We start from the raw sequence: 288,358 nt of genomic DNA, 5'->3' as shown, positions 1-288,358 counted from the left end.
GTGACCTGTCCAGAGTGTACCCTGCCTCTCACCTGGCAATGCTGGGATAGGCTCCAGCTTACCCGCGACCTGTAATGGACCAAGCGGTACAAAGAATGAATATATATATATATATATATACATATATATATATGTGTATATTAGTGCTTGGTAAGTTAACGCGTTAATCATGCATTAACGCTGTTAACTTTTTTAGGCGCGCATTCTTTTCTTTTTTTTTTTTTTTTTTTTGCTGGCTTTTGATGACAGAATTACGGCGTCCCTGTCTCCCTTTCCCGCTGCAGCAGTGTGTCTGATGTAATCAGCAGAGAGGGGATTTATTAAAATGAAGAGACGTTTTATGGATGGAACTTAGGAAAGAAGAAGAACAGACGTTTCTCTTTGTCTGTCTAAACCCATGCACATGGACAGAACATCATGATTTTTGGACGGGAAACTGCTCCCAAAAGACAATGAGAAACTTTTTTATTTATTATTATTTTTTTTAATAAATGCGGTTTTAATTTAGCCAAGACAGCAAAGATAAGACATGTTTTCTGATGTTTTCAAATGTACAGCATAAATCGGGCCCTCTTCTGCTTCTGGTTTGGTGAATCTTGGCCATAGCGAGATGAAACTTCCAGCTGTGGAATCTGTGAGATGTGAGTTTTCAGCAGAGGAGTCGTTGGAGACATCATCTGTTTTTACATATTTTTTGGACTTTGTATACCTGGTTTTTGAATTGTTGTCTTAACTGTGTTTGTTGGTCATAGAAATGGTTTTGCTGATCTGTTAGTTGAGATTCTGGACTTTCTATGGATACCACACATGTTTACAGTTAAAGCTACAGACCTGACACTACACCCTGAAACGAGATGTTAACCCCTTAACTCCTGGTAGCAGAGGCTGCACGTGCAGTCAAGTTAAAAATGAAAGTTTAGAGAATTTATAGGCCAGAAGTCTGGATAATGAAGCACTAAAGGTGCATGGATGGAAGTTATTGTGTATATTGTGTATATTTCTCTCTCCTCACCATCTAGAAGCTGTGAGATTCTAATCCTGCTTTCTGTCTGTTCGCCTGATGCTGATATTCATCACATATTGTTCCTTCTGTGGTTAGAAGCAAGCGGCTTCCATCCATCCATCCATTCTCTGCCACTTATCTGGAGTCGGGTCGCAGGGGCAGCTGCCTAAGCAGGGAAGCCCAGACTTCCCTCTCCCCTGCCACATTCACCAGCTCATCCGGAGGGATCCCGAGGCGTTCCCAGGCCAGCCGAGAAATGTAGTCCGTCCAGCGCGTCCTAGGTTTTCCCCGGGGCCTCTTTCCGGTGGGACATGCCCGGAACGCCTCACCAGGGAGGCGTCCAGGAGGCATCCTAACCAGATGCCCGAGCCACCTCATCTGGCTCCTCTCGATGTGGAGGAGTAGCAGATTTACTCTGAGCCCCTCCCGGATCACTGAGCTTCTCACCCTATCTCTAAGGGAGAGCTTACCTGCGGAGAAAACTCATTTCTTGTATTCGCGATCTAGTTCTTTCGGTCACTACCCACAGCTCATGACCATGGGTGAGGGTAGGAACGTAGATCGACCGGTACATCGAGAGCTTTGCCTTTCGGCTCAGCTCCTTCTTCACCACGACAGACCGATGCAGAGTTCGCATCACTACAGACGCTGCACCGATCCGCCTGTCAACCTCCCGCTCCATCCTTCCCTCACTTGTGAACAAGACCCCGAGATACGTGAACTCCTCCACTTGGGGCAGAACCCTATTGCAGCTTCACAGCTTTAAATTCATCCTGCTGTTTTTTTTTTATACCTTTTAGTTAGTAAATCCTGAACATTTCATTCTTCTTTCTCATAAATATTTGATTTTATAAATATATATGAAGAATTTTTTTTTAACTGTTGCTGTTTAAAGAGAAAACTGATGCTAAATCTGTTTATGTGTTTAGTGCAGGGGTCTGCAGCCTTTCCAATCCAAAGACCCTCAGCCAGCTAAATAAAACTCCTTTAGAGCTGCAAAAAGGCAACTTAATATATATATTCTTAATGAAGAGCCACCATAGGATATTTGTTTTTTGTTTTAGAAGAACCACATTTTTATTTCCATTTTTAGGTTTTAAAATAAAGAAAAACATAAAACCTTTATAAAAGGAGGATAAACAAACTTTCTTCTAAAGGATGTAGATGTTTTTGGAAAATTATGTAAAGTAAAAAAAAAGTCCCTGGTTTCCGACCTAATGACAAGAAAAATAGATTTAAAAAACATATTTTAGCCACGCATTTAGAGGCATTGTGGAAGGTCCAGAGTTGCAGGTTGGAGACCCCTGATTTAGTGTTTGTAAACCAAAATTTACTGCATTTTCTTTATACAGCAGAAGGCCTTCTTTTAAAGGAAAAAGACATTTTGTGCATAACAATGTGATTAATCACGATTAATCGCAGCATGTCATGCAACTAACCACGATTAAAAAAATTTTAATCGTTGCCCAGCACTAATATACATATATATATATATATATATATATATATATATATATATATATGTATATATATATATATGTGTGTGTGTATAATTGGGCACTGGTATCAAAACCTAAGTGACATATAGAAACTTTATTTCTACTTTTTCTTGTTCTTTTCTCCTTATTATTGAGGTTTTGGTAATGGGTCATACGGGATGGGGATCCTCTCCAGCAGTCCTCCCTGATAGCAGAACTGATAAGGGACAGCAGACTGAGTACTGCAGCAATCTAGCCTCCTTCAGACAGGCTCTATGGACATCAGCAGCAAGATCTCCATTACTCAGTTAAACTGTGTCTGAGAACGCAACCTCACTATTATGTCAATGTCAGGGGCTTAATGCTGATTCATACAGCTGCACAAATCCCAGATTAACCTCCAAGCTGGAAGACCTTTTAGCAGTAAACTGTATGGGAAACTTCATGAAGAAGAGGCTATGTGATTTTGTTTTGATAACAGAAACAGACAGAAGTGTAAATCCAGATACCATACCGACATACATAGATGGACAACCACATAGACGAGCTGTCATACCACAGACCCACATAAGAGAAGTTTTTGTTTTTGAACATGATTGCTATCAAGGGGATATTGCAGCTAACTGTACATTATCTAAACTACACGAAATATAACAAATATAATTCATCACATAGCTTTCAAATTTTGATTACAAATGTCTTGGGTTGCCCATTTCTCTGCCAAAAGAAAAAAAAAATATCTCTTTCTTTCTTTAAGATAAATTACTGAAATTTGAGCCACTATTGTTGAATTGAGCTTTGTGTGCTGCAGTGCACCCCCACCCTGGTCTGACTTGTTGAGCACCAAGAGCTGCAGTGTTCTTGGAAGAATGAGTGTTAAGCCATTGAGGGGTGAGGGGAGAGTTTTTGACTGCAAGCACTTGTGTGCCGCCCAGTGGTACCACCCTCCTTTTGCAAAAATAAACCGATGAAAATATTGTTTGGAATTAGAAGGGCTAAAATTAACACACATTTATCATCTTCTCACGTGGAAGCTTTTGTGCTCAGTTTCAAAACAATCATATCAGAATATCCACTGCCAGTCAGATTATACCTGAATTTAGCATATCTATTATTTGTAAGAATTATATTTTAGAGTTACAGACAAGATGGCTTCACTCTAAGAGGACTATATTTTATCATACAGTGTTATCAACATGTTGGAGCTTGCATTCACTGAATAGCGTTGCAGATACTGTCATTGCTCATGAAGTTGCACAGCTGCTTGGGCATACTGTGTGTCTGAGACACGTTAAGGCTCGGTGCTGGAAATTGTATTCTATCTTGTGTGAATCAACAAGGCTTCAATCCTGGTGAACGAATGTGTCTATGTGGAAATAGGCGTGTGGTGAGAGAAATGCAATACAACAATCAACAACGAGAAGGCATGAGATGAAAGTTGCTTTCTGGACAATGGCTAGGAGGGTTTACTTGAATAAATTGCAGTTAGGCGAATAAAAGATTCTTGTTGAAAGACTTCCTCAGCCACTTCCTCAGTACGGGGGTAAGCATCAAACTTTGAAATATGATTAAGCATTTGGAATTCATAAATAATCAGTGACATGGACTCTGGGTGGCCCAACCTCTCAGAGCCAGCGTCCCTCCACCCTCAGTGTCTCTGAGGAGTTATATATTCACCCTTTGGTTTGCGTGGAACTGGCTCATTTGATGGTCTAACATCCATTTCCTTTGACAACAAAGTCCTCATCTGATTCATCTATGTTTTGAAGAGCCCTTCTTTTGGCTTTTTCCTTTTTACCTCTTAATGAGAGTCTGGAAATGATTTCGAGTATCTAAAAAACACAGAATACAAACATTTCTATTCCAAAACATTGTACAGGACAACTACATGTAATAAACAAGATAGCAGAGCCGGCCATAGCCACTTTGGTGCACTAGGCGAGATTATGGGCTGTGGATTAGTCTATATAGTTCATTAGAATTTAATCAAAGTCATAACATGACAAACTGAAATGTTTACGCTGCCTCAATTTAATACTGTACAGGCAAAAAAAGAAATTTTTTTGTCTGGTAAAGATCCCTGTAAAAAATGGGCCATTAACATTTAAACTTCTTTTTCAGCTCAAATTGGAATAATAATGGCTTAAAAATTAACATCCCCTCCAACATCACAAATTCTATGCAATTAATGCATCAAAATGATCGCATTTAAATTTTCTTGAAAATTTAATGGATAATGATGTACTTTGTCACAGTGGGTTTAAATTGTATTTGCAATTCTGTCAGCTAATGGTCATATTTTACTTCAAGGTTGCTTCAAATTAATGAAGCAGTGAACTTCTGGCGTGAACTTCAACAGTCGTTTGCACCGTAGTGCAAATGGCTTTGTTGTCTTGACAATACTGATGTGAAACACATATGCCAACAGATGTCTTAAAATCACAGAAATCATTTATCAAAAAACAAAACAATGAAAGAAAACCTTACTGTCATCTCTGAATAGAATATTTTGCATTATAAACTTCTGCTTGCTCAGATCCCACTTAATTACAGGATTCTGCAAATAAACGTCTATCATGAGTGCAACAAAACACTTGTGCTCCAGGGGACTCTGTGGACCACTTTTATGTTCCTACTAATGTCAACATCAAACCTACGCCGTTGGAGGTAGTTTTCCCAAGTGGAAAAAAAAGCATAACTGGCTTCAGCCCTGCTGCTGGATCATCTAACTCTACTCAAATCCACATCCATTTTAATTGGTTAGGATTACGGTTAGTGGGCAGTGTTTGGGATGTTACAATGTGGATGTGGGCAGAGTTGGGTGGTCCAAATCCATCTTCCTAAAGAAGTAAATTAAAAACAACAGACAAAAATAAAAAACCTCGAGGTGGAAAAATCAACAACACTGGTCAGGGAGGGAAGTAAAGTGAAAGCCCTTTGTGAGAAATGACTTTAATTTCTGGATGTATCAGAGATATTAGATCTTATCTGACTGGGAAGATGCTGTTGAGTCATGAGAAGGAGAGAGTGAATCACATGATTCTAATCTTTGTCAGGTCAAACACAATTATTAGTTTTTTTTATTCTCCTTATGTACATTATGTCTTCTACAAAACAAACAAAGGAAGAAACACATTATTTTCTTTTCATGAGTTTAATTTTATTGTTACCATTAACATCCATCTTTTCTAGATTATGTCTTCCAAATGTCAATAAAAAATAGCTACAAACTGTCAAATATAACAAAGTTACAAGAGTCCAACTTCTTTTTATTATCAGCTGAATGACATCTATTTGTCTTCTTTATCTGCCTTGTTTCTGGCATGTAATACTTTCTCTATTAGTATGTCAGCGTTAACTTGTAAACCTGTAACTCTTTTGGCAAAGTTGAATCTTTATTTTTTCCATGAACCAACATACAGATGATCCAGTCTACACAGCCCTTGCTGCAGTGCACAGTACAATACACACAAATTTTTGTTAATAGTCTCAGGTTTAGCTGCTGCAGATTTATTGTTTTGCCCTCTTTTAATAGAGCAGAGCTCTACTTGAATTGGAGCTGTCCTTTTATCAAGCTAAACATTTAGTAGTAGAACACTTGGTGGCCTCCCCTCCTTATTGCCATAGCGCTTCACCTCTAACTTTAAAATTAACCCAAAGTAGCAACTTATAGTAATAGCAATAAGCTGTACTACGCAGAGAGCTGCTTCCAGTCTTGCTGGTGATGGTAATGACATCTTAGCTCCATTCCTTAACACTGAGCATCATAGTCTGATAAGAGTTCCCTTCATTAATCTCACATCTGTTACAGCATATCACTCAAATACTTTGCTTCCGCTTATTCTGTACACCCCAGTCTCTGGACACATGAGTTAGTTCACTGTTAATATTCATCCCTATAAATCCAGTGCATATTTAAACTGAGGCTGGATACACTCTCCCTTACCATGACCTAATCTCTTTCCAGGTAATGCAGAGAGGGAGGTATAATTTCTTTGAATTGCAGATTTACCAGGGCACACTCTTCCTGATAAGAGTTCAAGAGCGTGGTGTTAAAATATTGAGTGTTGTCTCTCTTCAAAGCTCAGATACTGGAATCACAGACAATGAAAGATGGCCTTGCTTGATAATGAAGGACGTGACTTGAACTAATCTGCTTTGACAAAAAAGATTGTTAATATTTTCTGACATGTATGTTCACATGAATATTTTTTTCCTTTACATTTTCAAGTCAAATTAATGAGAGGAAAGCCATTGTAATTTCAAATGACAAATGGACTTTGAGCTCCATCATTGGTTATTGTTGATAAAAAGTCCATCTTTTCCTTGCATGGCAAGAGAGAACCAGCTACTGAACAGAGTGGGAAATGGGCCCAAATGAAGTGCCTCAGCAAGCAAAATAGGCTCTAGGACATGAAGATATTATAGGGCATTTGCTACAAGGTCATGGAAGCCTTGGTCTTGGCACAAGCAAACCACAGAGACAAAGAAACATCCACACAAAATCTTAAATTGGCAAAGATACTAAAACAGTGGAGAAAACTATGAGATGTGCCAAAACAGCTTCCTAAGCTAAGCAGGATCAATGCAGTTGTGGGAAGTGGATAAAAATAAGAATGTGCTGCTGCAAATAGCTGCACTTTTTTTTTTTTTTTTTTTTTTTTGGAAGAAAAGGAACTCTGATTCATTGGTATTGTTTTGCAAATAATAGCACCCCAGATGTACTTTTTACCAGCCCAAATTTCAATCATCAAAATACCAAAGCATCTTTTCTCAAAGCAGAATCCAAATAAAGTATTGCACAACACTCCAGCTGTGATAGCTTTTTACTTTTTCCTTCTGACTTTCTATGCAGTTGAGCAGGTCACTCTATGCTAATATTCCCTCTGCTTCAGTTAATTCTGATTTTGGATCACTGGATGGCTGTTTTCTTTCAGAATAAGCCATCTGTTCCATCTTAATGTACGTCTGGCTGCAAATTATTATTTTGAAGTTATTAGATCAGCAGCAAGGACGGTTAGCTGACCCATCAAACTCACTGTAGTTTTACTGTCATGTTGTTTATGACCTTCTCAATGCCAAGCTGAAAATCAGCAGGATCAGCTTTTATTGGCTGTTGGAAATTTAAAAAGCAGTCCTGTGATTGTGAGGCACTAGATCCTATGTAAGTACTGGTTTGGTACAGTATGTGCCACAAGGGAGGCTAGTGTTAATACAATGCTCTCTAAAGACAGCCAACTTTCAGTTTAGGTTTCTTGTGTTCCATTAACAGGGTGAGGGATAGTTTAATTTGAACATACTTTGGTAGTTTATTGAAAACCATTAATCAGCTTTGGCACAGACTCAGACTCCTTCCACAACAAAGTCATTCTGCAGAGCGGTCTTCAGGAAGGTGTCTGAGCTTGATCCTGCAAGACGTTCTGAGTCTTCTGGTGGAAGGTGGATTTAGGGTCGCAGTGGATGACTGCAAGACACTAGCAAGAAGGACAATGAAGTACAGTACCATCATTTTAATAAAAAGAGACATAATTAAAGGGCTGAGCACATGCAGAGATCAGATGAATAAGGAACAGTGGGAAATAGGAGCACTGTGAAGTGGCTGGAGCATAAAAGGACCAGACTCCTCCTTACCTTTTTATATTTGTGTATCAGTAAAGCAGCATATTTTTCAAAATTTCCTTAGTTTTTTTTAAACCAAAGACACAAAAGTGCATTGTTTCAAACTTTATTTGTGCTTTAACTCAGTGTTTAACTACTGGTTTTAAAACTACCCAGCCAGGATCTGTTGCATCACAGAAACCTCATAATAGAATTTCAACTTACTTAAGTCCCATCCCATCACCAGAATACAAAAATAGGCAAATAAATGAATGAATAAATAAATAAATTCCTCAACTGAAAAACAAGTTTCTTGGTCAGGGACTACAACACAATATGTTTTAAAAATCCTCACCAATCAAACACTGTGATAAAAGAGAAAGCTGCCAGAAAGGAGGTCTACAAGATTTAAAACATGCATTTGTTTCACAAAACACTGATAAGATAAAGATAGAATAATAACTTATTACATAGTTTCATTTTGAGAAAGTTTATTTTTTCACTGAATACCACAGCTCACCTGGACTGGCCTTGCTGCACATCACTTGGAAACCACTGGTTCAGGTAAACTAACAAAGTACAACTACTCATTGATTGATTTTTTAGATGCATTGCAATGCCGATTTTTCTGAATCATGCAAATTTAAAAAATGAATTACTAATACAATGTTGAGGAATGCAAAAAGTCAGGAGAGAAAGGCAGAGCCCGGACTGTCTGTGGCATGCCCATAACAGATACAGAAGCTAATTGCAAAGTCCTTCCAGCTCTCTCTGCTTTAAAAAGTCACACATGGGCATGAGTCGGCGGCTTTGTTTGCGGGGAAAGTCCGGTTCGTTTAAGGATGTGTAAATGCACAAACAAACTCAAATGCAGTTCAAAGAAGAAGCAAGGCAAGGCAAGGAAAATTTATTTGTATAGCACATTTCATGTACAAGACAATTCAAAGTGCTTCACACAAAACATTACAGCAGGGTGCAGAAAGCAATACAAGTGCATTAAAAAACAAAGATTGAAAGAAATCCAATTAATAAAATAAAAACAGAGGGAAGATGCTAAAATAAAACAGATAAAATGCAAGGAATAAAGTTCCAGTGTGGGGAAAGACAATATTAAAATATGAGTCCAGCTTAAAAGAACCAGATGTAGATTTTGACTTCTAAATGAAAATTATTGAAATGCAGCAGAGAACAGGTGGGTCTTTAACCTGGATTTAAATAAACTGAGTGTTTCAGCTGATCTGAGGCTTTCTGGGAGTAAACTGTAGTGCATCTACAAACAGCTCTCACTTAGTTTTATGTGAACGAAACTGACGACATTGTGGGTTTAACACAGGACTTAGTAGGAAAACAACCAACACAAACACTCATGTTGCACCAGAGGTGGCCAAGAGAAACATCTGGTGGTTAAATGTGAAAGAACGTAGTAAAAGTTCTGATAAAAATATGTTTAACCATAGAATGCAAGGATCTGATGCCATGTTTTAATGCTCCTGCATTAACCAATAAAAAGTACATGTTTTCTTCTTTGTTTTTCGACGTGACAAAAGTGAGAAGCCATGTAACTCAAAAAGTAGTAGTAGTCAAGTTCTCACACAGGAAAAAAAGACGCATCCATAATCCTTTTATAATTGCATCGCAGCCATCTGAATTATAATTAAAATAAACTGCGATGTGCTCATAATCAATGCGCTCCCATTGATCCTTTAATGGAAAAATGACACTGAAAGATTCAGAAGAATTAAGGTGACAACATTTCAGTTCTCACTGTGAAGAGAATGTGCTGACTGTATTGCCTACAAGCCTTTGCTTCCAAAAAATAAAATGATATAAAATTGAAAAGATGAATGAAAAATATTTTAATTTTCTCAGAGGATCCCCAAATCAAATTATTTAAATTCCAGGACACATTTTACTGTCGAACTACGGCATCCTCCACTAGGTTAAATGAAATATTTTGTATGTTGAAAAACAGCAAGGATTATGACACTGAGGATTAGGCTTAACCAGCTAAGCTTGCCTAATCAAAGCGTGTTAAACATGACTGGTGAATGTGCTCAGGTGAAGCTCTTTTACTTAAATTCATTTCAACCCAAAAAATACAAATAAATTGAGAGAACCTCCTACACCACTTGTATACATTCGCTTGTTCTGGTGAGAGATGGTAACACTATAGGATTCAGAATCCGGCCATTCATCACCGGCCGCGGCACCATTGTGCGCTGTCACCAGCTAGATTGCCTGAGCACCGCAGAATGGATGTGTAGAATTTGGTTGTTAGTTATTAAAAGGCAGGGGGTTACAATAAACAGTGAACAGCCTTTTTTTTCCCTCCCTCTCTTCTGCTCTGGGGTTTACTGTGGTGGACAGAGGGATAAAACAGAAGAATGGCATATGGAGCTCCAGGCTGTTTGTTGAAGCTTATAGGACTGCTGGTGCCCATAAGCCCTGGGTTAAAAGTGTTGTAGGAAAGGCACTGTGCTGCATTGTTTTATTCTAATGTTCTTTTTGTTTAAAACAATTCAAGTTTTCGTTTACATAACCATAGCCATTGCTGTGCTATGTCAGGTAACAGTTTTGCACATGGCTGGCTCATGTATGCACATAAATAAAGAACACTCATCCCTGTAAAATCAAACATAAGGATTAGATCAAACCAAATATGTGTTCTAGTATTATATCATATTTTACTGAGTTGATTATGATATTATGATTTCATAGATAAGACAAAGTTATTGAGTTAAACAGATGGGAGTCTTAGATGGTGAAGTGGCCCAAATGTTGGATAGTGTTGATCCATTAGCTCTTACATATCCACTCTTTGGTGATGGAAGGGTGCATAATGCCCTGTGACAGCTATGAAATAAAGTAAACCCAACACTGCTGTGAGCAAATATTTATCTATAAAGCCTTACATTTTGATGGCACAAACATTTAAAAAGGATGACAAGCGGCCTATTTTTTCATCTTGAACAAAATATAATTTCACGCTGGATTAACTACATATTGACCAGAAGTAAGAAAGAGTAATCTATGGACACAATTGTAGCCCATAGGCTAGGAGATGTTCATCAGTTCAGTGTGTTTCAGCACACTGCTGAAGGAGAAAAGAGAGAGAGGCAGGAAGCTGAACGAAAGTGAGTCTGATTTTGACTCGCGACCTGAGGGCTGTCGTATTCTTAATCTGGAGACATTACTTCTGACATTGCAGTCTACATTGCCACACACATCTATGATTAAATTCAACTACTTTACATTTTAATTGCTTATTACCATGACATTTCAGCATATAGGAAAGGCTTATAGGTCAATGATAGTGAGACATCCCTGCATAAGCTCCATTATTAAGCCACACATAGCTGCAGACAGGGCATGAACAGAAGTCAGCAATCATTCAACACAGCATGAGTTCAGCGAATCTTGTATTGCTGTTTGTTTTTACATGCAATGAAGACTTGAGCTTTTAACTTGGGTTGCACTTAAGCTTCAATGAGAATCATTGAGTCAACTTGGATCTTTTGGCTTTAACACTTAATTGGATTTTTAGACAAACTGTTGACCAGATTTGGTTGCCCAGAACAGTAAATATCTTAAAATGCTGCATGTGCTGTTTGATGTTCTCATCAACAGATTAAAGTGTATATTGTAATTGGGAGAATATTTCCAACTTTTCCACAGCCTGGAGAGGTGTCTGTTACCAGCAGATTAATAGATCGCTCGTTAATTAGACGGGTGGAGCTTCACCACATTCAAATCACCGTGGCAGAGGACTAAAGAGGATGTAGAGTGTAGCAGCAAAAGACTCTTGCTGTTAGTTATAGTGTAGTGAACTACTTCAAGCAGGTGATGTATAATTAAAAAAAATGGTTTATTACAAAATGTGACATCTTAAACAGATCCTTATCTGTGAGGTCTCTGGCCAATTTTGAGAATCCCACTGAACATTCATACCAGTGGACTTATATATGTTAAAAGAGCATTCCTGTGTTCAGCTCTGACACCTCCTCTGAGGCTAACTTTCCTTTAGACTAACCCAAACTTATAGAGCGTTAACCTATGGTTAATCGATAATTGTCTTTGCTGAGTTCAAGTGATACTCTCTACTCTGAAGGTCTTTATGTTTGCTAGATCCATGTGATTCTCACAGAAACATACCCTTATGACTAAATTTGTTCTTACACCTAAATGTGATTATATTACCTACATAATGCTAATAATTAGACACTACAATAGGTTGATTTTTTTTGTTCGGTTCTTTCCTATTTTTGACCGTTCATGCAATGTTGAGTATTTAGGTTTCATTTGCTAACCATTTAATATTATGTTTATTCTGCCAGGGTGTGGCTCAGCAGGCTCAAATATAGCGATTTACATATGTTAGCAAACATTATAGTTTATTATTTTATTTCCTTATCATGCCGCAGTGTAGTCTTGGCCGTTTTCATGTTGAATATTGTACTGTAATTATTATGGTGTTGTACATCAGACTAATGGATATGTATAGCTAATTTGCTGTCATGTTATGGTTCTGTTTCGGAAACCACACACATACACACATCCTACATACACATGGTCACGCAGACCCTGCCAACAAGCCTACAGATGGTCATCTCCTTGTCCAACTTCAAAAAACAACTCAAACTCAAGCAAGCATCTCATCTTTATGAATTCTGAGTGATGCACCCTTGGTGGCCAAAATTATATCCAAGTTCACCTATCAAAACACCCACCATCTACAGTATATAATATTATCAAAGATTCACAGAATCAGGAGGAATCTCTGCACTCATGGGGCAAGGCCAAACTTAAAAACTGGATGTTGTGTTGTTTTTTGGGCCCAGTGGCAACATGTCATTACAAACAGAAAAGATTCTTCACTGGAAATCACTGCGCTCAGGAACATTTCCAGAAATCAGTGTCTGTGAACACAGGTTACCATGTAATCCACAAATACAGATTAAAGTTGACATGTGAACATGATCCAGAAACACCACTGTCTTCACTGTACCAAAGCTCATCTAAAACAGTCTCAGACAAAGCTAAAAACAGAATCAAGCTGAATCAAAAGTTGAGACTCTTTTTGTAAACTATGGATGCCATGTCCTGTCGACTAAAGAGGAGAGAGACCATGCAGTTTGTTAACTGCAGACAGTTAAAAGCCTGCATCTCTGATGGTATGGAGTTGCATTGGTTCTATGGCATGGGAAGCTTCCACGTTTGTGAATGCATCACTGCTAAAAAAGTATATAGAGGCTTAAATGGACATTATGTAACATTTTCTGTTGTTTACTGGCCAAAATTTATGTCTGCATGTATTTATGTGCTATTGTTAACCTAATGATCTGACACATTCTCTTAAGCTAAGAATTTTAGATTTGTTCATACATATGACGGGTAAGCCCGTAGGGCAGCGCCATGACCAAATAACTAAATAATAATTTATCTATTCAATCTTTTGAGAGAATTGGAACCATTGATATAGCATTGATATATTCCAGCCACTGTGTTTTTAACAGATGGTAACACACCATGTAGGCTTTTTGGCCCATTAAACACAGTTAAAGATTTTCTCTGCAGTCTTCTGAGAAAATGACCTCTCAGATAGAAAAATACATAGTTTAACATGTGCAATATATCATAAAAAAATCTTAAGATCCCAAGAAGTATTTGATCATGTTCATTGAACTAAATGTGTTAACTTCAGTTTTGACTTTTGTGTAAGTTTGTGCTGCACTGACATCTAATCTGACTCTGTTACTGGGGTAAAGGATGAAAATCAAGATGCTGTGATGTTGCTAAACTGGGATGTCGAACATTATATGGCAGCTGTGATTCATATGGAATTGTATGGACATGTCTATTTATGTTGTATAACTGAAGCCTCTGGCCCCTGGCCCTTGGCTGTTGGACCTGGGGCCAAAATTCATGGCTAGCTGTGAACTGACCAATGACTTATTTTTTTTCTTTTCACAGCATGACATAGAAAAGAGCTTGTATTTTAGCTATTTCAGGACATGGTGAAAATTTGATCATTTATTATTCTTACTAACAGCACCATGTCTCTAAAACAAGAAATACACTTCTGAACAAAATTGTAAGACCTCACATACAGAAATGTTTCTTTGAAATGTAACATCTGTTCTGTTACTTTCACTTGAGCAGATTTGAATTATTCATGTTTAAATTTGAGGTCATGCAAGCAGAGAGCTGTCTGACTGCAAATGTTTCCCTTCTCATTTAGTTTGTGTCTCATTCTGTTGATTTTTGACGAAAGGGCAGAAATTAAAGGGTTACCAAAAACTTAAACATGTTTTCTTCAGCTGTAAACTAAATAATATGATTGAATGGTAATAAAAAACATCAAAGCTGCTCTCAGTACTGACATCAATTAAAAGAAAAGAAAAAACTATTTCATGGGTTGCATCACAGGCATCAATGCCAGTCACATAGAAAGGAGACAATCCAGCTTTATCTGCCAATTTTCTGTTTTAGTTGTAAAAAAAACATGAATCTTAATCATATTAAGCAAGGCATGTGAGACATTATGGATGACTAAAACATGCATGTGTATATGTTGTCACTGACAAACAAATAAACAATACTAAATTTTGAGATATTTTTGTTATGAGTGCAAAAGAGACATAAAGCCTCTAATAGTTACCATCTTCTTTGAACAACATGGGCTGTAAACTACAGCAGGAGGAACCCCAGCAAATAGCAGAAATAAGAAAGGTCTAAACAATTTGGGAATGACTGAAAACACCATCTACTCTTTCGAATCATCATGAAACTTTTTGACCTATAGTGCTGACACAGAAGTTTGAGACATTTGTACGTCATGAAAACTTCCTGGCCCTCTGACCCTCAGTTACCACACAAAAAATTCAAACAATACAACAATTGGTTAATTGACATTAAAGGGACAAATTGATTTGCTTGTTTTGGCTCAAAAAAATAAGCATTTTTGTCAGTCTACAAGAGCAAGAAATGCATAGTTTGTACAGCAGGATTTGTACCAACTATGGTCTTACCACCTGTGTCCTTCCTCTATAAACACAGGTGAGAATCAGTAAGAAAAATCCAACCATGCCAATGAGTTTCTGTAACTACTTTTATAACTGCTAACTGCATGACCAAAATCCTGCAAAGACTAGTCTGTATTCAGCCCCAAGTAGCCACAGTATAAGCCTGTATGTAGCAGGTATGCATGTTGTGCAGACGCAGCAAATGTGCACGTAATCATCATAGTTCAGCACTGACAGAGATTATTCCCAACACTCCTGTGGTTAACATGGATTGCAGAAGACACAGGCGAAGAGGCACAATGATATTATTCTTACACCAATATATCTGATTTTAAATCTAAACAGATGTACCACAACAAAATTCAGCAGCAAACAAAATCAGTTCCAAATAAGCAAAACAAATGAGCAAATAAGCCAAGCAAAATCTTAACTATATGAATTTTGAAAGGAATCAATTGATATTTTATAATTTAATATATTTTTTCCACCATGAGCACCAAACAGATGAACCTTGCCCCCATATTTTCAATAAATGAACTTGTTGCAACTGTAGTCTCCAGTGCAGGGACAGGGTAGTGTACGACACAATCTATTGGACACAGCAGTACAACAAATGACAGATTTGAAAAAAGGAGCCAAATTCCAGGTCTGTTATAGGTTAAACAGTTTGAAGTATATATATACACACACACATATATATATATATATATATATATAGTTTTTTTGTTTAATTATAGATTCATAGTAAATCCAAAAGAAAGCATTAAACTGTTCTAAAAAAGAAGAACAAATCCGCGAGATTGTACTGCTTTAATCTATGCTGAGTTGTTTTTCAAGCAATCTCAGCTTGATAATAACTTCTCTATGAAATCTGAAATCATCACTTTGTTGCTGACATGCTGTGTTAAGCTTCTCTTCTTTCCTCTGCATCAGTGTTCACACAAAACAATGCTGACGGCTTGAAATCTTGCCGACACCATGTGCAGTAACTGATCTTGACTGGTGCCGAACCCCAAGAAAACAACAACAACAACAAAAAAAAAAAAAAAAAAAAAAAAAGCGAGCAATTACCATGCATCTACCATCACAGTGAACAATTTCCATGATCACCAGCTGCTGCCTGTTAGCGTGTACACCTGTCTAACTAAAGCCTCATGCATTGTGGAAGTCACAGTGGCAGTCTGTGGCTCTGTGCCCTCTGACTGCTCCCAGTTATCCCACATTTCTGCTGAGCTGACAGGCAAGACACACAGACCAGATGGTCAGGGCCCAGAATCTGGGCTTAGAGTTTACAAGGCCACTTCCAGAAGTGATACACAATGATAATAAAATGGATGATTTATTAAAAGCTGTCCCATCAAATGAATGCTCAGTCAGCAGAATTCCGTGCTCTGACCTTGACACCTGCACACTGAGTAAAGCCAGAACTTTTGACTGATATTATTCAATAATGACTTTTTTGTCTTTTATGAGGTGTTTAATAATTCATTTATTTAATAGACAATAAGGACCTGACAATTAGAAACTCATGTGTTTAGTCTTTATACCTTTTGAAAGTCTAGAAAAGACAGACATGAAAGTTTTACATGATGCAAGAATCATGCATTTGTTTTCTCTCTACATAAGTTCCATACACAAATTATCTGATATTTCTTTAAATATTTTAAACACTTTTCCATTTATTTTTTCGCAAAAAGTAAAGTGTGGTCAGTATTGAGGCTATTGATGGAGCCATAAGTTATTAATTGACTTTAAAGTGACATAATTTGAACTTATACTTAAACTCAATGTAAAAGCTTGAAAACAGGGTTTTCCTCTTAGGTGTATGAATAATAGAGGAACTATACAGCAACTGTCTTTCCCAACTCCAAAGACTGGAGACAGCTTTCTTTGAGAAATGGAGGAAATCATTGGCATCTACCAGCCTCAGGTCAAACTCATCAACACGCTCTACATTGATGAAGGGGGAGCTGAATGCTAATGAAAGTGTCCTTGACTCACTCACATCAAGTCAGATTATCTGTCTTCAGATCATTTAAGAGGAACTTGACAACTCAGTGCAGCATTTTAATTTTTTCATGTTTTTATTTTTCTTTTTTTAGCTTCCACATTTATTTACTGTTCTGTAACGCAACCATCAATACTAAAAAAAAGCATTGCTCATACAAAGTCTAAATATTGTAACCACACAACTGTAATGTGATGTTCACACAGACATCTTCATGTGATGAGTGTTTGAACTCCATTTGTTTCAACATGAACTACTTTTTGAATCACCAGAGGAATAGCCCTACAGTAATGTCAGTCTTGATGCATCCCTACGGTGGTAACTGTAGTATATTAAAAAACTACAAAAGGGATTTTCATCTGGTTTTATACAGATTTGCGGTCACTATCATGATGATAAGAGTTGTGGGATTCCTTGGTGAATTTCCTTGATCTTTCCTCTTGTGACACCAGCAAGGCCAGACTGGGACAAAAAGTCAGGTCGGGAGTCATCCTCTCACCCAGGCCACCCCAACTCATAAACTGCATGCATTATGCTCACACTAGTGCAAGTCAACACCAAAGCTCATTACTCCATGTAGACCAATATTGACACAAAACTGTCAGCCACCAGTCCAGCTCTTTTCTCTCCCTTACCCTCACCAAAAGGTAGAATACAACAGTCACAACAGGACTCCTGTAATAAAAGGGTTCCTAGATGTTTTCAGGCAGCACCTGCGGAGATAAGTTTGGTTCAGCAGGACAGACCAAATATTTTATTTAGTGAAATAATCAATGTTGTTATAATGTAAAAAGAAAGACAACCACAAACACACTCTATATGGAGTTGTGAAAAAACTTCAGATGTCAACATTTAACCAACAAGTATTTAAAAATCTCCTATGACATCTTTTACATCCAGATAAACACAATGACAGCATTTACCTGGGCTAATAAAATGTTCCTCATTGGCACAGTTTTGCAACTATTTCGACAGTTTGGAAATATCAAAACATTTTCAACATTTCCTGCCTCGTCCTGACGTGCCTTTTTAAAAAATTTAAATAAAAAAATAAAATTAATAATAAGGTCCCTCTCTGCTCTCCCTTTGCTCTGTTACCCAAGCCCACTTGCGCCACCACGTTCCTCTGCCTCCCAGCTGTTCCATTTCACACTTTTACTGACTTCCATACATTGATTATAATCGAACAGAACAGACCACTGGTAGATGAAGAATGGGGTACCAGAGGAAGATGGATAGGCAGCACAGTTTGTAATTTATCTTTTTTTCAAACAAATATGGTAATTTTGTATTACTTATATGAATAATGCCATGGATCTTTTTATTATTAAAGATGTTGTGATTGGGATTATTAGGAATGTGTCAATTTTTCATTAGCCCTTTTTTTTTCCTTCTTCTTCTTTTTTACCCTATCCATCTTTTTTTATCCCATCCACCAGCACTTGTTGCCCTACATGTAGTGGGCTGCACGTGGTGGGAGCAGCAGCCAGGTTTGGTTGAACATAATATCTGTGCAAGCACAGTTAATTTATTTTACTTTATTTTTATATTTGTTGATGATTTAACTGATACACAACTTTGATGAACTGAAGATAAGGGCAAAAATGGTGTTACCCATATTACACTAGGGAGCCACATATCCATATCCACCACTCAAATAATGAACATCAGAGTATTTACTTAATGACCAAGCATAACGTTTTGTAATATTTTTTTCTCATCTCTTCAGCAGATACGAAGGGGTGGCTCAACTGTCAAATCCTGCTTAATAGTCTTACAAACCTATTTCTTCATACTTCACACTGTATTGAGGCAAATTCAACATGTTCTTGAAGACCAGGCAACACTCTTCATCGGGATTGTGTTTCCTGTTTGTCTGTAAGGAATGCCCATGTCTGAAGAGCCACTAAGAGGATTCTCAGTGCAGAAGATCAATAGAGCGTGTGATATCTCCCAAAGGCGTTTTGTCAGAAAGCTATAAATAGGGTCAAGGGACATCCTCCATCCCCCAACCCAAAACACTCCCAACAGCCTACACCCCTTTAACAGCTCTCCACAGATGGGTGAACCTCTCTCTTGGTGTGCCCACTAAAAAGGCGATGGGCAGTGAGCCATGATGTTGTGTTTATATGAGAAAGGCACAGCATGGTGAGATGCTTGTTCCGTACCAGGGATAGGACATGTATTCCCCTTTAGAATTGCAAATCACAACTCAGCATATGAGGGTATACTATAAATGATCAGTTTTTTGAGCTCTAATGTCACTTGTTTTTACTGAATTTGTACCAAACAGTAACTTGCACTTATATATATATAAATTAAATGTGTGTGGATCTGATCTCATCAGTCACACTGGAGCTATAGTGTATACAGCTTCCTTTAAAGCTTCCTCTAAAATACTGTATGGATGTCTAATAAAAGACCCAACTTGATAGCTTTTGTGTGTCATAATTCAAAACTTGGTATGCCACCCACATGTAGTGTAAAGCAAAAGAAAAGAACAGATGATCGTACTGCTTGCTTAAACCCCTTCAGGCTTGTTATGCATCATATCTACATTGAAAATATGGTACTTAAAAGAAAAAAGGAAAAAGGAAAAAGCTAAATAATTTACTTTGAGACAAGTTTTATATATATACTGTATATATAATTCATCATTTGGTGCTTTGCCTCTTGATATTCTGTATGTATCTGCACATAATGCATATATATATATATATATATATATATATATATATATATATATATATATATATATATATATATATATATATATGTATGTATGTATGTATGTGTGTGTGTGTGTGTGTTTGACATATTGTCTGTTATATGTAATTAAAATCTTGTTTAACATCTGTTATGTGTTTTTTATGCCACAAGTAGTGTTACATTACATTTATATCAAAATCCAGGAGTAGTCCTTTGTATCCACTGCAATCGTCAAAAGTCAGTTTCATCAAAAGCACAAAAATAACTTGTGCCACTTGCGAGGGCACAACTGTACTCAGGTGGGGGCGCCTGACAGAAACTCAAGCACATGTGGAAGGACCTTGCATACACATGGGGAGATCTCCAGTGAGCAGGGTTGTGCTCCAAAAGTTGCTCTTGCATATGAAGTAGGCTGTGTCTGGTGCATGAGGATTTTGAGGAAATCTGTAGTTTGTTTTGCCCTCCCAGGTTTGATATACAAACATAAGTAGCCAATGGCAAATCTCCATTTGTGTGGGTCACACATTTTTTGAAGATCTACTGATGAGATCATGTTCACTAAATTATTTCCATTCAACCCTCTGTAAAGATCAGGCTGACAGAGCTGCAAAGTCAGTTGAAAATGCTGTACGGGAAATATCAACAAATTATGATGGGTGAAATTCATCGCCCTTTTATTCAAACTAAAACTTCTAATAAAGGAAAACGTGAAACCCCAGACTTTCCTTTGCTTGTGTACTCAAACTAAGATTTAAGCACTCATTCTGCATTTCACCAAAACCCACACAAGATCACAAACATCTGCCTAAGAATATCAATGCCAGTTGTTCTGAAGGCTTTTAGCATCTTTTCAGGGGCTTACTCCTACAAATCTGAATTTGACTAGAGACTACAACAAATGCTGGTGAGCATCATGACATTATTGTAGCTTTGTAATCAGATCTGTGGTGAATGTCTAATCAGTAACACAGCAAATGTCTCTTTGTGGAATTGTTGTTGTTAGCAAACACCTCACCAGAAAATGATTGCTAATGGAGTCTTAGCTTTTCCTTTTTTTTTTTTTTTTTTTTTTTTTTGTCATGAAATATGAATGGTTTCTATAGCTTTTTTCACACAGCTGTTTTGCATTACCCTGTGTGCATTTATTCTTAAAGTGAAACTTAACAATAAATCACTTTAGTCTGCGTAGTGAGCAGCTTACTACAAAGTACAGCAAGTTAAAACTGTCAGTTGGTCCATTAAATTGTAGATGAGAAGGGACTTTTGCAGCTGAAGGGTTTAGTCGGTGCTTAATTTTCTGCAGAAGTGCTGTATATTACTTGAAATTCATGAACATATGTTACTGTGACTTTCTGTTGCCTGCAGGCCCCGGTTAATCTGTGCCAACTAAAATTGTTAAAGTGCCTTTGCCCGATCCCAAATTTAATTCAGCAGATTCGGGTCTCCTTTCATGTAAAATTATGTCATCTCAAATGGTGCACACTGTTTATGGAGTGCCAAAATCATTTACTTCTTGTTTTCCACAAGAAAATACTTCTCTCTAGCAACAGTCAGTGAGTGATGTTTTCTTGCATTTGTCCATCATCAAGTATTTTTATGAGAAGTAATATGAAGCATTGTCAGCGTGTTTTTAAATGAAGCATCACTTCAATGCCATATGGGAATTTCTATTAATTTTGCACAAACATTTACCTACGCTCAAGAATTAACTGTTTATGTTATATTAGTCAAAACCAACTCTGTCTTTGAGCCTGTCCCATTCTTGCTATGAGCAAACCCCGAAGACATACCCAGTACAAGTGGCCATGTTCATAAGCCAGATGCAGGCTAAAATAAAAACTTAATATAATACATACAATAAAGTGCAATTTACATAAACAAATTAGCCACAACTTTCAAACTGCAAGCAAGTGGTGTGGCCTCTGTTCAGAAAAAAAGGGATGTTGGATGACTAAAACAAGAGGGTGGATTCAAAGTAATGGCACCACCAACAAGAAAAGGAGCATTTACTAGGAAGTTTTTATTATTACTATGCCAAGTTTTAAAAGCTACTTGTAAACAAACAAATTATTTGTTAGGCTGATCAAAAATAAGGCAGCATGGCTCAGTGGGTACAGTGGTCCTGTAGCTCAAGGGTTGCTGGTTCAATCCCGGCCCAGAGAGTTCATGTCGAGGTGTCCCTGAGCAAGACACTGAACCCCTAATTGCTCCTGATGTGTCATGGTTGAGCACCATCAGTGTGTGAATGGGTGAATGTGGCGTACATGTAAAGTGCTTTGGATAAAAGCGCTATGTAAGTACAGGGGACAAAAGGTCCAAGCAATGCATAACTGTTAACTAAGCTAACTCTTCTGTCAGTTGTAGGCTAGCAGTCAGGTTGCTAGCATAAGTAAGGATAACCTATGTAAATGAATGAAACTATAAGTAAAAATTCAATCTTAACCCATAAAAATTCCATAATTAATTAGTTATTTAGTTTGCATTAAACACAGAAGTAGGATGCTAGAAAAAACTAGGAGGTTAATGAGAAGACAGACGTGTGTTCTTGGTTTCAGGTGAGCTCCTGGTTAGGAATTATGGTATTGAAATGTTGGAAGGTATCAGCATTACTCCTAAGCTGTCTTGTGGATTAATTGTGAATTTCCACATAGATCTAATCCCAAAATTTATCTGATTTTATATCAACTTAGCTCAAAGTTGTTGTGTAGCACAATTAAAAAATAAATAAAATAAAAAAACAGAATCAAGTTGTTAACACAGAACAGCTTTTTCTCTCTTTGGACGACAGTTACTTTGTGTGAGTATGAGTGCAATGTTATAGACACAGGGACTAAACCCTACCAGGGGGTAAATGTGGGGGTTGACCAGACCTGTGCCCTTGATCCTTGCATGAACACTCTACATGCAGAGACATTATCTGAATACTAATAACATATTATGGTTAGTCCAGGGACCACAATAGAAAATGTCTCCTTGGTGAGGTCAGTGTGCATGATAATGGAAACCTTTTACTCAATAATTAAGTATATTATTAACACAATAATTCTAGAGACATAATTAAAATAGACAATCGGAATGTAAGCATGAGAAAATTATTGCATAGGCTAAAGTCAGGCTAATTTGTCAATGTGAATCTGTCATTAATGACAATGCTAACCTTGATTTGCTCTTCTTGGAGTTCAATTAAGTCTGTGTGACTGCTCATATTGTTGCTGCATGTAAATCAGCCTCTCCTCTCACTGCTTCCATGTTTCATACTCTGTATTTCAAATAAAGGACAATGTAATTACAATGATAATGCATGGCATCACACATGGGTTGCATTGTTGAACATAATTTCTACTTTTTTTCTCCAGCATTTGTTCAGATGTTTATGCACAATGGATCTTTATCAAACAGTACCACCACCACTGCTCACTTTTTCGACTGCTTTTTGTCATTTCCTTGTTTTTAATCAAATCGAATCAAATTAAATCAAATTTTATTGATATAGCACCTTTCATGCATATAGCAACACAAAGTGCTGTACACAATAAAACAAATCATGCATATCCAATGCAAGATCTGAAAGCCTTCACATCAATCTAGAGATATAATAAGCTTGACTAGTTTTTTGACAGTTTCATTTTCATAATCTCATAGCATTTTCCTCATCAGAGACAGATACTTGCTATCAAGCTGTCAATCTGTGTCCCTGTAATCATAAACCCACCACATAAGTTAACTGAAGTGTTGCAGCTTCCACTTATGATGATGCTATGACATTGAAGTATATGCCTGTACACAGTAGTGTTTAGAAGTCATACAACAAGAGAAGACATGATGCATCCATTTTGTTACTTAAAATGTAAGGCACTTTTACATTAGATGCATGTTTTAATTTTTGCAATTCAAAAACCGAATCTCTGAAAATATACTCAAAATACCCAAATAGCTTAGCTATTGAGTAGCATTTTGTCAAGCAGTCAAAACAATTGAAACTAAATGCCCTTTTCACTCCCTTCATTTCCAGGAGAAGAACAGCTGGCTGTTAGAACTTTGGAAGTCTCTCTCTACAGCCACTCTTTGGTATGTCCATCCTGCAGCACATAGTCATACAACATGGTGAACTTGAAATAGGAGGATTATCATCATCTGTAGATATAAATGATCCACTATACAAAAACACAACAATTCTTATTTTCATGCAATTCTACACAAGAAAACCTAGTTAAGATAATTACACTGAACATTTGCCAATATATCCCTCAAATGTTGCATCCTGAACATTAAGTTGATGCAGAATTGGCAACCTGCATTAATCCAAGGAGGATCTGACTGTGTTCCAAAGAGCTTCTTGTCATGTCAGGACTGTTTGGCTTCCTCAGTGTTTAAGTGTCTCATAAATATTAAAAAGGGTTGAGGTCAGGTGACTAATGAGGGATGTTCATGACAGTCAGCACTCCTTGTTTTTTTTTTTTTTTTTTTTTGGTCTGCAAGTGTGTTCAAAGCTATAGGGTGCTTTTGGGGACATTTTCCAGTTGCAGTATGAATCTTCCTGTGCACAATTAAAAAAAAAAATCAAAAACAGAAGGTGAAGTCAAAATCTGTAGAAGTCTTCTCACATAAAATTTTTTATTGCTGTTACAAATCATAAACTGGTCACTATAAACTATAGACATCATTATAGACTAAATGTATAGTGATGAATTCAATAGACTTTTCCTTATGTTTATTTGAAATGTTTCCATGTTTCAGCCCACACCTGTAATTCAGCCTGTTTCCCCTCCTAAAAAAATGCTGTTTAGTTCAGTCCTTTTCTTAATAAAATTCACAGCCATCCCCTTGGTTTTTCCTACAAATTTCAAGATGGCAGAGTCGTCTGAAAACTTCAGCAGATAACAGGGCATTTTATTCTTATCTGGAGGGTATAACATACTGTAATTATTTTCGAGCCCCTGACATCTCTAAGATATAACAAAGATGTGCTTCAGCATCAGTGCCCTGATACACCAGTAGTATTAGATGCAGACAACAAATGTCCTTTCAGATTCTTTAGACATAAGCAAGTGGCACCAGTGTTAATTAAGTCACAGGCCCTAGAAACATAGATATCAGTGCTGAGCTATGTTTAGATTTTATGACTTGGCAAGGTTTACACAACATCATATGTTGGTTAGAATTAGATACTGAAAGTAACTTGATTTGGTTAATTTGGCACTAAATGCAACTTGGTTAGGTTTAGGAAAAGATTGTGATTGGGTTTAAAAGGCAAGCTTTTATATTGTAAATCCACTGGGTTGGATAAGAAATGTACCCTTTCGCCACTTTCCCCAGAACAATACTAACACTAAATGTCTCTGCTACAGTTTTTCTATACCACTACACCATAAAATTATTACCTTTTGTTGAGTCATCCTTAGACAGCTACAACAGCTCTGAACAGTCAGGATACAGTCAATGGACATCTAAGGGTGTCATGGAGAAGACGTTGACAAAAGATCCTTTGGAGCTGTGGATTGAGATTGGGTTTTTGTTTGGGTTGGACTTTATTTCCCACAGATTCTATAGGATCCTGTCAGATTGGGTTCTAGGGAGTTTGGAGGCCTGGTGAAAATGTTGTGTTCTCTGATACTTTTTCTGCTGTGCTCTAATTGGAGAGGATGCTATTGTGGTGGCATGCTGTTGCCTTATTTGGTAGGTTGCAAGAGATAAACCATGCCAGTTGAACATTGTGCTGCAACAAGATTAGAGCCATTCTTTTATTTTTATTTATTTGAGCATGATTGATGTTTGCCTTGAGAAAATGCTATTGCCTTTAGCAATTTAGCAGAATTGGACTATGACAGCATTTTAGCTTTAAACTTAATTTAGAAAATTAACAGATTTACAAAATGGTCAAACTAAATCTAAAGAAGCAGCAGAGGAAAAAATCTGCACCTCCTATGATATGACATCCTCTGCTGAGTATATGCCTAAAATCTTTCAACTCCACACTTGCAATTATAAACATCTGTTATAATTTGTTATAAAGTGGTTTCAGTTGAAGGACATAGATTTGCTCTTGACCAGTCAGAAGGATAATCTCATGAACTGTACCATAATCACTATTCTCCAGCTCAGTGTAACACGGCAGACTTTGTGTGTGTGTGTGTGTGTGTCTGTGCGTGTGTGTGTGTGTGTGTGTGTGTCTATGAAACCAACAGTCAATTTCCAGTTTAGCTGACTTGCACACATCAAACTGCAAGGCTGTGGCAGGTTTCAGTGACTTTTCTTTGTAATCCAATGAAAGTGAAGCACCCCATCAAGGAGAAATTAAAAGATGAATGTGACAAAAAATAAAAAAATAAAAAATAAAATAAATAAATAAAAAATGTGGTAAAGGTCTGATGTATAAAAAGGCTGACAAAGGGGGTGTCTATTTCAGAAAAGGCTGTTATTTTCTTTTATGTCTACAGAGGATAGATTGGTTAGTGTGGAATGAAGAAGGCACAGGGCAGCTTCATGCATGTTTCCATTCCCATCACTCTGTCATGCTTGTTTCATGCCACAAAGAGGCTCAAACCCATCAGCACATTATTATTCAAGTATAGCTGTTGTCTGAGTCAAGGACATGGGCGTTATCAGGAGAATAAATTTCCAGCTTGCATCAATAGAACACAGATATCTTTCTCCACCACCGTTCAACATAATGCATCTCATTATTCTAAAAATGTTTCACAAGGTTTTAGTTTCAGTCTGTAAGATCATCATTGAAAATGAAAATACTTACCAGATGACATGCACGTACAGAACATCAAAGTAATTTTATCACATGTGCAGTAATGTATTGGATTAAACATCTAGAAGGATGCAGAATAAGTATATTGCTAAACCAACTCTATATTTCATCATGTTGCTGAAGAGAGGTTGTTTGATGTAAAATGTATATTGGGCACACTGGTGTTCCAGCACTGTGGGTGGGAAATGCTCCTCTCTGCTTGCAACCAGTGTCACTCTGCAAGAAGGCACCCCTGTGCTATTAGACATGTACATGTAAATTGCAGGTAGGCGGTTATGCTTTTTTCCTTTCGAGCTGTGCAGACTCCAGATTAGAAGAGCAGTGCCACCTAGTGTTTTCAATCAGAACCAGAGTATACAAGCAGGATAATAGTTTAGTTCAGGGCTACTCAGTTCAGTCCTGTCAGGGCCGTAGTTCAACAGATTTTCAATATATCTCTGCTCCAACACACCTGCTTCAAATTACTGAGTTGTTGTGCAGAACTTCATAGGTTGTTGGATCTTTTTAATTTGAGTCTGGTGTGTTGGAGCAGGGAGACACTGAAAACCTGCAGGACTGTGGTCCTCACTCAACAGATTTTAGCAGCCCTGATTTAGTTGATCAAAGCTCCGTTTTCACCTCAATTTTAATTGTTCATTTAACACTGTCTATTACACTGGTCACACTACTTTACAGTAGTATGCACTATGCAGCAATGCAGGATTCACATCATGGGCACCATGTGCTTAAAAGCTGTTATAATATTAGCATTTACCTCATTTAGTTCCTCAAACAGTCCTGATACTATAGCATAACAACAAAATAAAATTTTTAAAAGGATAGAACAGATTTTTTTAAAACATTGTACCACATCAGCAGTAATAGAGTCTAGAGTTCTTGCTTCAGATTTTGCATCCCTTCTGAATTAGTCTCTGCACAGACTTTAAACAAACAGCTTGTTGTGGGTTCATGATTCTTCTGTGCTGATTACATCATGGGAACCCACAAAGCCATTCTGGGTTCATCTGAATAATTATGTTTAGTTGAACCCGCAGAAGTGACTCACAAAAGAACAAATACATGCACTGTAAAATTCAGACACACAAGAGAGCCACATATAACTGCCTTTCCTTCAAACCCCTAAAAAAAAGCTTTAAAAAGGTATATAAGTTTTTTCTTTCCTAAAAGCTACATCAGCTCAATCTCTATGTATGCTAAATTAAAATTGTAGTCTGAGTTAAGGCAAAACTACCCAATCCAACTTTTTTTTGTAAAGCATTTTAAAACTACCACAGTGGACCAAAGCGATGTACAGAAGAATAAAAGCACAGAGAATAAACTCAATCAAAACAATAAAATAAAAAAAAGACAAGTTATAAAAACCGAAGTAAAATGTCAACAAACTACAGCTCAAGACTTTTAGTTGGAGGAAGGGCACTACTTAAGGAAATAACATAAAATGTATCTAAAGTCAAGAAATACACACAAGCATCCCAATGTGCACACAATGATATTCTTTCACTCCCTGAGGCTCAAAGAAATCAAGAAGCAATACAGTTTCGCAATGAAACAACTAATGAATTAAACATGACATTCTATTTCCTTTTATGTTTTTAAATACTCAAGTTGGAACTTAAAAAGGTAGAGTAGCAATGAGTTGGTTCAGTAGCTGATAATAAAAATGTTCTACTTCTCAACAGAAATAGTCTTGAAATGCAAATTTATTTATGTTTCTGCTTACTTGCACAAATCTTGTCAGCAAAAGCTTAATATGTGAACGCAGTAAATCAGGAACTTTAACTGATGCACATTTGATGTCTTATTAGGAAGTTAAAGGTGCAAATAAAATCGCCACTCAGCTGAAGAGCTTCTGCAATAAGCAGAGGTAAGACTTTTGCTTGTCACTGAAATGAACAATCAAAATGAGGAATTGATGGTCCATTATGAGAAACTAGCACCCCTAATTTGCTTGTAGAAATGTGTCAGAAAATAAATTTGCATATATATTACTAAAGCTTCAAAATCTAAGTAGCTTGGGCAAAATTCAAAATGGTTTAGCTGCAAGATTGAATTATATGCTAATTGAATCCATCACTTGTTTTTCAAATACACATTAGTTTGAATTGTGTTTATGAGCGGCCAAAAAAGTTTTTATCAAAACCTATTTTTGTCTCTGCGCATTAACTATCAGAGCTTGAAAAAAATGTAATTTACAAAATAAATATTATTCATATTAGCCCATCGAAATTAGTCTTTTATCAAATTTAATTACAAGATTTTAGCAGAGCCTGAAAACTCATGATTCCATAGTGTTGACTGAAACTAGTATCTCCCTCTTCTCTCTTTTTCTATGTGTCTTATCATTCTCTTCGCCATGAACTGTATTGTTCAACTGGTGATGAATGACCACGTTACTGGAAGCCAAGATGGTTTCTCGCGGAGACCACACGAATGCCACACTTTCAATACCTCTCCAGAAAGATTCATTACAGCAATTAATGTTGTGTTTTCTCACATTCTTCAACAGAAGTCACTCCTCGCAATCGTTCCAAACTCTCAACAGAAGCAGCGCCTGCTTTAGTTCTGTTGGCATCGACAGCAGCGTGGCTAGACTGGTTTTCTATTTTTATCGAGGTGGACATCAGCAGCTCGGATAATCAACTCCAACAGATTGCTCTCCGAGAAACAAATTGCTTCATTTAGGCATGAAAATGATTGAGCAAAAGAATGACAAACACAGTGGAGTGCATTTATCAAAGCTGTTTACATGAGACACAAATCACAGCTGCTAGATCTACTTTGTTTTAGTTACAATTTGTCATTGACATGTTACTTTTACTGAAAACAAATCTGTCAGATGGTAGTAAAGATTGATCAGTAAGTCAATTATTGCCTCTAAATGAAATTACAGAGAAATCTTGTGTCTTTTTTTTTTTTTTTTTTCCTTTTTTGCTCAGTTGAGGAACAATGAGAGCCCACAAGTGTGTTTTTATTAAAATTTATGAAGTGCAAAAAAATGAAAACCCTAATTTAAGAAGATTTTTATGAAAATATTGGTGGATGTTATGTTTTCACTTAAGGTCAGTTAGGTTTAGGCAAAAACTTACCTAAGCTAAGGGCTCATTTATAAATGGTTTGAGCAGCATGTTACCTGGGAAACCACAACAGAGCTCAGTCACCATGATTCATCATCCTCGTTGAACCAGACTGCTCCGTTTGGAAATCACTAAAAGTCACTTAAGGACAAGCTTGTAATTCTTTGTGGCAATAGCTTATCATTTTTATGTATATTTTTTCTTACCCCATAACATGGTCATTCTCATTTCACATTGTATATATTTGTGTGAGACCCCCTGCTATGTCAGGAAAACCAGGGATGGCTCTGGTTTTATTTCTTTGTAAGGATACGTTTCAGCTTGAGATCATGATTTTTTCTGAGGGTGGAAAATCTGGAGGTTGCCTTGGAGAACATTCATGCATAACCAGCGTAGATGTTACAACAAGGAACAGAGCAGCTCACATGGTAAAACACATTGATGGATGGAAAGTAAATTCTTTATTCAGTATTAATATTGTTTTTACGTAGCAAGTACTTGAGCTGTTTGATGTCATCTTAAGGTTCAACATGTTGTAAATGCAATCATTATGAGTCAGAGCAAACATTCAGCTGATAAAGAAAAAAGATTGTGTTTGCTTTCAATTAAACTTGAACAAAAATAAAAGCACAAAACTTGAAAAATTAGTAAAAGTGAATTGTCTCAAAGGGAATAAGCTCTAGTATTAATTAGTTTGCATATTAAAAGGTTTTAGTAAAGCCTATAAAAGCTTTTTGTCATTGTGATGGCACATTGATATGTTATATCTTAAAAAATTAACCATTTTTTCCTCACATGTTATACCTATAATTAAATGATGGTCATCAGTTTTGCTAATTGGCCCTGAAATTTGATAAGAAATTTGGCTTTAAAAAATAAGAAACACATAGCTTTTCATTTCAGCTGAAAGTCAAATGTGGGCAAACTGTGGATCGCTGACATGCATTTATTTGTCATAACAAAAGCAAAAGAGACATGACATTGGCTCACGACAACACTCACAGGAACGAGGTCATGGTTAGTCTTTTGGCAAGAAATGCATGTGATTATCATTAAACTTTGATTTCCATCCCATTTCTTACCAACAGTCAACATTTTAACCATGTGAATATTTTCCCAACCTTAGCCACAGAGCCTTGTGGATCATTTGTTTGTCTAAACACTTTTCTAAACACAAGCATAGAGTCAGCAAATCAGAAAATACCCTTTTAAAAAATGAATAAATGTCACCTAAATGTCTTATTCTTTTGTCTACACAGTGAGAGAAAAACTACTTTCTCTTGTTTATGCAAGCAAAAAAAAAAAAAAAAAAAAAAAACTGCAAAGGTATTTTCTAAGACTGTAAAATCAGATTTAACATCATGGCATGCCCAGCGTGATCATTTTATCCATCATGTCTGCTTTAAGTTTTATTAAGCACATAGCATTGTACTGTTGCAGTGTAATAACTGTTTGGGGGGGATCTCAAATCAAAGGTGATGGTTTAATCTTAGAAGAGTTTAGCATGCTACCCAATCTTTACACAAGTTCTTTGTCAGCCTTTGCTGCACTTGAAAGATGAATATAAAATAAGTGAGATGTCTTCATTTCCTCTACCTGCTTCTGTCCTTGAGATTTTTCTCAGGCTTTAACCCCAACCCACACAGATTGACACCCCAGAGCCTCAACCCATAAGAATGTACACAGCAGGCTTAGGCTATAGAGACACTGATGAAAAGAGACCGAAGGTCGAATGAGAGCTGTGCTGCATAGAATCTGATTTAAGAGCAGAGTTTCGAGATAACTACAAACAGTTTCTACTAAAGGCGAGACCTATGGTTTGCAACAGAACCAAAACACATTACTGAGCATGGCAAGACCACACGCAGCTAAAGCTCGAGAGTATAATACATTTATCCCTCAAAACTAACATTTATTATGCATTTCATCCTCTGGGCTTTACAATGAGGACCATATCATTTAGTTTTCTCACTTTAAAAAATCAACAAAAATATGATGCAGCTAGCCGTCATGTTTATCAAAGCTTTCTTGAGAGTTTACCACCATCCTCTGCTCGAGTGAGATTCATACAACTTTGTCTTTTCCCAAAACAAAGGCTTAGAAAATTGGCAAGGAGATCAAAGAATGAAGTCTATTATTCAAAGAGTGGTGTGCATGCTTGAGAGATTTCTGCAGACGTCTCCTCATTTCTCTGGAAGCAGCATTACATTCTATTCAGCCAGACCCACCATATTCTTGACATTTTTGTGCAAATAAGAACATTAAAGACTGGGTACACCCTGGACAGTCTGTCAGTCCATCATAGGCTCAACACAGAGACAAACAACCGCTCACTCTCAATGCTAGGGAAAATTTGGAAACATTTACCTCAATATGTATGTTTTTGGACTGTCTGAAAAGAACCATGCACCACATCACCATGCAGTTTATCAACAAAGTTGTGATATTTAAAATTATATTCATGACAGAGTGATCCAATAGATATGTATTGGTCAGGCTTTACAATTTGTCTTAAGCAGATGCGGGAAATTAAATGATTTATTTTATGATTGTTGTGTATATACTTGTCTGAGGAATCATACAGATAAATTCATTAAATAAATACTAGCAGAGTCTGAACTGCCTGTCATAATATACAGTTGCAAAAATAAACTGAACTGATGTAGTATGCATTAAGGTCAGTATCATTCACATCAACTCAGCTCAGATTCACCCGGTCTCATGATGACATTAATTCATTTTCTGTTACTTTGATTATGGGACATTAACAGTCAAACTATTTATTGTTTGGATAAAGCTTCACACATCCACAAAAATATATAGAGATATGAGACTGATCCTGGCATTTGATCATTCAAACTAGGATTATTCAAATGAACATCAATCTGAGTCTGGAAATCTTTATACTCCTTATATTTTTCAGTCCCTGCTACAAATTTCTATTAAATAAAAAGCCGGTGAAGATTTTGTATGAATTTGTAATGGATATCTGCTTGGTTTTGATTTCCAATCAGATATTAAAAACTGAATCTCATTTATAATGTCAAACCAAAGATCTTCTCAAACACACATAATTTAAATGCCATACGATTCTATAAAATCAAAGCCACCTTTTCAGTGTCGGGGACAAGCCCCCAGTGCTCTAATGACCACTGGTACTACCGTTGCCTTCACCGGCTTTCTCCAGCTCTTCCTTGAGTCCTTGGTATTTCTGCAGTTTCTATTGTTCCTTTTCCTGATATTTCCGTCGTTGCAGATGGGTACATCAATCACTCCGGCTTTCCTGCTGCCTATCCATGATCACAATGTCTGGTTGGTTGGCCACCACCATTTTGTTGGTCTGTATCTGGAAATCCCACAGGAGCTTAGCCCTCTAATTATCCAGCACCTTGGAAGGTGCTTTCCATTGTGACCTAGGGGTCTCCAGTCCATATTCTGCACAGATGTTTCTGTACACTCTGCTAGCTTCTTGGTTATCACATTCTATGTACTATTTGCCTGCCAGTATCTTGCACCCTGCTGTGAGGTGCTGGATTGTTTCAGGGGCCTCTTTGCACAGCCTGCACCTAGGATCCTGCCTGGTGTGGTAGATCTGGGTCTTGATTGCCCTGGTACTCAAGGCTTGCTCCTGTGCTGCCATGATTAGCACCTCTGTGCTGTCTTTCAATCCAGCCCTCTCTAGCCATTGGTAGGACTCTATCATATTCGACACTTCAGGTATTTGTTGGTGGTACATCCCATGATGGTTCCTCAATTTCATTGTCCTCCAGGTTCCATTACCTGAGGCATTCACTCAGTGCTTCGTCCCTTGGGGCCATCTTTCTGATGTACTCATGGAGCTTGAATGTTTCATCTTGGATAGTGGCCCTGATTATTCCTCTGCCTTCATCTTTGCACTAAATGAATAGCCTCTGGACACTTGATTTTGGGTGGAACCCTCCATGAATGGTAAACAGCTACTGTGTTTCAACATCTGTGGTCTAAATTGCCTCCTTTGGCCAGCTTATTATGCCAGCAAGGTATCTGCTCACTGGCAGTGATTGCACTGCATGAGAAGAAGCCTCTCAAATCTTGGTCAGTCAGTTTGTTCCTCTTTGGAGAAAGCACCAGACTTCCCAAGCTGAAAACTCTCTCGATAGGTGCACTTGATGGAGTAGCAGCCTTTTTCTTAAGAAAAATTTCCTTTATTGTGGCAATTTATTTGAGAATCTCCATCCCTGTTCCGGCTTCAACAGTGCTGCATCACTATCCTCCTCAAAGCAGAAAATGTCCTGTACATTGGAGAAGCTTGAATCTGGTGTTGACAGAGTTGCAGGCATCTTGGCTGCTTGCTGCACAGGGACATGTTGAGGGATGAGCTTGTGGCACTCAGCTGCCAGCATTCCCTTGACCCTTTCTTTCCTGCTCTGGTCTTTCAACCATCGCAATTTGAACATTAGAAGTGTGGCAGCCGCCAAAACTGCACATTGTTTTCGAAGACAGATGGAAAACGTGTTTTGATAGCCTGCAACAGTAACACAGACAATAGAATAAGTAAAAATTCTCTTTATGTGCGTTCTTTGATAGCTGTACATCACTATTGAAATTCGGCATAATTAAGGGCATGTCCTTTTGATTGACATGTGTCCAATATCCGCGGCAAGAAGGGAGAGTGCAGCACACCCGGCTAACAGCGTGCCTTAGCTTTAGCCTGCCTACCTTTAGCTGGTTAGCTACCGTTAGCTTCAGGTTAGCTCGGTTAGCTCTAAGCTACAGGCAGCTCAGAGTTTGATGGGTGTCTATCATCCACCCCACCTTCACAGTCCCCCTCTCAGCACCACCTCTTTACCCATTTTTGAATTTTCCGGGAATGATGATATGTGCTATGCTGCCAATATGGCGATGGTGGTAACTGCCCAATGAGCTTCAATTCAGTTCTTCATAAACCTACGGGTGACGTCATGGAGGCTCCGTCCATCTTTACAGTCTATGCTCACACCACTGACCTTTGATTAACCATTGGTTCACATGCCTCCTTTTGGAGTTTGAATTAAATTTAGCGTCTTTTGTTTGTTTTAGCTAAACTTAATCATTTTAAATCTGTTAATTTTAATTTTCTTTAAGCATGTCCTCTGTTTATCACTGTTTGCCTGCTTCTCAAAATCTGACGTTCTTATGAAACCAGCAAGTTTTTATCAGTGTTACAGGCCTCAGGTTAGACATCTGCCAGCCTGACACAGCACAATTTGTTTCAGAAAATATTTGACACTCTGTAAGATTCTGTATCTTTCAGACCTTAGTTGGCTTAGCTATAAATTGCTTTTTGTGAGACAAGCCCAAAGCTCCATTACCCTAGGTGGAAAACCATCTCATGGAAGGAGTTGTCACCTTGAGGCTGATCTGTTCTCACGACTGTCTGAAACCATTCTCTCTCTCTGTCTCTCTGCCTCTTTCTGTCTCTATTCTTCTATCTCCATTTTGTATCTCTCTGACCCCTCACTCTGCAGTGCGTTTGGATCAAACTTCTTCTGCAAGCATTTGTGATTTTCAATCGATTTCGGGAACAGCTCCCCTCATTGTTGTCAGCCTGTCAGTCTTCAGAGCACCCACTGCTGGAGGGAGTAGATGTTGAATCCATTAAAGTCAGAAACTGATAGAATTTACCATTTACATGCAAGTCTGAGTAACACTATGACCACAGCAGTACTTTCTCCCCCTCAGTGCTATTTTAAGTGTACACCACTTAACTTGGCTGCAGGCTCAAAAGGCAACTAAAATGCAAAGTAAGTGGAGACACGGTGTTTGCTTTATGTAAATTAATCTTATTGTGTCTGCAGAATTCTTGATTGTACATGATGAGAAGCTGTACCAGTGTCCAACTTTATGTACTCAGTGACTATTTATCTTTTGCATCATGACTGCATGCCATCATCACAACACAGTAGTTTTACTGCATAAAACAAATCTATTTTTTTCTGATCAATGATCCATGAGAATCAGCTGTAACCACAAATTTCTGATGCAACCCGACCCTCATCCATTTATGATTTAAAATAAAATGCACTCGGAGACTTGTGTATAACCTATGGGCACTTTGAACAAAGTGTTGAAAAGGGATATGGGAGATGAATACTTAAATGAACTATATAATGCAGTCTTTTACAACAGCAGAAATGTTTTTGTACTTAAATGTAGTTGTACTTTGAATGCTACTACAGCAGGACTAACAATAACAACTGATAAAAATTGTTTGTGTTTAGCATATTCAATATTGTCAGCGTCCATTTTTCCCATGATACATTTCCGAAAAGTAAAACACTGTGGGAAATGTTCATGTACCACAGCAGAACATTAGTGCCATATTAAACAATTAAAATACAAGTAAAAGAAAAAAAAGTCAAATATACATACTAAATTTCTTTGTCTGAATGATTTTTATTAATAGAAGCAAGATTATTAGAGCAACTGAGTGCATTAAATTATACATATTTCGTAACAACAACATTCTCTTTTTCAGCAAGGAACAAAGTAAGTTTTGCTCTTAACACATTTAAAATGATTAAGTTTAGCTAAATTTATTGCAATCTCCAAGAGGAGGCATGTGACCTCCAGTAAGCTACCCGCCACCATGCACCACTAATACTACAAATCCCACAATGCACTGCACCCGCTGGTTAATTAAAGGCCAGTGGTTTGAGTCTCTGCAGCTTTCATGTAAGTTGAGCACCTAATGCTGACAAACTTCTCACTCAAATGTCAATTCTAAACTATTTCTTATACATGATATTGTTATAACTGTGAACTATTTGTTTTATTTAGTTCAAATGCATTTTTGCAACAATAACCCCCATACCATAGTCTTAGCTGTCACTAACAAGGGCCTGCATGTGTCCAGTATTGGAGGCTGTGGGCCTAAACACTTGTAGCCACAGCCAGTAGTAATGAGGCTCAGCTCAAAAAGCTCAAAATTCTCAGACAGTGAGGCACTTTGGAAGTTAAAAAAAAGACTATATTTTTTTTGTGATAGCTGGTAGCACAATATAGGATATAGAAGAAATTTATTTTCATATTGCACTGAAATAGTAACTTTTTTGCATTGCATTCATCATTAAATTATATATGTTTTTGCTGCACTGTGGTGTGGTGGTTAGCACCATGGCCTCACAGCAAGAAGGTCACTGGTTTGGGCCTCAGTTGGGGAGGGGTACAAACAGTATGCATGGGTTCTCTCTACATATCTGGCTTCCTACCACCAACCAAAGACAGGCATGTTAGGTTAAATGGTCACTTTAGAGTCTAAATTCTGTCTAGGAGTGAGTGTGAGCATGAATGGTTGTTTGTCTCTCTGTATTGACCCTTTCATAAACTGCAGACCTGTCCAGGGTGGACTCTGCCTCTCGCCTGCTAATTGCTAGGATAGTCTATTCCCCTACAACCCTGAATTAGATAGAACGGTACAGAAAAATAATGAATGAATGCATTTTTTATTTAACAGTGTAGATAACTGCTTATTTGCTTATTCAGCCACTGTGCATGTTCAAAATGGCCAGCATGTTGAACAATTACAGAATGTCGATACAGAGCAGGTCAAGCCTCAAGTTTGAAGCTCACCCAAGAGTAACATCTTGTAAACACAGTTAAGCCCAAGCTGAATCTTAAATGTAACCATCACTGTGCTTGTGTAGTGAAGGCCAGTTTTATTTTTGATAATGTCAGAGTGCTTGGCTACTTAGTCAGCTACATTCTGTGCCACATTAATAAAGCTCCAGAGAAGTAAACAAATAAATGTTCTGCTCTCAACAGGAATGTTTCCGCACTGGTGAAGCACAGGGAAGCTGTTGGGTAATGATGTGTAGATCACAAGGAAATAAATACTGACAACCTAGAATTAACAAACCCTGACATTTCATGGACAGAATAATGCGACTAAAGGGTGACGCATATCCCAGTCTCATTAGGGCACTTAAGCAAACGCACCTCAGATGCTAAAAGGAATGAAGATGAAGTTTAGTAATAGGTACTGAGGGTAATAGATGGACAGTCTCCAGTAAAAACATGAATTATGCCTGAGGTTAGGCAAAGTAAACCACAGACTGGAGCAAATAAAAGACGCTGTTTGGTCCATCAGCATTGAATGAAAAGTAGAAAAAGACATTGTAAATTCACTTGGAAAATGAATGTCACAAGCCATTCATTTGTCAAGATGGTACACTGGAGCTCAAGATTCCTAGTTTGATCAGAGGATTATAACAAAAGGAAAGGGATTATGAAGCGAATCTTTCTTAATTGGGTCCACTGGGTGAAAGTCTTAGGAACAATAAACTGCAGAGGAAATAAAAGTCAAGGTGATTGAACACAAAAGTAAACCAGAGGAGGGAAATGTATTTACATGATGGAGAGGTGAGTTTTTGTTTCACAAGTTGCAGTAATACCATATCATATTTTCTTTTAATGGAAAGAAAAATCTCTCAACCCTGCCATCTGCCATTATCTTTCCTGTGCGCCTTCTGTCTATTTGAACCTTTGAAATTTCTGAAAGATTATGCCATCCTAGTCTCCCGTTAGGGAATATAGCAATCTTTCTCCTCGATAGCACCAGCTTGAATTTGTCTGCCTGAGGTCTGCCTGAGTCTGTGGCCCTGACCATTCACTGGAAGCAGTACAGTCACTGGAAGCTGGGCTTTCACTTGTATGAATTCATGGTAAGCACCAAACACTTGACATGCTCTGTTTCCTTTCACTGCATATGTGTCCTTTATCACTTTTGCCATTTAATTTAACTTTCACATTTCTGATGCATGTCTACAAAACAATACTCAGTTGCAAATATGCATATTAGCGCTGACATACTTAATTTTCTTTTCTTTTTCATAATGTGATTACAAAACAATTTGACATAAATCCACAATGTGTCAAAAATCAAATGTTATTATTTTATTATTTTTAACATCAAAGTTAAGGTAAACGTTATTATCCCACTAAGGTAGGTCATTGTATTTGAACATCTCACCACAGTTTGCAAAGACAAGACGAAAAACAACACACACAACACAAAGACATACTATTAAAACACATAAGAAAATAAAAAAGACAAATGATTGCTAAGAAACAATAGTAAGTGAAATTAGAACAATAAAAACACTATTATCTGATCTATAATGCAAAACCAAGAACAGGCACAGGTACATGTATGTGCAGCAATACATAAGTATGTATGCTAAGGTCCCCCATGATTTATTAAAACAAACTTGTTTATTTATTATTTATTTACCAAAAATAAAAAAAAAAAAAACAGTTTTAAAATTTGGAAAAATGATTGTTTGTTATACATGGCAGACAATAGTGTGTTAGAGCAGAAACTGCAATTGCACTATTTTTTTTTTTTCTTTTTTTTTTTTGGCATCGATATCTTCTTACCATTTCTTGGTTTTATCAGTGTGTCGCCCCAACATCTTAACAGGTAGTAATAAACAGTTACCAAATGTGTCTTCACCAAATGTGAAAATGAAATAAATACAACCGAGGTAAATGTCAACACACGGTACATTAAACTGTGTCATTGTTGACTTAACAGAAAGTGAAGACTAAGACTTGATTGTTTTCTTTTTCAGACATTCTGCTGTCGATCTGCAGCTGTGGTTTTGATTATTGTCCTGTTGCAAAATCTAGTTTAGGCTAAGTTTTAGTTTTAGAATAGTTTGGTATATTGGGAAGTTTATGGTCGACTCAGGTGCCCAGGCTGTGTAGCTCCAAGAAAAAAAGCCCAAACCATTACACTTCCCCCACTGTGTTTGACAGCTGTATGAGGTGTTTTTTTTTGTTTTTTGTTTTTTTTTTCCTGATACGCTTTTTTTTTTAGTTTGTTTGTTTATAATATGTTTTGGTCAATAAACATAGACATGGTGTGCTTCTTTTTTCACACAACTGGTAAATCATATTAGTCCCTAGTAATTGGCCCTTTAGGATATGGAAATATTTTAATAAAAAGGATTCCAAGATTTTGTTGATATAATGTGATGTGCTATACATGGCCAGACATGCATACAGAAGGAAGGGGCTATTATTCTATAATGGTTCAATTAAAAAAAATTGCCCAGGTTTTACATATTTTAATAATACTGTCAAGTATATCAATTATCAAGTATTTTGACTTAAATTTAACAAACATTAACTATCATATGCGACTATATAATACTCAGTATACTTTCAAACAAGGCTTTTAATATATAGTTTAATTTGAGAAATTGACCACTACGTGTTGAGGCTGTGGTAAAGGTTTTTGCCATTAGGGAAGAAAAAATCCATTGATGGAATAACCTGCTCATTCAGAATATTCAGGTAGTCAGCTGACCTCATTCTTTGAGCACATAATGTTGCTGAACCTAGATCTGACCAACCGCAGCAGCCTCAGTTCATAGACTTCCCTTATGCCTTATGATTGCTTCGCTCTATCTATCTCTCTTCTTAACCCGGATGGTCCCATCACTCGGGAACAGGGTGAATCTGGACTCATCAGACCATATGACCGTCTTCCATTGCTCCAAAGTCCAACCTTGCTCTTTGCAAACTGAAGCCTTTTTTCTCCAGTTAGCCTCACTGATTAGTGGTTTTCTTATGGCAACACTGCTTTTTAGTCACATACTCTTGTTCCCTTCACATTGTTCAAGTAGAAATGTTCTTACATTCACTGTTAGGCATAGCCGTGAGTTCTACTGGTCTTTTTTGTTTTGTTTTGTTTTGTTGTTTTTTTTTTTTTTTTAACCATCGATTTCACCAAATGTTTAAGTGATCACCAATCACCATCATTCAAAATGTTTTTCTGACCATATTTCTTTCTTGAAGATGATGGCTTCCCATAGTCTTTTTCAGTTTTTAATAATGTGTTAGACTGTTCTTAACACAGTTTTAGCAGTTTCTGCAACCTCCTTATATGTTTTCTCTGCTGGATGCTAATGATTTGACCCTTCTTAAACAGACTAACCTCTTTTCCACGACCACGGGACGTGTCTGTCCACATGATTGTTTAAGAAATTAAAAACTTCTCATTACATCAGTTGGGGTTAATTAACTTGTTGCAAGCTGAGAGATAATCACCTGTACAGTAATTATCTAATAGAAGGCTCTCACCTGTTTGCTTGGCCATGCAATGCATGTCTTTTAAAAACAAAATTGTCCATTATTAACTCTGAATATGTTGCTGTAAAGCAAAGCAAAACACATGGCTTTTACTTAGAAATGTCATTATTAATTGTCTGCACATGTGTGTGTTTGCTATCAGTTGACTATTGATCAGACTGAGTATTTATCTGTTTCAATGTGTCATTGAAAACTGCATTCATTTTCACATTTTGGAATATCTGTTTTGTTCTGAATCACCCTCTATGCAACAGTGTAATATTATAGTTATTCATGATTCACACCCGCTGTGTTTACAGCTGTGACACCACTCCTGCATGACTAACGGTTATGCAGTGACACCTATTGGTCAAAGACTTGCTTTAGCACTGGTTGCTTTTGCACTGAAATAATAGAAAAAAGAAATCATAAAAAAATTCATTTGTATTTAACCTATGTCATTAACCTCCATTTTGCATGTATTTCTGCCTTCTGCAGTAACAATGACATTAACTCTGCTTTCAGCCTGTGATCAGAGTTGATTTTATTGCTTTGAAGCTGTACTATAAAGAATAAAACATGAAAATTGCAGCTAAAACTATTACAGCAACAGTAAAGGAGACTTTAAGCAATTCATATTAGAACACTCTAGTGAAAATGACAATGAGGCTAAATATGAGATATATAATAAACTGTGTTAGTACTTCTTCAGGTCAGTTGGTGGTGCTGTCTGCCTATGTTTAAAAAAAATGTTACTTACAGTAAATCAAGAATGACTGAGTAATATCCATTTATCTTCATGATAGATTCTGTGAGAAGGATGCAGCACTGGATAACGAACATGCATATTTATGAGCTTTTTCACTCATGACTTAAATAATCACAGCACATATAAGTTATGCTTTGCAGAAGCCAGTTTGACATTTCCTGTAAGCTTCTCCAGGTCACCCACAGCATGGAGCTCCCACCACTGGACCTTTAACCCCAGTAATTTCTCATGGGTCTTTGCAGTACAGAGAAGCATATAGAAAATAGTAATTACTGGTGTGTCAGACAACCTGCGTATTATATCAATGAGATTAATCACAATTAGCATTTTATTGAAATAGTTTAATACATTTGCACAATGGCTTGTTGCCTGGTGAGTCATGATTATTTTTCATACTTGTCTTTCAGAATTAGAGGCTTTTTTATTTGCTTATCTTTATTTCTGTGATTGTTCTACGTGTTGCTTTAATCTTAAAACTGCTACTACAGCTAAATATTCAAAAAGCAATGAAGACTACAGTCTCTCTGTGCTCTGAGCACATCATATGGAAACAGCAAAGCCATATGTGGAGGTTCAGTCTTACAATGCTTAAGGATGCTGGGTACCATATATTCCTGAGTAAATACAAGATGACTTGAAAAGCTGTCATAAGTCAACTTTTTGAACAATGAAAAGTGACCGCTGTCATTGAATTTTATCTTTATTTTTGCCACAGAATGAGCATATTTTTGGTGAAATCTCTTCTATCTATGTACACTGGTGTATATTTTGTGGATGATCAGGATTAGTGTTTTTAATGTTGTAAGACTTATTAAGTCAGGTTTGTTAATGAGGGAAAAAACAAATATTTTTAAAGCACTTTAAAGATAGAATATTGTTAATTACTCTTTTATTTAACACAAAATTCTGTGAATCTACAGGCAGTGGACACATACATATTAGTAGTTTATTAAAATAAGCTGACTAGAGATACATTTCAGCAATTTAGTAATTTAATTTCATGTGGATTGATTTCTTCAGGTATTTACGCTTTTGTTCCAGCTAACTTTCCCTAATTACAGGTATTTTCTTATGAAAATATATTATTATTCTTCCTTGCAAGACCTTATACAAGATCTTTACTTGAATCAAAGAATCATTTCAGTCTGCAGCAAGTGTCTTCAGTTGCCTAGCAACTCCAGCCCTGGTGTGGACTAATGCTGTCTGGTGTGTGGAGGTAAATTGGGGGGCAATCTGATTTTGAAATAGGTTGAACGTAGGCGAGGGTCAAACTTTGTTGTTGCTCTAGGACAGATTTACCAACCAGAGCTGAATTTTTTGCTGTTCATCTAAAATAATAATAATAATAATAATAATAATAATATAAGGGGAACTGTGCTTCAGTTGAAACAAGTGAAGAGAGTCCAAGGTCAACAAAATTAGATAGTATGATGAGAAAGTAAGATTTAGCTACAGGCCACGGTAGGTAAAGCTTACAAGTTCTCCCAAAACAGTGAAACTAACTGCGCTTGCCACCTGAGCAGCTATGTCCCCGGGCAAGCTATGTTACTGTTCAAAGCATGGAAATTTGCTGTGTGGACTGCAGCCATGTCCTCACTCCATGGTATGTATAATTGCAGTGGTGGCTCTTACATGCACACATGAAATGCAAAAGCCTATAGCAATTGTTCTTCTACTCCCAGGTTTTCCTGCTTCTTGTCCGTTACGCTTCAATAAAACAGCTCCACATTGCCTTCAGCAAATCAGCTTCTCTTTTGCACCACTCCCTCTATTTCTTTATTCATTAAAGTTTTATGCCAGATTTTTACTTTGATAACATATGCATATTGTATGTCATGCTACTGGATGCAGGTAGCATCACGCTGGTTGAAAAAGATCTGAAAGAAGTCCACATCCTATACACTGAGGCTTTCTTTTGCATCTTTTCAGATGTGACACTACAACTTATGAAGCACTTTGACAGCCAGAAGGAAAACAGAATTCCATTAAAACCCATCTAGCACATCACACCACTATAAAAGAGTCTTGATATTTTGCATATGCTATTTGAATTTCCATAAGTTGTCATGCTTTCTATCGTATCATCTCATGTTGTAAGTCATCTCAGAGTTTTAATGAAGAGAACACAGTGTGAGGGATTTAATCAAGGCTGATGCAAGAAAAAATTTCCACATTCACCAATGATGTGCTCAATATTACTATATTGATTTTTAATCAGAGACAGGATGTTACAGGTAAAATATGGGCTCGTAAAACTAGTTGCACTGGTTTCAAGATTGTTTTGAGAATAGTTTAATCTAGCAATATGTTATTATATGGTCAAACATCACAACACTTTTAAAGAAGCAATATTAGAATTGCTGTAAGTAGGAGCAAAGGTGTACTAAAAATGATTAGGCCCGAGCACCGAAGGTGGTGCAAAGGCCTATTTAAAATGCAGTTGTTTATCATTGCTCTTCTCCTCCTCCTCTATTCTTACAGTAAATGAATTGCTTTTTGGGGGGCTTAAATAGCTCTGAAATCCTAAGAAAACCCAACAAGAGAACGTGAAAAGTTTAATAATCTTGGTGTCCTCTGCAAGGGTGGGTTGAACTGTGTGTACAGCACCAGCTAAAGAGAATATGTATTTAATTTTTGTCTTTTTAGCCAGTTTGCATCTGCTGTCAGCTGCATTTCTGCTTTACCTGACCAAGGCATGGGCGCACATAATGCACAACATAAAATGGGAGGTCCTCATCTGTCTGGTTTACTTTATAAACCTATTGAATTTTGTTTTATGTATTTTGCAATTTATTTTACATGAACCATCATAAACCTCTTGCACCATCTGGGATACCTATACAATGCAAGGAGAAGAGTATAGTTTAGCAGAAGACAAAAGTGAAGGATTTTAGTGGTTGTAGATCCTGATTTGTTTGAGGGTGATAAATATCAAACTTATTACATGATGCAAAAGCAGGCAAAGGCATATTAATTGACTTAGTCACACATGGAAATAAAAAGAGGAGGTAAAGCTAGTTGATGATGGGCAAACCAGAAAACAAGAATTCATGTTGGCACGTTTTTTTTTTGTTTTTTTTTTGTTTTTTTTTTTGTTTTTTTTTTTGTTTGTTTTTACGGATGGAAATCAGTAAAGAAGAATAAAGGTATCCACTGCAATGTGTGGCTGACACTGTTTGTTTTCTCCTCAACAGGTAATTTTTTTCCCACCAATATAAATACAATTTCTTTCTCACTGGCATTTAAGACAATTGTTATTTTCAACTTAGTCATAAGATGTAAGTAATTGTTACACAATGTTACTTTAAATGGAACTGATATTAAAAACATTAAAATAAAAATACTGATTGTTTCGGCTGAGTTGAGCTTTACTCTTCCACTATTTTAAAGGAAAGGGAAAGATGCAGGAAAATGATTAAAAGCTACCTAAATGGTAAAAAATAAAAGTTACAAGAAATCTATCAGTGTTTATAGTGAGGCCTGACGGGTTAAGTAATTTGATGCTGTCAAATTCTATGAACGCTCCAGCTTCTTTCTTTCTTTTCTCTCTCAATCTGATTTTTTTTTTTTTTTTTTTTCCTGAAGCTTTTTGATGCATTTGCGCTACTTTCTGCTAGCCCCGAAAAATCACTTTGTCACATAGTGACGCATCATTTCACATGCTAAATTTTTAAAAACTGGAACTGGAAATCCTTTCTCAGCATGCAATATCCATTAGAGAGAAAAATTATTCATATGATTCCTTTGCATTATTAATCACTTAATAAAGAAAAATATGTGCCACTCAAGCTCTCACCGTTGTTACCTGACAATACTTTTTTCTCTTAGGATTTTAGACGTCTTTACAGGATCCCACTGTGGGAATTGACTTTTGATCACATAGTAATGGGATTTTAAGTGGCCTCATTCCCATTTCACCTCTTAAAAATGGATACCTGGTAAATCTCTTCAAGACTTTGTTGAGATCAGCATTGCTTCTTTTTAGCTTTTTGCCTCACATTAGATTTTTTGGGGGACTGTGTGAAAAGTTTTTTGGTCTGAGGGCAGGCATACATGAATAACTAAAACCAGGCCTAAACCTACACTCTGTATTTTTCCTTTCCTCTCATCTATGTGCAGCATCATCTCTTGCTGATGCACTGAGGACAACCAGTTTTGAGAGTTGAGATACAATATAAAATAGCAGGCAGAAGGTAATTTGGAAAGACAGAAAAATATCTTAGAGCACTATCAAATGTATTTATTCTAGAGACATTTGTATGTGCTGAAAATAACTTTGAAGCATTGAGTGGAAATGGCTGTGTCAAATACAAACTGTCACAGGGTATTAGAGTCAAGGTTGGCTTGACTGTGTATTGGGTTATGGGGTATTTGTTACTGTGCTGTGCAGGGGGAGCAGATGGAGCCTTTGCAGGTGGGAGAATCAGGCTTCTGTTCTGGATAGAAGCTGAGAGAGGAGGAGCTGCATGTATGCTGCTTATATCCCAGCCTCTCTAGGGTTCCTAATATCACAGTATTGAGGGTGATAAATGGACCTGCAAAGGCGACACTAACCGCGTTCATGGTTCAATGACTTGGTCACTCAGTTTTCTTTTCTTGTTAAACAGAATGGATTGTAATTCTTTAAGGGCTCACTATCAAACCGGAGCTTTCAAATTTGAGAGTGTGTGTTTGTGTAACTATGACATTGCTTCCTCTGTGTGTGCTTGTTAACCTTGTCCAAATTAAACTTAATGGATCCAGAAAAAGGACAGTATATATCTACAATGTGTTTTTACAATACAACACAATCAGTGCAATACAGTTTGACTGTATGTGCGCATATGCTTACATGATTGCAAATTGAGGTTAATACCACAGACGTAAATGTGCAGAGGCTGACCTTTTACTGCAAACAAACAGCAGCTATTTATGCTGCTGGTTCTCCATAACCTGAAGCTTTTATGGGTCACAAAGAACACTTAAGTCTCGGTATACATGTGGGCACATTAATGCTTTTTGTGTTAGTGTGAGAATAAACAAATATAAAGAAATACAAATAATCTTTACCATGTCAGGGAGTTAATGTTGCGTTATTTGAAAGTTCTGGATTTTGCTTTTGAGCTGGTCTCAGTTTGTCCTGTCCTTTTCTATTTCCAGCATCGTGCAGATCCCTTACTTTTGTTTACTCATCTACCTGTATGGGTTTGCCTCACTTTGATGAATAATTGACACACTCTTCTCCTTTGATATGTACTTTAATGCTTTTTTCACCAGCCTTGTAAAGAAATCTCTCGCATAGTGTTCCTTTCCTGCTGAGTTCAGAGTGCACCTCAGTGCAGGCAATGATTTCATGGCAACAGCCTATTTAACTTAATATTTATATATGATTCAATCTATTTTTTTACATTTTCAAAAAAGGGAAAAATAAACAAGAAAACTCCTGAACTTCCAATGACACCAGTATTGCGAATGTTCAAACAACAGTGTATGTGGCAGTTTTTAACTTATTTCGGTACCTGGTATGCTCTATTATTTTTGGTCCAAAGGGTTTTAATGTGGTTGTTTTGTAGGATGTTGTAAACGACAGTGTGCACACCTCCAGCTTGTAACATTTGGTGGATTGTTGACAAAAAAAATACTGCCTGCTCACCGAAGCCTCATTTATTGTATGCTTCAGGCAAGGAGTATTTCAAAGTGAGAAATTGTTATTGTGTGTGACAAGTGTTGAATTGCATGACATACAAAACAGTTTAAAAAGAATTATAAGTGCAGCCTCTGAAGTGTTTAAATCTCCTGATGTTTAAAGAGAGGACCTTTTTTTTTTTTTTTTTTTTTTAAATCTGTTGTTTTAGTACATAATTATTATCCATTATGGATTCAATAAGTATTAGCATAGCTGTACAGCAATATTGGGGAACTATTTTATTGTTTTTGTTAATCTGTTGATATAAAGAGTAGGCCATTTGAATGAGCATCGAACAAAACAAAGTGGTGAGGCAAAATTGTCAGAGATATATATTTTTTTTGTCTCTTTTTTTACCTTCCTTGTACTAATTTGGTCACAGCCCAGAAACAAGGCAACTTGCTAATTAGTTCCGTCTGTTAAGGGGTGGATCGCCAAGTGTCCCCAGCTGCCATTACTACTGATAATAAAATGAATCTCTGAGGGGATATAACTGGGCATTACACTACTTTGACAGTCACTGTTAACTATGGACTGTAATGAAAACTGTCTTTGGTTCCTGTACTTTGTACTAAATTCAGGAAAATAATAAAAACTTTGACATCACAAACTCCAGGAAATCCCCTCAAGCAAGAACACTAAGTCTCAGCAAAATTTTAAGAAGAAAAAAAATCTCAATTTGCATCTTTTTTCTGCTTATTACAACTCAATGAAGACAATTTGACACAAAAGTGATTATGCATCCAGGCTAGGAAATGTGAAATGGGAGCACCAATGGGACACAGATTCATAAACAGCTAGTGAAAGTGATATTCTGTTGAAATGCAAATTGTGTGAAGGTTTTGTTCCAGAGGCATGCAGGGTGAAATTGGCCTTTAAACACATTGGCATACTAATGTCTGGAGGTGCCTCCACCCACAGCCCTTTCAGAATAACCATGGCATTTTAATTGACTCGTAGTTCACATGACAACGCATACGTAGCAGTACCAGTTTGTGAGGTTGGACTCTTAGGCCTGCCTAATAATTGTCACCACCTGACTGGCAGTCAGCAACAGATACGAAGAGTAGAGCAGTGAACAGAAACTACCAAGCCCTCGGCACATGCTGGTTGACTCTTTATCTTCACCAAGACATGTATTTTAATTATTTTTGGTTTTAGTGTATATTTGTTTATTGTCATTGGGAGGTTGATTGGACTCCAGAATGAACTGGTAATATAAGACTTCCTCCCATTACTGAGGTGCTGCCTCTGGGGAAGTTTTAATTATAAGTTTGGTTAACTGTGGGCCACTGCTGGTGATCTTGCCTTCTTTTATCTGTGTTCTTCTTTTTGTACAGTTACCCTAGTGTGTGCCTGTGTGTGGGGAGCATGTGGGTGTGTGTGTGTTTTTGTTTTTAGTTACAACATGGCTGGCTCCCCACCAGTTGGCCTGTCTTTTTAGATCTTTTTAACTTTACTTTTTTTAACAGAAGTACCCAGAGACAGTACCAGATTGGGTTCTTTTTTTAAAATGATTTTAACATTGTTTTTGTTGTTGCTGTTTTTTTTTTTTCTTTCAGTCAAATAAAAAACACTTATATTGGATGTTCTGCTCACACTTAAACATTTAATGGTTAGCCTTCCTCCACAAACATTTGTGCCAGATAGACTTATCTGTGCTGAGTGTGTGTGTTGGATGTCTACATGTAAACATCTGTTTATGCAGGTATGGAAGCAATATGCAGTGATTGTTTTAGATCCATTTTTTCCCTTTTCATTTGAATTTTATCAAGTGAGCTAAAGACATGTATACTGGCAAAGAAACAAAACCATCCTTAAGCTTGAAGCAAACAAAGTAGTTATTTCTGTCAATCAATCAAGTTTAATTCTATAGCACCTTACAGCAGCACTCAAGCTGACCAAGGTGCTTAACATCATAAAACATAGAAATATAAATGCAATTTAAAATAAACTAAATAAAATAGAAAGCGATAAAAGCACACAACCAATTAAAACTAATAGATAACATGGAAAGAACTAAAAATATGAAACATATTACAACAAAATACTACATGCTAAAGGCCTTTTTAAATAAATAGGTCTTACAAAACGTTGCACCTGCAACTGACAAAGACAGGTCCCCCCACTGCTTGCACCTGGACCGAGGCACCTCTAACAGATTTTGACCAGCAGAAAGTAAAGCTTTGCTGGGCTGGTGGATTTTCAACAATTCTGATAATTAAGGAGGTGTAAAGCTTTGTCAAGTTTGAAGCTCACAAAGGTATGGATGGCCTTCTCCAGAGCAGTGCAGCTAAGGAAAGGCTTTACTTTGTATAAGAGAGGAAGCTGAAAGGAACCTGTTTTCACAACAGCATCAACCTGACTGTCCAATTTCAAGTGACAGTCGACTTTTACCTCCAGATTTTTATCCACCTGATTGAAATGGGGGGCTGAAAGACCTAGATTGGGAACAGTGGTATCTGGCTTATTGGAGGAATCAAACAAAATCCATTTTGTTTTATCATTATTTCTGTGTAAAAGGTTTTGAGAGAGCCAGTGTTTAATGTCCTTTAAGCAGCCTTAATGGAGTTTAAACTAAGTAGAGAATTTGGAGTGACTGGCAGATAGATTTGCTGGTCATCTGCATACAGATGAAAAGACAGATTATGGTGTTCAGTAATCAGTCCTAAAGGCAACACGTATAATGAAGAGAGCACAGGATGGTCTATAGTGCCAAAAGCTGCTGTAAGGTCCAACATCACCAGAAGAACAGATTTTTTCAACATTGAGGGACAAGAGAATATCATTCTGTACTTTAAGTAATGTAGATTCAGTGCTGTGACAAGATCTGAAACCAGACTGTTATTTTTTAAATATGATGTTAAAGAACTCCATGCCCAAGACGGTTAAGGCAGAGCTGGAGAATAATGATGACCCATCTCTTATTTATACAATTTGATTTTACTCAAATCAAAGGTGTGATGAGGCATTAGAGCAGAAAAGTCTGACTTCCCAACAAACTGAGCCAAAGTATGAAAGTGAAGTCAAACTTGGAGGCCAGATTATGGCCTATAAGGCCCTTTGTCAAGTTAAAAAACTGAACTACATGCACTAAAAGTATTTCTCATGTGGGAGTCTTTTTAAATAAAGAAGATGGATTATTCACTTAGAAAAACTTGTCCTTTTCATACAGTGTCTGCACCCCAACTTTCAGAGGGCCAATGTGGGGGCCCATATTTTAAAAAAAAAAAAAAAATGTATGTGTCCTGATTAAATTTGCTCTGTTTATACCCATGACCACTAAGCCCACCTGCATTCCTTATGGGGCTCATACAGTTAATCCACATAGGCTTCACATATTGGGTCCATGTAACTGAAACCACATGGGACTTGCAAAATTTGTCCAGTTCAAGCCCATGCCCACTCAGTACCCACACAGCCCAAATGCAACCCTCATGGGCTCCACATGGACATACTGACTGGGAAGTATTAGAATTATACATAGCCTCAAGTAATGTTACAGTATGTTACATAATTTAACGTTAATTACTGGAATATGATTTGATGAGTGGAAAACCAAAACATCCTTTCATCCAGGGGGAATGAAAAACCAATGACAGGCATATAAACTGAAGCATAACATTACATTGATAGAAATGACATGTATTGTAACATTAGAGACAATGTACATACAGTGTGCATTCACTGATTGTTGTCATTTTTCAACCATTTTTAACCTAAAGCATAATTATAATAATCTTTTTTGTTTTTGTGAAGCAGGTTTAATATGCACTAATCTTCCTCTAAAAGCTGTTCTTCCAGACTTTATACCAGTTTTTGTATTTAACTTTGCTTACATTATTTAAATTAGCTAAGTTAATTTATAAACTGTCTCATAATTTTATTTGCTAATGCATCTGCCAATTGTACTAGGTCAGAAAAATGCTCTTTAACCCTATATTATTCTTGTTTACATTTAAATAACACTAGCCAATGGGCTTTTTTATTGTTTCTTTATTGTACTTACTGTATACAATAGTAGTTAGAATTTAAAGATTACATTCAAATGAAATAAGGTTAATACAGTGCACGGTCTGTTGCAGGGTGCAGGCTGCACATGCATTCTTGTCTCAGTGAGTCAGCTCTGCGATTGGCATTCAATTGAACTCCCTGCAAGATTTCAAGCAATAAATATGGAAATCTGATTTTGAGAGCCAAGCTCTTGTCTTGCTGCTTTTTGCCTATTGCACAGTTTAGTCAAGTATCACTTTAGCATAAACAGACTAATGGTAAACAGTGAGATTGAGGTTTTCATAGCTGCCAACTATTCAACATCATTTGTAAAACCTTTTAGACACAACAATTAAATGTTTCCAATTTGCAAAATCCTTGTTACCAACACTACTTTCTTTTGCAGTAATTATGCATGACAAATATGATAATTGGAACAGAGAAATGATCTGTGTACAATAGATTTTGCATGTTAAATTTAGGTTTTTGAAAGATTTATGGAAGAAAAAAAATAGTGGAGCCTTCGGTATTTGGCACAAAAATATTCGTAAATCCCCTCCGCCACCCTGGGCAGTGACACATGCTGTGACTAACCCTTTAACATGATAATACCATTAAAATTGTCAAACTGAAAAGCATGTCCTAATAAATACAGTGTGGTAGTAAACATTAAGTGCAAAAAAATGTAATGAAAACATTAGTATTTAGATCATGCATCTATCGCTTGATTAAAACTCTTTGATGGACTGCTGGAGGTCCCAGGGAGATCTCTTGATTTTTTGAGGCTACGTGGAGACAGGCCTGAGGTGGGATGTTGTAATCAGCCTCTTCCTGAGACCCAATCACCAGAAGTGGAAGGCTCCCAAAATACCATGAATGTGTTCTGAAACACAAGAAGCAGTTCAGACAGGCTGAAAACTGTTTACGTTGAGAAATGATGAACAAGCACTATTTGTGTAGTTTACAGAAGGTTTACCATGAGTGTGGATGAGTAAAACCTGAATAGTTTTGCATTATGTAAAACTGTCATGATATAACTTGTGAAATCATTTTTAAGATTAAAATTATATGCCCATATTTTCTTCTGCATACAGAGATGTTTCTGCTTTCTATTACATAAAACTGTGCAACTAAGACAGTTGGATGTAATAATTGTGCATAAATTATGCATACATTATTATGAATAAATTATGTTTTCTTGTGAGACTGGGAGAAATTTGATCTGCTAACCAAAGACAGAATAGGCCATAGCAAAGGTCATGAGAAAGATTGTTAAGAACTGACATAAATGAAGGCCTCACGTGTAATCCTAAAAACACAATGCTAATCACTCAAAATGAAGCAGAAGTTGTTTAACAGTGCCCATATGAGGACTGTGTAATGCTCTGCAGTGGACATCTGTTTCAGACAGAAGTGGCAGAAGCCTTCAGTTCATCCAACCATAAACAACAGATCCTCCTGATTAATTTGTAAAAGATTAAACTAAAACAGATGATGTCAGCTTCAAACTGTTTTTGTGTGTGTTTCACTTTATTATGTAATATTACTCAGGAGGAAAAATAGCATGGAATAGCTATATGGTTAAAGTATATTTGATCTTATTGCTGTGTAAATGAACCTTACATTTCAAGCCACATTTTAATTCGCTGCTCCTGTTCTTTGCCATAAGGCTGAAATGCTGCAGCATGTTCTTGAACATGAAAGCATGGGTCAAAGATTTCTCTTTCCAGTAATGTGCCCCACAGACTCTAAGTGGGTTGTCAGAGCCAGACTTGGCTTGTTTTTTGTGCACGACTGTAATTAGGTAATTTTTGGCTTACATCTTTGATCAAAGCATTGATATTTTTTGATCAAATGAAGGCCTGTGATTGTAACCATAGCCTTCTGAAGAGGTACTACAGTGGGATCCATTTTATGTGTAGACTACAGGCCACGAAAGACAGCATGTCAACATAACACATGTCATATGGCTCTGTGATTCAGTCATGATCACTTGTTTTACCATTAGAACTGTGTGTGATGCTGTAAATTGGTCTACTTTCACAGCTTTCATCCGTGCATAAAGCCATTCTGCCTCGTTGGAGACCCCCCCCAAAAAAGTATTTCACTGTATTTTTTGAGAACCTCAACCTTAAAAAAAAGTACCTGACCACACAGCAGGACCAGTCATACATATACACCATGATTATAAGCAATGCAAAGCAACCTTATCTTGATCATTATGTAGACACTTCTTAATCATTTCATATGAGACATTGATTTTAATGATTATATTACAAGCTGATTTAAAATATGAGCTTCTGGGGAACAAGAGTTTCACTGAATTTAAACCACAAAAGTACCAGATATTGGCATCCATTAACACAGATTTAAATTATTACAGCTTTTTTCACAAAATTACTGAAACATTACAAGTGAAGTCAGTGTGTCTAACAATTTACATAAATATCCAGACACATAGATGCTGATGTTGATTGACTGTTTAAAAGTAAAAGGCCTTCTCAGGGCCACCAGCATCCAAACATAAAGCAGAGCTTAAAATAGCAAATTCTGTTGCTTAGCAGGTTAAACCAATTTTATACTGTCCACATACCTTTTAAAAATATTTTAATAAGTGTAACCTTTAACCTTATGGCAATTAATCAGGAAATGTTTAAAAAATAAAAAAAAAGAAAATAAGAAATCACGAGCAGAATTAAAGAGAAAATATTAACCACAAAATTATATAACAGATTGAGACAGGTGACATTAAATGGCTCATATTTCCCTAAAAAGATGTCACTCTGTTATGAGAAAAGATTCTGTACTCAAATTAAACTGGATATTGTCTTATAATCTTTTAGTTTTCTAAGATAATTCATCTGCAGTGTAATGGATAAACAGATATAAAACATGCTTAACAAATAACAGCAGACTGCAGCCTGTTACTCTTCTTTTTTCAGTTTTCTCATTAGGGATTGATTCACTGCTGCTGCAGCTGACCTCTTATTAAATCACTGTGCATAATGAGGTAACTTTGTTGATGCACAGGGTTTTTTTCATAAGATGATTATTTTGCTATGTGCACAAGTTGTAATTTGAAATGTAAAAATACAGGAAGTAAAAAGCTACAGCCTGAAAACAAAGACATCCATGTGGATTAGACGTATCACAACTGTGCAGTGGCTGGTGGCGCTGTAGTTAACACAGTGGGTCCCAGCCATGCTTAATGTTTATGTTAATTTAGGCTTTTCCACATGTTGTACTCATTGGTAATTTTCCTCTTTCATCAAGGCTCTTTTTGAGACGTTTGTTTTTTTTTTTAAGCTCATAGCTGAAGCTGGCTGTGAGCTATCTTTGTTAATCATTTTTCAGCACCAGCACACCAGAATTGGATAAATTCAGAAAAACTATTGATCTCTGGTTAGAGATAAACACATTGCAATAAAGTACTGTGACAGCAGCAGAAATAGAAGATTATTGTGGGGAAAACACTGGGAGTCTATGTATAAATGGAAAGGCTTATAAGCTTAATGTCTTATAGAATAACAGTACAACTTATAACTCATTTAGACTGATATATCTGAAATGAATGTGAGTTCCTCTAATCGATTAGAAGTGGTAATCAAGATGCTTTGTGAATATATAACCAAGTGCAACAAAAGAAGACAAGGCCTGTTTAGAGAAAACTATAAACATAAAGGGGACTCAAGGGACATATTAAGGCAACTAGATATCGGGTTATTGGTTGTTATCTTTTCTCATCTATTTTTTCTTCCTGGCGTAAAGGGAAGGTCTCCTTTAGAAGACACTATCAAGGTGGCACAAGCACATTTGCCCCAAGTTTAATATTTATGATAGCCTTCCTTTTTGCAGGTCTTTGTGGATAAACAGGCATGGTCATCAGAATGTCAGTTGTCCTTCTCCCTGCTTGGCTGACTCTCTCGTCCTGCTGTCCTGTCTTGTTTATTTCTCTTTTCCTTCTAGTATCTCTCAATTGACTGCAAAGAATTTGACGGATATGAGCTTTGTTGTTCAATGTTCTTTTTCGGTGTTCCATCTTTTTTTCTTCTGTTGCATAGCCTGCAGTTACCTTTGTGTTTCATGACTAATGCTGCGATCATTTCAAAAAAAAAAAAAAAAAAAGAAAGAAAAGAAAAGTTTGAAATTCAATAACTCAAATTGTTGATGATACTGCTTTTCTTTCTTTTTTCTTTTTTTTTTTTCGATTAGAGCTTTTCAGTGGCAGTCATCCAAAATAAGTATTTTCAATAATGCACAATGTGTATGTCCAAAATCCCAGAAGTGTCCAAAATGAGCTGTAAAGTGTCTGGAAACGCTGCTAATCTCTCAGATTTCTCTTTTGTTTTACTTAATAAAAAAATAATAATAATAAAAAAATACCATGTTTATGGTTATATTGCTGATATCGTTCTCAGAATGCAGCAATCTGTATATAGTTCACATTATTATTGTGTCATTTTTAGAATGTCATAAAGTCACTTAACATTTACTGGTTATCTTTGTTGTAGTAAAAATGTTGTATGGTCAGGCTGGAACTATGGGGTGTGGTGCATTGTGACACTGATTTAGACACCATTCACTGTTTTGAGACTGTGAAGCCTACAGTGACGCTCACCCTGACTCCCCCAAGCTTGCTTTTGAAGTCACCCATCAACCTGCCTCAGGCACAATATTCATCTATTTGTGACGACGGATGACTCGACTTGTAAAGCTCAAGACTTTGCTCATGTCAAATGTTGCATTTGTGAATGTCAGCCAAACAGCACACACACACACATACACACACACACACACACACCCTTAAAGTCTCTGCTTTGCTGTTGTTTTAACTGGCCATTTCATAAAAGGACCAGTACATTACATCTGAATATCATTTTCAAACACTGCTTCTCTTACACTCTGATAAGCATCTGTTTCTCTGTGTTTTTTTATATTTTCCACAGCTTGGGTTTTGAACATCAGTAAGGAGGGAAAAAGGGGGCTGTTGCATCAACCCCTTGCTGTTCCATAATTAAAAGGGACTTTGCACACTTTGCAAGAGTGGCGTTAACAGTCATATGGATGTTGGTTTCTGTTCCAGAACACCAAATCTGTATTCAGTAATCATAACTAAACATAAACATACGAAAGGTTGCTCTAAATGCTGACTCTTCATGCATTTACTCCCTTTACATCTGTGCTAGTAACTTGTTATGGCTTATTTTCCAAAGTATATTAAGTGTATTGTATTTAAATACCTTAAAATTGTGCTGTTATTTGCATTACACTGGCAGAAACCACACTCTAAATGTTTTATCAATAGTTTTACCTGTGCTGGATCTCAAAACAAGAACTCCCCTAAGAACTGGGGGAAATTTGAAAAGGGTGCTTAAATTGAATTCTACCATTTTGAATTAAACGTTTAAACACAAAAAGTGTTCAGTTCATTGCTGCACTTCTTTGGTAAACAGCTTAAACACACACACACACACACACACACATCCAAGGACAAAGGAGGAGTGGCGTGGTTATACAATATTGATCTAAATTGGTTTTAAATGCCAATAACAAGAGGCAGGCTGTCAAACAAGATGTACAAATGTCAATAGATGGAGCAAATGTATACGGTGGGATAAACTGCTCCATGTAGTTTTATCTGCAGGTTTATATAATTTACAATGTTTTCAACAATGTCTCGTCAATCTACAGAATAGAACAGGAACTCAAAGAAATTGAAACAATTTTTGAACAAAAATATATAGTGTATTATTGTATAGTTAAAACATCAATTTTAAATTGATTAGATACATTCCTGCTTCCAAAGAGTGAGTCTTGTCTTGTTTCACTCCAGTGATCTTCCCTCTCCTCAAAGTTATTTTTCTTTCTTTTCTTTATCTGAATTAAGGCCAAAAGGGTAAACGTAAACATTATGAATCTATTTGAAAAACTCATTATGACTAGAAATAGCTGAATTGATGGGGTTTGGTTGACCCGATTACATGGCATCAAACTCCTTTTCACCCACTGTCACTGCAACCTGACTCAAATCTCAACACCTGTTATATGAACTTTGAATACAAACAGTATAAAAACGTAATTATTTCTGTAAAGCTTCCTGAGACAATTGCTGTGAAATATGCAGGTAGCAGTGTGATGATTTTTAAAAGATAAGCAGAAACTCAAATTATCCATCAGGCTCATGTGCAAACTATTTATTTAATTATTTGTTTTTATTTATTTATTTATTTTATTTTATTTTATTTTATTTTATTTATTGTATTTATTTATTATTTGTTAGTTTGTTTGTTTGTTTGCTTGTTTTTTGTGTATAATTTATGTAAAGGAGCTGATGATTGCCTATGAGTGCTAGTTATTATTCATCAGCAATTATACTATTATTTCAGTGGCTCTGGAGGAACTTTTTTCGCCAATGAGGAAATTACTCTGATGTCATAATGGTATGATGCATAACAGAAAGCCTGCATTACAAACTGGAGGCTGTAATAAAGATGTGGCCATATTTACTGTAATGCTATTAATTTCAAGGAAAAGCTGGTTGCATTAGGTCAATGCAGCATTCCAGTGTTTTGGGATCTCATTGGGATTTCATTGATTTTCACCATTCCTCCTCTAATTTGTCTCTTATGGATTATCTAGCATCACAGAGGCATAAAGTACTAAATCACTAATGTCAATCAGTGAGGCTCATTTTTTCGGTGTTTCTCACCTATATTTTGTTTTGTCCCATTTTTCCTTACTGGCTGAAATGAACAAGGAAGGTGAATAAATGCAATAAGCTGCAACTTCCTAGAGTTCATTTAAGCGTGATAAAGATAAAGCACAAAAGATGGCAAGTGTTATCATTATAAGGATTCTAATTTCCCTGCTCAGCATGTAAGGAGCTCACCTTTTCCTTATTCATTAATTTTCTCTAGCTTCATGAAACTCCTCGCGCCTGCTCCTAACTGTCATGTTTGTAAATAGCTCATCAGAATTTAATCATCATTTCAACCTGGAGTTCCTCGTATTGGGCCATTTGGTGAGACACACTAAAGAATGACCCATCACTGTAATAAAAAAAAAAGGTTATTTTTGATGAGCCGTCAAGGAAGGCAGAGCAGATGGGCAAAGCCTAGTTAGAAGGCATAAATCGTCTGTTCCTTTTCATGTGTGATGCGTGTGCCCTTGGTTACCTAGTAACTCTTCTCTCCATCTCCAGTTGGCGCTCCCGAAAATTTTCTTGCGGGACAGCGCGGCGCGCTCCCGCGAAGCTCGTGTTGAGCCGAAGAAGAGTCAAGGCAAGAGCGTCAAAACGCACCAGGACTAGGAGGAGAGCTCTTCGCTTGGGAAAAATTAAATAGAATAAAATAACACGGGAAACATCCGTTAAAATGACAGCAGAAGGAGGATAATGACAGTCCCTATCGCTGCTCAGGAAGGTAAATTCCGAATAATATATAAGCAGTGTTCAGACTACACGGATATTTGGAGTACATAGGCTGCAAGCCCGACAGCAAGTGAAGACCCCGAGACGGCCAAACATTGCCCCGGCTTTTCATTCTCAGTAAGGCATGGGGGGAGTTACACCTCGACACGGCAGGTGAGTCATTTAATGATACTTGCCTCTGTCTGCGTGAGCGACTCTGGAGGATGCAAGGGCACATCTCAGTTCTTTGACTTAGACTTTTGTCTTTTTTTTCTGCGGAGGTGCAGAGTTGTGTATCAAAATGCAACAACGATGAAGCATTGGTTTGGATTTTGTGACTTGAGCACACTAGTCCGAGTCTTGTTGGAGATACGGACCGCTATGCATTATTTTTTTAACGCACTCTGACAAATTGTTACAATACACTGATCTGCCAACGTCAATGCAGTGAATGAAAGCCTTTGAGTAATGTTCAGGGCACTTGTTACTTGGGCATAAAGACATCTTGTGCGCGTGAAGAGTGACGCGCAACCCCCTATTTTTTATTAAAAAAAAAGACTAGATCACCTACCGTGGTGCAAAACGAAATGGCAAGCTAAAAAAAAATTAGGAGAAATTTAACGCAGAGTGATGGAATGAATTCGCGAGGATCCACCGCTAGTTTGTGGCGAGCTTCCATCTGAGATGAGGAGGAGCAGGATAATCTGCCACAGGCATACATGCGGATGGCAGTTTATATATATATATATATATATATATATATATATATATATATATATATATATATATATATATATATATATATATATTCTTTTAAAGTTTTTATGCAGTTATCTTTCTCTGTAGTTCAGTGAGGATTTCTCTTCTTTTTTTCCATTTAATATTCAATTTAAATCCGCAATCCACAACCAAACACTATTCTGTCCATAAATTCAGCCCTTTCAGTCTCTTAATGACCCTGAATCATTTGACTTAATTTAATATTTTTTCTAAATTGCTTGAAAGAAATGTGGATCAATAGCTGTAAACATCTACATATCTCAGATATGTTTGTTCTCATACAATATGACATTCCTGGACACATGACACACTTTTTTAATAAGTGGTCTCTTTGTAGTCAGTGGTAGAAAGAAGAAATAACTGCGAGTTCTGGCAGTTGAATTCCACAGAGAAAAGGAGGGAAATCGTCAAGAAAGAGTTGTCATGGTGATAAGTTGAATAAGCAATGCGTCCCTGTATCCTAAGCATTTGATTCGCCTTGCATAGCACACTATTGATGAAAGAGGGGCTTAATTGGTGATAATAACACTCACACACACACACACACACAGAGAGAGAGAGAGATGGAATTCCTGCTTCTTGTTGCACAGATTTAAATACTACCAGATGAAATTTGATTAAGGCTTCTCAGATTTTATTTTTGCAAGCAAATTGTGTTCATTTATATTATATGTGGCTCCACAATATGTAAGAGATTATGCATGCTGCTGCTGCTTGTTAATTCTCTCTTTGGCCTTTCAGTGTTTGTAACCAGCAGACTGGTTTTTTGTCAAGTTCCCTGCCGTTTTAATATCTACTCTTCGTTCTTTCGTTGAAATTTTCTTGGATGTATTTGAGCTGTATAACAATCATGGCAGCTTCGTTTTACAACAACAACTGAGCTTTGGGTTTGAGCTGTGGGAGAGTAATTATAGGGAGTGTGGCTCGCTGAATGTGTTCATTTACTAGTCAGATTACACTGGAAGGGTTGAGCCATCAAGAGGTGGTCAACATGCGATCACTGAAAGACACACAGACTAGCACACTCCTAAACACACACTTACATTGGAAAGTGCAGCATTGAGTCTGTTGTTTACCCATGTGAGTCCCTGGGCTGCTCAAGAAAAGCTCCATGAGACTCTCTGTCGGCTGCAAAGGTCAGTGAGGCTTTGTCCTGACCTAAAGTGAATACACCTGAGTACGCCTTGGCCTGACTTAACATGGATGAGCCACTCGTTGGTCTCTGGCCCAAGAGGCCTCTTGTTCTTTAGCCTTGGGTTTCCTTTTTCAGCATGCTCTCGTTATTGTCCTCACATCCAGACACATGAACAGGGGTGTACAAGTATGAGCGATCCTGAGTGTGTTTGCACAGAAGTGCACTGACACACATATGAGTATGGCTATGGAAGATTATTCCTGTTTTCTAATATTCTTTGTTGTGTTTGATGTGTCGTCTTGAAGAAGCAGAAGCAGAAGCTGAATAATTTCCCAAATGGTTACCGCTGACCTTCTGAAAAGATGTCAAACCAGTACTCATGTCTGCTGGTGTAGAAAAGCCGCCGTTGTTGTGGCGCTCTTTTTGCAGTTTGCAAAGACGCAGGCAAAAAGAGAAAAAGGCTGCAAGCGTCACACCTGGCTTTGGTTTTGAGTGTTGCTCTAAAAGGCACACGTTTTAGAGCCATCTATCGGAACAGACTTCATTTAGATAATTGCAAGAGTAGAGATTCATGAAACATGGAGATTTTTTCGCTTTATCACAATGTTGGTAAGTTAGAGGCTTTCAGACTTTTGAATGCACTACATAAAGGAGAATTCCTAGAAAATTAGGCAAAAAGGCTAAATCTTTTAAAACAAAGCCAAGCTGTGCATCTTGTTTATGTGTCAGTTACTTTATCACCATGACATCACAGTCAGCATTTAGCATAATTACTCACTGACTTTGGGAACATATTACAGCACTTTCTAGGAATTTACTGTCCCTCGCTGGATTTCCAAAGTCTTTCCAAACAGCTGAATTTGTCTTACGTTTCTTGTTGACCAAAGGGAGTCTTTCCACCATCTTGCTTCAAGATGAACTCTACCTGGCAGAGGGTCATTTGGAGCTGAGGGAGGGAGAGAAGGTTTACTGTTGTAAAGAAAAAGGCTGTGAGGAATTTCTAAAATGTGGCAAAAAGAGAGCACCATCACAAAACTGCAACACAATAATTGGTCTATATCAGCTACCTTGTTTTCATAATCATTGAAAGCCAAACTCATAATTGAAAATCAAATTCAATTAATTGCACAGCTGCTCTGAGCGCCTCTGCTGCCCTTCACAGACATGGCTGTACTGTGACTAATGAAGGAGGATCAACTTGTCTCTTCGCATTTGCTCACAAGGATGCGCTTTCATCATTGTCAAATCACACCTTTGATGACAGAACCACTTAAAAATATAGGGCGACAATCCTCGACTTGGTAAAACCGTTATACTCATCTTAATAATGAAGAAGACATATTTTTTGAAAGTGTCAAAAAAGATTAAGTAGCTTTTGTGTAATTTACAAAGTGGTTTTGGCCCCAGGCACAAAGATATGTCTCAAGTCTCCTGCACATAACATATTTAACAGATATTACGTTGTTCACGGCCCAAAAAACATCTCCCCTGACTAACAGGTTTGTCTGCCAAAGACCAATGTCTGCTTAGTAAACAAGATTCTTTTGGACATCGCCATTCTAACTACAAAGCAGATGTCACACAGTATGCCTCCACTCACTGTCTGCCAGAAGTTATAAACTTATTAATTATTTATTAATTAGGCCAGTTATACTCCATAACACACAGATGAAGCCCACTGAGTTCAAATCAGAGTTTAAACTAAACAAGTCACAGCTGTGAGTTGTTTTTGATTGTTAAAGGAGATTTTCTTTTTTTTTAAATAAATCATAAAAAATACAACAAAAGAGAGGGCAAGTCAGGAAAGGCACAGATACTGCACTAATGTGGGCTCACATATGCTCAGTTTGGAATAAAGATAAGCTTATTTAATTCATTTCAAACATCCCAAAAAGCAAAAACTCTCTGTTTCTCTGTTTGGAGAATGAGTCAATCCAAAGAGGCAGTTTTTGCATGTTAGTTTACATTCAGTAAACATGTAGTTTGATTTCACCGTCAATCTGAAGTTACACCTGGTTTAATACAGGCAGGACTCTGGTGTCAGATATTGTTCTTTTGTCAAAGTTGATGGTGTGTTGGCATGAAGTTGAGTTTTAGCATCAGTGGCATCTTATCGGGTACGATGTTGGTTAGTTTTGGTCCTATTCTACGACACTTTTTTGTTGTCAGAACAACCAATTGTTGGGTCTGTCTCTCGCCCCCTTTGTAGAGCACCATCCAAACTGTTGCACTGTTGTTGTTTGTTTTTTTTCAGCTGATTCAGCTGGATAACTTATGATTTCACCTAATTAGTGCAGTTTCTCCTCTTCCTATCCTCATCCACAACCAACAAGCCAGTGTTGCCAACTCCTGTAGCAAAGTCCTACCTAATAACGTCCTCAGACTTCACACAGACTTGTATGGCATAGTAATGAGACAGCATAATTTTAGTTTGTTCAATGCCCTTTACAGTTTTCCCTTGATAAATTCCCCCACCATATGTCCTCTTGCATAGGCTTAGATGGTATGTCCTGGCTGGCAGTTGGATGCTGTCTTTGCAGGTTGTTTTCGTGCTGTATCATTTGCCAGGCAACTGAACAGTTGCCCTTTGATTGCTATAAGGTTCTTTATGTCAGCTTAGTTTAGAAGATCTTGTGATTTCTCTTTCACTTATCATCGTGTACATTTTTTATTACCTGTTAACTTATGCTATTACTTACAGATTATACTGAGGAACCACAATCACTTGTCTATAATGGAAAAAAAAAGAATTTTTAATACACTTCCTCATAAAATTCACTGTTTGCCTTTGAAAATGTACGGTGCCACGCTCACTTATTTTTTAATTTTTGATGCCAAGCGTTCCTGACATGAAGATATGTGATGCCATGGGAGTGAGAGTGGACTCATAAACAGGTTATGAGAAACAACTGCCCTCTTAGTGTCCACATGTGACTCACACTCACTTTTAAAATATCTGTCAAAATTTATTAGAGGCAAGTCTGAAAACAAGCATATCAGTCATTTTCTTCTTACTTAATGAAGCTGACAGGGGTGAAGCCCAACTTGTTTGTTTTCACGACGTTCATCTTAATCCACACGTTGCAAATTGCATTTTTGTTTCACTTAATCCACCCTGAAAGTATAGAAAGAAGTGACAGGAAGTCAACACTTTTAATCCCAGGGATGACATTTAATGTCCAGGTAAAGTTGAAGTGGCAGAGTGTGCCGTCCCTTCTGTCAATTCCCACAGCTTCTTATCCAACAAAGCAATCACTAAGCCCCTTTCTCTCCTCATTTTCTTAACATGGAGTGAGTATTGTGTGGGTCTGGCAGGACACAGAGACAAGGGTCTGTCTAATTCATGGGCTAAATTAGTAGAGATAAGGCCTGAGTCAGTACCTCCAGCCTACCATAGATCCCCTGGGGCAGCCTCTTAAGGAGCTTAGTAAAAGCCTGTCGTATGAAGACATGACATGGAGCTGGTTAAATGGAATACGTTGGAGTGTCTTCCATCAACCTAATATTTATAGATGGGTCACTGTCATTCAAGCTTTAATCCCATTCAATTTATTCAGTCTTGGTTATTAATTCAGAGTTTTAGGAAAATGCAGCACCGTGTGTGAGAGAGGTGAAAGAGGATGTTTTCGTGAATCACTAATGTAGTTGTGCACCAAACTGACACAACACTTAAGCCCACTCAAAAGAGTATGTTGTGTAAAAGGATGAATCTATGCCACCAAATCAATAATGAATGCTGCTTTACCCGTAGTAAAGGAACAAGGAAGAACTTTTCTAGAGTCACTGGGTCACATTCACTGGGGAAACAATTAGAGGCTTCTTTGCGCTTCACACTGATGCAACCATTTTTTCTTTTTCTGCTTTCAGCTTCACGCATATCCCCTTAATTTTTCTCAAGGGTCCAGCAGCATGTCTGTTGCACTGTTGAGAAATTACAGACACCGGCCGCAAAGTCTTTTCCATCCAGAACGACAAAAGGCCGTGTCAGGTCCTTGTGATATATGCAGGAGCATGTGAAGTGGAAAGCAAAATGACGGATAGGACACCAGTCTTGCGGCTGTGTGTTAACCTCATAATGCTGACAGATTACAGATTTAAATATTTTAAATCTCACAGAGCACATGCTGCTAGTGATGAAGAGAGTGAAAATGACTGCAGTAATGCAAGAGATTAATAGAGATTCTTCCTCCCTCTCCCACGTACACATACATTAACAGACACAAACTTCTCAATGGTACTGGTTGGCCATCAGGTCCTCACACACCCCTTCTCCACAAGTAGTCCTGAATTACATTTGCTTTATGTTCTTTTGCATAATTTCTCATTTATCTTGTTTTTGTGTCTTTGTCCTTGCCTTTCATTTGCACACCAACACACCTCCATGTTAATTTTGTCCAGTCCAGCATCATTTTAATGTTGTTTTGTGTGATTTTCTCCGTCTCAGGGCATATTGTAAATAATGCAAAAGCATTTATTTATATCTTTCAGGAAAAAAAATCTTTTTAAAGCAAACCTGTCTCCACACTTTTTGCTTTTTACTTTTTGAAAGTACACAGAGAAGACATTAGGCACAGTTTTGAGTTGTTCCAAGCTCTGTTGCTTGTTTAGCTTTTAATATTTCATCTCACTATTTTGGCCGCAGAGAAGCCTGTAGAATTGCATATTATCTGCTGGATTTTGGGTAGCCCCAGTGTAGAATGTAGTGTTGTCTTCATATGTTTGTGCCAGAGTTTATTCTCAAAGCAAATCCTAACTTTTTTTCGTTCCTCTTCAAGCTTTTTATAAAACCCCACTCTCAAATGACACAGATATACTTGAGAAACAAGAAAATGTGATATTTTTCAGTTTTTAAAATTTCAGATATAATTTATGAGTGATAGTAGAATACAATCTCCTTAAGTCATTTATCTCCCAAATTCTCAGTAGCATCACTGTGTATATGTCCTTGGTGAATTCACACTGTGGTGGTGTCTCAGCCTTTCCTCCCACATCCCACATTAGGTTGTTTAGAGACTCTGGGTTGCCTGCAGGGCTACTATGAAAGAAAATGGATGTATGTGTGTTAAAATTTTGATGGGTGTCCATTGTGTCTTGGTCTAGTCGTCGTCTCCAGTAATATTTATAAGGTATGTGTTGCAGCTGTAGCTTAAAGGCTGTAGAAGCAGTGTAGGACGAGAAGGTCAGTGGTTTGTTTCCCTGCCTGGTAGGTAAAAACGTAGGAGAGGATGATTGGAGCTTCTTTCCCAGAAATGGATGAAGTGCCCCTTAGCAAGGCACCTAAACCCAACCAACTGCTCCTTAGGTGCTGTAACCAAAGCTTCTTACTTCTCTTTGTGTGTATTCACTTTCTCCAGTGTGTGCTCTTAAATTGCTGTCTCCTCCTGGTATGTGTTTGTGACTTACAGATGGGTTAAATGCTGGGGTCACACTGCTGTTTAGATGGGAACAAACTGGCAAACCTTGTTTTTTCCTCCTAAGCACAGTGTTTTATCAGGTAGAAGGGTTTTCTTGTGAAACTGAAAAAAAATTATCTTAATGCCTTCATATCACCAGCATTAGGGCTGATTTATTTTTGTGCTTAAATGTAGACCTGCTCCCGACTGTTGTCTATTTATATCTCTTGCCAGCTTGGCAAAGCTTGCCGATAGCCTTTGAGAACACAGAAATTTCTCCATCAAGCTCAGGGTCCATCTGTACCCAAATTCCTCCCAAAATGAGCCATCCTCCACAATTATAGCCTTCTTTCAGTGATACCATCACCATGCCATCATTCTTTGTAAGAACAGGCTCCAGGAAATTGACTTGATATTAATCTGACAAAATTACCATGAAAGGAAATTGGACTGGGGGAATTTCTTGTGCATTTATTGTGTTTTAAAGGCAAGATACATCATTTTAGGAGATTTAGCTCACTAATTGTACAAAAGAATCTGAGATCAGGTGAACATATAAAATGCAGACATGGGGTAAAAAGGAAAGATAGTTTATTTGACCTATTATGCTCATTTTGGTTTCCTGCAGCTCATTACAAAGACACAGATCCAGATTCACCTGAAAATCTGGGTCATTACAGAAATAGCCTTGTGACTTACTCTCCCAAGATGGCAGCTCGTGATGAATTGGTGGCTGTAGGTCACTATAACAGTTGTTTGAGTGAGTGAAAAGTGAGGCCGAAAGAAGATGCTTCTGATTTTGATGAGTTTTTCATTAAAAAAAAAAAAAAAGAAAAAAAGTTTTGCTTGTTGGGAGTTTGGTGGCGTGGGTGAACACATAAGACTACAGGGATCCTCTAGGCACTTTTCTGATCCTTTAAGTAGCACAGATTTGAGGGTTTTGCAAAAATACTACAAGTTATTTGTTCTTAAAGCCCATAATTCCATATTATTTGTACAAAGCTGTAACTATGTGGGATGCTCTTTGAACCCACCATATTTTTGTGAGCTAAAAGTCATAAGTTAGAAATCTTATTGCAGCTTCATGTTCTTTTTTTTTTGTCAAGTAAAAGAAAAACCTGGAAGTCACACATGCATTTTCTCTCTAGAGTCATTACAACAAAAAAGCAGATTGAAACAAGAGACTCCAGAGATGTAGTATTGATGTAGTATGTAGTCTTGTAGTACAATTGCCCAAGACTCTCTGTGAAATTCAACATTCTTTAAGTACAGGTGTTGAATGACATAATAGTGGTGGGCAGCTCAGTCCTAAAGCTGAGGAGCGAAATGATACTGTTGGATAGAAATAGCTCTCTGAGAGTAGCCGGAATGGAGAGGGGATCATCGAGGATAAGACCAAGGACACAAGGAAGAGGTGAGATTGAAACGAAACAAGAGGAAAATGGCTGGGGCAGAGAAAGGTAAGCTCAGATAAGCCTTTTGACAACTGAGCTCTGGGGTGGAGAAAGGCGGTCAAACAAAAATCTGCCAAGTTTATTTTATTCATGCTGTGGACAACCACAGCTTTACTATCTTTCCCTTTTTTTTTAAACCAATACACAAACAACAAGTAGAATAAAAATCCTCCTGAATTTCATCCTGGAGTTTTTCAGCGCTTTCTCTTTTACATGAAGATGCTTGATGGAAGCAGATCTCCATCCAACATTAAAATTTACTAAATGATTCAACATTTTCTGACATCCCAGAATTCACTGGTATTCTCTTAGCTTATTCTCTTTAATCACGTCCTCTTTGAATTCAAACCTGCTTCACAGATATTTTGGGATTTTAAAATGTCGTAGAAGCTGTATAACTCCAAAGCAAACAGTGACAATAAACATTTATTGTTGAAGTTGTTTGGGTTGCCTGGCACATTGTAATATGTTCACTAATGGGATGTTGAAGGGAGTTATTTGCTACTGCTGTTGAAGAATAACAATTCACCAGGATATTAAATTTACATTCGTTGAGCTTCTTCTTAAAGACTGAACTCTCTACTAAGACTCCAATTAATAATTTAAATTAAGTTAAAGTTTTGTGTGTTTAACAAGCCACAAGGCATCAGAGAAAAGTATGTTAGGAGCACTGCTAGACTGCTACACTTCACCCTAATTGATTGGATGTTGAAAACATACCTACAGGAAAGTCACAAGCCAGCTTACACACACATACACACACACTTAAGACACTGCACCCAAAGACTCCTCGGGGTTGATTCTAATGATACCCATGTGATTTATGCAGCAGATCTGCGATCAGCATGTAATATAAAAAAAAAACCTCCAGAACTGACCTAAAAAGCCATGTCTTTGCCTTTGTTTCCCACTATGGTTTTTGAAAGAGGCACAAATGAGGAAACCTTATCACAAAGGACGTTGGAAATGTGACATATTTCCTCAGGCATAATTGTTCTTTGTGTCTTTGTGGCCCACATTTCCTTCATATTGATGCTTTGCTGAACATAAATGACAAACAGCTGCATCACATGCAAAGGTCTTTTTTTAGTCAAATCCATTAGCCACAGAAAAAATCCTAAGAGCAGAATATCCTGCTCTTTGCATTTAATTGTTCAACACATTGTTAAGGACTTGACTAATTGTGTTAAATGAGAATTCTCAGTTTCAATTTTATTCTGAAACTGGACCCCCCCCCCAAACAAAAAAAAGAAATGTTGCTAAAGATAAAAAGTGACCAAAACAGTAGAGCAGGGATAAAGTGGTGAATGGCTCACTGAGGTTATTTATGTAATCTTGGGGCACCAGAGCTGACTCAATCCAGACTCAGAGCTGCTGTTGCAGCGAGAGGCCCAAGGACAGCAGCACATTTTCTAAATCCCTGGTAGACACAGAAAGTTAAGACAAGCAGTGTTGCTATAAAACAAAGCCCAACCCATTTATCTCAACATCCCACACAACCCCTGGCCCAGATTTACAGCCCTGGGCATCCAGGGTTCCCAAATCTCCTGGCAGCCACTGCTTCAGATATTGATAAGAACAGCAAGAATCCCACCCAGGAATTCTGAGCTAGAGGGGCTTGCTTCCCAAAACAGGAACTGTCCCTGAAAGAATATGATATAAAAACCTTATGTGCTATTATCACATTGTAATTTGGAATGATTTATTTTCTCTTTCTTTTCTCTCTTTCTCTGAACTTGTCTTGCAAGTATCTCGTGCTATGTGGCATTAAGGGTTTATGGATTGCTTGACAAAGCCATGTCTTTGATGAGCATTTGTACCCCCCGGGACAGAACGCAGCCGCTATTCCATTAAGATTGAAATGCCTGCTTGAAAACAAATAAAAAAGGGGCCTCTTTCATCATTATATCTAAAGCACTTAATCCTGCATAGAGGCGAGTCTGCTCTTCCCTGAAAAAGCTTTTTGTTGCATACATCACATATGGATTTCCCTCCTGGAGAATGTTTGCATACCAACTTGCTGATGCTGACCTTTGGAGGTAAAGGGCAATCTTTGCCATCATGCAGCAATTTAGGATATCCCAAAGGAACAGATGAAAAAAAGTGACTTCTGGATTTATGGATTATGTGGTGAACGAGGTCTAGCACTGAGATAGAAAAGAGCATTAGTACTCGTGACAAATGCTTTTGTTCCTGGAAACCGAAAGATTTGCTGTTTTGCGATATCATGCAAGTGAGCTTTAAATGAAAGCTGGATTTTATTTCTTGCTGAGTGAAAACTTTCTCTTGATTTATCTCCCTTTTCACTTTCATGGCCAGCTCCCACACATTTGTACAAACAAACCCTAACCTACTCACAACAGTTTTCATGCTAGTCAGAGATGCTGTTCACCACAGGGGTAAATATGGGTAATAGGTGATGTGCCATTTTGGTTCAAAGGGCTTTGCTTTCAGCGTCTATGAAAATTGCAGTAAGGCCTTGTAGTCACATGAAATTTTACAGCAGGCATAGAAGGGGCTTTCATTGTTGTGTTTGCTCGTCGTAGAAGCTTCAAGGCTCTTCAGCTAGAAAACAACAATGGCCTTGTTGTTCTGTCTCCTTTGCATACTTGCCTCGTAGAAGGAACATAAAACTTTTCCTTCGGTGAGCCCCAGCTAGTTGAACTCGTATCTGCGCTGTTCAGACTCAGAGGAATAGTTTTCAAAGTGTCACCGTTTATGGCATCACTGGGATGTCAGCAGTAAAATGAATAAATAATGTGCCCTCCAGTCTCATTTGAGGCAGGGGGATCTGATCTACTATGACTTTTTGCTCACGCTATACCTAACATCCAGATGTTAGAGGAAAACTCTTTTCTTCCCTCAGGTTGCTAATAAAACATTGAATATGAGTGTAATTTTTAGCTGTTCTGACAAAAAATACTAAGAGGGAGACTTAACAGAGGCTGATAGAAGAGATTAATTGATAAGAATTTTTAAAAAAAAGTAATTGATTTGGAAATGCTGCCTCGTGTGTAAATGCAAATTACACACATATGAGTGCAGATGCAGGATCTTCCGTCATCGCTTTGGGCTTCTCTGTGTAAAGTGGGCACAGAATAGGAAGGGAGATTCAATAGTAGCTTACAGTGTGTGTTGTATGCAGTTTTTGAGGAAGTGCAGACAACTCGAGGCCCGGTTTGCCTGCAGTGTTTGGACATGGCCTACTTCTGAATGTACAGTCATTAATGTGGTCCTCTGCTCTGCTTTAAGTACACAAATGGGATTTTAATTCATAGCCAGGATTCCATATGCAAAGCATCTGTTCTCTGTATTTCATTCCATTAAATTCAGAGTGGATAAAATATTGTGGATTTCAGCAAGTGGTGAGATTGTATATGTGTGGTCGTTTAAAACATTGGGTACCCTCAGTGAGTGAGTCTGAGGACATGTGTGTTTGGTACCAAAGTGGTCCACTTTTGTCTTGTGGACTTCATAGCGCCTGTGTGTGCTTGAATAATGTCCTGCAGGAGACACTCTAAGTGCAATGTCTAGGACTCAGGCGTCAGCATTAATATCAGGGCAACCTCTCCTCTCCTCTTCTCTCCTCTGTGTGCAATGGCATGGGGATATTACAGCATTAAAACACATGAATTATGTTGACTCAAAGTCAGGGACAGACGTGTTTCTGGTATCACTCTGGCATCGGTCAAAAAGCTAGAGAAGAATAAATGAGGATTGTGAAATGTTTTTTAAGTGTATCTCTGCATATCATCATTTGACTGTCAATTGGGATGCAACATTAGTCATAAACTGCTGTGACCTTAGAGTGGCTCTCCTGTTTGACCTGAAGGCTGCCATGCTATCACAAATGCAGGCAAAACTAAGCACAGTGTCACAGTAAATGGATCTGTGCATTTTGCAAAAACGGGTGGGGGAGACCAACCAGCACAGTAACAAAGGATACATTACCTAATAGATTTGGCAGAAATACAGAGTTCAGGGTGGTCTGATAAAGCTGGGTTACAGTACTTTAATCAATCACTAAGAACACGAGCCAATTTAGGAAGAAGGCTGACATTCAGGATAGGCTTTCAGACAGGATTAGAAATGGTGAATGGAGAGTAAACATATCTGCCAGGGTGATCTAAAAGGACTGTTGTCAGGGAACAACGTTCCCTCATCCATGTGTGATATTGAGGCATGTTACTACCTCACTGCACCCCTCCACCTTCCAACCAACCCCACCCCTCTCTGTGTTTGCAAAGTAACATTCTGTCTTACCAGCTTGGCTCCTTGATTCTTGTTTTTTTTTTTTTTTTTTTATTCAGCGAATGCAGATGAGCGGCAACAACAAGACAGCATTGGTCGCTTCTGTTGTTTACTCTTCCTTCAAGAAAGGGCACTGTCATTTAAAACGTCCCTTCGAGCTCATCCTCATCTGGATTCTCAGGAGTGACTAATAATATCCAGAATGTCAAAGTGAACAAGCAGTGAGCAGAGCGAGACATCCTCCTTTTTAAACAGACAACTGGGATAAAAAAAATGCTGCCTCTCCTCCCAGCACGTCTTCCTCGCGTCTCTATTACAAAATGGTCATTGGGGCCTCCGTTGAATTTTGGATTAGCAATTAGAATTTGAGGATGTCGTGACTCAATCCTCGAAATTGTGAGACAGATTTAACCATTTTCCAAAGTTTAATTGCTTCCTGAAGGGTAAATATAGCCCTGACTAGAGCTCCAACTCCAGCCCCACAGCCCATGCAGGATCAATGGGCAACGCATTTAGGGATTGTGATTGTGCTGGATAAGAGGATGGGTCCAACTGTGGTGATTGATATCTTTTCACTAATCCGTTTACATCTCCTCCAAATCCACCTGGCTTCGAATGAGCCTGTAATGTGATGAATTATGATTTAAATGCTAAAGCCATATTTACATTTTCAAATGTAGATAATTTATTATTGGACTGAGGCAAAAGCAGAGGAAATTATTCTGATATTTTGCTGAATTTAATTTGCATTTCTCTGTATTCAGTATTTAAGTACAGAGCATTTTCTTCAAATCTCATTGCTTTCCCCAGCAAACGGACTTTTTTGCTGAAATGTCAAAGACTGCATGGTAAATAGTCTTTCTGAATATTAAACTATGATTAATTTCTTAAATACCCCTTAATAATGGCTGATAGAGGCCATCCAGCACAGTGTGCATTTGTTTGGTCTTTGTTTACACTGGAGATGAAGGTCACCCCCTCATTAGTACAGCAGCGTCTTTTTTGATGTTGTGATATACATAGTAATCAAGTGTGGCTCACATCGGTAGTTACTGTTGACCTTTAGTTAAAAGCACATCAAAGTCAGTTTTTTTTCTAAACTTAATTATGTTTCAATAAAACTCCTGGTTTCATGTCCAGTGGACAGACCTCATTTAATCTGCTTTCATTAAGCTACAGTAACCCTGTATTTGCCCTGTGTAAATGGGCATGCGTCATCACATTCATGGGCCTATTAAGCCTCTATGCCCACATTTACATTTCAACATATAAATATATATAACATTTGCGGGGGGCTTTGCTGTCTGAGGTGCACTCATGTACATGCTGGCTTTCAGCTTTGTATTCAGAAACGCTGCTTGTCACGCAACAACACACTTTGGCACCTCTCACTTCTCTCTGCAACTACCAGGCATTTGCATGTCAATAACATCATTCCACCACTGTGCTTTTGGCATTTGAGAATTCTCTGCATGGAAGCCAAAAAGGTCTTTGAAAGGAAACCTCAGGAAGATGTCTTGTGCTTTGTTGAATTCATGAATGCATGATTTTCTTAAAATTCATCTCTACTTAATTGATCATCAATCAAATAAAGAACCATGTCTCAAGGGAAAAGGCGAGGGTATTGCCGAATTGTTGCATGTGAATTATGTGACATAAAAGAAAAGCTTTGATACTTTTAGATCTAAGCCTTTTAATTATTTTATGTGCTTACAGTAAGTCCAGAGTCTAAAACCATATTTTACCTGAATGTGTAAAAAAAAATCTCTCAGTATGCACATTGCTGCAGCAAATGCTAAGGCTCCTGCATTATTAGCTCATTAATTATACAGCCAGCATCTGGGTCATGTGTCTGCATCTTATATGATTCTCTGAGCCCTTTTACATTGAATGCTAAAGCTGATCTTTCAATTTTCACAAAGAACTGCAGCCTACTTACCTGAAATTAAAGCTCTTATTTTGCTTATTAGGCCACGAAAAGACTCATCTTCTCAGCTAACTTACATTATTTGTTGTGCACGTGGAAGTCTGTACTCACATGCACATGCACAAAGCTATTCCCTTTCACAGTGAGGCCCCATGAGTCTTTAGTTTGCTGTAAAAATATGATTAATTTTACATTCTTCTGGACAAGTTGATATGAGTTTTTGATCTGTGTCTAAAGAAAACATAATTTAAAATGTTGTGGATGAAAGTGGTGAATCACGTGCAATTCAGTGCGTGGCTTTGCTGCTTTTTGAAATGGTGCACAGCAAAGACTTTTGCACAGGATGATCAGCTTTTCAAAGGCCTGGCACTGAATGGCTTATGAAGGTCCTGTTTCTGTTTTATTCTCCTCAGTGGGAGATGGTGGATGGCTGTGACATCTGAAAGAATTTGTTTTTACTGTCTCTAGCAGGAAATGTCAGTCAGATAATAGACATTACTACATTGTAAATTACCCCCATAATCGCATTTTAAGATGTATACAGCACACAATTTATTTCAAATCACCTTGTGATTATCGCTCTTCTTTTTTTTTGTCTTTCCTTTGAAATCATTGTTTTGTAGAATAAGCTACTCTAAATGTATATCAAATGTGGTACTGGCTCTGCTATTTCTTTTCCAGGCCAACAACTGCAAGGTTGCTTAAATCCAGAAGAGAAAAGTCAATACTAGCCATATGAGCTGATTTTATAATGTGGTGCCAATGAACTTGGAACCATGATTGTGAGAGATCAACTCCCTGTTGTAATTACCAGCCAGACCTCAATTAACTCACAGCAAACCTCCAGTTCATCTCTATATGGTTGTTAAGTTTTAATAGCAGCTTTAAGAAAAATGTTTCCTTACTCCTTTTCTCTAATGCCCCTGTTGATCCACTTTGATCAATATTCAGTGGCCTGCATTCTGTTAATGCATTACATAAAGAAACAATTCAATATAAAGTTTAAACTAGAAGTAGTCATTTTATCCCAACTGATACCCTCAAAAATGCAATCAGTCAGTGTGAATGTAAATGCATTTTCTTACTGCCAGGAAGGTCCATGAAAGACACTATTTAGGCCAAAATGAACTGCAGTAGCAAACAGTGGTTCACATTTCAGGTTCTTGTCATAAACTCTGATATGCATTAAATACATAAAGCCATGCCAGCAATGTTCAGGTACCTTCCACTTTCCTGAATTTTATTAGAGAAGGATCCCAGAAAGCTAAAAATCCATCCTCCTTTACACTGTAAGCCAGAAATTGATGTTTGTGCTGCCAAGTTATACGTGCTGTCCTCACAGTTGAGCAGATGAGAGGAGCTGCTTGAAATACCTGCCGAATTCTCTTTGGTATGTTCGAGTGTGTCCTACTCACCGAGTCCATTCGAATAAGTTTCCTCTTCACAGGTGTAGGATTGGACCAACAACTAAACAACATTCAGAAAAGTTGCTATTAGTCATGCATAAGAGATACAGAATTCAAATGGTTGCTGACACTTAATGAAATCTTTGTTTTACTGGATAAGACACGATTCAAGATTCAAAATTTACTTTGTCATTTTACCTGAATACTCGTGTACACAGAGAAACACTTGTATACAGGGGTGTGTGTGTGTGTGTGAGTTTGGTTGGGTGGTAGGCAGCATCAAGATAGTAGCGGATCATGCAGAAAGTGTACAGTTTGGTCATTTCTTTTTCGTCACATCAGTGCACTATGACATGATTGAAGCTAAATGCTAACATTTAGTTTGTTTGGTTATTGTGATAATGTCATGTTATACTAGTGTTTGTACATCGACTTTTAGTTTGTTTGTTTGTACCACATATTACTTGTTCATTGCATAATTTTAAAACTTACATATTAAAGGTACTGACAATCACATTTGGTCGTGATTGCTATGCTAGCTACGTTAAATTTTAAGTATATTTTCTGATCTTATATGTAATAAGCTTATACGTAATAAGCTTTAAATATAAATTTCTTTACAGCAAAGACAACACAGCACACATATGCCTGTTAACCACTGTTTGCTAGCTTTAGCTATTAGTCCTAATGACAAACCGTCCAAGTCGTGGGAAATTAGTTGGCTATCCCTCCAATTCAATTATGTTGCCAAGATGGCAAACATTGAAAGGGAGAAGTTAAAGCTTTGCACTCTCAGCTGACTGCCAATCACATGTTGTCTTATTTGTCATTTGGAAGACACTTAGTGTATGCACTTAAAATAGCAATTCTGATGCAGGATTTAAGAGACAGCATATGCTAATGCATCTGATGTGTAATGTTTGCCTGTAGTTGTAGGAATCTTGTTGGCACAATAGTAGTTGATGTAAGTTGCCACTTTGTCGCTTCCACGTTAAGGAGAACAAGATCTACTTGTGAAGAAGAAGAAAAAAAATCAAGACGTGCATCTGTTATAATCTATGCCAAGGCGGAGGTTATATTTTCCACAGTGTTGGCTTGTATGTCTGTCTGTCTGTCTGTCTGTCTGTAAGTAACATAACTCAAACATTATTGACAGATTTTGATAAAAAATTTAAAAAAAAATGTCAGAAATGGAATAGGGAAGAAATGATTTTTGGTTTTGGGAGTGATCCAGATTATCATCTGGATCCAGGAATGTTTTTAAGAATTCTTCTGGAGTGCTTCTGGGTATATATTAACCTAACAAATTTCCTCCTTGCAATACACCAGATGGCCACAAGGCTGTAAATCGTCTCTGGCTCTAATAGACTCCAATTCGAAACAGTCTATGCTTCAATAAATCTTTCCCCTAAGTAATTATGGCATCATTAGCTTGATCCATTTTTCTGCTCAATGGTCCTTCTGATTCCATACTTTAACTGACATTCTTATAAATAAGTAATTTTATCCAGTCAGCTTTATCCAGTCTGCAGCGCTGCAACCTTTTCCAGATATGGTCCAAAATGCAAGCTGCAAAGACAATGTAGTTCACACACCACTTTTTATTAGTTGTTAAGATGAATTATTACTATATACATATATATACATATATATATATATATGTATATATATATACATATATATATATGTATATATATATATATACATACACACAAAATCGGTTGTAACAGTTGTGAACAGATTTTTTTTTTATTTCATTTGGTTTGTTATAAAGGTGAGAAGTTGGACATTTTTGGAATTTAATTCAGTTTCTGTAGAAAGACCTAAATTCTGCGCAGCCGCAACCTTGTTTGGAATAATAGGATCAGAATTATTAGTTGCTTAAAAATCTCAGCTTCTTAGTTTCACTAACCATGTAGATTTCTGTACAAAAGACATCTATTCAGTTTATCTCCAAATTTATTTTTCATCCATATGATAGTTGTAAAGACAAAAAATATTAGTGAGGAAGACATAAATACACTATAGGGAAAGTCTGGGTATCAGTAAACTCTGCAAGATCAATGAATTGGGAAAAATGAAAGACATTTCACTTTTTAATGTTTTAATTTTGATCCAACTTACAAAAAATATGGACGCCCAATAGAAGAAAACCATTAGATATTTATTGACATTGTTTATGGTTTATTAATTAGTCATTTAAACCCTTGTGAAAGTCATCCTCACCTTCTGCTATTTGGTTAGCAACATTTTGGAGTTTTGCTGGCAGTGATAGAAACACTCCATCAAGAGAACAGATCCCACAATGCAAACTGCATCTGTGGGAGCTTTGATAATGAGCAAGCCGTGTGTAAAGTCTTAATGTGTTTACATTCGGCTAGATTAGAGACGGACCCAATACTTGCCCCTGTGGTTCCTCAAAGAATCCCTGTGGGCCACTTGAGTGATTAGCTACTCTGAGTTTTGTCTATAAGAGCGTCCAGCGGGACTCAGCATGGATCAATAAGAGTTAAGATGATGAACTGTTTGGGAAATTTCTTTGTTTATGATTTTCTTTTTCCCTTTTTGCAAGCTCCTCTGTCCTTCCCATTTAATTGAGTTGGTTAGCTTTGATTAATATCCCTATAACCTCTCATATCCTTTCCTAAATAATCTTGTTTCCTAAAATGGATCCGACACACAGAGGCATGCATTTCAGAGAAAGTGAGGCAATATATAGATGTAAAAATGGGCCTGCTGCCTCTACTTGCAGCTTTAGGATTTCTAGATCAAATCTACCCCTATTATTTTAGTCACAAAGAGCAAACAGTTGTTTCAAGCACCGTCAGCAGTTAACATGGAGGCCATCATTTATTTGCTGTGCAGCCACAGAATTCATCTCAACATGCGCTCACCTGGAATCTGTCTTTATTTGGCCTGCCAAGCTCACCTCTCTGTGTTTCCTTGGCTGTTTGGCTGGTAATGATACTCATGGAAGCCTTTATTCAGTGGCCAAGAGATGGGATGGAGACATGCAGCTTAGCAGGTGGCTGCAGCAGCAGCGTCGTCATTGCTCACCATCTCCTTTTTGCTTCTGTATAAATTTGTCTGCATCACTGCCATGATTAGCAGTCAGAATGTGTTCTGTCTTTGTCCTTGATTTAATGCCAAACCTCATAAGTAATAATAACTGCTCAGGCCCTGTGTCTGATGGAAAAAGCAAAGCAAATGACGAGTGGGGCTTCTTTACTGTTATGGTGGCACCGACTCCCAGCAGGAGCCTTATGAGGCCACAGTTTGGTTTTGACATTTTGTGAATGTTACTGCTGAAACATGCCAATCTCCTTGATTTGATATGGCATGTTGCTGTTCGTCAAGCCCAGGAGCTTTAGTAAAGAGTGTTACTGTGAGCAAAGAGCTAAAGCATGTGTTTAGCTAAAGCATGGTTTCATTATTAAATTTGCTGTTTTGAAATATCTATTTCCATATTTTGAATAAACATTCTTAAGCAGACAATTTAGAGATGCTTTTCACATTATTTAGGGACACAGAAATCAAAAGGCAGAGCTTGACTAGAAATGGAGGCTTTGCACTGATGTAGAATGTTACTTTTCTAGTGCACAAGTGGAGGGTGAAGACATAAATTAAGTTTTTGGTATCACCTCTTACATTTAAATGAGTTCAGCTTAGATAACTGACTAAGAACATGAGTTTCTGCCTTCTTGTTTTCATCATGGTTCCTTTCTCTTATTCTTTCCATAATGCTACATTCTGCCTTGCTAATAATCCATTGGCTTTAGATTCAGATGCAATCAGTGGTTACAATTTTTCAGGTCAGGATGGCTTGCTTCATTTGAAGTTAGATGTTCCAGAGTACTAATGCAGCTTTGTGAATGCCTTTGTTGCAGACTAGTTACTATAATAACAGTGTGGAGAGTCAGATGCTCCATCTGCTCAGAACTCTCATTGGTTCCTTTTTTATCAGAGTCCATTCAGCCTCTCTCTAAGGGATGTCGGGGCGTAGGAGTACATTTGGCTCTGTGCTGAGACTTTTATTGCAATGCAGAGATCTCTCTGCTGTAGGAGAACAAAGGGTCTTCTAGAGGAAGTGTGCATTGCCGTAGGCTTGGACTAAAATAAAGAGGAATAAAGTCCGTATATTTTTTTCTACATATGGGATCAGTAAAGGGACGACTCACATGTTGTACCAGTGGGGCCATTTTGAATAATGATGAATAAGAATTGGACTAGCAGGATTTAACATGTCCCATTAATCAGGCACAGAAGAATTGGGGAGGAGGGTGTTTAACGGCATGTACTTTGTGCACTGCCGTCTTGCATTAAGGGCTAATAGCCTGACTTAGAGTCAGCACAGCACCCCACCCATCCTCCTCCTTCTTACCCATCCCCTCCTCCTACCTCCATCACCCCAGTTGTATTTATTATGGGCTGCAAGGCCACGGTGATGAGACGATCAATATTTCTGGGATGATGAGGGAGAACTCATGCAATCTCTCCCTCTCACTGTTCCTCCCTTGGCAGTGCTTCAGCAGGTAGAGAGATCAAAGCAGAGAGGACCTCTGAGATGCTGTTGGAGAAGAGACTGATGAAGTCCTCCGTGCTGTGTGTCCTCTAAACACACACACTCCATCACAATGCCCCGTGTCCTTGCTGTGTCCTGATTAAAAAGTTTGACCTGATGTATTTTATCTTGAGTAGAATTAGTGTTATCACGTGTGACGGTGCTGCTGTGTGCAGATGTAAACAGAAATGGCTGCAGTTAAAATTGGAATGAAACATCGTGTGCATGCGTAACTGTTTATTTATAGATTCATAGTATGAACTTTTGAATGCTGTGCGTTGATACACATCTTTTCTATTCAGGGAATCGATATGCAGTGCTCTTAACCTGCAGAAGTCATAATGAAAAAAACTGAGTAGCTGGGTTTGATTTAAGGTGAAAGAGTTTTTGTAAAGAACTTTACATTTTATGTCTGGCCAGCAGATATTTTTCATTAAGGTGTTCGACATTTTTCCCAGCCTTTTAGTTAAATGTTGCTAAAAAAAAAAAAAAAAAAAGGTTTAAATTATGGTTTTAGAGCTGTAAGGGTTATTGTGCTTGGTTATTTTAATAGCTATAGTTTGTGACATGTTATTCTATTTATTCCCTAAAATCATGTGAAGTCCTACAACCCATACAAGCTAATAGGTTAGTTATTCTCAATGTTTATACAACCTAAATGAACAGATTATCACTGCTACAGGTGGTGGGAGATCTTTTACATTGCATTAAATCTTCAGTGTGTTATATTACACACTGGCAGTTTATTAATAAATAAGTGACCAGGTCGTAGTAAAGATACTGTGGGGGAAGTGACAAAGATGTGTGATATACAGTTTTGCAAAACTAATAGGTTAGGGTAAGGCAACACGGTTTTCTGGTTAGCCATTTTAATTCTTTCCTCATACTACATTTCAGCAGCATAATGAATTAGATGTGTTCAGTGCATAGCAGGTGTGGATAACCGGCTGGTCAGTTTAACTCTGATTCTTTTTTCTATTTTGTTGCAGAACATGCAGACTTGATTTGGCATTGTTTCTATTACATAAGCAAAGGCTTTTCTGACGAAGACCATGGGTGTAAATGTTGATCCTACATGAGAACTTATTGCACAGATGGGCAAGTGTCTATATATACTTGCACCACTGTCAATTTTAGCTTTTGAACTGTGAGCTGATAGCAAGTTGAATAGTTTTTCTCTCTCTCTTAGCTTGGTGGGATGCAGCAACCATGATTTAGAAAAAAATTAATAAATAGGATACATTTTTGATTCATGAAATCAGTGGAGATTTCATTGTTGCCTCAGTCCCTTTCAGCTGAATTTCATAAAAGAGAAGGTGGAGTGCTTCTGCATGTCTTATTCTTTGCATGGTTGAGATTTAACTTGCATGGATTCAGTGATGGACAGTGCTCACTGAAAACGGTTTTCAGTCTTGTTGAGCCAATGCAGTGATTTTCAGCACAGAAGAATGTGCTTTAGATGCAGCTCTGCCTGCAGGATCAGAAATAGTTAGTAAAGGTTTGCTGCCATGTCTGTGGTGAACAAAGACCCTCAGAATCATGCAATGATATTACGAGTTTTAAATAAGTAAATACCCAAAGCATTTGCAAATGTATATTTAGAAAAATGATTAAAATGTGCAAACGGTCTTTTACAGAGTAACTTAACTCTCTATGATTTTCTCTCTTTCTTTTTCTTTCTTTCTTTATTTTTTTGACCAATATCTGTTTTTGGCCTTTTGCCAATTAATTTTTAATTAGATGTGAAATGTTCCAGAGGCCTTTTATAAAATGTGTTGCCGGCAGTATTTTCAAGATGAGTAGCTATCTTTAAAAAGATATTAAAATGTACCTTTATGCTTTAGAAAACAAGGTTTTAGAATTTTTTTTCTTTTTTCCATAAATAGAACATTATAATATTCATATGTTTTATGATAGCAGCATAGAGTTAAATTTAAAGGGTCTTAGAGCATTGGGATTTATTGAGGTCCCTTTGTGGTTGAGCTTTGTTTTAATTAAATGTTTTACATTAGCACCAAATAGAAATTTTGCAGTATTGGGGTTTGTTGCATTTACTTCACAAAAACAAGCAGAAACATGATGTTTTAATACTACATCTCATAATACCTTTCAACAAGGAGATATGGCAGTAAAGTCTGAGGTTTTTTAGCTCTTGTTCAGAAATCCCACTGAGTAGGGAAGGGACTTTGTCGGTATGACTTCTCTAGCATTTTAAAGCCTTTGCCAGCCTTTGGCCCCCAGCAATTCATGCCTTTTAGTCCGCAGATTGGACATGGATGGCTTTTTCTGTATTATAACACAGCAGGCTCTGGTTGTGCAGATGTTTCCAAGCAGCAAAGGCCACTACACACATTTCATTTACTAGTATCAGTAAAGGTGGGCTCATCTGTTGTGCTAAAAAATGGATGTATATATTGTTTGTGAAATGAAGATTTTGATGTACAACTATTCCAGGAGCAGGTAATCTGTTGAGTGTCGGATGCAGCAGATCAGAATAGCTGCCTCATGAGAAGAGTACCTCCAGGAACGTCAGGATTGCTTTCTCTCACTGGTTAGAGGGCTTCCGATGGGTGTTGATACATTATAAATCATTTACACAGTCATTTTGGAATGCAATATCCTCCTCTAAATGCTGGCTTTTCTTCTCCGTGGTTATTAGAGCGCACGCAGCAGTAGGCACACAAGGCTGAGGGGGACCCTAAGCCAGAGAAATTGAAAATTGATCAGGCAGTATGAGAAGGTTTTGTTTCTGGCGCCACTGGTTCACCCTGGGATTGTTGATTAGCATTAACTGTCACTGAAGGCACCTGTGCTGCCTGCAGCTACAGCTCCCTCTGCCCCTTCCTCTGTACATCCCAAAACGTGAGCACTTGTAAGAGCAAACAAGAGGGATGAAATTTAATTTCCAATGTGTTCATTTCCACACCAGAGGGAGATGCAGAGAAAATGCTCCATGACATTAAACAGGACATGAAATTTTTATCATGTTATTATGTTTCTGTGTTCCCTCCTGCTGCTGGATTTAACATTTCCTTTAAATATTTCTGTTTCTTCCACAGATAAATGTCAGCCTTTAAAGGAGAGAGTAATTACCTGCTGACAGTTGATCCCTTTCCTTTTTCAATTGTCCTATTAGTATTATTAGGCACATCCTGACAAGTTGCCCCACAGTTAATTGCAATATGGATTGATGATGGCACTAAGAGCTCTGTCATGTTTATGTGAGCTGGTTTATGTCATGACAGAAAAGGACTCCAGAAGTCAATAAAAATGACTGACTAAAAAAGGTGGGTTGTCAAGAAATTGTCATTAATTTTCCTGTCCTCCTCTTTTGCAGCACTGGCTAGAAGATCTGACAAGCGCACAGAGGACAGTGACTAAGGACCTTGCTGCGAGAGGACCTTCATAACTGTGACTCTTTCTCATCATTTTTGAGCTTGTGGGCTCCAATATCACAGCTGATGACTGTCCCTCAGGAGGTTGGAGTACAAGGCTTAACAGCAAGCCTGTGTGTTTGCTGAGGGGGGCGTGCCCCAGCTTGTATGTTGGTCATCTGCACTTGCTCTTGCTCACAGGGACCATGTGGTTTTCTCCAAGGAGAAATTGTTTCCCTTTCCAGAACTGGCATGGTGCCTACAAATACACAAATTTCTGTGTGTCTTTATGGGTTTTAAGTTTTTGTTGGTGCTTTTCGGGCGTGAGAGGTCAGAACTACCACCCCACTGTGAACACGCAGTACGGGAAACTCCGAGGGGTGAGGGTGCCACTGCCTAGTGAGATTCTGGGACCGGTCGACCAATATCTGGGGGTCCCGTATGCTGCCTCCCCCGTGGGAGAAAAACGTTTCATGCCCCCTGAGCCTCCTTCTTCCTGGTCAGGAATCAAAAATGCCACCCACTTTGCTCCTGTCTGCCCTCAAAACATTCACAATGCTGTGCCAGAGATCATGATGCCAATATGGTTCACTTTCAACCTGGATATAGTTACCACATATATACAAGATCAACATGAGGATTGTCTTTACCTAAACATCTATGTTCCGACAGAGGATGGTGAGTGTGTCGAGTATGAAACCAAAACTCTCCTTCTCCTTTCTCCTGTCTTTGCTTCCCACTCCTTCTGTCTTTTCTCCTAAACTTTGTGTCACTTTTGTTTTTTGCGAGGAGCATGACTTATTGTCTGGCGCATGCTGTGTCCGTGTCCATCATCTCAACCTTTCATCTTGACTAGATCTTTCATTTAGTCTTTCATCAACTCTCCCCTTCCATGCCACTGTTAGAGGTTCCTCTTTTGATGACTAAATGACTTTACAATATGAAACAATAGAAAAGTAAAATGAAATCATACAAGACATAGATTGGAAATACTTGGTGCACCTTCCCTCACTGTCTTGATTGTTCTGGGGATATTAGCTATAGTAGCCTGCCTCATTAGTGAATGATTTCCTATAGGGTTGGTGAAATATTCTGTCTGGTACACGAGAGGCCTGTGGCATCAGCCTGACCTATGTAAGACCCTTTACTCTCCATTCTTTATACAGTTTGTCCTGCACAAAGTGCATTACTAGAGCAGGTTTGTACAAAAAAAAGCACATACATTGGAGAATTGGAAGATTGACAGTGCTAAAAGTTTTGGATTTCTGGATGTTGACTCTTTAAATGGCCTCCATTATTCACAATTTAAAGGAGAGCCACACAGGAAAGTGGGCTTGAAATGTTAAGTGCTCTGAAAATCAAATGGGCAACTTTAAATAACATTTTCTTTTAACAGAATGTGAGCTGAAAACTTTGAAAACTCCAGCCTCTCTGTCTTCTGTGTGGCTGTAATGGGTCTTAAATAGAAGTGCATGTGAATATGGGCTTCTCGTGTCCCGAGGTGCAGCAAATTCATTCCACCAATTTGGAATATTTCTGCAGCAACACCCCAGATACTGTTCAACAGGTCCTCTGTTGTTCTTGTTGTTGATGAAGACTGGGTGGGTGGTTGGGTGGGAAGGGAAGGAGGGAGAAGATGGGGTCTGACTCAGTCTGAGCTGTTGCATGTCACATGGGATCTTTTCCAGAGCTCTCTGTTATTTTGTAGTTTTTCCATTCATTTTACAGTCAAAAGAATATCCAAGGAATGTGCGAGGAAACCCAACAAGAAAATATGTAGAAAAGGAGGTATGTAAAAATAAATAAATAAATAATGACAGCACCGAATGAGAGAGAAGGAACTGAGAGAGTGAAAGAGTGAAGAGAATGATGGGTGCTTCCTTCCAAAGCTGCCAGTATCCCCATCCACCAACTCCAAATTCGAAGTGCTAATTGGGATGAACGTGGGACTTGTGACTCAGCTCAACTTTGACATAAGTGTGAGAGATGAGTGAGAGGTTGCTGCGTGCGTGCGTGTGCATGCTGTAATGTGCTTTGCTGTGAGAATGTGAGTCAAGAAGAGAGAAACCAGGTCACAAAATAAATAACAGAGCTTTGCTGGACGATTGATTGTGATGTCTGATGATAACATTTTTACAACATTGTATGACTTGTTCAGTTTTAAAATTGTTTTTTACACACAACTGTTGATTAAATCAGAGGCATGAGTGCTACTTTGAACACTTTTCATTTTTAATATTATAGCATAGTATTTTATTTGGAATGCAAAGAAATTTAGAGATGTTTCAGACTACTATGACTGCACGTAAGACTTATTGAGAGTATTTGTAAAACACAGCATTAAGGCATTAGCGCTGATTTAATTTACACAAAAAAGTAGAAGGCCACCTGTCTCTTCAGTTTACCACCCTGAAATTGCTCAGATTGGGTGTGGTGAGGTTTTTATTGATGGCTTTCAACTATCCATGAGCCAGTTATTCACACAACCATGGAGAAGCAAAGCCTATTTCATTGGCAGCAGCTAAAATATCACTGCTGTAACCAAAGAGGGCTAATTTTCTTTGCTTGCCTAAAGGCTACTCCAGCCTTAAGATTATGATCCTGAGCATATCTCACACTACAGTAAAGCTTCGCTTTCAGCTGGGAGACCTCTGCTGTTGATTTCCACAGAGGCAGTAGGCAAAAATTGCCCTCACTATGTGAACTCGTACATCCTGCTTTGGTAAACCAATTTTGTTAGAGACAGACTGGCCCTTCAGGCACTTCTGCTTCTGAATTAGTCCCAGATGTGGGATGTACACAGAAATATCTATTTAATATTCCCCTTCCAGTTGGATTTTTTCAATTATCTCCTCCATGTTTGGTAATGAGAAAATATGTTATCATAAGTTTCATGTGTTGGTTTTCTGACATGTTACTGTGCAGAGGTGACAGTGTAGTTTTTTTCTTTCTGTTTGCAAATTGTATAATATTTAATTTTTTGCTAACTTGCCCTCCACCCTTTAAGTCTTCTGTTAATCTTGGTTTATGTTGGCTTACATGTCCAAATGAAGGCAATGTAGAAGGCAATCTCTAAAGCAATCTTTCTTTTTTGGGAAAAAAAAGTTTTTCTGTTTTGTTTTTTTGTTGTTGTTGTTGTTTTTTTATGAGCCAGGGTAAACAGTGTTTGAATTCATAATTTCCCTCGCTGAAAATTAAACCTTGCCATTTAGTCTCACTGCATACATTTGTTTGATAAAATCAAATATATATGCATTTACGGTACCAAATGTTTGTTTGCAAGTGCACATATAGAGACTGGTGATAAATTAAAAGAAATAACAAAGTTTTTTAATTAAATACAGAAAAAATAGAGTACTGAAATTTGTACAGCATGAAAATAAAAGCCATTCAAACCCCCTTGTGGCCTGTGGGGTACGGTCTCCCTGAAAGAGGCCACTTCCATCAGGATAGAAAAGCCTTATCAGAGAATAGAGTGGGAGAAAAGAGATTATTCACATTCAGAAGACAAGTGGACCTAAACCACACTAGCAAAGCGCCTCCCTCCTCCTAACAGAGGCCCCAGTCTGTTTGGGATTAAGCTTTCCTTTTAATTTATCACCTATCTGTATAAGAAACACACACCCATTTGTAAGGTTGTTTGTTTTCTGAGTTTTCGAAGTCTTCAATACAGCCCTGTTAAGGCAGCAGAGTCATACACACTGTGCACATTCAAAAATAATAACATCTCAGTGGCTTTTTCTCTGTGTCTGATTGATTTTCAGAAGGAAAATTATGTATGTATTGATGAAATTCTTGTTAGATTGTTGCCAAGCAACAGGTGCAGTTGTGACAGAAGCCTTCTTACCTAATATGACAGCTTTGTGTGTGTGTGTGTGTGTGTGTGTGTGTGTGTGTGTGTGTGTGTGTGAGAGAGAGAGAGAGAGAGAGAGAGAGAGAGAGAGAGACCACTGCAAGGTTCTTATGTACAATGTCATAAAGTATGATGTCTTACACAATATTGTGCAATATGGAAGCTACATAAGCACAAAAGTTAAGGATATTTGTGTTTGGTTGATTATTCCCCCCCAATCGTGTTTCATTGTTAGGAATCATGATTAATTACCTTCACAGTGAGGTATAACTTGTAAGGGTTATATAAAAGTACATATTTTTATATTATACATATATAAAGTTATACATATATAAAGAAGGTAAGTTGCACACCAAAATATTTTAGATTTTGTTCAATTCATGAGTGATGAAGATGTCTAATACTGTCTAAACCATTGGTTCACAATTTGATCCCAACAAGTCATCCATCTACATCTACTACCATCTTCAGTATGCTCATAGCAACAGTAAAACCACTGACAGGTTACGTGTCTAACACTGCTTATCTTGTTACAATGAGATGTTCTGCGGTGAAAACTTGCCCTAGCATTCATGTGGATGTTACTTTGACACTTCCCATCCACCTAAACATTTCTTTTTTTTAACAATGTACAAGACAAACATGACAAGACAGGGTTTAGGTAACAATAATGTAACAGAATGTGGTGAAAAACTGTGTGGATGTGAGAGTGTCTGTTGGATTATTATTATTATAACTAACAGACTAAAAAGGGTAAAAAGGGTTGCTTTGGGGGATCGGAGAGAGCTAACCCACTGCATTATGGCCCCCTAAAACAGCCCCCCTGGACTGAAGGGAGGGAGCTTGTTTATCAGGGATCTCACAGTTGCTAGATTATCATTAATTAATTCTCTGATCTGGGATCCTCTCTCGCATAAACACAGGTCCATCAGCACTGTTCCCCCCGAGTGGGCCCCCAAACTCTCCAGTCACATAATAATAATAATAATAATAATAATAATAATAATAATAATAATAATAATAACCAAGTAATCAAATAATCACTGTAGAGAAATTAAAAGTAAATATAAATAAATTTTAAAAAACATAAACACATGGATAAATATCTGATGCTTTGCTAATAAAAGGAACAACACTAATTATTACTTAAGCTAATAATTGTAACTCTTGGTTCATTGAATTTTATCTTGTAATGTGTGTGGCCTCAGTCCCCAGTTGTCTGATTTAAGATTAAATAAGTTAAAAACGGGTCCCAGATGTCATTGAAAACAGATGTGTTATTATTGTGATTGAATGTATTCTTCTCCAGTGTTCTATGAGAAGGTTGGTTCAGTGACTAAAATTCAAAGAATTTTTTTATTTTTATTTCTAGTTTAGAAGTATTGTTTTGTTAGCAGTAGTTACTGTAGATGCAGCAGATTTCTATGTTTGATTGGACGATTGTCAGCTTCTGTGATATTTTCAAATAAACAGAGGATTTGTGATAGAGGGATTCAGCAGCTCAGAATAGTGGAAAGTTTATGAGTTGCTGTTGTCCAGAAATTGGTGAACCGTTAAATTTGTATTGCTGGCATAGAGAAAATATTGCAGATCTTAGTCCAGAAGTCAGAGTTGGGGGAGAAGGTGAGTTTGTGTTACCATTTAGCTGTTGAAAGTGCTGCTGCTATGTCAGAGTTGAATATGACTGCATATAGTTTAGATATTAATTTAGTTGAGATGTTATTTTGATTATTTCTTCTATCAGTTTAGAAGGCTGTTATGGGTTATTAGTGATATTTAGCTTTATATCTCCTTATTATTATTAGTGATATTTATCCCAAACTTCTGGACCAGTGCATTGAATGATACGATTATTTTAAAATAAATGAAGGTGAGTAATTCCTTTTTGCGGCCATGATGGAAAGTGGACAGGGTGGTTGTACAGTTGAAAATCCAGATTGTGCCAGATTGGGATGTATTCACATGGTGCTGAAAGGGATTTTATTATTTTGTTTACTTTCCACCAGGCTGTCAGAGTTGATTTTTGTCATTTTGTAGTCATTTATTTTCTTGATTGAACTGGGTAAAAAGAGTAAGTCTGAGAGTAAAGTATTATTGCATTGGTTTGCTCAAATTAAATCCATGAGTTGTTGCGACTGTCATCTTGAGTTCACCTGTAGTTGGTCTGTTAAGTAATGATGAAAGCGAGGGTGCATCTCGACCACCTAAAGATTTCTGTTTTTGTAAAGTTTTCATGGAGATTTTAGATTTTTATTCTTCCAATAAAATTGTGATATGAGTGAAGTAAATAATTTAAACCATTTGGAGTTAATGGGAGAACTGCAAACAGGTAGTTGATTTGTTGTAATATTTTCATTTTGATTGATTCATTTTCATTCTATCTTGTTTAACAGTGGGACATAATTAGGATATAAAAGCTCAGACAGCCTGGGGGAAATATTAATGCCTAAATATCTAATATCACCCTAAATATTGCTAGCATTTAGTGGAAGAGGTTTATTTTGAGCTGCAGAATCTCATGCCCCTTCAAAAAGTGGTAGTATTGAAAGAGCACAATGAACACAAAGAGTCTGCTGTATTCACTTAGCCCCCAACCTCCCCACATGCCAATTTGATGGGATCTGATGCCATTTTTGGGAGGCAGTTTGCAAAGACTGTACCTCAGAGTGTTTTAGCAATATGAGGAGGGCCTACTTGACTTTAGCCAGGTGGTCATAATATCATTGCTGAATTGTGCAAGGAAACTATTTGATGATTTGATATAAAAGATGAGGCTCATTGTCCTCTTTTAGCCTGAAGGAAAGCCTTTAAAATGTTCAGTACTGTTTTGAAAAAAAGATCAAAGAAAGATTCTGCTTTAAAAAAGAAGAAAAGAAAAAAAAAAACTAGTGAAAAACATGAAAATGTAGTTTAATACCATCATAGTTTGTTTTTATTTAGAGCAAAGGTTATTTACCTAATCTTCACAAAGTAGATTTAACAGAGCATTTGTCTTTATTCATAAACATTAGGCTTACACTGGCCATGATATTTACAGAGACAGTAGCTTTTTATTTTTTTTTTTTTTTTTTTTTTCCTGCCAGGCTACAGTAGCATCATCTATTCAAAATGTCCGGGCGGGTAGCGGTTGAGGTCATGAGTAGGTGATCTGATATGCAGCATCAGCATTGTAGCCCACTACTCTCTCTCAGTGAAGTGGACTAACAGCAAGTATAAGGAGAACAAAGTGGTGACAGAGCTGGAGAGACAGGGGAGCCTTGGTTATACCACTCAGTCATTTTCTCTGAGTTAAAGTGAATGGAGTGAAGAGAAGGGTAATGATGTGCAGGGACTCAGCTAAGCACAGCCTCACACAGCTAAATCGGCTTGAGATAGGTCAATTTTTTTGAGAGGACAAACCCAGATGAGGTCAGTCTTTATATTTATAAGAGGTTTAGATTGTTAAATAGATTGAGAAACTTTAAGAGATCAGTAAAGCACATCCTTTTGATGAGACCCTCTCTGAGGTGAAATTTTGGTGATAACATGCACTCACTGTGCTGTGTGCTGCCTGTTTACATAATATGCACATTATTTTCACAGGGTTTAACAGCATGCCTCTTTCACTGCTTGTAACCTGCCTGTAAAACCCGTCCTTATAGTCCTTCACACTGGTCTCCCGATTACACAGCATCTGAGAGACACTCTGAGATCGACCTCCCTGACTCCTAAATTCATCCCTCATCATGAGTCTATTTGAGATAAGTGCAGCAAAATCTGTTGTGCGTTTTGGCTTGATTTGAACCACTCAGCTATCATTCCCATGCAGCCTTCACAGGCAGCAGACTACCATGTGCTCTGCAGCTCAGTGCCAGTGCCGAACAGTCCCATCAGTTGGCAAACCTGTAGATTAACTACCCGACTAGAAGCACTGGACATTTTCCCCCTCTTACCACATGACCTACAGATGTTAGAAAGCTAAGAAAACTACAGAAGAGCTCCAATCCTGGTTAGACTGTATCAGCAACATGGCAGACAGTTACAAAGCATGCTAATCCCTTTGGTTGGCCAACTCAGCCTTGTCTCAGGGAAGGAGGGGCCACTCCCTGAGTGCTGCTGGGGAAATCTGTACGCCAAGCAGACAGGGGCTAAAACTTTCCCAGAAAACAAGGACAAAATCTGTATTGTGTGATTTAAAAACAGAGTAGATCCCTCTGCACCACCAACAACAACCATTTGTTTAAGTGTATACCAACTATCTAGTAGGATTATCTATGTGGACCAATTTTAGACTACAGTGAGTGAGGACTGTAGCCAGTCAGCAAGTCTGATCAGAGTGACTTGAGATGCAAGACGTGACCAAAGCAGGAAGTTTCTTTTCAGCTATTCAGAGGACTCCTGCTGCTGTGCTGTCCAGCTTCCACAGTCAGTTTGGTCAGTCTGTTCTTTTCTTTGTTTATACCAAATTAAAAGCAATAGGAAACAGAGCCTGTGGAGTCCTAAAGCCTATTTACAGAGAAAGACACAATTTTAAGCTAATCTCTTGTTAGTGTATACCTAGCTTCTTCAGCCCCTGAAATGATCCCTTAAGTTGAGTGACTTATTCACAGCGATGTCTATGTATGAAAAAATGCCCCTAAAAATCAGCCTGTCACATTTGGTGTCCCAAAAGAATGAACATTGCTTTGACACACATCATACATTTGTATCAAAGCACCTGCCAGTGCATTTGTAGAGATAAAGAGGTTAAAGGTGCCCTGTGGACTTTTCTTGTCAGCAAGCATTTCTCACAAAAATGCTTGGTTTATATCCTTGAAAGCTGATAAGCACTTTCGCTCTTTTTGAAATCAGATGTGAAAATATTTAAAAATCATACATTGTTTGCACCCACATGAGCTGTGCTTTACCATATTTCTTGTTGCATTTCTTAACCCCCCCCCCCAAAAAAAATAAATAAATAGAAGAAAAACAGCAGTAAAACAGTGGAAACTTAGAGGTCTGTCCCTCTCCAGCTCAAGCTAAGGGGCAGACAGAAAGAAAGCTTGACAATATTTTATTTCTTTTTGATGTCTTCTCTCTTCTTTTTTTTTATTTTTATTTTTTTTTTGTTTTGTTTTCTACTTCTTTGGTAGCAGCTGAAGCACAGTGTGAGTTTTGGCTGTCCTTTACTGCAGGATTACAGCCTCCTTAACCTTTTAGCTGCATTCTCCATCATTCTCTCTCATGTGTCCCTCCCAAGCTGTTCCTTAACCTCTGCACTGGGAAACAGATTGATAGAGATAGAGACAGACAGACAGAGAGAGGAAAAAAGAGAGAAAGACTCAAAACTCACAACGAATCTGGGCACTCTGAAAGAGACAAATGGCCACCTGAGGATTAGAGACTGAATATAACTGCTCTAAATTGTCAAGGCTGCTACATTTCACATTTCACTAAGTCCCTTTCCACATCCTGACCTTTCTGATATTTAACTCCAAGGCCCATCTTTTGTCAGTGAACCTTTTTCCTGCAAAAGGAAAGGCAGTTAACATTCAGCCTTTCCACGATGTATTGAGTGAATTGTGGACTGAGTCAAGAAGTCTCTGGAGTCTAAGAGATCCGTATGTATTTATCTGAGTTTGGGTTCATGTGTGTGTACATGCTTTGGTTTAGTTATGTAAAATTGTAGCCAACTACTTGAATGTCTTCGTTTGAAATTTCATCCTGCTGAAATGTTACATTTCAATACCTTTTATGTAACAAGTAAGCCCATCTAATGTGACTTTTCTTGACCTGATTTGATAAATGTGACAGGTTTCTATTACACCTGTCATGGAACAAGAATAACAGCCGTTATTCCACCTGTTTAGCTGTAATGCAAATTTTGACTCCTGAAGGCCGGCGATGAAAAATATATTTGTGTATTTAAGTATAATACAACATCCATTTTAAAAAGATGCAGTTTTATTTTAAGGAGATGCCCTTCCACGTTGGCATAATTTCAAAGGATGCAAGGTCAAATATAGGTTTGCGTGAGTTGCTTGTGTCAGATACAGATGTCACGTTTTCAGTTCCCGTTATAGATGCTGCATTTGATCCATACACACATGCAGACTTGCAGACAACAAAATTCAAAGTGACAGAGGTTCCCTGTTGACACCTGCCATCTAATCTATGCCTGTCTAAAGCTCTATCACTCAATAAACCTGTTGTTTAGCCATGTCGATAAAACAGTGCATGCAAGAGTAGGTGCAGCTGCTTCTGTGCTGTGCTGTTGATTTTCTTAGTTTCTTCTGAAGCTAACATGAGAAAAGGCAGACAAATCGGAAATATGTTCTGCCAAAATACAAAGCTAGATATTTTAAGATTGTACAAATTTAAAACTAGAAGCATCCAGAGAGCACAGACCTCCTCCAATCTATTGTATTTTTTATTTTTTATTTATCTGTTTGTTTATTCATTTATTTGCCAATGATTGTGGGCATTATTTTTAAGTTAGAAGCTCAAGGGCAAAATTATCCCTATCTTCATATGTAAAGGATTCTTTAATAAAAAATTCGGAATCCAGGGGGTGATCCGGCTCACCCCAACACTCTAATTGCGTGTTCCTTATTTCGTTTTCTGAGATTGCTTTAAAATCTTATCAAAATCCATCAATTAATTTTTTGAGTTATGTTGCTAACAGACAGACATACAAGCCAAAGCCGTTGAATACATGGCCTCCACCTTGGTGGACGTAACAAGGCATTTATAGCTTTTTTTTATTTTCACATTTTTAATCAAAGTAAGTTCAATCCATTTCCAGTTTAATTCTACTTAAATCTGCTTTAATGCTTATCCCAACATGTCAAATGTCTTAGCAAAAGAGAAGTGTATCTTTATTAACGCTCCATAAATCATGAAATAAAGGCAAAAACAAGTGTGTATTTTACCATGACTATAGTCACTAAACCAGGCTTTTGATGATGTATGAAAAACCCTGAAAACCTTCAAAATCTACAAAAAAGTCAAATTTGAATTTTTGATGTGAGTGGTGTAGGGTTAGCAATTTTAGCTCAGAAAGTTACTAATTATAAAAATGATGTATTTCACAATAAAATCAATTTCAATGGAAACAAAAGTTTTAAACTACTTGATATGAATATTGAAATGTTCTATAGCCAATTACTTATGGTACAATATTTCTATTGTAAGTTTGCTTAATATAATTATTCGAAAGGGACATCATCTCATATGCTCATCTGCATAAATGTAAAATGTCTAAATATTGTAAATAAGCCTTTATATGTGCATTTTGATTATGATTATTTGTATTTTTATGCACAATTCAACACACACACACACACACACACACACACACACACACACACACATATATATATATATATATATATATATATATATATATATCATATTTCTGACAAAAAAGGATGGAAATTTCAGGACTGAAAGGTAAAAAGTCAGCAGGATGAATTTAAAGCTGTGAAGCTGCTTCCTTCTAAACACAGAAGGAACATTATCTGATGCAGATCAGCCATCAGGTGAACAGAGCGAAAGTAGGATTAATCTCACAGCTTCTAAATTATGAGGAGAGATAAATTTGCTTTGCATTCTTAGCATGACTGTTTAGCTTAACCTTTTGCACCTGCACCCTCCGCTACTAGGAGTTGAGGGGTTAACATCGGGTTTTACAGGTGTAACGTCAGGTCTGTAAATTTAACTATAAACATGTGTGGTATCCACAGAAAGTCCAGAATATCAGCTAACAGCTCAGTAAAACCATTTCTATGACCACTAAACACAGTTAAGACAACAAGCAATTAAAAGCCCAGGTACAAAAATCCGAAAAAATATGTAAACACAAATTACATCACCCCGAGTCCACCCCGGCACGAATAGGGACAAATGACACCTCTAATGAAAGCTCACATACCACAGATTCCAAAACTCTAATTTTCGTCTCACTATGACCAAGATTCCGCAAACCAGAGGCAAAAGAGGGCCCAAATTAGGATTCACGTTTGTAAAGCATAGTCATAAAATGTCTTACCTTTGCTGTCTTGCCTCAAAACTTATATCCACCAGGATAAAACGGCATTTAGTTAATAAAACAAGAAATAGAAGTTATGCTTCTTATTGTCTTTTGGGAGCAGGTTCCTGTCCAAAAATCACAATTTTCTGCCCATGTGCATGGGTTTTGACAGACAAAGAGAAATGTTGGTTCTTTTTTTTTTCTTTAAGTGTCAGATAGAAAACGTCATTTATTTTAATAAACCTGCTCTCTCCTGATTACATCAGAAGCACCGCTGCAGCAGGACCAGACATGGAGGAAGAGGCTTTGGACTGTAAGCCTCTGCATGTGGCCATTGAGCAAGCAGTTTGTAGAAAAGAAAAAAAGCCCTGCATTAGCAGGCGTTAAAAAAAATTTAACATTGTTAATCAATGAATGCATTAATGCGATAAGAATGCATTCACATGCCCAGCCTTTTTATATATATATATATATATATAAATATATATATATAACATCTTTACCTTTACATCTACTAACCTCTTATTACCCGCTGATGTGGTCCATTTGTGCTTTGGTTTTCATTGTCACATGATTGTGTTTGCATCTAAAGCTAATATGACATCCCATATTTTGTATTCTGTATTATTCATTGTGTTACAAAACCGATGAACAAACTGACCAAGGTCACTGAACTTATCGGGGAATAAAAGGAAAGTCAAAAGGCTTCTCCACTTCAAAGAATAAACTTACTTAGTAAATGTCATGACATGCAGCCTTTTACATTATGCATCATGTTTTATTGCATCTACAGTGTCAATTAAGAAAAAAGACAGAGGAGAGGGGAGGATAGGAGGGAGGAGATAGAAGTGAGCAGATGGATTCATGCACACATCAGGATAAAGCATTTGCATAGATGCAACATATACAGTACATGATACTTGATTGACAGTGCTTAAAATGGAGGGACACAGTATTCAAGGTGTTTATTGCATAACTGCTTAGTGGGTATGTGCTGTGCCCATAAGGTAACTCGTGTCAGAAAAAGCAGAGCAGTGGGGCAGAAAACTTTGCTGATAGTCAATTAAATTATTCTACTGAACAGCCTCATTTGTAGTTATTGGGATCATCCCTACTGATCATGAATCTTCAGGCTATTAAAGGTCTTGAAGAATAAGTTAATAATTTGCTTCAGGGTGGTAAGAGAGGAAAGATTTAACGTCTAACATGGCCAGAGACCAGAGTATGCTTGAAACAAAAAAAAAAAAAGAAAAATGTTAATTGTCTTTTAATTGAAGCCAGTAGCAGTGACTTTTTGCTTCAGACAAGGGTCAAACCCATCTCAGCTGATAAAACATTATTCCTAGAAGAATTCTCACCCCCTTGTAATAATGACTGGATTAGTAAATTCCATGTCACTGGGCCCGTTATGATTGGTTATTGATTTATATTCATACTGACCGAGTGATTGCACAGGAGGAAAAGTCACCAGCAGCATTACGATCTACTGTACTGAGCACTGTTCAAGAGGAAAATCTGACCTGACAGGGTGCTAGATAAAAGGTTATTCTCCAAAAATAGTGTATCTTTTTGTGGTCTTATCAGAAAATGACAGATTGTCAAAGGGATGGACTGATAAAAATCATCTTACTAACTAGGATTGATATCTTTAAGTGCTTATATGTTGCTGGTAAGCAACAACAAAAAGTCCTTATCAGTTTTGAATACTACTGTGTCACAGGTGGATAAGAACAGGGTTTGCATAAGACATAAATGAACCCTGTGGGCGTAGTTTTTAAGGCAAATGTATGTAACAAGGAAAATATATTACATGTGGTTCAGCACACAGAGACACACACGTATAACTGCGCACATCAGTGATTATACACAATCTTCAGATTTATTCAGAAATTTGTACCTAAGGAATTTGTTGCCCTACATGCACATTTGTTTATAATTTGAAACCCTTTATTTCAACAGATTTGTGCTTATTTACCATTTAAAAGAATTTGCTTGCATTCTTTTTTTTAATTGTCTTTAACTGGAAACCTAAGTTGCAAACTGATGTTTTACTAAGTATGTTTTCAAATGATATTACAAGGTTTTTTTTTAAAGTCTGGTAAAAATGCACAACAGTCCTTTAGAGGCAAATCTAAAAAAACAGAATTGTATTCTTTAACAGTTCATTTTTGTAGAACTCCCAGAGCACTGGGATTAGCTCTTTTTTTTCCCCTGATAAATCTCTAAGGGTTTTTCTGAAAATGTCAGTGTTGTATGACTCTGCCTTTAATGTGCTGCAGTAACAGTGGAGTTTTGTTATGAGTTTATTTCTGCAAACTGTGCTCTTTTTCTTTTTTTTCTTTTTTTTTCTTTTTTTTTTTGACTCAGTGTAGGTTTTTGATTTTGTTAGTACTATTAGAATGATTTATGTGTCTGTTATTGTTAATTGAGCTGTGTACAAAAAAAAAAAGAAATTTTGTTATGGGAATGCATTTAAATGAACATTGTTTCATCCGCATGTGGTTTTAATTACTGCTCTCACTGAAATGCCTCTTTTACCATCTGTTTTTGCCAAACGTTGCTATTTTGAATTTCCCTGTGCCTCTCTATGTCTCTCCCTGCTTCAATAACAGGCGCCCATGCAAAAAAACAGGGCGAGGATTTAGCGGATAACGACGGTGATGAAGACGAAGGTATTTTCCGTGGTGAACAAAGATGCTGCATGATTTCCTTCTAAAAATGTCACAGTTTTATGATCGTTTATGGATTTGTTTGATATATTTATTCTTTTTCTGATTTCAAATGCCATCAACAAGCACCCCTATCTCATCACAATCTGTAGAGCAGTATTTCCATAAAGAGTGCATGTGTGTGAATGTGACTGCATTTCTTTCTAAATTCCAAGCCAAATGAGGTTTGGTTTCTAGATAACCAAGCCTTAGCCAGACCAGGCTGACTTGTTTTATTATCACACAAAGTGACTGGAGACACTGTTATTACAAGAGTAGTGGCAGTGGTTGAAGCCCCTTTTTAAGGTGTGGTGAAGAGCTGTGTTGGTGGTGATAATGGCAGAGGAAAAGAGAACCAGCAGTGTAATATTAGATTGTTCATCGGGTTTGCCTGCAGATTTAGATGAGGAGCGGCAGTTCAGGAGAGCTGCTGAAGAGGATTAGAGACGAGAGGTGTAGAAAATGGGAAGTTGCTGCTCAGCAATCGCATTGTTCACTCTCCATATTTATCTTGGGATATTCCTGGCTCAGAGTGGATCTCTGCGGAGATTAGAATGAGAGACGGTTCTTGTGCTGCAACAGAAACGGCTTAAGTCTCTGAATCTAAATCAAACCCTTGATATTGCCCCGCCCTTGCCTCCTTTCGCCCCTGTGAGGCAGGTGATGCAAGCATGATGTTAGGTATCCAGGTAAAGCCCTTGATTTACACTCCATTTGTTTATTATAGATTGGATTTTTGCGTCACGTGTATGAGATTTAACTGTATATCTGGGAAAAGCTGTTTCGGTGCACAGCACATGTTTAGAGCACAACTGATTTCCGTTTAGTAGGCAAACTTAAATGCCACAGTAAATTTCTATATCCTTTCCCTTATTTGAATTTAGTATTGCCATAATGTATTTACTGCTGGTCCTATGTTGGTTAAAAACTCACAACTCTACAGTATGTTACTGGGAAGAAGCTACATTTTAAATCCTATTGGGTTTGTCAGGATGTTTAAGAGCTTGTTGAGAAGCTGCTTCCTTGTTGCCAGTGGCCTCTTCTTTCAGAAAAAAAAAAAAAAAACATGCTGGCCTTGATGATAGAATAGGAAGCGTTGCCATGGCATCACTTTGACACACAGGTGTTTTCTCATTCAAGCCCAGGGCAAGCTGTTGCTCTCAGTCTCTGACTTGATTGTGTGTATATGTGCATGCATGTGCAGCTTTATCGTCCTTCAGGCGAGCACACGTGCATCTGTATGTAGCCCTAAGTCCGTTTAAAATTGCTGACAAGTGCCGATCCCTTTGTCTGGCAAGTCTTTGCATGCATACACAGTGGCTTGGTCTCCAAGCTGTTGTGCTAGACTAGCCCCACTGAAAATGTGACAAGTCTATTCTTTACTGAGCGCAACTAATGCTGTTTACAGAGCATCACCGAGGAAGCACAATACAGTCCCAGCAGCATCTCTGCCACAGCACTGTAACTAATGCATGTGTGACAGAATTGGCCATCAGTCGCTAAATATGATTCAGAAGATTTTCATTGTTCTGGTGAATGTGTAGAACTGTTATGGCCTGAGATTTGATACCCCTTTTGCCCTTCTGTAATTCCCCCAACAGAGAGGTGTTATCGCTGTTAAAAAAAAATAAAGTCTCTCTGCATTGAAGGATAGTTAAGTTCGCTGCACAAACCACAAAGTCCTTGTAAGCTGTCGTACCAGCTTTTGCTCTCACAAATAGCTGCACTATTATTGGGGATAATAGCAATCTCCCAGTTTATAGTAATTTTACTGTGTACAACACCAATTAAAAATCACACATCTTTATTTAGTTAAAAGACAAATAGAATCAGGGCACAAGCAGAACACCCACTGTAACTCTGTAGCTGACACACCTCTTATCCACATATTCTTATTCAGCTGAGAGAGCTACTATCTTGTCTGGTTTCTCTGTGTAACCCCCTCCATCTTTCAGTCTGTTCATCCCAGCATTACCATGCTGTCTCAGTTGGCAGTCTGTCCACCCTGGGCTAATTTGCTCCCTCCATCCAATATATTGGAACTGCCCTCCTCTCTGCTGTAACCTCCAGACATGTTCTTAAATTCTAATCCTACTAAATATTGGAACAATAAAGGTTTTTCTTGTGTTCCCAAAGAAATGCAGCATATGTAATGGAAGAGTGATGTATAAATTAACAGTAAAAGGACTGAGGAACAACCAATAAAAAGATTTGACTAACAGAACAAAGAGGCCAGCAAATGGAAAGTATAAAACTGAAATGCGAAACCTTTTTAGTCTGTATATGACTTAATATTCCTGAGGCTTTGTCTTTCTGTGTGTGTCTTGCTATCTTTACGTGCGTGAGTCCGCCTGACTGTCTGAGCAACAGTCTAGCCCCTGGCACCCCAAATGCATTCAAATTCTCCACAACGCTCCCTCTAGCCACACAACCATGTGGGCCAAGTTGCTGTGATTTACACCAGCCCACAATCAACACTCAATTTTACAGAGGCTGTTATTGCACTGTAAAAAGCATTGCAAGCTTTCAATCACCTACCTGCTGTTGTTAGATAAAGGTGGGCATGTAAATAGAGGAAGTGAGTCTGTGTAGGAGCTAAATCTCCCAGGTGGAACATGGCAGTCGCATTGAGGTACTGTGCCCAGTGATAGGCAGCGAGAGGCGGCCATCCCCACCCCACCTCAAGAGTGTCTTGCACCACTGCTGCCCCAGCCCACTTCCACTGATGAAAAATAGATCCGTTTGCTCGTCTGCCATTTGGCGCTTCGAGACTCTAAGGAATGCTTCAGCGCAATGTGAGTTCACAAATGCACACATTTGTTCCCACACACAAAGCCTGCTTCCAAGCACTAGAAGCAAGCACTGAAGACACACACATACACACATAGACATACCCCCACCCTCAGAGATACTTTCCATCGTTTCTGTGCCAGAGAGCAGAGCTGAGCTCCACCTGCCTGGGTATTACCATTAATTCCATTGCACAGACCTGGCTGGATCCCCATCCAGCAAAGTCCTCAGCTCAGCTCAGGCAGCCTGGAGAGTGGTAAATCGACAGTGGGGGCAATTCACACACCATTCTCTCCAGTCTGCCACTATCCTATTCTCTCTGATGTGGCAGGGATGAGGAATCATGCCCCTTGAAGCCCATTTATTCAGAGATCTTTGGAATGCAGCAGCTCTGCTTCTTTCCAAGATAAGCATTTCAGCTAATGGCTGATCCATAGGGCATCATTTTAGCCTTTCCCAAGGGTGAAAGGGCCAGAATCCTAGTGCCATCTATTATTTTTATATTTTGTTTTATATTTCTTAAAGGTGTGGTGCAAAATTATTCAAAAGCAAAATTATAAAGGACAATGCTTTTGAAAAATATAGAGAATGGAGAGTAGAAATAGTTGTCAGACTGTTTGACTCCTTAAGAAATGCCACAGCATGTTGTTTGTTTGATGGTGTGCTTTCATTAACCCTTCAGTGACTTTGTACGGAATATCAGATTTTGTAGCTCATTCACCAGACCTCCTTATAAGACTAGAGTTTTATTTTTTTTTTGTATTTTTTTTTTTTTACTTCAGGAGCAAACAGCTGTCTGTGAGTCTCAGGGATGACAGCACCTCTGTCTCTTCCTCCTCTCATCCAGATCCAGGCCAGCTGTAAGGGGCTTTGTCTAATAGTCTTGTAGGCTTCTCAGTGTCTTCGCTCTCATTTAACTCAGTCACTATCTTTCCGCATCTCTCTCTTCTCTCCATCCTTCAAACACATACACACACTGTCAGTCCTGCTGCCAACATCACATTTAACACACAAACACTGCAGTCAGGGAGCAAAAAGTCACCTTCACACAAAGGTTATTCCTCCCATTACTTTTACTGTAGTGTACTTTTTGTACAGTGCACCCAATTCTGCAGTCTGATTTTCTCAGTTACTCAGAAGTATCAGGGTTTCTGCAGTAACCTGTAGGCCACTGTTTTGATGCCCATCTTTTATGAAATGAAAGCATGAAAAATGCTTTCACAATTTATATGCACTTGATTCATTTATAGGCTCTGAAACTCATTCAGCCTAAATGTTTTATATGCAAATTTTTTACTGCATCACCTTGTAAAATCAATATATATGTCGTCTGGAGCAATTTCAGATTTTCCTGCACTGAAGAAACAAACTTCTTTAGCTGAAAAGGCCTCTGACCAAGAATGGCACAAGACCAGCATCAACATTTGCTTGGCTTTTCTGAGATCAAGAAGGGCTCCAAGTTGGTTTCCTTCTGTTTGTTTTGGTCTGAGATGCTGGTGTCCTTGTTGACTGATGGACAATTAGTCTTTTGTGAAATCTTCACTGGAAACTGTTTGGGAAAGTACTTGGCAAGTATTTTCTAAAAAAGATGATGACTGGTTGAATCACCATCTATCACAGACATGGCATTCATTGTCTGTGAAAGTTGATCCAATTGTACATGCAAACTCTTGATGAATGTAGTCAAGAGAAGAGAAAGTGAAAACATTATATATACAGACAAAACCTTGAGTGTTTTTGTTTTTTTGGCTCTTCTTTCATTAGTGAAAATGTTAGTTAGGTGATCCTCTAATCTCATAAGAATATCTTGAGAATCCTGTCGCCTCACAAGGTAAGCGCTCAGTGTTTTATACAGCACATTTAATACATAAAAATAGCTATGCTGTAGCTATCTTTTATCCACCTTCTACTGTGACTTCAAGTTCAAAGAAGTCTGTTTGTTACTGTGTGCTCCTTTTTTCCAAGTTATTTTTCTCTGCAAGGCCCTGCCACACAGTGTGAGTTCATTTGGTCCAGTATAAAAGGAATATTAAGCAGACATTCAATGACATTCAGAACACTGTCAGAGACTGCAGCATGATTCACTATAATTACCCTGGCTGTTTTGCAAGGGCCTCCCCAGACAAACTATACACAGTTCTTAAATGTGAACATAGCCAGTAATGAACTTGTCATGAATGAGCCGTACAGCTTGGGCTGACAAGAGCGCTACAGTAGGTGCAAGTCATGTCCTGCCACATCAGAACGTCGTCACCCTTTTCCCTCCGCCTCAGACCTCAGTGATAGCTGCTGACAGCCACCATGTTTCCCTAAGTGTTGACACACTGAATGCCACCTACAGTTATCTCCACTCGCCCTTTATCCAGTCCAACATTTCAGTATCAAGGCCAGTTTTGGGGCACCCAGTGTCAGATATATGACTGACCTATTTCAATGCAGTTAGAGGCAAAGGTGGCTGAGGTTGAGAGCGAAGATAGTGGAGTAAGGAAGGAGTGCTCGGAGCCCTCCTGGTGAGTTTCACTTGCAGCAGCAACACTTAGAGGCTCAGGCTTGAGTTATGCTTCCCACTGACACTCCAATCAGTCCAGAGGCACCTCTGAAAGGTTGTGCCCCTCAGTCCTTTAGAAAATTCATGCCCTGTGATGTATTTGTGGGTTTGACTGTCACCACTGTCAAAATGGAAAACCTTAGATTTATTCATTGACTGGGCAATTGTCACTTAATTTTGACAATTAAGTGACAAATTATGACATTTCAATTGATTATTTGCTGTTAGTAGAATGTGTGCTGGGAGTGTATGAGTGTATGCTACTGCATAGCAGGTGTTGCATGATCTCATTTGTCTGGTAGAGAGAAATATATCAGAAAACTGATGTGACAGTGTACATAAATTGTTTTTATGTTCACTTCATTTATCTTTCCACATCAGCTTTCATCTAAATTTCCATCATTCACAGTTTATATTTTTTGTTCCTTTGCAAAACACGAGTTTGTTCATAATTTTTTTTATACTGTAAATGCATTCCGCATGAAGTTTTGATGAAAATACATCCTGCCATGCATTAATAAACTTATCTGTTTCTTTTCTACTACAGCTACTATTTATGTATGTGTTAATGTAATGATGCGTTTGCCTTGGAGAATCTGCAGCTTTTTGAGGTAGCTACTTAGTCACCTGCTTTACTAGATTAGGCTATGCACAGTTACCAATAAAACACTGATCTGATCGGTTGACATGAGCTACTCATCTCATTACTTCCAAGCCACAATATTCTACAGTACAGATGCAGATGTATCCAGAAAGGATTATTTTTTTTCTTTGTAAATCAAATTCTAGGCGGGATCTTTTGCATGTATACTTTTTTCTGAAAATCAGTGTCAGAGAGAATTGTTTATCATATCTGTGTGATACCTCCCACATCAGATCAACTCAATAAATAGATTAGAACAAGTGGAGCTTCGGTGTTTTGGATTGCTCTCCCAAAGGGATTTGACTGTTGTCATGGTGACACAATATGAATCAACAAAAGAGGTGACTGATAACATTGACATGACTAATCTCTTTTTTCTTATTTCTGGCCCTGTGTTCCTTCTTCCTCTCTGCCATTCTCTTTGTATCTGTGACCCATTTGTTTGAATAGCTTGTATAGGATATTGTTTTTCTTCCCCCCCTCCCACCCCCAAGCCTCCCCACTCTCCCTCCTCTCTCTGACTGTACTTTTCATGCTCTCTCACCCCATGCATCCTCTCCTCCTCTTGTCGAAGACAAGTGTGTGTATAGAGAAGTCAGCTATAAATCACATTTCACTATGTAGCCTTCTCAGATACCAGCAAGATAAAGGAAGCCATAAATAAGTCCACATAATATACAAGTTATTGCTTTGCTTTTAAACTTAACAGGGTCATGAATAACTGAGGGAATAATATAACAAAAAAGAAAGGAAAGAAAGAAAAAAATCTTTGAATTAAGGCTGAGTCCTGCTGTGAAGGTTACAAAATGCATGTACATAGTTGTTCTCTGTGTTAAGCATGCTTATGTAGATAGGTGTATGATGATGAGGAGTGCCTGCAGATCGATGCAGATTAGGCTGTGCAGGATGTTGTCTCTTATTAGCTATTCGTCAGGATTTTGGCTTTTAGTCGCCATAGCAACCAGGATACAAAGCCACCTTTTAAAATCTGAGCTCATTGGTTTCATTCCTTTTTCTTATTTCCTTTTTTCTTTGCTCCTGTTTTCCCTTTCTTTTATATTTTGCTGTTTTACTTTTCTCTCCTTTCACTTGTTTTTCTTTTTTGTTGTTTCTTCCCTCCTTCTTTACTTCCTTACTCCTTTCTGTTTCTTTGGCATTCCAGTCTATCTTTATATATATCTCCTTTCCTCTCTTTCTCACTTTTTACCCTCTTACCCCTTCTCATTCTCACCACTCTCGGGGCTTAAGATAAAAAAAAAAGGGAAAGGCGAAGAGTTGGACAGAGATGGAGGAAAGGCGAGAGAGAAATGGAGAGAGACAGGGGAGAGTCTGTGAGTGAAAACGATACAAAGTGAGGGGGGGTGAGAAGCTACACAGGACTCGGGGTGGGGGGTGCAGGAGCGAAAATGAGAGAGAGAGAGAGTTTCTTGTCTTGTCTCCCAGCTCAAGCTAGCCAGTCAGTAATTCAGTGTATTCCTCAGACAGAGGCTTTTTTCTTCCCTCTACCTCTAGATGTGCTTTATCTGGCTAGAGTGTCACCCCAGCTGGGTATCAAACCCTGGTTCTGGAGTAAAATAAACAACCTTTTTCCCAAAACTAAAACTGAAATGGGACTGCCTGTGAATCCAAGCAGGTCTGTGCAAATAAATTGTTGCAGCACAACAAACCTGTGTTAAAAAAAAAAAAAAAAAAAAGTGGTCCAAGGTAGCATTCTGTAATTAGCTAGTGCATTTTCCCCTATCACTGTCAAGCCAGATTAGCCTTCTCCCCAGATAGGAGATGTGTCAGAGTACCTCTCTTTATTCTCCCTAATGGGTTTCTGCATGTCTATATTAGGAAGTGGCGCCACTCTTGGAATGCAACGAGCACCTGCATACATCCCTAGTAGTTTGCCATTCATGAGATAAATGACCAGCCATATTTCCAGTTGAGATGGCCAATTATTGTAACAGAGCAGAACTCAAGTGGACATTAATTTGTTTTTCATAGAGCAGATTTGATAGAATATTGCATCCATTTCAATTAGTATGCCAGTAGGCTGTATGATTACAGCTGGTATCTGGGAGGGGACAGTCAGTTTGTCTGTTTGTGACTACCATGTCCTGTAACTGCTGTATCTGAATCTGAGCTGACCCTTGATCCGAGTGGGTGGACGGCAAAATGAATGTGTTAATGATGGCCACTCTTGCAGACATACGAGATACTGGGGCCAAACCTGTGATGGTCTACATCCATGGAGGGTCCTACATGGAGGGGACAGGCAACATGATTGATGGAAGCGTCCTGGCCAGCTATGGAAATGTCATCGTTATCACTCTTAACTATCGTGTTGGAGTACTCGGTAAGCACATTTTCCTCTTTTCTTTTTTTCCTTTATCTCCTCTGTCTTCAAGGACATTTTTCTGGGGCATCTTTATAGGGCAACTAGGTGTAATTAGCACTGCTGATTGCTACATCTACTCTAAATAAGGCAGAGGGAAAATACATACAGGACTGTAAAAACATAGACTGGTTCGTGTGCTTCTTGTTGATGTGGTGCTCATGTATCACAGTCACAGTAATTGAGTCTTGAATGTAGGCTAGTTGTTGTAGCTGAGATTTGGAATAAATTAAGACATAATTGTAATGAAGCTGAAAAAATTATGAGATGGGCGTGTTTTTGGAGAGCTAGAGCAGAAGAGAAAGGTCTGTTAACGAGAACGAGAGGTTTTCCCCAAGTTGGAGGTGGTTGCAGATTGACTCGCGCAGCTAAATCCACTTTTACACAAACATGTGTTTGCAGGTGTGTGTATGTGTGTTTGTTTAGAGGGAGGGGGGTTCACTCTAAATTTTCCTAATTTAGAGTGACTGTTGGCAGACAACAAACAATTTGAATAGAAAATGAAATCTTCCTGTGTTTGTGTTTGTTGAGATATTGCTTCAGTTTCAACCAAGTTGTTGGCAGCTATTAATATATAGTGCTGCTGGTGTTTTTCCATGTTTCATTCCATGAAAAGATAAAAAGCACAAACTTATTTGTTTTCCGATATTTTTTGGATTCCCTGTGCTATCTCAGGCTCTCAAAGTCAACTGATTCCAATGGAAGATACATGTCAAAAGACTTCCTTGTTCGCCTTATTAACATGGTGTTTTTTAGCACTATGTCATGTGTGAACACTTTGCCTCGATAGTGTAGCTTATCAGTCTCAAAGCATCGTAATACAAATTCATGTGTTTTACTGATAATAAATATATATTAGTTCTAGGGAAGTGCAGGCCAGGACTTGACAAGCTGATGATCATTATCAAAGTTTATCATTTGAAGCACGTTATTAATTGTTTGCTAGCATTTTAGCAAACAGCTAGTAATGTTTCAAGCATGATGAAGCTGAGGAAAGAGTGAACAGCTTCAGTTAGGTGAGCAGTGGAGAAAGAGGTATGGAATATATTTGTATATTCACTGGCAAAGGTGTGCAGTCAATGTAAATTTGATTACTGAAATTATAGGGGAAATTGTAAGATTGTAAGGGTTTATTGGGATCTCTACTGGAAGTCCCAAAAATCACAATTCTTTGAATGACTCCTTTTCAGGAAGTCCACATCAATCCTACAGTAAAGACGCTGAGCTTTACAGCAGAAATAAACATGAATACAGCTGGGTCAAATTAGACCCATTTTTTACACCGTATTTAATTATGTATCCTTGAAGTTGGGGTACACCTCCGATGGATGAAGTAAAGGCAATGCGAATTAAAGCACAAACTAAAAATTCATTATATTATATTATATTATATTATATTATATTATATTATATTATATTATATTATATTATATTATATTATATTCAGCAATGCTGGAGGCAAAGAAAAGTCAATCTAACCCAGATAACAGACACATTTGGGTCTAATTTGGGCTACTTTTGGCAATAACGGCTTGTTTATTGGACTGGTAAGTGTTGTGTGGGCCAGATGTGATCCAGATGTCAGTTGCAGGCCTGGACGTGAGTTATAACAAGTGTCTTATGGGTCAGATGAGGCCCATATGTCAGTTGCAAAGGTTTTGTGGGTCAAGCATTTACAGAAGATGAATGGTGAATGGACTAAAAAAAAAAAAAACAAGGAAAAAAAAAAAAAAAAAGAAAAAAGTTCCCATGTTCAACATAATGAAGACATGTAGCCCATTGGGGCAGTACTGTGTGTGTTTAACTAAACAGCAAAGGATGTCTGGGTCCCAGAGAAATGAGCTTTATTAATGGTTCTTGTTGTTTGGCATTGGGAATTCTTAAGGGGGTCACTAACCAGTCACATGATAATTAACAATTGCACACTACGGTTTAACCTGTGGCAGGTTATCATACTGAAGCATATTTCTTAAAGGGCCCACAGTCACTTCGCAGTAACAAACTATTGAGACACATCAGGGCTTGTATACACAGACCATGCTTGTTAGCCATATCAGTTTATTGCTGGTTTAGGTGTTTTTATGACATTTATTTACAACATGAAAAATATGGAATGTCTCCAGCTAAAAGAGCACTCTGCTTCAACTTGCTATTTAGAGAGCTCTACATGTCAAGAGCAAGAGGTTGACTGAGGAGTGCTGCTTTATCCTCCAGGACATTGAGATGATTGCTGTGGGTGAATCACAGAGGTACAACTACATTCATCCCAAGACTCTCTTTTTGATGGAGATGAGAGCGCTACGGCCTATCGATTTTGTCATCAGGATTGCTCGCCCTAAATATGTTGTGTTTTCCTATGTCATTTTTCTGGAGTATCCTTTTGAGCGTTGTAATCAGCCTTCAGGGTTGGAAGGTAGTCAGAGCACTGGCTGAGCATGCTCCCGTTTCTGCCGCTGGTTTTAAGCCGAGTGCATAAGCCTAATACAGATTCATGACCATATTTCTTTCATGGCACTTCAATTATGAGTCAGATGTTTCCTCTCTTGCTGCCACGTTTCACCAAATGCCATTATACATGCATGCACACAAACACTTAATACAAATACTCTGAGCAGTCTCACATGCACACGCAAGTGCTCACATCATCAAACACACCAGGGCACAGTCAGTGAGACAAAGCAAAAACAAACCACACACATGATGGACACATTCGCATGCAAACATACACACATTCAAAAACATGCACGCTTTTAGAGAACAAATACAGCTCACAAAGCAGCTCTCATGGTAAGCTCCCCAGCAGCCCCACTGACCAATGAATGGAGAAGAAGTGATGCATGAAGTTGAGTGATAATGTCCATCGCTGCAGCATGGTCTGATAATCTCCCCATGGTACAACTTTAAACTGTTACTGACACACTCATATAAACCAAATAAAGGCAATGTGAGAGAAATTACACCATGATAGGCCAATTAACACTTAGCTGTGTGAATTCAGTCCCAAAATGCAATAACATGAGAGATCAGAAATTTATTTTCATTTTGCTTTAGTTTTCAGGATTTTTTTATGTGATGCCATTATTAGTTCAGTATAAATCTAGCTAAAACAGCTCTAAGTGGACCAGATTGTTTGTTTTAGACACATTCAGGTCATCTGACATACAGATGAGAGCAAATCTCTGTTTCACTTCCCTGTCGTATACATCTGTAGATGCTATAAAGGGCAAAGTGCTCACATGTAGAAATGTTGAATAAATAAATAGATGAATATTAATGAAACAAAGAAAGCCTGTTTAATTAGGCAGCTTAAAAGAACGAGGGAACTATGGAGGCAGAGAGAATTAGAAATGATAATGAGTTTAAAGTGAAAGCAGATAAGGCAACTCAAACTAAATTTTCTGACACTAATGTAGCACCCCCACCATCCATGCACAATCTGAATATCTCATTAATAATGCAGTAAACACCTTTTGATATACACACAACAATCTGAATATTTAACACATCTCACTAAAACAGTACCCTAAACTATTATGCAACAGCAGTCATCTCCATGGGCTGAAAGGTTTTAACTTGGAGACCAAAAATAATTTTAATTTACCAATTTAATTTAACATATTTCAGCCAAATTAAAAGTAGCTAACAAAAGTAAATATCAGCAAATAAATCCTTTACTTATCTGTTTTTGCAATTTCATTTTTGTGAGACCGATTTCGCTGTAGTGCTGTTTTCATCCTGGATGGCTTTTTGACTTTACACTTAAATCAAGCAGAATTATTGAAAGAGTTTGTTTGGTGTGTTTGAATTATAGATTAAGCATTTGTTTTTGTTTTGTTTGTTTGTTTGTTTGTTTGTTTGTTTGTTTGTTTGTTTTGTTTCATTTTTCAGAGTAGATGCCACAGTGGATTTTATCTATATTTAATGGGGGGCTTCTTAAGATCCCTATGGCAGCCACAGTAAAACACAAAACTCATTAAAAAAGAAAGAGTAGTTGAGGTTCAGGTGAAATGCTGTGGATAGAGGAGATGGACATAGAGGTGAATTCTCTTCAGGTACTCTTATGTGTTGAATCATCAGCACTTCTGTTTCAATTAGGGGGGGTATTCTATCACCCCCTTGCAGCTCTTAGTTCTGCACTGCTGTAATGGTAATTATTGCTTCAAAGACCACAATTTTCCTGAGGCCCCATTTGCAAACTTTCATATTTCAACCTGGTAAGATGAATGAGATTTCATTTCAGATCTTATCTTTAATTACTTATTGACCCACCGCAGTAGGATTATCAACAGATGAATTATCGAGTGCAGAGTTTTACACCATTCAGACGATCGTAGGACTGGACTCGCTGTGCTCAGGTCAGGGGTCTGAGGAGCAGTTTGTTTACTCAAGACAAACAGAGTTTAAGTTTCTGCCCATTGATCTGTAAGTGTGTGTGTGTGTGTGTGTGTGTGTGTGTGTGTGTGTGTGTGTGTGTGTGTGTGTGTGTGTGTGTGTGTGTGTGTGTAAGAGACCAATAGAAAGAGACACTGTGCATGTGTGGCCAAATGCACATGATGTACATGCAAGTGCCTAGTTGCTGCTCCTCTCTAATGATGTGTAATGAGTCCCAGTCAGAGGGGAGTATCTTGTATCACTGCTCTTTACAAATATAATTACTCATGGGCTCTCCGGAGCATGTCAATTTCTCAGTCCATTGGGGGGATGTGGGCTTTGAGGGGTGGGACTTAATTACTAAGTTCAAAATGCATTAGAAATTAACAAAGGCTGCTTCACTTGCCAAAACCCAAGGTGAGAATCCTCCTCACAGCCAAGTGCTCTAAGAAAGGAAAGTGGTCAAGTACAGTGTGTACTTCGGAAGAGTTTTCACCCCTGACAGAGTTTATTTGTGACCTTTGATGTTTATCTCCCATATCGCGCTGATCACAGCCTTTTTATGGTGCGTCCATCACCTCTGTGGACTGCCACCTCAGTCTGTTCGAGTTATTCAGGCCCTCAAAAGAATAGTTTTAGATTCAATCTAAATAACCTCGACCTACTGTACTGTGTAAGGGTGCATGTGAAAGCAGCGGCCTCATCGCTGAAGCAGCAGCCCAGGTGATTAAGCATTGATTTATTGAATTGCCAGTTCTTCTGTGTGTGATATGTGAATCTGCGCTTCTCGGTTATATTCCTCTCCTGAACTTATTTCATTTCATTTTTCATTTAAATTTCAAGCAGATAGTGTTCCCAGAACAAAACAAACAGAAGAAGATGCAGAACAGTAGCTGTACAGTTAAGCCCACAATTTACTTAAATCAGGTTATACAAAATAAGAATTATACACTGATTCTCAAAAAGGAGTGGGGAGGAGTAAAACTTATTGAACCCCACACATAGATACTTACTCATATTTTTACGCTGATATTACCATTAGGGTATGTAACATTTAAGATCAAATACTAACGCTGGTAAACGGAATACCACAAGGGTAAGTAACATCTAATCTGACTACCCATACAACATACTGTAAATACAATTAAACTTCACTGTCTCTGTATTGTGACCAGACATTCTGTTTATAAAGGGATTTGATACAGTAAATGCTTTGACATTGTTTTAGTTTGAGCCCCAGACTGTTTCACAACTTAACACCACATACAGACAAACAGACAGAAAAACCTCTCAAGTTCCCAAATCCTCTCAAAACGTACAACTGGTCTCTATGAGAAAAAGGGGGGTTGAATAAAACAGGTAATAGGTAATGAAAAGCTTTTAACATGAAATGTAAATTGTGTAATTTTACAAGATCTTGCATTTTTAATAATTTTGATTTAAAAAAGAGAGGATTTGTATGCTAAAGATACCCAGCCTTATGTATGATTCGTATGGCCGTTTTCTCTAGTAAAATAGTGACTGTATTGTATTTCAAGTTAATTATTTCCCCATATTTCTACACAGTAGGTTAGGTACGGAAGAATTAAAGAACAACACAAGGTATGTAGAGGATTGTGATCAAGATTATGTTTAACTCTATTAATAATTACAAGGCTCTAGTTGTTATATGCCTGCTGTGTGTTTTCCAACTAAGCTTATAGGGTATATAATTTTATTTCTAAAACATTATCAGGTACCACTCCATCTGTATGAACCAGTTTTTGCGTATTTGATTATAATTTGATTATAATTTCTAAATAACATTACTTTACTTTAATTTAAATTTAAGGATAATTTATCAACCATTTTTTAATTTTACTTAGTTCATTATTTAGTGTTAATGAGTTGGTCAAAACTGTCATGTCTATTTGTGTCATCATCTTAACTAAAAAAATGTTGACTGTTGGTAATCAGCTAGGGATTTGAGAGGCAGAGGGTATTTGTGGCTGCGTGTGAACAATATTGTACTGAAAAATGTAGTCAACTGTTCAAGTTTGTGGAGTTGTTTTCACTACAGAATAACAGCTGAGCTCCACTGAGAGTTGAGCTGCACTCAGTGTGCTCATGGCCTCCTGACCCGAACACTGTACTCTACTGGATGCTGGTTAAGTAGTCATACTGTAAGATGTTCTTGTCTATGCTATAAAAGCATTGGCTCTTTTTACTCTTTCAGTGAAGGACTTTGCTATGCAGCCACACAGCACTCGGAAAGTGTCACATGATATTACACCAATGGATCAGTATTCAAACACTCTTGTTGGGTGCTTTAGTTCACATTGATTAGCCACAACATTAAAGCCACCCCCAAACCTTACCCTTCATTCCATAATAAGCCAAGGTACCTTTTTGGATCCAATGGGGTTATGAGATGGAACCTTAACAAATCAGGTTTGTTATGCTACATAAGATAAGACTGACATCTTTTAAATTTAGGGCCTCAGTCCTCTGTGAGTCATCTTTAATATGTCGCACATTTCTGTTGTATCCATATGAAGCTTTAGAGTTTTTTAAAAGAAAGTGCTTGAAATAATCTGCCTTTGTGTGTAGTCATATCAGATGTCAGGGATGACAATTGTTTCTGAGTTATTACAGAGTTAAATTCAACATAATTCCCTGAGTGACAAGGGTGAATTGACTTAAAATAAACCCTCTGACATAAAATAAGTCTTTCTTGCATGCGTTCACAGTTTCAAGTCATTTTGGTTAGTATCTGATGTATGAGCTTGGTACAGAGCAAAGAAATTCATAAACAGTAGGTGGAAGAAAAAGCAAAGGCAGAGTGCTTCTCTTTGTCTTGTATTATCAGGAGGGGAGCTGAGATGGATATTTACTTGTTTTCATTGCCATTTGGATGAATTCATCCAAATTAAGCAGAGAACAAAAACATTTATTCATCCTATTAATGTCAGAGAGTGAGGGATTGAAGTAATGGTGTTCCAGTCTGCAGCAGCTTGTTGATGCAGCTCTCCTACAAAACACTGCCAGGAAATTAACTCTTAAGCCACTCTTGCTAGACACACTGTTACAAACTTCTGGCACCAAAACACAGAGCCAAGATGGGGGCTATTGTTTCTCTATGCTTGGCTTTCTACCATCTCCAAGAGGATGTTTTCCCTCTTGCATGAAACTCTTGCAAAGTATTGATTAAAACTGAAAGGGGGACATGCACAGTATGACCGAGCTCACAGAAGACAACATTTGATGTCAAACAACAATTTCTCAACAGGACAGAGTCCTCTTTTTGTCTGACAGTTTTGTAACATAGCATGTCTAAACATTTAAAGGTTTGATGTTACGGAGTTCTCATGAAATAGTTTTGCTGTTGCTGTGTTAAAGTATAAATAGAAGCAGAGCACTGGGCTCTGATTGGCACTTTCAGGGTGTTACATTTCCTATCCTAGAGAATTTGGTGATTTCCATCTGAGTTTCTTTAGACCACTGCTGTCATGCAATAGTTTGCTAGAGAATTATATCAATAGCCGCCTTAAGCTTCTCTTTGATTACAATTATCATAGTTATTCATAATATTGTGAAATCATGCTTGGTTTTGAAAAAAAAATAGATTTTTTTCTAACAACAAAGGTATGAGCAGTTTTCTTTCTTGTTTACTTTTCCATAAGTTTTCCAGTAAATATGCAACCTTGTACTACTGTTTACTGATATCAGGCTCGCAGCATACTGTGGTTCAGCAGCCATGCATTAACACACACTGTAAATTATAGAAAAGCTATTAAACAAACAAAAGAAAATCTAAATATTCATGGAAATGGACATGGACATCTGGTGTTATCTATGAGAAATATATTTTAATAAGGAGTTTGTTTTGTGCCTGCCCTGCATCTGTGCCTTTATGAAGATTAAGATTAACTTTGTTGTCCCAGAGGGAAATTTGTCTTGGACAACAGAGCTACATCAGGTGGGACTTATTATTAAAATGAAAGTAAACTAATATTATTATGACAAATTTTTTGTCATTTACATTCAAAGGGTTAAAAAAAAGCAACATAGGAGGAGACAATTTACACAAGTGTAGTTCAGCTAACAAAAGTGCTAAGAACAGGTACAATAAAAACTGGACTAAGATGTCAAAAGTGTCATGATCTGTGGGTTTTTCATTTAGTTCATTTAGTTCACGAACCCAGAGAACAGTGTTCTACAACCTGTGTTTGTTTTCCTGTTTTGTTTTGTAGTTAATTCCCCAAAATATTATCATTTGCTTTGCTTCCTGTTCATCATCTCACCTGGTATAATTTGCTGCCTTCAGTGTATTTATACTCCTGGGTTTCAGTTTCTTTTTGTCGGAGCATTCATTGTCTTGTCGTGTTTCCTTGTTTTTACCATGCAATTTCCCCAGTTCTTTTTATATTAAATTTAATTTGGGTCCACACACCACCACCGCACCATGACAAAAAGTAAAAAGAACACATATATAAAATGTAATTTAATAAAAAGAATAAAAACGGCAAAAGGAATAAAACTCAACTAAAATATTAACTGAACTCTAATGTTTCTTAGGTTAAATCAGATGGTTATGGAGAGTGATTAAGAATGGGTAGATGGAGAGTTTATAACGATTTCATTATTGTCTGCTGGACCTAAATCAATGGTTTTCAAACTGTTTGAGTCACGACCCCCAAGATAAGATGTATTGGGATTCGCAACCCCCACCCCTGCACAGTGACTTAGTGATTAATTGTGTGATATCAAATGGGTCATCTTGCAGCCATCCTCTAAATATAAGGCTCAAAAATTGTTGGAATAATCATAAATAAGAAGGATTTTAATGGTTCAAAACAATACCTGCATGCCCAAAACCAGCATCTTCTACAGAGATAATGTCAAATTCAGATTTTTAATATGGCGTGTATTATTATTATTATTATTGTGTTAAAAAAGTTAATGCGTGAATTTTAAAGATTTGTCTCTTAATTAATGGTTTAATTTGACAACCCTGGAAAACATCCCAAATTTAGTTGATAAATGTAGGCTATATATTTTTTTAGTTATCTAGTGACCCCTTGAAATTATCTCATAACCCCCAAAACCCTCTGATCTAAATTATCTCCAAAATGAGGTGGGTGTTGTCATATACTAAATTAGGCAAGATTTTATCATTTCATAGACATTACAGGGACATAGATTTCATGGCAACTCTCTATAAACAATTGATTTTTAATGTCTAAACATAATAAACAGTGAATGAAGACCAAAATGAAGTTTCAAATAAAATAATTAATTAAAAAACTTCAGGAACAGGATACCAACAAATCTCTAGAATACCAGTTAGTTAGCAACTTTGAGAACAAACCTGAACTTTAGTCAGTTTCAAAACAGTCGTCCATGTACAAAAAAGGAAGGTAGGCTATGTCTCACAGTATTCATTAATATTAATGTATTGTCATTTATTCCATGGCTGTGTGTAGCTAATTGTGATTACTCTGCAAAATAATAAAATCTGTTGAAGTTTTAACCAAATGATTTTTAAATACATGTTTACACTGGCTGGGTCCATCAAGCATGGTCCAAGTTGTAACACGGATGTTCTGTGGATGAGAAAATGCAGTGGACAGTCAGACGTAGAAGTGACCCACTGCACATACCCACAGATACATGTTGTTTTCACTGCTATGACATAGTTGAGGTTTGAATTGTTTTGGAGCAAAAGTCACTTCTCTTGTTGCCACCTTCTGAGTATTAGCTTGGCTCCCCTGCCAGGATTTTTGTCTGATTCTTTAAACTGGGAGAGCTCCGACCACTGTTTACTGTTGCTAACACATTTACTACTTATAAATAATATACACAGCCCCATCCATCCATCCATTTTTCATATAGTCCCTGCTTTATCCAATTTGAGGTTGCTGAGGTTAAAGTACACCCTAGACAAGTCGCCAGTCTATCACCGGGCCAACGCAGAAGCAGTTTATAACCAACATGCATGTTCTTGAACTGTTGGAAAGAGAACCCTCATCATGTGAATACATCAGTAGTCAGGCTTGCAAAATCCCCATTCACGGTCAGAAATGAACCAGGCAGGCATGTGTACAGCAGTATCTGGAATTAAAAACTTCAGATCAATGTCACACTGCAGTAATCTGAAGAGTCCAAACCCTTTCAATCACAGTAGGGGATCACTGCTGACAGCAGAATGACAAAAACTAGATATTTTCCATCCCAGATACAGCTGAACACATGCCTGCATTCATTTAGAGCACGGTTTGCTTCTGACTGTGAAGAGGGATTTTACTTGCCTGGATAATGACACTTTCATCCTGTGCACATGTGCATGGAAAGAATAAGCAAACTCCACAATATGATTTCATATATTGTAAATACACATGTATCCCTTTAAGAAAATGGTCCTGTCTGCATCCAGACAGAAGCAGCTGTTTTTGAAAGTAGACTGAATAAAAGCTGAGGGAAGAATGGATTGCAAACATAGCTACAGCTATGAAGTGTATGCCATCATAGATGATTCTGTTACTCATAATCAGTCATAATGTATGACATGTTCACTTATTCACACGTAAATGCAACAAACCTTAATCATTTCTGAAGAGTTGTTTCAAGCAAAATACCAATGACTGCTATGTGTGTAGCAGTATTAAAAGCCAGAGAAAGATTTGTGATATAAACTTAGACTTGTAGCATCAACTTTATGATTATATTGAGTTAAACAGCTGTATGTACTACTGATGCAGTTTCAAACATTTTTACTTCTGTTAGTTCACTTGAAAAAAGCAAAAGGAAGACTGCTGATTGTAAACCTGTTCCAAAATACAATCTATTTGTCAGGGTGGTTAATACTGACAGGAGTCATTTATCAAAACAGCTTCCAGAAAATAAGACACTGTCACTTTTTTTGATGTGAGGCTCAATTTTAGATAAGGTCAGGTAACAAGACTGTCTCCACTTTGGACATCATGGATTTACGTTTTCTCCAAAAAACAATTACCATTTGAGCCTTTGTTTTAACTCACAGTTGTAGAGAATTAATTTGTTTTCATTTGACCTCACTGGCTATAACCACTTAAAAATCAGTCACTAAAATAGAAAATATATAGACATGACAGCAGAACTACAGCAGGTGAGTTTTTAAGTTTTTATGTCAATGTAGCAATTATTTGGTTTATTTTATGGGATGCAATAGACTTTTTTTTTTTTTTTTTTTTTTTCATAATGAAATCAGCCTTTTCATTCTTTATCTATACTGCTTCATCCATTAAGGGTCGCGGGGAAGTTGGATCCTAACCCAGTATTTAGCAGGTGAGAGGCAGGGTACACCCTGGACAGGTCACCAGTCCATCGCAGGTCCAACACAGAGATACAAACAACCATTCACGCTCACATTCACTCCTAGGGAGAATTTAGAGTTCAAACCTCCCCCCGGCCGCGGCTCGAACCAGCCACCTTCTTGCTGTTAGGCCGCGGTGCTAACCACCCCACCAGAATTAAAAATGCTCGAGATCATCAGAACAAAGTTGCACAAAGATGTTCTGAATTAACAATTTTCCTCTTAATGTTGCGCCTTGAACTCCAATAACTGGTGCATTGTTAATGAGAGTTTGTCCTTCCCCTTCATCCTTGAACAAATAGAAACAGAAACAAAGCTCATTATATTTCATAAGCATGACATTCTGGGAAACTGTGACATTAAGAAATTAATTTCTATGGTACAGAAGTGCTTTTCACTATGCAAAACAAGCCCTGCTGTAGCACTGTCCGGAGATGAAAAAAACGTTTAGATGATTGCAGTGCTTTCACCAAAACAGTAAATATGCATTACAAAGACATCAAAGAGCTAACCCGACAATTGCTTTCATCTGGTCAAGGGGTCCTCTACAGCATCTCATGTAAAAATGGAGCACTTCACCCAAAGATGGCAATATGAAATGTGCAGATGGAAAAGCAGTTCACTGAGGGAAAATGTCAACCTTGTGTCAGTGTTTGTGGTTGAGATGCTTTATTGCTGGAGGTTTGACCTTTACTCTTCCTGATGGAGAATGTGCTTTTTGTGAAGCTTTCATATGCAGTCGAAACATTAGTAAACATTACTCCTGTTCTGTTTAAAATTACACAACAATTTGTGGTTTACAGGCAGAGATGGTTAGCGCTTGCAAGAGTTATATGACTCGTATGGAAGAGCATTATAATCAGACCTAATATTGATTGGTATAGTATTTTTTTTTCTTTATTCCTTTTTTGATATATTTTATAGTGGTTCTTATTTTCAGCATATTTTCAGTATTTCAGACTCAAATACAACGAATGTACAGTAGTGGGTGTTGCCAATGCAGCTGTTCTCCCACCTTTGGATTATAAACGTGCACATACAGACATTTCAGATTTGTGTGAATCTCTGGCCTTCGCCTTTGATTTCAGATCCAGATGCCCTTTTAACAGCTATGCCAGTAAATCCAAGAATATATTCACACCAACTGGTGCTTTTGTGTGACCCGCTATGCATTGGCTTGTTTGGACTGGTTTATTGCCCAGTACTTGCAACATAACCTTGGTTTCTCAAGGATATAAATTGAAGGTTCCCTTAACCTTTAGCGTGCCATCGAATAGCAAAAATATGGTATAACTGTGGGATATGAAATTGTTACAGTCGTAACAAATTAAGTACACCCTCCGTCAACTCTTGTCCTTATAAGTCTTAAAATGTGGTAACTACAACCTCTGAAGAATAAAAATGCATAACATAACAACATGTTATTGCATTTGGCTGCTTTGGGGCATACAAGTGTGTGTTAAGACAATGACAAGGAGGAAAGACATCAGCAATGATCTTGCAGAAACAATTGTTATTGCCTGTAAGGGAAGCATTATTTTCAGACAATAATTGTTCAGACAATTATTGTATTGTATGAAATATTGTTTACAAATGGAAAACATTCAAGACAGTAGTTATTCTTCCCAGGAGTGGACACCGCAGCAAGTTAGTGGACCATGCAATGCTCTGTGAAGGTGCAAAACATTTTACATCCTAGACTCTACAGGTTTCACTTTGCATGTTAATGTTCATCTCAGTATAATTAGAAAAGGGCTGATCAAGTATACCTTGTTTGGATGGCTTATCAGAAGAAAGCCACTTGTCTCTTAAAAGAACATGACAGCAAAGTTTAGATTTGATAAAGATGCATCTGAAACAAGCTACAACACTTCAGTCTAGAATGTTAGCCACAACACACAGCACCACATCTGGAGAGACCAGATTAACACAGACACCTCATATTAGATGTTAAGCATGGTGGCAGAGGGTTGATGATCTGATTACCTTACAGTTATTGAGTCCATTTACATGATAATCAAAATCACATATCTGGGAGTAATCAGATTATTGTAGTAATCTGATTTACATGCACTTGTGATTTGCAATAATGTCCTGTTATTTTCATACCATCTGATCTTTGTTGAACATGGTGGGGCCCATGTCTTTGCTGCTGGTGTGGGAGCGGAAAAAATAGACTAAATGTGAATGCTTTACCTCGTTAATATTCCAAAGTCCCGTCACCACACGCCATCATGATTTCTATATCATTCTACTCACCAGAAAAAGCGTTACTTCAAGATACCGCTATAAACTTTGTTCCTCAAGTCATTGAAAGTTAATACTGACCTTTTCACACACTGCTTTTGCATTTTGTCTGTTTTTGATGAATAGATAATGGTACCTTGTAATATGATGCATGACCTAGAGTCATTCTAAAGCACATAAATCCAACACAAAACACATGTCTCATTGTGCTTATAAAACAGTAAATCATGGTGTTGACAGTGGTGTTTTAAAATAATGCTAAATCATTCACTTTACTAAGTTCAAGTGAATTTAGGTGCACAAACTGAGACAAAAAAAAATGCAGTTCAGCTAATGGGAAGTGCAAATTACTGTTCTGTTTCTCTGCTGAAATATTGACACAGGGAAAAAAATCAATTACATAAAAACAGTACATATTGCTCTATGAAGTATTTGAACAAATATCATTCTGTCAGGAGATGATACCAACAAGATATATTGTACAATCAGAAGTGAATATTTATATTTCTTAGACTTTGATAACTTCAGTCTATTCCCAGTTTTTATTGGACCTCTTGTTTATGCAGCCTGAAAGATCTATCTAAGGTGATTCATTGCTTGAATGCTTTGTTTTGTTTTGTGCTCTACTCTAGGCGGGAGGATGGGGTTCCTAATGGCAGCACAGCTTTTCTTCTTAGTGGATTTGTCCTTTAGGGATTTTGAACTTCAGAACCAAAAGACACACTGGTTCTTCTTCTTCCTTGGGGCAAAATGCATGCAGGCAAACTGCCTTTTTGAACAGAAGCCGACATGTACACCTAACAGATGAGCCCAGTGCAGCATGTCTGATCCCTTACCCCCTCTTCTGTTGTTTACTCACTCTTCAACAGCATTATGAAGGGGGGATTTCAGCACAGGTTAAGATTTGTCCATCATGAGGCGTGTCCAGAGACAGAAATGAAGTGTGTAAAAAGATACATATTGGCCCTGCAGGAAGAGGCACTGCTTTCTTGTCTTGTAAGGGCATTAATCATAGCAGCAACCAAGCCTAACTACCAAGGTCAGCAGTCTTCACTTGTGTGGGAAACACTCTCCACAGCTGCCACCACAAAGCGCTACTGCAGAGGGGCTAACAGAGGAGGAAGCCCGGAGAGAGCGAGGAGCTGAATGTTGAAATGACAAGGTGAAAAAAGGAGGAGGAGAACAGAGAGGAGAATGTGGCTGAGTTAGAAACGACCCAGGGGGCGTTGTAGGCAGCGTGTAGCACCTTAGGTGGTTGTGAAGGAGATTGCTAAGCAAATGTAGGTGGACATTTTAGGATAATGGATTGAAGTGGGCAGCAAAGTTGTTGGAGGGGCAGATTAGGAGAATGTGTTGCACTGATACAGTGGGTGGAACCACACTAATCAGAAGGAGGAAGGTTGAGAGCGACAGTGTGTGAACAAGGTCCGGTCACAGTTCTTTTAATCACACCTCTCAAGTAGGAGTAATGTATTATTAAAATAGGACAGAACTGAGAATCACATCTGTTCAGAGAAAATTGTGCCCGCTTAAGACTTTGAGTTAATACAGGTGCTAATATGTTATTATAGCAAAATACGGTGTCAGATATCAAATGTATTGCACATGTATCAAACGTATCCAACCAAAACGGTTGCAATAATCTGTTTCTGGAGGTTTAATTCTGTTTCTGTTCATGTTATATTACATCTTTATAATACTATCTCTGATTGTTAAGAGCTAGTTTTATAGATAATATATGGTTTTTCATCAAGCATAACCCCAAGGAAGTCTTTCAAACTTTGTGTGTGTACATGTGGGTGGCAGGGTGCCTCTGCACTGAGCTACTATGGAGAAAATACAATTGTTTTTCTGCTGAGGTGTGAGACAGAGGTTCAATATATCCTTACATTCGGTAGTCAAAGGAGCTATGGCTGCAGTCCAACTTAGTCCAACTTCATCTCCTTCACTGTTTATAAGCTTTGATTGGTATAAATTGATCCATGAGGGATTTTCCACCATATCCTTTGCCCATCCATCCTTTTCAACCCTATGAAGGAGGAGATACTCTGCAGGGAAATGTAGAGAATTAGAGGGTACTAGAACGGCTTTGTTGTTGTAAGCCAGCGTACAACGGATTCTGTAGTTCCTATCTGTGCCTACATGCTTATGGAACAACTGCCAATCATGTTGGGGAAAGAAGGTGCTGTCTATTTGTTGACCTTATAAAATAATGTGTGATTCATTATATTTTTTGTGGAAACTGTAAAATACACAGAGGAGAAACAACCTAACAAATCTCCATAACTCATTGTCTAATTTTGTTGATGTCAGTGCAAAAATGATTCATATGAACACTTTAATGAGCTAACAGAGCTTGCTAGTTGGACAAAACTGACACTGAATTGCTGAGTTAATGTCAGGGATGGATTGTTGTTGCGTGCTACCTTCGAATGCAGAGAAGAAGATTTGATCTGTTTTTGCCCCTAACACCTTTATACCGTCCTAGTCCTGTAGTTTGGTTAGAAATGTGTTATACAAATACCTTGTTTTTGTTTGTTTGTTTTACTTCATTTGTAAATGGGCTGGAATGAGAATTTAAGTCCTTATAAAGTAGCTTGTAGAACATACATAGATACATACATAAACAGGCCTGTGCAGAGATTTCTAAAGGGGCAGGTGCTCAAAGTGCAAAAAAGGGTTTCATCAAACCTGATTTTAAAATACTGTGTGTGAGGCAGGAATCTGGTAATGACACAGCTGTTAAAGTTGCAATGAACTACATGTATAGTAACACAATATCCTATTATATTTTACAATACAGATCAATTTTATTTTGATATTAGGCACACGTTTTTGCAAAGCTTACATAAACGTACCTTCATTTTGTAAAATATATGAAATAACATACACTTCATTTATTTCTTCCACTAACCGATTCTTTGACTTCACAAACTTATTTGGCTATTCTGAAATATAGACTGATGATAACTGCTCACTGGTCTCTGGTCCACTCTGCTGCAGCTTGCCTTGTGCTTCTTCTTCTCTTAATTAAAAGTGGATTGCAAACCCACTGCACCAGAGTGGGTTACAACTTGCGTCTGGTTAGCTCAGTTGGCAGAGCATCCATATCCGTATCTGTAACTCGCTTTGGATAAAAGTGTCTGCTGAATGACTGTAATATAATATTGTAATGTACATCAGACCCTACAGCCGAATTTAGGTGAAGGGTCATGTGGTGACATATGATGGAATGGCTGGTGGCAGGCCATTTATTATAAATTACTAATAACAATAACTGTTCTTGTGAAAGGCAATAAGAAGGCTGTCCACAAAGAAAAAAAAAATAAAGCCATTGAGAAAAGGCCATTTTGGGGACAAGGAGCAAAAGGGCCACATGCTCCAGTCCCTTTCTCCCCACTTGCCCCTTGATTGCTTTTCTTCTTCATGCTGTGCTCACATACACTGTAAATTAATACAATTCAAATTAAAGCCGGTCTCATTCAGTTTATATTTTTTTGTTTGTTTGTTTTTTTTGTCAGATAGCAAAACACGTCTGCAACTGAGGCTGAAAAGTGACCCATTAAAACTATGAACCAACGGTAATTATCATAGCTGTTAAATACTGCTGATCTGCTCTAAAAGAAATTTTGTTTTCATAACTGCAGCTTCATCTGATAAAATACCCTTGCATATAAGTCTGAGCAGTGAATTCAGCTCTATTTTCTCCTACTATGATCACCCAGAAAGAAAGTCAAACGTGACAGAATGTCACAAATGTTTTGTCTTGTCCACAGCCTCCTATTGCACCACAAGGTCAACACTGTGCATGTGGATGCAGTCCATTCTTGGTACTGCTTCTTCTCTCTGCTGCTTACTGAGCAGAGTTTAAGTGGTGAGATGTGTTCCTGCTGCGGAAGAGAGACTTTGCTAATTCAGGCCAGTGGTGGGGAGGATTGTCCTAAAAATCAATTGATTTGTCACTACCACGCTCTTCAAAGAAACTGACTAAGGAAGTAGCTAAAACTGTTGGTAAGATCACCAAGTTGTCAGCACCACAGATTAGAAACAGATTCAATTTAAAGAAGATGTCTCTTTTACTTAACAAACCCAGTCTTGTCTCATTGGTCAACTTTAGTTTAACTTAACAGGTATTCAGAGTGTTATTATTGTTTATAAAAGGCAGTTTAAAATTACATTAAGTCTTTGACACTAATCAGAATTAGAAATACACTACCCATCAAAAGCTTAAGCATTTTTACCTGCTAGATTTAATTGGAAAGTGTGTCCAGACTTTTGACTGGTCTCGTATTTTAACAATCCCATTATTAAAATAACTGGTTCATTACGGTGCTCCTTTAACTGTTAGATACAGTTAAATACTGTGAGAAAAAAAATAGAAAATACAGAAATAAAAGTCAAAATAGGACATAGATTTAGGTAATCAATAAAATAAAAATACAAAATAATACAATAAAGAGATTAACAGCTTAAATACAATATTTACAAAGATTGTGACTGAAGACTTACTCTGTAGTGCATAGTTAGGAAGTTTGATTACTACAGGAAGAAATGAATTCTTGTGGAGTTCTGTATTACAGCTTGGTTGAATGTGCTCGAGAGGTTGTCCAGTATGCTGTGGGGAGGATGTGAACGGCTGTCCACTACAGTCCTAAACTTCCACAGCACCACTCCTCTCTAAAATCACTGTCACAGATAAGTCTATTGAGACTGCTGATGTCAGCCATGTTTAGTCTGCTGCCCCAGCACGCAGCAGCGTAGGATGGCACTGGCCAGCATAGACTCATAAAATATGCTATCGTCCAGCAAATGTTGAAGCACCTCATCCTCCTACAATACACTCACAGATATTTAAAATCTTGCACAGTGTCCACATTTACTCCACTAATTTACTCATTGGCTTTTGCCACATTGAGCTTCGATGGTTCTGCTCGCACTACAAACTAAAACTACCTGCAAAGCAGCTTATATTTTAGGTTTAAAACAATTTGAGTAAAAGATTTTGAAAAATGCCCATGAATGTCACATTTCTTTTAAAGGTACCATATTATATGTTTTTTTAAACAATTTTAATATGGGTGTCAGAGGTCCAGCAACATTGTTTTCAAATTACCCCAAATTCAGCCGTGGTCTTAATTTCAGCCGTTCCAGGCTCAGTAGAGCTCTACTGAGAACAGGCTGTTTCTGTGTCTGAAATGTTAGTGAGTGGTGCCTGTCCACTCCCCTCTCTCGGAGAAGATCTGGCTTTCGCTGGAGCCCGCTTTTAGAGGGCAGGCTCAGCTAGCCGGGGGCCAGGTCAATGACAATATCCACTACTGGGGGCAGTGGTTATTTCCCTTTGTGAGGTCACAAAAGGAAAGATCTCAGACTCACCCATTTAAGCACACAATTGCTAAAAGTGGAGTAAGCAAGTGAGTGAGGAGACAGAATTTCTCATTTTTTGGCCTCATTCACAGGCTGTGGGGACACATATACTGCAACTGTTACAAAAACCTTTAGAAAGTGAATGTTGCATAATACGGGACTTTAAAGCCAATTTTGATCTTCCTTTTCATAAAAAAAAGATGGTTTTCAACTGGCAAGCAGTTTTTGACATTTGATTTATCTGAAAAACAGTTTTATGAAGTTGTCAGAGCTGTAAACTTGCTTCAGTGTAATATCTAAACCCAACAGAGTATTTTAAATACGAATTCTTTTTTAGACATGTTGTAATTCGTTCAGTGTTTAAAAATCCGCAAACAATCTAACTAATTTACTTCACAATATGTTATAATCGTCTTCTATTATTATTATTATTATTTTATTTTATTTTATTTTTTTTTTTTTTTTTTTGCTTAAAGCAGACTTAAAGCAGTGTAAATTGGTGGCTTAATTTCTTTCTAAACTACTTGACTTCACTGCTTCATGACTGGAATTGAAAATGTCACATCAGTGCAACCTTTCTCTGAAGATCAAATTGTTTTTCTCTAATGTAAACATAGAATAGCAGGACCAAGTAAAGTTGTGTATCAGTTGCATTTTAAATGAGGAAAATGATAATACAGCATGATAAAGCAGCTTACTAAGGAATGTAGGCAGCACTGATGTTCAAAAATTGATTTGAACATCACTTATTAACTAAGTTTTCCTAACATAATTCCCTAGTAAATAACCAGAAAATAAATTGAAATTCTCTCATAACATGCAAAGGAAATCAGGAACTAGAGGCTTTCTCTCCCCTCCATTCCTTCATTTTTGCCAGAAATAGATATTTTAATACAGCACACAAGCTGCACGGCTCTACTTTCTCAGTCTTTATCATTTAATTTGATTTATTTTGTTCATCAGAGGATTAAATATGTTTTTGAAAGGTTTGGGTTTCCAGCGAAACAGCTTCAGGGGTAATGACGACTAATACAAATAGTTTATAAAAATGATAAATGATTAACTAAGTTATTGAAATTTGTAAGTTACAGATGTTTAATTTAATATAATCAGATTTAGTCGGTTAACATATTGAGAGTTGCGTTAATTCACATCACACATCACCGAGCACATCCGTTCATGGTTTTTGATATCTGGGGTAAAAAAGGGACAGAGATAAAAATAGTTTCTTTTAGGCCGAGTACTACTGAACTCGCCTTCTCGCTTTACAGTGTCCACTCTGTACTGATTTTCAAAAAATATGCATGAGGTGCCTAATCAACAGCAGGGCTTAATTGAGATTAGTTCAGAGAAAAGAAAGAAGCTTTGTTCCTCACAGGCAAAACACGTTCAAGGAACTCTTCTAAATATCATTTAAGACTGAAGTGAGTGTAAAGGGTTTCCGATTACCAATTTTCATATTAATAAAAGCTGAAAATGTGTTTGTAAATCCTGCATCTTCAGCAAGTTGCAAAGCTTGAGGTGTTGGCTGGCATTTTCTCTGTGGATCTGTTTGTCTGGTTGAAGATGGGCTTCTGAAGCTTCATCCATAATATTTTTGTTAGCATAGTAATTGCACTTGATTATCCTTTTTTACCCGTGCAATAGGAGCGTATTGCTAAAACTCCATGACCTCACTGGTGTACTCTGTACTACGATTCCTCTCCTCTTACTCCAAGGTCTCATCTCTTTCTGTTTTGTTTACACAAATGTGAACCTCAGTGAGTTTTCCCATATCAACCTGTATTAGTTTCTGCCATCGCTAACCCGATGTAGCAGGCTAATAAAAGCATCAGTAAAGAATGCAGCGCCTGGCAGCTGCTCTGGGAATGGTTTGCTGCAGCGCAGCAGCTCTCATCTTGTTCAGAAAATTGTGGGCCTTGCCGCCATATATTGGCCAGGAGCCCATGTGAATTGTGACCCACATGCTACATGGCCTTTCCACTCACTGGCTACATGCTGGCAAGTTGACCTTTATCATTAACCCTGCTGTGTGCCTGTCATTTGAAGTCTTTATTATTCACGCTTCCCTTTGGGTATATTGTATACCAGGGAGCATGAAGGAGGGATGCTGCGCTACTTAACACAGATACATCCAGCAATTATAGCACTTAGTTTCTGCAGAGAGTAAGAAAATAATTTGAAAGGACACGCAGCTGCAGTCATCTTTTAAAGATTTAACAATAAACCAGCAAAAATAAAGCTCATAATACCTATTCATGCCACCCTGCTTACTGCTGTACACATCCACATGCAGAGGCTTGAGATGACTTTGCCATTTTTATGTGCAAAGAAACTGTACCACTTTCACCACATTTTGATGTGATTGTTTTGTCTTATCTCTTTACACTCCTCTTTTTATGTAGCAATTATTCCATGTTTCAACTCAAGCCACGCAGCATGGCAGAGGCACTGTTGACAGTCTTTGGACATTCGTCTTTATCCGCTGCAGTGTTAACCAGCAGTTATTCTAATTAAACTCAGTTTGCACTTGAAATGCTTTAAAACGTGTTCAAACACTTCCAAATGACAGCGGTTTGATTGGACACATTTCTGCCTCCGTCCTGTTCACAGGTGATAAGAGCAGTGTCTGCAAAAGGAGTCAGCAGGGATGTGTTTTTAAAAGTGCAGATTGTCTGTGTGTAATCAGACCAAGTCAATTCACGTTGTACACCTTCCCTATGATATTATTCATGACTGTTTTTTATCCAGATCCCACATCCATTACATCTTTATCACAACTATTTTCATTATCATCCCGCTTTGCCACTTGCCGTCGCTCAAGCTCATTTTATTGTGTGCAGAAGTCAGCAGTCTCCATAAAAAGTAATCCACTGCCTATACTGATGGGTTATGATACAGCTCTCATCATTTTCAGTGCAGCAGAATGTGGAAAAGAGACAGTTGTCACCCCACTTCTTTTCTGTCAACTATTCCATTTACACAAAAGACTTTTGAAATAAATCCTATCAAATTACCTGTTTACGATAATCGGTTACTGTGTTTTGGGGCAAATATGACTAGTTATTTCTGTTTGTGAAATGTGGAATATCAGCTTTGCACTCCTAAGCAAATGCTGCTGCTTAGCTCTGCATACTGCTTGCATGTGTGCTTGTTTGTAGTCCTGTCAAAGCCAAGCTTTGCTTTCCGTATTACATAAAAGTTAGCCAGAGGACAAATTACGAAATGCTTTGGCTTTGCAGAATTTCCCATTATTAAAAGCAGAGCAGAGGAATACTATTCAGATTACAAATGGGAAAATTGCAAATGCATGTTTTTCCCCCCTTCTATAGCCTGTCTGAATCAATTGAACAAACTGGCATGGTATTTGATGGCCTGTGAGCTCCAATTATTAGAGTAATATTATGGCTGGTGTAAGTCAGAGGCACTCCAGTGGAATTCCAATAGTGTTTGGGAGCGGTTTGTATTGGTGCTAGTCCTTCAGGGGCTGAAGAAGGGCAAACAGCTCAATAACTCAATCCTTAACAATTAGCCCCTGACATGTCCCACAGAAAACAGATAGAGAGAACCCCTGTGGATAATATTTTCTAAAGACATCATTGTTTCAAAGGCCCAGACATTGTTGTATAAAGTTGTGGTTATGTTTTCTAAATATACTGATGAAATCAGAGTTGATAAGTATTGATTTGTTCACCTCTCAGCTGTTAAGGGTTTTTTTTTGTTTTTTGGTTTTTTTGTCAGCATCAGCATGGATCTCATCATCAGCACTGCCAGCTTCTCACTGTTCTTTTGCAAAAAAAGAGGTGGCTGATTATAAACAGCCCACTTGCAACATTTTAAATGTCACAATGCACATTACTCTCATTTATAACCACGTTATACAATGATCAAAATGGTCTCTGGACTTGAGAGCAGATTTTATCAAACTTGCCACAAGTCCTCTCCCCCAATCCCCCCTCTGAATCCAATGGACCTAGCAGAGTGACCTTGGACCAGGGCCGACTTTGCTGCATCACAGCAGCCTGGTGTTATTAGATTGTTCAGGAAGGAGAAAGGTTGAAAAAGCATACACAGTCAATCTTGCCTCCGTTTGGTCTCTGGTGCACTTTTAAAGGGTTTGGTAGAATAAACAGAGGTGTCTATGGATGTTTGACTTTCATGTGCAAGTGTATGCATGATGTTTGCACGTGTCCAAGCACATGTTACTGTTCATCCACCTAACACATAACTCACGGCCTGTCATGAGGGTCAGGTGGCATTTGAAGTTGTCAGCTCTGGGGAAAACTTGCATGCTTCAGGGGATCAGCAATGATGTCCTCTGGGTCCTGATGGGCTGTGTGCTATAGTTCGATTGCAAAGAGGTCATAGCTTTGTAAAGAAAGCCCCAGAGGCTGGCTAGAACAATTAGAAATATGTGTTTCTGGGTCACTGGAGCACAGCTACAAGTCTTGTACTATTTTTCTATTTCATAAGCATGGAACAAGTAGAAGTGGCTTGTCTCTGGCTTTTGTATGATTTGTGATGTGATATATCTCTGTGCCGCTAGAACAATGTTATGTTTGAACTGGTTTACACTTGCAACATAACATAGATTTTCAGGCTTTTTACTATATGCTGTATATTCTTATCTTTTTCTTCCAAAGTCTGTAGTCCTTGAGTCAATAGCAGGCTGTGCTCAAACACAGCAGTGACAATATAATTGAATGAGTAGTAACTTAACTACAAGTAAGCTAACCCTAAAGTAAACACAGCCATCTTTTCACATATGCTAAGAACTGCATGAACAGTACAAATGTAAGTAATATATCCTGGAAAATTGGTCTCAGTGTTTCATAAATATTTGATGAAATCAAAAACAAAGGCTTAACAGAGTAAACAACAGGAGCATGTGAAATTTCATTCATTGCTCATGTAATACTGCTGTTAGCCTAATGCTTCCATTGGAGGTAAATTGCCATGAGCTATGCACCTCCCTCTAAGGCAGCATGTCTGCTGCTTAATATAGCAGTAAACAAGCTAACAATGCTTGACAGGGAATGAAATGGATATTGAATCCTGAGTGTCAGAACTGTAATGATACAGATCATATTAGTTGAAGTGTTAAAAGTGTCAGACCATGTAACTGGAATCTAGATTTTTAAGCATCATGTTTCTGTTGCTCCTGACTTTAAACATCAGGATCACCAGAAGTGAGTTTGAGAAGATCTAACAACAATAACATAAGGAATATGTTTCACCTTTTCTCTCTCTTCTTTTCATTAAATATGAAAGAGCAAGGGCAGGAGCACTTAAGCAGTATCTCCAGCTGTTATAAGAATAAAATGAGGCATTGTGTAAATTCTCACAAGTGGTGTTGGGGTTTCATCAAAACAGCTTATCTCCTAACTCAATCATTTTGCTTGGTTCGATCTTACCAGTCAAACCTGATAGCACACCGCCATCATTTTAGACTTGAATTATGAATTAATTATCAGCCCACTCTTCCAGGCTGGGTTCTGAATTCAGCCTTGTGTGATTTGGTATCCTCATTCTGGCGTCTAAATGCATGCGCCTCCTAAGTTAGCATTTTATGCAGGATAATAAAATGCTGACTGCATGCTTTTTACTCTGCATTTGCAGTTTATTGTAAACTCCCATTTATGTTTACTTACGATAAAACTATGCTCAAAATGACAGTGTAATGGTATCTTAGCAAATGGCTGAGAATAAATATTCCAAGGGAGAAAGAACCTCTGAGACTTTTAAGAAAGACCAAAGTCTCTTTGTTTTAAGATAGAAAGCAAACACACTTTTCTCTGCAAACAAGTCAGTGTCCAGTGTGTTCTGCTAGTGGCACCACTGCTCCTGTGCCTGTTTCACTCCATGCTGTAAAAGGCTAAATTAGCTTCCTCTGGAGCTAATTTAGCAGAATTAAGGAGCTTAGAAAGGTCATACTTACATCTCATTTGAACTTAATAGTTGCAATAAGGGTGATTTTCTGTGTTTGCCCACATCACCAACAGACTCTTTTGAATTTAGTAAAACCAAATATTCAGCCATTACTCCCAATCCCTCATGTACTTCAAGCAAAAACCTCAGGTATCAAATACTTTATGGCATTTTCCCAGTTTAGTCCTGTAATCGACTGTATGTTTGGCCACTAAGCTACCTTGTTAAATTAAATAAAGAATGAATTGCATGGGTAATTATGAAAACTGCTCACAAGCGGGACTAATGCTGCTGTCGGTTTAATTAGAACAGGGGCCTGCCACTCAAGGTTTATTCTCCCCGTGCCAATCCAAAAGGACAGAATCGAGGATTCTCAGGCTGAGGTAGATAAGACTCAACTTGAGAGCTCACTATGCTTCAGACCTGTTGCTACAGGTGGTAAGGCTGCAGGATTTTCAGCCACAGGCTGGGATATGACTGACAGAGAGTCGCAATACCCAGCATGTTACAGTTTTTCTAGGCTTGAGATTGGAGGAGCTGTTAACCACCTGTTTTCCAGTGTGAGAGTTATTGCAGTTCAGTTCGCCTGTTAAAAAAAAAAACATTGTCGTAAATGGATGTATTGATATTACAGAAGATATTATAGGGTATTATCTATACTGTAGCACAACCAGTAGCTGGAAACAAGTGAAAGAATAGATGTAGGGTTTTAGAGCTGGGGGATGATTTGATCAACACAATTGGCTTCATTTCTGCTCTGCACCTGCTAGCTGTTTGCTGCTGATGCTGTCATAGAGCCAGAGGGCTGAGGGAGCGATGACTGAAACAAGATGTCCTGCTAATAAGATTCAGAATCCTTCCTTCCATTAGAACGCGTCTGTTTCCCGCCCATTACTGGCATTGTCGTTGGGTCGGTAACCCACCCTTGTGACCTTAAAGCAAACTGCCCCTGAAGGACACCAAGTCAACAACAAAGCGTGACAGCTCAGAAATAGAGAATGCAAGTTCCAAGAAGAGCAGCGATGCACATTGAGGCTGAGGCCAGACTGAGGAGAGGTGACACTGGCCTTGACTGCCCAGAAACACCACAAACCAATCTGTATAATGAGTGGTTTCTCCTCTGTCTGAAATGGCATGTCATTTCATTCATACGTCGTAGCTCCATACATCCTGCCCTGTTCTACTCAGCCCCCTTGTAAGCCTAAGGGGAGAGCAGAAGACATTGGGGATGACATGAAGAACTGATGTGTTCACCAGGGGGAGAGGAAATATGTACTGTATTTTATTTTATATAATTTAGTAGGCTAACCATAGCATTTAAATGTTTTAATTGTATTTTTTTAAGCTATTAAACTACTTCAGCATATTTTGCAAAAATTGGTGGCACTTATTTATGCCACTGTTAAAGAAGCTCATGTTACTGATTCATAAGTAAGCAACATGGAGCCAAGGCTTAAACATATGAACTCATAAATGCCCGCTATCAAATAAAGTAAAGAAACTCAATTATGGGAAGAGATCTGGTGGGGATTGCATCAAATTAGGTGACTGACAAGCTCAGTAATCTGGAGCATATAGCATTTTTTATCTAATAACTCTCACAGATGTCCTTGGAAAATGGAGTGTGTGGTGATGCTCAGCTGATAGAGAGTAGTGCTTCCTTGAAGCGGGTCATGTAAGAGTACAGTGACAATTTCTTCCGACAACATCCCATCTTATTCTTGCTTCGTCAGCACGCTCTTTAAAGCAGGGATGTCGTATTTAATCAAATTACCTGCAGAAGCTGCTCCTTCTTTTATTAATTTATTGAGGGCCAATGGGGGTCGGGGTGCATGAAGGAGCATGGAGTAGCTCCTTTGGGATGAGTGCGTTTGTGCTCTGTGGAACGTGAATCAGAGAAGAATGAGCTAACAGGAGCTGACACTGGCAACCGCCCTAGTGCTTGGCTGTGAGAGGACCAGTCGGCTTTTTCATTCGAGCCTCATTAGGGAAACAGTGAGAAGAGTCATCTGAAGCTCAGAGACAGGAGCTGGGTCTGGTGCTGCTGCCTTTACATAGAAAAGTGGATCAGGTTTGACTGTAGATGTCAAGAGTCTGAGGCTCAGAAGCTGTTATATTAAGCAATGGTAAGGCACAGCAGGCGCTTATTCAGTTATATCTTCCTACGACAGAGAATGATGCTGAATTACCGCTGTCAGTGAACCATGCATGATTTATTTATAGTATAATCATATAAACTAAGGTTAAAAACCCTAATCTAATTGCACATCGAGGCTGATTTTATCAATGAAGATAAAATGCTAGTGGTTAACAAAATATGATGGCAGCAAAACTTTCAAAACTGAAGGTTACTCTGTGTCCATTCGTCCCCACCATTTTTGCTCATACTTTGACCCTCTGGCTCTCAGGTGTACAGTGTATCTGGCCAGCCTATAGGGCGTGCAGAACAAAGCCACAGTGACATTTTATCTGACGGTAGCTCCTGTGGGGCCTGAGCCATGCTGCCGAACTGTCAGGCAGATTTCAGCGAAGAGAGAAGGGAGAAGAAAGCCAAATAAACACAAGCCTGGCACAATCTCCCATCGCCAAGCGATGCAGACGAGCACAGAGAGATGTCCTGAGGGATTGTAGAAGCTTGAGATGAAACAGAGAGTGTGATCTAACCTTTTTGTTGTTGATGAAACCTAGTTCTTTAGTGCTGCTAGATTAGAAGAAAGAAGTGCAAACTGAAATGAAAAAGGATTCTTTCCAGACACCTTTACTGAAAACAGCAGCACCACATATATACGGGGACAAAATAAAGCAAATATTGTTCTTCTTAGTAGGAAATATGACTTCTGGATATTGCATGCCCTTTGTGCTACATTATACAACACATAATAACCATACTGCCTCTATTGTAGAACCGTTATGGAAATCACACACTACTTCAACTTCAACTACTATCAACAAATGAATATGTGAGGCTGAGCCGGCCACCTATCACAAGGCTGAAGAAGAAAACTCTGCAACTTTAAAAACTAATTCTTTCAGTAAGAATGCCAATTAATGTCAACATGTCAGGTTTGTTCAGTGGTGAGCATTGTTAATAAATCAGTTAGCTGCAGATTATTATCCCCTACCACAAGACCTTTTGAGTATTTGGATTTTGATTTTGATAAGCAGCCCAGTCTTGGAAAAGTGTGGCAATTCAGGGCAGATTATCATTTATATTGTATGTGTAGGTAGTGTCCAGCCATGTGGCATTATTTTACATATAGTATGTACGTAGTTACTGTACTGTATATTTTTTTAGGCATGTACTTAACCAACATCTAAATTAGCACAACACGGAAAATAGAAATATGATGATTTTTCATTCATGTGTTTGAGATTATTTTGTTTGTAAAAAAATTTAAAAAGCTGTTTATATAAATATATATATGTATATATATATATATATATATATATATATATATATATTATTTATTGATAGTAATTGCTGTTGTATTATATATTGTTGTAAAGCCTAATTAGTCCCCTTTGTACCTTTGTAACAAAGTGTAAAGGTTCCTGTGGAAAGAGCAACACAGCTAAATGAGTGTCCTCAAAAATGTACCAAAGTCCCCTGCGATATTCTCGTTTTGGTATTTACTCTTGTTTTGAGTTTCATGGTAGAGTGGATAATTTAATTTTCCCACAGAAATAAGAAAAAAAAAACAATTTTACACTTTTATTCATTTTACACTGTCAAGGACCTCAGTGTGGAATATCCATACACAGTCCTCATTATACTCATCACTTTTTTTTTTTTTTTTCCTGTGGGATGGCATCTTTTTCCTTATCCAGGACTTGTTGAAGGTCAACCACTATGGTTGTGTTGGTCATTCTGGTATGTACAACACTCTTAAGCTGATCCCACAGGTGTTCATTTGGATTGAGGTCTGGACTGATGGCAAGTCTTTCCATCCTCTCTCTCCCTAATTCTGTAGGTAGTCTGTGATGATCCTGGCCCTATTAGGGAGAGCCTTGTCATCCTGGAGGGTGGAGTTAGGTCCCAGATTCTGGAGATATGGGATCGCCACTGGCTCCATAATCTCCCTTCGATATATCTGTCAGTTAGGTGCCAATCAGGTGCCAGTCATACATTTGTGACTGACACACACCTGGCAGCACTTGAAGTGCAAAACAAAAGTACTAACAGGAGAATATTTTGTGAGATTTTGGCATATATTTTGGCAATGCACGTTTAGCTGTGATGCTCATTCCACAGAAGTATGATCCTTACAAGTTATACCTCGTTGTAAAGGTAACTAATCAGGCTTTAAAATCATTCATGATACAACTGCAATTGGTATTATTATAGGGGAGAAGTAATCAACCAAAAATAAAATTTCTTACTTTTTGTCCTAAGTTTATAATTATCCCAACCCTACCTTTAACTCCTAACCCTGACCATTCCCGAAACGTGAAGTAGAATAATACAAGGACTACTGAATACATCTACGGATTTGTCATTGTATGAGTCAGAGGACTGATGGCATGATCCACCTTTACTTCTATTTAGAGGCAAATATATCAGCCATGTTTGTTGTCATATAGCAATAACACTATAGCATGCAGCAATACATCTCACTGTTATGTCAGAACATGGGTCATTGAATAGATTAGTCATCACTTAAGCTGAATCTCTATATAGACAAATACAAATGAATGTGGAAAACAATGTCATGGTGCAATCTTTGAGCATTTACTGTAATGCTGTAACATTTTAAGCTGCAAAAACGAATTTTTATTATATTCTGCCTTGAGAACTGGGTGATTGTTCAGTGAGTCTCTCATCACAGCTCAAAGAGAGCTGCTGCACTTTGTTTCTTCAACTTGCTTGTTGTGTTTCTCCAGTATCAGCTTTGAGGAACATTTAAAGTGGTTTTAATGGGCTACATGCAGATGTGGAGGTGTCTGATTAAATGTGTGGTGCCACAAAGCTCCACTCCCACCACTAGGGTGGTATTAACCTCCTGATGCTTTCACAGGCAGATGAAGAGATACCAACTGCTGATGTTAAGCTGGAACTGGAGCCGAAACCCCAGGAAGCTCTGATCAAATCCCCAACTTAGCGCTCCACTGTGCACTGCATAGCCCTCTTCAGTTTCACATTGCCCAGCCTGCCCCAGCTTAAAGCAAAGCGAATCCTCTTTCACCATTCTCTTGGTATGAAGAGGGGGAAGATCACAACTGAAAGAGGCAGAGATCAGATAGAAATAAAGAATGAGGAAGCAGAAAGCAAGAAGGTGGAATAGTGATTTAAAATACTTTAACATGGAAGGTTTGGAGGAAAATCTGCAGTTTCTTTAGAGTCAAAGTTCACTATGGATAGGGAGGAGTTGGAAACAAAGCTCACTGCCTTTAGTTAGCAACACCAGACCTCTGAGAAAGCACTTAACGCTTCTTTTACAAGTGACAGACACTTTAAAATCAGCCCTGGCCCCATTGGTTAGCGGTGTCAGGCTTTTAAAGAAGAAGGCGAGTAAAGAGGTCAGACCTTTTATACCTGAGCTCAGTTTGTCAGAGCTGCTGCTCACTGTGATGGCAGGTGCATATCTTGTGCCTCCACAACAAAAAGTAAATCCATTACCACCGTCCCAACTGTTCACATTACCATTGTTTTGGCCTGTAATCAAAATGATATTGTGGAAAACAAATGGGCAGTGCCCAGTCTTTAGTTCATAAGCACACTGAGATACTCTGCCAGTTTTCACTGGCTAGTATGCAGGCCATAGACCTATTCAGTGCATTTGGCTGATAATATGCATGATAATGAGTAACTGGCTGCTGGGAGAGAAAGCAAAAGTGCTGTCATAATTGAGTTAGATTAATTAAAGATGCTCCACTGTATTCTTACAGATCAGCGCATCTTGTTACGGGGCTGTAGGCTGAAGCGCTGGAGGGGGTGTGTTTTTGGCCAGAGTGTATGTGTTTGTGCATGTGTAACCTGCCGATTGCGGGTTAGCTAGGTTGTTGTGCGAGGAACTAATTGAAATGAGAGGCGATGTGCGAGTCTCAGCCAACATGGCCGGTCCATTTGTCAGGGTGACATCACTGCGCTCACACCCCATCCATCTCCGTGCGGCGCCACAGAACCATGCTCCTCCTGGTGATTAATATCCATACCTCCCTCACTGCCCTGCATACCCCCCACTCCCCCACCACTCGCACGCAGCTCCGCACATGCACACTCACAAACAAATACTCACACACACTCTGCTGGAAGCCCTTCTCTTCACTTCTGCGCACAGCAGCTGCACACTTGCCCATACCCTGTGCCATGGCATCCCCTTTTAATCTTTTACACACACGCATACACACACACACACGTGTTTCCAGCCCAAAGGAAAATAGGTTAAACAGGTAAATTTTCTTATTGTTCTAATACCAACCATCCTGGTGCTTCGACAAAGACTCCTGTTTTGAATTCAGCTGATATTTTTTAAATTAGTATTTTAAGAGAGAAAATCAATGTTTTGACAGCATTAATGAATTATATTCAGATTATTCTTGATATTATCTTTCATAACTTTTGCCATATCTGTGTCTTTTTTCTTTTTTTTAAGGTTGACTATGACTTGTATGTGCTAATATAAGTTTATTCTTTACTGTTAAGTATAAGGTAGGGAATGGAAAAGTCATAAATGACTAAATAATTTTTGATCTCAGCTGGACCTTCACATAAGTTTTTAGCCATGATTAATCTTGCTATGTCATCAGTGCCTTTGAGAAGTTAAAGGATAAGGTCAGATTGGCTGTGACTCAGCATGTAGATCGGTCATCCTCCAACTGAAAGCTCAGCTCACACTTTCTGTTCAGCAAGCATATATTTTCACCTGAATCTACATGCTGTGTTTTACTCACCTTATATACTTGTTAGCTTAATGTAAATTGCCATGGCAACATGCCTGTGGTGATAAAGTGAGAAAATTTCATTGTGTCCAAAAAGGTTGAAACAATGGGGCACAAAAAGTTTGTTTCCTGTCATAGTTGAATATAATGGAAATATTAGAGTACGACCACTCACAGACATTCAAACACACAATATGTGACGTGAAATTAAGAGAAATTTTAAAGCAGATCTGGGATTATAATTTAATGGTATGATGACTTCTTTATAACACCCATTATATCTCCAAATAGTTTGAAATTGAGAATTCAGAATTTTGAAGAACGTTCTCCTGGGGGAAGTGTCCTCCTGAAAAAGAGGATTTGAAGGGTACTGGCCACTGATTGGTTCAATTTGTTTAGGCTTGCCAAGGATGCAAAGTGATGGTGACTCATGAATGAATAATTACACTCACAACCTGCAGTTTTGCAACATTATAGATTATCTCTTCTTTCGGTTTCTTAGTGGAAATAGTGTACATTTTTTTGTATACTCCTATGTTAATAGGTGCTGATCTGGGAAGTCTGGTAAAATGCCAACTGAGGTAGAAAACATCTGCTGCAAATAGAAAGGTAATGATGCTTATGCACTCCCCCATTGTTACCCCAAGCCTAAACTGCTAATGGCCTCTGTTTGTACACAATGTGTGAAGTGCATGGGGGGTTGTAAATGTAAACTGGTTGCTTTTGTCAGTGATTCTGATGTTTTTGAGCAGTTGTAGAGGCAACAAATAGATACTTTTGGTTGTATGAACCATGAAAAGCAGAGAATGAGTGGAATATGTTTTGTTTTGTTTTGCTTTTTTTATATATATAAAATTTTATCCTTCCTCAGGAGTCAAACTCAGGCAAATATATGACGTTGACCATGTGAACTTCTTTATATAAAAGGTCAGGCAGATTGGGTGGATTTAATCTATTTATCATACGCTTGCTCAAGTTAATTAACTTGCAGCTGTTGTTCACCTGTTATAAATATGACTGTGATGATATTAAAAGTGGCATCAGAGCCAAGTAAAAATGCCAGAAGTCCTATAATTATTCAAAGTATAAGTGGGCTTGCCAAGTGTTATACTCATAACTACACTAAAGGTTTCAAAGATGGTCCTTTGAAAAATCTGCATTAAGCAGATCAGTTGTGTCTGATGCACAATGAGAAAGAATAAAGGTTAACAGAATATTGAAGATATTCAGCAACAAATACAGAATTTACTTCATAAAGAATACAAGACTCTTATCAGAGTCGCAGAGTAGCGGTCCCATAGAATGAGATGGACAAGTACCAGTAGTGTTATCACAATAAGTGTTATGAATGAAATGAATGAATGAAAAATACTTTATTAATCCCAAAGGGAAATTCAATAAATGATAAATTATGAAACCTTATCATGCTACAAATCATCTTATTTGATTTAAGGCATAACTGTAGTGGTTCATGGGGCTTTGACTACGTCTTTTGCGTCATTTAAGTGCATAATTTGGTCCTGGGGAAGTGTTTAGCAGTATAGCTGATCTGCTACCTGGGAAAGGAACAAAGCTAAGAAGACGAAAAAGAAGCCATGATATTTTTAATGGCCGCACAGACCAGTGCCTTCTACTGCACTTCTTCATTTTAAGTCTTTATCTGGGAATAAACATTATAATAATCTCCTCCACCATCACCATGTTTGTTTCCTCCACCAAGGCAGAGGTCATGTATTTGGCGGTGTTGGTTTGTCTGCCTGTCTCTTAGCAACATAACTCAAAAAGTTATCGTAGGATCTTGATAAGATTTTCTAGAAATCTCAAAAATGGAACAAGGAACAAGTGGTTAGACTTTGGGGGTGATCTGGATGACTTTATCCAGGTATATATGGGCGGATAGGGATAATGCTTCTAGTTATTGTCTGAAACTGACAGTGGAACTCGTGACCTCTGAACGTTCATATTTCCTGAAAATATCATCATAATCCATCCATAACTTTTTGAGTTACGTTACGTTTCTACGTAACAGACAGATAGAAACCCAACGTCACCAAATACATGACTTCCACCTTGGTGGAGGTAACAACCATGCCAACATAAGGGACACATGAAAGTATGTTGGCAGTCATGTTTGAAACTGACATACCTAGTTACTTATGTAAAGGGAGCATAAATGGGCCTTGAGGGGAATCAAAATGCATGTTTCTGAACAAATTTCTGCTTCTTGCAAACATGGAGTCAAGTCCAAATCAGAGCACAGCCCTTCTGGCAGCAGCACTAAGTTTTATAGCCAAAAAGACAATACCTGTCTGAAGACACATAAAAAATCACTCAAACAGCACACACAACAGTGCTTAACTCAAGGAAAACAAATGCTGATTTAATTTGCTGCTGTAGAGTAACAACTTGGCAGAGCTTTATATGTGAGCAAATATAAGGAGGCAGGTTGTGTAGCATCATGAATAAAAACAATAGAATGCTGCAAGTTCTTCTGTGGAAGGGTCAACCAAAACTAAGCTCATTACAGCTACCTTAGCTACTCCAACCTGAGAAGAGAAGTTGGGCTTTGAAGATCCTCTAAATGATGACCTATCTTCCCTGCTCTCCTCCACTGATGTGCTTTGATAAGCAGGGCTCTGATCTCGTCTGTAGTATCATGGCACATCGCTGCACACTGAGCAGCTAAACTTTCTCACGATGCCCTCAAATTACATCATCCCAGCTTGTATGTCATGTTTCACACTGTCTTTGAAGCTGTTCAGCAACAGGCCAAAAAGTGAGACCCTTAAGATGTGTCACTTTGAACATAAGGTGGTGACTGCACTCAAGATATGTACTTTTCTAAATATCTTTTTTTTTTCTTTTTGGGCAATTTGCTAATAATGAAGTATCTACCCATAATGCATGTTTCTTCAAGTGGAACAAAAGTGCTGCTTAACCTCACAGTTGTGACTCTCAAACACCAGTTTCTCCCTCTCCTCCTGGATGCATGCAGTACCGCCTCCGCACCAGCTGTGAGATGCAAAGCTTCCCTTCATGTAAAAGCATTTCGCTGTCTTTGAGAATCCTCTGTCCGTGCTATTATGTGAAAGGAAGATGCTGAAAGATACAGAGAAGAGAACGGGTGTTAGGTAGTGTGAAAAAAAAGAAAGGCAGATAAGGAGAACAGAGAAAGACACTGAGAGGAGGAAGACAACAAACATGACAGAGATCCAGGGAAAGCAGAGATGCTGAGGGGAGGGTGGAAGAGAAGCAAAGGAGAGGTACAAAACGCAAAGCCAACAGCCTGTACAGTTGACATGTGATTGATTGAGCGGCACTCAGATTCCAGGGGTCATACATATGCAAACTGCTCATTTGTAGTTCCTGCCAGGACTGTGTTCACCAGAGCCCTTGAATAGTGTCGTCAGACCACCAGGACACATCACACAATCAGATTAAGCAGCCCTGAAGTCACATGCCGGATGACCAGCAGCTGCCATGTGCACCACCAGCTCTGACTTACAGTATCTGTTTTTCATCCCTGCCTGCCACTGCAGGCTCTTGTCTGTCTGCCATAGATCTGGGTTTTAGGGGCTCAGATATGTGTCAGATGGGCTTTGGTGTTTGTGCAGCACAGATTTTCCCCCTTGACATTTTGTTGTTTTTTGTTGCTTTGTTGCACACAAGCCACATTCTCCAAGTGAGTGGCTCAGTTTATGTTTGTGCACAGCAGCACAATATACATAATGCACTGTCTTAAGGATCATTCAACCATCTTTTGCCACAAAATATCAGCAGTTCTGGTTCAAGCTGCTCATTGCAACTCTGGGACATTGAGTGCAGTCGAGGCTAATGCTAAACTGAGGAATTACAGTTTCTAGTCTTCTGAGAGTTAACATTTTCACCAAAGATTTGCAGTACGGGAATGTGTTATTATTTGGTTTGAACTCACCCAGTGTGGCAGAGCAGGCTGATGACTTTGTTGCCATTTGAAGCAGTCTAATATTTTCTTTAATTATTAATTCCTGATGAGGCCAGCAGGAGTCAGCGGCTCATACATAAATTCTTTTTAGCCATTTTTAGTTTGATTACGCTATCATGTTATATTCATTAATATGGAAATCGTAATTTGTTGGGATGACAATCATAAATAATGCCTTTTTCTTTTTTTTTTCTTCTTCTTTTTTAACTGAGTCTTAATTTTCTCTTTCACCGGAAACAAGGAGTTGGTGTTGGGTAAATGGCCTTCTGTGTTCAGGCTGCCATAAAGAGGCTTTCTTGTGCTTGCACTGCTCTCTGTCTCACTCAACCTTCTGCTCTCAGATCAGTCTGTGCTCTGGCCAAGCTATTGCCCGGCGAGCTGTAACAGGAGCTGTGCAACGATCCAAGTGGCAGTCACCTTCATTCAGGACCACGCCCATTCATTTACTCAGCCTTCTCTCAGATTTTTTTTATTTTCTTTTTATGAAACTTGAGAGGATGCTGAAGTCCTCACCCCCCAAAAAGAGACAAAAAGACAGAAAAATCTTATGGGAAAAGAAAGGATGAACCTCTGGGTATGCCCCTTGCCATCATGAGCCTGACACACAGGTCCTTTATGTGGCTGTGTGGAGGGTTGCCCCTCTCAGCCTCTGCTTCTCATCCACACCCCAGAGGCTCCCATTCAACCCAGGCCTGGCTTGGGGGAAGTTAGAGCTCTTTTGTAGTGGAAGATTCTTAGTGGGGGCTGTCAAGGCTGTGACTGTGTGGGCCTTTATTTGACCAGGAAAAAAAGGGGGGGTAGAAGAGATAGAAGAAGAGTGAGAGGCCAAGAGGGACCGGAGAGGGAGGGGTATAACCAGAGGAGAGTTTGGACACAGACGGCGTTGTTAACAGGCTCTCTCAAAGAGGGAAAGGATGAGAGGGAGAAAGAAACAGGACAAGAAAAATTAAAAAGCAAGAATAAATTTAACAGAAGTCCGAAAAACTTCCCCTTTGTTACTGTTATTATTGCCATTTCCCTCCTTCTCATTCCCTATTCTTTTCCCTATCTGTTCGCTCATTCTATCCCAACATAAGCTCACTCTTTAGCTCGATAACAAGCTTTTGCCCTCCTCTCTACCCTTCCTCACCCCTCCTCTCACCTTCCATCATTAGTTTATACACATTCCATTATCTGGGAGACCAGGCTAAGAGAGATGTCTGGGGTCAGAGCGATCATTATCATCACCTCTTTCCGCTTCACTGTGAGTGATAGCCCACCGTATAGGAAACAGACGTTTAAATCATAATCAATATTTGTATCAATGCTTTAGCACTGGCTAAAGGAAATCACTGCCTCGACTCAGGAAGAAATGCAGACTCTCGGTTAGGCTGAGATAGAGGCTTACATGTATTGATAAAATCCGATTAGGTCAGAAATGCATTATGTGGCATCACACTCAGCATGCTTTTGCTTTTTTATTTAAAATGAAGGGAAAAAAATAATCTCCCTCACTATCAAGAACTGGAATATTGTGGGGTGGAGTGGTCATGGGCTTTAATGGGAATATCAGTGTGTGGGCTGCTCATGCACTTCTATATAGCAGCTGAGGCTCAGAGAGTGGATGCTGTAATGGTGTGTGCAATAACTGACCCTCTGGTTATGTTAAAGTGAAAATGGAAGCAATGTTTTCTTCCATTGGGAGATGTATACACTCCTCACACACACATACACACATATGGACACAATGTTTGCCCAACAAGGACGATGCAAGGAGACAGGTGTGACCTGACCCAGCTCTGACCAAAACACAGTCACTGCTGCCACTCCAGCTGAGATCAGGGCTGAATCTTCACCTCTGAGCTGCCACAAGGAGAAAATGCCAGTTCTTCATACAGCACAAGTGCCAACGTCAAGAAGGAACATTTTCCAGACATGATAGAAAATCATGCAATCAGTGGGTACAAATAACAACTTTATCATGTGGAGAAAGAGCACACGAATATTGTTATCTACTCATGTTATTTGTTTTCGTAAGAAAGAAACTGCTATGTAAGTTTAATGTTTAATCCAGCTGACATGTAAAGATAGGCTAGATGCCTATTTGGAAATCTTTGTTACAACCACTGAGACAAATTGAAACATTATTCTTTGCCATGACCTTTTGCAAGTGATGCTTATGTAACCCATCACTTTCTCATCTCAACAGACCTTTTGAAATAAGTTTTTGATTTGGCATAAATGATTTAAGAAGATCAGTTACATTCTTTTCTTTTGTGTCATTTAGCTATTAGGAATTTTCTCCTTTTTATGTGCCGGTTTCTTCAGTCAAAGCAAACACTTGTCATGCAAAGTCTTGAACTTGATATGCAAATCAGTGTCATATCTTTTTAAGAAAATACACTGATTCAGTGGTGGATCTAACAGATTTTACATGGGTAGACAAAGGAAGAGCAAGAGGTGTGGACAGGGTGGCATTAGGTGCATTTACATGAAGCAGTTTGGTACCATCAATGTTCAATCAGCATTATGTAAACCCATGAGTTTATCCGATCAGCCTTGATTTAAATTAATTTGGGGGAAAATAAACCTTCCACGATCTGATCAACAGGATAAAATAAGCATGTCAACATTCTGTAATGTATGTTATTTCTGCTCATGCTTGAACCATGAATGGGGGGTGGGGGGTTGGGTGACATGATGAGTTTCAGGAAATATTTTTAAAAAATTGTGTCAGTAGTACAGAACTGAACTTGGAGGATACAACATTTCAGTTGGAAACTTGAGCCTCTCACCAGCTGAAACTCTCTAAACAACAGGTTGTTCAAGCCAATATTTGATCAAATTTGCTCAAATATTTTTTGTTGTCTTTTTCTTCTTTCAAATAAGTACACATTGCAAGTGTTTAAAGGGATACAATCGTAATAAATCTGTACATCATATAAACACACAGCTAATTAGATTACTTTATTCAGCATCCATGTAAACATGTTTGGAATCTGTGATCAGATTGATTTCAGTCAGACAAATGAGTTATTAAATGTAGTTATTTCTCATCCTCAGTGCATTTTAAATAATCAACTCTATTATTATCCTTATAAGAAAACAAAGACAATGAGGAGATAATAATAATAATAATAATAATCATTCATTCACTGTCTGAACCGCTTAGTCCATTAAGGGTCGCGTGTAAGCTGGAGCCTATCCCAGCATTAACAGGTGAGAGGCAGGGTACACCCTGGACAAGTCACCAGTCCATCGCAGGGCCAACATATAGGGGACAAACAACCATTAACACACACACTCACTCCTAGGGAGAATTTAGAGTCATCAATTAACCTAACATGCATGTCTTTGGACGGTGGGAGGAAGCCGGAGTACCCGAAGAGAACCCACACATACACGGGGAGAACATGCAAAGTCCACACAGAAAGGTCACTGCCCTCAAGGTTCGAACCTCCCCCCAGTCGACATTCGAACCGGCGATCTTTTTGCTATGAGGCTGTGGTGCGAACCACCACACGACTGTGCAGCTCCCCAATAATAATAATAATAATAATAATAATAGAAGATTCCTCAAAATACAGAAACTACAGAAAAAGAATTTAAAGCACAGGATGGATATCAGACCATGTGGTCCAGTTGGAACAAATGATGGATCTGTTTAGACTACGTATTATTATTGGAGCCTGAAGGTTCTAAAGTAGGGGGCCAGGTGTCTCCCTGTAGATCCGCCCATACACCCATTTTAAAATATTGCTTGTTACAAATCTGAAAATTTGATTAGCAGAAATTAATTTGTCTGCACTTAAAGTATTAAATCACCTAAAATTGTTCACTCATTCAATGGTTAATTGGTTTGTTGAATTGACTGTGGTGCAATAATTATGTGCACAGGGTTTTCCAAATGGTCACATAATTTAAAAGAGACTTTTCACAGGAAACAAAGCTATTATATGATTACAGTATATAATTAAATGCTTGTTGTAAAGTACCTATGTATTTGCAATTTTAACTAGTTTTCAGCTTGAATAATGCAGTCTTGCCCATAACCAGCTTGAACAAACAGTTCAAAAACCCCCAGTTTCAGCTCACAATCCCAGGGCCACGTGTAGGTGTGAGCTGTGAAAAGAGCGAGAGTGCACTGCACATCACGGGTTGTGTGCAGCTGAAGCCCACGCAGTGCTGATCAGACAGAGAATCAGCTTCTAAGTCTAGAAATCTATAGCCTAGTCCGCAGTGAGTGAGCAGCGAGAATGTAGATAACGTCAACCAAATACATCCCCAACCTATCTTTTGTCAATATTAAGATAATTAGAGTGCCATTGAACTTTAATCTGAGAGGTGATGCAAAGGTCATCTTCTCCTTTACAAATAGTACGTGACATAAAGACACATCTGCTAAACAACACCACTAGAGCACAAAAAAGCTATAATTGTAAAAAAAAATAGAAATAACCATACATAAAACAATTACTTTGCGATCTTAATTGCTTTCCAAAGCAAATGCTTTTTGTCACCTTTCCAATTAAAACATAACCAGGAGCTATGGTGGATGTATTTTTAAATGGTGCCTGCAGCGTGTCTTGTTTAAGATACTGGATTCTGACTATACATTTTAATGACCTGTTGTGCTGATGCCACACAGCTAAACAGAAATTCACAGACTATAACACTGAGCTTCATTTTACCATGACAGCTGCAATAATTTACATTTTGTCATGTAGTAATCCTTGAAAATACAGTGCCAAATGGATAATGTTTGCGGTATCTTTTCAATTAGGCTAACAGTTGAACAGAATTCCCTTTACATGCCTGTCCCACGACATTTCTCAACCCATCTGACATATTCTTGGTGAAGTGTGAACCATTTCGCAAATGAGGGTTATTCTCAGAGAGTCACGCTCCTCTCTCTCATGTGCACCCTGGACAAGGTTGTAAAAGCTGTTGTCCTTTAGTTACCAAGGAAAGCAAGGAGGGGCTGCAACATAAAAAAGAAAAAGGAAAAGCTCTTCAGCTTGAGCCCTCCTTTTCCTCTCTGTCTGCGTCTGTCTCTGTTCCTTTGCCTGTCTCTTTCGCTTTCTCTCTGCATGTGCCCTGCTGCTCTGTCATCCTCAGGGATACATCTGAAGGAGACCATCTGTTGATCCATTTGTCTCTTGCTTTGCTTCCTGTGCCACAACCTCTCTACCATCAATGATCAGCCCTGGCCTTTCCCCTGCACGCCCTTTATGTTAGGATCAACATGTCCTCAGGGCGAGGTTGGTCTCCTATTGGGGGCAAGGCAGCAGGTTGTGCCCGGATTTACTTGATGAATTAAATGGATCTTGCACTGCAGCCCAGAAATTTCAAGACATTACCAGGAAGAGCTGGGTGGGTGATTGATAATGCTTGAATATTTCAGACAAGCCTTTGCCAGCTCAAATGCAAAGTCCAGATGAGCAGGAAGAAAAAAAATCTGTAATTTCATGTTTATTAAAACCACAGACATATATATTCCCAACCGTTCATAGCCAAACATGGCTGGGGTTTCTCCCAATCATCACATAGCTACTGTTGCTCTATGAGGAGCATACAGGGATTTGAAAGGATGCACTTAACCCCCAACCATGATCTTTTCTTGAACCTATCCTCAAATTGTCTCACACCACACTCTCTACATGTACTCACATTTGAGGCTTTTCTCTGAGGTGGTACCCTAAAGATACTGCTATTGAACCCTCAAAAGGGTACTTATTTTTGTCCTTGTAGACCAGACCAGAATTGCATCTCTGGTGGCTTACTTCTAATTTCAAAGCAAGAAAAATGTTTGTCTTCCACCACATGTGAAAAAAAAGACAATGTTTTTTCTCCATCGCTTACACATTAACATGCCACTGAACGCATCGTAGGAAACAAGGGCTTCAGTATCTTGCCCAAGGACACTCGTGACACATGGTCTTGGTAAACCTTGGCTCAAACCACCAACTTCAAATGCTGACATTTTATGTATGGTTTTGAAGAAATATAAAAATTGTAATGTTTTAATGAACCTTGTGTAAAGAAAGCAAGTAATCATCTGAAGAGTTTGGCCTTCACATTTTCACTGATTTATCCAGATATGTCTACTTTTGATATCAAGACATATCATTATTGATAAATCTGTAAACTGAACAACTTTTCACATCACACCCTGCATACTGTGTGATCTATATAAGCACCACTTTTGAGTATTTTGCAAAGTAATAACAGGCATAAACATTTTTGATACATAAATTATATACCATATACAACTAATGGTCCTGCACCAATCTGCTTTTTAATCTGAGTTTAAGTAAGCAATGACCTCAGTAAAAACGCAGATTGTTATTTTTTTATAGTTTTTTTATACCTGTTAACTGTCCTCCACTTTCCAGACTTAAAAACAGAAAGTTTATCATTAAGTGATACACATGGCACAGACCATGCAGTAGATGTTAGGAGCAATGCTGAGTTGTTGTAGGACCATCAGTGGAGTTTTACAAACATCAACACTTTTATTGCTTGTGAAAGAAAGTGGGGTGTTGGTTGCCACACATGTCTCCCAGCTGTCACCTCACATGCATGTTCAGGGATTTGATGGACACTGAGTCCACTGTGGGGACTTCAGGGAATGCCTGCCTTTGATCTTCTCCCGCGACTCTCAATTACCCATCATTCAGCAGGGATCAGGCCCTAGAGAGTTGCATGGAAAGGGTGGCATGTTTACATGAGCTCTACCCCAGAGAGATTCACTTTCCTACTGACATGGCACAAAATGTAAACAAACAGTGCAGGCTGTGAATGTTTGTGTTGAAATATTTATATACATATATGTGTGTGTAGCATAAGAGAAAATCGAAATTTGCCAGATGAAGGCAGTGAAAATTATTGTAGATCTTATTATCACATCTTTTTCTCACCCTGTCCACAAGGTTTCTGTGGCGGTTGCAAGGTTTTCATCAGAACTGCTCAGTACACAGTATTTTATGATTGGTGTTCACCTGGGGAGACATGTCATTGATTTCCTATAAGGTGGAGATGACATGTGGTCGCACGCACTTTACCAACAGCCATGTCATGTAATAAGTCATGATTGCACTATTTCTGTCACCTGGCATGATGGTTCTTATGACAAAATGAAGGTGGGGTTAGTCATTGCGGATAACCTTTAGCTTTTCTTTTTTTTCTGTAACTCAAATCCTCTTCTCATAAGAACAAGATGTGTTTTCTTGTATTTGTTTGTTTATTTTTTGTAATTTCCTATATTTTGTGTGTTACAGGCTTCCTCAGTACAGGTGACCAGGCTGCTAAAGGGAACTATGGGCTCCTGGACCAGATCCAGGCCTTAAGGTGGATCAGTGAGAACATTGGATTCTTTGGAGGAGATTCCAACCGCATCACTGTATTCGGTTCTGGAATTGGAGCGTCCTGTGTCAGTTTGCTGACCCTCTCCCACCACTCTGAAGGTACAAAACAACAGGGAAAGGGGGAGGGATCTAATGCCTGCTGGTGTCTAGACTGCTTTTTATTAAAAACTGGTCGCGCAGGTTGCCAGTTATATAGTAATATATTCCTCCGTTGTGTACAGCATGACCATTGTTTAAGAGACTAGTATCTGTATGTTAGTCTCTTCAAAAATGAAAGATTTTGAGCCACATTTTGGATTTTGCTAGTCTACTTTTCAATTTTCAGAAATAAACTCATAATTTTAATGTCTTACTTTAATGATTAAAACAGAAAACAGGCACGTTTGAGCTAAATAACACATACACTCTGACACTGTCCTCTTTCTAAGCAATGTTGTTTATTTCCTGGCTTCCTTAGTGCTATCTCTGAATGATTTACTCCTCATGTTGGTCATGCCTTTATACTAAATGCAGCATGCATGCATGGCTTGGACATGCAATAAACATCTATCTTACTCATGCTCCCACTGAATTAAGAAAGAGCCTAACTGCTTATATATATATATATATATATATATATATATGTATATATATATATATATGTTCTGCAGGAAGCGCCTTGGCTCATGCAAATTAACTGTTTCTTTGAGCTCCATCCATGAATGTCAAACTCCAGCTGCATCCCTGCAGAGCCAAACGGTCTCAGCGTCATCCCTAATCTGAAATAATGAGTCACTTATTCATCCAACCATCTAAAGTCTGGCTGTTTTTTTGCATTTAATTGATTGCAACTTTACACTGAGGTGCTACTATATGGCAGTGTTTCGTGGCAGGAGTGTTCCAAATGAAGGATCTTGTCTTGAAGGCTCACTCATACAGGCAGCTTGCCTACATGTTGACAAGCCACAAACATGCTGCTTTGGACACACTTGATTGAAAATGTAACACTGGGCTTTTACTGTACATTATATGGAGGTAAAGTACATTAAGGAAATCAGTCTTGCAGTAGATGGAGGGCTGGTCCGAAACTGTTGTGGTCAGGAGGCTATTAAGGTGTGCACATTCAGTATACACAAACACAAGTACAGACTAATGTACATGCTATTCATTTTTCTTGTCACATGAGTAAAATCACCGTTCTTGGATGTTTGATTAATAGACCGATGTGCATTTGAAGGAGGTCATTTGAGCTGATCTTCTTTGGAGCCCATTACTGTGCCAGGGATTTGCAATGTGTTTTGTTTTCTCCAATTTGCATTAAAGTGTTACTAATTGCCTTGATTTCCTCTGATGAATGATGACTGCTTTTGGATTGAATTTTTACCATAGATGCCTTTTTTATTCATACTCCATAATGCTATGCTCCATGTAGCATGTTATTATACTGCCAGTGGAACCATCTCCTCTGCCTCCCAGTAAATTGGATATTACCGGGTCTGTTTTTTTCCTCTGAATGGAAATGTATGCCCCACTGATGGGATAAAAGAAAAAAAGAGCAAGTAAAACTTGAAGGATCCTAGGAAATTGAAACAGGATGCCTTCTATCACGGCAGGACTCTCGCTGTGAACGTTACCAATGGCAATCAGATTTCACACAGACTCTCTCAGAGCACAGATTGTTGTAATTATAGAAAGTTTAGGACTGGAGTGGGCTCCTGGATGTGACAGGAAATCCGAGCGAAGAAATGTCTTTTTGCACCTGTTTTCAAAGCCTCCACTGCAGCTAAAAACTGGTAGGATGCTCTTGTTGCCAAGACAACGCAATAAACAAGAGAGGAATCAAAAAGTCTGGATTTACATGGTGGGGAAGTAAAAATCTATAATCAAATGAATCAAACACTGTTTCATGAGCACACCTGGTCTCAGTGATGATTTCTAATCTGTGTTAGCAAACTGCTGTATCTCAGGAAGACTGTCTTATATTGACTTTGAAAGGAAATTTAAGTCAGTAAACAAGACTGTAAACAGTGTACCATGGCTCCTTCTGAAGTTTTTTCGCCCACTTCCTCCCAAATAAAACTTCTTTCCCTATCTGTCAAAGTGAAGGTTGTGGTATCATACTGAATATGGTGCATTTTAAAGTAACGTTAAATAAGATTCACATGTCTTCATGCAAACATGCACACACGCTCACATTTTCTTTCACACCTCCTGCTCAGATACAGTATAATGAAGCCCGAGTAAAAAAAGAAAAAAGTAAATCAGCGACGACATGCTGTTCTCATGCTCCCTGGTGTGTCTGTGTATTTAATGACAGCATCCCTACTTCTACTGTACACAGTCTGTCATCACTCCCTGCATAGACTTTCCATCTAACAGACTTTTTACGCCTATTGGTGCCAGAGTGACAACTTATTTGAGATGCTCCATACTCCTCCTGAAGCTTATTTAATAAGCTGAATCCTCCTATATCATCCCAGCCCTCCGGCCTTTCTCTTTGATTGCTTGCTCCTCTGGCCTGGCCTTGGTGGCGTCTCTGTGTGGGCGTGCTGAGGGCTCCAGTCACAGGGTACATCCATCACATAGCCTCTCCCTTCTGGCCTGTTTGGGGGCTGGCCTGGATGTCCTCTTTTGAGGGTTTGATTTTTTAGACCCTAGTCTGTGGTCTGCCCCCTCCATCTAATCTCCTCCTTACTGCACCCATCTGTCTTCCTGCCTCCATAGACAGTAAAAGCATGTAAGGGGCGCACTCTGTTTTTCCAGTGTCCATCTCCTTTTCTGCCTCTCTGGGTTTCTGCTTCCTGGTCTGCAGCGTGCGTGGTGTGTTGCTATTAATAAGATGGCTGCTTGTCTGCTATGTGGCAAGCAATCTAGCTGCACATCTGAGACTTTGGAAGCAGAATGGTCATTAAAAGCATAGTGTCTCTCGGCAGGAGTGTTTTTGACCAGCTTATTAAATGTAACTCAACAGTTGTGCTCCCGCAGAGGGAAATCTCTGTCCCCATCATCCATTTCCTCAGCTTCAAAAAGAAAACAGCAAAGGAAGTTCAGAAGCAAGGACATTAACCAGCCAGTCCCACGTATTATCTATCTGGCATCACACGGGCACTAATTGAACATGCAGATTTGGCTTTTTCCCTATCTCCTAATAATCATTATGATTTAAACAGTGAGATGGCTTCTCTGCACACGAGGAGAATACCAAATAGCCAATGATCTGGACATGTGTATTTGCACATATGTCTCAGAGTGCGTGCATATGAGAAAGGTGACACCTCTGCTTTTCCTTTCAAAACCTACAGCAAACATATTGCCTATTCACACATTGTATCAGTGTGTGTATCCCATTCTGCTACATTTGTGCATGCAGATTTGTCAATTCACAAAGCATGCATGCAAGGGAAGGGCTAGTTGTAGAGGCGCTGAAGGTCATCTGGTTTCTTTTTTTTCTCTCTCTCTCTCTCTCTCTTCCTGTAAGCAATCAGGATAAAAGCTCGGCATCTGAGGAAGTGCTCCCCTTTTAATGGAATGTCTTGGACATTAAAGACAGCAAGTGTAGAGGATCCTTCATGCCAATGTCAGCTTTCATTTTTATTAAGACTTCTGGGTTATTGAGGACCATAAATACACATGTTAAATGCTTGGATTTTATTGCAGCAGTGCAAGGAGTACCAAGACTTTTTAATGCATAACATACTCCCCCTCCCCCACACCCCATTGAGCCTTGTGAGGTGGGAGCTCAGTTTTAAAAAGAGGGTACTTTTTTGAATCCAATTAGTGAGGGATGGTACAGCAGATGATTAGGCGAGGGAATGTATCATGGAATGTGTAGTAATGGAGGTTCTGAGAGACGGAAAAATGTTTCTCTCAAATCAAATTTTGATTATGAACTTCATTGAAGGCTGCTGCTCAAATGCTGTTGATTTTCTGACAAGAATTTATGATTCATAGAAAGGATGTCATTGGAATTAATGTAATAGTTGTTTGTACTGATAGAGTAAGATTGTACTCTGATGTAATTAGGGTACAAAGAAGCACACTGCCATGACCTTTATGATAAAATATTGTGAAACATGTAGACCAGTGAGTCATCTAAAATCAAAATGGCTGACAGAAAAGAAAACCCAAAAAACCCCACCTTTTAACATGGCAGAAAGGAAGTGCATTTAAGCTGTGAGCATATTACAGAATATTTGAATGTGAAGTGTACACTCTTCATTATCATTTTTCTGCTTGACATGATTCATCTTTAAGATATTTTTTGTATTTTCTATCTGATTAATTTAGCAGTATTTAATGAATGTTTGGTTTGTCTGGCAATTCTAGTGCACAAATCAGCATAGATGGGCTGGTTCTCGCATGTATTTAACTCATGGAGTTACAGGGGACAGAACTAACAGCAACATTTCTCAGACCTCAACACAATCTGCCTCTGTCAATCTTGCTCATGTTGTAGAATTGAAAATCAGTGTTGCCATGAACACCTGACCTCCACTCTGACAACCATTTAGCATGTACATGGAGGCTTGTAGTTGTTCTTAGAGTAAAGAACATAAACACTATTATGATATATCTGACACATAATCTAAGGCTAATATATATGCTGCTTCAAATTAGCTTTTTTTCTTTTTTAGTGCAGAAGGCCAAGCATGTGTAAAAGTTATATTATCTGTAATATTACATCTAACAACAACCTTTGAAAATACCACGTGTGGATTTCCTTTTTGAAGTTAAACCTATGGAGTGTTCTCCTTATGGAAAGGCTTACAGGCCTTCCCTCCATAATGTCCCTGCACTGAGCGCTCACCATAAAGAAGTGCTATCAGAGCCATCCACGTTAAGTGTCAGCTCAGGCATCCATCGCCTGTCTGGTTTAAAAACCAAATAAAGGGACCTTCGCCAGAGCTGGAATATGAATTGGAGTCACTGAGAAAGATAGCTGCATAACCCCATCTCTAGGATGTTATTCATACACGATGCAGCTGCCATTGTTGTGCAAATGCCTTCTGCTTGAGAGAAACCAGGGACAATTGTCAAAGTTGAATAGACCCCATTTCTAAGGTGTCAAAGGCATTCAGCAACTCGACACTGTAAAGTTACCTGTGTGCTTGGGGCAACAGAATGCCTCTATCTTGAGGTTTGATTTGGCTGTTTGCTGAAGGGTGTCTGTGCGTCTCAGGGTGTGAAAAAGGCATATACGAGATGAGAGAATGGGGACGCGCCTTGTCAGGTGCCGTATTCTTCCACCGCGATTGACAAGAGCGATAATTAAACCAGGGGGATGCCATCTCTGCGGAGCAAGAATGCTTGTATTTATTTACGCTGACTACTCGGCTTTGTTGTCTGCCATATATTGTGGCCTTCTTTGTGTGGAAAAGCAAACTGCTTTTAACAAGTGGCCTATGTGGCATTATTCAGTCACTCTTTGAACAACAGCGTCTTCGACACTGTACAGCAGAGCGAAATTGTTTTGTATTTACAAAACAAAGATTGAGGATTACTTACCAACTAAAAGGTATTACTGTCTTTTGAACTTGAAAGAAATTGCAAATGCCCTAATTCAAAGGGTTTTTTTCTCCTTGCTACTCAGAGCCGCAAAGACAAATTATTCTAAAGTTTTGTTGAACAGAAAATAAAAAGGAGGCTGTCCACAATAAGTGGGAGTGATGTTTTTAGGGTAAAGATGAAGCTTCTCAGGTCACTTAGCCAGGTTTGAGGTTAACGCTCTAGAAAATAATATCCAATTTGACTGTCCATCAGAGTCTAGTAGTTTTAGCTGTCCCCCGGCAGAGCCGAGCAGAGGAATGAAGAATTGACAAATGGTCCTAAAACGGTGAAGGCAGTTTATTTAGGTACTCCAGGCATCAGCCTGTCGCAGCTTGCAGCAGGTAGTTGAGCCTATAAAGCATGGAGTTATAGGTGTTAAAGAGACAAGCAGCGGGTCAGAAAAGAGGCTGGGGATAATTGAGTACTTTGGTAAATCCATGCCTCTATCAAACAAGGTAATAGCGCAGAGCATTGCATATAGCTGCAGCCCCAGATCCACAACTGTAGAAATGGGCTTCGGCAGCTTGAGCGACATGTGGCACACTGTCTAAGCAATATTCTCCAAGATAATACAATGAGACCCATCTGGTGATGTATTGCTGAGATTGCTTTTGGAATCTAATCGCAGCTGATGAACGAGGTGACTATGGAATATGTCATCTGTTGACGACCCGCAATCCTCTGTGAAGATGTTGGCAAGTCATTAGTTCAGGTAGATGCCATCTATGAATCATTCTTGATAAATCATTGTCAAAGGTGCATTCATACAACTCCTAATGGACAGTGACAGTAGTGAGGGGGAACAACGGCTGCAGCTCCTAGCTGTGCCCTGGTGTTCTTTGATCCTGTTAGGCTTTAGATCAATTAAGCCAATAAGAGCATCATATTGCACTCAGACTGTCTCGTCTGTTTCCTCTCTTGATTGGTCTAATGACTTGATGGAGGCTTTTGTCTGACTGTCTGTCTGTTTTCCTGCTACACTCATCTCTAGTCCGGCACCTTAATCTCTGAGGCATTTTCTTGAGCTCCTCTTTTCTGTTTCTCATAACAGTTTCTTTCTTTTCCAGTACCCACCCTCCCCCACATTTCTCTTTCGTCTTCCCACCATGTCTCCCTCTCTCTGCCTCAGTCTTTCTCTGGCACCAGTGTAAAGCATCCATTATAGAGCGATGCATGGGTGTCTGTGTGAGTGGGAGAGAGGGACTTGGCACTCCTCCTGCCCCACCTGCAGAGGAAGCACAGACAGCTGAGCACTGGGGGCTCCCCCCTCCCCTCCTCCTCCGCCCATCTCCACATCATTGCTGACCTCCCTCCTCCTCTCACACCTTCTCTATCTCTCGCCTTCTCTCCTACTCTCCCTCTGTTCCCTGTTGTTGCACACATTTGCCCAATTTCTGCCAACACATTATGTCTACTCACGCTATTTTCATGTCATTATGTCCATCCATGTTTTCTTTTGCCCTGTCTTTTCATCTTTTTTTCTTATGTTCATTGCTGGTTTTGTAAACGTGCCTCTTTTCCCTTTACCCATGATTAATCCATTAGGCATTCTGCATCAGGCTGCAAGGCTAGCTAGATGTGTCATTAAATAGACCGTTGTTTCTGTGTTTGTCTGCCAGTTGAACAACTATGGTGTAATTAGCTGAACTTTCCCCTTTCGTGATGACCATGAGCTCTCTGTGTTTGCTTGTTGTTGCTGACAGCTCACCCCTGTGGTTAGCTAGGTCAGTCCCCCTGTGCCTGTACATCTGTTTATCTCAGCCCAGAAAAGAAAGTGTTCAGTGTGTCTGCGTGAATAACAGATGGATTCTGCGTGGAGCTGCTTTGACGGCACGCCATGCTTGAGAGCACCATCACGTTCCTTGTCAACTTTAGAGGTTTGCAGAACATGTGATTCATATACATCTTACCGGAGGAGAGAGACATAAATGTCTGAAAGTGTTTCAGGAGATACTTCTGAAACTTATTTTATCATCATGTTTCTTTATATTGTGACAAAAAAAAATCATCTCAGGGATTTATTTTTTAATTGACAATATTCAAAGATGCATATATGTGTGTACACACTAAATAAAACCTAGAACCACATAATAGTACAATGACAACCAGGAATAATAATAAAAATGGCAATGCATATATTCAAATATACATACAGACACCAAAAATATTATATAGAATAACAAGGACTGGAATAGGAAGGAAAATTCAATTTTATTATCATTTTTAAGAAATACACTAATAATATTCAGAAATTATAATAATAATGACTAAGTAGAACATTAAAAGGACAAATAATTGTTTAGTACATGACTATAAACATTCAAGAATGCATCATTTTGTTTACACAGAACCAGCTTCCTGCAGTCACTGTTCACACGCAAGATGATTAACAAGAAATACTCTTTTCTTCCAAGGTAATATATATATATATATATATATATATATATATATATATATATATATATATATATATATATATATATATATATATATATATATTTATATATAAATATACATAAGCCATCACAGAGCAAGACAGAGAGTGGCATTCATGTATACCATCTGGATTCCTGTCACTTTGTCCTCTAACTGTCCATCATGTCAGCATACGTGAATACAATTGTGACGTGCAGTCTTTTAAATCTGGGCAGTGCAAATGCTCTATAGCCTTAGCTCTGAAATTTGCATAGTCTGAGTATATGAAATCCCCAATGAGAGAAACTTCAGCCAAACATGCTGACAAGCAGAAACCTCCACTATAAAGGGCCAACAATGTGCAACCTGGTGAAAAGCCTAAATCTTTAGCTCTCAAGCCCACTAGGCTGTAATAGATTTTAAGCTTAGAGAAGTAATATAAGCTGTAGATCTTCTGCAGTGGTAACAGAGAGAAACTCGCTAAATCAAATTGAACTGTAAAGCAAATTTGCTATTTTACAACTTAAGCATTTGTATTGGACAGGCACACCTGTTACAAGTTACAGTCAGTTTGGATGGAGAAGTCACCTGCTGCTGACTTTAGAGTACAAACCTTACAGATGAAAAATTCAGTAAAGCAATAAAATTAACATCTGTTTAATAGAAAAATATCTGAAATACAGTTCAATCAGACAACTCTCATAGACATTTATGAACGGAATATGACTGAAGATCAACAACGTCAGGCTCTGATCATGCCTTGTGTTTTTTCAATTTGATTTAGGACTGATGAGAGAATTTCTAATCCAGAACCTATAGTTGGATGCAGGGGGTGGTGGAGGGGCCAAAAAAAAAAGAAAGAAAGAGAACAAAAGCAGAGAGGTAGCATTTGCAGCAAATTGTGTTCCATTGCAGTTGCAGCAAGTGTATAGCAGTGAGCAAGACAGAAACTTTGCAGTTTAAATACTTTGTTATGTAGCATGTACAGTATAAGGCAGATCACATGGGAAGTTGCAGAGCAGTTTGAGATGCCTGCCTGAAACTAGCTTGCAGGCATCACTTTGTTTACGGCTTCAGCTTTGTTCATGAAGCTTGCTTTTGCAGAATACCCATCCACACTTTTGTCATGATCCATAGTCAGATATAAGGAAGAATGACCCAAACAAAGGACTATGAGGCAAAAGGCAGGCAGACATAGGATCTGGGATGTATTTAAAGAAACTAAAATCGATACCATGGCAGGATAACAAAGAACTTTAACCAAGACTAAATTGCAAAACTTGAAATAGATGACAGGCAAACTGACAAAAGAAAAGAAAAGAACCCAGAACAGGATGGATGAAAATCTAGAAATGAACAAAGGAAACCAAGGAGTACTTGTACTGGGGAACCCACAGGCCATGACAAACTTAGGCTTCATTTTAAAGTAGTGTTTTTACTTGGAACTAATTTTCACGGTGTACACTTCAGACTGATAAATTATGCTGATATTAAAGGAACTTGCTCTGGAACATTCCTAGAATCTCATCTATAACCTGCATATCACAGGAAAGCTTAACAAATAGCTGGTTGTGCATGGTTTCATGCATAAGTCAAACTTGAGATATAAACGATCACAAGTCTGCCTTATAAATGAGTCTCCTGTTCATACGTCAACATTCATACCTATATACAAATACAAAACTTAAAAAATTGCCCCAAGACAGTCTGCAACCTCTGGTAAAACAGTGAACCTACATTTTTTGGTAGGATTCTACTGACAAGCATTTATATATTGTGTAAATGTGTAAAGCTCCCAAGTCTATTTATATAGAGGATTTTATGTGTGCCCACATTATTTGTTCTCAACTCAGATATATTATAAGTTCATTCATTCATTATTTTCTCCCTTTAGCAGCAAATATGAGTTTCTCCTCATGAAACAACAGCACTGTCTGAAAGACTATAGTGTCACTGTAAATCATTCACACATTTTTAGAAAAATCCCAGAGAGGGTGAGAAGGATAGATAATATAGATAATAATACATCTATGCAGCTTTGAGGTTACTGTGTGAGATTTGTGTATGTCAGTATCTTCTGTCCACAAGCAAATACTACTAAGCAAGAACTACCAATTAACCAAACATGCATGCTAATTTGACTATAGAAGGAATGTAGGGTACTAGGAGAAAACTCTCTCAGGCAACACATAAAAAAATAAATAAAAACCTCAAAATGTAACTCTTAGAGAATCCACAAGGTGTCAAGGGCAGATTAACTAAATTGCTAAAGGGCAGCCTTTTCCCTCAGAAATACTGACGTTGAGCAGTTTAATACAGGTGAAGTACAGTTGTGTAACAACTGAATCAGTTAATATTTTCACATCTCACAGTGCTTACACTTGACTATTCCTGAAAAATCTCAGTGTACACTGGTGAACCTTATTTTTAAGCTTTGATGTGGCCCATCATTTACAACCGCTGTTCTTTTAAAGCATGCAGACTTCACCTGCAAGGTGAATTGTGTTTCAGCTGGAGGTGAATCAGGCCCTCAGCAGATGAACAAGTCTGAGACAGACTCAACACTGAAGTTAAACAAGTAGTGTTTCTTGCTATCCGAACGTGATGCTGCTCATATTTTGATCATATGAAAAATAGGCGTCACTGCTGAAGCATTTCATCTTGTTTAAGTGAAGGCTGTTTGGAAAGCATGCATCCACGGTCGCATTATGGATGTTGACAAACTCATATGGCATGTCACTAATCTTGATGGATGGCCACCTCTGTGGAAGCTGCTCACACCGTAGAGGATAATGAAATGTAGCAATGCAACCTTTCACAAAAATTTCATCATAGTAATCTGATCTTTATCCATTATGAATTTTATTATCATTTCTGCAGTGTTTCCAGTTGGTGAAACAATGCAAAAGAGTGTTTACTTACCAAACACACAGCACGACAGAGTACATATAAAAATGTCTGTACTCACCCAGTGTGCTATTCTTAGAGCTCCCCTAAGAGCTACTATCTAATTGGAGTCTTGGTTGTCTTATCGGTGAAGCTGTCCTCTGCACAGACTTTTTATGAGGACTTAGAGTGACTGAGATTCCCTGTCTGGGTGTCTGTGGCTGTTCTGCAGCATGTCCCGGGACTACCGCTCATCGGTGAGGGCTTCATTAGCCGAGAATGGGAGGGGGCTGCAGAGAGAGAACAGCTGTTTAGCTAACCACTTGCTTTGTTAGCCAGCCTTCTCCGTATGCCTAACTGCCTAAATCCGTCCCCTAGCTGCTAATAGAATGCTCATTAGGAGAAGAGAGGGAGACCCGATGTGAAATAGCACCACTGTTCAGCAGCCCTAGATTCTCCTACTCCTCCTCTCCCTCTGGTCTCTATTAAAAAGCTGTGCAGAATAAACTTTCCCTCTAGATCAGCTGTGTTTCCAGGCCATGTTGTCCTCTGACCCTGACTCACAGGAAGAGACAAGGAGTGTACATGGGTACCTGAGTTCTCTGTAGAGACAGTTAACAGCATCTGCTTTATCAAAACAAGCTCTTCATGACAAGAAAGGCACAAGATTACAAAATCCAAACAGGACAGACAAATGGTAGCTGCTACTAAGAGAAACAGCCTCTTTTTTTTCTCTTTCCCAAATTCCCCCTTAGTGGTACCATGTTCAATTATTCAAACACTGTAGATCATATTGCTGTAATTTGTCAGCAACCCAAAATCTCAAGTCTATTTCTTTGTGTCAGAACTGATGAAGCTGGCAAGGAGGGTGAAAAGCTGCAACATCAGAGGTGGCACTGTGAATATCTGATGCCATTCACTGGAACAGCTACAGATCAGAGTCAAAAAAAATTGCAGCCAAAACACATCCCAGACAGAAGAAAGGATGTCCATGTTTGATTAAAATTCAAACAGGAAAACATGAAGTACTTCATTATATTAACACTGGCCAGGCGCTAACATTGTCTATGCAGAAATGCAGATAAACAACATGCGAAGCTTCAAGGTAAGACTGAAAGAAATTGTAATGTGGTGGAAGTAATAAGCTCTAGGCTGTTTACAGTAAATGACTGAAGCTGTAGACCTAGTCATCATACGAAAATGCAGTTAGAACCAAAACACATGGGCATATTTTCTCCTGTGAGAAAATACTTGGCCAATATTAGACAATTATAAAAGAGCAGCTTTTTTCTCTATGACACTCCTTCATTAAAACATATTTCTTCTGAGCAGCAGAAGGTTTTAAAGCAACAAGAATTTAGATCTTTCTAACGAAGGTATGAAGTTATGATAAAGACATAATTTACCTTTATGTTTTTTTTGTTTTTTTATTTATTTTTTTTTTTTCTGAGTACCTGTATTGTACAAGCTACCCCATGCCAACCCAACCTTCACAGCTGATATTATGGGTTGTCTTAAAAAATAGACAATAAAAATAAATTAATGAGCAAAAATAATGCATAAATTAACAAATTTATGTAATTTATTGCATTAAAATTTTGATGGAGCTACCCATACACTGTTTTTTTTCCGGTGAGATGGTTCTACACCCGCACTTTAAACCTGCGACAGTCCAGTTGCGTTTTGCACCAACGTGTCTGTTCTAGTGATTCTCTGTAGTTTCTGTGCAGCGACGGCTTTCGGTAATCAGCTGATCGGCTTAACTCTCTTGTTGCGTTTATTGTTCAGCTGAGAAGGCTGAAGCAGCACTGTTTGTTAATAATTCATCCATGAAAAGCTTAATTCTTTCCAAGATTCATCCATGTTTACATGATTTGTCTAAAATTTGTACCAAACATCCCCAAAGCCCTAAAGATAAGTTGCACAATTTTTTAATGTTTTAAAATGTTTTATAGTAATCAAATTATTAATATTATATGTTCTTGGGTTGTCTTAAACTTGTGAACAACAAATAAAATAAAATATATTTATATATTATTTTCAGTCTAAAAGTTCTTTCTTTTTATAATTAAAAAGTATAACTATTTCTTTCAAATGTATAGAAATATAAGATATTCACATGAACTGTGAAAATTAGCAGAGTGAGCGTGAAAGAAATGATAGTTTTATATTACGGACCTGCTAGATGCTAACATTCCTGTCAGGCTGTGTTTTTCCAAAACAGAAATACTACAAATGAAATTAAATTAAGTTAAAAGAAAAAATTGATAAAATTAGGAAAAAAAATTAAGAATAAATTATAAAACGTATATTAAAAAACTTGCTTATAGGTTTAATTTATATTGCTAGTCTAAGCTTTTTAAAAAATTATAAATGAAAATAATTAAAATAAATTTATTGTAGAAAACATTAAAAACTCAACTGAGGATCACTCACAAGTCAGCAGATGGAGATGGTTCAGTTGTTATGGCAACGGACAATTGGTTTGATTTGTTGTGACCGGCTCAAAACCATAACAAAGAATGGGATGTTGCACAAAAAGCTAAAGCTTGAAGAAAATTAATTATTTGAGACTTAATCAACTTAACTTTCAAAGACAAGAAAAACAACAGTTTGTCAGTCAGTTTTTAGTTGTGAACACAGTGGATGAGCTGTTGTGCAGAAAAAAAAAAAAGAATTCAAGGAAAGATTAAAGTGTGTGGAGTAAGGGGAACCTCTGAACTAATGGAAAGGGATGGAGAGTCCTTTTATACTGGGAACACCAGATCCAGGTGTATTCAATATATAATGTTACCCAACTGCACCTAGTAGACACCTGCAACACAAACCACAAAGACAATTTTAAGACTTGGTTAAAAAATGTGGGGAAACAAAAATGGTCCATAAAGCAACTAAAAGCAATAAAATATCTTCTCTGTGTAAACTCACTTGGCTAGATCTAGTAACATTAAATTTTAAACCTTAAAAAATTAGGGTTTATTCATAAAGTCCCAAAGTAGAGCAGCCTGAGGCTACGTTAATGTGGTGTTTTCTGGAAACACCATTAACTTTTGCAGCAATCTGAACTGCAGTAACTTTTCTATTGCATCAAACAACACTGGTCAGGCTTTGCTACCCATGTGCATCAGTAAACCTTGGCCCCCGTCACACATTACTGTATTGCTTACTTGAATTGTTTTTTGTTGGTCCTGAGCACTTCATCATCCAACAAGAGCTGCAGCTGTAGAGGCACTGTTGTCTAGCCATCCTAACTCTTTGCTTGTTAGACCTGATTAAATCCCTAATGTGAGAATTTCTTCTCATTCCAACACAACTTCAAGAGCAGACTGTTTTCTTGCTGCCTAATCTATCCAACTTACTGCCAGGTGCCATTCTAACAAGATAATCAATGTTTTTCACTTCACCTGTTAGTGATCATGATGCTATGGCTAATGGGTGTATGCTAATATTTCCATAATGCTGTGGCAGTTATTATGATAAATTTGCTGTTACATTTAAGACTTTGAAACATTAATGCCATAAAGATGATGTGTTGATGGAACCTGACAATGACACATTTTATGGCCGTGTCAGCAAAGTTACTGAAGGTGCTCTGAACATGCGCTGGGAAAGAATATACATGGGTGACATATGTGTCAGGTTTTGTGACATTAGTTACTGTTGAATATGTTTGGCTTGACATTGAGAAAGAGAACCATGCCAGTATGTAGCCTGCATGATAGACCAATATACTCTGTCATGCTCACACACACATAACCCATCACCTCAGGCTCACATCAATACAACTCAAACATAAATGTATGTGCAAAAAACACTGGGATATGCATTCTGAACACACATCATGGCAGGTCCAAACCCACGGGACTGACTGCCGTTAAAGGTTGTCTTGAGTAAATACCCCCTTCCACCCACTCACCCATCTCAGTGCACACATGCAAACATCAACACACGCATATGCATGGTCCGTGTGTGCATCTAAGTCCACATACTCTCCCTCTCTGGGGTATTTCATGTGGCTACAGCTGTGTGCCCGCTGGCACTGGCAGCAAGAGGCACAACAGAAGAGTTTATAGAGGACGATATGGAAATGGAGAGACTGCAGTTACCATGGAGAGAAGGACAGAAACATAAAAAAAGAAAATGTGCACTCTCTTACATGTCCAAGATAATTTTTTTCTTTCCCTTTTTATTTCCTCTTCTCTGCTGCCTACAGACGGGTGTGAACGTGAAAGACTGATAATCTGAAGTGTGACTGCTGAGGCGGAAAGAAAGGCATCTATTGAATGCCTTTCTTACCTCGGTGAGGCAGTTACACAGCTGCACGAGCAGCACAAAAAGTTCAGCAGAATGCAGATGGATGCATACCCACAAGGACCCAAACAAGAGAGCAAACTAAACGACAGCAGCGTGCACGAGCAACTTGCTCATTCTCGCACGGACACACAAATAAATAGTGAATGAGGCTTCCAGGATGGGGACTCACCATAGCTCAGCTCGCAGCTCTTTGCCCTTGCGCCGGGACCTCGGCCTGTCACTCTGTGTTTTACTCCCTGAACCGCCACTCCACTGTAAGCAGCCAACACAATTTTGGGTATTGAGGTGGTGGAGAAACTGTCCACCACTACTCATTTGGCCTTTTCAGAGCTTGACAGAAAGGACTGGAGATAAAAATACATTGCTGTCTGTCCTGCCAAAACTGAAAATGGCGGCAGTGCTGCTGTGAGAGGGGAATGTACAGTACAGTATATAGTGCTTGTTAATTGGCTGGTCAGCCTGAAATGAGGTTGACACAGTGCCAAACATTGAGATGTTCTCTGTCATTTGTTTTTTTTATATTTCTTTTTCAACTGAAAGATAATATAATATATTAGTGTTTCAAATGGAGGCACTGCAATTAATTACTTGCCCATTACAGTTTGTGACACTATCAATTTGTTATCAGCTGGCTTCACCAATGACTGAAATTAACTGTCACTTTTCAATATCAAGCAAGTCATCTCCATGCTTTATTGTCTTCATCACAATGTTCAGTTCTTAAATGAGATCAGAGGATGCTGATACACAAGATGAATGTCATACCAGGTTTATCTTTGCAAAGTTGATAAATAACAAAGGAAATGTCAGCATCAGTATCAAATACCTAACAATCAAACACCTTACAAGAAAAACAAATGTGTTGTGGACTGGAGAAAATAATAGGACTGCAGCTATATCATGATTTCCTGAAGTTCATGTATATTTGATAGGGCCTGCCAGATGTGGCCTTGGATGTGTATCAGCAAGCAATCTCTCTCACTGAGCTCGCAGAAATTAGATTTCAACTTGGGACCAAAATCTAATACACAAGCTTATATTTACTCACAGTTGCAGAGCATCATGAGCCAATATGACCCTATAGTGAGGTGGTGGAGCTGCACAAAATTCAGTTAAGTAAAACTGCTTTGAGCAAACTGTTTCCGAAAGCCATCTATGCTTCTAAGTCATGGGCTAGTCAGAACATAGTTGGGCTGAAACTATTATAAGAGTAAAACTGTCAAAAGCTCATTGATAAATGATGCTATTATTTAAGGTTTTCTTGTTTTATTAACTTCAAATACAACTAATTTAGTCAAATATTTCTGTCATTGGTTTGTATAAGGAGGAAAACATCTGACTTCTGCACATCTGAGCTACGTTTAAACCTCTTACTGCTTATAAATATTTTTCTGGTAAGAAATTTAATTTCCTCATATCAAGCTCTGAAATCATTTCAGAGCTTTTGTGAGCTCACACTTGCATGAGTCACCCAATACATTAAGATGCTTGTGTCTTCCCCACAATGAATGCAAAGTCACAGTTAGCATGCAGGATGTCATTTTCCTGTGCAGGAGCCTCTGCTTGCCTTGCATACTCTCTAGGGATGACAACACACACCAAGAAATTTTAAGTCTTATTGCTTTTTGCTTTTATTTTCTTTCCCTTCTCTCTTATCCTCCCATGACCTCCCTTTTCTCTTCCCTCCCTCTTATTTTTGTCTGCAACACAATGAGAATAGATGATGGCAGCTTCATCCATACATCTGTCTGTTTGTTTGTACTGTCAAGATATATTTTCTAGATTAAAGCGTGGATACAAGTGTCATCGGCATGCTTTTGTTCAGGGAGGCCCAAACTGAAAGAACTCAAATTGATGAGCACTTTGGTCAACACATTTTTAATCTCTGTAACTGAAGTCAACATCTAAGCAACTCACCATATTTTCTAATCAAAATCAAAACATTTCATTGGATTGATCTAGATTGGTTTTGCAGCCGACTGATCGTTGGTGGTTGATTGCTGAGTTCAGAAAGGCAGCACAAATAGCTCTCAATTGTCAGGATTTCCAGTTCACTTGATTTGCTGAAGACAAGCCGCAGCTGCCAGTGGAACTTTTCCAAACCATTTTTACAATAGAACATGTCATAACCCGATTGTCTCAATGTCCACTTACTGTAAGTGGCTGCGGTGGCTAAAGAGTCTGTCACAGTAATTGACTCAATGGGAGTTTACAGTATGAAACATGAGGCGGGGAAGGAGAACAATGTTCTCCAGAGATGGGCTGTTTTGACAGTGTAGCTGTCTCTCCACTATTTTTCTCTCAACACATCACATACAGACTGCTCACTCACTCACTGAACCAGGTGTACACGCGTACTGTAAATGTGTACAAGCACACACACTCAATAAATGTACAACCCCAGCTGCCATCTTTGGAGCAGGTAATTCCACAGTCAGGTGCTGGGATCACGTATGGCGTAGCATCCCATTCCCCGGACATGAGTTTTGCTGTCAGTCTTTAATATTAGCCAGAGAATGAGGACGAGGGGAACAGAGAAAGGGCTCATATCCCTCCTAATTTTGTCTGTTTGCAAGGTGTGCTGGCTTGAATTAAACAAAGCCTGTGTGGCTCCTGGCTGCAGGGACTGCTGGCGCAATCGGTAGAGCAGGAAACAGTGGTGTCGGATGTTGTGAGAGAGGAACACACAGAGTGACATAGGCACAGCTAGAAGAATATGTTTACACTGCTGGAGCCAGCACCCAGCCTGGCACATTTATGCATGGTATTATAGTTAATCAGCTTGGACGTCGCTGCTGGTGTGACCACTGACCCTAAAAGACACTCATAATAGGAGGAGTCTGTCTAATCAGAATAACACTGATTCCTAGAGAGGAGCAGGAATTGTAGCACATTCAAGGCAGTGGCTTTTTTTTGTTTGGTTTTGTTTGTTTTTTTCCCAAAGTGTCCTCTAGTTCTGGATCATTAATGTTGGGTTAGATTAAAAGAGTTGTTGATGTTAGTTGGAGAAAAAGGGCTACTGCCCACTAGGTGCTCTGTGTGTGGTGCCTAATGAGCTTCCTGAACTCTGTGTGTGTTTGTGTGAGTGCATGCTGCACTCTGATAGTATTTATGTGGGTGGGTTGAATAGTATAACATGACTGTGGGTATTTTCTGTGTAAGCTGGAGAAGGTTTTGACTTTCCTAGAGAAACAAAGGTGTTTAGAGGATGCACACATGTAGCAAGGCTAACATATCCTCTTTGGACATGAACATTATGCACATTGTTTGTGCACAAACAAGCTGCAAACAGATTAAGGACTTTTTAAGTTGTTTCTTTTGTTTTAGCTTTTTTTTTATTTTGTTTTGTTGTTTTTTTGTTTTTTTCTCAGATGTTTGTTTTGGAAGTTGGAGGAAAAAACGCTAGTGTAAGCTGTAAGATTCCACCCACCTTCTGCTTTGAGATGGGCTGTGCATATCCATCTCAGTTTCACCTCCATACCCCTACAGCTCACAGCTAATTTGTTTCAGCAAGTCTTAGGGTTTCACTGTGCAAACCATGGTCTCTCTATCACTTTGCCTGTCACTCTTTCTTTACCTCGTTGCTTTCCCGCAGGGGGATATACCCTTATGATAATTTGTCTGTCACAAATGCAACTGTGGCCTCTCAGTGGCTTTTCCTGGCTCAAAAATGAGTTTCAGTGATCCCATCTGGTTGTCAAACGCAAGATGTCGACAAAAATAGAAGCTTGCTATCCTATCAAATTTCATAGCTGAATTGTCATGTCTGACTTATATCTTTGACCCTCCTTTAGTAAAATGCTTTACATATGAGTTGTACTGAGCAATTTTTGCCTCTTTATGGTATGTAAATGGACAGAAAGACCACGTTTAATATTTTTTGGTGATAATGTACAGTGCAATGGTGTAGTTGTGATGACTTGGGTTCATTTTGCAGCCACATGACCTGGATACCTTGTACCCATTGGGTTGACTGTAAAATCATGTTTATACCTAAGTATTCTAGAGTTAAATGTGAGGCCATCTGTTCAATAGCTAAAGCTTGACCAAAACTGGGTCATGCTACAGGACAATGATCCCAAGGACAGCAGCAAATCTGCAACAGAATCGCTGGGAAAGAAAAGAGTGAAGTTGCTGAAGTGGTCCAGTCAGTCCAGACCTCAGTCTATGTAAAATGTTGTAATGGGACTAAGAGAGCTGTGCATAAACGATTACCCAGAAGCTTCAAGCAACTGAAGCAATATTGTACAGAAGAGTGGGACAAAATTCTTCCACAACCATGTGAGAGACTGATAAGATCATACAGAAAAAAAATACTTCAAGCTACTGCTGCTGAAGTTGGTTCTACAAGCTGTTGGATCATGTAGTGTACTTAATTTTTTTACCCACTTCTTCCACATTTTGGCTTCATTTTAAAGAAATAAAAAATGGCATTGTGATAAGTCATTTGTCAGTGGTGTTGTTGGTCTGAGAGCATAATGACAGTAGAAATAAAAGAGCAAGTACTCTTTTTTTCAACATCACTGTAAATGAACCATGCTTTGGGGCTGGTATACGGTGCAGATGGGATGTAAACTATGGCACATATATTTAGAAACAACAGACCAGGTGTTTTCTGCTACTTAACAGCAGCCACATGCACAATTCTCCAGTGAAAACCACTTTCTGTGGGAGCTAAAAGCACTAATCATTTCCTCTCACCACACTGATCTGAAATCTATTTGTGGACACAGTAGGAGAAGAGAGAGGGGAAATCAGAAAACATCTTTAACAACTTGTCTCATCTAATGAGATTAGCAGAGGCGCTTACACAGTCATGACATGGAGATACACGCAGATAACCCTGTAATAACTCATTATTCTCCACGTTTTCACATCGACGGCCAGTCAAGGCTCGCTGACAGTGTGTGTTGTTGTTGTGTACACAGCTATCGGGTCAATCTGAGTGCTGCAACGGTAGGGAGTGAGCTCAGTGAACACCACCTGAAAAGGAATAGCACAGAGAGCTTGCACTAGAAGGGCACGGAGATAGCATTCTCTGCTTTTCATGCATGTGTCACAAACACATGCATGAGTGCAAATGGAAAATTTCACCATGCAGGCTCTCTGTTTCTATCTGGTATGGCAGGGTGGCTTAAAAGGGAGAAATGGGAGGAAATCAATTCATTGTGAATGCATGCATACACATGTAGTTATGAAAATGCACAATTAATGTTGTTAAAGTGCAGGAAACAACTAAACGAATAGCAGCTGTACTAAAGGTTGTTTATTTGGTTTGAATGCACGTGAGATCATAAATAATAAACAGTCAATGAGTAATTTCTTCCTTCTTATGTAAAACTTTCAAATGGTTGATTACAATGAAAATGTTGTATAAATTGTATTTTTTAGAAAATGTCAGCTAAAAAAAAAGAAAGAAAGAAAGGAAAAGAAAGAAAAAGCATGCATGCTTTGATTGCTCCATCCATTAAACACATTCCCACATGCTCTTCTGGCTCTGGCAACTACAGCAAAGTGCTTAAAAGCTGACCTTACCTTCATTTAAGAGGCATAAGAGATGTTATTTAGCCAGCAGTAAGTGAGTGGGTATGTGTGTATTAATGATTATGCTTCTCTGTGTGGACTCCATAACTTAATCACATGGGATGCTCAAGTAAATGGCAGCATTATCCGGCTGAGAATGCCAGATTCAATTTTTTCACATTGGACAATACAAGACAGAAGCACCAAAAAGTTTAGACAGTGAAAAAGAAGTATTTGAAATTTTCAACTTAATCTGCTTTGCTACAAATGACAACACACACACGCTAATCTGAAATGTCCTAATTCAGTAAGCTCCACCCACACCAATCCCAGACCAAGTTATATTCTGGGAATTGCTGTTTGGTTCACATGCCTTTGACTAGCAGTCAGATTGATGAGCTAAAAGAATACTGGTGCTGTAGTATTGTACGTAGGGCCAGAGGGAGGTCAGCGTGTGATGATGAGGCCTGGAGTGTGTGATATTGACCAGTGGATGTGTCTTCGTGATTAGTAGGAGATATCACACTCACTAGTCTCAGATGCTCATCGATCCTCAAACCTAGGTACAGCTTGTCAATGGGGTCATTTTTATCCTTCCCCCCCCCCCCCCCCCCCCCCCCTCCCCTCTTATCTGATACCTTCATCTTCCCCTCTTCTCTTTTTTTCTCTTTTCCCCCTCTGTTCTGCTTTTCCATTCCCTCCCTCTTTCAACCATCCACCCTCATGGATCAAACTCTTTATCTGGCCTAAGCCACAGCCTGCAGGCAAGCAGGCAGTCTCTACAGAAGCTGCAGCAGAAGACCAACAGCTTCAAACAACATTATATAGGGCTGGCATGAAGCATGTCTCACACTGATAGATGAAAACGCTGGCCCCTCAGACACTGTCTGTGTATGGACATGATGAAATACAAGCAGGGCAGTCCCTGTGTTTTAAACCCCACTGCTCTTCGCTTAAATATTGCTGCAACACCTCCTTGGATGTAAGACAGGCTGTAAGTTTTCTACAACGTCAACAACAGCTCACATTTGGGTGTGATCAGTGCAAAACAAAACTGTTTCTTGAAAGAGGATGGGTTTTCTTTGGCAGCTGTCCTGTTGGACTAACTGTTGTGGAACATTTCCAGATTAAATCTGGTTTAGAAGAATCATGAAGTTCAGTACTAATAATAGCAGCAGCCATTTAAGAGCAAGAAAAACTGTATCAATTTCTAGGGCTTTTTTTTTTTTTTTTTTTTTTTGGTTTATTCATTTATTTATTTATTTTTTTACCATCTAAGCAAACAGATATTCCTTGATTAATACTCAGACACATTTTGCTTGGATGTTTATGTGTTTGAAGGTACACTAACTCCCTTTAGCTTGAAGGAATCCAATGGCAAAGTCTGCATCTTGCCCTTTTCCTGATTCCATCAGCATCACTTTGAAGTAGACAATCTCTGTGTAAGGTGGAAATTTTAATGGAACAAAAAAACAATGTAGGTGTTGTTACAGGACTGCCAAGCCAATGTGAAATTACCCATGGACTAATGCATGATCAGACCAGAGGCACTTGTGTTTAAGTGGATGCAGCCTGTAGGCTGTAGCCATGGAGACAGCAGCTGTACCCCTGTGTTACAAGACTGCAAGTGGCCAAAGATATACAATTAGGCAAATTTCATAAGTATTCGTATCCTAGCTGGCTTTGAATTTTTCACATGGGATTAAAGCACTTCATATATCCCCCTAATTGAGAGAAACTATAACGTTGTGCATTCCTGGAAGGAGATGAGAGTTAAGAAGAAAACAGCCCTGGAAAAGAGGGAAAAATACAAGCTTGGGTAAAATACAGCAAGAGAGGCAGTGCAGCACTTATTGAGTGTGTCCAACTGAGTGCTAGCCTAGTTTGCTGGTAGACAGAGAGAAATGTTTGCAACCGAGGGGGCTCTACATAGTCCACGGGTCTGTGGAGATTTGCTTACAGTGAAGAGATGGTGGAGGTAAGATGGCTCAGAGGATTCAAGCTCCGCTGAACGCCGGCTTATGTCTAATAATCAGCAGGGAGGGACTCAGCATGGCCCCTCGGAAAAGGAGACGGGGAGAATTCGATAGAGTGAGAAAAACAGAGCAGAGGAAGAGATTGAAGGCGAGGAAAAAAGATAGAGTAGTTGTGGGCGAGAAAAAAAAAGAAAAATACATGTCCCTGTGGCCACGTTATTTCTCTCTTGTGATGGCTTTTATGTGCATGAGAAGAATTTTGAGAAGATTCTGCTGCTTTACATATTTTCCCCAGTTAGCTGTAAAAGTCATATGGAATATTGTTAGGAAAATGAGTCACTCATAAAATGAAACTTGGCCAATCCAAACTTTCAAGGTGATCTAATGGACGTTGCTTTAATGTTGGTGTATCTCTGTAGTGGTGTTGCAGGATGCATTTTACAGTCACATATACAGCAGAGCCAGACTGATAAAACCCACCCCTGATGCTTCAGTGAATTTCACCAGCTGTTCCACATTAAAAAGGACAATCATTTATGGTGCTAACTGTCATCATTGCCAACAGAACATCCTTGTCCATTAGTAAAGATTGAACCTTCACACAAACCCATGAAGTTGCTGCCACATCATGTAACTCATTCCCAAGTGATGCAACATTTCTGGCTCATTAGTATCAGCCGTTATCCATTCTGCCGTTGTCAAAGCAAGGCCTAAACATTTGAGCCTCCAGGTGTGTATAAGTGTGCATTTGACTCTTTAACCAATGTAGTGGTTGTCACACCCCCAAGGTCAAGCTTACCACCTATAAGTTGTGAATTATTTCCTCAAGCCAAACCGCCAATCCAGTGCTTCAACTGCATGCCCATTTAGCGAGTGTCTAGCAAGGGGGCAGCGCGGTCGAGGTCAGCAAACCGCAGCGCAGAGGCGGCTGCAGGACGAAGCAGCAGCATTTAAGCAGGAGCCCGATGAGTGATTACCTTGGAGCTCTAGTCATAATTCAGTGTGACCTCAATCTGCCTGCAACGCTGCAGTTTGATGGATCTACTCACAGTTTGGGTGCCGGGTTCTCATGTCAAACACAGGCAGATAACGATAGGGCTATCTGTTGCTTTTACTAAATAAAATATGCCAGATATGAATGTCACACACATGTTGATGGTTTTGCATCGAACTCTCGCTGTTTAATTTATCTGGCTATTGAGTGAAGAATCATTCACAACGTAGATGTCAGAGTTAAACTAAGAAGTGTCAGAAATAGTTAACCCCCATCATGGTGATGCCTGTCGTCTGTCGGTCTATTCATCATCTCGGTGACTTATCAATCAAAGTCAGCTGGGATATGTGTGCACACACGTGCACTGACAGACATGTACACCTCCCAGTGTGGATAATTAGTGGATTCCCTCAGTGGGTGATAAAGCCTGTGCTCTTCTCTCCTTTCTCTCTGACCTTCCCCAGTGAGCTTCCTATCGCAGTGGGGCTCATCACATGCAGAACTAATACATATTTATTGGGCCACTGACAGCTCATGTATGCCGGATTTATATGTTTCTCGACAAACAATTGTAAAACCTCAGTCACTCTTCTGCTATTTCATCAGCCAAAGCAGAAATAAATCTAGTGGTGTCAACCTGGCTGCAGCCTCCTCCTCAGCTGGCCATCGGTTTGGTTTGGATGCAGGTAGACATAAGACTGAGCCATGTTTCATTCAAGAAGCTCTCTACAATTATGAAAAACAGATTTGACGTGCATATGTCTGTCAAATTGATTCAGCAATCACAGAAACTTCTCTGCTGGAAGCCGTTTTCCTGCAGCAACTTTGGATCAAAGACGTTCCGAAAGTGGCTGTGGCATCGCTGGTAGGCATTTGGATTCAGGACAGGCTCCCTGCACCATCGCTGCCTCTGTTTGCACACTGAAATCTGAGTTGGGACGTGAAAAGAGGCAATACCACTAAAGAGCATTGGGAGGAGAGGGGGAGGAGAGAAGGGGAAGTGAGGGGAGGGATGGCAGGATTAAGCCCCAGCCCTCCCTCTCTGCCTCCGAGCGGCCATCTTTCATCTTGCTTCTGACTCTTTAATGCTTTCAAGTGGGTGAAACTCTCGACATCTGCTTCCGCTCCCTGGGACATGGCCCAGGCCGCCATCCTGCTGAGATGCACATCCACAGGACAGCTCAAAGGGCAGTGTTGAGGCAGGGTCACTGAAAAAGGCTGATGGTCTCATCCATGAAACACATGATGCAGAAATGAAATTATATCTTGCCCTGAGGATAAATCACAATATGTAGAAATCCATCCAAAGCTGTATTCACATCCAAACAGCATTGTTCAAAATCATAAAAAAGACACACAAGAATATCTTTTTTCTCACCCAAACTCATTAATTCTACTTCCTACTTGTGAACAAATAAATGTAAATAGCTCTGTAAATAAACACTTTGTCTTCGCCAGGAGGAAATAAGCCCCCTGCTGCCTCTGATTAAGATTACCAAAGTGATATATTTGGCACAAAAGTCAGCTCTTTACCTCATAAACGCAAAAATCTCAACACAGCCACCCACACTGGCATAGAAATATCACTAACTGAGTCTCCACCCCTGTATATTTGACTGTCAGCTTTGTCATTGCAATGTTGGCTCATTTCATTACATTTCTTTATGAGTGGCATTTTTGGAACATTTTCATCTGCCAGGGGTTTGAGTATCATGAGTTCAGTGGTATTCCTTAACTCTGGCTGTAATAGTGCCACAAGTAATAAAGCTGCATGGTCAAATGGTCATAGCTTTGCCTCTGATTTTTTCTTAGATCAGTAAAATAGCACTTGTTCATTTGAAAAAGCATATCAGAAAGACAGATGAGTGGAGACAGGGATAGCCAGGCGCTGGCAGCAATGTGAGGAGGGCTACCCGAGACAGAAAAGATGTCATGCCCCTTTCGCTTTCTTGTCCGTAAGGAGAATTTTTCAAAGGGTACACAGTTTAATTATTTCTAGGGGAATTAAATTTGTTATTCTGGATCTGGACCTTGTGAAAATTCATTTTGAATTTCTTATAATATTTCAATGCAACTAAAATATAATTTTATGCACCCCATTATGCTGTAGATTTGTGTGTCATGGTTTTTGAACACTATCCCCTTTTAAAGTCTACTCACGCACAAACAACAAATCAGTCTCTAGTATCACAAAATGCATGTTCTGCTGATTTGAAGATCTGATAAGATAGATAGATATCTATTTTTTGTCATATACCAGCAGTAGACTATGGTCTTTTGTTAGTTTGGCCTTTCATTGTGAGCCACTATGCTGTATCATGTTGCTAGATGAAAATATGCGGCTCAGTTCCTTCTGTAAATGTAAGGAGTAGGAGTCTAATATTATTTATAGCAATCCACCCACAAACTCCTGTAGAATTTTGTGATCTTTCAGGTGAAAAATGACTTTTAACTTATGTAAAGCATAACTGATGCAGAGGCACTGTGTCTATAATTGCAATGTTTGAGGTTCATCCAATCTAAGCCACCTTGAAAAGTGTATTATTACCGTGAGGGAAGGCTTACATCAAACTGTGGTGCATTTCATACAAGAGGAGGACTTAATATATTTTATGGTATAGATTGGTTTCTCAGTTTTGATGCATCACTTTGTTTGTAACAAAGCGTATTGACCCAAAGTGGCAGCATCTGCTCCTAAAAAATATAATATAATTTCCAGCCAAGCATATAGCCAAGGATGGAGGAGGAGAGGATGAAAAAGCACTGCTGAATCCTCCCTCTGTCTGGGAGCTGTCTGTGAGACCAGGCCATCTGCACATTCATTATCACAGCTATGATTCCATTATTGTTCTGTGTGGCAAGAAGGACTTGTTCTGTCTGGCCTTTGTTATTCTTATCTTCTGTGTAGCTGACAGCCCACTTTTGATCATGGCAGCAACGAAATTAACAACTATCATGTAATATAGTGCATAACTGAATTATTGTATCTAATATTGACACATTAAACATCATCCTATCTCTTCTTTCTGTGTCCTTGTGCAGGTCTGTTTCACAGAGCCATCATTCAGAGTGGGTCAGCCCTCTCTAGCTGGGCCGTGAACTACCAGCCGGTCAAATATACACGTCTCCTGGCAGAGAAGGTGGGCTGTAATGTCCTGGACACATCAGACATGGTGGACTGTCTGAGGAAGAAGAACTCCAGGGAGCTGGTGGAGCAGGACATTCAGCCAGCAAGATACCATGTGGCCTTTGGACCTGTAATTGATGGCGATGTTATTCCAGATGACCCTGAGATTCTAATGGAGCAGGGCGAGTTCCTGAACTATGATATCATGCTGGGGGTCAACCAGGGCGAGGGGCTACGGTTTGTGGAGAACGTGGTGGATTCAGAGGACGGCGTGTCTGGAAATGACTTTGATTTCTCTGTATCTGATTTTGTGGACAGTCTGTACGGGTACCCAGAAGGAAAGGACACACTGAGGGAGACCATTAAGTTTATGTACACAGACTGGGCAGATAGGGACAATCCAGAGACCAGGCGGAAGACACTGGTGGCTCTCTTTACCGACCATCAGTGGGTGGAGCCATCAGTGGTGACGGCTGACCTCCATGCTCGCTATGGCTCGCCAACCTACTTTTACGCCTTTTATCACCACTGCCAGAGCATGATGAAGCCTGCGTGGTCAGACGCCGCCCATGGCGATGAGGTGCCCTATGTCTTTGGAATTCCTATGATCGGTCCCACTGACCTTTTCCCCTGCAACTTCTCCAAGAACGATGTCATGCTCAGTGCTGTGGTCATGACCTACTGGACCAACTTTGCAAAGACTGGGTGAGTATAGAAATCAGGATTCCTAATGAGCCATTTCTACAGGGTTTGAAATATATGACTTGGCACCTAAATAATCAATGTGCTGTTAACTAATACTTTTTAGCAAAGCAATGTTTTTATTTGTAGGCTGCAAAGCTTTGTTGTTTAATCAATTTAAATGAAAATTTAGCAAAAATTTGAACAATATTAAATGAGAGACTGCTGCAATATAATAATACAGGACAATGTTGAACAGCAAAGGCCTTGTATCCACAAGTTACAAGCTGACATTGTTACTATAAGTGTCTGACAACATTATGGAAAGGATCTCCGCTGAAGTCTCACTAAGGGAAGTAATGCACTCTGAAATCTCATGAGAGCAAAAATATTTCCAAACAACAGAAGTCTATACATGAGTGACAGGTAGCTGCCATGGGAAGAGAGAAATAATGTTACGGAGATGGAGTACATGCTGTTAGGGATAGTTTTCTAAAAGCAAACTGTGGTTAATTTTTACACTTTTCCAAAGAGTGGCTACACAATGTCAGGTCACATTTTTGCAAAGCTTTCAGACTTCCTTTGGGAGACTAGGACATGTTAATGTTTTTGAGAGCTTTGCACAAAAGCTGTAAATACTCATGCGCATATGTCCAAGATGACTGCCATTCAAACAAGAAAAGAAAATTCTACACAAAAGAACCGTTTTCTAATGAAAAACGCCGCCTTATGAGCGACAGACTCACTGAAGTCACAGTGGAGATTGTTTTATTCACCAAGCAAAGTTCACTCACCTCTGACTGTTGCTCCGCTCTCTTCTTGTCCTCTCTATAATTTATAGTAGCTCTTATTCTGTATTCTCCAGCTCAAATAAAAGTGGGTGTCCATCAAATCCCAGTGTCCCATCCAAATAGTGAAAAAATCTGCTGAAAATTTGGCCTTGACATATGGAAATGAATTAATTCTAGCAGTTATTTTATGTCCCAACTAAAATTCCTAAAATATAATGATTTTATAACACACCCAAAAATTATACAGGCATTGACAGGAATTTTACAGCTGAGAAAGAAGCATAAACTAAAAGTTTTTGTTATTTCTTTCTTTTTAAATGTGTCTTGCATTTTATTGCCATTATAACTATCTGATTGTCAGCTGCAACTTTAAGCACATTAACTCTGTTTAATTCCTCTACTATATAACAAAAGTTTATTGGTCATCAGTGAAGGTGATCTTGCTCTGTGTGGGCTCGGTTTTAAAGATTGAGTGCCTTTTTTTGAATTACAGCCAGTGGAAGGAAAATAGTGTCCATGCTGAATATATTCTCTCACATATAATTGATCTAATAAGATTAATAAATCCCAAAAGTAATCCCTGTTTAACAGTGGGTAAATATTAGATTTTTTATTATTATTAATATTATTAGAGAAGAGTCCGTTTGACTTTACGTATGCTTGTATACACCATCACATTTGCATTTGTTTAGAGAAGTAAATACACACAAGAGTAAGCTTATACTGAAGGTGTCACTTTCTGGAGTCAATAATTGAGTTGTTTTATCCAATAGACCGTTGGTTTGATTTGAGGCCAGTTCAGTGAGATATTCTGGGCTCTGGCTGCAGTGATGGTTATGCACATTGGAGAAGCTTCTTTTTTCTTTTTGCTTAGCAACATTTATCTCACTATTTAAAGTACCTAAAGTTGTCCAATATATGTTAGTTCACCGACAGTACAACTGTACAACAGTAAGGAACTTGTCATCATTAAATATTCCATGTCAGGGAGGTTTTTTGACAGAAAAATCCAGAAAATACCAAACAGTTAACAAAATTTGTCTCTAATCCCTGTTTAGATCCAAGAAGAATCTCGTACTGCTCTTTTAACAGTATAAATATTATCCATCAGATGGCTTGTATTTTTTTTTCCTTGCCAGTTGCACTAGGAAATTAGTAAAATTAGTGATCGCAGAGTTACAAACTTGCTAAGTTATTAATAGAAAGTTGCAGAGAGGAAACCCACCTTGGTCTTGTGAAACACTCCTATGTAGCAGAAAAGAGGCAGAAACTCTAAAATGAATAGTTGGCAGAGGTGTATTTTTTCCTGGACTTTCTGGCTTCTGCCTGAAGACCTGAGACATATTGAACCTGAAAAAGATTGAATGTCCCTGCTGAATGTGCAGTGTGCTTTTTTTGTGTTTGGATAAATGTTTGCGTTTTGTATGTGTGCATGGCTGCCTGCCTTTCTGTATATTTAGGTCTACACGGTATCTGTGTGTTTGTTTGTGTGTGTGTGTTTGGAAATTCTATCTATGCTCTATTATACAGGGGCCCAAAAGACACAAAGACTTATCAGGAGGCATATCAAACTCTTGCCCTCAGTGGTATTGATTCCTTCAGCCTGGGCCCAGTCGATCACTCGTGTCCTGGGTGACTCGCTCCCCAACATGCTCAATTTCACCCCCACCCATCATGAAGGCGGGCCATTTTGTGTGACTACTAGTAATCATTTCTAACAACTTAAATTTAATTTGATGATCCCTGTTACCAGAGAGGTATCGATCTCATCCTGAATGGGATGCTGACTGAAATCTTGTTCTGTTTTTATCTGTCTCTATATCATCTGCTGTCCAATCAGATGGCATTTCCATCCAGTCATCTGGCTGCAAGAACCTTGAGCTGCTAATGGCAGACTTGTGTAGATGGACTGATATAGGCTGTTTCTGCTCTTCTAGGAAGCACTGAGGTCCATCAGTGATACTCAGATTAAGCAGCCATCTCCTTAACCTGGCAGCCATCTCTTGTCAACACATACAGCTTTGCAAGCACAGATTTAATTCCCTGCTTTTCCCTAAATTATATTATTTGGTGTTGCAAGAAAAGACATTGTGAATTTTAATTTAAAAGTTTTAGGCCTTTAAGTAACAAAGCTTGCTTCTTATTTACTGAATCATTCTGAGCTTGGATCTTGGTGTGTCAGCTAAATTAATTTTGATGACAGCTTGTATGTCATTTCTAAAACCTCTCAGATTGAACACAAAAAGCCACATTGCTTTTTACTGCTGACCCTGTCAATTTTGTCAGTGATTGATTAAGATTATAAGCAGAACACCAAGAAAATAAACTGATTCCAAATCTGTGCTCGCTGTTACAGAAAGCGTCTTTCATATGGTATGTTGCCTTAGCGTGACTCCAGACAAAGGGATTACAGGCTAACCACAATTAGGCACTGAAATGGTAAAGAGGTTGGGATTAGATGCCAGCATAATGAAAAAAAAGAAAGAAAAAAAACCTGTGCTGCTCTACAGGGTAATTTTCCCTGTGGCATGAAAAGGCATGTACCAACAGCTTTTTTTGTAGGGGTAGAGGCTGTAAGATATTTCCCACACATTTTGAAGTTCATTTCCCTCATTTAGACTATACGAGGGGATATAGATATCTCTTTCAACACTACCCATCCCAATCTGGCTCTTGAGGACACACTTTTAATTAAGACCCAGCTGAATTCCCTTTGCCTTCTTGGCCTGTCCAACAGCCATCTTGCCTATATCTGTAAAGCAGCTTTTGCTCCCCTTCCAGATGTTCGTAATGAACTGACCCAGATTGTGTTTCCTGCCCCTGTCTCTAAATCGGCTGTAGAAACATGTTTGACACGATGTTGAGACACTTGGGCTGCATGTCAACAGTGTGTATCATAGCAGCATCCCCCCAAAGCTCTTCCCGTTCCTGGCTCTCATGTGTAATTTTTACAGGGCAAATCCCTTCTCCTTGCCTTTTTTCCTTTTTTATTTAGTGTCACTGAAGCATAAACACATACAGAGAGTGCACACAGTCAAATCTTCTTACACTGTGCACGTGTACATTTCTACTATGAGGGCATTCTTTCCTGAGAGTTAGGGATGTTTCAGATGCTAGGGATTTACTCAGCTGTGAGTTATTTTTCCGACTATATTTGTTTTACTATTGACAGGCACAACTGGGCTGCGCTAGAGTGCGACAACATCATCTCGCCACAAGTCTGTATCCTCCAACTTGTGTTTTCTCTGACAAAAATGCAAGCACACTAATGGAACGATACACAAAAACATTAGCTGCGCACCTCAGAAAGGACAAAATGATAAAAAACACAAAACACATCAATCACTATGCATCATTAGTGCTATAAATGTTGTTGTCCATTTCAGACTTCTTTTTATTTTTATTTTTGGCCTGCTGGTGCTCATTTCCCCTGCTGTCTGTGAGATGTGCCACATACTGTGCAAGGCCATGCAAGATAGTTAAGAGCAGAGTGCTGTCATGTTTTGAATTTTTTTTCCCCTCCTTGGTATCTTTCACTACTCCTCCATTCCTCTGTCTCTCATTATTCCCACACAAGAAAAATACTGATGCATTACACTGACAACATGAGCTTAAATATGCGGCATTGATTGGTTTAGCAACAATGGCTGCCGAGCTAACAAAAGTAATGGCATTGTGTCCATAGAGCAATTTAACTGCCTACACTATGATTTACAACACTGCTAGTTGAGTTTCCTTTTGTTTTCCTCCCACTTGTCAGTCCAGCATCCTTTCTCCGTAGGATTAACAACACTTATGCATCGGCTCTCCCGTCTGACCTCATTCATACACAGCCTCAGTCGTTCTTGCTTTTTTTTTTTTCTTTTCATTCTTTGCTCCACTAGTTACATCAGTCATTACTGACCCCCTCTGTGAACTTTCTTCGGATTATCTTCCACTCTCTTAAGGCGTTCATTAGAGACAACTCAACCTGTACCAACAGTATATGTGAAAGCTTCACACTGTGGAATGGCACAGCCCCCAGCAGCCACCTACTCCATTAAATAGGCACTCACTTGATAGGAGATTTGTAGCCAATATCTTGATTTACATTAGAGAAGGTAAGGAAGTGGTGTGGCTTGTTAAGGGGCTGGCATGCCATTGATCGGTGTCCATGCTGTGTGCTGAATGTAATGAGAGAAAGGTGGCAGTGGATGAGAAGAGGAGGAAGTAAATCTGCATGCACTGATCTTAGTTGTGAGATTTTAAATTAATATAAAATAAAAAAGGGAAAAGAAAATGATTATTTAAAATAAATCTGCCATTTAGATATATAGCGAGTCAAAAGGGTTAAAAGAGGTAGAAAGTGCATGTAGGGGAGGTGTTTTGTTTGCTGCCACTCATCTAATCAAACAAATCAATAGTGTCCATAATAAGGAATGGTCCAAGAGTTGTGTCCTCTAACAATTTCACACACCCCAAAGTCACAGCACCTCGCCTTGCATCACTTAGCCTGCTGAACCGAAGGCTGCCATTAAATATGAACCACGCATCACTCAGCCTTGTGTCCCAGTGTGTAACCACATCAAGGGTAAAGGAGCACAGCCCGATGATTTGCTTGCTCAGTGCTGAATTTTCCCCCGCACCCTGTTCTAAGACAAAGTCTACCATCAGGATTAGATTAGATTGAGTATAATTCTTTCAAATGGACACAAACTGCAGGAAAAAGTGTAAGGTAGTGCTATGTTGGAGCACAAATTAGAATTAGCTCCTTACTTTGTGTTACCTGGTAAGTAGATAAACAACTGCAGGGGATGAATTTGTTACACAAGAGTAGCAACAATAACAAAAAAATAAATAAACAAATTAACTTTGCATATTTTGCAGCTTAGCAAAATCGGTGCTGCCGCGGAATTAATGCATGTCCTTTGTTTTATATTAAGTAGCTATATCCAGCTCAGGATTCACAGACCTTGAGTGCAGTGAAAATAGATTCTCGTCTTTTGCCTTAGGGCACCTAAACGTGTCTTTTCAGATTTGGTGATGGCTAGGTCTATGATCATTCAAGCGCTTCAAATTACATCAGGATGAAAAGGGGAAGGAGGTACATGGGAAATGAAAAAAAGAAAGAAAATGATATTCATTCTTCCCCCTTATCTACCTTTTACATCAGTGCTTGCAGTTAGGGCTTAGAATAGATAATGAGTTCAGGTCCCATTCTGCCACATATGTAGGCAGAGCCAAGAGTTGAGAGCTGCGTCTGTCATCCACGTGGCACAGCATCTTATAGATGACTGTTTAAATCTTACATTACAGGACAGAGAGCTTTTTCTTATTTCAGTCTGGAGAGGCTCATACAGCTTGTACAGCTTTGGGTAATCTGACAGGTCTTGGGTTCACATGCTGCACTTGTGTGGTTGAAGAGGTCAATACGGCGTGGTGCATCTGAAATACAGTGCAAATGTACACCCAAGTGCACACAGACAGGCACAGGATGAAGCACACATTCACAAACTCCACGCCAATCACAGACACAAACACATAGGAGCACTTAAACACGTATGGCAAGCCAAGGTTAGCAAGGGGTCAATAGGTCATCAACATTGGAAGAGAACGGGGTCAGAGGAGGAGATGAAGGTGATGGTTTATAGTACCACAGCCATATGAACACATCAGAGGAAATCTGAGAGGCTATTAAAACGCCTGCTTTTATGGGTGTAATAATCCCTCTCCTCTGCCTGGGAGAGCACAGCCTCCACAGCTTCAGCGACCGTCCAGAGTAGATGGGAGGTCTGAAAGGAGGCAGGCTATCATCTAGTGCAGGGGAGCTCCAAGAGCCCAACAGAACCACAGACACGACTTTATGAATGAAATATATACCACAGTAACTATGAAGCTGTGTAGCTGAGAATATGCAGCAACACACTTTCCAAAGTTTATCAGCTCATTATTACAGGGTTTGAGTGTAAGATAATATAACAGAATGTTTCAAGTGCAGCAAGTCCTCTTAAACTCTGAGGTAAATCAGGCACATGTAGGACATGAACAGGCTTAAACCACCCATCTAAAACAATTTAATTTCAGCTTGCCAGAAGCTTTTGACAGTTTATGGTAATATTTATAAAGTGTTTAAAAGTCTTTATCCCATCATGATCCACAGACTCATTATCAAATTTCTCTCTTCTGACTGTTGAATAAAAAATGGTTGGATTTGAATTTCTGAATATTTAGCTGTGACGAGTTTCCACTGAGAGAGTACCAAAAACAACTTTGCTCTGTTCACACACAGAGTTCAGAGCTGAGATTTAGGAACCCTGGAGTTACCTGCTTTGACCTGAGGCTTCATTTAGAAACCTTCTACAATCTAAACTTTTTCTAAAGAACCTGGAAACTATTTTTACTTCATTTTTTTTCATTGTAAACAATTGACTTTGCTTCAATATTTATGAAATGCTTTATAAAAAATGCTCCTGTGTCTTAAAATTGTTGATGTCACCTTCAGACTCAGAAGGTAAAAGGACACATTTGTTGCATGAGGTCAAGATTGGTTAACATGAAACATTCTAAAAGTTTCATTTAATTTTATTATTACAAAGATGAAGGTTGCATTTTGTGAAGCTTCCAAGGTTAAATTGTAAACCTGTATCTGTGACTGTATAAAAAGCCTGTGAACTTTGTGTTTTATACCATATAACATAATATATATTACATAAATTTACTGTTATTATGTTCTAATATGAATAAGGAAAAAGAAAATGACAGCTCCAATACTGTATATTCCGTCCTCTTTACTCTGTCAATGTTCTTTATAGGCTGTTTTCACAGCCACATAATTAAAACCACTTGTAGTGGAGATGAATAGCAGTAGATAGATTTATTAAAACACAATGTAATGCCGAGAAACATTGAGTCCTGGCATTGATATGGATTTTACATTGGCATGTATAACATTGCTAAACATCATTACAAACCAATGCTCCCAGACACATCAAATAATTCCGCAGTAACAGCTCGAGGAACCTGACAAAGAGTCAAAGAGAATGATGTAGCAAGCTCCCCAAATCCCACTATGGCCAGCAGAACTATCCTGATCTACGGGGCCCTATCTCATAACCCCCAAAATTCAATAGAGCCAACAACCCAGTGTCAAACACCACAGGACACCCTGAAGTTATTTCAATCAATTTTGCGCAGAATCCAAGCAGATTGACACCTGCAGGAAACAGCACCATTTTGCCAAAGACAGAAAAAAAGCAGCATGGCACTCAGGAAACCAACATAAAGTAAATCTGGCATTGCATCACACAGTAGTGCTCACCAAGCCCACATACAAATAGAGCAGGGTAACCTAGCACCCCTCTCCAGACTGAGTTGCAGAGCTCTAATTCAGGTTGCTTCCTTCTGAATCTACAGCTCAGGGCTGGACTTCAAAGCCACAAAGCAACCCCAAGTTAAGCAGCAGTGGGAGAAGCTGTTCAAAGGAAAGTTGACTGTTTACTATTGACTTTGCAACAATTACCCAAGCATATGTGTGTGTAATTAGATAAGGCAGCCAGTTGTTCTCTAATGCGGCAAATCAAATTAACTAAAGATGCCACATTGATTTCTTTGTGTTCCCTAAATTATTCATCTTCACTTGCGCTGAACCAGCCAGGCAGCCACCATAGAGCTTTTCTACCTCCACTGCAACAGTGCTCCCTCATTCCCTGCACACACTCATTGTTTTGCAAGAACTTTCCAAGTACCTTTTTACAATATTTTTTTCCATTGCAATTCAGCCAATTGACCCTCTTGAAAAGAAAGCACAGTGTTGTGGAAATACAGAATTCCCATTAACTGAGTTAGCTCTGACCTCCACTACCATTGTTATGCATTTGTTCGAAAGAGATAAAGGGGCAGAACATTTGCTTGTATGCCTGTGTGACGGCATGCATGACACTGCTGTAAGAATTTACGAAGCACGCAGGCTGCAGACAAACACGTCTCATGCTGCTCCATTGACATCCTGTTTGCTGGCATGTTGCGTTTGGGGAGATCAATATGACCTTACCTCCACCACCCGCTCCTTTGAAACTTAATTACTGATATTCAGCTACAAAGTCATCATAGTCTGGCTGTCAATATTCATTGGGGATCATTACGGGCCTAATAAAAGAGGTTATTTACGGGCTGCTCTGCTGACACCAGCCCAGGTCCAGGGATTCAGCTCCAGCCATCTCAATTTCCTTTGCCTCTCCCTCTCTCCTTCTCCCAGAAGCACTGACCTGAAAAATAAAAATTGACAGCAGAGAAACGAACAGGAAAGAGGATGGAGGCTGAATTCTTCTGGCATGGCTTTTAATTCTCTTAGCTATGTTGGGAGTTTGTCAGTATGTGCCAAATACAGAGGAATAAAAGATAAATGTTTCCACATCCCAAAATCCTAAACTAAATTTGAACTGTGCTTGCCACCTACATTAAATTCAGATCCACAAAAGAACATTTCATGACATTTAGAGAAACAGCACATTTTAATGTTCATTATTTCAACATCAGTTACTGTGCTTTCAAGGCCACTCAACTTTAATTTAAGTTTCTCCACAGAAAGTAATTTAGTGCATACCAAAAACAATACCAGGTGCCACAGAGCTCCCACTCCTGACATTGCACGGCAACGAGTTGTGTGATTGTTGGAGATTGCTATATGTTAATTTATTCAATAAATCAATAGTTTCACTGTAATTGAAATGGTTGACTATTTGAGGTAACAGAAAAGTGGAACAGTGAACTCTGTAGATAAAAAGAGGTACTGCATCCAAACAAATCTTATTTTCAGTCTTACTCTCACACACACACACATCTCGATCATCCCTTGTTTTCAGTCTCATGCACAGAAACATCTATACATTCACATATACACATGCACACAGACACACTCATGCACACACACTTTCTAATCTAGAGTTTAGATTAATATTGTCCATTTTCCATCAGTGCTCTGGATGCCAGTGCACACTGTGCTGCCTTCCCTAAGCAATTAGTGGAGGGGCTCCACCAATGTTGGATTATCAACAACAAGATGCCTCCTGACGCGAGCCCTAAAGCCTGCTGACTTATTCATATGTGTTTACTTTAAAAGCTTCTGCCCTGGTTTTTGTAGGGTGGGCTGCCTCAGACTTGAAATTAGATCAACATCTGGGGAGAGAAGAGAAGAGGGATGAGACAGGCAGTCATGTTCATAAAGAGGTAGCTGAAAGGAGAGAGGGGAAAAAAAGAAGGTTTGGGAAAATTAGAAAATATAACAAATCGTGTGAGCTAATAGTGGAGAAAACACACCTTGGTCAGTTTCTCGCTGCAGCTGTTGGCTGGTTGATGTGGGTTTGTGCTTATGCTGTTGTGAAGATCAATAAATTTTCCACAAGCTGAAACCCTTTCATACCAAAATATAAGCTGTGACTCATACTGTTTTTTTTTTTTCCTATTATTTGCATGCGCCTCCCAGTCCCATATGAATGTGGGAGCATGAATCTGTCAGAATCTCATTTAACTCTACTCTGTGCATCTCTTCCTTGTCCGTAGGGATCCCAACAAACCAGTTCCACAAGACACCAAGTTCATCCACACCAAGGCCAACCGTTTTGAGGAGGTGGCCTGGTCCAAGTACAACCCACAAGACCAGCTGTATCTGCATATCGGCCTGAAGCCACGTGTGCGCGACCACTATCGTGCCACTAAAGTGGCCTTCTGGAAACACTTAGTGCCCCACCTTTACAACCTCCATGACATGTTCCACTACACATCCACCACCACCAAAGTGCCACCCCCAGAGACCACGCAGAACACCTTGTCCACCAAGAGGCCCAATGGGAAAAACTGGCCATTCAACACAAAACGACCCTCTATGTCGCCGGCCTATAACAGTGAGGATAAAAGCTCTTGGAGTGATGATGAAGAGACAGGGCCTCTTGTCGAGGATAACCCGCGGGACTACTCTACAGAGCTCAGTGTCACCATCGCAGTGGGAGCCTCACTGCTGTTTCTCAATGTCCTGGCGTTCGCAGCGCTCTACTACCGCAAGGACAAGCGGCGGCAGGACTCCGGCCACGGGCAACCCAGCCCGCAGCGCCAGACCACCTCCAACGACATTGGCCACCACGCGCCGGAGGAGGAGATCATGTCGCTGCAGATGAACCAGACGCACCATGAGTGTGAGGCGGGGAACAGCAATGAAGGGGCACTACGCTTGGCCTCACTGCCTGACTACACTCTCACTCTGAGGCGCTCTCCGGACGACATCCCCCTCATGACCCCTAACACCATCACCATGATCCCCAATTCTCTGGTGGGCATGCCCAACCTGCACCCATACAACACCTTCACAACTGGCTTCAACTCCACCGGCCTGCCGCACTCCCACTCAACCACCCGCGTATAGCTTTAAGGAGGCCAGGGGGCAGCCAGCGCAGGCGGGGGAGGAGGCGGCGGAGGAGCATGAGGATAAACGAATGGAGGAGAGGATTGTGTTTTATAAATATCACAGGGAGGGGGAGGGCTGTGAGGGGGAGGGGTGGGGAAGGGCAAGAGACGGATTAAAACGTGCAGAGATTTAACTAGACTTTTACAATGAGGAGAGTTGCTGAGAGCTCTCTGTGGATGTCATGTTGTGCAGAGCTGCCAAAATCAAACTGCTTCCTGTCTCCTGACAAGGGGATGGGTTTTTTCTGCAGTGTTTTCTTCTTTTTGTTTTTTTGTTTTGTTTTGTTTTGTTTTGGGTTTTTTTTTTTTTTGTTTTTCTAAAATAATCATTTTAAAAGCCTTTTTAAGCAGACTGAGGAGATATCAACACTTTTTTTTTTCTTGAATTCATAACAAAAGACAAAGAGAAGTGCTTTTTATTTCCCATTCCGTCCTCCTGTGGGAGACACATCTAGAACAATGGCCTCTTCGTCAATATTCGTGAAATGTTTTTAATTGCTTCTTTGTTTTGTTTTACGTTTCAATGCCTTACAGAGCTTGTTCTTTTTTTGTCATTATTTCTACTCCCTGAGACTATTCCATGTGGAGTGTGTTACAAGCAGATGAGACTCAAAAGATGAGAGACTAAATCCAGGATGGGAATCTAGGAGATAAGCAGATGTAGAGATTTTAAAACCACTTTGAGCAACTTTTTTTTTTGTATATCTTTCTGTTGCATACCAACACAGCCACACAAGTGGTGTTATATGTTTTCTTTTTTGTTTGTTTGTTCTTTTAGTGTGTATAGATATGATTTGTGTGGGACAGCTCTTGCCAAGAGATGAGCGGGCAGAGATAAATACTATGTTACTGTGATTGTTTTGTTTAAAAAAAAAGAAAAAGAAAAAAGTGCATCTTTTACAGCCAATCTATCTGTTTAAGCTCTCTGATATTATCTCCACATAGTGTGCACGTACACATGGGTTTTGAGCACCAGTCTGTTTGTGTGCATGTGAAAATGATTTCTCATTTGCTGTGTGCAAGTGCAGCCAAGATGCTGAGATAAAGGAAGAGTCACATTGTCAAAACTTGCAAATGCAAGGCTTGTGAGCAAGTGGGTGGGTGTGTGTGGATGTGCGTGTGTATGGGAGAAAATGTGTCCATGAGTGTGTGTCCGTGCACCTTTTTTTTTTTTTTTTTTTTTTCAATTTTAGATGTTTTTTGTTTGTTTTATTATTATTATTATTATTATTTGTTTTATTTAATTTTCTTTTTCTTTTTTGTTTTTGTTGTTTTGTTTTGTTGTTTTTTTTTTTAGGTCATTATACTGTGGGTTTTTTTTGGGGGGGTTTTTTTTAGGGGGTTGGGGAATGAGAACTTTCTCATGATGCTGATTTTGGTTTACCACCAGTAGTGTTTCTGCTGCGTCTCTGGGTGTCTGTCTTTGCAACATAGCACTTTTGTTATTTTAAAAGTTATATATGTCTAATTTTGCTTAAAGATTAAAGAATAAATCAATTATTTTATGTGTAAGAAAAAAAATAGCTAAAGATTCAACTGAACTAACTGAGATGATTCCATTGACTTTGTAAGAGTTCCTCTTCAAAAGCAGACAGTGGCCTGTTTGCACTGACTAAACCTGCATCAGTGCACACTTGTATTTCTTTGAATATATATATATAAATATGGGCATACATACATATATGTATAGGGCTTCTATGGAGATATCATTCCCACATACAAAACAATTATACACTGTTCAGACTGAAAAGCACCAACACAAATCATTTCTGTGTATTGTTGTTGTCATTTAAAACATACCAAGCCAAGAACACTCGAGGTGTCTTTGTAAGAGCTCTATATGTATATTTATGTATAAAATATTTAATATTTATTTATGTATAACAGATGCATACATGCTGATTGTGCCATGTGCCAAATTAAAACTGTAAAAAATTAAGAATATAAAGTTTCACTAAACTTTTTCCTCCCTTGATCAAAGTTTTTCTCCTCCCTTTTATGACTTATTATTTCCATTTTGAATGAGTTAAAGACCCACCACTTCACAAGAGTTACGCTCTTCTTTTCTCCTACTCCATCTCCTCCCTCTTTCCTTTTCTCTTGCTGAAACCTTGAGAAAAACAGGCTAACAGCTTGGGGTCTATCTGTGTGCATAACTCCAGATTTTGCTGTAATTCATGCAAAGTAGTGCTGCTGCATTGGGAGATTGTGAAAAGATTGCCTTGATGCACTCACACGGCATCCTATTATATGTTAATCTTGGGGAGAAAACTGGAGTTATTGATTCTGAAAGTAAAAATGACAATTTTCATTAAGTATCTTGGTGCAATACAGATTGTCTCCTGCGTTACAGCAAAGTGAAATAATGTGACATGACCAGTGATCCTAGATCAACATTGCAGTTTTTAGATACTTCATCCCAACATTTTTATGAAGTATGCTATTACAGCTTCCCCTGGTGTTTAATGATTGGAGACGCAGCAGAGCGAGAAGTGCAGTCTGGTCAGCTCATCATGGTCCCTGCCAGTAGCAGAAAGAAGGAAAGGGTTATGTGAGGGAAATTGCTTGGAGACTGATCTATGTGACTCATCTTGTTTTGCTCATCCTGCCTTATATGGAAATTGCTTCCTCATCAGTACCTTCAACAGAGCCACAAATACAAAATGAGAAACAAGCAGTTGGTTTCCACCTAATGCTGTCACATACAAACAGAAAAATGTTACAAAATCTCAGTGAGAAGAATATTACTGCATTGATTGCATTTTAATTAACAAATCTATTTTCAAAAACTCAAAACCACACGATTGTCATGAATCTTTTTTAATAAAATATGTCATTCAATTTTCCACTCTAGCAGTTATTTATCTCTTTGTGGATCTTTTAGTTTTTAACCATGAAAATCTCTCACTCTGCTATGGCCAGTTCTTTGAACCACAGCAATTCTCAAAAGGATTAAGCTAAATTATACTCTATAGTATACAAGTGGAAGTATCAGGATAGCAATGCATTACAATTCCATTGCTTTGAACAATATGAGTTGACCAGCTGGCCACCAGGTTGTAGCCACAACTTCTAGCAGCTAGACTGACAGGCTTAGCAGTAAGATCACTAGCATATGCAGTTAGGCCAGCCCTTACTAGTTGCTAGGCTAGACACAGATGCTAGTAATCACCTTACAGCTATATGGGCAGCAACAATGCTAAGTTGCTAATTCCCTCAACTAGACACCAAGCTCTGCACTGTTGATATTGAAAGGCATAAAAAATTAATACACCACCATTCTGATTATATTTGCATGCAGCGTCTGTTGTTTAGTATGTTGGTGTAACTGCTGTAGCAGCTACAGATGCTAGCAGCTGCTTGGGGCAACCATTTAACTTACCCTTGCTCCTTATTTAATCAGTTCTTCACAACACATGCAAAGTAGATGAAAAGTGTCAAGTAATCTCCTGGTTGATCTTCTGTTCTAAGCCCGCATGGCCTCGTCTTTCTGAGACTAGGTGGTGTTCTGCAGATTTAAACCAGGTTGGTAATAAATAAAATATCTTAAGAACATTTAAAAGATTATAATTAGATTTTTAAAAGTTTCTAAAGTTGACTTTTGTGATGACTAACCATGCATTAATTGAGTTTTGCTGCATTTGGATGTCTGCTGGCCAGAGTGTACCCTGCCTCTTGCCTAGTAGCAGCTGTGATAGGCTCCAACCTTAAGACAATGTATGGATGTATTGGATGCCTGCTGCCACCTGGGGTGTTCTCACCTCTGAAATATAATTACATGGGGCCAAAATTGTGTGAATGTGCTTAGGAATCAATATTAGTGCAATCCCTTTCATTTAAAAGGAAAAGTGACAAGTGGTCAATAGCACAGCTCCAGATAAATGCTAATAGTACTTCATGCCTGGTGGATGTATGAAAGTATGTGTTTAGTTTGAATGTCTTTTAAATGCTCTTACTATCACATCACAATTGCAAATGTGATTCCAGTTATTGTTGATTATTAATAATTTATAATTTGGTATCTGCAGACCACCAGATGAAGGCAGTAAGTTGCAGATGAAAGCTCTGGAGATTCTAACATATTTTTTTGTTTGTTAGTTTGTTTTTTTTTTTTTGTTTTATTTTGTTGTTTTTTTTTGTTTTTTTTTTTGAGGTAGGATGTGTTGGGGTGACTGAATCAAGGTATGAGTAAAAGTGGACTAACTAAGAGTGGCAGGAGGTCATTTTCCACTGTCTCAAACACAAACACACACAACAGCACAGAGCTAAATTTAAGAGAAGTGACTTGAGAGTGAACTTTCAAAGGGGAGAAATGTCATGGGAGGGCAACTTGCTCTTTTCATTTTATTTCCCATATGTTGTTAAATAAGAGCAGATGTCACTGAGTATCAGCAGAGGTAGACCTGGTGGCTTCTGGAATACAGTTTGGGGTACATGGCCCTGTGAAAAGTCACAAGAATTAAGTACCATACCAAAGGGGGAAAGACCATGGATATTGCAGTTATGCGGTGCAGCAAGAGAAAACAAGGTCAGGCTCATTCTGCAAGATACCTGAAGACTTAATGAAACAAGTCCAAATCTCATATGACAGGAATCACCAGCAGGAGAAAAATGGGACATTCAAGAATGAGACTCTTTACAGCACAGCCGAGATTTGTTTGCAGTTCAGAGAGTGTGTTTCGAAAGCGACATTACTCACGGATAGACTGGAATACCCCGATGGGCTTTGTGACTGCCTCGACAGTACTCGAGACAAACCCAATGTAGGAAAAGGATGTGCCAAATTACACAGTGCCACCCGCTGGGAGAGAACTGCAGGCATGTGAATGTGGATTTTCTTGTGTGCATGTGTGAAGATGTTGAGTTTTATTTCCATTGGAATTTGTTAACTATATTTCATCTCACCTTCTCCCTCATCTTCACCTCCCTCCTCACAAGTCTACTTTGCTTTTTTCTTCCCCTTGTGTGCACAGATGTTTTTGCTTTTAATTCCTACATACAAAATACGACCTGGGCAGCTTTCTCTCTCTAACAGATATGATGTGCCTATTTTATCTTTCTTGAACTTTGCAAGAATTTGTGCCATAATCTGGACAGCTCACACATTCTCCCTCATTTACAGTTTAATTATGATGACTTAGTGAATTTCTTTGCAAAGAAGCTAATGAACAATACTCAATAAAAAGCAGAGAAGAGGCAAGTCACTGAACCATAGCTCTTCTACTTTAAATGCAACTAGTCCGTTTTCCCAGAAGGGGAAAACATAATGGATTCTGTCTAAACATCAATAATCTATTATTTCCATGTGAAAAATGCACTCTTGACAATTTTTCTCTTGACAAATTACTGGCATATTTTCCAGGTTTTCAAGGAGCTGTTTTGGTAGCATCAAACCATGATGCTGTAAGACATTTTTCACAAAACACAAGCACTGCAGTCATCAAAGCCATGGGTCTTTGAGCTCAAATACATCATGATGAATATTTTGTCTCGGTGTTGCTGTACAGATTTTTAAAGATGCCATTTTTCTTCTGTTCATGTCCATAGAATGTATTCACAATAATGCAAATTGGAGTAGTCAAAATAAAATATCTATTCTTTTTGTATCTCATTGTGCTTCTCATATATACAGAACATGCGATCTGGGATGCAGTGTAGAATGTGATTAAAAACAATGTTTTGTAAAATTTAAACTAAATTCAACTGGGCCTTTCTGTGTGGAATTTGCATGTTCTCCCTATGTATTCTCTACTGGGAATTTCAGCTTCCTCCCACAGTCAAAAGACATACTTGTTAGAATAATTGGCATCTCTAAATTCTCCCTAGGAGTGAGTGTGAGCATGAATGATTGTTCGTCTCTGCAATAGCCTGGCTAGGAGGCCCACTACTAAAGTTTTGAAAGTGAAATTATTTTTTGTTTGTTTGTTTTTTCCATTATTGCTTGACAAATTATTTTACCAGCTCAACAATTCAGAGCCTCTTCTTATGTTTTTAATTTCTAGTGTCAAATGTTTTCACCACCCCAGTCTCATTAGAATCTGTAATACTTGTCTGTGTCTAAAATATTGTCCCATGATCCAGGCTTAACCCTTTGAACCCTGTGCCTAATTTTTAGGTCTCTGCTCAAAAATTGCATACCCATAATGAAATTATATCTCTGCAACTATAAGGTCTATTTGAATACTATTAGTCATAGTAAAGGGAACACTTTACGAATTTGTTAAGATGATCAAATATCAGTAAAATACTGGAGAAGAATAAATGAAGATGGCACATAGCACTAATGGAAACATTTTCAAGCTCACTTAAAAAAATACATTTTCAGGATGAATATAAATATCTCTTTGGAATGAAGCAGCTGTATCTCTAAACTTGAATCAGATGATAGTACAATATGTGAGCATTATCTCTACAACGGTAAAGTGAAGGAGAGCAAAATTAGAGAGGTTTTAGAACAGACAGTACAGTTGAAATCTCCAAAATGGCCATTTTGGCACAGTTTGACACACAGAATATCAAAAGTTTAACAGAACCCACCAGCTCCTTCTTCCCAATAATAACAGTTTTGTCCAGATCAAGAGTGGTAACTGTCAGCATCATTGTGTCACAACAGGAGTGGAAATGTCATCAATATTGCGTGGGGAGAAGTATCACAGTATAGGTCATAGGAAGAAAAAAATGAGCAATTCTCCATTTTTTTACCCTTGGCTGTGAAATCGCTATATATTTTTATATTATCATGGACTGACCTAAGTGTTTTTCCTTCATATATACTGAGATTCTATAAGCAAGATCAGCACTAACTTTCTTTTTCTTTTCTTTTATTTGTTTTTTAAATCGGAATATCCTGTATGGAAAAAGAGCAGGGTGTTGTTTGGTATTCCTAAATAAGCTGCTGAAATGAGCAAGGACTTCCCTGAAATACATTATCTTAATGGTCACCAAGCCTGTATATATTAGTCAGAGCTATTAATACCTTTACAGTTGTACAAGTTACCTGTGCCATGTGCACTAATGCACCCGCATACCTAATTTCTGGCTTTGTAATTGTAGTCTTTTGCCTTCGTCCACCTTAAATTTGTTTAGGTCATAGGAAGCTCCTTTAGATGGGTTTTTTATTTATTTATTTATTTTTTTATTATTTTTTATTTATTTATTTATTTTTTTTGCTTAGTAGAGATTTAACTTGCATTAGTGGATGCAGTGACAGATGGTGTTCATTAGCAACGGTTCTTACAGGCATTTCTAAACCACTGCAATGATCTCCACCAGATCGAATAATGCAGTTTTTCATGCAGTGCTGACCAAAGGTTACAGCTTGTGAAAGGCAAGACTTTCAGCTTTGTCCCTTGTGCATAATTTCCCCAGAAATTCTTACTCTTTTAACAATGTTATATATATATATATATATATATATATATATATATAATATAACATATATTCTCCACTCTCTTAAGCTTTTTATGTTAATGTTCAAATTTTACTTTCATGTTTTGTGCCCTTGTCCAAACAATTTTAGATAGTGTTTACAGCAAGAGTTTCAGTTCCAAACTGAACACATTACCTTGTGATATTGCCTTCCCTATTGTCAGTTAAATACATGATTTGAACAACCAGCTAACCAGCTTTTTTGTGCACATTATACATAACATCCTACATTTTTGGATGAGGTTTGCCGTATTTGTCATTTCCAACCATTCCCACAAACAAACCAAAATCAAACTATGATACTTATCTTGCTTTAAAATACTGGCTGTTGTCACACCCTGAAGAAGCATGGCTCTGTGTCACTAAAGTCACTGCTGTCCAAAAACCATAAAAAGCAGCAACAAGTCAGACTAGTGCAATGGGTGAGATACGTAAATTACAACAAACATGGACAGGAGATCTTCCCTCATTGCTCTTCCAACTAGCAAACCAAGGAGACACATCTTCCAACATATTTATTGACACCAGCTCAAAATGAAGCTAGTCCAAGTCAAATTACTTCTGCAAAGATGTCAAAATAATTATTTTTTGTTGATATCTTTATGTGTTTTTTAATGCTTTTTGGACAATGTCATATGAATCAAAGTAACATCAGAATGATTTTACTTTGCATCATCCAATAAACTGGATTAACATGTAAAAACTAGCTCAAATATAATGTACTATTCTGCAGTAAAAGAGGCTAGTTTGGCTTTTATAGGGGTCCAGTAAACAAGGGTAGTCGCCTGTAGTTCATCTAATACAAGCATTCCCACCTGCCCCAGGCCTAAAGCTGCTTGTCGACTACATAATGATCTGCCCTCTGCAAGATAGATGGCCTGGAGATTCCACTGAGGCTGCTGAGACTAAAGCCTGCACGCTCCAAGTGTGCGAGGAAAGTAACAACAGCAGGCAACAGGGATGTTTTAAGCCTCAATTGAGTGTCTATCCAGTATCCTGTCTAGAAAGCCCAGCTACCATGAGATGCTACTTGATTGATACATTTTCCTACTAGTTGGTCCAGTTCATATAACATGATAGGAAAAGACATTTCATGGTGACATTCACTATCCCCAGGATGTTTCATTCTGCTTTAACTCTGCCAGTCATTCACATGTTTGTGGTATATTCAGGGGTATTTTGCAAAGTCATTCAACACCAACTGAGCCCAGGCCTATCAATATCCCTCAGTTGCATCAGCTGGAGTTCACCATCAGGTGGCAGACCATTAATGCCTCTCTTAGATGTTTGTTACTAGTAGTAGCGGAGGATTGCATCAGTGGACTTTTGGTGTCAGAACTCTGCAGCTTGTGTTGCTCTGGTTCAGACTACAGAGGGCTCCCAGAAAATGCAAAAGTATTCTTTTACTTAGATCACATTACAATGATTTTCAGCAGCAGCAATTTGATCCTTAATGCTAATCTAGGCTACCAGGCATTTCACAGATCTTTTAGATCAAATACACTCAGAGTTTAACTTGAGCATCCGAGTTTACTCAAGAAAAAAAGATAAATGGGATAACTTTTTATCTCGTGAAACAGTGGAAATGCCCTTTGAAATTAAGTTCAGCACCTCCGACAACAAAATACACTTAACTTCAATTATCAAATCATCAAATGGTGCCACTTTAATAAAAACGTGGCAGTGTGTGGCCTGGAGCATTCAGGTGTGTGCTAACACAATGCCATAGAGGAGAGACATCAACAATGATCTTAAAGAGGTAATCATTGCTTTCTATTGATCTGGGAAGAATTTTGAGGCAATTTACAAACTACTGGAGTCAGTCTTCTATAAGAAGAAGAGATTATTCACAAGTGGAAAACATTCAAGACAGCAAGTTTACCCATAAACTCAGAATCCATGCTCAGAGAAACTCTAACAATCCAAGAGCTGCATCTCACTCTGGTCTCAGCATGTTAAATGTTAAAATTCAGGACAGTATAATTAGATGAAAGACTGAACATGTACAACTTACTCTAAAGGATTGCCAGAAAAATAAAATCTTATCTCTTGAAAGACCAGTTCATCTAAACGAACCGCAGGACTTCTGCAGTACCTGGAGATGCTTGGTTGTAACATACAGCAGCACATTTGATAAAAAATTACTTATAACTGATAAAACACCTCATAATCTCAGCTTGTTTTACAGTCACAGGACCTGGAGACCTTGCAGTCATTGAGTCGAACATGAACTCCTCTATACAACAAAGTGTCTTAGACTCAGTCTGAATCCATTTGTCCAAGAGCTAAAGTCTGGCTGAAATTGGGTCATGCAACATTACAATGATCAAAAAAAAAAAAAAATGGAATCAAGATGTTGTATTGCCATAGTTACATCAAGGTGTAATGAAGTTCAGATCTCAACTCAATTTACAGTAAATATTGTGGCTGAACTTAAAGAAAGCTGCATAAAACCAATATCCACAAATCTGAAGCAACATTGCACCAAATTTCTTCCACAACAATGCAAGCGACTGATCCCAGAGCATAACACCGAAAACGACTATCACGTCAAAACATATTTATTTGTATAGCATGTTTAAAAAACAACCAAAGTGCTGATTTTTTTTTTGGAAGCAAAGGATAAAAAAACAGTTAAACATTTATTTAAAAAAAAAACGGTCATAGTAAAAGTAATAAATAAATAAACAAATAAATAAATAAACACATTTTAAAAGATTAATAACACCTGAAGGTTTTGAAAAATAAATTAGGTTTTACTTTAGCCTTGAAAATATCTAAGGAAGCTGATTCTTCGACTGAGATAGAAAGATGTTCCAAAGCTTTGGAGCAGCTACAGAAAAAGCATGACCACCCTTTTTTATTTTTCTAGATGAGGGAACAATTAAGAGCAATTGATTAGCAGATCCTAGGCATCTTGTGATGTAATAAGCACAGAAGACTTCTAAACAGTATTCAGGAGTTGAACCTTTTAGATCTTTAAAAACATATAAAAGAGTCAAGAGGACTCAAGACTATTTCAAGTTATTGCTAAGAAAGTTGGGTCTGTAAGCTATCAAATAAGGAGATGCACTTAGTTTTTTAAAAGTTGCATTATTTTTGCTCAATAAATGACATGGTGCAACATTTTTATATTATTTATTTAACCGTTATTTAACCAGCAAAGTCCCTTTGACATTTAAAACCTTTTTTCAGAATGGAGTCCTGGCCAAGAGGCAGTAAAAATTCAATATGTAGTTACAACAAGATGTCATCTGAAGTTACATTTACCTGGGTTGCATTTTTAAGACTTGGTGAGGACAAAATGAAACTGAGTGTTCTTTGTTTTGCACAGGGCTGTACATCAATTGCTTTCTAGGGTGCACAATACATATTGGAAATAAATGCATTTCACATATTGTACAATAGATTAAAATTTGTTGTTTCAAATAAATATATAATGCAGCAGACCCAAAGTTTTTATCATCATAAAAATGGTGCACTGTTTCCAATCACACTCCTGGAACTGCTAACATGCTCAGAGCATTTTCACAGCTGCAAAGATGCCCTGAGACCTCCTTGTGTGACTGACAGCTTCCTAGCTTGCTACTTGACAACATTCTGTTTTAGGCCCACCGGGCAGCCTGTGGCATTTGCTAAAACTGTGTTCACTCTCCATTCTCACATCCTCATTTTCTCACAGCTTTTATATCCCCTTTTCCCTCAATCTTTTTAATGCATAAATCCTGCTGAAATTGGGTTTTATTCATAATACAGATGTTTTACATGATCCAAGACTGGAAACATAACACTACTGGAGTTGTTTGATGCATGTTTTGTTGTTTGCTTGAGTTTTAGTAACAATTTCAAGTAAACAGAGTTGAAAGAGGAATGGGGAAGTAGAATGAAGAAATCCCCAGTCTGCAGTGATGTAATGGCTCATTTAAAGTCCAGAAGGCTGGATGACTCACATTCCTTTGGATTCAACTCCTTTAAAAGGAATTGGTTGCCTCTTGCATACAATAAGAGAGGAGAACAAAACAGGAAAAGATGTTTGGGATTTGGATTCACGCAAGAGCAAACCACAAAAATCTAAACAAATCATTAAAAATGCTCAGTTTTAGTAATGACTCTAATTTTTTTTTTTTCTTTGAAGTAAGTTTGGTGTACTGTAAACCTTTTTTTTTTACTGAAAGATCCAAACAGCTTTTAGTGTTGTTTTGTGGGACAGAGATACATTTACTTTAATAATGCAAGAATATAACTGTTATGCTCAATTTTAATAGGGGATTTCAATTAGGGAGGCTACAAAAAGAAAAGACTAAAACCAGTGACTCTGAGAGGTTCTGCTTTTAGGAGCATGTGCTGAGAACTAAATGCAAACAATATACTTCTAAAATGGAGTGTTTCTGCATGAGAGCCATATTGAGGAGAGTAAGATGTGCTTATAAACAGAATGTATGATAATAGATCAAATTTTTGGGACAAAATTGACTGTACTTTGTCTAATTATGGGAACTCAGATTGATACCAAAAGAAAGAGTTAAGGGTTTAGACAATATTAAACTTAAATGGCTACAGCTACCCATCGATATTGATAAAAGAAAACCATTGACCATATCACATACAAATTATTTTATGTTTCTATTTTTCCTCATAAAATGGCAAGGCATGATCCAGTTTTGATGATGACAAGAATATAAAGTATACAGTTGGATAAGACCTTAACTCTGAACCAACGCTGTACATATGCAGCTCTTTCTATCCTCTCTCCACAATCACAGGAGAAACACAAACAGAACAGCCATCCTTAACACTGACAGTTTTCACAGAACTTGAATGAGTCACTGTCATAGTTAACTCAACTGACTGATGGTATTTGTGACTTCTGACCCAACATGTTCAATGGCACTCAGTAAATGTCAGTTTGACAGAAACATACAGTACTATTCTTATCTTAACTGAAGTGGTTTTCTGAACACCTCTTACTGCTACAAGCGCTATATCACCCAGTCTATAACAACATTTTATTATTGTCACAGTTGTATGTAGTTGTGGAATTTAAGAACCCAAAATGCAGCTCAAAAGAGGAGGCAAAAACTATAATTATATCTTGCAATATATCAATAGGAACGGACGGTCAAAAGTAAAAGAAAAAATAAGAACAGAGACGGGAACACCAGGATGGTCTGTACACACAGCTGACAGTGATAAACTGGTAGAAAACAAAGGCCACCAAGGAGCTTAGATACTGACAGTGGTACTTAAGCAAAGAGACACAGGTGTCCATTAATTGTGCAACAAAAGACATGCAGAAGGTAAACTAACACAAACTACAGTTAACCAACAGGACTTAACACAGGTGGCATTGCAAAAGCACTGAGCAAAAAGCAACGAGCAATAGAAAATACCCAGAAACTCTTTAGAGGACATTACTAAACCACAGACCATAACAATTATAATGGCCTCTGCCCAGCCTTCAGAGGTTGATTAGAATTTTGGGATGCACTGAATGGATGTCTTCTTTTTGATGGAATTTAGTCATTGATACACAAGCTGTACAGAATTACAGATATTTGGTCAAGGTTAAGTTTGTTTGTTTAATTATTTATTTATTTATTTATTGACCCACCGCCCCTCTTCGAAGGACAGCTTTAGTTTAAATGGATATCATTGTCTCAGTGTAATAGTGTAATATTATCTTGACAAATTATTTTAAATTCTGTTCAGTGCATGTTTACAAAAAAAAAAAGGTGGGACGTTCCAACAAAAATATAAGATGTTTATTTATATAGCACGTTCAAATAACATGATGTGGCCAAAAATATGTATAAAATCTGCAGTCTACTAGAATAAAAACTAATAAAATAAGAATAAATGTAATATTAAAAAGTACAACAGATACATAGTAATAAGATAAAATAGCATCTATAAACAAAGCCAGAAGATAAAAACAAATAAGTCCCACACTATAAAAGTCACACACTTTAAAAAAATATATGTGAGTTGTGGCTGTTTGTGAGTGTAAGTTAAAACCAACTGCAGTTTTTTAAAGTGGACATTATGTCCCACCTGTCAGATTTATAATTAAACGAATAACTATTGACTCAGTTATTTTTCAGATGTTTCTCATGACATTGTAATAGTTTACAGGCAGATCTTGACCTCTCTCATATGCAGGCACACAGTGCTTTTCGGTTTCTACTGTATAACTGTGGATAGTCATCTTTATATGTATCTTTATCTTTATTTAAATCAAAAATGGAAAAAGTGATGTGTTTGATAGGATGCATTATAACAATACAGACCTGTTCCATCTAGTAAAAGTCATTTTATTTCTTCATATTTCTGTCACATTTACATTTATTTTGCATATTTTAACATTTTATTTATTAGATCAACAGTTTCAGTAACATCTGTGAGACTATCTTGCATTATCTTGGCCACAAAAGTTCCAAGTATGTGAGCATTTTACAAGGTATAGAAACTGCATCATACTGCATGGACAAATACAGTTTTGAGAGAGAAAAAAAGGGAAACCTTAAGCAAATTGTACATTTGTTCTTATCACCATGAGAATAGAGTCATTTGCAATAAGATGTTTCTAAATATTTCAAATTCATGACTCATAGAAATTCTTACTTAATTTTTAAATTAGAGGTAGCTATTTTAAGAGGCTAGAAAATGTTTGTGTTTAAAAAAAAAAAAGCCGATGCCACAACTGCTATCATAGTTTGTTTTTCTTTGTTAATTTTTTTTTGTTTTTTTTGTCATGAAAAAAATGCTCCCCATTTTTCAGTATTTGTACAGTATTTACCTCACAAACCTTTGCATAGAAATGCATTATCTAAGACTCATCCAGCTCCTTATATGGTTTAAACTCTTCTTTCTGCTTTCTATGAGCTCTGTGAGAAAAACAAAGCAGTGATCTGAGTCCTTGATCCGGGCTCAGTTATGTAACACCCAGTCTGAATCTGACTGTTCATTTTGTGTGTGTTGGGTAGTCTTGGTGGGATGTGCGTGTTGGGCGGCTGAGCAAGCTAATTTCTTGGGAGAGAATTGTTAGCCTGGACCATTTGAGGAACTCACAGGGGAGACGCGTTGCTGCAGTCTCTCATCAGGCAGATGACAGAAGGCTACGTGCTCTGCATGCTGCTCTCATCTCGGCCATGATAGCCTCGCTGCACAGGCCATATCTCTGCTTCATTTACTCATTGTCTGATAATAACAAGTGTCTCCTTTTTGCTATACTCAATTACATCTTCATTATCCTACTAACTAGCTTAAAACAAAGCAGCACTGTGTGTGGAGATTTTAAGTCTGTGTGACATTTATTACCAAGAAACGCAAGTCTATAGGTGGGCGTTGTAAAGGCTACAATATTTATTAGGTCTTCATCTCTCAGGACCATTCACTGTCTCCTCATAACATCAATTCATTTTAATTTACCAGCTAATGGACTCGCAACATTCATTATTTAGCCTGTCTGCTATCTAAACAATGACTGGCTGAAGCACTGACCTCTCACTTTGGTGTGCTGCCACTCAAATATCTGTTTCATTGTAATGAGCGGATAAACAATGGAGAGGTGTTCCCATAAGACAAGCTGATATATTACATCTGATCCCATGAAAGAGCAATCTAATGAGAATCATGCAACATAATTAGCTGCTCATTACTTTCCATGTACATTGAAATGGCAATGTGGATTAGTGTGGCAGAAGCATCGTGGCTGTAAGAACAAAGCTGCATATCTGAAACACACACAGCACTGTGCAGAAATCTTGAACCACTTCTCATTTATTTATATATCACCAGGAAAAATGGAAAATAGGTGCAGTGATTTTATTTTTTTTATTTATTTATTTATTTTTTTATTTTTGTTCTTTCTTTACGTAGTCTTTGAGAATAGTTCTCCAGGCTTCTTGAAGGATATTTCAAAGTTCATTTTGTTTATGTTGGCTGCCTTGTGTTACATTCTCCATCAAGATGATCCCACACCTCTTCAATTATGTTGAGGTCTGGGCTCTTGGGAGGATTTATCATTCCATAAAATCTGTTGCCACTGATTTTCAGACCAGTTCTTGAGTCATTTGGCATACCCCAGACTTTTCTTCATGTTTCCCGTCTTTAAGAATGGCTTCTTGACAGCTAACTTTCCATGGAAACCATTTCTGATAAGATTATGGAAAACAGTATGCGGATCGAATGAAGGGCTAGATCCATCTCTTTGGTATTGTGTCTGGGTTTTTTTGTTTGGTTTTCTTTTTTAAGACTTTTCCAGTTTCCTTAAATATAATAAAAACAAACTTCACTATTTACTGATATTTCCCACGTGTTCTACAAAAATCACTTTCCTAGTGTAGAAATACTGTTTCATGTCTCTCAGACTGTTAGCTTTGGTACTTTTTCTATATGCAACTAAGAAATTAGAACATAAGAGGCTGCTAGTGCCAAAGAACTGAAAGACACGATTTTAAATAGATTCCCGTCTAAGCTGTGTGCTGTGTGTAGATAAAACACTGGTTCATTCCTTGAGTTAGGTGACTTTTTTATGCTTAAATGATTCATAGGTCAGTTTTAAGTGTCTTAGAGGGGCAAAAAATATACACGTTCCTCTGGTCAGGTACAAATACTGGACTGAAAATTAGCCTGGAGAACTATTGAAAAGATTAGGTTTGACTCCTTGGAAACAAAAAGCAAAAGAAATTAGGGGTAGCACACTACCTTTGCAATGCTTTACTACAGAAACACAGCAGGAAATGAAATGCATTCCAGTTTCACCTGCACTACACCATCATGTTTCCTGCATTTTTGCTTCAGTCTGAAAACAGGATGTGCTCTTCTTTTATGGAGGAAGTTCCATCATGTCAAAGCCAGCTTGTTTTGTTACTACCTTAACAGCTGTGGCCTCAATCAGTCATTCTATCCTTTTCTCTATAAGAGAAACAGACAACAGAGTAGAAGCAGGTTATTCAACACAACCCCCTGAGTATTTCCCTTTTGTTTGAACACTCTCATTTTCCCTTTCGGCATCTTTCTGTTCTCATTATTCCTCTTAGCTTTACAGTAACATCAGATGTGAAGCTCATTTGTGCTCACAACTACACCCGGCAGCTCTTGTTCCGGTCAACAGGGTTAAATAGTTGGCCAGATTTCAGAGCTGAACTTTTTGGAACAAAATGTCCTTAAATGAGACGTAAGCAGATATTATCTTAAGTGCTCATCTTCCTTTTTTTTTTTTTAAAAAAAAAAGGAAACATAAGCCCACCAACACAGTCTACCCCGTCTATTTTCATCAGTGCTTGAGGTCATATTAGGTGGCTGTCTGGATTTTTCTAAGGAGAGAACAATGACAATCCAATACACTGCTGGCTGCTGACATCTGTGTTTCCAACAGGCAAAAAGTCTTTCATCACCTTGTAATAAGTTTGGGTAATTACAAAATATTTCTCTCTAAATATTACAAATTGATGACAGATAGACTTTGTTCCTCTTTCAGCCTCATTCTAGACACAGATGTAGCAATTTCTCAACAAGCTAAAAATAATTTTGGCCTACATCAGCTGGATGTCCCGTGTCCCGTGATGTGAAATCTGAAGTCAGAGTTTAAAAAAAGAAAAAAAAGAAAAAAAAACTCTTTCAAGCACAGTTTTCACTGCACCCATGCGGGTTTCTTTGACAGCTGCAGGAAACACCTGCACATGGATGCCACTTGCTACACCCACAATACACTTGAAATGACAGCGGAATATAAACCTGACTGTGTGAGTCAAAGCAAATGAGCTCCTCCTCTTCAGTTCAAAGCTTAAATATATTTTAAACCAAAGACTCAAGTGCAGAATTTCATCCAAAAGTCAAAATGAGAATTGTTTCTCACAGCACAACTCATCCACTTCCTCTTCAAACTGTCCTCACATGTCCTCTAAGCTGAATGTGTGGTTTTCCTGAGTTGGTGGCAGATATAACAGTCGAAGCACACTCAGAGCAGACTTCCGGAGTAAATAAGCAAACACAAAAGGATGGGTGAGGGGCTGTAGAGATGTATGGTGTGACACAAGCAACACGGGACTGTGAAGGCGTGGGCACATTAAATAATGCGTGTTGTCTGTACTGGAAAGACAGTACAGAATTTATTTCCTCTTTCTTCCACACTAAATACAGTAGTGAAAATATAGAGACTAAAAAAAGTCAATGAAACTGCATAAAATGAAACAATAAAACAGAAAGAAATTAAGTCAAATTTACCTTTATTTATTTACATATACAACTAATATATATATATCTATCTATATATATATATATATATAGATAGATATATATATGAAGGATATCAACTATAACTGTACACTGTCAACATAAAGACCTCATTTTTCATATTGATCAGAAACCAAAGTGCAATCTGTAATTCTGAATACTGCAAAGCTCAGTCTCTTTTAAATTATATGGCAATAAAGATTTAAGGCCCTTTACTAGAATAGCACTTATGGCAATTTCAGATGTGGCAGAAACATGTTCTCTGTGGTCTCTGCAGCGTTTTCTTATATCCCCGGACAGATGGAAGCTTTGTGTATTTTCAGGAATATGTCACACATCTTCGACCTGATGATGCAGAGAAGTCATTGCCAAAGGGGGGCAGCTGGGTGTTCCTGCATTTCGAAATGAAATGCCCTTTTAATTTTTGAAGTTAACCTTTTCCCCTGAGGCGGCAAAGGGAGCATTTGCTCCATCAGATCTGCTCTGGCGTAGATCTCTGCTCAGTGGCTCACTTTCTCTCCATGCTCACATCTCTGTAGAATGGAGGGGGGGGATAAAAACCCAAGTAAAAAAAAGTATACAGGCATATCTCAACACACATAATAATGCATTGAATAATAGAAGAGTCTTGTAAAGATACAGGGGGAGCAATGATTAATTTGCAACATTCAACTGTGTCTAGACTACTGATAGCAGAGGATGTATGTTTTGTTCTTTATGTCTCCTGCCCGTGCACAGGGAGACGCATGTGCTCACAGGCCTCTAAAGCACCATTCTTTCTGTGCTGATAGGAGGATCAAGATGCTCATGTAGTCGAGTATGCTATTAACACAAAAGGGCATTTAGTCCGCCCGAGTCCCCAGACATGGCATTTACACATAAAAGGTGCTCAGAGATAAACAGGAGGGGGATAGTAAAGGGAAGAAACAAAGTGAGTTCTGCTCTGCTCTCTGTTTCCAGTGTGTAGACAACCATATTCTCTCTGTGTGTCTCTGCCACTATAACACACTGTAGCCTGCTGGCTTGTCAGCTTAGGCACAAAAAGAGTAAAGACAAGATTGAGTGAAATACACACCAGCAAGTTCCCGGTCCAACATGTCGATAAAACTCTCAAGTTCGCTTGTGTCTCCCAGCTTGGCTGCAGAAGAAGGACAGAAGAAAAAAAAGAGAATCTGAGGAATTGTAGAAAAAAAATCAGCAATGGAACATTTTTTTTTTAGGCAGATGTAGCTTAGTTTAGTGGTATTTCCTTTGACATAGCTCATCCAGGTCCCAGAATTAAATATTAACTAAACTACTTTTCAACTGACTGAAACAATTTCAGCTTCTTTTGAAGAAAAAATAAAACAAAGTGTTTTAAAACCTTAACAGCCTGATGGACCCCACCAGGATCTCTGTCGTAAATATCACAACTACTGTTCAAAAAATCATGCAGAGCAAATGTGATCTTCTGGTCATGTAAATGCACCAGAATATAACAATACTCAATCTACACACTCACATTCAACTCCCCACTGCAAAATAGCACAAATAACCCCTGCAGGAGACTTTAAAAGAGGGGTGCTGAGACGTCAGAGTCGCAGCAGGAGGGGCTCTATTGTGTAAAAACAAAAGAGCTCTGAGGCTAATGTAGAGGTTTGTGTGTGGTTGTGATTGTGATCAGACTCAAAAGTGATAGTGATCACTGTAAGAACAGGGGGTATCTGGATGGAGGTGGGCTGATAGGAGGCTGCAGTACCTTTCGGTGCCAGCGTTCCGCCTGCTGTGTGAAGCTCCTCCTCGCTGGTATTCAAACTGTTTCCCATAGAAGTTTCACTGCCTGTGGGGAAAGGTGGGAGGAGGTGGGGGTGAAAGGAGGATAATAAACACTTAAAGGCAAATCAAGTAAATGATCAGGGACAACAACGATAGCACAAAATAGGAGCTCCACGTGATGATAATGACATGTATAAATTGATGGTAACTGCCTGCTTGCAAGTGACTCCCATGTGCCAGCTTCAAAACTTGAAAGCAGCATTGTGGGGGCCAGCGTACTTTCAATAATAACAACACATGGGAGCAGGAAATAAAAATTCTCTTTTATCTCATAATTGCCAACGAATGTGCAATAATATCAGGGAATAAAAGACAATTAGAAAAGATGGGTTATCCATAATTGCAGCTCATTCCAGAACATGGCTATTGTTATGAGCAGAACAGTCACTTTTAGAGAAGAGGACAGGGATGTGTCCTCTTATATTGCTGATTTCATGCAAATTACAAGTACCACACTGCAGTTGTTTGGCCTGATATAGGGGCTTAACTAAGTTGCCCCAAGGACAACGTACAATGTTATTCATCAGCAAATGATGCACCAAATTTTTAAAAAAGAAAACGCACACAACAATGTCCCTAAATAACCAGGCATAATTGTATATTATGTATATGCATAAATTATACATACATATATAACTCACTGTAATCAGAATCCTCGACTCCACTGTCTTCCCCCAGCCCTGTGCGACTCTTGGCCTCGAGCAGGACGTGCTGGTAAGCATGCTGTTTGCTTTGAGAAGGGGCCTTCAGCTCCTCCACCACATCCTGGAACTCCTGCAGCAGCTCACCCAGCTCCAGCTCCACGTCTGTGGAAAATGTGACAGAAGTTGGAAATCTCTACTCCACTGAGAGAAAATTTCCAGATTGTCTCAACCTATTTCATCAGCAGATAAAGTAAAAGGACTGCAAAAAAATAAACAGCCTATCTGAAGTTTTGGGTCATTTTTAGACCTGAAAAATGTCTGAATATGAGAAGAAATATAGCTGTATCAGATAATTGGCTGACTAACCAAAATAAATCAGACAGTCTGACATATAAAAGAGAGAGCTGGTAAAACAACTGTATTAGATATATCACACCATAGATCAATTTAATGTGCTGCAGGATGCTGTAAAAAAGCATTTTAGACAACTTTTTAAATAAAATGAAATTATGAAATAAGTTCGGTTCAGCATCAGCACAGATCAGCTTATTTAACATTTTATGAGATTCACTTGAATATGAGAAAGTTTTAAATAAAAAGAGTGAACCAGACAGAATGAAAAAGCAATGAAAATAACTTCAGAGGTCTTACTCCAAGCTAGATATGGAAATCCCATTTGAGATATGATGTAAAGTTAGTAAAAAACTATTTTAAAAAAACAAATAAAGATCTGTAGTAATTATGCATATTCAGCAGATGAACATGGGTCAAACGCGTGTGAAATTCAAGTTGAGTGATTTAAACCGTTAACTCTCTTTCTGTAGCTTTGATTTACAGCCAATCAATGTGATGTTAAGAAAATTCATATAAACATTTTTTTCAAAGAAAGCAAGAAAATAAAACTTGTTAATCGTGTGAAGCTGTTACCAATAATCAATATTACTATCATTTAAAAGTTAATGATTCAAGTCGTCGCACTCACCCGCCTTAATGTCTGAGGACATGATGGAAGGATGAAATGAAACGTCACCAAGTTGCTGCTGCGCGTCTGCGTTCAAAGCGGTTTGTAGTTGACAGGAAACACTGAGGTTTTATTCAAGAGCCCTCTGCAGCCTCTCAGCCCGAGGACCTGACGAGCCAATCAAGTCGCAGAAAAACCTCAGCAGTCTACTAAACGGAAAAACGTGGGTGGAAAGTCGGGGAAAATGAACGCAAGTGACAGAGACGGGAATAACCCGTTACGCAACTGAAGTAAAGGAAATGTTCCGCATTCTTCCGTTAGGTGAAACTTTGTGAACTCAACAGTTTTTTTGTCATTTGTGGATTAACTAAATGTCAGGCAAGATAATTTAATATGCTCTGGCACATTGTACACTCAGATCGCATCAATTATAAATTAAACGTGGATGTATTCGCCAGTTCTTGACTGTGATTGACATGGTGAAATAAACTACATATTTTTCAGGATAAAATGCTGCGGTGTGGTGCAGTACTCTGCTTTGTCCATAGAGGCCCCCCAACACTTAAAGAGCAAGACTGAATACCTGCGTGTTTACAGAGAAACTAAAAGCCCTCAAGCACATGTAGAAGTCCTAGAAGATATAGGCCATCTGGAGTTGTCCTTAAATGTTCATTATATATATATAATAATTTAAATATAAAAAATTATAGAAAATATCCTTTTAGATTGCTCTTCTTCATTCCCAATTGAGATACCTGTGAGCATTGTATTGCATTTGTGTAGTGTTGAGGCTGAAAAAGCAGCTTGGTATACTTTTGGGTCATTTTTATTTTTCCATATGATCAAACATCAACCCACAATTTAGAAACTTGTTAGATAAATCAAGTACAAAAATGCAACATTACCTCCTAAAATGTGCTGATGTGTTTCATAAGCAATTAGTTTTTCTATTAATGTTGAGGACATCATCGCTTTACACATTTATCTCTTCCTGCTGAGACACAAGGAACCTTAATTATTGCAGTCATGTTATTTATAAAGATTAGGGCATCAAAAGAAATGCCTCGAAAGAAAATGTACACAGAAGGAGCTTGGATCAACATTCAGAAATTACTAGAAGTTTATTACCTGGGCCTACAAAAGGAAGTTCAAGTGCAAAAGCTAACTAAATACTTACACGTTGTTCAGGAATGACTGTAAAAACATTCATTCAAGCTCATGCAGGTAAACCTGTTTGTTTCTCTGAAATCTCATATTCTTGTTGGAAAGTACTTCAACTGTTATTGTAGTAAGTGTTGTAGGAGGGGCATCAATGAATTATGCCTTCAGCTCAGCAGGTTTAAATTGCTGCTTCTTTCCTTGGTGATCACTTGCTTCCAGGCTAGTTAAGTAACATGTATGAGGGCGATGGGCCATGGGACTCCTTATAATATGAACTGGACTGGACTGCTTCAGGTCAGTGAGTCAAAAGACATTATTGATACTAATGGCATCTTATTTCTGTCTGTGTACAATAAAAAGTTAATGCTAGAGATCTTGTAAAGCTGTTGGTTTTATAACATATCATGTACATTCAAAAGCTCTTTAAATTTTACACATATGTATTTGTTGTATAATATCTGCAGATATATGAGAGAAAACACCTTGTCTTATTTATATGTGAGAGTAATTGAAGATAAGTAAAAGGCATCACATTACCATCATTGCACAGTTGTCTGCGTTTCAAAGAGCTCACTGAGCCATGAAGCGTTACCACCATCTGGTAAAATGTCTCTTGAACTTCATTCAGGTTCAGAGGAAATGGAATTAAAAATACAGGTAGATTTTTACAAGGAAAAAAAGGGTTGTTCAGTTTTTTTTCTCTTCTCTCTCCACCAGAGTCTGCTGCTTGTGGTCCACATCAAGCAGATCACATGTGGCTTTGTACAGTTTTCAGTCCCAGAGGAACTGGAACCTGGTACACTGGTTGGATCACTGAGGGAACATTTTTCTCCACCATACCAGCTTCTGACCCAGGAATATCTGCGGATGGACACAAACACTGGGAATATCTTCACTACTGAGCAAAAGATGGACCGTGAGGGTCTCTGCCCTGGGGAAACAAACGATGAGGAATGCATTATTCTGCACAATGCTATTGTGGGGCCCTCAGAGGACCTTATACAGTTTCTTGTGATCATAGAAGACATCAATGACAATGCACCGCATTTTAAAAATAGTGAAATTCACCTGAGGGTGCCTGAGGATGTTGCTGTGGGGACTAGTTTCCCACTGGATGACCAGGCACAGGACAGGGACACAGGCATTAATGGAGAAGTGCAGTACCACCTTGAGGGTGCTGGGGGAGTTTTCACTTTAAAAGTCGAGGAAGACAAACTTTTTATCATAATTGTTGTACAAAAAGCTCTAGATAGGGAGACTCAGGATGTTTATTTGATGCAGCTGGTGGCCACTGATTGTGGCGAACACCCTTTAAATGCATCATCATCTTTAATAGTCACAGTGACAGATGTCAATGACAACTGCCCAAGTTTTAGCTCTGACAGCCCAGGTAGTGTCACCATCCAAGGAGATTCCCCAAAGAACATGGTGGTCACTCAGGTCATAGCCACAGACCCGGATACAGGCCCAAATGCTGCCATCATTTACTCCCTCAGTCCCAAAGTTTCTCAGAGAGCCAAGAAACTCTTTAGCCTCAACAGCCACACTGGGCACATTCAACTTGCACAAGACCTCCACAGTGATAAGTCTGAGGAGTTGGTGTTGAAAGTGTTAGCAACCGGTCCTCACTGCCCCCCAGCAGTAACTCAGGTAACCATATCCGTGCTCCCCAAGGTGACCCAAGAGCTCACGATCAAGATCAGTTTCATAGCTGAGCATCAAAACCAGACTGTGGTGTTACCAGAGAACCAGCCCCCCACTGTCTTAGCTGTTTTAGAGCTTGAGGGTGACAGCAGCTTTAAAGGCTCATCTCTCGCCATCGAGGGTGATGTGCCTTTCTCTTTGAGCCCACAGAATGGCAAATATCTGCTTTCCACATCAAAGTCTCTCGACTATGAGATGAAACGAGAGCATATCATTTCTGTGGTAGTGCACAGTAGATCAGCTGAAGGATCTGTAATTTTATCATTGAGGCAAAAGATCAAGGTACTGGTGGCAGATGTCAATGATAATGCCCCACATTTCTCCCAGTCTCAATACCAGCAGGAAGTAGAAGAAAACAACCAGCCAGGAATGTCCCTTATGCAAGTGTCAGCTTCTGATGCAGACAGTGGCTACAATGGCAGAGTGACCTACAAGCTGCACAAATACACGTCTGCCATCTTTAACATGGACTCTGTGACAGGTCAACTTTCTGTGTTGGCTCCACTGGATAGGGAACAGCAGGGTGTGTACAACATTACTGTGTTTGCTCGAGACTGTGGCTCTCCTCCACTGGAGTCCCACGCCACTATTATTATTCGTGTTCTGGACCAGAATGATAATGCACCTGTTTTTGTAACCCCTCACTTCATCTTTTTCATCCCTGAGAATGCACCACCACTTGCCCAGGTGGGAAAGATAGAGGTGAAAGACCCAGATGAAGGAGCGAATGGGAACATAGGATTACAGGTTATAAACAGCAGTGCAACTTTTGTTGTGGATAACAGACAGGGAACACTACGCACCACCACCAACTTGGACCGTGAGACAGAGGACCGCCATGAACTCTATATATTAGCCAGCGATAATGGCCATCCAGTCGCTTTGACTTCCATAGCCAGAGTGACTGTGTTTGTGGAGGACATCAATGACAACCAGCCAAAAGTGATCCTTCCAAGCAGTAACTCCTCGTGCCTCACTGTCTCTCCAGGTACTCTGGCAGGTACTATGGTAACAAAGATCTATGCTATCGATAAGGACTCTGGGGTGAATTCAGAGATCACATACTCTGTTGTGGCAAAAGAGCCACCACAAGAAAGCAGCCCTTTCCAAGTAGACCCCAGATCAGGAAACATCACTCTAAGTCAGCAGCTTCTCCATGAAGACCTGGGAATGCACCACCTGTTTATTGTAGTAAGAGACAGCGGAAAACCAACACCACTTTACACCACCATCTGGATAAATCTGTTAGTCAACGAAAGCATGGAGCACTGTTACTTGGACAAGGTGCCTGAATGGACATGGTCATCTGACTTGATTCAAAGCCCATCAAAGGCTTCCATCTGTGAACGAGATACCTCTATATGGGTGATACTTTTTATTAGCCTGGGCATGTTCCTGGCATCCATGGTTTTTTTTATAACAGCTTGTTTCTGTCTGAAAAACAGAAGTCTACAAAAGAACAGGAGGACAAACATGGTGGAGAATGAGATTCCTCTCAGACTCAAAGACAAATATTATTCTGATGAATAGAGCAATCAAAAGTCATCTCTCTCCCAATTCCAAGGATGAAAACAGTGAGAAAATTAGACATTTTTGTCTAAGGCTTTTGCATGTTGGTCATTGCATGAAGCTGATAAAAACACAAGATTGGATGTTTGTCAGCAGCTAAACTGAGAAATTCTGTGGAAAAAGACAGTTTTCAGATAAGAATCTTCTCAGAGCCACCACAATAGGATATAAAAGGTTATTTGATAAGAGAAGTATTTCCAGTTAGATTTTTTTCCTTGTGTGTTTTACAGAGCCTCTAACAATATAGATATAATTTGTCACAAGTGATGTATGCACTTTAGCCACTGAAAAATATGACATATCACTGCAAGTCAGTGGTTAGATACCAGCATTGCCTGTAACCACTTTGAGGATTATTGCCCATGACCCCTGCAAGCAGGAAAATTGAAGTAATCATTTGCTAAGTTGATTGGGTCTTTCTCAGGTGTCTGACTCTGAGTGATGGGGATTCTGTGGTTTTAAGGCACACAAAGGGGGTTAATGTTCCTTCAGTGGGGAGTGTTGAAAGTATACAAAGAAGAAGCCATGAGATAAGTTCAGGGAGAAGAGAGTGACTGCAGACAGGTGAATGGTAGCAGAGGGAAGGCACACCAACATCTCAAGTCTCCACCTCACACACGTTACCTGATAACACAGCTTCTAACACACCACACTGGATCGCACCCAAAAGACACAAACGCTGACATTAAATGTCTCAACAGCCTTTTTATTAATCACACTGAGATTAAAGAAGTCTTTACAATAGGATGTTGCTATCATGTTGAAATAACGCATTTAGGGAACAAGTGAGATCTAAAGCAGGTTAAGTGATGTATTAAATATGAATGAGTCAGTGTGCAAGGTATTTTTCAGGTCTGGAAATGTGCAAAGTGGGAGGTCTAATTGTTTTGATGTTTTAAAACTAAAACTTATCTTTTCATTTTTGCAGTATTGTGATCAACTTAGCGATCTTTTCGGTATGCCTGTGTGTGGAGGGAAAGAAGGAAGTAGTGAAACGCAAGGAGAAAAGGGGAAAAAAAGAAGAGCCTGTAAAACACAATGTACAACAACGTGGTTAGTGGAGAACATGGCTTGTATAACATGAGTGGTGTCTCTGAGGATTTCTGAGCTAGCAGCTGAAAAATAAATAATCTAATAGGAGGTGCACTGTGAGACGAACTATGTTAACTGAGAACAAATTAAGAGCTCCATAACCAAATTGTAAATTAAAGTAGTTTCTTTACAAGCACAATCACAGACTCTGTTGGACTAACACAAATTTATATCAAAGCAGGCCTGTTGTATTTTTCAATCAGGATGTTCCTGAGCTATCTGACAATCATGTTTAGAAAGTGTTTACTTTTTTTTTTACATAGAATCATATCACCTGTATATATGATTTTTAAAGAAAATTACTTTTACACATAATTTCTGTTGTGATAGTGCACTGATGTTTAAATGAATGCTGTAACAGGGGAAAGTGTGCCATCTACTGGGCACACATGAAACCTAATTTGGCTGCTCTTTCAGATATTTGGCCAGAGGGTGAGGATGAATCAGAGGACAGTCTCTCACTCTGCCACTGTCAGGTCGCCTGAAATCAGGGATGTGTTCATGCTGCATGCTGCCCTGCTTCGCTCACAGCACATCTCTTTGTACTCAAGCTGAACATTTAATTGAAGGTTAAGGACTGGATTTGACTCAAGTATGGTGGATTGTATGTGAATGCATGCTGGGGACTTTTGGATCACGTAGCTTTCTTTTTTTTAAAAAAAACAACAACAACAACAATAATAATAATAATAATAATAATAATAATAATAATTTAGTTAATTAAAAATAAACTGTTTTGATGCTTAAAAGTTCGCTTCCCTTTGCTCCTTAGCCATGATAGTGTGACTTTTAGTTATGCACATTAAAGGTTTTTGGGTGCCCAGTTTAAATATAACTTTAACAAAGCATGGCAAGGTAGGAAACCATTTAAGACAGCGGCGATAAAGCACATATCAGTTTTACCAGAACAGATTTCAGACCTTTCTTGTTCAGCCTTGTATCTGCAGTCAGATAAGATCTGACAATTTCCTAAGTCTGAAGAGCATCAGCAGACTGTCCACTGGCCAGTTTTAGGCTATTTCATGTCCCTTTACTTACAATAAAGGTCTGCACATGGGACATATGGCTGTCACTCATTTTCATTTATTCTAATTACTTTTATTTTGTTTTGCAAATATGAATGTACATGGATCCTTCTTTTTTTATTCAAATTTAAGTTACCTTTCTTTAAGCTGTATGCTGTTGTAGCTATGCTTCTTTAGCTCAATAAAACATATTTTGCACATGACATATCTGCATGCTGTTGTTTGTTTTGTTTGTTTGTTTTTTTTTTTTGTTTGTTTTGTTTTTTTGTTTTTTGTTTTTTCGATGACCACTGCATAGGAGAATACGCCTTTTTCATGAGAAAAAAATGTCCACTCGTGTATTTGCATAAGATGCCTCATGGTGATCTCCCTCTATGCAAATTGGCATCAACAATGAACTTACTAAATGTCTGCAAGTTTAAGAACCCTGACCTCCTCATTATTCCCGCCCCGAAGTTCATTGAAAAGCGACATTGTTTCTTTAAGATTGCACTTGTAGTCATCTGCGGGTCTGTCCATTGTTGGGGGAACAGAACGCGAGTTGAGATTGATATACGGGGGCCGAAGGCGAGAGGCGCATATCATCAGCGGACCAGCTGCGGTGCAGGCGGTGGTAGTCAACAAGTCCAGAACGCATCCTTCCAGACATGGGTAAGAACCTGCAGCACCTAAAACATGCTGCCTTTATATTTTATTTTCATCAAATCTCAGTTTGGTTGTGTGTGACTGCACCCTGATATCAGTGGGATAATGAAAGGGTGTCGGAAGTTAATAAGTTTTTTCTTTTGGTCAGTTTAGAGGGCAGCTACTCACCGGCTGATGCGCCACCGATATGAGATTTATTTCATGCTTGAGATGGCAGGGCTACTTTCACAAGAGCCTTGTCGTATTTGCTTTCGGTGATAGTCTTTCTCAATTTTTAGAGAGGCGAACTTGGCCTTAGCTTTGCATTTTGAAGCAGATGATTTCTACCACGCTTTTCATTTGGGTCAAAATCGGAACTCTGCGGGCCACAGTAGTTCAGACACAGACTCATGATGTCTTGATTAGTCAATCGGTACAAGGTGCGCAGGTTTAAATATATTTGACATTTAAAGTTCTGTACTATGTAACCTATAAGGCACTTGTTGTCTAAGCCTGTTTGCACTTCTTTGTGCACATACACTTTGATTACTTTCCATAGTAATCTAAGAAGGCTGGGTTTCCATATGAAAAGTCGTGCTATCTAAATGACAGAAGTCACAGTTTGTGCTTCTCTCACCCAGACAGAAAACAAAGCCATGTGTAGACGTGTTCCATTAAAGAACCATCTATTTGCCCCTTCCTGCCATCTGTGTTTACTGTAATGGTACCAACCACAGTCTGTCTGCTCTCATTGTGCTTGTCCGTGTGGATGCAAGCATGCAAGTGTGTAATGGCACACATGTACACAGTTGCATTGTTTGTTTAGGTTTCCATCCTCTTCCAGTGCTGGCAGCTCCCTACTATCATTTTCCCATTCCTATGCGTCTCCTCACAAGGAGGTCTGAGTGTGTGCATGTGTGTGTCAAGCAAAGAGGTGCCTCTGGCTTTTGTTTGCTTGACATTGGTGGCCCTTGTGCCCCTACGATCCTGTGGGACAAAGACTGTTGTCTCTTCAGTCACAAAAGCAGCCTCTCTCTCTGTCTCACTTTGTCTCTCCTCCTCGTCCTCCCTCTTTTCTCACACTCCTCATGCTGTGTGGTGAATGGAGTCAGGGTGTGAGGTGGGGTCAGAGCAGGCGCAGCCCCCGTGCCTTCAGCCCTGGGCATCCATCCAAACTGCACATGAATTCTGAGGAGAATGCACAGCTTTAACAAGTGAACTTCCAGTTGCAGTGGCACAGAGTCACAGAATGAGCTACTTTTTAGTGAGAAACTGTAATCTCAAATTACCACTTGTAATTTCCATCCTTGTGGATAGTTTCTGTTTTGGTTACCCAGATTTTGAAAGCAGACTTGTAGAATTTTATGTGGAATTCACTCCATAAAAAAATCTCATTGTTCAGTTTTTATAGGAACTCCTTTCTACGAAGAGCACAAGTTACTGTGATAGTTTGCATAGTTCAGTTGTATAATTTTTCTTTCTGTTGTGCAGTGCATCAGTTGACAACATGCCCTGACTTCATGTCTGCTACTGTTTCTTGACTAACAGGTTTCTATGACTGCTGTATGCGCTGTTTGGGTGGGGTGCCATATTGCTCCCTTGTTGCCACGTTGCTGTGCTTCTCTGGCATTGCCCTCTTCTGCGGTTGTGGGCACCAGGCACTCACAGAGACAGAGAGACTCATAGAGACTTATTTTGCCCGTAACATTCAAGACTACATCACCCTTGCCTACATGTAAGCCACAGTTTCTACATTTCTGTCATCAGTGATTCCTCTCAGATTGTAAATTTTAATTTGAAAGCTTATATTCTGCATAACACTGCATTTCTGCCTGTTTCTCTGTCTCTTTCTTCCTCATAGTATTCAATATTTCCAGTATGTCATCTACGGTTTGGCCTCATTTTTCTTCCTCTACTGCATCGTGCTGCTGGCTGAGGGCTTCTACACCACAAGCGCTGCCAAGCAAACCTTTGGAGAGTTCAGGAGCACCATGTGTGGCCGCTGCCTCAGCTCCTCGGTGAGAGGGCCCAGGGTGGAACAAGTAAAAGGGACAGAGTGGGTGGGATTAATGTGCATATCGTTCCCTGGTTGGTGCTGAACATTTTAAGGGTCCTAAAAAGTATACAGTGTGTATGTTTGAGTAATGACATAAGTAAAGCTTAACAGAAAAAGAAATATTGAAGTGAATACTTATGTGCATCTGTTTATCATAATGCGCATTGTGCTTTTCTCTGTACAGTTTATCGTGATGACATATGTACTCGCTGTACTGTGGCTGTTGGTGTTTGCCTTCTCGGCGTTGCCAGTCTATTTCTTTTACAACATGGATGCAACTTGCCACACCATTGATGTTCTGACTGAGACTCCAGCAAGTATCAACCAGCTCTGCGTTGATGCAAGGCAATACGGTAATATCTCATGTATGGTGACCAATGTTAAATTGTATTCATCCATGGAAAATATCTGATTTCTCTCTAGTCTGTCTTACTGTTGATAAGGTCTAGTGTCACTGAAACAGTCCTACTATTTAACCAAGGTTAGCTTTGACTCTAGTAGGAGTCTAGTACTAGTCATTCATACAGTGTTTAACAAATTTCTCCTTTGGCGGATTAATAAATCTTATTTTATCTTATGGTGGACGGTATTAACAGGTGTTAAATGGTAAAGTCAACATGCTAACAAAGATGTGTATTAATAAGTCCTAATTGTAAAGCCAGCATGGACATGGATGTAGTCATGGTAACACAGGGGTTTATCAAATAACTGTTTAGATAACTTCAATGTGTTAGCATGCTAACATTTGCTGAAAATAAGCTTTTACCATAAATTCTAGCTGTGGCTGATTTAAAAAAAATTGTTAATATTGATCAATTTATCAAAATATTGACCTGAAAATGGCAAAGGAAAAGTCAGAGAAATTAAAAATCATATCTGGAGGGGAACATGAATACTTGTACCACATTTCATAGCAATTTACTCTATAATTGAGACATTGCTCTATAAACCAGAAATGGTCAATTTCATTCATGCATTGAGGACTTTTAACACTACAAAATCTCATAGCAATCAAGCCAACAGCTGATGAGATGCAAAGTGCCAATAGACCTACAAGCCAACACTTCCGTTGCTAGAGCCCTAGTGCATAGCTAAAAACACGTTTACAACACAGAGAGCCACGGTGTCATGCTGGGTGGTTTGGTGTTTCATTACCATAAACATGGGCACTGCTGTTTCTTTTTTTGTTAGTCCCACATGTCCTGTCTTCAGGGTGTAAACACTTGCTAACACATCAAATGTGTGGTAATCTGCAAACAGAAAATAATTACATGATGACAAAATTGGTTTTGTCTTCATGTAATTTATAGACATTAAGGACAATAATTGATCATTTTATTTAGTTTGTTTAAGCAGATTTTTTAATCAACTTTTTTATTTATATTTATAGAGCATATATTGAGAAAAGCAACAACATGCACTGCATCATCAAAAACAAAGGGAATAAAGGAAAAAAAGAGACCAAAAACGATACAGCATACGTAAATTAGGCTGAAAGGGATAAACAGAAATGGAGCTTAGCAAACTCCTTATTTCTTAAAGTACTACACAACCCTTAAATAAGCATCTATTTCCATAACAGACCTTAAATCCTTGTTTTGTTCTTGAACAGGACTCTTACCATGGAATGCAGTTCCAGGGAAAGCTTGTGGTATGACCTTATCCAATGTTTGCAAAACCAGAGAGGTAACAACTTATGTTTTGCTGTCACATTTAATAATTTGCTTGATGTGAAATGAAGGCATGTTATCATCACTGATAAATCTCTCCCTATCAGTATCGCATGACCTATGACCTGTACATTGCTGCCTTCGCCGGCGCAGGCATCACTCTCTTGGCTCTGGTGAGTGAGTGTGCAGAGGCTGAGGCCAGTTTTGGGTACAACAGCAGCCTTATGGCTCATGTGACCGAGTGACGCTCAAAGTGTAGGCAGGGAAGCATCTCAGGCCTCCATGACTGATGACTTATGTACTATTGCTCTCTGTTCCTCTTTCTCAGCTGACACAAGCATCATAATAATGCCGTAATGTCTGGTGGTGTTCTAGGCATCCAGGCAAATGGTGCACCCATTATACTTGCATGCTTCATTACAGAAGCTGTTGTGGTATCAGCTATCAAGTTAAAGCCATTAACTTTCCAGTCATGTTTCATTGTTATTTGAAGAATTCTCGGATGTTGTGGGGTTTTTTTCTCTTTGCTCTTTTTTCTGATTTCTTTCCTGTTTCTGTTTGTTTTTTTCATAGCTGACCTATACTGTGTCAACTACCTATAACTTTGCGGTACTACGGTATCTTGGAAGAAAGGGCATAGGTGCACGGTGTTAGGCACCCAACTTCCTGTCTACTCTGTCACCACTTTATCATCGGCATGGGGATCTAAAGGGATGGCAACACCTCTATCCTTTCATCTGCACTAAACCACCTCATGTGATCATGGACTTTTGAAGATCTTGTGTTTTTATATTTTTACTTGTTGTAAGGATGTTTGTTTTCTTCTTTTTCTGTTTTTAATGGTGTAATTGCTGTTTTGATCACATGTCTTAAGTATTATTTCCTTTTGTCACATCAGCAAAATACTTATTTTCCTTTTTTTTTTTTTTTATAGTTGCTCACCTGAAGATAGTGTTAAAAACTAATTTCTGCCTCCCACTCTATTCAAGACACAGATAACGTGCCACTAATGAATTAACACATCAGTGATCAGCAATTTATAACATGGACAAGTAGTAGCAGCTGTTAGGAGAGAACAGGGAATTAGAGGTTACCATGGCTACTACCCTTCACATCTGGTTGCCATGGGGGCAGACAAGCATGCATATGGAGTCTCACGCTGACCTCAGGACTTTTCTCACGGGCTAGAGAAAAGCCACAACAATGGAGTCATGCCTGTTTCAAAAGCTAGCCAATAAGGAGCCGGCTCTGGGGGCCACCTGGGCTATGAGCCTCTGCCAAAGGGTTATATTACATGTCAAAGGATAGGGCCTTCAGGACAAAGAGAGGGTTAGACCTCAGTGAAGCCTCAATGCAGCTTTTCTGGGATCACAACCACATGCACATCCACATGCTGCTGCATGACCCTCCCACCCACCTCCCCTCAAATAATGGAAAAGATGGATTCAGAGTAAGGGGACTTAAGGAATTTTAGGGTATTTTCCATAGACTCTTACTGACAAATGGGTAAGTATTGTTTAGATCTAGTGAGGTCTGAAATTGTTTCTCATTACTGTGAGATGGCAAAAGCACTAGGTGCTAACTTATGAAGTAACCTTGTGATATTACACCAAAACACATGGCTGAGGTGTGTTCCTCCTGCTATTTGATGCACGACTAAGGTACTTTTCCAGAGAAAGAACAGCTTTGTTTTGCTCTAATTCTTTAGGAATCTTGTCGTAGTTATTGTATAACACATTTTTAAGTATTATAGCTAATTTCACTGATAATTTTAATTTTGAGTATTACTAACACAAGTTTCTGCAACATATAAAGTAGATTAGTCTTTTTGGTGAAATCTTGCTTAGCTGTGACTGGTGGATTTGTAAGGAGGCAGCTGGATGGTAGTTTGTTTTTTATTTTTGTTTTGGTTTTGTCTAGTCTATGTGTGCATGCGTCAGTAATATAAGATTAGGGAATAAAATTAATGCTTTGAAGACTTTATACACTGTGCCTTTGGAGTCCATGTGAAAGCCCAGCAAGTGTTTAACTGGTGCTCCACAGTTCCTGCCACATATAGGAAGCAGTGTTTTGTTGTTTCGTAAGGTGTTTTGTATTCTCTCCATATGTCCACAGGTTCACTGTTGCCTTCACTTGGCTGTATACCAGGTGTATCTGAAAATGCTAAGGCACAAGGTGAAAGAGGAGAGGAGAAGTTATGACCTGTACAGGAGGATGCAAAGGGACAGAGGAGGGATACTGTGCTCCCCGTACCCTGCAAACACATTTGACATCTCCTGACAGCAACTGTTTGGCTGCAAAAGCTTTCTATAACACTCACATTTTAGTTGTTTTTTTTTTCGTTAAAAGATCCTCTTTTGTTAAGTGTCGCAGCTAAATAGAATTACTTTGCAGTGTTTGTGAAATTGACTCCCTTCATTGTTTTAATAAGTTGTTAATTGGTACAAATGCAGTTTGACAATTTGCTTTTTCTAAACTGGGCTCAATACTTTGTGCTTGTTTCGTATGATGTGCTGCATGTGACCAGTGTCTATATTAAAAAAATGCCCCCAAGTCAGAAATTTAAAAATATGTACTTTGAAAAGGAAGACACAATGCATTTTTCTCTGCCCAGGTCTGATTTTCAGTGTGCAGTGCATACCTGATATCCTTTTGATGAAGGTAAAATAAAGATGCAATGCATGTTTGATGTTTGTTTTTAATGAAGAAGAACAGTGTTTGTGGGTTCTCAGAATCATTAACATCCTTGGTCATACAGTGACACATCAATGATGACATCTAAGTAAGAAGCATTTTCAGGTCAAATTTTAACATCCACATTTTCTATTATTGATGACACAAAGGATGGATAGAAGCCAAACATTTGACAGAGTAAAAAAAAAACTTTCAAATGGCTTTTTTTTTTAAAGAAATAACGGTGTTTAAGTATAATCACAAAAACTCTACAATATCTGGTGTCTCCATTTGGTACGATGCATGTTTTATTTGAAGCCAAGTGCTGGAGAATATTCCCCGTAGTCTTATCCTCAGTAGTGCAAAGAGAGGAGTAAGGGAAGTTGTCCATTAGATCAACACATAAGAACAGTCTGACTTTCACACAGCTTGAATTACACTCATAGGTTGAGCACTGATCGTGAAACAGATGTTCACTGTCATTTCTCAACATTATAAAATGAATGCACTTTGCAATTTACATAAGCCATTAATTTGAGCAGACCACAGAAAGCATTATTACATTCATAAATATTACAGAAACGTATGAAGAAAAGAGAAATACTGGCATTAGCAACTTATCAAAAGTTTTTCCACCAGCAAATACCAGGGTATAGGATTCTCATCTAAGTTGGCTTTCAGGTAAACTTTGTCCAAATGGGATAAAACACACAATATTGTAACAATGTCTTGGTAAATCACAAAAAACATTAATACTGTCAAAGCTAACAGCCCTCATTTTTGCTTTGAGTTAATTTAGGCTAACAGCCTGGATTTCTCAAAATGCCCAACTCAGTTCACAGTAAAGTTTCCCTCAAAAGTTTGGAGGTTTAAAAAATGCATTATAAAATTAAAACAGCAATCATATCAACTACATTGTGAGCTCCAGTATAGAATGTAACAGTACCTGATTGAATTAGATTCACTTTCTCAGTGAAGCTTTTGTTATATTCACCATTAGTTTGAACATGCACTGAAATACTATACGTTTGTAACTTGGAAGGTAAACTGTCTTCAGAGGCTGAGAGAGGAAAAGATCAACATAACTCAGGAAGGTGCGACAACACGAGGCTGTAATAAGGAGCAGAACGACTCTGCAGGGATAAAATGAAAACATTTTCTAAGATTGGTTGTTTGAGAAAGCGAAACCGAAAATATTATTTGGAAATCAAAATTGTGATGACACTGATTCAGTTTAATCAATCACAGGTGAGTTTAGAACTATACAGAAAAACACAAACCCCCTGGAAAAAAACACAATAACACTGGGAAAACCAAAATGAATGTACCTGTGGCAAGTAAATGGGTATTTAAATATATAGACATAAAAGCACCTCGTAGTTGAAAACCAGAAGTAAACATTAGTTAGTTGTTGGAATACTCAGAATGTCTCCCTAAATACTATATGAATGGAGAAGACAAGTGATGAACAATCCACATTCTGGAAGTAATGACTCTGCGTAAGCTATTTTACATTCAGCTGAGACCTGTAATGACCACACTGACAGCACATGGCATATGTCATTTATCAGTAATGCACGGGGGGACCCTCAGGCAAGGCAAAGCTAAAAGACTGGAATGTTAAGGCCTACTACGTAATCAACAAGACAGACACAGGATTATAAAGATGCCATTTATAATTGCAACTTCTTCTGCTCAGAAAGAAAAAGACTTTAATCTGTCCTAGTTCAAATAATGAAGCCTAATGTAAAAATTTCATAAATGTAATAAAAAAAAATCTTCAAAGAGCACATTTTGAAGGACGAATGTGAGCTCCACAGAGAAAAAAATTTATCAAGACTACAAGAGGTAGTACTACCAGAAAATAATGTGATACAAACTGTCCTGGTTAAGTAAACAGTCCCAGAAAAAAAACAAAACAATAAAGGCTGATTCCCTGACACACCCAGCTACAACATAGTGCAGCGGTAAAACCATTAATTAAATTAATGCATGCCACATTAGCTCGTACGCAATGCGTATGGTCATTGCTGCAAAATCTCAAGCTTATAATTCCCTTCCTTTTGAAAACAGATAAGATAATCTTCCTTTTCAGTGCAGCAGTTATTAAAAGTCCCTGTACCTCAAATATATTAGACCAGTGATGTTGGGAGACCTCAAGCTCAATATTGGGAAAATATCACACAAAGCCACTGTGTTAAGAAAATACATTAGCTAATAACAGCTGATAAAAAGAGAATGCAATGTTGTTATCAATAGTTTTAAAACCTCAGAAAACTCTGTATAAGGACAGACAATAGAGCAGCTCCAACAGCTGGTATATTCTCTCTTCCACTGTTTTAATTCATTAAGGGAAGAAAATGCTTAATTGCATTAAAATGTATTTTCGAAGTTGAAGCTGAGTAAAAGCATTTTGTACAAAATCATTCAAAGCAGATAGAGCACAAAAGATTGAATGAATATGCCTTTTACCATTTGCCTGTACCTTCATTTGAGCAGTATTTCACCAATCAAGACACCAGCTAAAACCACCATCCTCAAAGCAGCTGTAGCTCACCCATATTATCTTTAGTCGATGCTGTACTCAGTACCTTGAACCTGTGGTAAAGTTTGCGTACCATAAACAATGTATCACCTCATCTTAAAACCTACCACACTGGCAAGTTTCAGCCAGAGATCAGAACAAAGAGGATTGAGACCTGTGCTTTTAGCAGCAAGATGATCTAGAGGTTTTACGGTTACCATGGAGATCAATGGTACTGCTCAGTAGTGTATGATCAATCTGGTCCTCAGCAGCCAGAACCTCCCTGACAGCTGCCTCAAATGCAGCAGTCACATTAGTGTCATCTTTAGCACTAGTCTCAAAGTAAGGACAGCAGCCGTTCTCCTCACACCAGGCCCGAGCCTCATCTTCCCCCACCTCCCTCTGCTCCATGTCTACCTTATTGCCAAGCACCACAAAGGGGAACCGCTCAGGGTCTTTAACATCAGAGTAGTACATGAACTCCTTCTTCCAGCAGCCGAGGTTCTGGAAGCTCTGCAGATCATTCACTGCAAATGTGAGCAGGCAGCAGTCGGCACCTCGGTAGAAGGGTGTGCGCAATGACTTGAAGCGCTCCTGACCGGCTGTGTCCCAGATCTGAAGAGTGACCAGACGCCCATCCACCTCCAAGTCCCGGTTAAGGAACTCCACACCAATGGTGTGAAAGGACTGGGAGTCAAAACGGTCTGTGACATAGCGATTCATCAAGGAGGACTTGCCTACTCCACCATCTCCAAGCAGGATTACTTTCAGAAGATATCTCTTTCCACTCATCCTTCTTCTTCCCACCCTGCAAGGCCTCCTCAGTGGGTTTCAGGCCACTGCACCTGGTGGCAGACCAGGGTCAACTTAACCTGTAAAGGGAAAACAAAAGGACAAATAAATAATAAATAACCAGGAAAACAATGTGCAGCTTTGGGGGCAATGTGATGACTCATCAGAAAACATTTAAAACTGAATTTATTCATTTTCTGTTTATTGGCCAACATGGCCTACCGGTGGAGCTGAATGACTACAGACCACATAATGCCGACTTTAGAGCGGCTCTTGTCTGCTATATAAAACTGCGGGTTGCTGAGGATCTATACACCCTCCAGTTTGTCTACCAGGAACACTCAGGAGTTGATGCAGTCCTCCTGTCACATACAGAAGCATTTGGATGATACAGCTGTTGTGGTATGTCTAAGTGGTGGACAGGAGGGGGAATACAGGGACCTCGTGGAGGCCTTCTCAGACTGGAGTAAAAATAACTATCTTCTCCTGAACACGTCTTGGTGCTTAAGGAGCTTGTGGTGGATTTCATGAGATATAAAACACCTAGCCAGCCAGTCTGCATTGATGGGGAGGAGGTAGAGACTGTGCAGAACTACACAGAGGGTGGTAGTTCTAGCCTAGAAGACTAGGACAAGACCAGGCTACAGTGTACTGTAAAGACTGCAGACATCATTGGAACCCCTCTGCCCTCTATTCAGGACCTGTACTCCTCCAGGATTCAAAGGAGGGCAGGGAACATCATAAAGGACTCCTCTTACCCTGTACACAGTCTTTTTGAACTGCTCCTGTCTGGCAGGCACCTCAGAACCCTGCACGCCAGGACTAACAGGATCTGGTCATGTTATTGAACAGATAAACTGCTAACCGGTTGCGCAATCCACAATTACACCTCATCACGCACGTGTTTAATTTTATACTACTTCGCTACTGGTATCTACCATATACAGTGTAAATTTATTTGATATTTGTAGTTGTAATTTTGTATGTATCGCTCTGTATATAGTAGACACCACTATATAAGAGTCTGTTTTATTTATTACTTCCTACTTATTTTATTCCTTAACTTATTTTATTACTTTTCTACTTATCCTAATACTTCCACTATAGTGACAACATCTGCCAGCAAAAGATTCCCTATTTTTGTTCATTCTTGGCAAATAAACCTGATTCTGATGCTGAAGTGTTCTGTTAGCACAGACACAGCATACAGGAAGGGGCAGAATCACCTTTTCTTTCTCAGGCAGCTCAGGTACTTCGATGTCAGCAGTTAGATGCTGCAGATGTTATATCACACTGTTATTGCAAGTGCACTACAGACAAAGACTGCAGATGTCTGGAAAAGCTGGTTTAAAAAAGGCTAGTTTTGTGCTGAGTAGAGGACTGAACCCTATTAGAATGGAGGTGGAGCAGCAGATGAGGAGGAATCTGCTAGGCATTTTGGACAATAATAAACACCCCCATCATAACACCATGACAGGACATAGAAGCAGCTGCAGTGAGAGGTCCAGGAGATCCTTTGTCCCCACAGCCATTAGACTGTACAATACTGGCTTCCAACATGATCTTCAAGCCTATAATGGGAACTATTACTCTTATAGCTCTTAAATCTTTATTGATATTCTTATTTTATTAATTTTATTGTAGATAATTTTTTTTCTATTAATATGTGTTTTATGTAAAATTGTGGGCAGCTGGACTATATGAATTACCCCCGTAGGGATGAATTAAATATCTATCTATCTATCTATCTATGATTAAAAAAGCAAAAGTAATTTAAAAAAATGAAACAATTTCTCGAATAACCTGAAATGTACCTATTTGGGTAAGTCATGTCAGATGTAATGGCTGACTAGTTTCAGTAACAGAATGACAGGAGTGAAGGACCTACATGTCGAAGGTCTTAGTCAGCAATAGTCAGACAACATTGTTGGTCACTACATGATATAAAAATACTGACTCATGCTTGTACAACATACAAACACTTTGCTATTGAAAGTGAGCAGGTTTCAGTCATTGATCGGAACATTAACGTAAAGGATTTTTATTTATTTATTTGGGCATATTTTTTAAGAAGTACTACACTACAACAACAGTGGCCCTGGATACGTCAATTGCACTTGCGCCAACCACAAACATGCACCAGCTTGTCAATAATGCTTGGAGGGAAGGAAACTTTGAACGAATTCAGTTGTTGATTATTTTTGTAAAACTGTGGAGGAAGTATTACAGAGGAGACGTTAACAAGGAACCGAAACAAGAATCCGACACCAAAATGCGATGAAGCATATCTATAGTGATGTAGCAGCTTAGCAAGCTAGCCGGCTAGTATGACGGCTTGTTGACATTCTTGTCCTGGTCAAGCTAACCGCTAGCCTTAGTATATAAGCAGCTAAAACTATTTTAAAGATGGGTTATATTTATCTAAAAATGTTGCAGTGCTATGATATATATGTAGTTAAATCTGCCATAAACAGGTATTTTCACTCACCCTGTTTCTGACTGTAAATATTGCGAAGTCTGCCCTGATCCCCTGCATCTGACTGAGATTGAGTGTCGTGACGTACTCGCCCCGTCCAGGAGTTGCACGTGCACACTGCCCAGGCAAACCAGGGTCTTAAAGCCAGTGTGATTAGTCGCCCCACCTGAACAACGAAAATACAAAGCTGTGACTGAGATGTGTGGACTGTTCAGACATACTCTTTTTATTTATTCTTTTCTTTCTTTTTCTTTCTTTTTTAGTTTGAGAGAAAAAGAAAAAATAATATTTAGTGTTTCATGTTAGTCACAAAATCTCTATACTTAATATCTGCTTCCTCCATATGCTTTTGAAACATTACATTATTGTATAGCATTTTTGGAATTCTGTCTTTTTTTATTATTTTTATTTTTTTTCCTTCAAGGATTTTGGGCTCCCGTTTCAGGCTTTATTTTGAGAAGAAAGGGAGCAGAAGAGAGTCATGACACAACCTTTTCTTTTCTTTCTTTTTTTTTTTTTTTTTTTTTTTACAGACGAGGGACACTGTAATTATTGTTAAAATATATATTAAAATTTTTGAATTACTTGTCAGCACCACACACAAACAAGTAAGGTTGTGAGTGGGAGTGTTTGCTGTTGTATTACATGAACCTTGCTTTTAGTTATTCTTTTTGGGTTTTGGGGGCTGAGAATATAAATGTTGCAGTATTGCAAAGACAGTATGTTCATTCTTGCTCAATAAAATGGTTTGCTGGTTCAGCAGTCTGTGGTTTCTGTTAAATGATTTTCCCCGTCATGATAGCCCATATATTTTAAATCTGACAGATCTGGACTGCAGGTGGGCTAGTTGAGCACAAACATTTTTTGTTTACAAATCCATGCTGTTACAAGCTGCATGGACTAATGACTGGCATTTTCCAGCTGAAAAAAAGGACCTCCCAGAATTAGACATTTCCTTTGTGTTAGAATATTCTTTTCTAACATCCCAAAATACATCTCAGTATCAATGTTTATTTTACCCATGTGCAAGCCACACATTGCATGAACATGCACTTCATTATCATCATTATTGCTAATTTTTCCACCATTTTTCCAATTTCTTTCACTAATGACAGCCTGATGGCCTTTGTTTGTTTTTCCTAAAAGCTTTAATGTTGACTTGTAAGACCACAGAACATGCACTCTCTATCTTTCTGTCCTTCTTAGATGAGCTTGTGCTTAGAGAACTTAGCATCATTTCTGCTAAGTTTATTTATAGCTTCCTCCTCCTAGTGCAGTTTCAGGTTACATTTCTGGATGCAGCAGTGGGCTTTGTTCAGTGGTAATCGTTTTCCAGAGGACTCCTCTATAAGCTCATGTGGCTATATTGACCAAGGTGGGGTGACAGTTTCTCATGCAGTGTCAGCTTAGGGGCTCAAAGGTAATATTCACTTGACAGTGGTTTTTGACCTTGGCATTTTCAGGTCATGCAGTTTTAGATTTCCCCAGTCCCTTTTCACAACATTATGCTCTCTGCTCTGTCAAGTTCTTTCAAATTATACATTTATGAAATTTATTCAGAGCTGATTGGTGAATGTCTGACAGAGTGTTGCACCTTGTAGTGAGTTATAACCCATCCTTGCTTGGAGAAACAAACTCTTTGGTGGATGCTCCTTTTATACCTAATCCTGACACTCTCACTTGTCAATAATTAGTCTGTTGACTGTATAAGTGTTCTAGAAACTTGTCTCTTTTTTCTTTTGTTTATGAAGAACAGAAAGATGTCATGCTTAGCGAGCACTTCAGAGGTCTGCCAGGTCCCCACTTGAGAATTGTTTTTACAATTTTTTTGCAAGAGAACACAAAACATGAACTTGGTCTTTGATAAAAAATTTAATAGAATAACCTTTTAAAGTAGGATAGATACCTAAGCTCCAAATACCGTGCAGTTTTGTGTAGAATTATCTAACTAGGTTCTAGTGGTGTCAGGAATGACTGATTTTTTATTTTTAACTATGGTTTTAAAACACTGTTATAGTACTGTGTATGTGGTTTATCTGCAAATACAGTATGCTCCCTCAAGTTACTGTCAGAAAAGGAAAACTTTAAATGATCAACACAGTCCATTATGTCCATCATTGTTGGAGAAAACCTTAAAAATGCACAGCAATAATGAACAGGTACTTCTTCCCACAGTATTAAAATAGGCAGGTACTAATTTCCCACTTTCCTAATTAACCAGGTGTTCCACATTAATTTCTTTTTACCTTTCTCTTTAGGTTCTTCTCCTGTGTTCATTGATGGTGTACAGTAAAAAACACTACTCTCAGTTGACCATTTATTAATTACATGATATAAGAAATATGCAACAGATCTGGGTTCTGTATTGTTAGCCCTAACAACAGACATGTAAGAGTCCTGCTGTCCAGCACCAGTCAGAACACTCAACTATTGGCCCCTGAACACTTAAATATTACAATTCCTCCTCTCGCTATACACAGTTTTTGCTGACTAATGCTGGAGTTGCAGGAATCAGGTCAGATGCAGTCACAGGTCGACCACATGCAGATGTCTACCCCCCTCCTTGTGACAACAATCCATGCTGTATTTTGAAAAAACAGAAAACAAGAAAGACTATACACACATACAAGAAGGTGCAAATTTCCTTGCATTCTGAACTCCGGTCAACCTAGAAATTTCCCCTAATGCAACATGTCATATATTCTTTTACTGGCAACACAGCGTTAGTCCGCCTGTCTCATGTTCTTCTCACACATTGTTGCTTAAGCACACTAGCACAATGTTAGTAAGTTATGAGCTTATAGATAAGAGAGATTTGATATGAATAATAGGATAAGAATATAAATTAAAATAAGAAACGCACTTGAGTAATTCCTTGATTAGTTTCCCAATAAATTTATTTACATCATCCACTGTGAAATACTAGTAAGTTTCAGTTTTCTTGAAGTGTTTGGTTTCCTATGTAGTTTAGAGCTCTTCTCATCCTCTGAGACCATTTGAGACAACATTGTTTTGATGTGACATTAGCTGTTGAGACTTGGTGTCTTTATTTAGCAAATTTTCCCTTTCTGATGAAGTTACTTGTCTATCTCTAAGGCAACCAAATTTAATGTATTGATCCTCTGATCTTGTGCTCATTTTCTGTCTGCCTGATCGTGTTTTAGATGCAGCTAGTCCAGTTTCTGCAAAGTGCTTCAGTGTTATGGCCCGTCTCCCTAGAAACCTAAAGTTGAGCTCAAAGATTCTTTCCACTGACACTTTAACTTAATGCTGATGCCATGTTTCCCACTATTACAGTTCTGCTTAGCAAATAGTGCTCCACTGAAAACATGGGTAAAAAATGTTTCTAACTAACAAAGGCCACAAGTGGAACATTGCAAAAATGTGAGTAAAAAATATAAATGAATATTAGACTTGAAAAGATTCAGACTATTATCAAATTAAATTATCTTGTCATTCTGTAAGATAATTACACTTGGTAAGATTTCCTGAAATAGGAAACAATATCTAGACTTTAGAAAAGTGAGATACATCTTAGACAAAGGTTTGAAACAAATCCCATAAAATCTGCCTTCTTTTCAGTGCTGTTTTTTCACTTTGAGTGAAATGTACTTAAAACAAGAGAAACTAAGATTAACTAATATAATTGTTCTTAAGAATAGTATTAATAGCTTTTTTTTATTTTGACGTTCCACTTCACCACCACCCTTCCACATAACATAATATTTTAATAAACCTGTTCGGTTATTTGACAAGTATAAATTATGCATACTCTTTTGAAATATCTGAATATGTAAATAACGTTCATTGTATTTGTTTAATTGTTGGACACGTCCTTCTGGAGGGTTAAAGTTTTGACTTCTAAAATGGTAGCAATGTTAAAAAGTAATCCTGTAAGTGAAGCTTAATACTCAGAAATTTCTCTTTTTAGTAAACACATTTAACATCAGCCAGTAGTCTTCAGTTCTTCATGTATGGCACTGCCAGGTTCAAACATCAAGGAGAAGAAACCATAACCAGAGAGCTTGTTTGAATGAATAAACATCGCTGCAGGATCCTTTCCATGGTTTGGATAAATGGGTTCAAAGGCAGAAGCAAACGTGTTATTATGCAAATCATAAACAGAAAATGAATAATGTGAAGTAAAAATTTGGTAAAGACACTGAATAGCTCATAGTCTTATGAATACATCACTAGTTAAACACATTAAAAGCAACTTGATTGCACACACAGGCAGTGGAAAGTGGCTTGCAGTACAGTTTGCTAAGTTAATTGGGCAGAATTTAATATTACAGCTGGATAATGAAAATTACACAGGAATTTTTTAAGAACTTTCATATGTTGTCTCCATTGCTTGAACTGAATAAGACTGAATTGCATTTTTACCCTCTGAAGATAAAATTAAAAGAAGAAAGATTCCCCAACAAACCACATAATTGCAATAAAGAAACACATTACAGAACAATGATGAAAGGTTCACTGCAGCACTGGATTCTGGACAAGTATTTGAAAATCAATATTATGGATATTATGGCCACCTTAATCATTATATCAAATTGAAAAACAGGATTTTTAAAGGCGTTAAAATGCAAGAAATCTCAATCTCTCCCTACCATTTAAGTGAATACTCTCAAATTAAACCTGAGAGCTTAATTTTTCAATTTTTAATTTAAAAATTAATAAATAAATAAAACATAATAATAATAATAATTATTATTATTGTTTTTATTTTATTATTAATATTATTTATTATTATTATTAGTAATAGTAGTAGTATTATTATTATTTTATTTATTTATTTATTTTGCTGTTGTAATGCATTGAGTGAGTTCACATTATTTCTCTGATCCTTTCACATAATATTAACGCTATGAGCATCTTTACCTTAACAAACACATTAAGATAATAACATAAACTGTTTAACAATGTAATAAAGCCATGTTTTATATATGTGGCCAAAAATAATTTTTCTCGAATTTTGTCCCAGCTCTGTTTTGAGGACGTTTGATCGCGATGTTTTCACCCCTCAGCTGTAGGTGGAGCCAGGTTCGCGGTGTGCTGGATTCTGAAGAAGAAGAAAGTAAAAACCATAGAAGAAGACTTTATTTACTGCTGCTAAACAACAGCATCCTTTTACCACCGCTCATCGACGACAAGTTTTACGGGTTGTGGCTACAAATGTATTATTTTTAAGACTTGTAAAACATCTTCATGTGCTTACCGCAGTGGCGATGGTAAGAAATGGTTCAGAAGTTTTGATATTGCTGTTTTTTCTGCAAATATTTCCACAATTTTATTTAGTTAAGTTAAATCGATCAGTTATAAAGAGTAGGGTCATTGATAAATCATGAGGAATTGCGGCTATTGTTCATAAGACGTGAAGTAATGCAAGACTGTTCATCCTAAACCTGTAGATGGTCGGCAGGAGGAGGCTGCTTCCCTGTGTAGGTCTGGGGCTGTTTGCTGTCCTGTGCTGGGTTTGGGTCTCTTTCGCCTCTTTTCCTGATGAGCAGCTTCACCCGGAGGTCTTGGATGCTGTGGATCGAGGAGCCTTTCAGCCCCAGAGTGCTTTGCAAGATATGGAGTTTGCCTCCATCACTTCGTACAGAGGACCTGGTAACAGTGACCAGCGCAGTAATAAAGAGCTGCCTATTATCCTCTGGTGGAGCGGGGGACTTTTCCCACATTTTCCTGGTGACACTGAACGCATTGACTGCACCACGTCCTCCTGTCTGGTCACAAGCAATCGCAAGGTACCAAGCATCCTTAATCCTCTAAAACCCTTTTCTTTGAACAAAGATACTTGCATGCATAAGTAATAATTGTCATCTCAAATTGTTAACATATAAATCTTGATTTTGATCTTGAAAGGTCCAGCTGTACAAAAGGACCGCATCCATCATCTTTTATGGGACAGACTTCAGGACATATGAAGCACCACTCCCCCGGCTCCGTCACCAGACCTGGGCACTGTTCCACGAAGAGTCACCTATGAATAACTATGTCCTCTCTCACGGACCAGGGATAAGGCTGTTTAATTACACAGCCACGTTTAGTAGGGAGTCAGACTATCCCCTGACCCTGCAGTGGCTGCCTTCCCTGGAATATTTATTGGAGCCTGTAGCCATGTCTCTGGAGGAGAAGAACCGCCTGAGGAGGGAAGGCTTGGCTCCAGTGCTCTATATGCAATCTCACTGTGATGTACCATCAGACAGAGACAGATATGTCCAGGAACTTATGAAATATATTGAGGTACGGTGCTGAGAAAGCAACTCTGGAATCTGTGTATAGCAAATTTGATTTTTCAATTAGTAAAGAAGAAATGATCATTTTACAACCCACATGTAGCAGCACGATAGCTGATAAAGGTGACGGACGTAACACATGCAACGAACCTTAATATTATTAGATTTTGATGTAGCGTACTTACTCTAGTTTGAAAAGACAGTTGTTTCATTTCTTAAATATTATCAAAAGACCTTTCCTGTGTTGGATACTATTCACCGTAATATTTGTCATGCTAAATTTCACCAGATCTGTTCTTCATAATAGTGTTGCACTGCAGTTAAATCTTTAAATCCGAAATATTTCCACTCACACATTACACAGTAGAATAAAATCGTATATCTGATCCTTGAAACTGCTGCAAACCTCATAAATCTTGGCACAAAAAGTTAAGTTTTCCTTGTTTGCAGCTGTTTTCAGGACTGTCACAGGGAGAGCTTTGTACAAACTTTTTAAAGTGTCAAGAAGCTGACAGTTTTGTTTGAAAATAGTTTGCCTCTATATGTTTATATTTTAAAATCAGCGTACAGAAGAAGAACTCTCCTTGAGGCAGTGATACAGCACATTGAAAGTAGGTATGATACATTAAATTTCATTACAAGAGAAATCTTCTCTCTAACAAGTGAAAAGAGATGTTCATAAATCTGTTTTTAGAATGATGGGATGATGTCAGCCACCAAAATTTAATCATAGCTTCATATTTTCCAACAGTCGTGTCTTATTTTATTACTATAAATCTCTTCACAAATATGTCTTCTAACTGTTCAGCTCACCTTTCTTCTCTCTCGCCCATCATTCATCTCTCTGTAGGTCGACTCTTATGGGAAATGCTTGAACAACAAACCTCTTCCAGAACATTTAGAGGACACAGCCACCGCTACTGGCGAGGAACCCAAATTCATGAATTTTGTAGCACGCTACAAGTTCCACCTGGCCCTTGAGAATGGCCTGTGTCCAGATTACATGACAGAGAAGCTTTGGCGGCCTCTCCATCAGGGCTGCGTGCCCGTCTACCGAGGCTCCCCTGCGGTGGCCGACTGGATGCCCAATGACCACTCTGTGATAATCATCGATAACTTCCCATCACCTAAAGCTCTTGCTGAATTTCTCAGGCGTCTGGATGAGAATGATGATGAATATGCTCGATATTTAGAGTTCAAGGACCTCAGAAGAATTACTAACACTCGTTTGTTAGAGGCACTAGAGACCCGCGAGTGGGGAGTTAATGACATGAGTAAACCCAACTACTTAAATGGATTTGAATGCTATGTGTGCAACCAAGAGAATGCACGACTGGCAGCAGAAAAAGCAAACAGGAAAGCCCCTAAGAGGAACCCGCCTCCTCATCCCAAAATGGCCAATAACTCTCACATGGGCTGCCCATTGCCTAGCCCCGGATACGGAGACGTCCAAGACTTGCCTGCAGATGATGGGTGAGTTTGTCTAAAAATTTCCCCTCACCAGGTGTGAAAGCTTTCTATTTTCTGGACTTGTGAATAAAGAGAAAGTGAATAACAACGTCCCAAGGGAGGAGAAATCACCCTGTTTTATTAGTCTAATTAAAATATCCTCTGTGATGAGCCTAATCTGTTTGTATATGTGCCCACAGATGGTTGCAAATATGGCCTCAGGATTACTGGCAGAGCCTCGACCAAGCAGAGGGGCTGGAGTCTCTGATAAGAAATAACGAGTCAGACCCCTCTCTGCTGTGGAAGCACATCCAAAACATTGCTGTGAGCAGAGCCAGAGGAAAACACTGACACAGGCCTTGAAACAAACAGAGGATGGAGCACATCCAGCACAGCAAGAGGGGGAGGGTGTCCCATTTTATGCATTCCCTCTATTTAAATGATGGAATGAGGCGGACTTTACTCATATTTTTGCACTTGAGCCAAAATTCCTTTTCCATTTGTGAATTGTTTAGTTTCATTTTAACAAATTTTAATATTCTCTTTAGCTGACATGATACTTTGACGTTTGCCAAATTCACTGACAAGAAAATAATATTTTAAAACATTAAGATGTTAATTTTAGCTTGTTTTTTTTTTACCAGAACTGAGTTGCCTTTACTATGCTTTGCATAGTAAGCATCAGCTGAAGACAATGCAGTTGTTCCTGAGAGACAGGTTCTCATGGGAGGCAGCTTTCCACTGGACTGGTGCTGAGCCAAAGACTTGTCCTCTGTAGCCAGTGAGCACTGCCTCACTGTGTGTGAAGACCATCAGGACAGAAGCAAATTAACTGCAATCACTTCTTTACAGTTACGCAGCAGGTGGCTGATGGTTATTAGCTAAAGTCACATTTACATGCACTGCCACTTGAAGGGATGATGCAAGCACAATATTTTTGTGCAGAGGAATAAAGAAACGCTAAGCATAACCTTCTAGTGGGAAATCTCTACCACACTGACCGAGTTGCTCTCAAGAACAGCTTCACTCAGTTTTTGTGGTCAGTGCCTCAGATTATTGCCCTGATCATTTTCTATAGCATCACGCTAAGATGATCTTTATGTGCAATAATTTTTAATGTGATTTTCATGTTCATGTATGAGACTTCATGTGTTTTCCAGCACATTGCTTTTATATAATGTTTGTACCAGGATTTTATAAACCATTTTATTTAGTTAACAAAGCAATCAAACATGTCAACACATTATTTTGTATGAAGAAAAGTAAAAGAAGTAAACATAATATTGAACCCACTATCCAATGAGTCTGTACATAGATGTGTATGCAACACTTCTTCGACAGACAAATCCTTCATAACCAAGGCAAAAAAAAAAAAAATTACCACAAAAAAAAAAAAACAGGATTGTATTTGTTTGAGACATAAAAAAAAACATGTAAACTAATATAAGAATCCACAGGAAGTAATCTCATCATCATAAAGTATACTATTATGAAGTTAAAACAAATGCAAACTTTGTAAGCACATTTTCACTTTATAATTAAATGAACATGAAGGAAAAGTTTTGAAGAAGAGGCTGATGATGAGTTTTGATGATCAAATGATGGCAGCGTAGCAGTTCTCGCAGTGGACCTTCCCACCGTGTAGGAACATGTTGTAGATAAGGTCTCCCATAGGCTTTCTGCACACTTCACACTGAAAAAATGTCAAGAATGCCAATAGAACAATGTCATTAACAGTATGAAACAGCTGTAGCTTTGAAAACATGCAATACAAATACTGTGCAGACTGGAAACATGTAGCAACCATTCACCTCTATTTAAGTTATTAAAATATTCAGGTAACCTCATGAGATCATCAAAAGAATTTTATCTGAAGAGACAAGATACCTTGAAGCAGTCAGGGTGGCAGTTGATGTTCAGGTGATCAATGGTGATCTTAGCATCGTTTCCCACCTGCTCACCGCAGTACGTGCAGGTGGATGACAGCATAATGCTAAAAGAAAACAAAATGAAGTCAGGCTGACCATTAACTCTGGAGTGGCTCTTGCGCAACTGCAGCACTGTCTGGTTGAATAACCTGTGATTTTCAGTGTGTATGAGGGAATTTAATAAGTGTAAATAATCCTTTGATGTCCCTGCTTAGCCTCCTAATGAGCAGTTTTACTGGAATTTCTGTTCTGCTGCTTAACACATATCAAGTTGTGTCAGAACTGAAACTGAAAAGCAGGAGAAGGCAAGCTGTGGCTTATAGCTGGTTTAAAACAGGTTTGGGGAATGTGGCTGTTGCAAAGATAATGGCACGTAGGTCTAAGTGAGAGGTTCACATCAGGACGTGACTAGTGAAAACAATAACCTTGTGTAGAGAAAGCATTTCTAAACGGAACAAAAAATGTATCCAGTGCTGAAGCAACTGGATAAGATCAAAATAGTTTCAATGGTGCAAGTCTTGAAGATTACTTTGATGGTTAAGGGACATGTATCTGTGAAGTGTTTTACAGAGACGAAATATCTGAAAGCATCTATGTTTCTAAGATTCAGTAAAACCATTAAAAGAATCTGAGAGAAACTAGTGAAAGCAGTTAAAATATGACTGAAGCCAGCAGGTAAATTATAAATTTAAGATGTGAAAATCGATGAAAAGAGAAAATAACTTCAATGTAACTCATTAAAACCTGGGGTGAGGCATTTGTTTGTTACCTTGAGAAACTAGAGGGGCTGCTGTAAGAGTAACTGGCAGAGCTTGAAGCCAAATGATCTGACCCACTATGGAAACAAAAGCAATGAGACGATCATGATCAGATCATTATTTAATATCTGTATTATTACTAGTTTAAATAATTCTTTGATCGTACCTGTCGGTGGTGTCGGTGAGATTATGCAAGGACAGCTCAGTTGCATTAACATACTCCTTCACATAAACAAACCCCCTAAAACAGAGTCAGGTGAAGCAGTGAGTTGAAATGCACAGTTTAAAAAGTTGCAGCTCTAGTTTAACTTTCTTGTTAGTAAAATTGCTCACTTTTTGGTTTCTGGAGTTTGGAAAAGCTGCTCCTCTTTTTCCACAGTCCTGGAATAGCTCACAGATTTGGAAAGAGAGCACAGCAGCATTAGTCTCATCTTTTACTCACTGACAACAGGACAGTGATGGGTTATACAGAAGGACCTGTCTAATACACGCGCCTTCATTTTCTGCTATTGCTTGTTAATGGCAGGCTTTTAGCAGGCTGTGATTTGACAGAAGGACATCTCTTATCATCATCAATCTGACATCTGGAGGCTGGTAATTAGAGGGAGGAAATGAGGGCAAATTGAAAGACAATGGCATAGCCGATCTTGTCATTAAACTTCAGTAATGGAGATGATTTGGGAATTTGTCAAGCAGGAGTTGCAGGTAAGCAGCTGTGCTCCCACCGGGTTTGATCTAAATCTCTTTTACTATGACGTCTATCTTACAGAAACGAAACTGGTCCTATTCCATGAAAGTGAACAAAAAAAAACTCACATGACCTAAATTATAACTGTTATACATCAAATGAGAAACAGATTTAATTTTTAACATCCTAGCTTAGAATTTATAGTTATAAAAGACAAAAGGCTCCAGTTAAGGCAAGTGTCTTTACAAAAGAAAGAAAACCAACAGACCAAAGAGTAGAAAATAACACTCTGGAGAAAATCTACTTCCATTATGCTGTGTGATTTTAACAAGATCATAAACTTACCGATCCATAACAGGCTCTGGCTCTCTTTGTGTCTCTCTGGAAAGTCAAGAAAACCTTGTAAGACTTTCATTGTAACCCACAGCCATCAATAAAGAATTCTAGTTTTTGTGTCTGTATGACGTGGACCTCCTTGACTATTGAACAGGTGTGGTTTGTTTGCTATCGTTCTGCAGCATTGCCTCATCTTCAGCCTCCCCCTGTTCAGTGTAGTTGTGAAAATCACCTATATAACCCCTGATGCATTTAAATATTTCTAATCTAAGTTTTTAATCATAAGATACAAGTTTTAAGAAAAACTCTTTCTCAACCTGATAGTGGTGATGCTTGTGGTTGCCTGTGCGTCTTCAAGGCTGCAAAACATAAGATAGAGCCAATTTAAGTTTAGAACAGCAGACGAAGAACATGCACTTAAGTTTTATGTTATGCATTTGTGTTTAAAAAGATTTTTAATGTGTTTTTATGAGCTCAGCCATAATGGAGATACCCTTCTTCTTCTTCCTCCTCCTCCTCCTCATTTGTCATAGTGGTGATTGTATAAACAGTGGGTGATGTCCATCTGTTCCATGGGGAGTCATTTTTAGTAGATCTTGAGCACAAACAAGGACATGATCATGATATGAGAGGATAGCATATTCACACTCTGTCCATTCTTTTAAAAAAAAAATGAAGAAGGGGGCCCGAGGGGGATCTGTTTACCATAGTCGTGAAGGAAAGTTGTAACAAATATCTGACCTAATTTTATCAGCATCAGTGCACAATATCTTCTGGCTCAGCAAGTAGAAGCTATAAGAGCCTTGTTACTTCACCGGGGTGAAAGGAAAGGAGGTTATGGGGATAAAAGGCACCAATGTGCACCCAGAGCTTTCAGTGAAAAGACGACTTACTTTCGCTCAAACATGATCAGTGTGTGTTGATCTTCAGCTTGGCCTTCTGCTTCTGGTTCATCTTCTTGGCTGGGATAGGACATACATTGAAAGGCTTTTAGCTGGAAATGGGCATGCATGGCTGGAAAAATAGAGGAGAATGCTGTGTGGAAGTGGAAGATGGGAATCAAGTGTGTCATTACCTCTCTTCTGAATAAGTCTGCTGAGGGTTGCTCGCTTCCCCTGTACGTGTCCCGGGCTGCTGAGAACTTGGTCTACCAGTGAAGAAAGAGGATGCAGGAGTCATGTCACGCCAGATCCTGTAGCTTCACTCTGATAAATAACACAGTTGTGCACTGGGTGCAGATTATTACCTTGTGGTGTTGGTGTTGATAGGGATTATGTCATCTGCAAGGGATTCTAGTGCGTTACTGCTCATGCTGTCAAAGATGCATAAGAGAAAAACATTAGAATAAATTAAAAAGCCGCTGCACTCACAGTGAACATGACAAACCCACATCAGGCTTATTTTATTACAAATTATGCATAAATAAATGCATGACTCATGATGATTAATGCAAGAGATATGATGAACCCCTGTTGCTCACTACTAAGTAATTATTAGCTCAAAGTGGATTTATGTGATTATTTCACACTTAATAGATTATTAGAGAATGAATGCAATTTCAATTATTTGTTGTTATTATAAAAACTAGTATATGTTGTTTTACAGTTTACTGGGAAAGCCTCTGGTGCTTCGTGTGATCAGTGAGTCACAAAGAAACAAAAACTTGCTTCTGATTTTACATTGTTTTCAAAGTGGCCTCATATTTTTTATGGAAAAAGGTACAATTCCTCCGACAGAGTAGCTCATCACAAGCATGAAATTGAAATGCATCTTGTGGAAATGTGAAAAACAGCTAATTTGGTAGCATATCAATGAATGATTTAATAAATGTAGGGATGCAACTAATGTTTCATTCTCCATTTCCTGCAGTTTTCCATTTTAGTCCTGTGATGAACTGGAAACCTGATCAGGATGCAGTCACCTTCTCCTCTCATCAGCTATCACAAAAAGCTAACAACTTCTAGATGGATGGATGGATGGATGGATGGATGGATGGATGGATGGATGGATGGAAGAACTAATTCATTAGTAAAAACCACTAGTCGATCACAATATCTAAGAGCAAATGGTAAAGTATCCAGATGCCTGAAATTGGCCCTCTACAGTTTGAAAATTTTCAAATGTTTGATACTTTTGCTTAAAAATTAATTAATTAGCTAATTATCAAAATTGTTTTTTGCTCAAATCTGCTTCTAAAAAGAAACAGTGGATTAATAAATGCTGAGCATATTACATCGTTTTCTATTCAATTACAGATAAAGTTAATGAGAACTGGTTTACTTTATTTCTGGGCTTAAACTTTTGTTCTCCTTGGATGATGGTGATGAACTGTGGAATAAATAGATAAAAAAGAGAAATCAACATGAGCATATTAACAACTGTAGCGGCAATCTCTGAACAAGATTGCAAGATAACTCCCGGTTATGAATAATGATTATTGCATTAGCTCATAAAAAGCAGCTGTTGTATTGATGAGGATATTATGCAGAAACATGACAGTGTCAGGGCTGCAAACAGAGGTTAAGGTATAGAAACGTGGGAATTTGCATCATCATTGCCGTACCTGTTGATGGAAATATCAGAGAAGGGCTGGAGCAGGTCAGAAGAGCTGCAATAGAGAAAAGTGGCTCATAATCAGAAACTGCTGCATTATGCATGCTGAGATGCTATCTGGCTGGCTGGAAAGCAGCCGCAGCTCCAAACCAATATGATTACTTGTTATGGGACGTGGTCCCTATCGGATATGGATCAAATGGATCAGCCGAGCTGAAAAACAATTTCACACTGATTTCACTCTCAATTGTCAGTATGGCCCATCTTGTGTTAGAGGAATTCTGATCACATTGACTCATAATGGAAAGATTTAATGCAGTTTGAATGGTAAAAATAAAGAGGGACCGAAGGCCAAACTAATCAGAATCTGGAATGTTTTGGCTAAGTAGAAAGACATTTGTGTACTTTTGCAATAATAAATCCTTATACACAATTCACAATGTCAAAAGGCAGATAATTTAATAATAACACAATGTGTGTATTAAAGTCTGTCTACTTTAGGAGAGTAAGAATTTGAGTTTGTTTTTTTCACTTGGTGCAAATGAAGAAAATATTCTGTAAAATTCTCCTGTAAGATCACCACTTACCAAGGATAAGAAATAGAAAGTACACCATTAAAAACAAAACAAAAAAAATCGACAGGGCCCATGTATGCATAAAAAAGATCATCCAATGCTTCCCATGACTTTATTTAGTCAACAAAAATGAAGTGAAAACTTTTATTTATGCGCAGAACTTGTAGGGTTCCAACACAGCAGTTCAGTCAGTTCGAGATCTGGACTTTAACTGGTCCATTGCAGCACCTTGATTCTTTACTTTTTAAGCCATTCTGTTCTGTAGATTTGCTGTGTTTGACATAATTATCATATCGCATGACCCAAGTTTTGGAACGTTCAGATCATCATCCCTCCAACTACTGAGCCTGACAGTATGAGCGGTATGTTTTTATCTTTTGGAATTTCTCTGAGCATAACATAGTTGAATTTGGACTGGACATCCCTTGCTGGGTAAACTGGCAACAGCATTGAGTGGGTTCCAATTGTTAATAATTTTTCTCACTGTAGATTGATGGACTCCAGTTTGTTTGGAAATGACCTTATTACTTTTCCCATTTTGATGGGCAGCAGCAGTTGCTTCCCTGAGGTCATTGCTGGTGTCTTTCCTCCTTGGCATTATATTAATACACACTTGAATACTCCAGGCCAGAGCTTCTACTTTTATAGAGGTGATCACAGTTGCTGATTATCAATGCTCTGCATTTTGGTTTAGTTTTTGTTCCATACATATTACATGGTATGTGTTGCTTATTTGCAGTTGTATTTATTTTAAGACTTGTTGTGGACCAGACATAGAAGATGCATAGCTTTATAGGTGAAAGAGAGTGTACTTTCTTTTTTACATGCACTAAGCTCATATGTGACATGGCAGTAAATAAAGAACACTGATTCAGTGACCGTGGTCATCACATGTGAGTTCCAGTGATCTTCATTGTTCTCTTGGCTGAACGGTGGTGAGACAGAAAAGCAAGAGGTTGGTAGGGATGAACAGCTTGATAAGAAGAGAAAAAAGGCCAAGTAAAGGTTACTGTAGCTGTTCTCATACACTATTTACAGTGGTCGTCCATTAGGAAAGCTTCAAACCCACTGAACTATTTAACAAGTATGGGGACCATCTGAATATAGAGCAGGATTTTTCTTTGTGTACGCTGAATACTTTTGTCAAGAGTGATCACAGCTTTGGTCGTTACAGGGGGTGTCTGAGGGGCCGATGTGCAGCACAGTTGCAAACAGAGCTAGCATAAATCATTACAAGGCATATCTGAGCAGAATGCACTTCTTAGAGAGAACAGCTCTGCACAGATAGATAATTGTTTAAGAGCAGCCTGTCATCTCCCTCTACCTTTGTGTTTCCTTGACTGTCTCATCTGTCTGCTTCTCCTCCTCTCGCTCCATGTTGAGACTAGTTAAACAAAACAAAGCCACAATACTAATCAGTAAAGAACATTCTCTTTCTACTTCCAGTCGCAGTGCCGATAAAAAGCAGCTTTCAGTTGCAAAGTATTAGTCATTTGCTACAGGAATCTGGGACTTTGTTGCTAACATGGAGCAAGGGATCCAAGAAGTAGATTTTTGGGTCACACTTGGAGTTTTACAAAGATTTTACAACTCAGAGAAGCGGAAGTAATAAGAGAAATTGTTGATTCAGTTGGAGGAAGAGATAGGAAGCTCAAATGTCACTTGTCAGACTTTCTCACCTGCGTGCCTCTGTATTGATTACATTGGCCAGAAGATCCAGGGTGCCACTTGTCTTTACTGGGTTGCACTCACTAAAGATATCAGAAACAAAAGTGAGAGATGAGTTTGTGTGCTTGTTTTTTTTTAAACTGGTAAGTTAAAGTGATAATTTGTTCTGACAAGGGAACTATTGATTTTCTACTGAAGAAGGAATTATTCTTCACATGTTTGTATTAGCAGTTAGGTGGGAAAGAGCTCTGCTTCCTGTACCTGTCTAGTCCACTAAGCAAATCCTGACTCCAGCATCCTGGGCTGGAGGGAACAGGCACTGCTGATTCTTCTGGACTGCGGAGGCGGAAAGAGGAAGCAGAGAAGTTGATGAACAAAGAGGGATTTAGGAATCAGATGAGATTTCAGAGCTGCTTTAGAGCAGACCAGTAAAGGCTAAGTAGATGGATGCTATAGGAGGTTCAACAGTGCCACCCCATGGAAAAGATTCAAATAGTTCCCAGTGTGAGAACTGCTTAATAACTGCACCATCAGTATTCGTGTATATTTAACAAACCCATCACTGAGGCCCAGGAGATCATCTGTTAATGGTTCGCCATTGCTGCGTGATGGAGCTGGACCCTGCCCAACACTACAGAGAGAACGAGGGGGGGAAAAAAACTGTATATTAGTGCACCTGTTTTGGCAAATAAGTAAATCTCTTCATCAGATATTTTGTTCTGTTTTCAATCAAGTGTAATTTGAGACGCCCTTGTTATTTAAGGCACCTGAGATTAAGATGTGTGTTATTTGGTAATTACTCTGAAGTCAAAACAATAGCAATTTAACCTTATTTGTTTCTTGCCAAGTGATGCAATGCAATGAGCGAGGGAGTTGTCGATTTTGTACCTGTCCTCTGTGTTGCAGCTTTCAGCTGAGCCTCCTTCTTTCTTTGCCAGCACCAGCTCACCACCCTTAAAGCTGGAGGGAAAATAAACTCTCATGATCAGATGAGCATATTACTAAGGCTGTGGGCAAAATTATGCTGCTGCCAGGGAATTTCTTTTTCATATTGTTTCATGCAGCTTTCATAGTTTTTTTCTTAGGTTTATATATATATATATATATATATATATATATACCTGGATAAACTTGTGTCAAAAGAAATTAAGGTGTCCGACAAGGCAGAGAGCGTGTCAACACTGGAGCTGTGAAAACAGATAGACAACAAACATGTAATTCCAGGGCAGCTTTCAATTTTACACGAGAAAGAATGAGAGCAAACACATCATGAACATGCACAAATAAACCACCACCTGAAAGCACATTTAGAGCTTTACTTATGCAATGTTATGTTACTCTGATGCAATGATGAAGCTAATAATTTTTGCTTTGCTAGATTACTGAATAATCAAAACTAATGCATTAAAATGGCATCTTGTGATGGTTGGTGATTTTTCTTTTTTTTTCATTACTTGGTGGTTGAATATGTGACATAACATTTAATGATTATAATTAAAGTATTTTCCCTCCAGTGTATTGGGGTGGACATATAGCGTAGCATAACCACTCTCAAGTTGCAATTAAAAAGCTTAAGTTCATTTTAGTCACAGATGTTTTGATATAAAATTCAGCAACATTTTTTTGGGGAAATCTGACCTTGGTTCAGGAGCTTGCTTAGATTGTGGCTCTAGCTTTGGCTCTGGTTGAGATTTTGTCTTCACTGTGAGGTCTTTTACAGCAGACTGTGGCACAGGTGATACTGGAGCAGGTGAGACAGGGGCAGGAGATGCTGGAGTGAGAGACACTGTTGAACGAGGCACTGGAACAGGTGACTCTGGGTCAGTTGAGCGTGCGATGGTTGAAGGTGGGACAGAAGATGCTGGCTTAGTCGAGTCTGGTTTGTTTGAAGGTGGAACAGAAGATGCTTGCTTAGTCGAGTCTGGTTTGTCTGAAGGTGGGACAGAAGATGCTGGCTTAGTCGAGTCTGGTTTGTCTGAAGGTGAAACAGAAGATGCGGGCTTAGTCAAGTCTGGTTTGTCTGAAGGTGGGACAGAAGATGCTGGCTTAGACAAGTCTGGATTGTCTGAAGGTGGAACAGAAGATGCTGGCTTAGTCGAATTTGGTTTGTCTGAAGGTGAGACAGAAGACACTGGCTTAGTCGAGTCTGGTTTGTCTGAAGGTGGAACAGAAGATGCTAACTTAGTTGAGTCTTGTTTGTCTGAAGGTTGAACAGAAGATGCTGGCTTAGTCGAGTCTGGTTTGTTTGAAGGTGGAACAGAAGATGCTGGCTTAGTTGAGTCTGGTTTGTCTGAAGGTTGAACAGAAGATGCTGGCTTAGTCGAGTCTGGTTTGTTTGAAGGTGGAACAGAAGATGCTGGCTTAGTCAAGTCTGGTTTGTCTGAAGGTGGAACAGAAGATGCTGGCTTAGTTGAGTCTGGTTTGTCTGAAGGTGGAACAGAAGACACTGGCTTAGTCGAGTCTGGTTTGTCTGAAGGTGGAACAGAAGATGCTGGCTTAGTTGAGTCTGGTTTGTCTGAAGGTGGAACAGAAGACACTGGCTTAGTCGAGTCTGGTTTGTCTGAAGGTGGAACAGAAGACGCTGGCTTAGTCGAGTCTGGATTGTTTGAAGGTGGAACAGAAGACGCTGGCTTAGTCGAGTCTGGTTTGTTTGAAAGTGGGACAGAAGATGTTGGCTTAGTCGAGTCTGGTTTGTCTGAAGGTGGAACAGAAGACGCTGGCTTAGTCGAGTCTGGTTTGTCTGAAGGTGGAACAGAAGACGCTGGCTTAGTCGAGTCTGGTTTGTCTGAAGGTTGAACAGAAGACGCTGGCTTAGTCAAGTCTGATTTGTCTGAAGGTGGAACAGAAGACGCTGGCTTAGTCGAGTCTGGTTTGTCTGAAGGTGGGACAGAAGACACTGGCTTAGTCAAGTCTGATTTGTCTGAAGGTGGAACAGAAGACACTGGCTTAGTCGAGTCTGATTTGTCTGAAGGTGGGACAGAAGACACTGGCTTAGTCAAGTCTGATTTGTCTGAAGGTGGAACAGAAGACACTGGCTTAGTCAAGTCTGATTTGTCTGAAGGTGGAACAGAAGACACTGGCTTAGTCGAGTCTTGTTTGTCTGAAGGTGGGACAGAAGACGCTGGCTTAGTCGAGTCTGGTTTGTCTGAAGGTGGAACAGAAGATGCTGGCTTAGTCGAGTCTGGTTTGTCTGAAGGTGGAACAGAAGACGCTGGCTTAGTCGAATCTGGTTTGTCTGAAGGTGGAACAGAAGACGCTGGCTTAGTCGAATCTGGTTTGTCTGAAGGTGGAACAGAAGATGCTGGCTTAGTTGAGTCTGGTTTGTCTGAAGGTGGGACAGAAGATGCTGGTTTAGTTGACTCTGGTTTGTTTGAAGGTGGGACAGGAGACTCTGGAGTAGGTGAAATTTTTGATGGTGGTAAAAGTTTAACCAGTGGGGTGTCAAGCTGCCCTGAGATTCCTGACTCCTTGGGTTGTGGCTCTGTAGAAGCCACCTTATCCACCTTGTCGAAACCTTGTTTCACATATTGAAGTGGGTCTTTTTCCTTCACAGACTGCAGAAGGAGGTCACCTTTCACAGGTTCTGGCATGCCTTTCTCCACCTTTGGAGCCTCTGGCTCATTAACAGCCAAATCAACAGATGTCTTCACACCTCTGTAAACCACACAAGCGATGAATAAAAGTGAGGGGGCCAAAATCACTCTTCATTAGTGCACTGGATTAGAAGGATGGCACAAGACTTACATATTCTGTGGTTTGGGCTGGGGCGTAGTGGCAGCAGATGTGGCAGAATCAACGGGGGATGGAGACTCATTGTTGGCAGGAGCTGGAGTCTCAGTGCTCTCATCATCAGAAATCTCCACCCTGCACAGTCACACACTTACATGTATGAGCTGATGTGTAGAATTAGAACACAGTAGAACAGATAGAGAAACATTTGAGCCAGTTTTGTGAGCTTTTTTGGCTCTAGACTCAAAGACATTAAAAGAAGCATTTACCTTGTAGCCACAAATGATGGACTGTTGTTGGTCAGTGATGTATCTGGTGATGTTTCTTTAGCTCTAAGGTTTTTCCACAAATACACACACACACACACACACACACACACACACACACACACACACACACACACACACACACACACACACACACACACATACACACACATCTCATTAATACCCTAAAGTCTAGTATAAATAAACATATAATAGTAAAAATTCCTCAATATGTAGGAAGTGTCATTATTATGAGCTCTAGTGTCAGGTTGAAGTATAAGCTCAGCATCAGGGGAGTGATATTAGACATACGTACTCATATTTCTTAGCAGCAGAAAGCACATAAGACCGCTTCTTGACTGAAGATATCGTCAGAACATTACTAGCGGCCTCTGTCCTGCAAAATGAATCATTGTGATGTTAATGTAATCTCTGTCCTCAGTGTGAGACTCCAGCATGTGAGGAAAGTCATACCGTTTTTCCTGCTCCTCTGGGCTAAGCTGTCCCTCCTGGTTCTCTGAAGTGGGCCTCACAGTATGGGGGGCTCTACAGAGCAGAAACATGATTTTATATATATATATATATATATATATATATATATAAATATATATATAAAATACACTCTCAGTCAGCTGCCAGCCGTGAAGTGAAAATCAGATTTGCACACTCACATTTTCTTGTAGCTCTCTGAAGGTTTTTTGGTGAATTGTGTTGTTGTGCTGAAATAAAACAAGATTACAATTAATTTGAAAAGCAGTATTTTGGGAATTATCTCTTGCTATGCTTTTAAATTCTGCATTTTTTCAAGGAAAGATGCTTTTACTTAATGCCATTAGATGTTGTGGTAGAAGCAGTGTTGTCTAGTTTTGTGAAAATGCCCCTGGAAAAAAAAAAATCATTTACTATAATTTACCTACTAATATATATTGTTTCATTTCTGTGTCTAGATTTCCACGTCTGCTTATAATTAGGGTGTCTGGTCTAAAAGGACTGGCTAAATCTTTGATTTTTATGTTTCTGAGTAAAAATTTTAAAGATACATTTAACCACTGTCACCCACCCACTGTCTTTTACCTGATCAGGTATCCTGGTGTTGCTGCTTTACTGTAAGTTCAAAACAGAGATTTGTTATTGGTGTAGTGATGTTTCTAAGAGCTTGAGTGGGAGAATCTGTTTACCTCTCAGTGTCAGATGTTGCAGGTGGTGGGGACTTTGTTGGTGAGGAAACTGGGCTTGTGTCATTAGGCGCTTCGTTCATGCGACTGGCTCTAACTTCTGCTACCCTAAAAGGATGCACAATAAATTTGGTTTCATCCACTCAAGTGAGTACAATGGATTTGATGTCCTAATAAAAGAAGTGGTTTACCAAGGTTTCTCCTCCGGAGTTTTATCCTGAGGTTCATCTCGACGCTGCAACCAGCTGGCATCTCCCTTCAGCTTGGTCCGGACTTTGGTGGTACGAAAGACAGCTGCTCTGTCTCCCTCTGAGATAAAAGAAATGATACACACTGTAGGCCGCATCATAATTGCATCTTAATCATTGTTTGCTTGAAAGCATTTGAGATCGCAGTCGTCTTTGGACTGACACAGAGCATAATCAGCTACTTGTAGTTTGCATTAAAGGCTATTATTTATTTAATTTTTTTAAAATCTTTTCTTCTCTCTCTTTTAAAGTAGGGTCATGTGAAGTACGAGTACTTTGTGTTTTACTTGCAGTACTTACTGATCAGTGCATTTTCAGTTTGGAGAAGCAGGATAGAATCTGATGGAAAACTAAGTAACTACTTACTGTCACTCAAAACAAGGCCAACACAAATGCATGTTTTTGCTAATAAAACTTCAATCTTAAAAAGTACAAAGATAGCACTATATTGTGAATTTTTGCACCATATTGATTTTTTATTTGACAATAACACTGACTGCTATCATGCTTACACAATGTTGGAACTTGTTGCAACATGGACCAGGACAAGATAAATAATCCGATAGAAAAAATCCAGAATATAACTAAGGTTATAAGGATAAGGTTTATCTTTATTTAGGTGGAAAAAGTCAAGTCATCCCTCCTGACTGAGTAAATGTAGACCCCATTAAACAGATGTTAGCTTGGCCCCAAAAGAATTCCTCCTTGCCTCTCCAAACAGAGCGCTCTGACTAAAGGTAAAATACCAACTACACCCATTCCCCTGTAAGGAGCTCATGTTACTCTTTTGGAGATTTGAACATTTTGTTGACAAGTTTCCGCAGAGAAAGTTACTTTCCTCCTCTAAAAATAACGTTATTTAACAGCCTTAAACTACTCTTTTATAGTACAGGATTTTTAGGGGTGGAGTCTTTAAGACACAGGAGCTAAAATGGAGCATTTTACACAAAAAGTGGCCTGACATCATTACCCTTTACCTTTAACTTGGTTACCAATAGCCGATTACCTGGTTATCCATAATATGAAAACCATAATGTATTTGTGAACATCACAACATGTGAACCTATTCTAGGAGACCCTCAACATAAAATCATGAACCTGCAAGTAAGACTAAATATATGGCTTATAAAATCTAAAAAAAGAGAGAGAGAGAAAACTGCACATATCTGTACAGAGGCATTTATTAGCTTCCACTGTCTGAGAAACATCATTTCACACTCAAATGATCAGTTTTCTTACCTTTTGACATGGTCTTTCCAGGGGGGTTCTGCTTTCTGTACAGGATGCCTGCAAATATATTAGTGACAGCCTTCTTGTGAAGAGCGGCATATAATTTTATAAGCAAAAAGCACCTTCAGTTGAAGTCAGTTCAAAATAATTCTTCCCACACTATGTCCACTCCCAATCAAGAGCATGTTTTGTCAGACATTCCTCAGTCTCATCTTTTAAACATGCAGACCATCCTGTCCTACCACTTTCCAAAAAGTTATGTTATTGCCAAACATTGTATGCACAGGTCAGCACAGAATTCTGTTCTCTTATTTCCAAATGAGTCAACCCCTCAGTTGTTTCTACTCAAGAATGAATTAATGAGGTAAAGCCAGCACTCCTAGGAATTACACAACTATTGCAAAACTGTGGAGTACTACCAGTTTCTCAGCCCAGATATTAACATCTCAAACTCCTGATCAGGCTGGAACAATTTATCTCAAGGATATTGCTCTGAATAGTAGTGACAGAGCAAACATACTAAGTGTGCAGAAAGCATATTTATTCTGGCTTTAGCACAACAGTCCACACAAGATAAATGATTAATGAAGAGCAACGACTTTTAAGGGAAGCACTGGAGCTTGATCGTCAACTCATCTGACTCACAGTCATGACAAACTCAAAAAATGAAAAGGCAAACAATGATAATCATCAGTTTAAACTGCCAACTAACCAAAGTACCTGTTAAATCACGTGAATAGCTATAATAATAATAACAAAAAAAAAAAAACCTGACTAGAGTACATACCTGATATCTCTAATACCCAGCTGAGCAATGTCCACTCAGTTAGGTAAGTGTGTCACTGAGTATGTCCAGTGTAAACGGAAAGAAAGTCTGTGGCTGTCTGACAGATGACTTGGCAAACAGGTGCGGGTGTAAGCACTAACAAGCCAAGCCAGTCAAGTTGGGTGGAAATGGATATGGGGTGGAGCAGTTTGCGTGTGTGCATAACAGAGGTTGCTAAGAACTAATTTTTTGTTTGCCACATCTGTGCTTTGTTCATTATATACCTGTCTCACAGGTGGCTGACAATCAGTTTTTGGAACGAGCAAAGCAAGTGGAAGAGGATGGCGAAGAGGCGCGCAGCATGGCGTACATAAATGAAGCGCCTGGCAGCAGCTTCTCCTGAGGGAATGCTCATCTCAAGCTCATTGGGGAGGAAAACCCAAGAAGCACACATACATCATTAAAATTAAGATCAAGAACACCACACAGAGCTGAACTGAGAAAACAGGGAGAATCATAACATAAAGGATAAGATTTACATATTGACAGTGTCTCCAACTTCTAATTTCAAGCTTTACATTTGATTTGCTAAAAAAAATAACTGTATAATTATAAACATCATGCTTTGAAGACCTCATTTCTTACAGACTGGAAAATGTCAGTTAAAAAAAAAACAGATAAAAGCCTTTTGTAAACAAAATGTTTATGTAAGTCTATGTAAGTGAATGTGTCGATGTTTGAAAAAGGCAAATATGTTCCAGTCCCTGTAATGATCAAGTATTTTTTTTCAGTACATACCGACTGAATGATCTGAGAAACTGACCACTAATTACACCCTTTAAAAACACAGCATAGAGATCAAACGATTAATGTGTTTCTATGAGACGCATGTTTACACAGAGACTTTTCAAACCAGAGAAAAGGAATGCATAGCACTGTACAGCATGTCAGAGAAAAAGGTGGAAGAAAAAAAACTGGCAAAGCTAAGAGATATAGTTTCACTCTGATAAACAGACTGGTTTAACTTTAGTATCTGCCTCCTTTTTTCCTATTTACAAGAAACCAGTCAGACAGCTTTGCCTTGCAGCTCTGACTCTAGCTGTGAATCATTAGGGTGCAAAATTAAAATGAGAATGCAAAGCACCTGAACATAACCCCCACCTTATTGTCACCACACCAAGATGTGGAATGGCAACAATGTTCCACCTAGAAAGACAAACCTGTGGAGTATCGGACACATTTAACACAGATACAGTCAAAATAAGGCTCTCTTGTGGTTTCAAATCCATCACTTTGACATGGTTTTAGATCTTTACCAATCTCAAAATGATTTGTTTCTTTGAACAGTTTAATGGTTTTTCTTAGTTGTAAAAACACACAAGTTTGTATGGCATTGAATGAAGTTTGTGTATGTTTATGATGGCCACACATTGACCCAAACATGCAAAATTACACCAGTTATTGAGACAATTACTCCATCTTGCCCAGTGTAGGGGATTGTACCTGGTCTTTGTGAAATAATCAACAAAGTCAACAAAATCAGCCAAAAAAAAAAAAAAAAACAAGGTTAATCTCATTCACTTTTCCTAAAACCTCTGAACTTTTGAGATGTGGGACATCTAGGGATCCAATATGGTGGTCTGGCACTTGTGTGTATTTTGATGTGAGGCCTCTGATTATTGAATTTGTTTCACTATATCACCTAGATAGATGTTTTGGGGATCTTAATCCCCAGCAAATTTTGTGGGTTAGGGTGTGGTGCATTGTCAAGCTGTAGAAAGCCACAGAACCAGTAGTTTGTTAGCTTATACTGTATGTTGCAAAGCAACATTCACATGAACGCCAACACCTAAAGTTTCCCATCAGCATTTCATATTGAAACAAGATGATCAATAATATTAATTTAAACTGTCAATCACTTTTGGTGGTGAATTTATTCAAGGACTACCTCAGACATTACAATCATACCGACCAACTAATCCATCCATCCAGGTTCTATACCTGCTTATTCCAGTCCATGGTATCAGGGGGGTTGGAGCCTATCCCAGCAGCTACTAGCCGAGGGGCAGGTACACCCTAAATATGTTGCAAGTCTAAGTATCTCACAATGTTTTTGTGTTTCTGGTGCCAAATTCTTTCTTCTTGTTGTCCCCAGAATAATAATCAGTAGCTTAGCTGCAACAAAGCTAACACGTCTATGAAAAAGGAAGCCGAGCTTTTGCATCTGCAACATGGAATCACACAAAGCGATGGACAGCAGACAAATTTTAATGTTCACATTTGTATGCAAGTACTGTTTAGGCCCAACTTGAAGAATACGTGTTTTAAACTATGTGCAAAAAGGCTACTATATTATGCAACTTTCACTCATCTAGCAAGGTTTTCCACATAATTTTCTGACCTGGCTGCAGGCATTTTCCCTAAAATCAGCCACAAGAGCATTAGTAAGGTCAGCGACAGATGTATGGTGATGAGGCACAATCAGGACTTTAATCTATCCTAAAAAGGTATTTTATGTGGTTTAATAAAACTATTTTACTTTCACTAGTGAAAACTGCTTTTGTTAATGTCACTTTGTGACTGAAGGGACTGTGATGCTAAGGAAGTAAAGGGCCTCTGCAACATTTTTGGAACAAACAGCATGTAGATGTTATTTTTCTAGAAGATGTCACTAAAAATGGAACTCAGAGGAGGTTGCCAAACCTGCTCCTGGCCAGCATTATAAATCACTGTCACCAAAACCTATTGCTTTTTAAACAGTCGTTTTCCTTCATTTATCAAGAGCACTATTGGTAAGCAGGATGCACTGAAGCACTTCAACATCTTGGCAGCAAAACCTGAGTTCATAACACAAAAGATGAAACACAAATGAAAATAGAGCAAAAATAAACTGTAATCAATGCAACATCAAATGATCTAGTAAATTCCAGAACCAGGAGGCAATGAGAGGACTGATGTGATGGCCTTTTACTGCCATCTGCTGGTGGAAGTTGAAGTAGTAGTGACGAGTTTGTGTGCCTTTCACAGGTGACTATTAACAGTGACTTCCATTATTGTAAATTGCCTAATCAGTGCAAATTATTGTTATCATAAATGCTCTGCTTGTCATGTCTGAGCGGTTTTTTATCTCCATTCTACCATCAAGCCCCACATCTGAGATGAGGGTAGCTCTCCACTGTGCGAGCAATCCCGTCCTTCAGGCTGACTACTGGTTTGTAGCCCAGGTGCTCTTTAGCTCGTTCGCAGCTGTAGTAGTGGTGGGTGCCGGCCAAAGCTACTCTCATTGGTGTAAAGGTTGGTTTGAAAGATACAAGAGGACGAAGGATCCAGGTCAGCAGCCACAGAAGCAAAGCCAGTCCATAAACCAGCCTGTAAGGGAGGTGAAAGCGTGGAGCAGCATATCCCAGACCCACCAACACCTCAGACATAAAGTCCCAGAAACGAACTGGCTCATCATTGGTGATGTGGTACGGCTGAAGGAGAAGCAGAGGGGACAAGGCAAAAGATCTCTTAACTTGACTTATTTTTTTTATGAGAAGCCAGACCAATGTCTGATCTAGAAGGGATATAACCACAAGTCCTATCAGTTTATTTCCTTTTATTGTCACTTACTTTGCCACAGATGGGAGAGTCTGGTCTCAGGCACTCAGCAGCCAGGATGTGTCCATGAACCACATTCTCCACAAAGGTGAAATCAACCAAATTGGTCCCATCACTGGAGAAAACAAAGACCACAATAAATAACGAAATCTAGTAAGTCAAAAATTCTACTTCACCCCTGACAGGATATTTTAAGAAAACCAATCCAAATTAGAGCTGTAGTCAAGTGATGTTTTAATCATTGAAGGCAGTTGACAAAGATTAAATCTTTTCTCTCCTGGCAGCATTTTGTAGCAGTAATACATGCTTTTATTTAATCTCAGTAAGATTTCTGCAATGGACTTGATGTAGGAGTGAGTCAGTCCTCATTGTTACGTCTGCTGCTGGTGCAGAACGCCGCTGCAAGACTTAACAGGCACCAATCTAAGAGAATTCACTACCCCTCCACTGGCTGCGTTTTTTAAAATGTGAGGCTGCATCTTGTTTAAAAGCTGAAGGAAAATCAGCAAATAAAAGTCCAGTGTGGGACATGGGACTTTCAAGATGCTTGTACACTCGGTCCAAAATAGAAATCTTAGCATCATCCACACTTTTACCTGCCTGCTAAGCAAACTATAAAGGATCCAAATTGCAGGAAGTTAAAGAAACTATTTCATCACAAATTACCTTTTCAAAGTTTTCATGACAAGAGACGTTAAGGCAACAGGCCTGAATTCATGCAGTTCTCTTTGTCTGATAGTTTTAGGAACTGGTATAATAGTGGGTATTTTCCAGAGTCGGTATTTGGCCAAGAGAAGCACATAACAGAGAGGAGAATACTTCACTAAGCTGCCCTGCACAGTATCGTAAAGTGAGTCCACAAACTGCATCAGGACCCGCAGCCCTCCTCCCTTTAATTAATTCAAGACTTGGTCCTGATAATCATAAGACCAGTCTGAAGACCAAGTGAGAGAGAGGTGGGAGACTCACGAAGAATAAAAATGTTCTTTCAAACAAACTTGCCTTCTCTATCCCTGAGGTCAGCTGACCAGCTGCCCCTGCAGGTACCGAGGTCCAGGAGGAAGCTCAGAGGGACAGGTCCTCCTCTGTTTCTGCTCCACAACGGTGGAATAATCTGCCTCAGAGGCCCCTTCACTGTCCATTTTTAAAACTCATCTGAAACCCCATTTTTATTCTTTGGCTTTCAACCCTAGTGAGACTTAGTTTTTTTTTTAACTGATTTTATATGTCATTTGCTTTAAGTGGTTTTTATTGTGTTGGGTTTAGCTGTTCTTATGTCTCATGTTTTTATTTGTATTTATACTGATTCTACTTGTGTGCAGCACAGCTGTGGTTGTTTTAAAGTGCCTAATAAATAACGTTGGTATGGTAAAAGTCTGAGTTCATACTGCAAGATTTAGAAAACTACTAAAAAAAATTAATTCGCTGAGCTCCAGATTACAAAATGACCTTATTTTTCTATTTTTGATATTAGGAGAATAGCTCTCGTCCATTAGGACCACTTTATATCATCATTCAGAAGACGTCTCATTGACACCTACACACCCAATTCTTTTTCTCAGTGGATGAAATGCAGGCCAGCTGTCAAATCATAATCAATTTAAGAGGGCATACTGGAATTTAGGAGTGAAAATCCACTCATAAAAAGTTGGGCGTAACTGAGAATGTTTGTATTCAAAGAATAAATCTGTCGCTCACCCGATAATAAACTTCATCTTGCCCCTGCGAGCTGTGTCCACCAGGATGGGAACCAGCTGTGGATCCCGAGGACCAAAGATGCCATGAGGACGAATAGCAACTGTGAGAAAACCTTTCTGCTTGTCACATGCCTCAAGGACCAACTAAAACACAACGAGAGAGCATTTTAAGTTTGCACACCACAAAACAGAAGAGATCTGCCGTTTGTCTCTGTAACATCCGGATCAGTGAGCAGTGAAAGTACAAAATGATGATGACCAACAATATCAAGATACTTAATACTTTTCACATGTCACTTTTAAACCAAAAGAAGCTCAAATCTGCACCAACATCTACTGATTTCGAAACAAGTTTATACAGACAGTTAAAATCCTAACAATACAAATCATGTTCACTTCAGGAAATGCTCATCATACTATCATACCTTCTCTTGTACTATTTTGGTCTGTGTGTAGTAGTCGATGGGCTTCTTGGCGTACGGTAGATCCTCTCGACCATTCTTGATGTCCGTGCCCTCGAACACAACACTGGCACTGCTTGTCAAGACTAGTTTCTGGCAACATGGAACATGTAAGCACTTTCTTCCTGAGTTCTTAAACATAAAACTACAGGCAAAAAGAAGTTTTGCATTACCTGTACTCCAGCCTCGAGGCAGGCATGAATAACTGTCTTTGTTCCCTGAATGTTAACCCTTTCAAACAGTAATCTATCATCGCTTGCAGGAGCTGGGGAGGCACAGTGGAAAACCAGTGATATGTCCTTCAGGGCTAGCAACAGAGCCTGGAAAAAACAAGGCAGACACCTCACAGCTTCTAGCTAATCCATGCCAGTGTGGCTCATCTGAATTTTCTTTCACATGCTAACTGTTAGCATGTTTTGCATGAAGTAAAAGCAGTAAGAGACAAATAATGAAGCAAGTAACAAAAAAGAACAAAACATCCAGTTAGGGCCATGATATGCTGAGTAAGCAATAACAATGAGTAGAGAGTAGTGATTTAATGTAAAATGTTGTAGACATACATTAGGAGGCATTTTCCCCCACTGTTTTTACGGTTGTTAACTAATCATCTGCTCTCATGGTGTTGGTGTTTAACTATACTGGTAACTGCTCCAGCATGAAGATAGTTTTCTGCAGATCATTATACTTGCTAGGAAACTGATCTTTAGAAGATGTGGAAGAAATTATTAGTTATCAGAGTGATACATCTTGAAAACAATCCTATTTAAATGCATATAATATTAACAAGAAGCAGAGAATCCACCATTTCCATGACTTGAATGCTGATAATACTCCCTGTAATAAGTCAGATATCCCTTCTGTTGACAGGGACCAACAACCAGAGAGGGGAGGGGGTAAAAACGACTTCTCGTTTCCTTTGTTAAAGGTATCTTATTTTCTTTAACTGTAAAGGGTATGTCTATGACTGAGGAAGGTGAATTCTATTTTAATGCTAAAACAGTGTTTTAGAGGATTGTTGCTACCTCCTCCCAGACAGGTTGCATAAAATGACCAAAACATATGAGGAAGATCAACTCTAAATTATATTTCCTGCTAGCAGCATAGCTGAACACCAGGATTTTTAGACTTTTTTGGAAGAGATCACAGATGAATAAAGATTTTTCCAAACAGAAGTCTTCAAAAGTCAAGAGAATGGCATTTCTAAAGCCCCCTAACATCTTCAGTTATTTCTGGGTTAAGTTTTTTCCCCCCCATAGCTGCTGCATGTGATCATTACTCATTCAGTAATGTGATGCTATAGTATCTTAATTCACTTACTGGGCCTTAATCCAAAGTAGACTTACTTTCCTAAATCTACATTTTTTTCATACTAAGGTTAGAATCCACTGCGTAACTTAACCCAGGCGAGTTTTTTTTTTTTTTTTTTTTTTTTTTTTTTTTATATATATATATAAGCCAGGACAAGTCTAAAGTTTCAGTTTTCATTAATTATTCTTAAAAGCAGTGGGGCGGAAAGGAAGCTTCACCTGTTTATCACAGAGGTCTCCCTGGTGGAAAGCGACACCAGGTCGCTTCAGCTCGTCACTCTGACGAATGTCAAACACAGAAACGGAATAGCCGCGATCCAGCAGCTTGTCGACCAGGTGTCTCCCCAGGAAACCAGACCCCCCGATTACAGCACACCGTTTACCGCTCTGAGTGACAAACGGAGGGAAAAACAGCTGTTACCTTATAAAGTAGATATAGATTCACGCAATCGATCAAGTTTCTAACTCACCGGTCGGACACGTGTAGCCATAATAAATATAAAGTTGTCGATAGGAGGAGAAATTGGGACTTTGCCCAACCAGTGAAAATATCAGTGCTAATAGGAACACCACGTATATTTTCAGCACAGAAGTGTTACAGCTTGTAAAGCACGAGGAACAACTTTTACTAATCAGTGATTGAAACCTGCCAATCTATCTCAGCAGCGTACAGCCATAATATGTTGGAATCAGCTGAGAAAAAATTGTCTGTGATTGGTCAAAATATTGACAAGCGCCAACATGACGAGCACTAATAGCCAATAGCATTAACTATACGTCAAAGAACGCCACTGTTTAGTCCAATCACAAACCAGGAGCTTATTTGTTCCTGTGCCCATAGACCACGCCCCCTGGAGTCAAACCCATACAGTCTATGGTCAAACCAGAAATCGTCAAACGAATGATTTTGCTGTTATATTGATATCACAAGCAAACGTTGTACAAACAAAAATATATCAGGTATGAAGTGTACTTTATTAATGGAGTGAGGTAGTATTTTTGTCATAGAAGTATATACAAGAATACTAGGTATAAATGATGCTGTATGGAATGCCGTGCACATGGATGATTTAGTTATTGTGTAAGAGAGGAAATGTTTTTCAAAAACCTTTAATAATAAGAGAAGAAGAAAAAGAAGAAGAACAACAAAAGAATAGTAATAATAATGAGAAGAATATGCTTTCTCCGAAATTATCTCGTCATTTTATTTTTACTAATATTTTCTGATATTAGAGGCTCCCCTAATATCTGAGTTTTTCATTTCTGATTGCCATTAACAAAAGGAAATAATTTCATGTGTTTAGTTTCTATATTTATTCTGTCTTTTATTAATATTATTATCATTATTATTATTATTATTATTATTATTATTATTATTATGAAATGCAAGACAAAACTCGAACAGATTAATCTACAGATCACATATCAACACATTTTCACCAAAGCTTGAAACCTTCGTTTTGTGACTCAGAGACCCCGTGATTTTCAGCAACCAATCATATTTTTGCCCGACTAATGCGTTTGATTTCAATACTGTTTGTGCCGGTCTGAAACCTGTTCTAACTCCTCGGTGACTCCACAACGACGACCTATCTACCGGCGCACAGCAGAGGAAAATCAAACATCCTGCCTCTGTAGCTGTAGCTGGTCTGCATCTTTTTAGCTAAAAAGCATATTTTCCTTTCACATTGTAGCTGGTATATCAGCCGAATAAATATTTGTTTTTGTTGCATTACAGGCTGATCTTACATTAAATGTAATTAAGCGGCTGAGACGAGCGACTGATAAAGTAGAAACCGTTTTATGACATCCTCCCTCCTGCATGATAGAGAGGCTTCGTTGCTTGGACGAAATCAGTAATTGCCCGATAAATCAGCTGTTTTAGTCAGCTGAATACACAGCAGCTGATGGTAAGTGATAGTGTTATAAAATCTAATGGCGGCTTAAATCCAGGATAGTTTGTTGATGATGTTTCCGCACATGAGTACAACTGGACTTGGCTGATTGATTTCATTGGTCTATGAAAATACAAGATCCCCTTGAAAATTTTTAAATCTGATTTCACCAGGCAACCAGTGCAAAGAGGCCATCCCTGCAGGGTCCTGTGCCCCCTCCTCGTAAGAAGACGGCTCCCAAGGCAGAGTTGACTGAAGAACAGAAACAGGAGATTAGAGAGGCCTTCGAGCTCTTCGATACTGATGGCTCTGGACACATTGATGTAAAAGACCTCAAGGTAAAAAAAAAAAAAAAATCTTACTGATCTCATACAGTGGACAAAAACTTCTTCATTTTTTCTATGTCCATCTCTTTGTTCTGATCCAGGTTGCAATGAGAGCTCTGGGCTTTGAGCCAAAGAAAGAGGAGATCAAGAAGATGATTGGTGAGGTGGATAAGGATGGCACAGGAAAGATCCCCTTTAGTGACTTCCTCACTGTCATGACACAAAAAATGGTACACGTTTCAGGATATACATTTTATGTGGCGTCACCTTGTAAACCTTCATAGTGTTAAAATGTTTTATTTCTTGAAATGAGATTTTCAGCCCAACTTTTAAAAAGATGCTCCATCCTCTGATTTCAGGCTGAAAAAGATTCCAAAGAGGAGATCCTGAAAGCCTTCCGCCTGTTTGATGACGATGAGACTGGCAAGATCTCATTCAAGAATCTAAAGAGAGTTGCCAAAGAGCTTGGAGAGAACCTGACAGATGAGGAGCTGCAGGTGAGGCATGACATGATTCAATAAAGCTGTATTTAGATACACAACACCTCCTTCCTCCTGCTTAGTTAAAGAAACCAGGTTATGGTACCTTACAGGTTGGGTGTGTTTACAAAGCCAAAGTGCATGACTGCAATATTGACCAAAGTCACATCATTTACCAGTGAATGCTGTCAATATAGCTTTACTCTGCAGGCCCCATCTCTCTTGTCTTCTTTTCACATCCTCTTGTACTGTTTCCGAAGGAAATGATCGATGAAGCTGACAGGGATGGCGATGGAGAAGTGAACCAGCAGGAGTTTTTGCGCATTATGAAGAAAACATGTCTGTATTGAAGAAGGTGCAGGATGTCAGTGTTTGTGATGCAGAGTCAAGAGGACCAGTGGTGGCTATATGTTGAATGCTGCTCATGCATTTGTCACAAAAAAAGAACATTGTGTTGTACTTACATGGTCACTTGGAATAAGTCATGTGTTTTTCTTTGTCATATCTTAAAATGAAAAGAACGTATGAAATGTTAAATATTATTAATCTACATCTGCATAAATAGCTTGAGAATCTGTCCTGTTTGGAATGCTGCAAACTTTTATTAAAATATATATATTGATATCAATGATGATATGTAGATTATTCATAGTAAAGAAACTCCCAGTGCCTGACAAACATGGTACATTCCAATGCTTTATTCAATTGAGTTTGTGCATTATGTTGGATCCATTTGCAGATTTTTATTGTGCGCTTATGTGTCCATTTAAGATATTTTTCATAGCTGGCCTCAGATGATTATGGAGGGCTGTCTCACCTCTGTGCTGCCTGTGGATTTGTGCCTGAGCCTTTTAAAGGTGTGACTGTCACAATCAGGGAAGCTGCCCGACAAACCTCTGACCTGCACACCTTCCTCACAGGTCCCACTACCTGTAATACTAAGAATGTTGGTGTATTTATCCTTTAAAGTACTTTATCCTTCAATTGTGCATATTTTATTTTCTGTATGCCTGAATGTTTTGTATATTGTGAACTGATTCGTATGTGTTCATCATAGTAGAACAGATTAAATATGCTGAAGCATTTTGTTCTTTATTTCTTTATGAGAGCACCGTTTGGTTTGGGATTAGTAACACCTTAAAAGGCGCATAGAAGAAGACTGTACACACAATGTTGAAGTAGTTACATGTATTGCAGGCATTGCTTTACCTGAAGCCACTGGATCCACTCACAGATGAAAACATGTTTATGTAGAAGAATTTTGGTCGCTGATGGCCACCGTCCATTCACAATTGTTCTTGGCATTTGAAGTCATTTATATGCACAACTTCACCAGTAATTCTTACACTCTGTACCTTTAAATCAATTCCACTGCTACAACTAAAATGGTCTCCTTTTGTTAATTCCGATGGTTTACAAAAGGATACAACATATTGATTAGAATATCCATCTTTAATTCTTTAGACACACCGAGCTTTGGTGCAATAAATCTAGAAGGACCTAATCTATTGAACAGAAAGCACTCCTGACCATTAATCCTCTTTTAAAAGTCAGCAACTCCTTAGAACAATCAGTCATTTAACTAAGTTTTGTTGTCTTACCCTTTGTTGCGTCTCTCGAGTGGTGTCCAGAGAGCAGCAGCAGGACTGACATGTCCAAGATACATAAATCTCAAGATAATCACAGTGCAGGTAGCTGAGGATGAGGTACTGTCGCTGAATGAGAGGAACTGAATAGAGGTTTAACCAGCCTGGAATTGGGGTCAGTAAGCAGATCTGATCCAGAGCGGTCCTGTATGCATGTTCCTTTAAAGCCACAATGGTCAGGAAGCAGAGGCACCTCAACAGCAGTGCAGTCTTTAACCAGAGGTGATGCCCCGGACTTGCAGGGTGTGAAGAGTATCAGAGGGGTTCAGTTGTGTAAAACATGAAGACAAAATTGTACATCTGTCTATTGTCATGACAAGTGAATCAGAACCTACACAAGATATTTACATAGGAAAGATATTATACATTTACCCCTCCCCTCTCCTTTATAACCCACACGAACCATCCTGCGCTAGATAAACACTTTCACTGCTTCACGGTCTGAAAACTATTATGTTAGTAAGACTAAGATCTTTCCTCGTTACATTAATGAAAAGTTTGCACGATTTTCTGTCTATAAATTGCATTTTGAAATCCAGACTGCAACAACTAGGTATATTTAGCTCAAGGCTGTATGGTGTAAAACTAAGGCCGGTCTTTAGCCCACTTTATACTTGATTTTATGTGCTAACGCAGTATTTATTCCGTTCAGCTACAAAACTAAGTTCTGTTTAGTATTTCTTTTTCTTAAAGACAGATCTCCAAGGAGTCCTGATCTCTAACCAAAGCACTGGGTTTAGTAGAAAAAGCTCGGAATTCATCACAGGTGGGAGAAGTGGGATATAGAACCACTGACCTGGGTACACACATTACCTCTTAAAAGATTTGTGCTTTAAACCTTGGTACATACCAGCTTTTAAATTTGATTGAATCCATTCCAAAAGAGCAGGACGTTGCCATTTCTCCATGTGTTCGTGAGTTATAATTGTAATCACTGCATTAACTCCACCATATACTAGTGAGCCGAAATATATATGCTGTATAAATGTTTTACAACCAATAAACAGAGCTTGTTAGCAGCACAGAGGTTCAGACACCCTCTCAAGATCCTACAAGAAACAGGTTTCTCCAGAGAGCTTTATCCTAAAACTCTAAGGACATCTTATCTCAGTTGTTAAAAGGATATTAGAAGACTTTTTAAGATCTACCTGGAAGTTGTTGAAGAGGTGTTCAAATAACAGGAAGCAACTGATTACAAACTATCCCAAAAGATAAAGGTAATTAGATAAAAAGTGTGAGCATACCAATATGCCCACATAAAAGACAGATATTGTTAGTTAATGTCACATTACAAAAGTAAACTTTATTTTTAAATTTTATAAAAAGGAAAAACATCAGATTTAAAGAAAAAGAATCATATCCACTCATAACAAGAATGCAGTAACAGCAAGTGTTCTGTAGGCTCAGATTTCACAGTTACTGCAACTATTTCATTGGTCTATGAAAATCATAGACCAAACACAGAAAATACAAAAATAATTTCCAAAGTAAATCAGAGCTGCTCAGAAATATAAGAAGTTGAAAGAGGTAGATTTTAAGCAGTTTTCCTACCAAGTTACTGGCTCAGCTTTAACTGAGTTTGGTCTTTGAGGCAAAGTCCGCACTCAGTTTCCGCATTACTTCTGCATGGCTCTGCCCTGCAAGCTCCTGTCGCACATTCCCATAATTTTCCTTGACAAAGTTGGCGAAAGGTGTGGGAGTGCGCGCCTTCGAAGGAGTCAGTAAGACCAGCTGACCTGTGCAGAGGGCGCACACAAACCTCTGTGTGTCGAGGGACTTGGAATGGCGGCCAATCCTGTGAAGGATGGAGGGAATAATTTTGCAGAAATGAACTCACAGGTCTGCACGTGTGTTAATGCCGAATCAGATCCTGAATCTGACAATGTGTAAGACTTACGTATTCTGGCATCGGGTGCACTGATACTGGAACTTGTATTTGATGTCATAACTGTGGCAGCGTGTGACCATGGGCAGCTCAGGGTGTACCAGGGTGGCCTTACGAGCATACAGCTTCCAGAAAGCTCCATGCCCATCCCTCACACCGTTTATCAACCATGTTGCAGCGTGACACATCTCGTGGATCAGTGTGTCCCTGAGGCGATCTGGGATAGAGTGAAAACTCAACGAATATTACATGATTCCCAACCTGAGTCACTACATATTTTTTTTAAGGACACTACTTCCTACGAATGTATTACAACAAAAGCTTTACCTGCAGAGTCGCAGACTTTTTCTGACAGTTCAATGCGAGCGTAGCGGTTTTCTCCTCTCTTTTCCTGCCCTGTAATACAGTAGCCTGCTGTTTTACGCATCTTTTTATTCCAGGTCACTGACATGTTGACTGGGAGCTAGAAAAGAAAAGCCAAGGGCAAAGAAAACACAACATGCTGATTAATTAATTACCCAAATTTCCCTGAGGACTCTCCAAAGGGATTAATAAAGTATTTATATTCTATTCTATAATATTCATTATTCATAACCCAGACTATTACAGCTCTAGTTTGAAGAGTAATACTTACAGTTATATAGTAATAATGACAGAGCCATATGGGAATTAAAAGGTCAGATACAGCCAACCATATTAAAACTAAGTGAACAAAACTTGCTTTTGATAGTTATTGTAATGCACTACATTATAGTTTCCAAAGTGAAGCACATCTGAAATATAAATGCTTCAGAACAGAACAAATGTCCATATTATTCCACTTTCAATGTCTCTGCATTGGCCATGTGGCTGTCTTAGAATTGAGTTTAGAACCTTTTTTTTTGGCTTATAAAACTCTTGATCATTTTAGTCCTGTGTATTTATTTGCTTTCATGTTTAAAACTTTCAGTTTCCGGAAGAAGCCACTTTACCCATGCCCAAAGTAAAATCTAAAACCAAAGAAGAAGCATCTCTTTCTTTCATTTAGCACTTCAAGAACAATCCTTTACATATGGCCAAAGCAACCAGAGAGCTATTGGTTGGAGAAAAGCTGAAAAACCATCGACTTTAATCATTGAGAGTTTAAGAAAGCGTTACTCTATGCAGTAATGATTTTACACTGATGTATAAATGACCAAATACTTCAAATCTGAACTGTAAATGTCTACTAAATGTAAATTATAAAAGGGAAATAACTGTCAATCATCACCTTATTGTCAAATACACTGGTATTGTACAGCTGGTACAGTTTGCTCGTGACGTCTTCTTTGTTCTTCTTAAAACTTGCCCCATAGCTGGAGCCTGGGTTAGTGAGTGACTGCAGGAAGCAGCCAGGAGTCTTACACAACACTACCCTAAAAGAAAATTAATTGAGACAAAAGTCTGTATAAAAAACAGCTGGAAATGGCTCAAAATACAACACTGAACACTTGGGTCTGTGTGTGTAGATAAATGTACCTGCTGGTGGGAAAGTGTCTGGGCTCTGATTGACTGACTGTGAGCGTTGCAACGACGGATTTCCCTGGTGTCTTCACAAGCTGAGGCTTCTCTCTTACTGATGTAGAGCTTGGTGTTTTGAATGCCCTCACAGGAGTGGCTGAGACAGAAGGCTCCTTGGTGGGTTCTACATTTAAGAACAAAACAAAGAAAGTAATTTATTTCACAGCTAGATAGAAAACACAAGCTAGGCTGTTGTGAAAATCTAAATTAATTAATCATGAGTTTACCTTTAGTGGTCTTTGGTGAGAATGAAGCGCATGTGAGATTGTTTTTCTTTTTTAATCTATCAAGCAGGGATGCAAACTCCTCCTCAGAACTGGTCGACTCTTCCAGCCTAGAAGGTGCAGAAAGGGTGCGCTTGGGCAAGGGCACTGATGTTTGAGTTTTGCTGGGAGGAACAGTAAAAGGAAAAGGACTTGGAGGCAAATGCGGCGAGGGTGGACAGTTCTCTTCATCACTCTTATCCTCTTCAGGATTGTTGTTAGCCTTTAGCCGGGGCTTTGGCTTTGAGTGACGTATCTTCCAAGTGCTCTTGATGACAACATTATCATCATTCTCTTCCTCACTATCACTAACAAAGATGGGTGAATTAAACTCAGACAGTGGTTTCCTGAATGGACGTGGGGCTGCTGGAGTATTGTTCTTCTTAGGAACTGCAAAAACAGAAGACAGACAGAAGAAATAATTGTAATCCAAACGAACTTCAGACTATAAGTAGCTGCACATTCTTTATTACTCATTCTTAGTGCCTCAACTTGTTCAAAAATTATACTAAACAGAAGTGCCAAGCCTCAGCCTGAGTAGATAAAAAAAATCAAATGATTTGGTAAAATTTGGGATATACTGTAGTTCCTGTGAATGGCCAATAGATTATTTGCATGTTGAAAAAAAGACTAAAATTAAAGAATTATTATTAACTTCTTGGCCATATCTGAGAATTCACCTGGTAACCTTTTAAAAAACTGGCAACACTGGATTTAAAAATGTTCCACTGTTAATACATCAGCGGATAGGATTAGTCAAACTAAGACTATGTCCACAGGGCACCGGAGCCGGTTCAGGTGTGAAAACGGTGGCGAAAACTAGGAGAAAAGCTTCATAATCCCCACGAAACCGCTGTAGTACATAGTACAAAGCTGTGGGGGCACCACGATGATTAAAGATTAGCTCTCCAGAGCTAGAAAGAGACGTAGCGCATGCACAGATGATGACATATCTGCTTTCTCCCACTGTTGATGGTACAGTAGCGCAGCACCGTGTTGTAAATGCAGTGCATTTTGGTGCTGAAGCTGTACACAAACCAGGACTGTCTGGAGCAGCAACACAACACAGTTGGTCACGGACACCATCAATGTTGTTGTGTTTGGCACTCGTTCATCACACTGGCGTCATATCCTCTAGTGGTGCAGTTGCGCTGTCCCCACAGTATCACAGACATAGAGGTCTCAAACCTATAAACCTTGGTACCTGGTTTTAGACATGATCGATTTTCCTGGTTTCGTGGGAATGAAAGGGTGGATTGCGAAAATACTTTTACGGTTTTACTGCAATTCAGCGTTGTGGGGACAGTCCCTAACAAGCTGCCTATTGTGATGACTCCAGCTGATTCTGCACTACCATCTGCTCAGATGTGATGCAAAAACTGCACAAACTGCTGAACAAAGTAGTGACTACACCACTACTTAATGCCACAAATAATTTTCTGCACTGTCTACTGTGTCAACACATAACAGATTACACATACAGTATGTCTACATCTATTACTTAGGCCTGTAACAGCTGGCGAGTGATACAGTATATTGACTGGGCTGTACTTAAAAAAGGCCAAATTGCAATTCACACTAATATACAGTTTGGTTCTGGAGAAAAACTCTATGAGCTCATTAAATGGAGGATTTCATATGAGGAAAATCTGGTTATCTTGGCTAAGTCAGTTGTGCTGCAGTCCACCTACACTTAAGAACAGACTTAAAGTTTGCTACATGCAAGGCATGAAGGTTTCTGCTGTGAAAAAATTAGAAACTAGCACTAGTTAACTAGTTATGCATCAGACAAACTGTCATTGAAGATGATTATGCTAAAAATATCAAATAAGAGGACTTAATTTGGCTGCATATATATGTGCCTTCTTGTTTTAATTCCAAGCTTTGGCTATTATGTATGAAAAACTTGTAATGTAATGTAATATGCTTTTTATTTTTGTTTACACCTGTCCAAATTAAAACTCATGTTTGCTCTGGCTGTGTGGCATTAGTTTCAAACAAATATGCTAATGTGCAAAAATGGATATCCCCAAAACACGAAATGAATTTTAAACGACAACTTACAACCTGGACTGTCTATTGCTTTTAACAGTACTTGCATTGTTTTTTAAATAAATATTAAATTACCTCTTAAAGTTGATTTTGTCTTGATAAAGTCATCATCAGATGAATAGTCATCCACAATGAAGCTTTTGAGTCTGATGAACAAACATGGGTCAAACAAACAAACAAAACATGTTAAAGATTCATGAGAGCAGGACTGATCCTTCAATGTGCCATATGTTATAAACAACTAACCCATCTTCACTTTCAATCTTTGTGTTCGTTAGTTTGGTTGTAGGAGTCTTCACTCTTTGCAGAACTTTAATGTGCAAAGGGGGGAAAGGGTTATAAGAGACATAAATTGTCTCATATCCAAGGGCTGGACATTAGACAAAAAGACTCACATGTCTCAAAAGTATCCTCATCATCTGAGCTCAGCACAACGTTGGAGCTGAAATTTATAGGTTTAGATTAGCAGTATCAAGATAAATTAAATGCAGTATATAACCAGGAAAAATGCAGCTTTATGGAAACATTTTTGTTTGGTTTTCCGTACCTTCCTGTTTTTGCTGCGCTGCGTGGCTTCTGAGAAGACGTTTTGGCTCGGGGTGTAAACTTTTCATCAAGTACTAAAGAATTAAAACAGCAACATTAAAACCCCAGAGAAGTTTCAAACGTAGTTTTAAGATGAGAGTGTGTGTTATCATTACGCACATTTGTCAAACTCTTCATCGCTAGACCCACTCAACGCCGCATCTGTCGACTGAAGACCACTTGTTCCACAATGGCGCGTCTTGCCAATCATATTCATCAACTAGTAACAACGACAAGGGTTTCTCTTCAACTTACTCGATACGTCTCTGGTGTTGTATTTTACAGTCTAGTTTGTATGGACGTGTGTATGTTTGTAAGTATTCAAACCTTCTTTTCTGCTGCGTCCAATCCTCCCTCATCCATCCACCCCATCTTTTTAGCAACTCTTTCGAAAGATTTGCAGATCTCATCGTTCATAGTTTTCTTTTCTGTATTTAAAAAGGTGAGGCATTTAACATTTAGTAGCACATATCACGTACACTATAAGACATACATGACGTTCAAAGTCAAACTAAATTAAAAGCTGGAGGCCCGGTCTACAGCAGCATACAAAGAAACCGTTAGCATTAGCCCATTCAACTTACTAATAAACGTTAGTCATACTAGCTAACAAAAAAATGGGTCAATAGTTTTTTTGTTTGTTTTTTTTTTTTTAAATATTGCGTCACAAGAACCTCTCATTTAAACTGAAATATCTCATCAAAATGTATTTGAATTCAAATGTAATTACCAAAAGCGCTTCTGTTTTTAAAAAGGAAGAAAATCCACAGGACAGTTCAAATCGTCAGCCCGGAAGTTGAGTAAGAACATTTTGACCAATCGGAGCAGGCTTTCAACAAAGAGACCACACCTACTAATCTCAAGCCTACCGATGTCTTGCCGAAAAAGGCACGCTGCCGTGAAAAACACGCCCTCGCAAGGATCGTAGTAACAGACAGTCGTCTGTAAATGGCGTATATTCATGTTTACTACCGTTGAGAACTTATCAACAACATCTACCAGTCCGTTGATATTGATTTTTAATAAAATTGAAATAAAAATAAAATGGTTTAAGTAACAATTAGATTGTATGTACATGGTCTAACTGTACTCTAAAAAGTAAAATAAACAAATAAATGTTGGGGCCAACAGGGTCCGATTTACTAGGGTGGGGGAGGGGGGCATATTCTGACAGTAGGGGTCTGCCAGAATATGCACCCCTGTTTCTGGGTGCAGGAGTTTAGGACTACTTCTCCTTGCTATTTACAGCTTGTTTGTTCAAAAATGAATAGCAAGGCAAATCTAACCCGGTGAATTACTACTATTGTCCTTTCTTTTCTTTACAATTTGCATGTAGAAACATTAACACTTGAAGAATCAGTTTGTTTGTGTTTTTTTCACAAAAGCTGGCATTCTCCCCAAAATGATGATGGACCTTTATTTTTGATGCATATCCACTGTCTGTATCTTCTCCATGTGTTTAATGCAGCCATTAGAAAGGCAGACACATTTTCCAGGACTGTTATTTTAACACATATTGTCTTAGTTGAGGGAAAACTGAACTTTTTATGACCTAGCTGTGCAAACTGATCAGCTTCCTAATTTGAAAAGGGAGGCATTTTTCTAAGTAAAACTGACGTGTGAAATTGTCACTATACTTAAAAGTTTGATTCCCATTGTAATATAACAGAATACTAATTCAATAAAGTCACTAGGAGGAAAGCAGCTTCTGAAAAATCTTTTTTAGTTCCTGTTTTTATTCATACACAACCTTTAAAACAATGCAAACTACTATAAAAATATATATATTAAAAACATGCTTCTAGAAAAAAAAAATCGATCAAATAAAACTTGAAAATGTTTCCTTAACAGAACAAATCAAGTTCTTCTGCATTATCAGCAAGCAAATCTGACTTCACAGTACGGGTAATTAGGAAGATCTTATTGAAAGATCTTTTATGAAACAACAGTCAGGATTACTTTAATGCAGGGCACAAGTATTTGTTTTTCCTTGCATTTAGGGCATCATAAGATCAAATAAACTTACCACACAAAAGACATTTGTGTTTGGTAATCTATTTCATTGTTGTAACAATGCCTCTTAGCAACAAATCTTACAGCTGGGAAGTCTGTTTATATCCCTTTTAAATGACGCAACATTTGAAAGGAAAAACACATTTGTTGGATGAGCAACAGAGTTGAGTATGTGGGTTGTCCTCATAAAAAAAAACCTGTCAAATTTGCTCTGCCATTATCTAAAAGCTTATTCCGCTATTAACTCCTGTTTAGTGTGATTATTAGCCAAGATGATTTAGCTCTGAAAAAAGGATACATTCACAAGTTCACTATTTACTGATAGCCTAGTACCCCTACTCATGCTGGTCACCAGCTTAGTCACATCACTGCTGTGAGTGGCATCCTCTTCTTCATTCAGCATTTGTCACAAACCAGCCAATATGGCTGTGTTGGTGACTCTTAACATGAACAACAGTCCAAGCTGAACCCACAAGTGTTCAGTAGGGTTTAGGTCAGGACAACAGGCAGACCCATTCAACCATATCCATTCCCAAATTCTGGTAGTTTCAGATAAATCCCACTCTGTGGGGAGGTGGGTGCTGTCATCTTGGGAGGATAGAGTTTGGTCCCAGACTGTGGACATACAAAGATTGCCACCGGCTGCAGAATCTCATCTTGGTATCTCTATACATGAAGATTGCCTTCATTGATGATAACCCTCGTTTTTCCAGTGAGGAAGATGCTTCCCCACACCCTCACCCCACCTCAAGCGGTTTCGCTGTCAGTGAAAGTGTGGAAATTTTTTATAGGGGAATAATTAAGCTTAACAGTTTAAAATTTACTGCCAACAAACTTTACAATGAAACAATTACCCATACTTTGTTACTATCAAGGGCAGGTACATATTTTGTTCCCATGACAATCACATGTAATCTGTGATTACCATGTAAACTGCTGGAAGATGTTGGCATAGGAAAATCAGTGTATGCCAATATGCCAGAATTCATGAAAAAAAAACTGTAATTCTTGCCACACAAACATAATACATTTAAAAATAAACAGAGACCAAAGTTTTTTTTAATTTATTTGACAACAAAGAACATACACCACAGTACAACAGTTTTGCAATCTCTATTTTTATTATATGTAGAGACTTGCAGCATCACTGACAGCATACAGTTAGACAATAAAAAACAAAACAAAAACTGCTTAGAAAATACTTACCAAGCCCGCTCCTGGGTTTTGTCATTAAGGGAGAGAGGGGGAAAAAAAAAAAATTCGGAATAGCCTTGACATCAATTACTGAAATTTAGGAGCTTTTCCAATAACCAGTATCATGTTCTTTTCTCCAATTGTTAACAATCAACTTATTCTTACATAAAAAGACAATACCTACACAACATGTTCCTTAATGGATGAAATTAATAAAAATTGGCATTTGCTGAGGGAAAAAGTCATATTCTTCAAATCCTGCACAACTACTTGTTGCAGTCATTTATGGACAGCACAAAACAAACAGAACTCAGGCAAGTTGTTTCACAATTGTAAGTTAAAGCTGATGTAACTTGCATCAAAGTTACTATTTTAATGGTGCAACGTTGTCATCCTAAAACTCACAACACTGTTTATCCATTTATAAATAAATCAAAAAGTACCGACTGATGGGCATTCTCTTCACAACCCGCAATTAGTCCTGTATGCACACGGACAGGAAAAAGAAAAATCCACTGTTCCAAGTAGTGAGGGGGTAGCAGGGCATTCACAATCCTCTCATGCTTACCAAATACATAAAGTGTTTCAGGACAAGAGTCTCAGACAAGTTGCCTCAAAAGTCTCAGGCTCAATCTGGCTCAGGAAATGCAGATGAGAGATTTCATGTAACTGGGCGGACAAATGTGAACATGTGTAGGCTCACTGCAATTAAGAGTCCCATTAATAGTGAATGAGAGATGTAGGTAGTCATTCAAGGAGAGGGTACTGGAGTTTGAACCGATCAATAATGTAGCTGATAATGGTTAAAAAGAGTTCTGAGACAATAAAGAAGTGTCCTTCCAGTTTAGGCATTCTCGCTTGTCTCTACTGACTGCATTTTGACTAAGTGTTCTGGTTTGTTGCCATTGCTGTGGTGCTCCCACATCTGCAGATAAAGCCTTTCCAGGTCAATTGTGTACTGCTTGGTGTTGAAAAGGGGGCTGCAGATTCGTTGTTTCCAAACACGTGCTCTGATCATCTTCAGACTGTGGGAGAGAAAGAATCCCAATTATGGTCTGACAGGATTTTTATTTTTTATTTTTAATGTAGACAGATAAATGTTTACTTACTATTCCATGTCAGAGCCCAGTTTGACTGCTATGTCCTCGTAGTCCTGGCGACTGTGGGCAATCAACTCAGGACAGCCCAGACAGCTTAGCTGCGAGGCAGCCACGCGGGATGCAAGGGTTTCACCTGCAAGAAGGTTTTATTCAAAAACAGACTCATTAACTCATTCAACACTGGCTAAGAGACACTTTCTTTCAAAGTCATTACAATTTCTTTGACAACAACATGCAACTAATTGGGTCTTTCCTTCAATATTCTAGTATCCTTACCTGGCATGGTTACCATGGGAGTTCCAGCCCAGAGAACATCCATGCCTGTAGTGTGGCCATTGCACAGAGGGGTGTCTAAGCACACATCAGCCAGCTGGCCTCGCCTCACATGCTCTTCCTTTGGAGCCACCGGAGAGAAAATGATGCGAGAGGCAGGAAGACCCAAGTTCTGTGCATACTGCTGGATGTTAGGCTCGCCAACAGCAGGGAAGCGAAGAAGCCACAACACGCTGTTGGGCACACGTTTCAGGATCTGAACCAATAAGAGTTGAAAACCAGATTATTTTTTAAAACAAACATTTTCAAGTAAGTGATCAGGATTTATGAAACAAACTCAGTGTTAGATTGACATCTCTCTAACTTACATTGGCCCACATCTGAAGAGTAGGGGGGTCAATCTTGTAGAGCTGGTTGAAGTTACAGTAGACAATAGAATCCTCTGGGAGACCATACTGGGAACGAGTTGTTACTACAATTGTGCGTGGTACTTCTTCCCCAGTTGCTGCTTTGTTATTTATCTAAAATTAGAAATCAAAACGCTCCTTTAATATGTTTGCCAGGGTGTTTTAAATGTGCCATGAAGTGACAGAACCAACTGGTAAACAAATGTTCTGGCAAAACAAACACCATCCTTCATTTCTTAGCAGCAATCAGTAACTTCTGTCAATGCCACCCAACTGAATATGCATTTATACCAACAACTAAGTTTAACTTAGACATACCTGTGTGGTGGCCAGGCCATTGCTCACTGTGAAGCCATTGATTGTGACTTGGATTTGGCCTTGATTGATCATGTTGATTATTGCTTCAGCTGCTGTGTTCATGGGAATTACAGGCATGGACAGAGCTCCATTGGTGTCCCCAGCAGCTTCTTGGTTGTTGTCACACTTCATCTGGTCACAGAGGACAATTTCAACTTATAAACTTGAATTAAGGTGAACATCAAATCCTTATGACGTCTACAACAGAGAGGTTTATGTGCACAAGTGACATTTAACAAAACTTGTGGCTGGAGATATTAGGTAATTTATTTGTGCTGTCATTGGCTGCCTTTCCATTACATTTTTTTACAAAATAAAAGTCATATTTCAAAAACTTCAACAAAAGTACAATTGGAGGAGGACGGAGATTTCGAAATCCTTGTAAAACTCTGCTTTTGTTGTTGCTTGCCATCAAGAAAGACATTTTTCTCTAATTATTTGTAAAAAGATTTCCATCTTTTTCTCCAGACTCAACTAAAATGGTTATTTAAGGTTCAGGAAATATTCCTTGCTCACCTTGATCACTTTGACATCTGGGAGACTATCCAAGAAAGCCTTCAGATCAATGCCATTAAGAACGATCCGGTTATCAAAGATGTGTCCGTTTGATTTGAAATCAATCACTGCCTTTTTCTGTGAGTCAAACAAAGAATCCGTGCAATGTTGTAGATATTTTATTGTTTTCATTATAGTGGTAAGAGATTAAGTATGTAGATTTAAATGGCAGCAGTAGGATGATGCACAAACCTTGAGGTGAGGGAACATGTTGGCGTGATCTCCAATGAAGAAGGTATTGGGCATGAAGGCAAGCTTCTCAGAATACTGCTCAGCTACTTCCATAGGTGACGTCTCCTTGTCACTGATTATGTAGTCCATGAAGGGAGCCCCACTTGTTCCAGGGTAACCAAGCCACATAGCCTGGTGAATGGGTAGAATCAATTTTAGCAATATTACAGCTATTAAACAGCAATACAATATAACCATGAAGGTGTTTCTGTCCATTACCACTTTGACGAATTGAAGTTTTACCTGAATTGGGGCAGGGCGAAGGGCAAACAGCTCATTTCTAGCTCCCTTGGTGTATCCATTCATGTTGACCAAAATGTTGATTCCATCCTGGTGAATACGATCAGCCGCTTTGCCATTGCAAGGGATCTGAAGTCGAAAGGCAAGATTTTCTGTAAACTGCTGGCCTTTTTGCATCAATTGTAAATGTACTTTTGTCAAGTCAACTGATTTATCATCCAAGTGCTTTACCCCATAATGCCGCCTGGATTATATTTGATACATACAGTTTTAGACACCTACTGCATTACCTAATGCTAAAACTCTATTCAGACCCCTGTTGTATACAAACTGATTTGTCTTGTGCCCTCTAGTGGGCAACTTATGTACTACAACAATTCTGACATCACATGGTAACAAATGGTGCACGTTTTTCCCCCCTCCAGTTAATTCTTCGTTCAAGCTTTAAAGATTAAACAGCAGGTGACTTGACTTTCAGATACTGTCCAGTTTCTGTTAAAAAAAACAAAAAAAACATTAAATTTATAAAATGTTACCTGTGAGAGGTCTGTGAAATGGTGAGCTTCTGCTACCACTTTCACACGGAAGTTGGTACTATCGTCAGGGCTGAGTGCATAGCAGTACACCTTAAGGGGGAAGAAAAAAATAAGTATTTAAGTCAATTTTATTAATTTAGTGCAAAATCCACACATTGCAACATAATTAAATATGATAATTGTATAACTCAAGAACTTAGAAGAAAGCCTACCTCAAATTTTTCAGGATTGTGCATTCCAGGAATAGACTGCATCAGGTGGGAAGTCGGGTGGTTGCCAAAGTCAGAGCTGACATAGCCAATACGGAGACGCCCACCACTGGCCTTCAGATCCTTGGGATGCTCATAAGCAGGTTTGTGCAGTGCATTAATCTGTGGAATAAGCAACAGTATGAAACTACAACCCCAGCAGGAGGGATATTTTTGATGGAAGCTGTTTTCCTTGCTCATACAAAAAGATGGACAAACAGGAAGTTAAATATATTTCACTCATGAAATAAAGAAAAAAAATCCTCCTTGTACCACACCCATTGCCTTTTGCCAGTCTAAGCAACCCAGTACTGCCCGTTTTTGCCCCTTTTATGCAAAGTAAAATATATTGAGTGCCTTGCTCTTCCCTTACCTTGCCCATAACCCCATCACCAGTTACCTTACACCCCCCAAAAAATGTAAATTAAAGTTTACTTGCTTCGATCAGTGCGTGTACCTTGTCCAGGCATAGGTTCCCATGGCGTTCAGCAATGGCCTTGCGGAAGCCATGAGAGAGTGGATACAGCATGCTGTGGTGTGGGTGCACTGAAGGCAAGCGGTTCTTATCCAGCTGGTCAGCCACAATGCTTACAAGCTTTTTCATCCGCTCATCATAATCTGTCCAGTCACACACAATCTGAAAAGGTGAGAGGAGTAAGAGACATCAGGAAAGTGGACTTGTTATTTTACAGGAATAAAAAGATAAATAGCTATTAATCACACTGTTAAATAAAAAATAAGAGCCAATACACACCTGGAGGCAGTGTGCCAAGTTGCAATAAGCATCGGGGAAGTCTGGCTTGAGTTTCAAGGCTGTGCGATAGGATGCAATGGCCTCTGGGATATTTCCAGAATCCTAAAAACACATGCAAAATGCACAGCAAATTAGCAAAAATTGTAACCTACTTTTCAAACAGTGGGTAAGGTTGAATCATATTCTATATACACTTTAAACTGCCTTGGATCTGTTACCAAGTTCAATATTACAGTTTAATTGATATAATTAAAGATGTGTATTTATTTTGCATGTACTGGAACATTCAACACGGAGCATTTCACAGATCAAAATCCTAAAGCAATGTGATTCAACTCTGAAAAGTGAAAACTGAAACCATGGATATTTCCTACCTTGTGAATAGAGGCCAAATTACTGTGAGCATCAGCAAAGGCCGGGTTGATCTGGATGGCACGGGTGTAGCACTGCAGCGCTCCCTGTACATCTTGCATTTCCTTCAGTGTATTTCCCATGTTGGAATAGGCATCAGCAAATGTGGGGCTGATTCTAAAAACAATTAAAAAGCAGTAGTGCCAATTAATTTAGAGCCATTTACTTTAAAATAAAGTATGAGACCAACTAACTTAAATACAGTTCTATTAACTGAAAAGAGGTAATGTAAGAAAATGACTCAAGCCAGAGATTATATAATCATTAGCAAACCTGATTGCCTCCTTGTAGTGCATGAGAGCCTCCTGGAGTTTTCCTTGCTGCTGTAGGACACTGGCCAAGTTGGAGTGAGCTGCTGCAAACTCTGGGAACACCTAATCAACGAGTTATGAAGAAAAACAGTATTTAGCTACTGACTCCCAACACACCAACTAACAGCATAAAATAAAAATGTGTGATTATTAACTTGCCTCCAAGGCTTTTCTATAGAGCTGAACTGCCTCCTCGATGTTGCCCTGCTCACGTTTGATATTGGCCAAGTTGTTAAGGGAGTCGGCATGAGTTGGGCACAGACGCAAAGCAGTGTTGTAGCACTCTTCTGCTTCAGACACCTGGATGACATTTTAGAAGTTAAAAATAATAATTTATAAAGTGCAAAAAATATACTGCACACTGAGATATCATAGAAAAACTCAAGCTTTTGGTACATAAAAATGCACATTACATTTCCTTTCTCCTTGAGGGCATTTGCCAGATTGCAGTAGGCATCAGGAAAGTGGGGCTGCAGTTCAATAGCACGGCGGTAGGTGTCAATGGCCAGATCAATGAGGCCCTGCTCATAGTAGACACAAGCCAGGTTTCCGTGGACAACGGCATGATTGGGGCTGAGACTCAGGGCTCTCAGGTATCCAGCCACAGCTCTGGAAACAGAAATTATAAATACAAAATTATTCATTAATTTTCTATACTGCTTATTTCAGTTCATTAGCAGGCGAGAGGCAGGGTATACCCTGGACAGGGTGCCAGTCCACCGCAGGGCCAACACACAGAGACAAACCCTGACACTCACACCTAGGAAGAAATTAGAGTGACCAATCAACCTAAGGCTACTTAGACACAAAGATTTTTTTTTAATCTGAGATTTTTTATCTGTTCGAGACCTCACACGTGAAGATACACTACCGTTCAAAAGTTTGGGGTCACTTTGCCATGGGATTCAATAGGGAAGTGACCCCAAACTTTTGAACGGTAGTGTAAAACAATCAGGAGTTTAACAGTTTTGATTGTACTGTGTGTGGTGTGCTTCGATAATCTCACTACAGATCAACACACACATAAAGACGCTGTCCCCCAACCGAGCTAGAATATAGTCCTCCGAGCCAAAAATCTTGCATGATCAAACAAAAACGAAGAAACATAACAACCAGAAAGAAGAACCATGGCACTGGAAAACACAGCACCAAGGATGAAGAGGATATACAAGATGAAGCAATGATGGTGGTCTTGTGATTATTAACAGTAAAATCCAGAACTAAAAAAAATAGACTGGAGAGAGCATGAATTCGGACTTTATATCCCTCATTGCTCCCCAGTCAGCTTGCTCTCTGACTGGCTACATTCTGTTCCACATCACCATCCACACAGTCACAACTCAGGTGTCGTCACCTTCCCCCACACACCCACACACACGTGAATATATTTTGTCATAAATACTGGACATGTTCGTTACTTCTAATTGTCGGCCACGACACCTCAGAACAAATGATAATCTTATAGGAAAATCTTATAAGATGTACAATAATCGGGCTTTTGTAATCTTTGGTCAGGAAGGGGCAAAATTAGGACACAAACAGCCCGATAATCTTTGTGTGTGTACCTGGCCTAACATGCATTTTTTTTGCAAAGTGGGAGGAAGCCAAAGTACCCGGAGAGAACCCGCACGAGTACTAACCAACATGCCACTGTACAGTCCCTGAATACAAATTATGCTGAAAATATTTTCAAATCTCCCACAAGCCACTGGATGGATTGACAGCGTAATACATAAGAGGTTGAGCATATTTTGGACTGTATACAGATTTTTATCAAATCAAAAAGCTGTTTCATCGGCTTAATTGGAGCCCTGAACACAATGGCAGTTATAAAGGTGTGTGACACCTGCCCCGTTTAAACAATGGGGTGGAAGAAAAAAAAGAGATCAACACAGATAAAGAGGAACTGAAACTGACAATGCTCTAGTCACTGTAAAGCCCAAATAAGGTGTGGTGGGGTGTGTATTTAAGCACAAGAGCTTACACGTGAATGCTTATAGGAAAAACAAATCACACAGTCCATCTCACGTCAGACTCACCTATCAAAGATGCGGGCTTCTTTTAAAACATTGCCTAAATTGATGTACGCGTCAAGGAAATTTGGATCCAGAGTCACTGCCTATAAATAGAAGCCAAGATTATAACACAAGACAACACATGTCTAAAAACAGGATAGTGATGATGATGAGAAATGTTAAAAAAAGATTAAAATTACCTTTTCAAAATGGTGTATGGCAAGCCATATTTCTCCCTGGGCATTGAATACACAACCTAAGTTGCTCCATGCCACTGCAAAGTTGGGCTGAGTCTCAATGGCTTTCAGGTAACAAGCCTTCAGTGGGTTTATAATGAAAACCACAGGAAAGGAGGACAAGAGGTAGAATGGGAGAGGTATAGCATGTAGAGGGGAGGAGGGGGTTGTAAAATAAAAACAAATAGATTGAGAGTAAAAGTAAGAAAAAACAAAAAAGGCAGAGAAAACAAAATTAGTAACTATTCTCCATGAGGGCAAAAAGTGAGTCTGCAGCACGGGCTCGCTGGCGCAGAAGTCTGCTGCGCAAAGCTGCTTTGCTTTTTCCTACGCTGCGCAGATCCAACCAACACCTACACGTAGACCCTCATCCTGCAGTTATGACAGCAGTATCACCAAATATGGTGGTCCCTAAACAAGGGAAATCTGTTGTCCTCTGGTGATGTTACATCAATCCATTCATTTCATCGCTTTTAAGTATAATAGCTGAAAAATTAAACAAAGAACCATTATCAATAGCTGCGTGAAAGCTATATTCAATGTTGATATATCTCACAACCTTGGATGCTGGACAGTTTGTGCAGGTGATGGTCCCTGTAATGCATGCGCAACAAACGCGAGCGCGCTGTGTGGGTCTATTGCCACAACCACAATGCACCATTTAATGCAGTTCGCATGACCTTGCTGCTGGCAAAGTCCAACTTCGCTGATGCGCTTGCTGAATGGCCATGTGAAAAAGCTGCAGACCAGCAACCCCTGGCAGAAAATCTGCATCACCAGACTAGCACACACTCGGTACCCATATGTCATCTCAGAAGGGGGAGGGGGCTGTTGGGGTTGAGGGATAAACCAGTGGCAACATTTTTTAAGACCCGATAGAATTTAGATCTCCCACTCACCATAGAATTAATATCTACTTCAGGGGACAAAATATGTGTATTCAAAAGCCAATTATGTCTGAGATTTGGGTGCACTTGGGAGCGAGGCTGGATTTGTGCAGGGACAGGTCCACAACAAACAGGCCAAAGGGAAAGAAGGGGGCGTGGGATTGCATGCGTGCGCTTTCCGCCATTTTGGTTGCTTGAAGGATTTCGCTGCGCAGCCCCTGCGCTACTGCAGACTCACAGCGCACTATCTGCATCATCAGAACGCTGCAAACCAAATAAGGGAAAAACAAAACAAAACAGGAAAAATAACCAACATATAAGAGTTAGAGGGTTCTTACTTGTTTTTCATGATTATAGCTTCCAAATCCATTTTCTTTATACTTAATATAAAATTGGGTAATTAGTATAGCATATTTAAAGTAAAGTTTACTGTAATTTGTTACGTTACTTCTTTTTTTTTTCTTTTGCTCTTCAAAGGAAGCCACTAGACAGAGGAGCTCAAGCATGAAGTGAGGTTGTTTTTCTTTTGTTGGCAGTTACAAACCCGTTACCATATTTTTCGACTTTGTCAGAGTGCTGGTCACGGATGGCTGGAAGAAGAGGGGACTGAGGCTGCCCTAGTGTTCCTTTCCGCCAGGCACCTACGCAGGAATAGTGTCACCCACCTGAAACCTTCTAAATAACAATATCAGTTGTGGAAAAACCAAAAGAGACAAAATCAGAAAACAAGATCGTTAGTAAAAGTTTACAAACAATACATTCTTTTTAATATGGAAATAAAACGCCAAATCACAACAAAAACTATAATAATAGTCTTAGTTTTCAGTCATGCAATGAATGTTTCATTTCAAATTAAATAAAGGGAATGCTTTAAGGGTAACTGGGAGGGAAGAAAGGCTTTTTATGTGTGCAGTTTATCAGTGACATGTGGACAGACTTCCAGTTGTCCTTCAATTCAGGTTTCAAATCAAACTACAGGAGGGCAGTTACTGGCTTGATCTTGCCCAAATGAACTGATCCCACTTTGGGAATAATATTACATATTTGAAGGAAAAGGGAAGAAATATTAATCATTGCTTTCTTTTATTATTCTAGCAGTTTCATGAAATAATTTTAAAACTTTGATTTCTTTATCCTGGCCTGCTTTCTTGAATCCTGGCCAATGGGTAGGGAAAAAAAGTCTGTTGTTTAATTACTTGTATCTAGAAGCCTCCACAGTTCTGAAATAAAGAGGTCATCGCTGTTGCTGCGCGCACGTCTGACTTTCTAACCCAGCATCTGACGCAGGCGGTGGAGTACAGATAGCGAGCTGTCTGCCTGACACTACTTCAAATACTGTAAGGCACTGGGGAAAGAGTTTCGTAGAAACCCACACAATTTAACACGCAATTTGAGACGAGTGGATATCAAGAAGGACAATCATGAAAGTTATTCTGCCAGTCAAAAAAACAAAAAAAAACCTGATGCATTTGCACATCAAAAGCACATTAGGAATGTGCTTGAGCCTGAGCTAAATGAAGCTGAATGGTCAGGAAGACAGCTCTGAGCGCGCATACTCCACCAATCCTCAGCAAGCGCGCGGGGGGCGGAGCGATAGAGCCGGGGAGCCTGTGAAACCCTGATGCTCCTCCACACTCCTTTACCCCCTCTAGCATGAAATAAGATGGCCTGTAACCAGGACAACTCCATATATCCAGATTTGACCCAACAAAAGGTATCCCCCCTGTAATAAATACAAATTTTAAAAGTGACAAATTGAAATTACTCGCTGGGAGGAAAAGAAAGAAAGAAAAAGACAACCCACACTGGCAGCAACTTTACTGACAGCAAACTGAGGAAAACATTGTCACTTGACACTTGATATACAATACAGGAGTACAGCATTTAGGTTAGAAACCATCTTATCTTGTGCACTTCAAAGATAAACTAGCTTCTTATCAGTTCATATTTATTTCAAAGACCGAGCCAGCATTTTCCCTCCAGGTTGAAATATATGAAAATGCAAAGCCGAGGTTTTAATCATTGTGAATTTAAGAAATAAAAATACTCCAGCCTTTCTTCCTGAAAGCGGAGGGGCTGACCTCTGATTAAAGGTCAGTGTACTGCAAAGGACAGTGGGACTAAAAAGAAATACAGGGAAAGGAACAAATGTAATGTGTGCACTATACTAAAAAACAAAAATGACACTGTCTAAAAGTAATCGACAATTTTGAGTACTATGATTAAAAAAAAATATATAGTTGAAAAATATATATTTTAAAAATGTAAAAAAGAAAAACTGATTGCCTGTAATGTTAATTCATTCCAGTCAAATGCTTTGAAGGAACTTCATTAAGTTAGGGTGAGAAACTCACAGCAACTCTGAGAATTGAGAAGATGCCATCATATTCTGTCCTTCACTTAGCTAAAAAGGTTGTCTAAAAGGGATTCTTTGCATTTTAAAAATGTGAAAAAGGTAAAAGCAACTATATCTATGGCCTTAGAAGGTACTTTAAAAAAATAAATAAAGAAAATTATGGAGAAGACAAATGTATAATCTACAACAAAACCAAACACCACATCTATATAAAAGCCAACCTGCTGTGACATACCTTAGCCTCCTCCAAACGCCCAAGCGCTTTAAGCAAATTTCCCAAATCACTACGCACACAATAGAGATCCTGGAGGGGAAAAATATAATAAAAATTTTTATAGAGATATATATATATATATATATATATATGTATATATATATATAAACACATTTAAAACTGCAATATAAATAAAAACTGGTTCACTCTATGAAATTACGATGTCAGTTCAAGGATATTAATATGAGATGATATGGTGGGCACTTACCGGGTTATATTGTAATGCAGACACATAAGCCTGCACTGCTCCCTCCATGTCTCCTGCTGCCACTAGAGCGGCTGCCAGATTGATGTATCCATCAATAAAATCTGGCTTCAGTCTCAGCGCGTGCCGATAATGCTCTATGGCCTCCTGCAGTTGGCCACGCTCCTTGTACACATTCCCCAGGTTGGAGTAGGCCTCGGCAAGCATTGGGTTCTGTTTGATGGCCAGTGTGCTGAAGTGAGCAGACCTGTGTGGCCAAAAAGGTACAAAGTAGTTACACCAGGCTGAAGCTGGCAATTAGTGTGATGTGTTGCATAGAGCTGAGAGAAAGACACAGGCTGAAAAGGACCAACTCCTTAGAGAGTGAAAGCAGTACAGGATACAGAGATGAACACAGTAAAAAAAAAAACAAAAACAAAGAAAGCTTCCATCCCACAGCCAAATGAAAAAGTATTAAGCTGGCAGAAAAATCACAACAAAGCTCTTCGCCATCTCTATTTAAAGATGGTTAATTTGACTTTGGCCTTCACATACAACTTCACTAGTTACAGCACAAGAATGTAAATAATAAATTGTGTAATTTTTACTATATTCTGTAGCATTTTTATTACAAACAACAACACACAAAAAAATTTCAATTAATTTCACTGGATATTTCTGGCATTAGATACATTCAAGAAATAAAAAAGTAAACAGGATATTAAATCTCAAACTTGTCAGACCCAAAGCCCTCACGTTAGCAACTGCAAAGATGTTTCGCCACCACCACCAAGACTGCGTTGAAAATCATTTTAGGAAAGAATGAGATTATTTTGAACAGAATAACAGAGAAGACAACTCGGTTATTTCAGAGGAACCCCAAGATTAGGTGTTTATCGCTCTCTGCTACTTTCTCAACACAGTGTGGGTTATGCCTTTTCCTCCCACACTACCTACCCCCATCTTACCTGTCAAGTCTTCTGCACTGGAAGTGGATGGAGGACAGAAGCAACAACACCCCTGTGTTATCAGGCTCCTGCCTCCACAGCTGCATGCAGTGGCGCTCAGCAGCCTCAAAATCCCCTGATTGATACTCCCGGTGTGCCAGTTCAGCCAACCCTTGGAATGAAAGCATACGTTTTGTTGGTTCTGGAGCACCAACACAAGCCAAGGAGGGGGGAAAACAACATGTTAGAAGTGATGGAAGAAATTAAAATCAGACAAATGAAAATAGAAAGCAAAAAGATGAAAATGCTCGCATTTAAAGAAAAATGACAAATTTGACACAAAATAAGGCAATGGGCAAAAAGAAAGGGTTACATAAAAGAAGTGGTGAAATAATGGGAAATGTTTGGGAATTTAACAGTTCAATTCCAATATTTGTACTGGACTAAACTTTATATGGAAATGTTTCCACAGTAAATTTACGTTCAGATTGACTGAATTAGGTTAGCACTGATGTTAATTCATTACATAATGTTATTAAGTTAATTAAATTTTCATTGATATATTACTTTAGTAAAAAATATACTAAGGTCATCTAATACCAACTCAAATACTATCTCAGACCTAAGTGATTTTAAAAAAAAGGGTATGAGGTGAAATTCCAAACAGGTGATGAATCTGATCAGAAAGTTGGTCTGTCAAAGCTCAGTTCAACATTTCACGTGCTTGTTGGTAAACGAACCACAGTTAAAATGTAAAAGTTGTAAAAAAATTATCTTATTTCACTTTCCAATGATTTTATCTTTCAAAATTACACAACCTAATCTTTCACATGTCTGGTTTACATTAGTGTGCCTGCCTTATATTTATAGCAGTTTCTCAAATTTGCAAAAGGCTTCATGAAAGTAGTGAGTGGCACACACACACACATTTAAGAACGCCATACATGGTTACAATTACACAAAAAGGTGGAGGGAGGATGGGTAATAGTTTCTGGGAACATTCCTGCTAAATGTGTCCACACCCACAAACCGGTTAACACCATAATGTCCAAACAAACACCTGGCTCAATTTCAATTCACTCTTTATCCCTACCCATCAATTTGCAGAGCTTTTTTATTTATTTATTTATTTTTTAAAGGGATCAAGGAGTAGTGGACTTCTAGCCCTTCAGTTTTGTCTTCATTTGGATGAGTAGATGACCATTTTAACTTCATTGCCACAGGGGGCACCTTGCCTCTACAAAGAGGTATTGGGCCAAAGCATAGAAATATTATTAGGCCTATAGATTACCATAGATCTGGATTCTATGACAAGGTGTGCTGACATTAGCATGGTCATATAAATAGAATTTTGAGTAGTCCAAACTATATCAGGCCAAGTCAGATTTTAAATTAATGTTATTAACAATGACTAAAACTATGTGCCAATTCAGGTAGTCAAGATAGCATTGTGTAAGCACTTGCAGAAGCAACAGAACATGTTAGAAAATGTCATGAAATAGAAAGATACACGCTACTTAACTGGAGAGGAAAACTAAATATTAGATATCCATTTTTTTTTAAGTATTTCTTATGTGGGTTATATCTTTAACAAGGACGGAAATTAGCATTTTAACGTGGACATATACAACTTGAATTATGACTAGTCTAGTGAGGAAGGCTGACTAAATGTAAATTTAACTTTAACGGAAATAATGTTTTAAATAAAACTGCAAAACTACTTTATTTTCAAGAAGGCTTCCTATGAGTCGTGCTTTCACGACAATTACGTAATAACGCTAACAAGCATTAACAAGGATAGCTCAATAACTTACACTGTTGTACGAACTCATAATCAGATGAAATGTTTTCAATCACGACACTGAGGTATAAGTACCACTGCTCGCCTTTGGGATGGATTCGGAAGCATTGTTAGAAGGAAAAAGAAGAGTGATTAAACATCTTCAGCATCTGCACCAGGCGGTGATGTGCGCACCCTGCTGCAGGGCCTTCATATCCGAGGGGCCATGACGGATGGAAGCCCGCGGCCATTTTCTCAAAGAATGTTATTGATCAAGAAATATATGGATTTTCTGTGCACTTGTATCATCATACAACCACATTATGACCTTTTACAGGCAACTCGCATCCCAACCGAGCGATCGTAACGGCTTTTAGGAACAAATGCCATAACACAAATATTATATTAGCATCTTACGTCTTGTGAATATTAATTTATTACAAACCGGGGATAATATTGTCGCCCTGTTTAATGAAATCCCGCAATGCCGAAAACCAGATTAAAACGCTAAGGCCTGATTTCCTCTTCGTGTAACACAAACATTAGCCCATTTATATAAGTTTTGTTTGATGGTTACGAGTCGAATCGTATTTAACAAAACGCGATGCCCACAGTCGTTTCCCTCCACTCGATGGTAATAGTCGTGTAGAGCTAGTTATTAAAAATAACCAACCTGTGCTGTCAGCCACGTTTCCCACCGAGCTCGCCATCTCCTCAGTTTTCGTGTCTTGCACGGTGGTCGTCAACGTGTCTTCAGGTAGATAACAGTTTCAGAGAAAAAAAAATGCGGCTGGCTCTCGCCTTTTTCGATTGCGGCAAGCTAACACGTTGTGAGGAAAGCTAAGGATGATTAGCTTGCCTAATCTGTGCTTTTCAGGACTTCGCAAAGCGCTAAATAAAACAAAATGCAATAATTATTACATTAGCCTAACAACAATTAACCAATAACGTCGATAACTTATATAAATATTTAAATAAAATTCCGCATACTGTTGTTTACAGATTCTAGCAGGTTTCCTCTTCACAACAATGCCGCTATGGAACATAAAATGGCGAAATGGGTGGAACTAGCTTTTAGAGAAACTAGATCCACTTATGACCATTACAAGGCGAAATGTGAACCGCTGTAATACATGGAATAATTAATTTAAAAGGCCACAGAATTTTTATCTAAAGTACTGTTTTCCAACTATGCGTATGAAATTTCAGCTTTGAATAGTAAGAACATCCCGAATGCTATCGCGCGGATGAATACATTGGTGTAGTAAGACAGAGTGCATAAGGGGAAAAGCAGCGCTAGAGCTCGAAGGAAGCAACTCAGATGAATTTCCTGTCGATTTCAGCGTTGCATTTTAGACCAAAGCAGAGCGGTAACGA

At 38.7% G+C, this 288,358-nt stretch overlaps 11 protein-coding genes across 24 annotated transcripts; 5 read left to right on the top strand and 6 right to left on the bottom strand.

Annotated features, from left to right (window-relative positions):
* Positions 1-58,454: 58,454 nt before the first annotated feature.
* nlgn3a (neuroligin 3a) lies at positions 58,455-187,905 on the top strand. Of its 3 annotated transcripts, XM_041991031.1 has the most exons (8): positions 58,455-58,755; positions 82,826-83,540; positions 84,591-84,650; positions 97,318-97,377; positions 105,586-105,735; positions 149,120-149,305; positions 175,883-176,672; positions 186,977-187,905. In XM_041991031.1, the coding sequence occupies exons 2-8, from the start codon at positions 83,069-83,071 to the stop codon at positions 187,830-187,832; spliced, it is 2,574 nt and encodes an 857-aa protein (XP_041846965.1). In that variant the 5' UTR covers positions 58,455-58,755; positions 82,826-83,068; the 3' UTR covers positions 187,833-187,905. The 3 variants fall into 3 exon arrangements, with proteins under 3 accessions (XP_041846965.1, XP_041846966.1, XP_041846967.1); XM_041991032.1 differs by lacking the exons at positions 84,591-84,650; positions 97,318-97,377; XM_041991033.1 differs by lacking the exons at positions 58,455-58,755; positions 82,826-83,540; positions 84,591-84,650; positions 97,318-97,377 and adding an exon at positions 103,326-103,735.
* An 18,061-nt stretch (positions 187,906-205,966) lies between these two features.
* On the bottom strand, positions 205,967-209,138 carry si:dkey-27i16.2 (regulator of cell cycle RGCC-like). The gene is made up of 5 exons (XM_041990065.1): positions 208,979-209,138; positions 207,994-208,158; positions 207,276-207,356; positions 206,613-206,675; positions 205,967-206,070 (listed from the first exon to the last, which is right to left on the bottom strand). The coding sequence occupies exons 1-5, from the start codon at positions 208,998-209,000 to the stop codon at positions 206,063-206,065; spliced, it is 339 nt and encodes a 112-aa protein (XP_041845999.1). The 5' UTR covers positions 209,001-209,138; the 3' UTR covers positions 205,967-206,062.
* A 1,197-nt stretch (positions 209,139-210,335) lies between these two features.
* Positions 210,336-215,711, top strand: pcdh20 (protocadherin 20). Its single transcript, XM_041990061.1, has 2 exons — positions 210,336-210,412; positions 210,836-215,711. Exons 1-2 carry the CDS (start codon positions 210,356-210,358, stop codon positions 213,350-213,352), a joined length of 2,574 nt encoding a protein of 857 aa, XP_041845995.1. The 5' UTR covers positions 210,336-210,355; the 3' UTR covers positions 213,353-215,711.
* Positions 215,712-216,000: 289 nt separating this feature from the next.
* On the top strand, positions 216,001-222,545 carry LOC121642967 (myelin proteolipid protein-like). 2 transcript variants are annotated; one of them, XM_041990063.1, is made up of 7 exons: positions 216,001-216,159; positions 217,681-217,867; positions 217,994-218,150; positions 218,373-218,541; positions 219,801-219,874; positions 219,966-220,031; positions 220,432-222,114. In XM_041990063.1, the coding sequence occupies exons 1-7, from the start codon at positions 216,156-216,158 to the stop codon at positions 220,510-220,512; spliced, it is 738 nt and encodes a 245-aa protein (XP_041845997.1). In that variant the 5' UTR covers positions 216,001-216,155; the 3' UTR covers positions 220,513-222,114. The 2 variants fall into 2 exon arrangements, with proteins under 2 accessions (XP_041845997.1, XP_041845996.1); XM_041990062.1 differs by having other exon boundaries at positions 216,003-216,159; positions 221,974-222,545.
* On the bottom strand, positions 222,539-228,419 carry rab9b (RAB9B, member RAS oncogene family). The gene is made up of 2 exons (XM_041990064.1): positions 228,336-228,419; positions 222,539-225,927 (listed from the first exon to the last, which is right to left on the bottom strand). Exon 2 carries the CDS (start codon positions 225,845-225,847, stop codon positions 225,239-225,241), a length of 609 nt encoding a protein of 202 aa, XP_041845998.1. The 5' UTR covers positions 225,848-225,927; positions 228,336-228,419; the 3' UTR covers positions 222,539-225,238.
* Positions 228,420-233,400: 4,981 nt separating this feature from the next.
* On the top strand, positions 233,401-237,310 carry fut11 (fucosyltransferase 11 (alpha (1,3) fucosyltransferase)). 2 transcript variants are annotated; one of them, XM_041990743.1, is made up of 6 exons: positions 233,401-233,557; positions 233,738-234,076; positions 234,195-234,575; positions 235,419-236,041; positions 236,218-236,341; positions 236,662-237,310. In XM_041990743.1, the coding sequence occupies exons 1-6, from the start codon at positions 233,555-233,557 to the stop codon at positions 236,665-236,667; spliced, it is 1,476 nt and encodes a 491-aa protein (XP_041846677.1). In that variant the 5' UTR covers positions 233,401-233,554; the 3' UTR covers positions 236,668-237,310. The 2 variants fall into 2 exon arrangements, with proteins under 2 accessions (XP_041846677.1, XP_041846676.1); XM_041990742.1 differs by having other exon boundaries at positions 236,218-237,310.
* znf185 (zinc finger protein 185 with LIM domain) lies at positions 237,210-253,703 on the bottom strand. Of its 5 annotated transcripts, XM_041990736.1 has the most exons (32): positions 251,959-253,703; positions 251,181-251,228; positions 250,242-250,280; positions 249,885-250,002; positions 249,697-249,801; positions 249,593-249,622; positions 249,342-249,398; positions 249,190-249,237; positions 248,993-249,064; positions 248,835-248,915; positions 248,522-248,584; positions 248,268-248,387; positions 246,162-248,177; positions 245,645-245,710; positions 245,412-245,483; positions 245,080-245,154; positions 244,785-244,859; positions 244,535-244,606; positions 244,180-244,239; positions 242,291-242,335; positions 242,008-242,055; positions 240,974-241,039; positions 240,803-240,874; positions 240,621-240,689; positions 240,221-240,322; positions 240,045-240,086; positions 239,737-239,772; positions 239,037-239,093; positions 238,870-238,944; positions 238,715-238,780; positions 237,905-238,010; positions 237,210-237,710 (listed from the first exon to the last, which is right to left on the bottom strand). In XM_041990736.1, the coding sequence occupies exons 2-32, from the start codon at positions 251,188-251,190 to the stop codon at positions 237,612-237,614; spliced, it is 4,062 nt and encodes a 1,353-aa protein (XP_041846670.1). In that variant the 5' UTR covers positions 251,191-251,228; positions 251,959-253,703; the 3' UTR covers positions 237,210-237,611. The 5 variants fall into 5 exon arrangements, with proteins under 5 accessions (XP_041846670.1, XP_041846672.1, XP_041846671.1 ...); XM_041990738.1 differs by lacking the exon at positions 250,242-250,280; XM_041990737.1 differs by lacking the exon at positions 251,959-253,703 and having other exon boundaries at positions 239,037-239,084; positions 251,181-251,584.
* Positions 253,704-254,185: 482 nt separating this feature from the next.
* Positions 254,186-259,680, bottom strand: nsdhl (NAD(P) dependent steroid dehydrogenase-like). Its single transcript, XM_041990744.1, has 7 exons — positions 259,473-259,680; positions 259,222-259,389; positions 257,869-258,015; positions 257,660-257,788; positions 257,236-257,378; positions 255,550-255,652; positions 254,186-255,410 (listed from the first exon to the last, which is right to left on the bottom strand). The coding sequence occupies exons 1-7, from the start codon at positions 259,491-259,493 to the stop codon at positions 255,078-255,080; spliced, it is 1,044 nt and encodes a 347-aa protein (XP_041846678.1). The 5' UTR covers positions 259,494-259,680; the 3' UTR covers positions 254,186-255,077.
* Positions 259,681-260,605: 925 nt separating this feature from the next.
* On the top strand, positions 260,606-262,785 carry cetn2 (centrin, EF-hand protein, 2). Its single transcript, XM_041989330.1, has 5 exons — positions 260,606-260,912; positions 261,071-261,235; positions 261,325-261,453; positions 261,583-261,720; positions 261,963-262,785. Exons 1-5 carry the CDS (start codon positions 260,910-260,912, stop codon positions 262,050-262,052), a joined length of 525 nt encoding a protein of 174 aa, XP_041845264.1. The 5' UTR covers positions 260,606-260,909; the 3' UTR covers positions 262,053-262,785.
* A 1,846-nt stretch (positions 262,786-264,631) lies between these two features.
* gcna (germ cell nuclear acidic peptidase) lies at positions 264,632-270,506 on the bottom strand. 2 transcript variants are annotated; one of them, XM_041991109.1, is made up of 13 exons: positions 270,403-270,506; positions 270,000-270,100; positions 269,793-269,892; positions 269,635-269,707; positions 269,483-269,529; positions 269,334-269,397; positions 269,163-269,233; positions 267,000-267,425; positions 266,731-266,896; positions 266,483-266,627; positions 265,561-265,696; positions 265,246-265,450; positions 264,632-265,143 (listed from the first exon to the last, which is right to left on the bottom strand). In XM_041991109.1, exons 2-13 carry the CDS (start codon positions 270,087-270,089, stop codon positions 264,918-264,920), a joined length of 1,749 nt encoding a protein of 582 aa, XP_041847043.1. In that variant the 5' UTR covers positions 270,090-270,100; positions 270,403-270,506; the 3' UTR covers positions 264,632-264,917. The 2 variants fall into 2 exon arrangements, with proteins under 2 accessions (XP_041847043.1, XP_041847044.1); XM_041991110.1 differs by lacking the exons at positions 269,163-269,233; positions 269,334-269,397.
* A 2,227-nt stretch (positions 270,507-272,733) lies between these two features.
* On the bottom strand, positions 272,734-288,023 carry ogt.1 (O-linked N-acetylglucosamine (GlcNAc) transferase, tandem duplicate 1). 5 transcript variants are annotated; one of them, XM_041991104.1, is made up of 22 exons: positions 287,655-288,023; positions 285,223-285,403; positions 284,279-284,522; positions 284,032-284,100; positions 280,518-280,634; positions 280,342-280,421; positions 278,716-278,911; positions 278,462-278,602; positions 278,265-278,365; positions 277,955-278,108; positions 277,581-277,682; positions 277,266-277,463; positions 276,791-276,949; positions 276,579-276,668; positions 276,046-276,171; positions 275,764-275,934; positions 275,533-275,649; positions 274,978-275,148; positions 274,621-274,773; positions 274,256-274,508; positions 273,989-274,112; positions 272,734-273,904 (listed from the first exon to the last, which is right to left on the bottom strand). In XM_041991104.1, exons 1-22 carry the CDS (start codon positions 287,689-287,691, stop codon positions 273,724-273,726), a joined length of 3,165 nt encoding a protein of 1,054 aa, XP_041847038.1. In that variant the 5' UTR covers positions 287,692-288,023; the 3' UTR covers positions 272,734-273,723. The 5 variants fall into 5 exon arrangements, with proteins under 5 accessions (XP_041847038.1, XP_041847039.1, XP_041847040.1 ...); XM_041991105.1 differs by having other exon boundaries at positions 277,284-277,463; XM_041991106.1 differs by having other exon boundaries at positions 285,223-285,373.
* Between the last annotated feature and the right edge of the window lie 335 nt (positions 288,024-288,358).

Source organism: Melanotaenia boesemani, chromosome 7 (genome assembly GCF_017639745.1).
Source record: "Melanotaenia boesemani isolate fMelBoe1 chromosome 7, fMelBoe1.pri, whole genome shotgun sequence".
Lineage (NCBI taxonomy): Eukaryota > Metazoa > Chordata > Actinopteri > Atheriniformes > Melanotaeniidae > Melanotaenia > Melanotaenia boesemani.
The sequence above is the reverse complement of the archived record's forward strand: the minus strand, read 5'-3'. Positions and strand labels throughout refer to the sequence as shown.

What these genes read in the sequence shown, in the direction of transcription:
- nsdhl (XM_041990744.1), bottom strand. Translation starts at nt 259,493, where the DNA reads ATGGCTACACGTGTCCGACCG. An exon ending in GAGACCTCTGTGATAAACAG is followed by an intron (nt 258,016 to 259,221) that starts GTGAAGCTTCCT and finishes TGTTTTTTCCAG; the next exon opens with GCTCTGTTGCTAGCCCTGAA. An exon ending in ACTCTCCCATCTGTGGCAAA is followed by an intron (nt 255,411 to 255,549) that starts GTAAGTGACAAT and finishes CTTCTCCTTCAG; the next exon opens with CCGTACCACATCACCAATGA.
- si:dkey-27i16.2 (XM_041990065.1), bottom strand. Translation starts at nt 209,000, where the DNA reads ATGTCCTCAGACATTAAGGCGG. An exon ending in AGTCGAGGATTCTGATTACA is followed by an intron (nt 207,357 to 207,993) that starts GTGAGTTATATA and finishes CTTTCCCCACAG; the next exon opens with GCAGTGAAACTTCTATGGGA. An exon ending in CGGAACGCTGGCACCGAAAG is followed by an intron (nt 206,676 to 207,275) that starts GTACTGCAGCCT and finishes CTTCTTCTGCAG; the next exon opens with CCAAGCTGGGAGACACAAGC.
- pcdh20 (XM_041990061.1), top strand. Translation starts at nt 210,356, where the DNA reads ATGAGGGCGATGGGCCATGGGACTCCTTATAATATGAACTGGACTGGA. An exon ending in ACTGGACTGGACTGCTTCAG is followed by an intron (nt 210,413 to 210,835) that starts GTCAGTGAGTCA and finishes TCTCTCCACCAG; the next exon opens with AGTCTGCTGCTTGTGGTCCA.
- znf185 (XM_041990736.1), bottom strand. An exon ending in AGCTGCAACACAGAGGACAG is followed by an intron (nt 245,155 to 245,411) that starts GTACAAAATCGA and finishes TTCTCTCTGTAG; the next exon opens with TGTTGGGCAGGGTCCAGCTC. An exon ending in CTCACCGACACCACCGACAG is followed by an intron (nt 238,781 to 238,869) that starts GTACGATCAAAG and finishes TTGTTTCCATAG; the next exon opens with TGGGTCAGATCATTTGGCTT.
- gcna (XM_041991109.1), bottom strand. Translation starts at nt 270,089, where the DNA reads ATGAACGATGAGATCTGCAAATCTTTCGAAAGAGTTGCTAAAAAGATG. An exon ending in CGATGAAGAGTTTGACAAAT is followed by an intron (nt 269,708 to 269,792) that starts GTGCGTAATGAT and finishes TTAATTCTTTAG; the next exon opens with TACTTGATGAAAAGTTTACA. An exon ending in AAGATTGAAAGTGAAGATGG is followed by an intron (nt 269,234 to 269,333) that starts GTTAGTTGTTTA and finishes TTTGTTCATCAG; the next exon opens with ACTCAAAAGCTTCATTGTGG.
- LOC121642967 (XM_041990062.1), top strand. An exon ending in GCCGCTGCCTCAGCTCCTCG is followed by an intron (nt 218,151 to 218,372) that starts GTGAGAGGGCCC and finishes TTCTCTGTACAG; the next exon opens with TTTATCGTGATGACATATGT. An exon ending in ATGTTTGCAAAACCAGAGAG is followed by an intron (nt 219,875 to 219,965) that starts GTAACAACTTAT and finishes TCTCCCTATCAG; the next exon opens with TATCGCATGACCTATGACCT.
- cetn2 (XM_041989330.1), top strand. An exon ending in TTGATGTAAAAGACCTCAAG is followed by an intron (nt 261,236 to 261,324) that starts GTAAAAAAAAAA and finishes GTTCTGATCCAG; the next exon opens with GTTGCAATGAGAGCTCTGGG. An exon ending in CTGTCATGACACAAAAAATG is followed by an intron (nt 261,454 to 261,582) that starts GTACACGTTTCA and finishes CTCTGATTTCAG; the next exon opens with GCTGAAAAAGATTCCAAAGA.
- ogt.1 (XM_041991104.1), bottom strand. Translation starts at nt 287,691, where the DNA reads ATGGCGAGCTCGGTGGGAAACGTGGCTGACAGCACAG. An exon ending in GGCGTTTGGAGGAGGCTAAG is followed by an intron (nt 280,635 to 284,031) that starts GTATGTCACAGC and finishes AACCCACTGAAG; the next exon opens with GCTTGTTACCTGAAAGCCAT. An exon ending in ACAATCCTGAAAAATTTGAG is followed by an intron (nt 276,669 to 276,790) that starts GTAGGCTTTCTT and finishes TTCCCCCTTAAG; the next exon opens with GTGTACTGCTATGCACTCAG.
- rab9b (XM_041990064.1), bottom strand. Translation starts at nt 225,847, where the DNA reads ATGAGTGGAAAGAGATATCTTCTGAAAGTAATCCTGCTTGGAGATGGT.
- fut11 (XM_041990742.1), top strand. An exon ending in TGGTCACAAGCAATCGCAAG is followed by an intron (nt 234,077 to 234,194) that starts GTACCAAGCATC and finishes TGATCTTGAAAG; the next exon opens with GTCCAGCTGTACAAAAGGAC. An exon ending in AACTTATGAAATATATTGAG is followed by an intron (nt 234,576 to 235,418) that starts GTACGGTGCTGA and finishes ATCTCTCTGTAG; the next exon opens with GTCGACTCTTATGGGAAATG.
- nlgn3a (XM_041991031.1), top strand. Translation starts at nt 83,069, where the DNA reads ATGTGGTTTTCTCCAAGGAGAAATTGTTTCCCTTTCCAGAACTGGCAT. An exon ending in GAAAATATGTAGAAAAGGAG is followed by an intron (nt 84,651 to 97,317) that starts GTATGTAAAAAT and finishes CTTCAATAACAG; the next exon opens with GCGCCCATGCAAAAAAACAG. An exon ending in CGACGGTGATGAAGACGAAG is followed by an intron (nt 97,378 to 105,585) that starts GTATTTTCCGTG and finishes CCACTCTTGCAG; the next exon opens with ACATACGAGATACTGGGGCC.